Below are 246204 nucleotides of genomic sequence, written 5' to 3'. Positions count from 1 at the left end.
CCTTAGCTCATTTTCCTAATAGCTATTTATCTTACTGATTTCTAGGAATTTAAAACCCTTCTTGGTACTAATACTCTGTTCTTTATTTGGGAAGCAGATACGTTATCTCAGTTTGTGACTTGATTTTTCACTTTCTTTTGACATATATTTTCAAGCAGAAGTTTTAAATTTCAATTTATCCAGTTTGTCAGTTTTTTCCTTTATAATTTGTACTTTTTGCATCTTGTCTAAGAACAAAAGTATCCTTTCTAACTCTGGAAATATCATAAAGATACAGTTGCTCCTTATTATTTGCAGATTCCATATTAGCAAACTCACCTACTCGCTAAAATTTACTTGTAACCCAGGATGAGTATTTATGGTGCTTATTAATTATGTGCAAAGTAGTGCATATCTTGAGTTGCACGCGTTCCCAGCTGAGGTGGGACAGGGCAACGTTCTTCTTGTATCAGCTCTCATACTGTAAACAAGTGATCTTCTTGAGGTGTATTTAGTGCCATGTTTTTTGCATTTTTGTGCTTTCTGTTGGTGATCTTGCTGTTCGGAATAGCCTCAAATGTGGTGCTTAAGTGCTTTCAGGTGTTCCTAAGTGCACGAAGGCCGTGAGGTGCTTTAAGAAGAAAAAGTACGTGTATTAGATAAGCTTTGCTTAGGCCTGGGTTACAGTGCTGCTAGCTGTGGGTTCAGTGTTAATGAATCAATGGTATATATTAAATGAGGTGTCTTTAAAGAGAAATACACATAAAACAACGTTATGTTATTGACTGGCTGACGGAAATGTTGTGACCATAGGCTCGCAAGGACCCAAACCCTGTATTTCCCTGAGGAGCGATGCTTCCGTATGCACTAATTCAGTGGTTGTAGTGATTATATAGAATGTAAGTACCACAAATAATGAGAATCGACTATATTCTCCAAAAGTTTTTAAAATTTGGCTTTTCAAGAGCATTTAGCTCTTTCATCCCCTGGAAATTATTTTGGGGTATGATGTGGAAGCACCACTTATTCCTTCATTATTTCCCACTAATATGGAATGCCACCTCTGTCATACAGTAAACTCTGTTTCTAGGCTCTCTGTTATGCTCCATCGGTCCACCCTCTCACAAATACCTCATGTATTAAATACCATAGCTTACAGTGGTCTGATATCTGGTGTTATGAGTCCCTAACCTCCCCCACCTTTATTCTTCTTCAAAATCCCTCTGGTTCTTTAGTCCATTGCACACATTTTAGGATCAGCTTGTTGATTCTGTGAAACCCCTTGTTGGATTTGGATAGGGACTACATTAAATTTATAGATTAATCTGGAAAGAATTGGCGTCTTTCCTATATTTAATCCTCCTATGCATTAGCATGGTGTGTTTTTTCCAATTACTTTAGTCTTTAATGATCTTTAATGAAGAATTTCTCAGTATCATTATTGTAATCTTTTTAAAAGATTTATTGCAAGATACATTATGAGGTTTTTGTTCTTTTTTTTTTCAGTTCTGTTCTTTTTTTTTATATAGGGTTTAGTTCTATTAGGATTTGATTGCTTCCTTTCTAGTCTTCAGTCATTTTATGTGTATTTTTTTTATAATCTCTTTCTGATTATCTCTCTGTATTTGGACTTCATGGGGGTATGATTGTATGTTTGTTGTATGTGAAGACTTGAACAAGTTGGATTGTTCACTCATGGCTTTGCCATTTTTTATTGTGAACTTATTATTCGCAAGGCTTGTATTTTTTTCTGTGAAAACCCCATGGTATTTGGGATGTGGGAGCATCTCTTCAGAGAAGTTTTTTGTTTGCTTCTGCTTTGTGTCTCAGGAGTATTACTGTTTGAGGAATAATTCTTCCATTACTTTTTAGTCTGGAATTCTGAACTATGTGGGTAGAGTAAAAGTAATGCGAATTGTGGTCTTGTGGTTTTGAATTCTCAGAGAGCTTTTCTATTTTTCTCACCCAAAGCCTGTGTCCTGTGGTCTCTCTTGTTTTTAAATCATTTCATAAATAGAATAGACCTTTGCGGGTTTTGGCTTTATACAAAGTTCTCAGTTCCAATTCCCTACCTTCCAAAGCTTAGTTTGCTACCCCTGTGTGGGAATTAACACCAAACCCCTATGTTCTGGAGACAAATACCCCCCATTAGCTCAAGCACTCACCCCTCTCCTTTTTCACTTCCCTCTTTTGTTTCTGGCACCTGGGGATTTGCTTTTATTATTGTGAGCCTAGCTGTACATTTAAGTGTAATTATGTTACATGTTACCCAGTACTTCTAGGTGATGATAAATAGAAGACTTTTCAGGTTGTCTGAGTCGTCCATATTGCTAGAAGCTGATAAATAGAATTTTTATATCCACTGCTATCTGTTAATAAGCTTGAGACTTCATATGTTTACCTGGACAGTGTTCATAACATGCCATGGTGCTTGAATTATGCAACATGTGTCATTTACTGCGTCTCAATTTTTAAACTTTGGTAGAACTTATTTCTAAATAATTTTCTTCTTTAATACTGAGGTCTTTTTTTTTTTTTACATAAATGGAATTGTATTATACATTTTTTTAAAAAAACAGGGGAACATTTTTTTCCTTTTACCTTTCTTCCCCCAACATAAGTATGACCCTGATCATCCCTTCTCCCTCACCTAGGGAAGCCATGTTAACTTACTATATGGCCTTCTATATTTTTATCTATACTAAATAAACCTATACAGAACTGTGTATGTCCTCATATATGCATATATTTACATACCCAGTAATACATAATCAAGGTGGTGATGTTGTTGTATGCTGTATAAATACAAGATTTTAGTATACATAATTCTCTGCATTCTGCTTTTCTCAACCAGCATTACTTTGTTGAAATCCCTATAAACTGTAATGCCTCTAATTCTTTTTCTTTTTTTGAATGCACAAGTCATGAGTGTACTGCTTGGTGAATTTCCACAATCAATATACCACATAACCAGCACCCAGATTAAGAAACAGAACATTACCAGTTTCCTAGAATCCCCCTCAGCCTCCTTCTATATATCACCCCCACCAGCCTTACCCAAGGGTTACCATCATCCTGACTTGTAACAGCATAGATTTTTTTTAAGCCTGTTTTTAAAAAAATTTTTATTTTTTATTGGAGTATAGTTGATTTACAATATTGTGTTAGTTTCAGGTGTACAGCAAAGTATTTTGGTTTATATATCTATACACACTATACACACACACACACGCTTTTTCAGATTCTTTTTCTTTATAGGTTATTACAAGATGTTGAATATGTTCCCTGTGCTATACAGTAGGTTCTACTCGTTTTATATAGTAGTGTGTATATGTTAATCTCAAACTCCTAATTTATCCCTCCATACCCCCTTTCCCCATTGGTAACCATAAGTTTGTTTTCTGTGTCTGTGAGTTTGTTTCTGTTTCATAAATAAGTTCATTTGTATCATTTTTTTAGCTTCCACATCTAAGTGATATATGATATTTGTCTTTCTCTGATTTACTTCACTTAGTATGATCATCTCTAGGTCTATCCATGTTGCTGCAAATGGCATTATTTCATTCTTTTTTATAGCTGAGTAATAATCCATTGTGTATGTAGTGTGTGCGTGTATCTCATTTTCTTTATCCAATCATCTGTTGATGGACACTTGGGTTGCTTCCATGTCTTGGCTATTGTAAATAGTGCTTTGAACACTGGGGTGCATGTATCTTTTAGAATTACAGTTTTCCTCTTTTCTGGATATATGCCCAGGAGTGGGATTGCTGGATCATATGGCAACTCTATTTTTAATTTTTTAAGGAACCTCCATAATGTTTTCCATAGTGGCTGCACCAGTTTACTTTCCCACCAACAGTGTAAGAGGGTTCCCTTTTCTTCACACTCTCTCCAGAATTTATTTGTAGACTTTTTGATGATGGCCATTCTGACTGGTATGAGATGATACCTCACTGTAGTTTTGATTTGCATTTCTCTAAAAATTCCTGTGCCTTTTGGCCATCTGTATGTCTTCCTTGAAGAGATATCTATTTAGGTTTTCTGATTTTTGATGGGGTTGTTTTTTTGATATTGAGCTGTATGAGCTGTTTGTATACTTTGAAAATTAAGCCCCTGTTGGTTGCATTGTTTGCAGATATTTTCTCCCATTCTGTAGGTTGTCTTTTCATTTTATTTATAGTTTTCTTTGCTGTGCAAAAGCTTATAAGTTTGATTAGGTTCCATTTGTTTATTTTTACCTCTATTTCTTTTGCCTTGGGAGACAGATCAAAGGAAATATTGTTACAATTTATGTCAGAATGTTTTGCCTATGTTCTCTTCTAGGACTTTTATGGTGTCATGTCATATATTTAAGTCTTTAAGCCATTTTGAGTTTTTTTTTGTATGTATGATGTGAGGGAGTGATCTAACTTCATTGATTTACATGCATTAAGCCTGTTTTATGCTTTTAAATGGAACCATTCAGTACATACTCTTTTTTATGACTTATGACATTTCATAATGTTGTTGTATGTAGTTGTAATTTGTTCATTCTGGTTACTGTATAATGTCCTATTGTGTGAGTATACCAGAATTTATTTATCCATTCCACTACTGATAGGCTTTGGGGTTATTAGGGACAGTGATGCCATAGAAAATTTTTGTTCATTAATTTATTCTTTTTAGTGGCTATTATAATTCAGTGCTATGAAGGTCCACCCTTTATTCAGCCATCCTGCTTTTAATAGGTGTTTAATTTGTTTCCAGCTCTTGACCACTAAGACAAAGCTGTAATAAATATTGAATGTATGTCTCTACATAGGGGTTCTAATCCATCCCAATGAGATAGACTGCCAGAAGTTGAATTGCTGGTTAGAATAGTAATTGTTTTTTTCAAATTAAAAGCTGTTGCTCTGTTGTCTTCCAAAAATCTTTGGCAATGCCATGAATGCCATGTCAATCAGCAATGTATGAAAAGTCTCTTTCCCTCATCTCTACTAGCATTAGGTGTTATAGTTCTATGTTTTATGAATCTGATGGGTATAAAATGATACAAGTATTTTAATTTATATTTCCTAACTACTAAAGAATTTGAGTGTCTTTTCGTATGTTTGAACTTGCTCTTCTGTGGATTGTGCCAACTGAAAATAAATGCACAACATGAGAGTTATGAGTTAAGTCTTACTTGGGGCAAAATGAGGACTATAGCCTGGAGACAGCCTCTCAGACAGCTCTGAGGAGCTGCTCCAAAGAGATAAGGGGGGAGATCAGTATGTGTGTATGTGTGTGTGTGTGTGTGTGTATGTATGTATGTGTGTATATATATATATATATAAAAGTTTGGTGAAGTGGGGTACACATAGTCAAGTATGCAATTTGGCAGAGACTTGCTGCTAGTCACAAGATGGTTGCTGCTGGTCATGAGGAACAGATGTCTCTGTTAATGATTTGAATGCTTTTCTAGATATGAGAAGATGCAAGAAATTAGGCTCAGAAAAATTTCTCCTGAAAATATCTAACTAGATGAAAAATATCTGATTGCATTCTTGTAGAACCAGATGGCAAATGACAGTTTTTAGTTGGCAATTGTATATTCATGTCTTACTCATTTTTTCTTTTGGGCTATTTATCTTTTTCTTATATCAGTTTGTAAGATATTTTTGTATACTATAGAAATTAACCCTTTGTCATTTGTATTACAAATTGTATATTGTATATTGACTTTGTTCATGTTACTTTTGCCATACGAATGGTTTTGTATTTTAAATAGTAAATATATCCATCGTTGCCCTTATAACCTCTGGACTTGCAGAAGGCCTTTCTGATATCTCTACAATTCATTTTTTTTTAAATTGAAGTATAGTTGATTTACAATATTGTGTTAGTCTCAGGTGTTGTAGGAGTGATTCATTTATGTATATTTTTCACATTCTTTTCCATTATAGGTTATTTTAAGACTACAGTTTCCTGTGCTATATAGTTAAATCCTTGTTTTTTATCTATTTTATATGTGTTAAATGTGCACCTGTTAATCCTATCCTCTTTTTTAAATATTTTATTTATATGTTGTTTTATTATTTTTGGTGGGGCAGGGAGTAATTGGGTTTATTTATTTTTAGTGGAGGTACTGGGGATTGAACTCAGGACCTCGTGAATGCTAAGCATGCATTCTACCGGTTGAGCTATACCCTCGCCGCTCAGTCCCTCTAGATGACACATTTACTGTCTTGGATTTTCTTGCAAGACTTTAACTTTTTGCATGTAAGTCTTTACATCCAGGAGTTTAGGTTTATATATGTGGTTTATTTGTATATTCTTCCATATGGATACCCTGTTGTTCCAGCCTCATTTATTGAATAGTCTTTGCTTTTCTCACTGAGTTGAATGACTACACTTGTCATATACTAATTTCTCAAATATACTGGTATTTAATTCTAGATTTTCTAGATGTTTCCATTAACTTGTCTTTTTTATACTAATATTATATTGATTTAATTTTTGTGGCTTTTTAGAATTCCCTGATATCTGGTAAGGCAAGTCCCACTCCTCTGTTCTTTTCATAGTTTTCTCAGCTATTTTCAGGCACTTATTTCTTTCTATGAACTTTAAGATAATTTTGTACAATTCTAAGAAAAGCCTGGTTAAGGTTCTAATTGAATGCTGGATAGGGTGTGGAGAAAAGGGAACCCTCCTACACTTTTGGTGGGAATGTAGTGTGATGCAGCCATTATGGAAAACAGTATGGAGATTCCTTAAAAAACTAAAAATAGACTTGCCATTTCATCCAGCAGTCTCACTCTTGGGAATATATTTGGAGGGAACTCTAAGTCAAAAAGATACATGCACCCCAATGTTCATAGCAGCACTATTTACAATAAACAACACATGGAAACAACCTAAATGTCCATCTACAGATGACTGGATAAAGAAGATATGTTACATATATACAATGGAATACTATTCAGCCATAAAAGAAGAATAAAATAATGCCATTTGCAGAAACATGGATGGACCTGGAGATTGTCTTTCTAAGTGAAGTAAGCCAGAAAGAGAAAGAAACATATCATATGGTATCACTTATATGTGGAATCTAAAAAAAAAGACAAATGAACTTATTTACAAAACAGAAACAGACTCACAGACATAGAAAAAAAACTTACAGTTATGGAGGGGAGAGGGTGTTGGACAGGATAAATTGGGAGTTCGAGATTTGCAGATACTAACTAATATGTATAAAATAGATAAACAAGTTTATACTGTATAGCACAGGGAACTATATTCAGTATCTTGTAGAAACTTATAATGAAAAAGAATATGAAAAGGAATATGTGTATGTATATGTATTACTGAAACATTATGCTATATACCAGAAATTGACACATTGTAAACTGAGTATACGTCAACAAAAAAAAAAACAGAAAAAAAATATTCTAATTGAAATTGAATTTGTATATTACATTTGGGAAATTTTACATGATATTAGGTATTCTTATCTTAGAACAATTGTAACTTTCCATTTATTCATAAACTTTTCTTTTAATAGGCTATAAGTTTCCTTTTATGGGTCTTATGTTTCTCATATTAAATTTATTCCTAAATATTGTATCATTTTTGCCACTATTATAAATGAAAAATTTATACCTATTTGCATTTCTAGGTACTTACTTCTAGAGACAAAAAAAAAACTATTATTGAAATGTATCTGGTATCCAGCCTCCTTACCAAATATTTTTGAATAAATAAGTTTCTTAGTGTCTCTTGAGTTTTCAGGGTAGACAATTACAGTATCAATAAACAGCTAATTTATACATCTTTCAAGGTTAGCAGATATAGCAAACAAAAATACAGAATGCCCAGTTAAATATGATTTTCAGATAAACAAGAATTATTTAGGATAAGTATATCCAGAAATATGTATTGCATGGTAAATACTTACCCCAAACATTATTCATTGTTTATTTGAAATTCAAATTTAACTGGGTGTTCTGTATTTTATCTGGCAACCCTACTTGTTTCCCAATGATTAGCTGTTTTATTTTGTCTCCATGTTGCATTTGATGCTTCTAAGACAGTGGGTCTCACCCCAGGTTGAACAGTACCATCAAACAGAAAGCTTTTTAAGCCAGCATTTAATTTTTATTTGGTTTTTGTTTGTTTGTTTGTTTTTTGGTGGGAGGGAGGTAATTAGGTTTATTTATTTTTAGAGAAGGTACTGGGGTTTGAACCCAGGACCTCCTGCATGCTAAGCATGAGCTCAACCACTTGAGCTATACCCTCCCCCAGCTTTTTAAGGAATTCTAGTGCCAGGCCACTATGCTCAGAGATTGAATTGGTATGTATTTTTGAAAAGCTTTCCAGATAATTCTAATGGACATCCAGGGTTGAGAACTACTACTACCCAAAAACAGAGTTAAATAATAATGGTGTTAGTGTTCATCCCTCTCTCCTTCTTGATCATAATTAAATACTTTTAGTGTTTTGGCATTTAAAATAAATTTTGTTGGTTTTTTTTATAAATGTCCTTGGTTTCTGTGTATTCCTATTTTCCTTGAAGTTTTTATTAGAAATGCCTGCTTTTAGTATCAATATGCTTATATTTTCTTTCTGTTTATTGATATAAAGAGTCATATTGCTAAGTTTCTTCATATTGAAGCCCTTTCTAATTCTTTTATTTCATACTGGAGTCTATTTGGTGGTATGTTATTTAGAATTTGCATCTATATTTATAAATGAAATTGAGGTTGAGAATTTGTTATTGTTGTTAAAATTAACTTCATTTGACTTTGGTATTTGTTATGCTGGCTTCATAAAATGAACTGGGAAACTTTATGTCTTCTTTTCCCTACTGCCTAAAATAATTAAACCCTTGCTATTCAAAGTGGGGTCCATGAACCAACAGCAACCTTACTTGGGAGCTGGTTAGAAAAGCAGAGTCTCGGGCCCACCCCAGACCTATTGGATCCCAATCTGCATTTTGACAAGAGCCCAACATCACTTGTGTACACATTCAGTTTGAGAGAAGCAGGTACAAAGAACATCTAACTCATTTGTCCATGAAAGGTTAGATGAAACTCAGCTGTGGGCCTGTGTGTTCCTGGTGCCTTTTTCATGGTGGACGGCCGCTCTCCTTTCCAAACTCTTCCGTGGTAATTGATCTTGTTAAGTTGGTTTACTTTGGTGGCTTCAATTTTGCAAAGAAATCATCCATTTCCTTTACATTGTTCAAATTTACTTGTTACTGTTTCTTGTGATTCTTTAAATTTCTACTAAATCTGTGGTTTTGTCACCTTTCTTATTCCTCCTCTTCTGAACTGCTGCTGCTTCCTTTTCCCCCTGATGTGCCTTGCAAGAGGGCTTGTAGGACCCTATTGTTTGTCTTTTATAAGTACCAGCTTTTGCATTAATTTTTCCATTGAGCTAGTTTGGGGGAGAGGTATTTGTTCACTATTTCACTCTTTACCTGTACTGAGTTTCTCTTCTGATTTCCGTTGTTTCTATTATTTTGCTATTCTTTTTCTGATTTCTTAAGATTGGTATAGATCCTTCATTTTTAGACTTTTTTTTTAATAATGACATTTAAGGCTATAGATTTTCCTTTAAACTCTGCTTCCGCTGTATTCTCTAAGTTTTAGTATGAAATGTCCTCTTCTTCATTAATTTCTAGGCAGTAATTTCCCTTTTAATTTCCTCTGTAAGGGTTTCTTGTAGAATGTTTCTTACTTTCCATATTTAAAATACTTCATATTTTATTTTAGTTTTTAGTGGGGGGGAGATAATTAGTTTACTTATTTTATTTTTAGAGGAGGTACTAGGGATTGAACCCGGGACCTTGTGTATGATAAGCATGTGCTCTACCACTTAAGCTATACCCTCCCCCAAATAGTTCATATTTTAAAATGTCACTTTCATTAATCCTTAAAGATTTAATAAGATTTTCTTTGTAGCCATGTATCTGACCTATTTCTGTAAATATTTCATGTACATACAAACAAAATATATATTTTCCATTTGAGGAATGCCATTCTGTTTGTTATCCCCACATCATTAGTTCTATCAATCACTTCATCTGTGCTCCTACTAACTTTTTGCTTATTGTGAATAGTTCTGAAAGAGGTGAATTGAAGCATCCCTCTAACACTGCGTTTTTATTATATTCTATTTGCATTTCTCTAGTTTGTTTTTTTGCCTTATGATTTGGGCATCTATGTTATTTTAATACACATAGGTTTATAAATATCATGTGTTCTTAATTATATATTTTAATTATACGCAGTGTCCTTCTTGATCCTGTTCAGTGTTTGAGCCTTAATTCTCTCCATACCTCTGCTATTTCTGCTTTCTCCTTGTTGGCATTTTTCTAATTAGGCTTATTTATTTTTAGAGGAGGTACTGGGGATTGAACCCAGGACCTCATGCACACTAAGCATGCACTCTACCACTTGAGGTATACCCTCCCTGCTCTTTTTTTTTATTGAAATATAGTTGATTTACAATGTTGTGTTAGTTTCTGATGTACAGCATAGGAATTCAGTTACATATATATTCTTTTTCATTATAGGTTATTACAGTCTACTGAACATAGTTCCCTGTGCTATACAGTAGGTCTGATATCTTTCTGGTATTTTATTTTCAGTCTTTGTCACTTTATGTGTTTTTCATAAGCAGAATATACCTAAATTTTTATTTATTTTTATTTTTTTAGCTGACAGTAATAATTTATAATTTTATTTCTAACAATATTGTTTATAATATTAATTGATTTTTTAAATTGAAGTATAGTTGATTTACAATGTTGTGTTAGTCTCTGGTGTATAGCATGGTAATTTAGTTATACACACACATACATGTATTCTTTTTCATTATAGGTTATTAGAGGATATTGAATAAAGTTCCATGTGCTATATATAGTAGGACTTTATTGTTTATCTATATGATACATAGTAGTTAGTATCTTCAAATCCCAAATTCCCAATTTATCCCTCCCCCTCTTTCCCACTGGTAACCATAAGTTTGTTTTCTATGTCTGTGAGTCTATTTATATTTTGTAAATAAGATCATCTGTGCCTTTTTTTTTAGATTCCACATGTAAGTGATATCATATAGTATTTTTCTTTATCTTTCTGGCTTACTTCACATAGTCTGATAATCTCTAGGTCCATCCATGCTGCTGCAAATGTCATGATTTTATTCTTTTTTATGGCTGAGTAGTAGTCCATTGTGTATGTATATATACACACACACACAAACACACACACACCATATCTTCTTTATCCAATTATCTGTCAGTGGACATTTAGGTTACTTCCATGTTTTGGTTATTGTATATAGTGCTGCTGTGAACATTGGGGTGCATGTATCTTATCGAATTAGAGTTTCCTCTGGTTATATGCCCAGGAGTGGGTTTGCTGGATCATATGTCAACTCTATTTTTAATTTTTTAAGGAACCTCCATACTGTTTTCCATAGTGGCTGCACCAGTTTACTTTCCCACCAACAATGTAGGAGGGTTCCCTTTTTTCCACACTCTCTCCAACATTCATCTTTTGGGGACTTTTTAATGATGGCCATTCTGACTGGTGTGAGGTGATACCTCATTGTAGTTTTGATTTGCATTCCTCTGATAATTAGCGACATTGAACATCTTTTCATGTGCCTTTTGGCTGTCTGCATGTCTTCTTTGGAGAAATGTCTGTTTAGGTCTTCTGCCCATTTCTTGTTTGTTACTGAGTTGTATGAGCTATTTGTATATTCTGGAAATTAAGCCCCTGTCAGTCGCATCGTTTGCAAAGATATTCTCCCATTCTGTAGGTTTTTTCATTTTGTTTATAGTTTCCTTTGCTGTGCAAAAACTTATAAGTTTGATTAGGTCCCATTTTGTTATTTTTGATTTTATTTCTGTTGCCTTGGTAGACTGACCTATACCAGAGAATGTTTTGCCCATGTTCTTTTCCAGGAGTTTTATGGTGACATGTCATATATGTAAGTCTTTATGTCATTTTGAGTTTATTTTTGTGTATGGTGTGAGGGGGTGTTCTAACTTCATTGATTTACATGCAGCTGTCCAGTTTTCCCAGCACCACTTGCTGAGGAGACTGTCTTTTCTCTATTGTATATTCTTGCCCCCTTTGTCAAAGATCAATTGACTGTAGGTGTGTGGGTTTATTTCTGGGCCCTCTATTTTGTTCCATTGATCCATATGTCTGTTTTTATGCCAATACCATGCTGTTTCAATTACTGTAGCTCTGTAGTATTGTCTGAAGTTTGGGAGGGTTAGGCCTCCAGCTTCATTCTTTTTCTTCAGTATTGCTTTGGCAATTCTGGGTCTTTTGTGATTCGGTAAAATTTTAGGATTATTTGTTCTAGTTTTGTAAAGAATATCCTGGATAACTTGATTGGGATCACATTAAATCTGTAGATTGCTTTGGGTAGTATGACCATTTTAACAATATTAATTTTTCAGTCCAAGAGCATGGGATATCTTTTCATTTCTGTAAATCATCTTTAATTTCCTTAATCAGTGTTTTATAGTTTTCCGTGTATAAGTCTTTTACCTTGTTGGTAATGCGATTTTAAAAGGGATTTTTTTCTTTACTTTTCTTTTCTGATGTTTTATTGTTAGTGTGAAGAAATGCAAGATTTATCTATATTAATCTTGTATCCTGCTACCTTGCTGAATTTATCAGCTCTAGTAGTTTTTGTGTGCAGTCTTTAGGGTTTTCTATATATAGTATCATGTCATCTGCATATAGTGACAGTTTTACCTTTTCCTTTCCAATTTGGATCCCTTTTATTTATTTTTCTTGTCTGATTGCTAGCAGGTTAGGACTTCAATACCATGATGAATAGAAGTGGTGAGAGTGGGCATCCTTGTTTTGTTACAGGTTTTAGGGGGAAGGCTTTCAGCTTTTCAACATTGAGTATTATGTTGGCTGTGAGTTTATAATAAACAGCTTTTATTATGTTGAGATATGTTCCCTCTATGCCCACTTTGGTTAAGGTTTTTTTTTTTTATCATAAATGGGTGTTGAATTTTATCAAATTGCTTTTTTCTGCATCTATTGAGATGATCATGTGGTTTTTGTCCTTTCTTTTGTTGATGTAGTGTATCATATTGATTGATTTGTGTATGTTGAACCGTCCTGTGTCCCTTGAATGAATCCAACTTGTTGTTGTATGATCTTTTAAATGTGTTTTTGGATTTGGTTTGTTAATATTTTGTTGAGAATTTTTGCATCTATATTCATCAAAGATCTTGGCCTGAAATTTTCTTTTTTGGTAGTATCTTTGTCTGGTTTTGTTTTTGTTTTGTTTATATATATATATATATATATATATACTTTTTTATTGAGTTATAGTCATTTTACAATGTTGTGTCAAATTCCAGTGTAGAGCACAATTTTTCAGTTATAAATGAACGTACATACATTCATTGTCACATTCTCTTTCGCTGTGATCCACCACAAAATCCTGTATATACTTCCCTGTGCTACACTGTACAATCTTGTTTATCTGTTCTGTATTTGTCTGGTTTTGACATCAGGGTGATAGTGGCTTCATAGAATGAGTCTGAGAGTGTTCCCTCCTCTTCAGTCTTTAGGAAGAGTTTGAGAAGGCTTGGTGTAAGTTCTTCTTTGTATGTTTGGTAGAATTCCCCAGTGAAGCCATCCGGTCCTGGACTTTTGTTTGCAGGGAGTTTTGTTTGTTTGTTTGTTTGTTTTTTTAATTACAGATTCTATTTCACTTCTAGTGATCAATCTCTTCAAATTATCTATTTCTTCTTGATTCAGTTTTGGTAGACTATATGTTTCTAGAAACTTGTCCATTTCTTCTAGGTTGTCCAATTAGTTAGCATATAATTGTTTGTAGTATTCTCTTACGGTTTTTTGTATTTCTGTGGTATTAGTTGTAAGTTATGTCTTTCATTTCTTATTTTATTTGAGTCCTCTTTTTTCTTCTTGGTGAGCCTGGCTGGAAGTTTGTTAATTTTTATTTACTCCTTCAAAAAAACAGCTCTTGGTTTTATTGATTTTTCTATTGGTTTTTTTTTTTTTTAAATCTCTATTTTATTTATTTCCTCCCTGATCTTTATTATTCCTTTCCTTCTGACTTTAGGTTTTGTTTGTTCTTCTTTTTCTAATTCTTTTAGGTGGTAGGTTAGGTTGTTTATTTGAGCTTTTCCTTGCTTTTTGAGGAAGGTCTGTATTGTCATGTACTTCTCTCTTAGGACTGCTTTTACTGCATCCCACAAATTCTGTGTGTTTTTCATTGTCATTTGTCTCAAGGTATTTTAAAATTTCTTCTTTGATTTCATCATTGACCCATTGATCTTTTTAGTAGCATGTTGTTTAGTCTCCATACAATCAATGTTTTTCTCATTTCTCTTTCTGTGGTTGACTTCTAGTTTCATGCCATTGTGCTCAGAAATGATTCTTGAAATAATTTCTGTCCTCTTAAACGTGTTGAGGTTTATTGTGTCCAAGTATGTGGTCTATCCTAAAGAATGTTCCATGTCCACTTGAAAAGAATGTATATTCTGGGTTTTTTGAGATGTAATATCCTGAAAATATCAATTAAGTCTGTTTTATTGTATGATTTAGGACCTCTGTTGCCTTACTGATTTTCTTTCTGGAAGACCTGTCCAATGATGTTAGTGGGATGTTAAAATCTCCTACTATTATTGTATTCCCATCAATTTCTCCCTTTATGTCTGTTAGTATTTGTTTTAATGCATTTAGTTGCTCCTGTATTGGGTGCCTGTATGTTAACAAGTATAATTTCCTCTTCTTGTATTGATCCTTTTATCATTCTATAGTATCCTTCTTTATGGTCTTTATTTTAAAGTATGTTTTGTCTGATATGAGTTTTGCTACCCCTGCTTTCTTGTTATTTCTGTTAGCATGAAATACCTTTTTCTGTCTCCTCACGTTCATCTATGTGTGTCCTTTGCTCTAAAGTGAGTCTCTTGTAGGTAGTATACTGTAGGCTCTTGTTTTATTATCTAGTCTGCCCCTCTGTGTCTTTTGATTGGAGCATTTAATCCATTGACATTTAAGGTAATTATTGATAGATATGTATGTATTGCCATTTTAAACCAGTTGTTTTCCAGTTGATTTTATACTTCTTCTATGTTCTTTCCTTTTGTGGTTTGATTATTTTCTTTTACATTATGCTTGAGTTCTTTTCTTTTTGGTTTTTGTGACTATTATATGTTTTTGATTTGTGGTTACCCTGTTTTTCAAGTATATTAACCCCTTACTATGTCTACTTACTTTATACTGATACTCATATAGGCTCAAACACATTCTAAAAAAAGAAAAATCTACATTGTCTTACTCCCTTCCCTCACATTTTATGATTTTGATGTCCTCTTTTACATCTTCATGTTGATTCTTTGTCTGTTCATTATAGTTATCACATTTCCAATTGTGATTTCCTTTTTTTCTATAGATTCGTGCTTCTCCTCTACTTAGAGAAGAACTTTCAATGTGTCTTTTAGGATAGTTTTAGTATTGCTGCATTCTTTTCGTTTTTGCTTGTCTGAAATTCTTTATCTCTCCTTCTATTCTAAATGATAATCTTGCTGGGTAGAGTATTTGAGGTTGCAGGGGTTTTTTTCTTCCAAGAATTTGAGTATATCTTGCCATCCCCTTCTGGCCTGCCGTGTTTCTGTAGAAAAATAAGTCTTATGGAGATTCCCTTGTAACTAACCCAAACTCTTTGTTTTTCTCTTGTTGCCTTTAAAATCTTTTTGTCTTTAACTTTTGCCATTTTAATTATAATATGTCTTAGTGTAGATCTGTTTGGGTTCATGTTATTTGGGGCTCTCTGTGCTTCCTGTACCTGGATATCTGTTTCCTTCTTTAGGTTTGGGAAGTTTTCAACCATAATTTCTTCAAATATGTTTTCAATCCTCTTTTCTCTTTTTTCTCCTTCTGGGACCCCTATTATGAATAGATTGGCATACTTTATATTATCCCATAGGGCTCTTATATTGCTTTCATTTTTTTTTTCATTTGTTTTCCTATCTGCTGTTCTGATTCAGTGATTTCTATTTATTATTATTTATTATCACTTACTTGTTCTTCTGAATTATTTAGTCTGCTATTGATTGCTTTTAGCTTTGCTTTCGTCTTAGCAGTCAAGTTGTCTGATTTTAAGTGGCTCCTCTTTCTAGTTTCTAGTTTCTTTTTACAGTCATCTGCATTTTTATTGACAGCCTTTCTTAATTCTTGCAGTATTTTTATTATCTTCTTTTTGAACTTGAGCTCTGGTAGACTGGAGAGGTCTATTTCATTTTTATTCTTTCAGGGAATTTCTCTTATTTTTTTAATTGGGAGTGGTTCCTCTGCTTCTTCATTTTACTTACATTTTTCTAACTCTATGAATTTAGGAGTAACAGTTATTTACTGTGGTTTTGAAAGGACTGTTTTTATGTGGGAGCGTTCCTATGTCCTGTGTGCATCTAATGCTTTTTTTGCAAGGGCTGTTTCTAGTATGAATGGCTGCCATGTTTTTCCTCCGTGTGTGCTGGCTGTTAAACCCTGATGGGGATGTGATTGGTGTTGTGGTGACCAGAGCCTGCACTGAATGTTGAACAGGGCCTGCTCTTTGCTCTATGGTTGTCACAGCCCTGTTGCAGGCTGTGTCTGCTCCACAGTTGTTGGAGTAAAAGCCCTCAGATCCATTTCTGAGCTGCTATGTGAAGTAGGTGGGACTGGAGGGCTTCTCCTGGAAGAGGGGCTGCTGAATATTCTTCTACAGGAGATGTCCACTGGGGAGTGTACTCTGTGGTGTGGAGTCACCTGTCACCTGTTATGCAGGCTGACAAAGTACACTGTGGCTGGCACTGTCCTCAGCCATGCCTCAGCCGTAGGAATGCAGGCAGTCTGCCCTGGTGCCCCTCAGGCTCTGCTCGTAACGCCACCAGGGCAGACTGTTGAAGTCAGGCACCTAGACCTATATATTCCGACACCTGAATCTGCCATGAGCTACAGGGTCAGCCCAGACCCCAGCCCTGTTTCTGCGTGCACGCACCCACTGTTTCCACTGGGCCTGCCCCAGCCACGTGCCAGCTCTCCACTCGGACTTCCTGCAGGCTTCAAGCCCACAAAGGCACTGGGGGTGCAAACCCACCAGAACTACCTGGGACACGGCTCAGACCTCAGCCTCCACCTCTGAAGTCACACAGTCCCTGGGAATGGGCTCAGACCTCAGCCCTGCCTCCACCTGGGGGCAACCAGCCAGCAACTCTGCCCTCCCAGGGCTCCCCAATGTGGAGCCGCACCAAGAGCGAGCGGAGGGGGAGACTGCTGTGCCGACGTCCCACCCCTCCCTACTCACGTGCCAACAATGAGCCTCAGTGGTGGACCTGGGCTCCCCTGCACACTACTCCCAGCCTTAGCCCATACTCCACTCCAGACCCCCCAGGCAGTTTCCACGCTGCCAACCCCTGTCCTCTCCCTGGATCTGTCCTTTGAAGTCCAAGCCTCAGTGCCCAGCCCCGCACACACCAGCAGACTTACGTCTTGGGCTGGGGAGCACAGCTAGGTGTCTCGGATCCTCTGTGCCGGTTTCTGTCCAGTCGGCCTGCCTCCACATGGCTGCTATGATCTCCTCCGAGCCTCTTCTGAAGCTCCCTTTCTGTCCCAGCTGGTCTCCCCGCTGGTGAAGGGGCTCCCCAGGTTGATGGAACTTTTCCTCTTTCACTGCTCCTTCCCCAGGGCGCAGGTCCTGTCCAGATTCTCTCCATGGAGATTCCTCCTGTAGCCCTGCCAGCATAGGATCTTCTGCCAGAGTTCAGTAGGTATTCTGCGAAAATTGTTCCACATGCAGATGTATTTTTGATGTGTTTGTGGGAGGAGGTGAGCTCCACATCCTTCTATTCTACCATCTTGAAGCCTCCCTCTAGATTTTTATTTTTAACTCTACAGTCTTTGTGTTTTATTGGGTGAATTCAGTTTAATCAACTTTGATGAACTGATAGAAGCAGTTTTACTTTTCTCATCTTACCCTGTGTTTATTTGTTAAATTGTTGTTTTATTCTGTGGCTTTTTTTTTTCTAGTTTAAGTTGCCATTCATTCTACTTTCCCCCTTATTAATATCTACTATGGATAAGTAGACTTTTAATGGAACTTATGATGTATAGGTTTTGTTTTATTTTTAAGTCTTTCACAGAATTTTAGGTGACAAAGTAGCAGAGATGAATTCAGGGAATTGAAAATTAGACTGATGTCCTTTTAACTCTAGTCCGAGTAGTCTTTCCATAATACCAGGGATTTAGAGCAAAGCCTAGAATTTGTAACTGAATAAACATGGTTCATGCTCAGATCAGCTTAGAGTCAGGGTTTGTCACTCTCTTGGGGCACATCAGTGAGGGTCTGTAATGAGTCAGAACTGAGCATGGCATATGGGAAGGTGGCTCCTCAGTGTCACGTGGCTCCACGGGCCTGATACGGTTCTCCAGGAGGACCCTTAGGAAGGCCTTGGATTTCCTGCCCTTCTAGAATGTGTCCTTAACACTAGAGAGGCCCATCCTTAGACTCTGAGTGTTTATAGCAGGGGCAGAGCTTTGAGCTCTGTGTCTAGAGGTCTAGAAAGGTGGCATTCTGGGGGCCCCTATGGCTTTTGGGGCTGTCACCAAAGGAAGAGGGCCCCAAATCATCAGAGTAGGTAGTCTCAGCCTCGGGCATAGGCTCAAGGCCCTGTTCCCAGCATCAGCTATTAGGTTGCTTCATCTCTTGCACTGCTGCCTCCTTGGGTCCTTGCCTAACCTTTATCCTAGGGGGGCTTAAACTGCCATGGTGGGATCAGAGTCTCTGGACCTCTTGGGAGGACAGTCAACTTATTGGGAGTCCATGAAATGGTGTCATTTTATAAGCCTTCCAGAGACTGTTTATGGAGCTCCGATAAGTCATCTTGGGCCAGTAAAAATGTCACATTTCTTTGCTTTTGGCAGGAATCCCAGCTCCTCAGTTTGGGAACACTGCTTATCCATTGCTGCACAGAAACTTCATTTGGCCATTATGTTGGCCTCCAATTAATAAATTACAGGAGAACAAATTAATTTACTTATTACTTGCAGCATGGGGGAGAAAATCTTTCAAAGCCCAGAGGACATGGGTGATAATAAAAAGATCCTTATTGGAAAAAGTTGGGGATCCCTGAGCCCTGAGGACACTTAAATGTTGGGTCTGAGTATATGAAGTAGCTCTTCATTCAACAGCTCCCAGGGGATCCACAGTCAGAGCAGGGCACCCCCAACCCTGCCACCCTGCTAGCCTCCTGGGAATGAGGATCTGAACGACATGATGGTGTTGGAACTTGCCTTGGCCTGAATGTGCACTGAGTGATGAGGGTCGTTTGTGTCGTAGTCATGGGGACTCTGCCTACACAGCCTGGTGTGGCTCAAAGTGGCAGACAGTCTCTCTTCGCCTGGCTGCACTGCAGGTCTCCTAACGTGGAAAACCTGCTTCCCTCTCCAAGAATGTCAGTGCAGCAGGACCCCCAAGGGAACACAGAGAAGAGCACTGGATGGGGAGTCAGAAATGGCTGCTGGCACTTGTTTTCTAATGTGCGTGAGACGCATTACCTCACCTGCAACAAAAATGAGTGGACAGGATGCAGCTCCCACAGCCTGGGAATCCTGCCTCTGCTGGCTCTCCTGCCTGTGGCTGTCTGTAAAGCAAGTGTGGCCGTGCTCTCTCAGTGCCCGGCGATGCCACGAGAGGTCTGATGGTGGTGGTGCTGACTATGACGGTGATGAAAGTTCACACATTATAGCATTTCCTCTGAGCCAAGGGCTGTGCTAAGTACTTCATGCATATTAATTCATTGATCTTTGCAACCACACTAGAGGTAAATATTATTATCATCACTCCTATTTCATGAGCGCAGAGAGATGAAGCCAGTTGCCCAAGATCGTGCAGCTGGTAAATGGTGGCGAGGGCTTTGAGCCCGCCCGTAGGCCAGGGATCTGCGTGTGGTCACTGGATGCGCTATCTGGTACCTGCTCTGAAAGCTGACCAAAGACTGCACAAGGAGTTAGAAACTTCATTTTAACCTGGAATTTCAACCTCAGCCTCTCACCAGATTTTATTTTAAAAAAATTTTTGAGAAGCTAGCGATAGTCAAAATGGCCAGATTCCCCTCCTTTTCTTTCCTGGTGGCCCGGGAGCATCCACCCCAGCGATGGTAAGCTGATTGCCTTGGTCCTGGCCAGGCCCCACTCCTGCTCTCCTTCCTGGTTGCCTCATTGGACCCTTAGCCACGCGCAGACTTGAGGCTTTCCAGCAAAGAGGGAGAAGCGATGTGGGGAAGGGGCCGGGAAGAGGACCAAGGGAGCCAAAGTATAAAGACCCCAAATAAAGCTAATAGACATGGGAACTCTGGGGCTGTGTGATTCAGTTCACCATCATGACTCATGCTCTGCTAAGGTTTCCGTGAACAATATGTTCGCAGTCTAGTTTAATTATAGCCTCACTTCCCTGCTGCATCGGTGAGCCTCCGGAGCGCACCCCATACCTCACTACCCTGGCACCCAACGAGCTGATACGCCTCCCCCTGGGGAGTGGGAGAGGGCGCTGGAGACGGTGGGCCTCAGGTGCCACTTGTCGCCTCACAGGCAATGAGCAGCTCATGAGGGGACTTCAGCAGGGAGGGCGCCTAGTCTGACAAGCCCACGAAGCTTTGCAGTCGGACTCCAGCCCACCTGGATGTTTGCATCTTGGGCTTCCCCTTCATGCAGAGGCTGGAGTTGAGATTCAGGAGCGTCGGAGTGGGGGTGTTTGGAGTGATCGATTGAGGGAGAGAAACAGGATTTAGTCAAAGCTTCCTCGCGTGAAGGTGGAGGGAAACCCAAGGGGCGTGGGCTGCTCCGTGGTACTTTTCCCCACTCCTGCCTCCCCCGCAGTGCGGCTGCAGGGAGGGCACCCGGAGCTTTTGCATTGTAAGGGTATCATTTCACAGATGTGGGGATGAGCCCGCAATTACATCCTTGCTAGCGGAGGGGATCAGTATTTCCCCTCCCCCTGCAAAGCAAGAAAGCATTAGTGTGCATTTCCATTGAAAATGGGTCATTTGTCTCCACTACCTGGTCTTCTGCGTAATTCACACCAGCTGGCCTCTGTTTCCTGAGAAACTAAGGGTGGGTGGCAGAGGACCGCCTGATCACGCTGGCTTCAGGGTTGCCAGATAGAATACAGGGCACCCAGTTAAATGTAAATTCCAGATAACAAGTTTTTTGTATGTCTCAAATATTAGCTGGGACATACTTGTACTAAAAATTGATTCGTTGTTTACCTGAAATTCAAATTTAACTGGCCATCCTGTGTTTTCATCTGCTAACTTTAGCAACCCTACATGAATTCTGAAGTCGCACAGCTTCTGCCTCTCTGTCCCTCTGCCACCAAGGGGCTCTGAAATGCTGGAAAAATGATCTGAGCATTTGGAGCCTCTGTTTCTTGTCCTGCAAAATGAGAGTAACTGCCATGTGCCAGATGAAAGAGCCTAGCACAGGAGGCAGGAGCAAGCTGTAGTGCCGCTGTTGGTGCACATCATACCTGGTCTGTCTACCCTCCACCTTCCTGCTTCTGGGAGGGCTGGGTACTAACCACTCAGAGCTGCACGCCTCTCCCCTGAATTGCCCTAGGCTGATGGAGGCCCTGCCTAGGAGTTCATGACCCCTACCCCCAGCCACCTGCAGCAGCCAGTGGCCCTTGACTTTGAGAGACCCCTGAATAATGTTTCAAGGTCTCTGGACTATCCCCTGGTTCTTTTACCTTGAGGCTAACCCTGCCATCTCAGGAATCCTTCTCTCTGGCAGTTAGTTTCACATCAGGGAGGGTCAAGACATAATCCTGAGATGCTGCTGGATCCTATAAGAATGAAGAGCAGCTCCCTTTCCCTGTCTCCTCCGTAGGGCAGGAGAGGCCACTGCCTGGGCTGAGTCCCGGCAAGAAAAGAAGCAGACCCACAGAAGTGGTCCAGCTGAAGACCCCTACTCAACCCTGTTAGCTCAGTCTGCCCCCTAGATTGTGGGGCAAAATAGTGATGATAATTGCCAGCTCAATACCTTTTGGGCCTCTTTCTTTCCTCCAGTCAACCTACCCTCATCATCAACTTAATTATTTAGCTCACTATTTTTAACAGCACATGCAAACCCACTACCTGGAACAGAAGCCAGAATCCTGACACTAACTTACACCTGGTCACGTGGTTCCCATTCTAGCCCATGCCCGTCTCCCCAGAGACAGAATCTCCTCCTGGAGCCCATGTGCTTTGTCCTTTACCTCCTTGATTTCAATAGTTTTTGTTGCATCTGTATGTGTTCCTAAAAGGTGTAGAGATGTGTGTGTGTGTGTAACTTTAAAAAAATTTTTGTAGATAGGGTGTCATGCTGTTTGTAATCTTTTCGGACACCCTGCTGTATTGCTAAGATTCATCCACGTTGTTGTATCTCACTGTGCTTCATTCTGAACCCCTCAGAAATCCTAGGTGGATATATTCCCACAGACAGATGAAGATCTTGCAGGTGTTGGCCTCCATGAATAGTGTGTGACCAGCATCACTAACACCTCTTCTTGTCTCAGTTTCAGTTTCAAACTTGCTACCACATTGTCAGATTTGCTAGTATTGTTTTATTATTCTTATTTAACATCTAGTTTTTCGGTAGGCACATGCCCCTTTTCATTCATGATGCTTTTTGTTTCTTTGTTTTCTTGAGCAACCTTGATGAAGGTTTACCTATTTTAACTTTTCCTAAAAAGTAGCTTTTTTGTATCTTAGTTTTCTATTTCAGTAGTCTATGTTTATTTTTATTATTTTTGTTGTTCTTTTTCTAATTTCTTAAAATGGAAACCTAGCTCTAATGTTGAGGCTCTCATCTTTTGTAATGCAAGTAATTTTTAAGGTTATATTTTTCCCTCAAAGCATTGTTTTTTCTGTGTCTCACGAGACTTGATATGCACCACTTTCATTTTCACTTACTTCTGGATATTTTAAAGGTTTTATGATTTCCTCTTTAGCCTGTGATTTATTTAGCAATTTTTAAAACATTTATGAATATATGGGGATTATTTACATTTTTAAAGGTCAAAGATTCTGATCTGTGTATTTATTATTGAACTACAGTTGATTTACAATATTATATTAGTTGCAAGTGTACAACATGATTCAATATTTTTATAGATTATACTCCATTTAAAGTAACTATAAAATATTGGCTACATTCCTTGTGCTGTACAATATATCCTTATAGCCTATTTATTATATATATATTAGTTGGTGCATCTTAATACAATACCCCATCTTGACCCACCTCCTTCTTTCTCCCCACTAATAACCACTAGTTTGTTCTCTATATCTGTAAATCTGTTTCTGTTTTGTTATGTTCATTCGTTTTAATTTTTAGATTCCACATATAAGTGGTAACATACAGTATTTGTTTTTTTCTGACTTACTTCACTAAGCGTAATACCCTTTGTTGTTGCAAATGGAAGAATTTCCTTCTTTTTTATGGCTGAGTAGTGTTCCATTGTGTGTGTGTGTGTGTGTGTGTGTGTGTGTGTGTGTGTGTGTATCTTCTTTCCATTCATCTGTTGATGGACACTTAGGTTGCTTCCATATCTTGGCTATTGTAAATAATGATACTATGAACTTTGGGGTGCATGTATCTTTTCAATTTAGTGTTTTTGCCATTTTTTTCAATATATACCCAGGAGTGGAATTGTTGGGTCATATGATAGTTCTATTTTTAGCTTTCTTGAGGAATCTCCATACTGTTTTCTATAGTGGCTGCACCAATTTACATTCCCACCAACAGTGTACAAGAGTTCCCTTTTTTCCACATCCTTGCCAACATTTTGTTGTTTGTAGACTTTATGGAGATAGCCATTCTAACAGGTGTGGGTGATTTCTCACAGTGGGTTTGATTTGCATTTCTCTGATGATTAGTAACCTTGAATATCTTTTCATGTGCCTGTTGACCATCTGTATGGCTTCTTTGGAAAAATGTCTATTCATGTCTTCTGCCATTTTTTGATTTTTTTTTTTATATTGAGTTGTATGAGCTGTTTATACATTTTGGATATTAACCACTTACCAGTAATATTATTTGCAAATATTTTCTCTCATTCAATTGTCTTTTCATTTTGTCAGTGGTTTCCTTTGCTATGCAAAAGCTATTAAGTTTGATTAGGTTCCATTTATTTGTTTTTGCTTTTGTTTCCTTTGCCTTAGGAGACAGATCCAAAAAGATACTGCTACAATTTATGCCAAAGAATGTTCTGCCTATGTTTTCTTCTAGAAGTCTTATGGTTTCCAGTCTTACATTTAGGTCTTTAATCCATTTTGAGTTTATTTTTGTGTATGGTGTGAGGGAGTGTTATAATTTCATTGATTTACATATAGTCCAGTTTTCCCAGCACCACTTTTTGAAGAGACTGTCTTTTCTCCATTGTGTATTCTTGCCTCTTTTGTCCTAAATTAATTGATCTTAGGTGTGTGGGTTTATTTCTGGGCTCTTTATTTTGTTCCATTGATCTGTGTATCTGTTTTTTGTGCTAGTATCATACTGTTTTGATTACTGTAGCTTTGTAGTATAGCCTGAAGTCAGGGAGCATGATACCACCAGCTTTCCTTCTTTTTTTCAATTAGTGTTTTCTTTATGGCTTAGTATACAATAAAAATTTGTAATGCTCCAGTGTGCCTGGAGAACCCAAATGTATATTCTCAAACTGTTGCATCAACTTGTCTATCTGTCCGTTCGATCAAGGTTAATTGTGTCATTCAGATTTTCTATGTTCTTGATTTTGTTCTGCTTAACTTACCAGTCGTCAAGACATATGTTGAAAAGAAGATAGAGTCATTGATTTCACCTTGTAGTTCTTTCAATGGTTCCTTTGTATATTTTGAAGTTACTTTTTGGATGCATACATATTTAAAATGGAAATCTCTTATTGGTGAATTTGTTCTTTTATCACCCCATAGTCATCTTTTTCATCTTTAATATTTCTTTTTGTCCTGAAGTCTATTTTACCTAACATGAACACAGAGATACCAACTCTCTTCTGGTTAACGTTAGTCTGACATATCCTTCTTCATCCTTTTCCTTCTAACCTTTAATATTCATAGGCTTATAATCTGCACATATCTCTCCATATTAACTCAATTTTTTGACATTTGTCTTTTAACTGGTGAGTCTGGACCATGTAATCACCATTCTCTTGTAGCTTGTTTCTAACACCTTTGCCTCCATTGTGGTTTGTCTCAGCTGGTCTGTATTTCTCTGCTTTAACCCATCATGCGGGGAGGTAGGAAGGCAAGGGAAGGGGGCTACAGCAACAAGTAGAAGAGCCCAAAGTATTTAGTGAGCAACATGTTTCCTACAGCTGCAAAGGGCCCTGGACAGGCCTGAGAAATTTCAGGAAGTATGAAAGAGGCCAAGACAATGACCTAGGGGGTTAAGTGTTCAGGACAGGCTCCAGGTTGCCCATCCAGCAGCCATCCCCCTCCTTCCTTGTTAACAGGGCCCCAATTTTGTGTCAAGTATTTGACAGGTGATGTCTCAGAAGGTGGCTCCATCCCTCAGGGCTACAATAGTTCTGGATTTAAAACTCTGATAGCTCTGAGGCTATCCTGTTCGTCTTTCTTATCTTTGCGAGTGATCAGTCTAAAACAGGCATGTGACTCAGTTCTAGCCAATTCAAATTAAGGAAAGTCTACTAGGGGGCTTCTGGGAAAGATTTCCCTGCCTGGAATGGGTTGGCAGAGAGAGAATGAGGGAGATAGAGGGAGAGAATAAATAGAGAAGCTTGAGAAGCTCAAGAAGAAAGTCCTGCCCCTCCCTGGTTGGGATGTTGTCTTTAAATGTGTGATGCTTGGCACTGTGGCAGCCATCTTGCAACCACGAGAGGAGGAAACACCACATTCTGAAGATGATGGAGAAGGAAGTTGGGAAGGGCATGGAGCCTTCATGACATTATGGAGGCACTGAACCAACCCTGCAACCTCCCAGCCCCAGACTTCTTATTAAATGAGATGATGAATGTCTTTATGGTGTAAGCCACTGATAGCTGGGTAGTCTATGATGTACAGCTGAAAGTGTCCTGAGAGCTGACTGAAGAATCTTTCCACTTGTACCATCCTGCCTTTTAGAGTTCCGGGAGCTGATACGTCTTTGGAGTGCACCTGTAGGCAGTGGCAGCCCCTCCTTGGACAGAAAACATGACAGGTGGGGTTTGAGGGCCTTTTACCCTCCCATCTCCTTTCTCCTTTAGCTCCCCATCACACCATCTAACTCAGAGGCTGAGAATTCCACAAGTTACTGCTTTCACTGAGGATAAACGTGACTTATGAAATGCAAACACCCTGAAAAGGTTAGGAATGACCAGGGACCCTCAAGTCTTTCCTCTACACTTCAGCAGCGTGAGTCTCTCAGAGGAAACAGGAGATGGGTGGAGTGAGGACAGCAGGGGAGAGGAGGCATTTGGGGGCTGTTTTAAAATAGGAATTCACTGAATGTTCACTAGGTTCCAGGACTTTGACTAATTTTTTTTAATTTTAATTTTTATTTAAAAAATCTTTATATATATATTTTTTTATTGAAGTATAGTCAGTTTACAATGTGTCAATTTCTGGTGCACAGCACAATGCTTCAGTCATACATGAATATAGATGTATTTGTTTTCATATTCTTTTTCACCACATTACTACAAGATATTGAATATAGTTCCCTGTGCTATACAGTATAAACTTGTTAATAGGATTTTTTTGTGAGAATCCCCCAGTATTTTGAAGTGAGAGGCACTCTGCCAGAGTTCAGTAGGTGTTCTGTGCGATTCAGTGGGTTTGTAGATGTAATTCTTGGTGTATTTGTGGGAGAGGGCAAACTGTGAGTCTCTCTACTCTGCTGTCTTGGCACCTCCCCTTTAATTTTTTTTTTAAATCAAACATTTACTTAGCACTTACTGTGGTACCAAGTGATATCCAAGCACTTTAAGAATGAATACATTTAATTCTTGCAACAATCATATGAGATGGAGGTGCTGTGTTAAGCCCCAGTTCACATGCAGGTTGGCCCGAACAGGTCATTCTCCTCATTCTCTTCCTCATTCTCGAGCGAGGCAGCTCTTGGGGCCTCAGGCCAAGTGACATGGTGTCCTGCTGCCTCCCTGGCTCTGTCCCTCAGCTGCTGCCCATGCCTGCTCCCATCCCAGATGCTCTCTCCTCCCAGGGCACCAAGTAAGGGAGGAGGCTCCAGGTCTCTCTTGTCACACCAGGCCCTTGATGACAAGATCCCAGAGGAAGGAGGAATTCAGGTTGAAGATGAAGATAGGGCTTTGAAACTCTTTGCTGCTCCTCCCCAAAGTGCCATTCCCTACCTCTGTCTGCCCTGTTTTGTCCACAGCAGAGAGCCCGGCTCAGGGCAGAGCAGACGGCCTGTCTAGAGTATAACACCTGAATTGGGCTTAACTCAAGCTTTGCCAGATTGCAATCCTGATGGACCTTTTTTAAAACAATTTTTTAATTTCCATTGTCTAATTGTAATGGTCCTTCAGAACCTTACAAGAGTCCTATTATCCCCACTTGACCAGTGAGGAAACAGCTCAGAGAGGACTTGCTGTCCTACTCGCTGAATCCACAGCCCACAGCCCACATTCAGAAGCACCTGGGCTGCCTCCCCTGGGGAGTGGGAGTCTGCAGACTGAGGTGGGGGGCACCATAGGGTAAGGTGACTAAGCCTCTGCCACATGCCTGTGGCTCACATACATTATCCTATCATTATATGTACATCATTTTGATGATAATTACACACATTATCCTGTTAGTCTCTGGAACTGCCCAGTGAGGATGCTTTATATAATCAACTAACCATCTCGTAGAGGAGGAAATTGAGGCATTGAGAGACTCTGTACAGTCCAAGGGTGCAGGGGCCCAGGAGGTGGTCAAAGTGAGGTACGACACCGTAAGCCAACTGCTGCCTCCGTTCCAGGTTTGCCGAAGGCTCACCATCTGGGCAAGGTCTCTAGGGTGGCGGGTTCCACGTTAAACCAGATACTCTAGTTAAGAGCTTTGGTTTCCAAAGCACTAACCACATTTCTTGATTTGAAATGGACCTTTAGAGAACGTGGAGCAGAACTTGGCCTCCCAGCTTTAGATGGGGAACTAAGGGCCGGCTGAGGACCAAGCCCAGAGCACTGGTAGTTTAGCCCTGAGCTCCGCGCTCACCTCTTTATCGGCAAGTCTGGTTCTTAAATTGGGTGGAGGGCATCCTGCTGCGTGTTTGCAGACATGATTTGGATCATCATAGGCTACATTAGGCCTTTTAATTCTTGTATGGGAAACTGAGAATTCCTGTCCTCTGTAATATTTCTTTCCATATCTAGTATCCAAATGTTGTGTTATCCAAGAAAATGAGTTTCTCTTCTGAGGTAAATTTGTAAAGGAAATGCAACACTCTCTGCCCAAATCTAGGTAAACATGGAATCTCAGAACATAGGCTTCAGTCTTGCTCTAATGCAGGAGAATTTATGAAACTCACAAGTCTCTTGAGCCTCAGTTTCCCTGTTTGTAAAATCCTGGTGCTAACTGTGGTCATCTAACTAAGCAAAAGTCTAATGATGAAATGTTCTTCACCAATGTCTGAGGGATGTGTTACTAGACCCGATGTTCAGTTTAAATCTCTGCTGCCTTCCTCTGTCTTTCCAATGTACCTGAGGCTTGCCCAGACACAAGACCCGCAGAACACAGTCACCTATTCCAGAGACGACTCAGAGCCCATCCTGTTGACCTCAGCTGTTCCCACCCATTTCCACTCTCCCCTATCGAGGCACACACACCCTTGGAATGTTCCCCTGACCACTGCCTCCAAGCAGGGAGCAGCTCCCTTCCTCCCCAGGGTGACTCACGACATTTCTTGCTGGCTTGCTTTCTCCATTGTGCCTTTTTTAGGTTCAGAAAAAGAAATGTGTCAAATTTAAAACTCAGAATAGCACATCTATTTAAAGTGCAGAGGAAGCAGCCTTTGAAAGGCTTGCAGAATGTGAAGCCTTTCGAGCCTGGAAGGCCTAAGCCCCCTAGTCTTCCTCCTGCTTTCTAAGGCCCCACTGGGAAAGGCAGGTGCACACTTGTAGATAGCGGAGAAGAGGTCTGATGTCCCCTGGGTTGGGGACAGGAGAAATCTCTCCAAGGGCAGGGAGAGTAGGAGACAACAGCCTTAGGGTGAGCCTGGGGGCAATATCCAGCTACTGTTTCCTTTGCAGCCCCTCGCTCTGAGCAGGAATTGTAGCCCCGTTGTTGCTGGAGAATAGGTTCTTGTCTCGCACAGGGAAGGATTCAAGAGCAAACCATATTAAAGTGAAAGAAGATTTATTCAGGGAGATACACACTCCATAGACAGAGTGCAGGCCACCTCAGAAAGCTAGAGAGGTGGCCTTAGGAGATATACATGCTAAAGACGGAACCTGGCCGCTTTCACTCATGAGGTGCAGGGCTGGTTAGTTTTTATGAGCTGGGTAATTTCATATGCTAACGAGTGGGAGGATTATTCCAAGTCTGTTGCAGAAGGGGGCAGATTTCCAGGGATTTGGTACTGCCCACTTTTGGGCCTTTTCTGGTCAGTCTGGGACCTGTCATGGTGGACGTGGATGTGTCACGAGGCTCAAGGTCTACTAGAAGTCAAATCTTCTGCCGTCTTGGTTCTAACCAGTTTATGTTCTGTCTTCAATGGCTGCATCATTTTTTTAATGGTTGTGCCCTGCCCCCTTCCCTCTTGTCTCACCCCAGGCCTCTCTGCAGTTTGCCTTAATCTTGCCCAGGCTCTTGTCATCCTGACACATTATGTATCAAATAGATCATTTGTTTATTGTCTGGGCCAGGAGAGGGAGGGAGGAGTCGGGGGTTGGTTTCTCAGCCCCCTTGGGGGAGCTGCAGAGAGACAGGGAGATGGGCTTGGCCCTGCGCGCACACACGCACGCACACACAGTGTTTAGACGTCTGTAGGCCACTGTCTAATACTGATGGATATTCTCGAGAAGCTCTTGCTCTGTCATCCAGAACATTTTACAGGTGGGTGTTTCACTCACCCTTGACCTGCTCTGGGCAGTGTGGTGGGGAGCATCACACCAGGGTAGGGCTTGCTCGAGTCAGCATGCTCCCACGTAAATCCTTCGGAGCAGCATGGGTGGAGCCCTCTTCCCCCTGAGCCATTGTTGTTGAGGAACCATGGTGGTCCTGGTGCTGGGGGAGGCGCGCTTACTCTGCAGAGCCTCCCCAAGCCGCATGCTCAGAGCGAACCCTTCTCAGCTCTGTGCTCTGATTTGACTCCTCTCTCCCAAAGACTTGCTTATTTTGTTTCTTGCCCTACTGGGCGTGGGCTGCTGCACCCCAGCCTGCCGAGCACAGGCCCAGCCACCCGCAGTCTCACTCGGGGCCTGGGGACAGAAACCCATGGGGGGTGGGGGTGTGTGTGATCACCTGAGCACAAGGTGGCTTGCTGCTCTGGGGGATGAAGAGCCCAGAGACTTTTTGGGAGACTCGGGCTGCAAGGTCAGTTCAGGCCCCAGTGCTCTGCACCCCCTGGCCGCTGAGCTGGGTTTCATCTCCAGGCACAGAGAGCTGCCTCTGCCGCCTCGGCACCTGATGGACTGTTTTCGCTCCAGATGGAGCTCTGTGGTTAATGAGGGAGAGAGCACTGTGGCAGGAGCTGCCGCAGAGGGAGAGAGGGAGGGAGGGAGGGGAGCGCCAGAGGCCGATGCGCCTCCGCTGCTGGGCTCCCTTGAGCCCAGGAGAGAGTGGCTCGGATGCCTGCGAGAACTTGGGAACAGGCCTTGGTGACAGCTGGGGGAATTTATTCACACTGTCAGGAGAGAGGCTTACACCGCGAATCAGTTCCAACTCTTTATTTTTAAATCCACCAGCTGGCTAAAGACTTAGAAGGAAAGATGTGACAATCATTTGCATCTTCAACCCAGGCAGGCTGTCACTCAGGGTCCAGGAAAAGGCTACCAGGGCTGGGCTGGTGAGCCAGGAGCTTTGCGACAGCTCCTTGGAAGCTGAGCGGCAGGAGGTGGTTCTGGGCAGGCAGGCCAGGCAGCAGCGGCACCCCAGCCAGCACAATTTAGGAACATTTCTACCCAAAGAGAGAAGCTGCGATTGGCCCAGCTTGAGCCCAGAGGGGGCACTGGGAGGCCCTCCGCATGCCTGGGGGCACCCTGTGTGCCCTCGACTCCCGCTGCACAAGCCTCCCCAGAGGTCAGACCCTGGGGGATCACATGTCCTCTGGACAAAGGAACACAAGCCAAGGGTTCTGGCTGTGGTGGGTATTTAGTTTTGGATGCTCAGCATGTGAACCCCCTTCCTGGGTCTGGGGGTTCCCCAAATTATAAAGCTGGCCCCACCTCCCCTTGAGAAGGGGGAACTCAGACACTGGCTTTTCCAAACTCCCTTTCAGCTGGCAAGCCCTCAGCTGATGCCACACACCTGGCGGAGTCTGACTTGACAGCTAGAGGCTGTGTGAAATCTACTCTGGTGACAGGTGGCAGCCTCTATATTTAGTGCCTGAAAAAGCAGAGGCGAGGCTCCTAGTGACAGTGGTTGGCTTTGGGGGCATCTGTGGTGTGAGCCTGGGAGCGACCATGAGGCCTTGTTCTTGGTCAGGGAGTCGCCAAGCTTGATGATCATGTGACTTATCCAATATCCTTTAGGAAACACATTTCCTAACCAGCTAGATTTGCTGTAAGTTGCAACTAAAAACTGTGACATGGTAGCGAAAGGTGACACAGGCCATGAGAGAATAGAGCCAGTGACTGTGAATTCTCCTTGGACAGGCTAACCTGGGTTTGCATCTGGAAAGGTCTTTCAAACAGGAAAAATGAAAGGTGCAACCATTGCCCTGGGCCTGGTTCAGATACAGCTTGGTCCTACTTGGACAACTCAAAGCCGTGCCCTTGGCAAAACCTGGGTCCTCAGCCCACCAGCTGGAGGCAGAAGTGGCTGGCAGCCGCTGCACTGAGAGGGGCCAGAGCCGCTCAGGATCTAGGTTTGAGGCGTGGCTGTCCTGAAGGACCAGTGCTAGGAACGCTTCCATGGAAGGCAGGGACAACGTGCCTCCTTAGAGGTCTTAAAAACAAGACAGGCGTTTTTTCATCCCCGCCACACTAGTCCATATTCTGTAAGCCGAGCCATTAATAGGCCCAGTTAGTGCTTTCTCGAGTAAATTGATTTTTCAGAATGCTTGACATATTGCAACAAGGCAGAGGGATGAATCATGTGACTTGAGAGTTCATTGGTTCCAATGATTCCAGTCCTTCTAAGAAGGCATTTTTGCCAAAATTGCACATATGTTCCTTAAAAACATACATAGTTGTTTTCTGATGGAATTTTTTCCTCTCCCAAACCATCAAACACTCTGTGCATTAGCTTCGCGAACAATCTTTCTTGCAGTTCAGGTCTTGTTCCTCGGAGAACTCTCTTGGTAACTTAAGGACACGGTGTTTCCTAGATGGCTTTGAGGGGGCAAGAGGGATGCTGGGCTCTAAGAAGGCAGCACTGTGGCTTTGCTTTCCCCTCACAAGCAGAGCTATCCGTGGCCAAGTCCGGGAGAACAGAAGGCATTCTGGGAACACACAAAGTGCAGAGCTGTACGGAACAGATGGCAGGGACTTCAAAAGATTAAGAGTCACCTTGAAAGATAATGGCGCCAAGGGAGGGGGTAGGAGGCTTCTGTACCCTGTGACAACAAGGAAGCAGGGAAGACAAAAGCGATTTGCCAGACTTGTGTGCAAGTCAATAGAACTGAGAGGTGTTCCGCTGGAATTTACATCAAGAGAGGCCGAGCCTCCTGTCGAAATGGCATCAGTCAACTGGCATCAATCAACTGACAAACTGTTTCTCTTGCCTCCCAATCTTCTGGTCTTTTTTCTTTCTTTTTTCACTCGAGGAGCACTTATAACCTCTTTTTTCCAGGCAGTTATTGTGTAGCAAACGCTCTGTTTGTTCACTGTGCCTAAGAGCTACAGAAGCTCTAACTGACCTCCAGCCAGACGTCCACTGGGGACACACCGGCATGACCGCAGAGCCTCCCCCAGCCTGGCCTGTGTTGCCATCAGGCAGATCTGGTGTCCTGTGACCTGGAAGCCCCGGGCCCCACCTCCAGAGGCAGGGAAGCTGGGGGAGTTCCTGTGCCTTGCTTGCACTTAGTTCAGCGCGAGTTTGTGGGACTCTTGCACATTTGACAGATGGGCAAACTGAGGCCCACAGAGGCTAAATAACAGCCCGGGTCATGGAGCTGCTGGTGTTGGTGCCAGGAGGGGAGGCTAGTCCTTCTGACTATCTGATGGAACCTTTGTCCTTGCTGCTGGGGCCCCCTGGGTCAGAGCCAGGGCGAGCGGTGGGTGGGCGGCAGCTGCTTTTCAACTGAGGACGTGACAAGAAATGTCTGTTCCTGGCTCTGAGACAGGACGCCCCATCCCCAGTGCCAGCGAAGGTCACAACTGGCCTCTCTGCTCTGGGGAGGGAGAGAGGAAAGAGCACCCCGCCCCTACTGCCGCCCTGATCCGAGGCACCAGGGGCTCCTGGTGGGGAAACCCGGCCAACCAGGATGCTGGTGGGCAGGACAGGCCTCTCCCCTCCCCCTCGTACATCTGTTCCTCCCCTCCGCGTGGGCCTCAGCTGCTCAGGAAAGGGATCAAGCCTCAGAAGCCTGCTCTTCTTTAAAGCTGACAGCTTGATGCCTGTGGAAATGCGATACTATTTCAGGATTTCATTTGAAAGAGGTTTCAAAAGAGTGGATCGAAGGCTCGGCTGAATTGCTTATTATGGCTCTTCTCCTGGCTGCGTCTCGGTTGGTGAGCCCAAACACGGCATCTGCGGCTTTGCACGTCAGCCACAGGCAGGTGATTGTTCTAAATTAGCACCTGGCTCATTCTGGAGGGCTGTAACTCTTCCCGAGCCTTCGCCCAGAAGCACCTGGGCCTTTCACGGCTTGTACCTTTCTTGTATTATCTGTGTTTGAAATGATCCACCAGAGTGTCGGGTGAATGACACAAGTCTTGTTTATGTCAGGCATGTCTTAAAGACACCAAAACTAAAGGCTATGACCCCCCTGGACCCTCCAAGGCAAATAGGAGCCAAGAAGCTTCCCAGGGAAGATGGGGCAGGGACGGGGTGTTCCAGGCACTGCAGGAGCTCCAGGGTGCAGGCAGGAGCTGCTGGCCAGGCCACCCACACTGTCTCTGGGATCGGCCCCCAGTGCCAGTGCTCTGGGCTGGCGCTGCCTTCCAGTCCAGCACCTCATCTGACTCTGTCACACTGTCCCCACCACACTAAAACCTGGTCCTCTGTTCCCATCAGCCTTCCTCTGTGGGATGAGGTCCTTGAGTGCTGAGTCGCATCTCACTTATCACTGCATTCGCACACCTGGCACAGGGCATCCCACCTCTGCTGATGAATGGAGGGAGGAATAATCTGGTAATCTGGGGAGGGAGGTGTCATAGGCTGACATTAATAGGAATAGGGGGATGCAGGAGTCCACTGGAGCAGAAACTGGGAGAGAGTTCACGGACTTTTTCTTTATGTAACTACTCTGTACCTCAGCAAGGAAAATGTTGTGGTTTCAGAGAGATAGGAAACCAAGGCGTTGAAGTCCTGTGTAAATGGTGCCTGTGCATTACCCATGGGTAAGGGTGCTGAGGCCTGTGTTCCAGACTCTCTCCCAGGGGCAACTGTGAAGTATGTGGCTTGAAGAGAGGCTCTTTAGCAGGAAACATCAGGAACGGGAGGCTTCCCTCCTGCCTTTCCTTTGCTTTAATTCTGGTTCCTATTGCATCGAAACTCGAGGGGCCCTGGGCCCCTTGCTGTCCCCTCAGAGCAGCTAGAGCATCGGCTTTCTCCACCGTCATGCAAACTTCCGAGCAAAGATCCAAAGGCCAAGTTTCCATTTCAGAGGCAGAGCCATCACAAATTTAAGCCATGACTCTCAACCAGCTAGAGCTCACCATAAGGCCACCTGGCGACTGTCCTTTTAAAGTCCATTAGTCACAGAAAGGGTTTTCCCTCTTGGGTATGGTCCTCCTCCCGCCCCAACACCTGGAGAGAAGCTCCATCCACCAGGACGTGGGCAGAGATGGCCAAGGTCCTGCCCTGTCAGGGCTCATCCTTGCTCCTCTATAATCAAAGCCTCCAACCACAACTACCTGAGAGTGTCCCCAGGGCCAAAGTGCTTCTGTGAGGAGGGCTCGAGGCCCCAGCTTGGCTCTGTCATAGAGGGGAGCACTGTTTCTGCACGTCTGGTGCTGCAGACGCGTGTGGCTCTCCCAGAACACAGGGAAAGTGCCGCTCCCTGCCGGCTGTCACTCCATGTCGGCGTGGCAGGTCACAGGGGGACTCGGCCTGCACCAGCCCCCAAACAACAGTTGGCCCAGCTAGCAGAGTCGGCTCCTCCCCAGCCTTTTTTTGGAGGGTTAGATTCTGGAAGACGTGGGATTTTTCATAAAGCAGGAGAAACCCCTAATTCATGGGTGGCCAAGATAAAACCCTTAAAGACTATAAGGCAAAGTTAACTGGGAGCAATTTTCTAAATCTTGGTGAAAGAGAATTATGCCACATGAAGGGAGCAATGCCAATAAAACAACAAGAAGCCACGGAAGAAAGCAAGGCACAAGAAAACCAAACTTACACAGAAAGGGTTGTTCTATTTGGTCCACAGACAGACTGCATCCTGTTAAGATGTTCCCTTTGTCAAGGTCCGCCACTGCTGGAAGGATCTTTCCATCTCTAAGATGTGTCACTAGCTCATCAGACGTGTTTTGGTAACTCTGCGGGAGCTGATTGAAGCTGCCTTCTCAGTTCCCTCTGCACTCAAAAGAGACCAATTTCCAATTCCTCCTCAGACTCCAGGAAACCAGATGCTGTAACAAATATTCCAGCGAAATGAATGCAGACAACGATCCCAGGGCGCTCCTCAGGGGAGCACAGGACTCAGCGGCTCTTTCTGTGGCTTGGATGAATACTGCTTTCAGGTCTGTCACTGCCATCTCCTCCCTGCCAGTGTTTCTGATGGGACATGCTTTTGTCACAGCACAGGGGATCTCGCGGAACAGAAGAAAGTTCTCAGGAGGCTGGGGAGCAAATGACAGAGGCAGTGTGCCGGGGCCCTATTGCATCTGGCAGCCTGAATTGGGCAGCAGCTCCTGCAAATGAGAAGCCACTGCCTTCGTTAGGTAGGTCATGGTCCCGTAAGCCCCACTGGGAGCACTGTCGTAAAAGAAGTGGCAAATGCCCGTGGCTTGGTCTTTCTCCAGTGTGTCCATGGCTCCGATCGACATCTGCAGCAGGAAAAGGCAGAGGTGATGGGTGAGCACAGGCCACGCTCCCCGCCCTGTGCTGACCCTGTGTGCCGCATGCCAGGGGAGCAGCGCTCCAGGTCTAATGGCAGGAGGCCCATGGCCCGGGGAGGACAGCTGACCTCTGCTCTGGGCTCCGCGTCCCACCTGCCCTACTTGGCAGCACATCATCAACAAGAGGACGGTTTTTCCTAGCTCGACTTTGGTGCAGGACAAATGATTCATTTATGTTGGGCCAGACACGTAGCAAGACTGGTGTTGGCACTAAAACCTACGCTCAAACGGGCCTGTCTCCCGAGGTCTTTAGATTTCCCAGTGGCTGCTGTGCCGTTTTCTAACCAAATGGTTGACTTTTTTTCACCATCTGTGATGACTTTCTTCATTCGAGAATATTCTTTCCTATTGGACAAAGACTCCCTAGCTTTGACAGAGATAAATGCCAGCCAACCTGGCTACCTTGCCTCTGTGCCCATCTCAGTGGTGGGGGGACAGGGCAGGCTTGGACACACCCACCTGGTCCTGCAGGAACAGCTGGTTGGCCACCTGCACGATCTGGTCCACGTGGATGATGCCCCCGATGCTGTTCATCTCCGTGTCTGAGAGCAGCGTCAGCACCATGATGGCCTCCACCAGCAGCTGCCGGTACTCGGGCTGCGGCACTCGGTTCAGCACCGATTCAACGTGGACAGCAAACTTGATCTCCTGGGGGGTCATCTGCCAAAGGGACCAGCAGGAGAGGAGATCAAGAGTGAGCTGAGGACAGACACAGCCCTGTCACCCACGCTGCCCACAGCACCCATTGACTCAGCATAAATGCTGCCTCCTTTCTGGCCACTTCCTTGATTCCACCTGTAGGAACCCTCTGGGGCAGGAGGCCAAAAGCTGTGCCGCGGAGTCAGCCTGGTGCTGACATGATTCCCTACCCCGCTGGACTGGGACTTTCAGGGGCAGGACCATTTTTTAATCTACCTTTCTTCATTATTCCTTGTGGCATATAGCACGGTGCCTTGGGTAGGGTAAAAACTCAAAATTCAATATTTAAAAGAATGAATGGGGGAGAGAAACCAGGGACGATGACTGCTCTCAGTGGAGTGGGGGTCAGAGGAGGCTGCAGTGGGTCCCATGAGTGTGGCGTGCAGCTGGGTCTTTTCTCTTAATACGGTTTTCGGGGGCAAATCGAAAGATCTGGACAGTCCAGATCTTTTCTGAGGGGAAGGAGAAAGAAAATGCTATTTCTGAGGGGAGGAAAAATGTGTGAAAGAAACTTTGCAAAACTTGAGGGTTAAGCATATAGAAAGATCAGACCTACAATGGGCCTATGTGTAACAAGCTTGAAAGAAGTGTGTGTGGTCAGAGTCCAGCAAGGAGAGCACTGGCAGAAACCCACGCTAGGCCGGCAATCAGGTTTTCCCCTCATACCTCTCGTGTCGTCGAGGATGGGAGCACATAACCGTCGATGGACAGACCGTGGCACTGGAGGCAGAACACACAGGTCAGGTACTAGAACGTGATTAAAAGTGCACACAAACACATGCACACATGTACACTCAAGTTGCTCGGCCCTGGAAGCTGGCGCGAGGACTGGTACACACCAGACTGTTAGTTATTTTTAGAGAGCTTGTTCTCACTGCCCACAGGCTGTGTTTTCGATGGAACAATTCTAGGGAAGCAGCAGGCATCTTTCAGATCTCACACGAACAACGCCCTAGGGAGGCTGGGTCCTCCTCTGTGGAAGCTCTGAGTTTCACTTGGCAACCTGGCCCTGGCGGCTGAGAGGCCCCCTCTGGTGCCAGATAAAGGGAGATGTGCCTGGCTCCTGCTGGCGAAGTGATACTTCTATGCCTTTGCAGGCATCTATTTTTGTGGTTTCTATAATAAGCACCGATCACAAAAGACTCGAGCACATGCACAGACACGCACACGCACACCCACATATATAAATATCAAGCGCTGGCTCAATACAAAATGCTGCTTTTTCATAATAAGAGTGTCTTGGTGTCGAGCCAGTGGCAGCCTGGATGGAAGCGCGTGAGGCCCCAGGAAGAGTAGGGAGATTTTCTAGGAACAGTTTCTTCTGCTCTCACTGGCTGCCTTCTAACTCCTCGGGCCTTGTGACAGCAGTCCACCTGCCTCTATCCCCGGTGGGCTGAGGACGGAGCGCTGTGAATGCTCGTGCCTCCTGACCAGAGACCCCCTGCAGGCTCTGCTCCAGAGTGGGGACCGGAGTTGAGCTGCGAGGACAGGGACCGCTCTGACCTCCCTAGGCCCAGTTCTGTGAGGACGACCTCGGTCCCCACAGAGCAGACGTAACGCAGCCGCCTGGGGCTGTGGCTTTGGGAAGGGGGCTGGAGTCTGGGCTCTCTGAGATGGCTGTTCTTGTCTCTCCTACCGTGAAATGAGCTAACAAAAAGGGTTAAGGAAAAAATTGGCCTTGCCCATGGTTATTGGTTTGCACAGAAGCTTTTAAGGGAGGTAGACTGGTCCCTCTGTGCAAAAGGAAAGACAGGCTGGGGTGGGACCTGGGGAGACATGCATGCTCTGTGGCTGATGGGGGAGAAAGTGGGTGCAGAGCGCAGAGGGCACGGCTCCTGCGGGCTGTTCTGGGCTGTGCATGTTATGGCGTTTATCTGGAGCCTTCCCTGCCTTCCCTGGTTCTTGCCTATGTTCTGACTTTTCTACGTTCCTGAAATATGTCAAAGGTGGTGCCACACAACCTTATCTAACTTGTAGTGGTTTTAGCCAGCGTTTCTCAAGCAGAGGCGATTTGCCGCCCAGGGAACATGTGGCAATGTCTGGGGACATTTTGGTTAACACATGGAGGGAGGGGCACTACCAGCATCTGGTGGGTGGAGGCCGGGGATGTCGCTTAACATCCCACAATGCACAGGACCGCCCCCAAGAAAGGATTACCCAGCCCCAGATGTCAGCGGGGCCGAGGGGGCTCTAGGCCATGAGCTACCTAAGGTCGGGGGCTGAGCATTCACCTGTCCTGTAGCCACCTGCTATCTGTAGGTGCCACCACACCACACAAGGAGTACAGGGACAGTGCATTTCCTGAGGGGCACCTGTGTAATGCGGCACAGCGGTTAAGCTCACCTTCTGAAGGATCTTCCACACCTTCTGGTAGAATCCCACAGGGACCCTGTTGATGGCACCGTCCAGCCTTCTCCTGCGCAGCCACTGGCCCTGCCGCTCCCCCCAGCCAATGTGGTGCCCGCCTGAGTCTGACGATGATGTGCCGGTGGGCGAGGACGGGGTGCTGGACCTCTGCAAGACAGGCAGGGCGTGGCCTTCAGAAACCTAACCGGCACCCCAGGGGAGGGCTGGTTACCAAGAAGGCAGCTCTGGGAACTAGTCAAAAACATCAGACCACCTCTTGCCCAGAGGAATGTGGTTCCTTGTTTCACCCTTGGCCAGTTCTTGAAGCTGGATTAGCTCTGTCATGCACCGGTTTGGCTACTAAACACCTTCCGTGCTCTCTTCCCAGCCCCCAAGAGGTAGCACAGCATTAAAGCCCCTGACCTGATGGAGAGGCTGAGCAGGTCAGAGTATGGGCTCTAGGGGGCTGTGAACCCCAACTCAACGCCAGCTGCTTCAGGTTCTAACTCAGCCTCCTCTGAGCAGTGGGACCCAGGCGGGCGCCTGCATGTGTCTGAGACACACGGAATGCCAGGAGCACGCCTGGCAGGTGTGGTCAGCTGGCACTGCTGCCGGAGGGCTCGCGGGGAGACCCCGGGCCCGCGGAGCCGGCACCTCCCTCAGGCCCTGCAGCCCAGGGAGACAGATGCCAAAGTGACTTGACTCCTGTGGTGCCATGGAGAGTGGTGGTCCCTTCCCCATGGAGCAGCGGCCACAGAGAATGCAACACATAATACAGGGGGAAGGCTCTAGAGCCCAAGAGTAGAGGCTGGAATCCACACGTGTAACAGGGCCCTCAGAGGTGATCGTATTTCCACCTTCCTTTTCAATCGCTGTCTACTTGGCCTGTTCTCAGCACAGCACCTTACCCTAATTTGGGGCGATGGCTGCTTCCGCTGAAGCCTTTGCTGAAGCAGAGGGAGAGGGCGTCCCCTCCTCTCCACCTCCTCCCCGAGGCTGCACTTATTCTGGCCTCTGCGAGGGAAGCACTGGGGCCAGGCCAGCAGTTTGGCTTCTGCCTCGGGAACCACAGGTCTGCCCACAACCGGGGAGGCAGCTCTGAGGGGCTCCCAGTGGGGGCCTGAGACCAGGTGGGAAAGTGGGGCTCCCTTGGCGGGGTGGGGGAGGGGGGCGAGGCCGCGCCCAACGCTCCCTGTGGCCAAGCTCACGGCTGCTTTCTTTCCCTTGATAGATTCTCAGCCTTTGGCCTTCGGGTCAGGGAAGGAATAACCTTCATCCTTACACATGATCTTTCTTCTGGACTATCTGGCACTTTGCTTTCTCAGTGTGCCACAGCCAATTTAAAGGTTTAAAAATGAAATCCAAATGTTCGGCAGGCTAGTAGGGCAAGAGGCAGGAGTCTTCCAGAAGCACGCGATTTGACTTCATAGGCTCTTATTTTGAAAAGGCTGTGAGGCTGGGTTATTCCACTGGGCTCATTACTGCCATTTAAATACGGCAACAATTAGATACAAATAAAAGTAATTACAGCTGCACTCATCAATGACTCAGCTGGTTTTCTCCTAGTTTCGGGAGGAAGATTCAGACTCGCCTCTGCAATTAGAACATTTCCTAGTCCTCCATCTCCTCTGGGGCCTCAAGCCGAGCTTACGAGGTGCTCATCAGCACCTGCAGGCACTGGGCCACCCCTGTGGCTTGAGAGAGAGGCACAGAACAAATGCCTTGGAGGTTCCAAAAGCTCCTGGGAATTGGTGAGGTGTGTGTTCCTCACCCACACCCCAGCGAGGGGCACAAGCAGAAAACTCGGTGGAAAATCCAAGCTTGCTTCTACAAGTTCTCAGCTTGCTTTCTAGACTCTCCTCACGATGACAGTCAAGTGAAAACACTTAAACCTGGTCACGTCTTCGGGAGTTAGGGGTGTGGGAGCACGAGAGGGGCAACTGGGGATTCAGACCCCACAAAGGAGGAGGAGGAGGCGGGACGCGTGGTTTACCGCAGACTTGGAGGAGTGCGCGCTGCCGGACGCGGCCTGGCTCACGGAAAAGAGCTACAACACAAAGAGAGTCCACTCAGTCATGTGCAGTGACACCAAAGGACGCAGGCAGAGAGAAGGAACATAGAACGGCCTCGGAAACAGCGACAGGAGGAAGGTGCGGAGGACGCGGGCATCCAGGAGTTCTCACTCTGCCCGGAGCTCTGGGCTCCGCACAACGGAGGAGCTGGGGAATGCTTTCTCTGCGGGTGAAGTGTTCCCACGTCTACTCGGATGTGGAGGGTGCCTCATCGAGTTAGGATGCAGCTTATATTCCAAAGTCACAGCCATGAAATACTCATCTCTTATGTTAAGAGTGGTGAAAATCTAGAGATCAACCAGATACCCATAACCAGCATTTAGCATCTGGTACCTGCTGGCATTCAACAGATACTTGTTAAATGAACGAGTAAGAGCAGGCTGATAAGCTTTGGCCAAACAAGTATTTTCCTCACCTAAAAATCTAGACTGAATTCTTTACCTGCATAGGGAGAGTGCCTGAGCACATACACACATGCACCCACGCTGTTCTTGCAAAAGCGATTAGAAATTTAAAATGCCACAGCATCTATTAAATTTTGAACAGAGAATAACATATTTCCTTGATGTAAAAGACCAAATACAAAGCTTGTACTGGCTAACTGGATCTAAACCCATCAAAGAAAAAGGCTGGTCATTTTGTCCCCATAATATGCAAGGATGGCATTAAATGGAAACAGAAGGAACCACCCATATTCAGCCACAGTCAGCTGCCATTGAGATGTAGGTAGCCAGAGGGACGATGCCACCGAGTGGCTGGTAAAGGAAGATGTCTGGAAAGTCTGTTCCTTACTTGGAAAGAGCATAAATTAGAATGAGAGCGCATGGATGTTTTTTCCCAGGGACAACATAGAGAATCCACACGTCAGTATACAATTCCTCTGCGCTCTCTGGTGTCACAGAGACATTAAATCACTAGGAATGTGACTCCAATTTTCTGAAGGGAGGAGAAGGAAGTATGTCCCAAGAGTGATATAAAAGTACAGTATCCTAACATTTTTTTTCCTTATAGGGTTAAATTCCCCCAGGCAATCTGGGGTCAGGAAATATCAGTATTCCACTGATATAATCGATGACCACATTTTACTTGGCCCTACTTATTTCCCTCCTTTTAGAACAGAAACTCCTGCCAAGGCAGAGCCTGGGACCATCTCTTTCACATAGTCTCCTACCAAACCCAAGAGTTTGACAAATGGAAAAAGGTACGGGGCAAGGTCATTTCTCCTCTTTCAAGTCCAGCACTCTGCCCGTCCCCAGGGCTGCCTGCACAGCCTGCCGACCCTTCCACCCAAGCCTGTTAGATGGGCAGAACCATCCTCCACACGCTCAGTCTCTGTTTTCACAGCCTCAATTTCCACAGTCAAGCCAGAAAGAACACGAAGCACAATAAAGGATGAAACAAGACAAAGATATTTCACCTGGTCGTCAGCACTAAATCGCCTAGTCATCTGAAAGTAAAAATATATTAGGAAATAAAAATCAGTTTCGAACCAAGGATGCCTTACTACTTCTATCACCCTCTAGATCATACAAGGAAGTGTTGGTCCAGCTGCAGGGTGTGACCCATGAGTGCCTCACGGACTCAACTGAGTGAGTCATCATTTGAAATGGAGGAGAAAATCCGAGTGCATTTCTCACTGCAGGTCATGGTCAGAAGGAAACTATTTCCTTCTTAATCACGGTCAAGGCCTAGCACAGTCCCTGGCACATTAGGACTGAAAGGTCATTGACTTGCAGTCCTGCGGGGTCAGTTCGGAAAGTATTTGTTGTGAATTAAATAAAGGTGAGAAAAAAAAAAAAAAACCCCAAAATACCAGTGGATAGTGGGAAGTACAGGTATCATGAGCATTCTATTTCTAGACTCCTCTCACTGTTTCACTTGAAGGATACACTTGATGGAGGGATGATTCAGTTATCTTTTGTACAACTTTACTTTTTAAATGCCTGTGGCCCACTTGAAAGAGCAGTCCTCGGCAACAGGCAAACATGGGGAAGGGTATTTTCCAGAACGCTCACGTAACCCGTTAATGTTAAGGATGAGCGTGAGTGGCTGTGGGATATCTGGGTACAGGATGTGTGCAGATTCCGGGGCAGAAGGGATTGCACATCCTTTATGAAGCCTGCTGCACCCTGCATGCCCTGGGTTTCTATCATTTTCTGAGTTGAGCCTGGGCAGGAAGACCAGTTCCTTCCCGGCACTGCTGCCGCTGAGCTCTTCTTACCTGTTTCATCTCACTCCTCAGCCTGCTGATGCCACTCCTCTCGGTTTTGGTGACTCCAGTATGTCCCACCTCATGGATGGAGATGGCTGGGCTGGATGTGGAGGAATGGATGGGTCGCACTGGAAGGGAAACATATACACATGGTTCTTAGAAACTGTATCGCGTCTGCCGTGAGAGAGGAATATACACGCATGTGCTTATTTATTGTATCTGTCTGTCTCCCCCACTCGACTCCCTGCTCCATTAGAGGAGGCCTCGTTGGCCCTGGCCAGCAATGTTTCCAGCACCTGGAGCAGTGCCTGCTACACAGCACAGGCTCAATATGCATTTGAGCAAATGGATGATAGAGTGAACATCACTGAAGCAGCAGGCAGAAAACACTGGATGGCCAGAGAACCCTTCAGTGATTTGATTGAATCATTTTTACCTCTCCAAATGCACCCCCTTCCTTGTAGAACTGAGACCACCCAATTAAGGTCCAGTCTTGGGGCCAGAGAGGCAAGTCCTGGGAGAACAAGCTGACCAAGGGCTGGAGGAGCAGAAGACCCGGCTACCCCATCACGGAAGGGACCCCGCTCCACCCTGTGGCAGCGCCCCCACTAACTGCTCCTGCGCCGTACTCACAGTGATCATCCTAAAGGATGTGACCGTGTTACTGCCCCCTCGGAATCCCTCCAGGCCTAGCCTGTCTTCAGCAAAAGCCCATACAAAGCCCCTCGGGCTGCTCCCTCCTCCCGCCGCCTGCTCTCCTCTGCGGGCTGCTTCCTTTCCTCCTGCAGGCCCAGCTCTAGGGTCACTTCCTTGGGCTGCGTCCTCTGTGTGCCCTGCCTTCCCACCCTCCCCACCTCCACACCATGGGAGTAGGGGGCAAGGGGCACTGCCCAAGGGTGTAGAGACAAATAAGGAGCCAAAGGACAGCAGACAGGGAGGACCCACAAAGGAAATATAATGATTACCCAGAAGGAAGGAGGGACACTGGTAAAGTGGAAAACAGAAGCCAAAGGGGTCTGGGAAGCTAGAGTGGGGCCTGTATGGGGTGGGCATTAGCTGGAAATATTTATCTCAGACATCTCAGGATTTAATCAAATTCTAAGACTATTTGAGTTTCCTAATGTATAAACACTGAACAGTTACAAAGGACAATTAACAATGACGTTATATGCAAAAAGACAGGACCTCTTATGGCCTTGCCTGCAGTTAGACATATTTATGGTTTCAAGTGACATTACTCTGTTCCTAGTTTTCTAAGTTTCTACATCTAATGACAGTCTTTTAGTAATTATCTAGGTCAAACCATGTATATTATTTTGATGAGCACAACACATTAAATATTTATCTTGTATATGTACATTTCAAGGACTGTGCATTTGAAAGAACTGAAAATTACTTTTGGAAAAGGATCTTGAGCATTCCTCCTTCAGGAAAGGAGAAAAGCCACCAGAACACATCTGACTGCAACGCCGGCTTTCTCTACAGGCTGGCGCCCACTCTGGAGAAAAAATACTAAGTACCCAATGTCCTTCTTATTAAATAAAAGGAATGGCAGCCCACACTGCATTTCTTTGGCTTGATGAAATAAATTCACAAATGTATCTGCAAATCATTTTACTTTATAATGAGCAGAAATGATAATTGCTTCAATTATAATTAGGGAGCATTTGAGAACAGAATTCCACCAGGACTTGGGCAATTATATTTCCTAGCATCGCAAACAGGGTTCTGGTACAGATAAAAACTGAGTGAGCAAGACAGGGACAAAGCAAACTCCCTCAGCAAGAAAGTGCTATGAGGTCGTAGAGGGCTCTTCTCCAGGCCCATAAAGGGTGACAGGGTCTGGCTGAGAATGCTTCTACTCGAACCAAAGGCGGGGCACTCAGGTGATGGGAAAAGACAGCCCTCTCATGCTGACACCCTAGTCACCTCACCCCCTCCTAACGCCATGCCCAGGTGCACCTGCGGCTCTCCCAGCCAGCCCACGAGGGCTCACAAAGCCCCACAAGTCACAACCTTAAACCTAGAACTCTGTCTCAGTGAGGTGGGAACCTTACACTCAGACATTATGTCCTGAATCTCGATTACTGGTGTCGACCTGCATATAAATGAAGCAGTTCCGGGCCACCTGGACACGTCAGTCAAGCCCTCTCTGAACCCCTCCCCACAGAGTAAGAGGAGCATTTACTTACTGCTTCTTTCAACACCAAACTCTTTTCCACTTAAAATATGGTGCAGGAGATTTTTCATATCAAAAGGGCTGAGGTTCATCAAACTTTCAGAAGCTTCTTCTCCTAAAAACAAACATCTTGTTAAGTGTCCCAGATACAGGGCTGGTGGTGGGGGAAGGAGAGTCGAGTGTGCCTTGGATGGGGGACAAAAGCTGCTGTGGCAGGTCTCCCTGCTCAGGATTACCTCTCCACTGCTTCAGGGCTGAGAGGTACTAAGCCTTGGTGAGTCTGAATGCTGCCGTTTAAATTGTGTATTTTCTTAACTCTCAGATGCATCATTTTTCATATTGTAATGACCCCCAACGTTGGAATGCATCTTGCAGTGGATTTACATATTTACACTGGTAGGATGTCTCCCAGCAGAGGTGTTAGGAAATGGGGGATGACAGCTCACCACAAGGAGATACAATAAGGGACTTGGAAGTCAGGAGCAGAGCAGAAGATTCTAGTGCCTCATTCTCCCTAACACATGAAATTCAACACCCTGTGGTGGATGGTTTGGCTGAAGTTACATCTAACCTGGTCAAGCATGAGCACACCCAGAGGCTCAGAAGCCCAGGTTCCAGGATACTTGGGCAGGGTTCCCCGGGGCTGGGTGGGTGCAGGAGCCGTGGAACTGCCCGTGAGCAGCCCTTGCGGGTCGCACCTGAACAGTTCAGGCTCCGTGCCAGCTCTGTGGCCATCACCTGAATGATCAGTCCAATCCGGAGCCTGAGCATCTCTACGAAGAGGCTGGGCTGTGCCCTGACGTACATGGCCAGGTACACCACAATCTCCTGACACAGGTGGAGACACGGTTTCAGAGACTGGGTGGTGGCAGGGAGGCCCCTGCTGCCCAGAGGCATCAGCCCTGCCCCGCCCCGCCCTGGCCAGCTGACCTGGGTGAGGACGGCGATGCTGATGTCCTGCCCACTGGCTTCATAGATGAGTTTCGTGAGCTCCTCGGGGGGAAGAGGCCTAGAAAGGAGCATCGGGACACAAACACCGTAAGGATGCCCAAGAGTGTGCCTCCTAGCCCTCTGTGGAAGAGCTTCATTTTCCCACTGGAAGCTCTCGAGTGCCAGTGTCTTCTATTAAGACTCTTTTCCTGAATGGTGGATGGCACTGATGTTTTCCGCACGGTCCCCACAAACCTGAGGCCCCCAGGCTGAATACTTACGCAGAGATGGTCTTCTCCCGGGGTTCTGGTGGCAGGCCCACTGTGAGCTGCTTCTGGTGTGACAGCAGGTCTGTGCAGGCCTACTTATTTAGGAGGAGGGCAAGGGGCAGAAAGAGAGAGGTGAGCAAAGCCGACGGGGAAGGGTCACTGCCGATAAGATCATAAATTTACCTTTACAAATTTTATGACCCATGTTGCCATTTACTTGAAAAATTCTTACAAAGACACCCAGACTGAGCAACGTAGGCCGTGTTGGGTCCCTGTGATCTTTGTGGCCCCAGGCCTGGCTCTGCAGGGCCTTTTAGTGGGTATTTAATGCCCATCCACCACAGCAAACACACTGGATTCCCGGATAGTCCATAAGAGGGGTGGGCTGTCGCGAGTCCTAAGATGTTAAGAGTAAATGACCATATTAAAGTCATAAACTGCCAGTTTCCCTGTTATTGACATATACTAAATACCACCACCTTACCATAACACTGAGCTTGAATGTCTTAGAAAGCAGCTCTGGATTTTGCAGGGCCTCAGGGTGAAAATGTTAACGAGACTGTACTGCAGCGGTGCAGAATTAAGAGAGCTCTGTTTAAGATGGTGCCAGGCCAGAGAGCATTTTCATTTTATTTCTTGGTAAACCCTTTTCTGCAGCTAACAAGTAACAAAACTAATCAACTTGAATTTCATTTCCTCTGCTTGCCTTCCAAGAGCAGTGGGAGGTAAGGAGAGGAGGGCCTGCTCCATCTATATATTAAATAACCCATTTCCTTTACAAATAAGAGGTGCTTGCCTCCAGCTTCCGTAACGGGAAGAGGACATGGGGTTACAAAGGACAAATGGACACCCCGCGCAGCCTCTGACCTCAGCCAGGACCTCCACTTTCTTCCGGAGGAGGCCAGAGATGTAGCGGATCAGACCCCACTCCTGGTTCAAGCCGGCTTTCCCATACAGCTCACTAAGGAGGTTGTGAACTGTGACCCCGTGCTGTCCAGAGAGATGTGTGTCCCAGTTAGGACCCCTGTCAAGAGATGGAAAACCCCAGAAGTATGGCCCAGAACGTTGAAAGGCCAGATTCTCTCATAATCAAGCCCACTTGGCAGGGAGGGGAATGAATCACTGCACATTCTGCCAAGCCCTCAGAGGCCCTCCCAGTGCTTCTGAGTCTGACCAAGAGGGCTGCATCTTACCAAAGCACCCCTTCTGTCTACTTGAAACAGAAGTCTAACACTGGGCAACGGTGAGATCCTGGCCTCACCCAGTATTCTCGTCCTCAAGGCCAGCACTAGTAGGCAGGGGAGGGTACGGAAGTATGTTCATGATGATTCTGGGTAATTTGGGTGAATATGATCATGATGCAGCCTGCTAGAAGGCCAAGAAGACTAGGACAAAGAGCCAAGGAGAAGAAGGGAAAGCTCAACCTAGTGAAGACCATGAACTTACTTCATTACATACAGAATGTACAGAATGTCTGCTTGGTCCTGTAGGTTCGAGCAATCCTTCAGCTGCTCAACCAGCTTCTCACAGTCCACGTCACCACGGTCATCTCTGGGAAACTGGAAGTCATCTTCGGGAGCCTGGCCATACAAAAGCCAAAAAGCAGGAGAGAGGGGCTGAGCATGCAAACTTTTAGAAGATTAGGAAGTGACACACCAACCTGGTCTTGGCACTCTGCTGCTGTGCTACACTCCAGCTTTTCAGGGAGTCTTCTGTGGCTTTTTGTTTATATTTTTGATCAGTGAATCACTGTCTTAGTCAATGTTTGCAAGAGACTGAACTGAACAGGTTAAAATAGGTATAAATTTTATTCATGTAAAGTTCAAAAACAGGCAAAACTCATGCTAGCAGTTACCTTTGGAGTGGAGCGGGAGGAAGTGAGTGGCAGGGGCACAGGGGCGGCTGTCACTTACATGGGTCTGTTGGCTCGGTGATAATGCACTGAGCCCTATGCTCATACTTCATACACTTCTCTATATATGTTAAACTTCAATAAAATATCTTTTTGAAGGCAAAACAAATACAAAAAATATGTGAGTTTTAAACAACCTAAAATTGAGGTTAAGTTAAAATCGTCTCCAGCAGACAATGAATCTTTCTATTCATGTGGAATAAAATCAGAGGAGACTTTGGAAAAAATAACAAATTAGGAGAATCAAAGGGGAACACCCTGAGATTTTATTCTCTGGAGGAATCTTTTTCTGGTTTTGTAACCTGCTCCACAAGTAGCCCAGCCTTGGCTGGCTGGCACAGATGGGCCAGGGCTAGTGGTGAGCCAGCTCCCTCCTCTAGTGGGACACGGGTTCTGACAAGTAGGCAGAAAGTCAGTAGCCTTCTCCTACATGCAAAGTATAAAGGTTTGCATCAAATTCAGTGTGCATACTGACACGAAGCAGATTCCAGACAACTAAGTGAATGGGCACACATCAAAATCCAGAACTTCTAATCCTAAAAGTCCTGGATATCAAGGAATATGCTCTTTTGAGTTCAACCATTTAAAAGTTCTTGGGACTACATCAGCATCAAAGAACATTACACTTTCTGAAAAAGTGATTCTAAATATTTTACCTTTTTAAGGAGTGGCTGAGGGGAATCAACAAGATTCAGCGACTTACGGTGGGCACTTAGAATTTTAGTTGGCAGAGCCATGGGAACAACTAGAAGATAAAAGAGAGAGCTCTTCTGAAAAGGAGGAAGGATAAAACACTTATTTTGAGAGGTACAATACAAACCAAATAAGAAATGATGACTTAGTTTAATTAATTTCAACACTAACTTTTTACATAGCCACATCATGTGCTAAGTCTGAAAACAAGAAGTGAGCAGGACACAGATCTTGCTTTAAGGAGCTGAACTTCACTTTTCTCTCATAGAATTCAGGGAAAATTACACAGCATCTTAGAACTAGAAGGAGCCTTAGAAATGATTAAGCCCGACCTCTTTCTTTCAGGTGTGGAAACTGGGAACCAGACAGGATAGACCATTTGTCCAAGGTCACTGGCCTTCTCATAATCAAGGTGTCCCCACTTCCTGTCTACTATGTATTTCACTTTGCCACTGCTGGGTGTTAGTGCTTGTTTTTTTAACCACCTTTAAATGTTATCATCACCAATGCTTATTCATTCAGCCATCTCCACCTGCCAGGCTATATCATATCATCTTGGGAAAATAAGTACCTTTCAAGGTAAAGATGAGGCATATTTAAAAGCCATTTATAGATCTCCAGGTTACACTAGTGAATTTAACATACATTTTAACTTTACTTCCTCTCAATCCCCCACTAACACTACAGAAAATAATTAAAGAAAAAAAAAAAAAAGACAAATCCTAAAGAATAGGGAAAAGCAGGAGAGAAGACAAGAGCAACAACATTTTGGAAGTGGGGAAGCTGATGGATAAAAGGTAACTGGTTTAGTAGACACAAGGCAACCAAACCCCAAGTCTGCAGTGAGGAAAGCCGAGAACCAGTCAGGTTAATATCAGAATTCTCAGAGGTCTAAGGAGCTTGCTGCATCATGGACCTCTGGAACTGGGGGCAGTCTAGAGAGGGCATCCAAAATAAGATGGAGGAGAAGCTATGGGAGAGGCTGTGAGCTCCCTAGATGTCCTCTGCAACCACACAGCTTGCCAACTGCCTTGCTCACCCCGATAGAAGCCTAGAGGGTCTCTCTAAAGAGGGTAAAAAAGGGGGGGGGGCTATGTCTGGAAGGGGTACTGACCCACATGTCTGAAGGCCGAGTACATTCCTTAGGGGAAATAAATGATTGTATAGCTCCAAGCAATCAGATCTTTACCTGTTAAAAAGGAGACTGCAAAGGAGACTGTAGAGTATCTCTGGGAAATCTGCCCGGCCTACACCCATAAACCCACTTACATGCTTGGAGAGTCTCATGTATAAGCAGATAACCAAGGACAGGAGGACAGACTCAAATGCGAAAGACAGAAACCAAAAGAAACAGGAAAAATTGACTTGGGGGAAATGGAAACCATTTAGGGAGAAGAAATGTTAAAAAAAAACAAACAACAACAAAAAGCCCTGCCATTAATATTCTCAGAGTAATAAGAAATTATACTGCATGTATGAAACAAGAATGGATGCAATTCATAGAACAAAGATTTAAAACATGACAGCAAAAGTGGAAAAACTCAGCTGAACAGGTGGAACAAAAAGCTGAGGCAATTGCCCTCAAAAGAGAGCAAAAGACAGAGAAATGGAAGACAGAAGAGAAACAATAAAGACTTCTCCAGGAGGTCAACACTGGAATCATAAAGTATCAGAAAGAGAGGACAGAGAGAATGTACGGAAGGAAATGAGTCAAGAAATGTTTTAGAAAAACTTTAAAACTGAAAAACTGAAAGCAAAAACCATAAATTTCCCAATTGAAAAGTCTGCTGAGTAGCCAACACTGTGGATGAAAATATACCCAGAGCAAGGCACATCACTGAAATTTCAGAACCTGGGAACAGAGAAAATCTTAAAAACTCTCAAAGAGAGTAACAGTTTATATTTGAACGATCAAAAGTCAGAATGGATTTAGATTTCTCAACAGCAACACTGACAGCAAAGGGACAATGAAGTGATACTTTCAAAATTCTGAAGGAAACTTGTAGTAAAATTCTATACCCAGCTAAATTCTCAAATAGATACAGAATATGGCAGACTTGCAAAGTCTCAACAGTTTTACCCACCATGCACTGTTTTCTCAGGAAACAACTGGATGTCCTCCACCAAAAAAGGGAGTAAGTTAAGGAGGAGGAAAAGTTGAGACACAGAAAACAGGAGAGCCAACAAAGGAGACAAGGATGTCTCCAGGATGATTGTGAAAGATCCCATGACAAAATCTACATCCCAGACATGGAGGGAAACAGGCCAAAAGGGGCAGTGAACCCCAAAAACAAGCAAGTTGAGGGCTGTCATCACCATGCTCTCTTCCACTGTACCATTTTTTTAACCTATTGAAACTATTTCAGAATGTATTCCATTAAAGGTATAAATCAAGAAAGGGGAACATGCCAGATTCAGGAAACAGGGAACCCAACTGAAGAGATAAGCAAAGGCAATTCCAAGTATTACGGTAAAGTCAAGTCCTAGGATGCCAGGTATGCAGCAGGCCTAGAGTTCAATAAGCTGGATGGAAGGGGACTTCTGGACGCTAAGTAAAGCAGCGGAACCCAGAGATTCGTGCATATGATTGACCTTGTGAAAATTTGTATGGCAAGACCATTGGAAGCTGTAGAAAGGAAACAAAGCAAATTAAAAGATAGGATGATATGACATTGTAAAATGACTATAACTCAATAAAAAAATGTTAAAAAAAATAATAAAGGCAAAAAAAAGATAGGGCAATGATAAACTTTAGAAAAAACAAAAAGTAAAAATTACTGACTTAACTAAACCTTAATACAAACTGCACAGATAGGTTAGGAGAAGTGAAGCAGAGGAATGGTGATTTAAGAGCTAAATCCTTACCCGCATAAGAGAAAGTCAACAGATACCAAATAAAGCCAATGCATCAAAAGAAAGCAGTATAGACACACTATTTTAGAAATACGGAGATACGTAAATGCCAGAAGAACAACTAAGAGTTTTAAAGTGATTGCCCCTAAGTAGGACAGTGGGGAGGGGAGGGGAGAGATGAGGCAGGAAAGATCTGCATTTTGCTGCCTTTTAGGATTCTTTGACTTTTATATTGTGTTCATGCATTACTTTGATGAAAGAAGTTACTTTAATAGGCAGAAAAGAGTTAATAACATACATGGAATTTCCAAACCCTTTGCTTTTGCCATGACAGAAAGTATATCCCGAGTGGAGTGGATGGCGCTGAAAACATGGCTGTCCTCTGTCTTCTTACAAAGAGGTGGCAGATAGCACTTGGAGGATGTGCTTTGCAGGAGGTGGCTGATATACTGGTCAAGTTCGTCCTGGCTTTCTATAATTACGCAGGTAAGAAAAAGAGCCAATGAAAACAAGCTGCACAAATAACCCACATGCATAACAGTGATTCTGTGTAGCATGAAGTGCTGAGTAGATTTAGTGGAAGACAACATTTTGATACAGATATCTGACCTCCCACCCACCCCCAGAGAGCAAAGAGATTTATGTAGATAATGTATGTGTTCATAAAGTTATTGTTTGGAAAAACTTCATCCAAGGAAAAGAAAATACATGTCAAGATAGTGTTTATATCACATCATCCCAAGATGAACTGAATATGTAAGACAACCAGAGGGTCAGCAGCCAACATTTTATCTTTTTGCTTTAATCTGTCATGAGTAACATACATTATGGAACCCTCAGCCCCAATCCCAATTACTAACTAAAAGTAAACAACAGGTCACTTCAACCCAAAACCTCCCTCAGTTTGAGAAATTATATACATAAATAGGATTTCATCAGTTACATCCAATCAAAACTAAGATCATCCTACTATCCCTTTGAAAATTCAAGTGTTTCTGTCTTCATATTTCATGAAAAGTCTGCATTCCTGAAACTCTTTGTCCCTCTAGGTTTTAAAAAAGCCTCACTTTTGCAGTTTAGGTTTTTAAACTGGCATCTTATTCATTTTAATACGTGAAAGTTTTCAAAGCCTCTTTTTTTGTTAATTACCATTTTCTGTGCTTGAGTTTTAGGACAATTTTATCACAATGCCAAGGTTTAAATAAATTCAGTGAACCACCTACAAAGGCATTACAAACCGTACCTTGATTATAAGTGTCTTCCAAGTATCCTCCCAAATCTGAATCACTATCAGGACTGAAGCTCCCTTCACTGGCACCATCAAACAACTTCTCATCACAGTCTGGATCCAGGAAGGTCAGATACGTATAGAAAGAGGTGGTGAGAAATTCCGAAAGACTCCCTAATTTTACTCTGCCAAGGAGACATTGTGTTAGAGATACAGGTGCATGTGGACCAACTTCCACTGTGAATCATTGAGAGACTTTTCAACAACCAGGTGGTGCTTCTGCCAGAATCAATAAATACGTCACTCTGCAGATTGCCCCATATAAGTAGTCAGCCAAGAAACTAAAATGAAAATTCAATAGCAAGTATGAAGTGGAATCACACAGCATATTAAAAGCCAAAATGAATCATGCTGATTTCTTACTCCCAAACCCAATACAAATAGAAATCTATTTTCCTGAACCAACCAAAGATTACAAAACATAGAGTGAACTAGAACCAACCCTTGGGTATTTCTGCCCTAAAATGACTGGAGCAGAACAAAACCAAAAGCAAAAATTCTCTGGGGGCTCTCGTGCTATCTTTTATGAGTCCCTACCACACAGTCACACAAGCGGGCGTTAGAAGCAGGGTATATGTTGGGAGAGGAGCACATCAAAGATCTCTCTAGAAGGAAGGTGATGGCAGGCGATCCCCAGATCAGAACAGTGGCCCAGAGTGGCCCTATTACATTATCAGCCTGGGTAAAGTTCCACCAAAAACTAGGAGCTGGGTCTAGCAGTATGGGGTTCTGCTGCAAAGGCTGCAGGCTTCACATTCTGCAAGTTCAGCCCCAGGTTTGGGGAGCAAGTAGGATGTCCACCCTGCAGAATGCAAGCAATCTAAAACATTAGAGCTGGAAGCTGAAAACAATGGGATGCCTCAGAGGTACCAGCATCAGGTTTGACTAGTTTAAATAGCTTGGTTTAAGGAGAGTAAACAGAAGCATGCAATGCAAATGAATTCAAAGGTGCGGGAGCTTCAATGGGCAAACACAGACTACATCAAGAAACACCGCCTGAGAGAGAGAAAAGCCTTCCCTTAATAAAGTAAAAACTTTTTCCCCCTTGAGCCCTGGGGCCAGTTCTAAGGATTGTTTTGCCCTGAGGTTAGGGAACAGGAAGAGGTGAGATGGAGCCAAGGGAACATTTCTCTCTGATGAAGTCGAAAGGAGTCAGGGCAAAGGCGGAAAGGCAGTAATTGAAAAATATTTCTGATAGCTAACTACCCCAGGTGGGTCCGGAGGGTAGAACTTGGCATGGAGAGTGAATTCAGCTTTTTAAATACCCTCAGACCTAAAAAAGAGCCAAAATGAGATTCAACTTCAATTCCAAAGAACTTAATAGGAAAGGGTAGCTGATAGAGCCTGGGCGCTCCTGTCCCATGCTTCTCTGAATTGTTGGCTGTACTCTATAACCAGGAGGCCGTCTGGATTCCTATAAGCCCCCACCCAGCTCAGCATGGTGGTTAGAGCCTGGTTTCTGGGTTCATGTGGAGTTTCTGCACCTACTCATCCTGTGCCCCTGGCCCTCTGAGCCTACAGATCCTTGTGCATAAAATGGGAAAACAGCCCAAGCGACAAAGCATAGACTAAATGAGACAACGCACCCAAAGCCACAAAGCACACTATAGGTGCTCAATTAACTGCAGACAGTATCCTTTTGACAATGGTTAGATTTCAATTAAATAATTTATTTTTGAAAAGTTAATTATGGGCGTATGGTATTGTCTCTCGGTTATGACACCATATGCCAGGTGGTAAAGTGTCCAAGCTGGAGAAGAAATGTACGAAAGTGGATGCCAAGTGCAGCTATGGTGCCAGTCCTGGAATGTAGATGGCAGAACACTGGGGATGGTGTCTCACTGACACTCATGACAGGTCAGGAGAAGCTCGGAGCGAGGGCCACTTCAAGTCTACAGCAAAACTCACAGCAGGGTTGGTGAGCAGAGGTGCCAACCCAGGTGCTCAGAAATATAGTGACTCAACCCTGAAGACATCAGGCTAAGTGGGATAAGCCAGTCCCCAACAAATACTGGGTAAGTCCACCTAGATGAGACACCTAGAGAAAAAGTAGATGGTGGTTGCCAGGGGCTGGGGAAATGGAGAGTGGTTTGATGGGCACGGGCTTTCAGTTTTACAAGATGAAAAGACTTCCAGAGATTGGTTGCAAACAAGTGAATATACTTAATATCACTGAACTGTATACTTCAAAATGGTTAAGACAGTAAATTGTGTGTGTATTTTACAGTTAAAAAAAATTACTGTGGCAGCAGGGTCCCTGACGTGGAAGGATGTGAGAAGGGCTGACTTCAACTCCCAACCACTGGCATTCCATCAGGGACCAAATGGCAGCCTCCCCGAGCCTGGGAAAGGCCATACATTATTCAGGCTGGCTGCACAGTGAGGTTCTCCTGGAGCCCTTCTGGCATATTCCAGGGGATTCTGAGAGACCAGGGAATAGATCCTACAGAGAAATCCCGTGCCTTGTGACAGTCATGGGGTGCAAAAATGAAAGGGGTTTCCATGGGAGGTGAGCCCCCTATTACTCAAGGAGCTTAACTGTACCACCTGGGATCGCCCGCTGCACCGTGGGGCTCCAAAGCGGAATGGGCATCCCTCCACTGGGGCCAAGGGGCCAGTGGTCTAGGCAGAGCACCTGAATGGGCCTCCCATGAAGGGATTTGTAAAGTTCGGTGAATTACTCTTAAGGTGTCAGCACACTCAAGTCAATTCAAGGAGTGAATACTGAGCACCTGCCAGATCCCAGGCTCTGGGTGTTCTCTTCCACTCCTTTTACTAGAAACAGACAGCATATCATACGTGCGTTCCAGGAGTGCTGCTTCCGAGAGACCTGGTATGTTCACCTCTCTATGCCCCAGGCCTCCTGGTGCCCATAAAAGCTTCACAAACATCCACCAAATACCAAATGGTGCTTAGAGTTGATTCTAGTTTCGCATGAGTGACTGGAATAGCTTTAACTTCCTTTTGACTCTAAAGTTCCATGCTTCCATGTTCAGCAATTGATATGAAAAGTGGAAGAAGGGCAGCAGAAGACTCTAAGAAAGGTCAATGTTACTTTTTTTTTAAAATCACCTATTACCTAGCTCCTCCAAAATATCCATCCTCTAGTTTTCGAATTGTTGAAAGAACAGCAGAATGAATATCTGAGCCATCATTTGCTAAGGGGGGAAAAAAAGATGAATTAGTTTACTTAATCTGTGAATACTTTTAGGGGGCATGCATCAAAATGTTTTCATCAACACAATCTAATTAAAATATGTGTGGCACAGAAGATTCCCGAGCTGAGACACCTAGCTGCTAAGAACCCCCTTTAGTACTTAGCTCTGTCTACGGGACTCATTTTAAACATTTTGAAAAGGGCCCAAACCAACAGTGGGACATGAATCAGGCAGATCATGTTCATGGAATTACTGAGCATGGTATGGGTGATGGGGAAGGTGAGCGTGGGTCTGCCCGTCATCCGCCAGCAGGTGCACAGGTAGGCCAGCTCGATCCTCAGCATCTCCACGATCATCTCGTTGTCCAGCGCCAGGTAGAAGTGATGCTGGTCGGTGAACTGCAAGTCAGAACAGGCCAGGTAAAGGGCTGGCCTTCGTTTCCCTCGGTACAACCCTAGCTGTCATCCATGGCAGCACTAATCCTTGCATTTTGTTTCCAGAGAAGAGGCTCAATCCTGGCTGTAACTCGCCCCCATCATGGGGCGCTCCTCACAATCAGACAAATCACTGTCACCTGCCCAGGAGTCGTGGCTACATTAGCGTTAGTGTGGGAGGGAAGGGTGTATGGCTAGATCTATTGTACAGCTCCCCCAATGGGGATTAAGCACCAGGCCGAACACTGCTGTCCCTGAAAGGAAATCAGTAACTCCTTAATCCCTATGCCAGCCAGGGCTGCTGGGCTCAGAGATGCATTCCAAGCGAGGCCCTTGAGAGCAGGTAAGATGTGGAGACCATGTTTACCTGAGTGATGGCCTGGTTAACGTGAACTAGAGGCACTGTGGCCTGATGTTGAAAACCATATAGCTGTCCTGGCCTCTGGACCAGTGCACACTCAGCTCTAGTCTGAAATTTCTTATGAAGGGAAATAACAAGATTTAAGTGAGCAGCACCAGCTAGGTGAAAAGCAGCAACTTGAGGCTATTGACCTATGACCTCACAACCAACTAGGTGCCCAGGTAGTGGGGAGCCAGGGGTGCTGTGCTCCACATTGACAAAGTGATCCCACAGTTGGCCTTTCCAGCTGCCCAAATGGATGAAAAAATGCTTGGTTTGGGTTCCATGGGACTAGTTTCCTTTGGAAACAAAAACTCTGAAGAAAAGTTCCATCATCAGTATATTCAGGATCCCGTCAAGGGGGTCAGGGCCTGAAAAGTCAGACTGCTTATGCGTTAGGGGCTATTGCAGTTAGCAGCACAAGGGCTGCAAGTCAAGTGACATGTCACTAGCAAATCTGTGAAGCAGTGTGAGTTTCATGACTGGAAGTGATGGCACGCTCAGCTCAACTGAAGTCACATTTACTGAGCACGTACTATGAGGAAAGAACTGTACTATGTACCAGGGGTCATCTTATGTCTCTATTTGAACACATTCTGCCACATTCAAAGTAGCTCACCAGACAGAAAAGAGAGCTTAATAAACAGATGCTTTGTTGGCTTGCTACTGGCCTGCTGGTCTCACCTGGGGTGTGAAAGTAAAGATTTGGTTCCGAATCACATATAGTTTAGATGTTCCAAGGACACCAATGTGCCGATATGGTCGCCCACTCAATTTCATATTCTTATTTCGTCCTATTTAAATAAAAATTAAAAAAAGAGAGATACAAATACAGTTTCATCTAATCCAAGTGACTGTGGCTAAGGATGGGCTTATTTATATGTTAAACAATGCACTTTGGGGTTTGGTTTTTCTACTATTGTTGTCTTTCTTTGAGACAAGAATGAATTAAAAACAAATCCCACCCCCTTCTTTTCATGCACGTGTAAGAACAGCACCTGGTGCAACATCTATATGGAATGAAACTATTAAAAGGGCTTTATTGATGTTTACTTTTTATTTCCTTAATATTGAACCATAATCCTAAACAAAGTCAGAAAAAGAGAACTCCCTTTACATTTTAATGGGTAGATAAGCATTTTTTTAGTCTATGGATAAAATTTAGAAACATTATCAAGACACAAATGACAGCTTCAATTGTGAATTTTCAAAGGTGGCTCCTTATTTTACAACAGATCTGACGAATTGCACGGCCAGCCTGTGGGGCATCCCCTGAACGGGCATTAGAAGAATGTGCATGCTGGCCTTTCCTCTTCCCATGGAAGCAGGCAAACCGCTGGCTTTAGTGTTTTGCCCAATTCTTCAGAATTTACACTATCAGTCTCCCCCAGACCCCAAACCCAGAACCCAGATGCCCCCTCACCCAAAACGCTCTGCTACTTGCCCAAACCTACCAAGCTTGGCGTATATGTGACTGAGAATCCGGCCTGGCTGGACTCGGATTGGATGAATGTCAGCAATACTCTGGACATTCACCCCATGTTTCTTCAGCAGCTCCTTAATGTGGTGGTTTTCTGCCAGAATAGTCACTGTGAAAGAGAACACAGCGTCTGTATTAGATGGTGGCCCTCGGCCCCTCACGTGGACGTGCACCTTGTCTGTTCTTGTCTCCGGCCTGTGACAGACATGTGAGCACACTTTCCATGCCCCAGGTGGCTTTGAAAGGGACAGCACTTGTCCTCCCTGCTTCTCTCTGGCCTCCCCTCCCCTCAACACCCACGATGCTTATTTATCACGTGCCCTCAGTGTGCAAGACCATCTGATGAGAGATGTCTAGAAATGGTCCCCCACAGGTCCCAAGCGGAATTACCCCATCTCAAGTGGTGTCTTGCCTCCCTCTGGGTCTGCATTTATTCTAAACCTGTCTTGTGTTCATTCACACGGGGTCAGGAGTGGAAACATCTCCACAAGGGGGATAACCAAGAGAAGTCTGTGCCTCTGCCCTCTAAGGCAGAGAAGAGCAATATGGTGGCGTGCGCTAGCAGGGGATGCTCTGACCGAAGGGGAGGTGGGGGCAGGTTCCACCCTCTAGAGAGAAGGGAAAGTGGGGCTGCTAGTGGGTTGGTGGTAGTGGGGCTGCCTGGCTCACTGAAAGCATAGCGTAGGGCCCAGCTGGTGGGGAAGAGCCACCCCAGAGCCAGGCCATGCACCCCCAAGGGGCTTATCCAGGCCCCAACTCCAGTGAGTGAGGCTAGGCATCTGGCTCTCCAGCAGAGAGGGAGCTCCAAGTGCCTGGGATGTGGGGGCCAGGGCAGGGGGGCTCAGACCCTGCACCTGCTGTACCAGTACTGCTGGCTTTTCAGAGAAGGGACAGTGCTTTGGCAAAGGAAAGGAGTCCTGGGAGAAAGGGAGTTTTGACCACAGAGAGCACGGCCGCAGCAGAGCCCGCTAGGAACTGGAGGGACACGGGGCAGTGCTCAGGCTGGAGGAAAATGACTTGGTTTTGTTAAGGTCGCCCCCTGAGTCCCACCACTGTACCATCAGGCTGGCAGCACCTGAACTACAATACATGTAAGTGCTGCTAAGTTTGGAATGTTGCCTCTTTATATTTACATTGCACATGATGCTTTTTCAAAGTATTTTAATACCCATGAACTCTTCTGAGCTTCACAGCAAGGCTCTGAGGGGGACCCTTGCTGCTCAACTGGACAGCTGTAGCTGAGCAGGGACTGGAAGCTAATCCCCCAGGCCCCAGCAAACGGGAACATCAGCCATGCAGGACTGGGTGAGTGGCTTGCCTTAATATCCACCTCTTTGGACGCTTCCAATGCCGTGCGGAGGTCCGCACGTATCAGAGCCACACAGTGGTCACTCTGTAGATGCGACTCTTTGAGAGCAGTGGTTTGACCGAGACCTGCAAGCCTGGTGATCTAACAGCTGCACGCAGAGAAGTTTCTGAAACTACATTTCCCCTTCCTCCAGGCCAGAGCCTCTGGTATTTTCTACTGTGTTCTATTCTATTACGTTCGGGAAAAAAAAAAAAAAAAAAAAAAAAACAGTGCTTAGGACCTATCGACACATCCCAGCCTGCAGTTGGAAGAGTGGCTTTGTGGCTTTAAGGGATCACTTAGCAGCATGTGCCCTGGTGACGGGGTACAGACTGTGAGGTCAGGCTGGATCAGGCCACCTGGGTATCAACTGGGTTCCCACCTCCTGCTGTCAGCTGTGGGTCCTTGAGTAAGTTAACCCCTCAGCCTCATGTGTAAGATGGGGATGATAATCCTAACTGTCACAATCTCTTTCTGGTCAGAATGTTGTGATGGTTGGGTCTATCTCAGCAGGTACACAGTATCGGCCAGGTGATGACCTGCACGGCCTCTGCTGCATCACGGGCAGGCACAGCGAAATGAGTCTGAGGCCACAGAGAGGGCTGCCTGTCCTTCGTTCAACAGTTGTTTTTAATGTTATCAAGTGCATGGGTGTCAATCAACATAGAAGCTACAAAATACGGGCCTTGTCCTTAAGAAATGTACAGTATACTTTAGGGAACCCAAGGTGGAGACACCAAGCGCTATGATACTACCTGGTATATAAGCCGCTCTATGAGGCACGTGAGCTACTGGGGAGTCCTCCCTAGGAGGGAAAGTAGGGAGGGGAACCAGCCAGCTGGGTGCATACTATGCCTGGCCCTGCACTGAGGGCTTTCCCTGTGGATCTCAGTTCCTCTCAAGAGCACCCTGTGAGCCCAAGGCAGGGAGGTGAAGTTACATGGCGAGGTAGAGACAGCACCACAGCAGTAGCCCGGGCTGGCCTTCCACCCCTCTGGAAGGGTTGCTGGCTGGAGAGTAGGGGACAGGTGGAGGCAGGTGAAAACATGGGCCTACAGCTCTGGAAAGAAGTCAGACCTTCAAGGGAGGAACGAGCGAACCCTTGCTTGGGTTCTGAGTTTTCACCAGGGTCATGTTCTACTTTTTAAAGAATAGCAGTTATGAAAAGTGATACTCAATGAATCACTTGTGCCCTAGTTGCAATCAAGGTTCAGATTCAAGAAAACAATTTCTTTGTAGGAAGTAACTTTGTGGTTGAGAGTTGCTGAGTTATAGAATGTATTTCACAGAACTGATATATGCTAAAATATATATATATGCAATTTTTAAAAAATTCAATAAGAAACTAGGGAACAATTTGCTTTAAAAATAACACGGGTTTTATAAAGTGAAATATGACTAGTAAACATGCTCACAAACCTTGTACTACGACATCAGGCTTGACGGAAGTGGAAAATCTTCTATTTAAGGGATCAATTTCACCAGTGGCAAGGAATCCCTAGGAAAAGAGGAGCATTAACGCTATGAAATACTGATTAACTAAAATTTCACCTTAAACCTGAGCTTGAAAATAAAATATCTTGGGGCTCAAGATAGTATTTTATTCCTTTATATTTTTCAAGTCAATTGCTTATTTTCTCTGAACCGCAATATACCACTTAGGGAGTACTGATAAACGTATTGCATTTTCAGCAACTAGTTCTCCAGGGCTAGGCAAATATGCCACCCTTGTGTGAGCAAAAAGAACAAAGGTAACCGATGCTTCCTGAGCCCTTATCCCGTGCCAGGTACCATGCTGGGCCCTGTACCTGCACTCCTAACAGGTAGGCACTGCTATTGGCTCCATCTTACAGGTGGGGAAACCGAGGCTTAGGGTAAGTTGTAGAGTGGGACTTGGCCCAGGGCTGACTGTCCTAAAACACAAAGCTCCCCCCCGCCACCCGCTTACAGAGAGTACTCTTTGTATGTGGACATCCTCACATTATCTATAAATGATTGGAACCCTAAAAGAGGGGATCAAGGTATTCTGGGAGGTCTAAGGAAAAAATGGACCTAATGCTAAGCCCAGATGAGGGCCTTTTTAAGAGGAAGAAACAGAAGCAGAATTATTTTATGGTTTCCCATCTCACTGATACAGTAATCAGAGCTGGATGGTATCACAGAGATGATCAAGCCCAACCTCTTTACAGATAAGGAAACTGAGGCCCAGGGAGGTTAAGGGAACTGCCTGAGGTTATAGAGCTAGTTGCAGGCAGGGTTGGCTTTCCAAAGGAGATATATGCATTTTCCCTACTAATAAAGAGAAATGTGTAAGACCCAGTCTCTACCCCTAAGGACATGACCATGAAATTGGAGAGATGATCACACCCATGAAACAACTGCTCCATCTCTGAACCTAAGGGTCACCTGCACTGTGATAGCTTTACTCTGGTCCCTTCTACCACCAGTCACTGCTCGCCTGGGCTCTTTCTCCAATACCCCTCCCCAGGGGTCCAGAGCACTCAGCTGGGCAGGATCCCCTCAGGGAAGATGAACCCATCTGATAAAGTCGCCCACATTTTTAGTTGGCAAAAAAGCATTTGCATTTAAAAAACTTAAGCCTGGGGGCAAGAAAATGCTTAACAAGAAGGAATGAGTCAGAGGCAGTAGACCTTCTGTGTGGGGGTGTTGTGAGCTGAAAGAACATCTGATGGAAGGTTCACTACAGAAAAACCAGAACGCTGCCCCTGCCTGTGGAGAGCACTAGAGAGTCAGTCCTTTTGCTTCCTGTGTCGAGGACCGCGCGGGGGGTGGCTGAAAGCCAATGGAGGAGTTTCCCAAACCCTGTATCTTTCATACATGTGCTGATACCCACTGAGGAGCTTCCCGCCTCCTGCTGACCATCAACTTAACCAAGTTCCAGCCACAGACCATGAATGCTGGTGCGAAGGGGGGTTGGGGGATGGACAGAGTGTTTGGCTTGCAGCTAACCCTGAAACGGTTTACTGCAAATACGGACACACAAGGCCAGGTCTCAAGTCTCAGAGCCAACCCCAATCTGTTGACTTTAAAGCCATGAAGATGCCAAAGACATTCATAGCCACACTGGGCAGAGAGCCCCTGTGCTCTTCGGGGTCCCCTGAACTTACAATCAGATGGTTTCCAGTCTGTGAAGCCCCCAAGTCCCCTACCTCTGCCAGCAGGGAGCTGAGGATGTACAAGGACTGACCCCACAGATGGGGCAGCTTCCCCAGAGGAACTCTGTCCACCGTGTGAGGATTCTTATACTCTTCATCTACCTGGCAAAGAGAGAAAAACCCAAGTCAGAATGTCAGAGGATAAAAAGGCCAACAGCATTGGACAGTGGGGAGTACACTGAAGACTTAGAAAACGCCACTCATTTGATCCTCCACACCAATTCTGTGCGAAAACTGGGCCAGGGAGGCCGAGACCCTTGCGGGGGGTGGCTAAAGGCAGCAGAAGCAGAACTCAAATCTAGGCCTGGTTCCAGGTCAGTGCTCTTCGCACAAGTACACGGATGGCAAAAGGCAGAGAGACAGGCACTGGAAGCCTGGGCTGCCTTCCTTGAGTGCAGCTCTGGGAAACAAGAAACTCCACAGCTCATGCTTCTGTTTGGCTGTATTACGGGTGCAGTGATCTAAACCATCAGCCTACAGCCATAGTAGTGCAGTGCTGGACGCTAGGTCAGGTTGCTATCTTGCTCTCCCCAAGGGTTCGTAAACTCTGTGCCTACGCAAGAAAGTTACCAGAAGGTGGCGCTACTTATTGAGGAAAAACAATTGTACTAGATCACAAATTTTCCATCAGGGACTCAAAAAGCTGAATCCATGAGGGGCTTCTGACTCATCAAAATAAGATACAGTTCTCTCTCTGATGGACAGTGCTGGCTACGTGTTGTAAGTACAACTTAGTCTGCAACTTTCTCTGTTGTAAACTCCATGCTGACCTTTGTGTTTTCAGTCATTACAATGTTCACTGGTTGAGGGTAATGTCAGTGACCACTTTCTTCCTCCAGAAAACATAAGCCAATTGAAGGAAATAGGAAACATTCATCTTTCTCCAAAGGGGAAAATTGTACCATGAGGCGAGTCATTCTCTACTTGTGGATTAATCAGTGATGTTATTACTATATTTATATTATATATATTAATAAAATTTGCTATATTAAACTGAGAAAAACTTAAGCTCATAAACTGAACAAAATTAAACGTCACTAGTAACCAAATAATCAAATAGGATAATATGTGGAGGGAGATTCTTCAAAAAGTCATAGTGGTTGTATCTGTGAGATCAGAGAGAATTATTTTCTTCTATAGAGTCCTGGATGTTTTGCAGTGTGCAGGATTACTTATTACAATCAAACTGTATGTTAAAGCTTCGTGAAACGTAAGAGATGTTAAGACTGCACAGATCTGGAGTGGGAAATAGTCGATGCAAAGAACAGAAGGTAGACAAGGTGTCTGGATCAAAAGACAGCATGGCTCTGCCCTCCTTGCATCCACCGCCATCTCCTGCCTCCTTGCGGAGGTTGTGCCTCTCCCCTTCAGTCCTTCCAGTCTGCTTGCATGTCCTCTAACTCACCAGGCCTTTGCGGCCACCACTCCTCTGTCTGCCCTCCATCCCACGAACTTGCTCCTCTGACCCTCCCAGCCTGCAAGCTTGCAGAGGCAGAGCTGGCGTCATGAGCCCTTTGTGCCCCACTACCTAGTCTGCTGCCTGGTCTGGAGCAGCTGCTACATGCACATCTGCTGGGCACATCTGCATTAGTCTCCAGCTGTCCAACAGAGGCCCCCTGTGGGCAGCAGCACCTTGCAAAAGCATGTCCGGCTGAGGAAATGAGTGATGCTGAAACCCAGGCTGGCTGCCGCCTTGGCCCAGAGCTGTGGCCACTCCAAGGATGAGACTTTTTTTTCTAATTTGCAAAAAAGTACCATATGGGTTTAAGTGGCCCTCTCTGCAGTGGTCTCTACATGTTACTGATGTGATGGTTGAAACTTCCCAGCTGTCACCTGGAAGCATCCAACATAGACTGTGCTCAACATAAAAGAATGTTCAAAGTCAGTGCTCAGCTGATATGTAAGCACACTGGGGTAAAGGAGGATGTTGAAATGACAAGGTGAAGCCCAAAGGTCAGTGTGGAGTTTAGAAGAGAAGAAAGCTGCAGAGTAACTTTTTACAACATGTAGCCAGAACTGTTCAGAGAGAAAAGGAGGGCTTGCTTATAACACTGAGCCATTTACTACAGTCAGGAAATGTGCCTTTTAGTAGAACACGGATGGATGGTTATTCTCTACCATAAAACAGGTAAAATACCCCTAAAGCTATTTATTTTTCCTTGCTCTGCTTCCAGCTTCCAAATTACCTCCCATAACTAATTTTGTTTTGCCAGGTGCCTCAGAACTATTTGCTGAGGTAAACATTAAGCAAAAGGGGCACCTGAACACGTGTTTGCTAGGAACAACCCCTAGCTTCACCGTCAGCCCCTCCCCCACCGACACATACACATCATACATAATAAAATGAATACATTTGCAGGAAATCTAGGTCTCTAACACTCAGAGAGAAAACAGCCCCCGCAGGCTCCAAGGCCTGATGTGCACAGTGAGGGGCTCTCCTCTACAAATGCACTGCCCATTAGGAGGCAGCGTGGGGCTGTGGGGAGGCCCTGCCTTGGAGTCTGGTTCCAGGCAGAGCCCAGTGCTGTCTGAGCTCTGACAGGTTCCACAGCCTCTCTGAACTGAGGCAGATAATTTCAAAGACTCTTGCCAGTCCCCTGACCATGTGCTTGTGGGCCTAATTCAACCACAGAACCCGTAGACCCGAGCTGCTGCATGACAGCTTCTGCTGGGTTAGGATCTCCTGCAGGCCCTGCCAACCGGAGGAAAGACAACGCTCTCTGAAGTCTCCTCCTTCAGCAAATGCGATAATGAAGCTTTGAAGCAACAGGAATATTCGAAAGACAAAGAGCCTTGAATTCTTTCCTTCTAAACATGAAAGAGACATAAGGAAATCTTCCCATTAAGATATATAGGTCCACCATGACCCAATTTAGGAAACTGGATAGAACAAAACTATCTTTGGGCATCTTCTTGGAACTGGCCAGTTTCTCTCCCCTGGTATAGAACGGCTTTTAAGTGGTAACCCAAGCTCTAGCTCAGGAAATGCTCGACTCAAAGGAAGAGATTCTCAACTACCCCTATGCAGGCAGACCTCGGTTCCAGACCACCCCAATAAAATGAATATAAAGGAAGTCACATGAATTTTTTGGTTTCCCAGTGCATGTAAAAGTTATGTTCACACTATATTGGAATCTATTAAGTGTGCAATAGCATTCTGTGTAAAAGAAATGTATTTATCTTAATTTAAAAATACCTGACAAAAAAATGCTAATCATCATCTGAACCTTCATTGAGTTGTAGAAATAACATCAAAGATCACTGATCACAGGTCACCATAACAAATAAGAATGAAAAAGTTTGAAATATTGTGAGAATTACCAAAATGTGACATAGAGACACCAAGTGAGCAAATGCTGTTGGAAAAACTCGAGGAAAGGTTGCCACAGACCTTCAGTTTGTTAAAACAACAACAATAACAACAAAAACCAACCAAACAAAAAAGCACTATCTGTGAAGTTGCAGTCAAGCAAGGTGTGCCTGTACGTCTCTCCACTCCCCCAAGGAGATTGTCTGGTTTCTTCTTCCATGGAAACGTGTGAGAACATGGTGCCCAACAGTGTTTTGTGCTTTTTAGGGCCTGTTAGGCCTTGCACTCAGGATAGGGACAGGAATCGTCTGAAGGTCCTCAAGTGACGCCTCCCTTGGGTACCTGGGTGAAGCATGGCTCCAAAGCTATTCTCCTGGATAGAACACTACCGAAGGCTTTAGAAACCACTTCTCCTGGGGAGAAAGTGTTAGGTCTGAAAGGCGCATGAGAAATACCAAAAGGCCAAGCACCACCTCACTTCGTTCCAGATAAGCAGCACCTGGTTACCTTGTTAGGCGGGATGGCATAGAGTTCGGGCACCAGGTGGATCCCATTCTGGCCTCTGATTAATATCCCCTCCAGGGCCTCTCGGTATTCTTGGACCTGGAAAATAGCCCCATCCCCCAGGATATGCAAGAGGGGTCGTTAGTGCTGTAATGGCAGTGCAACACAGAAAAACAGCTCTCTCGGCAACAGATTAGAAGTAGGACCCAGGGCTAAGAAATGCACACATGCCTTCAGCTCAAGGAGTACAGGAGGAACTGGAACTCTTGCTGACAGCAAATGTTACGAGGAGTTAAATGCGGCTCATAATTTTTCTGTGTTGCATTTAACTCATGATTTAAATATTTCACTCTTAACTTCTCACATATTTAAATTTTGTCTCACCAGCTAGACTATAAACGTCTTGGAGTGGAGGCCAGTTCTTAAGCGGTACATCCCATTCCCACCTGTTGGTAATTTTCCACTTAAAAAGCCCTCGTTCAAACATTTATTGCTCAAGAAATATCTGCTGAAGGAATCAGATGTGAGGAAAAGTGTACATACTATGATCCATGTACCCCAATTCTGAGGTTGCGCTACTCAATACAATAAAGGTTGTTGATGTAAATGTTTCCATTAAATTAAAAAGGCAGTGATAAAAACCTATATATTAAAAAGGAAATGAAGAAACAGAAAAAACCCTTAACCAGCCACCCAGCTATTTAACACATTTCATCTTTGGAGAGCCCAAATGCCTTCCAGATCTCATTTTCTTTTCTTTTGAAATGCATGGACAACAAAGCCTGACACGGTGCATCCTTTTTAAAATGTCACTGGGCAGCAAGTGGAAGAGATAGTACAAGCAAAGAGTAGTAAATTCTGTGGGACCTAGAGAATGAAGTACTAAGTACAGGCTTTTCTGTCTCCTTAGCTTTTTGTTTGTGACAATTGTCAAACTTGTTCATAATTGAAATTCCAACTCAATCCTTTTGAGATCTTTAAGTCTTGGGATAAAAAAGCAAACATAAGATCCATGATAATCACTAAAGCATAAGAGTAAGACTCAATCATGGGGAAATATTAATATTTCAAGCTTAATGATGCTTCTGAAACACCTCGGCATTCCTGAGCGATGGCAGCTTTCAAAAACTAAAACGAATCTTAGATTACATATCCTACCCCAGAACATGTGATCTGAGGAGGCTGCACTTCCCCCCCAAAGCAATCAGGAAGCCATTCAAAGCTTTTAAGTAAGGCAGTAGCATAATCTGTTTTTTAATAAGATCACCTTGGCAGTGGTGTGGAGACACAGCAACAAGCGAGGCTGGAGGCTGGGAGACCAGTTAGGAGGCTGATACATTAACCAAGACATTAGCTGAGAGTACCTTTAAACTAGAGCTGAAGACGGCAAAACCACGGCTGGTCTGAAAAGAGCGGCAGCAACAAAACCTGTCTGCGGAAGACTGTAATGAGCCCAGCCTTCTCGGCCTCAGCCTTATGTAGTCCCCTCCCCTTGAGTGCCTTGTGATAAAAAGCCCTCAGATGTAACAGATTGGGTCAGGCTAATCAACAGTGTCCAACTGGGCATGCGTGAGTGACCTTTTGCCGTCAGAGGGCTGAAAACTCCACCCTCAGAGCGCGCTCAGGACCTCCATTTTGGACCGTGCAGAGGCCTGGAGCTTAGCTACGCTTGTGGAGAATGATGATTAGCTCATCTTTTTCCAATCAGCTTTCCCCATGCCTCAGACTGCCCTGCTGCTTTATTCTTTACCCCATAAATACCCCGAGCCCCTTGCCGTGGGGCAGGCAAACCTGAGACTTGTTTGCAAGTAAACCCTCTCTTTGCTGCAAACCTTGGCGTCTCAGAGTTTTGGCTCGCTGGGCTCTGGCAAAACAAACCTTCTTTGGTAACAACAGCTGTTCAACAGCAGAATGCAACAGAAGTGCCATTCTGCCAGTTCTGGGACTAAGCTTTAAGAAAGTTTGGCAGCTTCTGTTTTTGCATTCTGAGAGAAGACGATGACCATGTGAAAAGCCTCACGACCCACAGGCTGTGAGGAGCCCAAGCTAGCCACATTGTGGGGCGCTCAGGCCCAGGCCAACAGCTAGCATCAAGCTGCCGGCCGTGTGAGGGGGGCCGTCTCGGAAGTAGATCCTCCAGCCCCACTGAACCGTCCCAGCTGACACTAGGTGAAGCAGACAACCTGTCCCTGCTGAGCCTTGCTCAGATTACAGAATAATGAGCAAATAAAATAGTTATTGCTTTAATTCATTCAGTTTTGGAAAAGTTTGTTAAGCAGCAGTAGGTAACTAAAACAGTGCCCTAAATTCTTGCATAACCCTATGTTCTAATAATAATCATCACACCACTGGAACGAAATTGCTGATTACCAACACAACACCCAGCATTTTCTCACCTGAACGGCATCACTGTTGAAGACCCCATCAATTATGAAATACGTCCAGAACACAGGCCATTCACATTCAATGTTTTCAAAGAGCTTTAGTTCAGCAGGATCATAATGCAGTCGGTTTGGGTCCTGGAACCAAACAGGTAAACCCTCTAAAAGGGGATGTCGGGTTATATACGTAATACCATTGTTACTCACTGGGTCTCCCTTGCTTTCTGATTCAATTCAGCTTTGAAGCTGGTATGATTAGGATTCTACTATAATGAGGAGATGCTCTTTTTGGCAGTTTTCCATGGTAAAATTTCAGAGAAGTAAACCAAGTATACACAAGACCCTCTGGTACTTTATTAAGCTTTTTATATTTCTGTAACAAATAAATAGCAATTTGCATCTCAGTGCTGCGCAGACTATCTGTTTTACTGATACCATTTTATCAGTCACTATGGCAAAGGAACCCAAGGAGGAGGCTACAGTTGGCCTTTTAAAAAACGTGTGAGCCACAGAACTGTTTGTCCTTGTGTACAAGCTGTTTTAAACGACCAGCTTGCTGTCCTCCTGATGATCTTACTATTTTATTGCCTTACTCTAGCTTGCTGATTCCAAAATTAAGACTTCCCTTGCCGATATTCCAAAATGTAATTTTTATAATCAAAAGAGGGAGAACACCACAGTGGCAACTTAGATATGAAGCAGTTAAGGAATCAGAAGAAACAATCTTTAAATACAACCTCTCTTGGGGTTTTATAACCATCTCGAAGGAAGCGACAGCATCCATAACGCCCCTAAGAAGATAAAGAAAAAAGGTGCATTTGATGAAACATAAGAATTTCTTTGCCTTTTTGATTCAAGTCAGCCCTTCACCTTCTTTCCCATGAATCTTTTAGTAACGAAATGACTACCATGCACACTTTGCTATCAGTACAAAAAGTTATTTTAAAGTAATAAGCAAAGTAAATTCAGATTTGATCAGTGCTTGGAAGGGAATACCAAAACTTCCCACTAAAGTATCAGGAATGCAAGAGGTCACTGAATCAACATCCTTCCATTGTGATTTGCTGCATTGTGTAAAGATGCTGAAGGACCCTCACTGCTTGGAGAAGCCGCCCAGACAGACATGTGGATTGGCCTGCTTCTATTTGAAAGACTGGAAAGCCACAAGGACATTCCAGATTCTTCACAGTTAGTTAGGCCCTGGATGCAAAGGAGCCTGCTTCCTGCAAGAGGTAGGGCAGGGACGTGGTGGGGCTTCCTATGGCTTAGGGCCCTGGCTGCTGGTTTTCCTGTTGCAGGCTCATGTTCCTCTCAGGCTTCTTGGGTGTCAAGAAAGAAGGACAGTGGCAGTGTTCTCTTAATCTGCCTCCCTAATCCCTGAATCACACTGTGAGGTGTCCATTCCCCATATCTTAAGTGCATGGGGCTGCTCTAGCACTGGCTGTGGAGGCCAGCAAGCTCCTTGTGGCCAGCCCCACAGTGTTCGGGGTGTCCTGGTGAGGCCCAGTCTAGAAGCTGCACCCCTTGAAACACTTCATTCCCTACCTTAACTCCCTGCCTACTTCCCCAAAACAAAGAGGTTCTGTTTTCCCCACTGGCCCCTGGCTGAGGCAGCGCCTTCTTTGGGGGATACAGTGGGAGACCCTGTACCCCTTTGTTTACAAAGGCTAAAAGCATTTTTCACCAAATCTCAAGAGGATCATCAACATGCAGATTTCACTTTAGGAAACTTACCTTCTTTGATCATTTTACTGATAACTTCAGTTGGCTGCAGTATTGAATAACCTTCCCAATTTGGTGTAATGTGTCACAGTTCCTGCATTTCACCTCAGAGCAGGGATTTTTTTAACCTCAGTTTAACTTTGGGATCGCCAAGTCTTCAGAAATTGTGTGAACAGTTTGAGGATATTGGGACATATGCATTTTTTTTTTTGGCAGGGACTTTATAGCTTTCAAGAGATTCTTGAAGGAGTCTGTCTGTGATCTCCAAAGGGTTAAGAAGCTCTGCCTTAGAAGTACAGGAGTGGTACTAATTGGGATTCAAAGGTGCCAGCTTGAGTTGAAGCTCTGCTACTTAGAAAGAGAACAAGGCACTGATCACTCTGTGACTTCTTTTTCTTACCTCTACACTCAGCTTTGGATACCTCCCTCTGTGGGTCCACTTAGATACTAAGCCACTGACCTCATAGAGAACCAAGGCCTGGGTGAGCTGCTCCATGTCACTGTCTGAAAGGGGCACTTTACAGAGGGCAGAAGGGCACCAGCATGACCAATGCTTACCTGGAGCTTGGAAATAATTTCATTTTTGGTCACATTCACAAGGTTCACATCTTCCACTGCAAAGGCCGGGAAAGAAATAATGGAAAGAAGCCCAGCATCAATCTCCTTAGACGTCGATGCTCTTGGCAGCATGGAGAAGAGAATAGACTGAAGGAAAAACAAACAGGTGGCTTTAACCTGGGAAGTACTAATAGTGACAAACAGTATCTAGAGACTACGACTTTACCCCAAGGAACATCTGAATGAGTCTGCCAATTTTAGTAGAGCTTTTTCCTACCAACATAGCCCTTGCTGGGTGACCTTGCCTACCCAGCCAATGCTTCCTGTTCCTTGCAGGAGAAAAGGGGGTTGGGGAGAGTGGTGGTATGCCTGGAACCCATGCTGAGAACTGTGTGTCTCCCTTCCTTCCATGCCTTCTGTTGACCTTGCTGGGCCTTTAGGACACACAGAAGAGGAGCTAAGGACTACCTTGTCAGCAGGCTAGTGTGTCCTGGCTGTAAAGAGAGAGACAGAGAAGAGAACACATAAAGGGCCAGCATGGAGAAATGTCTGGCTTCTGTGGAATGTGACCAGTTGGACTGGGTGACCCAAGAGCCACTTCAAGGAGTCAAATCCAGAAGACCACATGAACAGGCAAAAAGGTTTAGTTGAAACAGAATTAATTTAGTCCTAGAAAGAATGGGTTACTTAGTGGCACTATAATATGGCCTCAATTATAAGGTGGTTGCATTAGGCATTGTAAACTAAAGGAAGGTGAAATTAAAAAGAAAAGTTCAGTAAGGGAAGGGAGCTAACACTGGGATCTAACATGTATAGACATGGGACTAGACCCCTGCAGACATAAGCTTATCAAATCTTCCATACAAAGAAGGAACTCGAGAACTATGTCCAATTCACACATGAAGACTCAGATACAGAGATTCAGGCTGAAGAGCATGAAGCTAGTCTGTGACAGAGCTAGGATTCTAACCCAGGCCCAGCTGGCTACAGAGCTCATGCAAATTCCACTAGGGTCTGCACATCTATAAGATGCATACCAGCTTGACTTTATTAAACCTTACCCCAAGATCTAGCAGATTCCCCATTAAGGACTATTTAATGGGGGAAAATGGAATGAGCTAGAAGTAGGGGGTACATATAGGGGAACCCTTCAGCTTCAGAACAAAGCTTCATTTTCTAAAGCCAACTGACCCCCAAGCCCAGTTCTTGAACTAGTCACTGCTCCTAGGCTCTCTCTGCCTGAAACATATACCCCAACCGGAAGGAAGCTCTCTGCTTACAAGTTTGTATGTATCTCATTCCCACAGCCCCAGCATAGTACCTGACACAAAGGGAGCCCACACTACAGAAGAGTTTGCTGATTTGCCAGCTACTAGTGACCTACTATCCACTAAATGCATTAAATCACACCTTTCTCTGACCTGTATTCCATAGATGTTCTACTAATTTGCCATTTCTCCCATATCATCTCTCCTCCACCATCCGTTCTGCCCCTCCCCATTCTCTCCCCAAGTGAGCTACTGCTTGCTAGTCATCTAATTTGGGGACTTCATGAAATAAACCTGAGAGAAAACCACCTATATGCTCAAAAAACATAAAACAGATTTTGCCTCCAACAAAACAAGGTTGCCTTGATTGTTGCCTCCATATATACATCATCGTTGTGTCTTATGTTTGCACAGTACTTTCTTACAAAGTACTCTGACAAACTAAGTTGATTTACTCTGATCCTTATGACTGCCTTGTGCAGGAGGAGGGGAAGGTACCAGTATGCTCATTTTATGAATGAGGGAACTGAAGCTCAAAGAAGCCAAGTACCACCAAGCTAGGAAGGTGAGGAATCTGAACTGGAGCCCAAGTCTTCCACTCCATGGGTCTCCTTCCCTACTCTCTGGAATGTGAGAGGTTTGAGCCATTACCTGGCAGTGTTCGACCTCATCGGGCAAGACGTGGATCACGGACTTGCGTCCTCCATGGGCTCCAAAAAGGTCCAGTTCGTCAATTGCCTCCAGGGCTGCCTACAAGCACAGATATGAAAGACTTTCTCATTCTAGTAAACATACACTCCTATATCTGGTACTCCATTTTCATTAAGCAATCTAGCATATACATTTCCCCAAAGGTGATGAAACCCATCTTTAATCCGGCTAAAGCGTCCTATGCTCGTGTTCTATCCTTATTTTCAGGGGATAACAGCTTTCCTGTGTTTTGCTACTCATTGCAGGAACAAGAAAGAAAATAGAAAATCATTTCCCAAAATTAAACGAGTATTCTATCAAAAAATAAAATATTAACAACATAGCATTGTGTGTGTAAAGGGTGGGGGGGGGTAGCTAAGTTCATGGTCGGCTTTTCTTTCACCTATTTGAGCAGTTAACTTCTAACATTAGCATATTTGGCGCTTAAGAAAGTTAATTCTTTTAGTAGTAAGTATGTTTTCTGTCAGTTGACCTTAACAGAGCATCTTTATTGTTCATTTAAAAATTCTTGTTCTGGAGTCTTTAACTCTGTCCAAAATTATGCTTCACTCTTGAGGAAGAGGGGAGGGGGAGGCAGGCTAAATGTCCAGAACAAGAGACAGGTAAACTGGTGGCCAGTAGGCTGAATCTGCCCCACCAGCATGTTCTGCTTGGCCTGAGGAAATTTTTTAAATGATTTTGGATTACAATACCTTTAGAGAAAGTTCCCAGTGTCCCCAATACTCCCTGATAGTTTTCTATCTGGCCAGCTTCTCTTGTTTATGTTACTCACCAGACCTGACCCTGCAGACTCAAACTTGTGAGCCCTGCCCTACAAAGTGGTCATGTTCTTTAGCCCTCTTCATGACCCAGAAAAGAAGACTGGATATCATACCTCCAGCTTCTTAGAAAACAGTAAGAGCTTAGACTCGTGCATGGTAACAGTGGATAATGAGGAGGGAGTGCACTTATTTTCAGGCACGTGCAGATTTCGATGTAGGAAACCTACATTCTTTTCCTATAATTTTAGCTGGCTGGGGTACATGTGCTACTTGAATTTCACACTTGCTGCTGACTTTTGAAAAATATGCTAATCAGATTAAATCCAAACCTCTAATGATAAGAACCAAATCAAAGCAGTTAAAGACACACAGAAGGAAAAACAAACAGGATGAGACCATCACCTTGGCCATTCCTACAGAGCTTGCATTCAATTCTGGAATGCCCTGATTAGTCTTATCTCCACGTTCCCACATTCCATAATCCTGCAGGAAAAAAAAAGGTAGTAATCAGAGCAGGAAAAAGAGGTATATGAGAAGTGCTATGGAAAAATGACCCCTTTATGTCACTGGATACCTCTTCTCAAAGGCTACCAAATTCATGGCTTTACATACTCAGGCTGTGTTCTTTCTCGATTTCAGTTCATTTGATAGCTGTGTGGAGTTTTGGAAGTAAATATTCAAGTGGAACAAAAATGCATGCAAAGACACTCTCAATTTTCTTATTTCTAAAAGTTATTTGTAAGAAACTCTTGATAAGTAGAGAACAAAATATTTTATCTTAAAATAAAAGGCTGCCCCTTTAGTTAACTAATCCTTTTGAACTTACATTAAATTGTTAGATGGAATAAAGAAACTTTAACAAATGGGTTCCAACTAGGTGAAGCCAATGAAACCATTTAAAATAATTTAATACCTATTTCTAGCATTACCTCTGGTGAAAAAAAAATGCTTAGCAAGTAATGGGAGCGGAAGTCAAATTTTGAAACAAATGAATATGAATTGGCTTAGAACAGCCTGTTTACCTAGAGGACTTGATATATGCATACTTAACTTTTATAATTCATATTTTCACTTAAGAAATCCAAGCACTGGATATCGTTTTGAAATAATGCTATATGTACTATTGAAAGATTACAACCCAAGAACAGGATCAATGCCAAATTTTTGGTATTTATTATTATTAGAGAAAGATAAATATTTTGAAAGTGTGAAAATTTAGATATAGACACACTGGAGCGGCTTCAGGCTCTCCCGTGCCATGCAGGCCTTGGAGCTGAGCCCCAGGACCCCTTCTTTCAGTATTCCTCCCATCTGGGCATTTCCGCTCCAGCCCATTGTCACTCCAACCCCAGAGCCAAGTGACTCATCCTTAAAAACTGCTTTGATCAGCTCACTCCCTGGCCTAAGAGTATAAAATGATAAACTTTATTCCCTAGTTGATCACCTTCAAATCTCTCTCTCTGGATGGCCAGACATCTAGTATTCAGCTCCACCTCTTGCCCGCCCACAAGCTGACTTTACTTTCTACTATTCTCACGTACTCAGCTGCCACCCTAAGAATACTCCTTCACTCTGCATCCCCTTCCCCAAACACCCCTCCCACACTCACAGCCTGTTCCTGCCTCCCAGCTACTCCTGCACCCTCTTCCCTCTCTTCTGTTGATCTAAACCCTACTCATCTGCCAAGGTCCAGCTAAAGTCCCGCCCTTTCCCAAGTTTATTTAGACCAGGGTTTGTCAACTTCAGCACTATTGACATTTGGAGCCCGATCATTGTCTGTTGTGTGGGGCTGTCCTGGGCACTGTAGGATGCTCAGCAGAATCCCTGGCCTCTACCCACTGGATGCCAGTAGCACCCTCCTCAGAGTGACAGCCAAATATATCTCCAGACATTGCCAAATGTCCCCTGGGAAGGGAAGATGGCCCCTGGTAGAGAATCACTGCTTTAGACCTAGGGTCAGCAAACTACGGAACCTTGGACCAAAACTAGTTTTCCACCTGTTTTTGTAAATAAGGTCTTCTTGGGAACACAGCCACGCTCACGAGTCCATGGGCTGTCTACCGCTGCTCGTGTGGTGCAACGGCAGAACTGAGTAGCAGCAACAGAGAACATAGAGACCACAAAGCTGAAAGTATTTACTCTGTGGCCTTTTACAGAAAAAGTTTGCTAATCCTTGCTTTAGACCACAGTGGCTTTTTTTTCCCCAAACAAACAAACTCTTACCCTTTCCTTACTGCCCTCGTGGTCAGCTTTGCACAGTTTAGTTGTTCTCTAGAAGCGAAACTCCACCCTCCATAGCAGACAGAAGCCTGGAGGAACTGGGTTTATACACATTTACACCCGCACACACCTGGCCCTGGGCACACATCTGGCTCCGGCCCCTCTACCTGTGGGCTGCCTGACGTCATCCCCACGGCGCCCCAGCTCCTACCAAGGCGCTGATGCTGTTGCCCTTCACCCTGTTTCAGGCCGGCCTGTGGACGTGCTGCAGGATATTTTAGGGTTTTATTTAAAATAAGCATAATGGATTCAAACAGAGCATGCGGCACATTCCAAAAACAAAAACTCCCCAAATGAGTCCCTGGACAAAAATGTACACTTTGTGTGCAGAGGTGACATAATCTTATGGCTCTAATCTTACTAACCTTATGACCAGCCCCAAACAGCCTGGTCCTCAAAGAGCTATATGATTTTTATTTTTTTGACACTGGGACACCTGAAAAAACCACTGGGTTTGACACTTACAGCGACTTTATATGCAGCTTCTATGTAAAAAACAAGATTCTGTATGAAGGCCACCTCGTCAAGGGTGAAAATAATACGTAAACCTAGTAGAGAAAAACAAACAATGAAGTTATTTTGTGAAGAGAGAGCTGCCAATTACAAATTACAAATATTACACTAGGAAATAAATCCTTTTACTCCCATTTTCATTCTTCTTACTAGGACATCAAAAATTATCTGAAGTAAATCATAGCAGTTCATGTCTAATCTCAGAAGGAGGAAGGAAGGAAGGGAAGGAGAAGAAGGAAAGAATGGCTCCACTTTTGTGTGTGTGCCTACAAGTAGAAAGGATTGAAAGAGATGTGGGGTCTTCAGGTATGTTAAATTTGCAGAGAGAGATTCCACAGAGCAAGCATTTTAGCCCAGAACAAACACTGTCCTTATCTTTGAGTAAGCCAAAGGGTGGGAACTATCCCCCAGTGGCAGACAGGGAAAGTAGAGCCTCCAGCTGCAGGAGACGGCCCTTCACCTCTTGGAAAGGCCAGCTCCCAGGACCTGCCCAGGGGGCTGCACCAATAGCTGAAGCAGGCAATGGCCAGGAGAGCTAGCTTTTGCTTCAGTCCCTGAATGTACAGCTTGCTATGGCAGACACATATTTTTAAGGTATGAATTCTTGAAGTTGGTATGGGTATAATACACTGTTACATCACTGGGGGTGTTTAACTAGTAAACTGTTCTGAGAACAATTTGGCAATAAGTATGAGTAGCCTTGATATCTAGCTAATGGAAGGAAACAAATAGAGATGGGGTCAAAGTGGGTACTATAACATAGTTATAATAGCAAAAAAAGAGAAAGAACAGTTAAACTAATTATGGTATATCCATTAGTAAAGTTGCAAAAATCATGTTTATGAAGAACATGCAATACCATGGGGGAAATGCCTAAGTTATAATGCTATGTAATAAAAAGACTATATTTATGCATACAATATGATCTTAAATATGTAAAAAATGCATAGAAAAAAAACTTGAGGAGACACAGTCAAATGAAAACTGGCAGTGGGTTTTTCTTTGTATTTTGTTATATTTTCCAAAATATGTACAGTGATCTCACACTAATTTTCACAACCAAAACGTATTTTTTTAAGTGCCTGGTTTATTCACAAAGCTATAAATAACAATTACTGATTTCTCCTATTTTTGGAGTTTCACATTTGTAGTCTGAGATAGATGGGAAGCCTCTAACTAAGGAGTGTGAGTTTACAGGACTGGAGATAAGACCTCTGAGACACAGCAGCTAAGTGACCTAATATGGCCATTTGGTTCACAGAGCAGGGTGGCAGCCTGGTGCTTGGGAGGCCTGGTGTCCAGGCCTTCATGAAAGACCACAGCTCGGGCTTGAACAAGAAAAACGTTCACCGTCCAGAAGTTTATGGCCCACTCACATCATGGGCACTATGGACCGAAAGACAACTCTGGGCACAGTGGTGACTTCTAGAAATTATGCTGTTTGATTATAATTTGGATAAACAAGGGTGCGTCTAGAAGAGGGAGACCAGGGTAGTGAGAAGAAGAGCTGAAGGACCAAGCCTGCTGCTTCTGGAGAAGAAAACTAGAAGACAGGATATGATAGTATATGCAGATATTTGAAATGGTTTTTTTGTTTTTGGTTTGTTTTTGGCAAGAGGAGGTAATTAGGTTTGTTGGTTTGTTGGTTTCTTTGTTTGTTTATAGAGGAGGTACTGGGAACTGAACCCAGTACCTCGTGCATGCTAAGCATGTGCTCTACTGCTTGAGCTCTACCCTCCTCTTGAACTGTTAAAAGTAGATCTGATCTAGGTTGTCCAGTAATTAGGGGACAGTGACAGCAAAGAAGCTTTGGGATCAATCAGCGAGGTGCTAATAGAGCCAGCACAACAGCCTTCGTCCTGCAAGGGCTTGAGAGGCAGACTGTCGACAGAGCCAGAGTCAATGCACAGAATGCAATGCAGAAAGCAGCATGCTTTTTCTTTACAGAAATAGCTTATTTTGAATACTGATCAATGCCTGCCCCTCCCGGCCCCCTTTGGGGTTGTCACTCCCAGTACAATGGGCTCAATCAGCTCTGGCTCACCTGAGGCAGTCATCTGGGCCAGGAATAGGAGGAAGAGGGAGGTGGCATCCACCTGGAGGTGGCCCCACTGGTCGTCGCCCACCACAGTGCTGTAGGTGGCGGTGTTGTACTTGGCATGCAGGCTGTCCTTGGTACTCTGAGTGTGCTTGAACTTCTCCACTTTATCCACCTGAGGGAAAAAGCAAGTGGCTATGCTGTACGTAGCTAAAGGGTTCATGGCTGGCAAGGTCAACCTCTTGGATCTAGACCTCCGATCTGCTAACTCAGGGAGCCAGAGGGATGGAAGGCAGGGGATGGGTGGTGCGGGGGATTCCTCCTGCCCATCACCAGAAGTGTCTGAGCCCAGTGGGATTATAACAAGCTCCACAGGGGTGAGGGGGCAAGCCAAAAGGTCTCCTTTTCCATGTACCCCCAGCATGCGCTGTGACACCCAGCAGGCACTCAATGAGAGGGAGGGAGAGAGTGAGGGAAGAGGGGAGGAAGAGGACTCTTCCTTTTAAAATTTCAACTTCTCGTTTCCTTATGGTGAAAGGAAAAGAGCAACAATGTCTTTGAAGATTAATGGGGCACATGCTGATTAAGGGTGAGGATGGTATCATATTTATCTTGGAATCTGTGCAGATCCTAGTATGATCTGTATACATTAAATGCTCAATGAAGTCTTTTATTTACCCCTCATTGAAAATGCCAGTAAATAGAAATGTCAAGTTTAAAAACAATGACTTAAAGTCATGTGGCTTTAAAAACAATGTTTTATTCTCCATTTAGAAGAAAGGGCATAGTGTCTTTTTACACAAGTAACTTTCGAAGAGATTCTGAGAAACTGTCCTTTGAGTCTGGTTCTATAGTATAATAAAATTATCTTCGATAATTTTAAAAGGAGAAAGTCAGCAAAATATTTTCAATTTCTCTTCATCTTGATAAGAAAAGCTCAAAACACTATGTTAGTTGTCACCATGAAAATGACAAAACACCCACTCAGATGACCCAAATGACCCCAAAATACATCTGTCATTTTCTGCCTACCTGTCTCATCATGCACTGGAGAAGACCCCGCATCAGTTTCACCACGTTCTACGGAAATAAAGTGGGATCAGTTACAAGGGCAGCTTCCCTGCTCCATGAAAACCTCCTTATCACGTGGCTGGCAAACCATTGCCGCGTGGAGCCTTCCCCGAGAAGGCAGAACCGGGCATATACAAGCATTCTGATGATTTAGATTATTTCTAGCTCTCCACTCCATCACAAAGAAAATCCTGACGAAGAGACTTATCTCAAATAAAGAAGTTGGACCAGATGGTACCACCTCACTCTGAAATCACTGGATCCTGCTATTTTAGCAAGACAATTTTTATAAGCCTAGCACCCTGGAGCTTTATGTCACAATTCTTAGTAATTTATTTTTGTTATGCTAAGGATGAATTAAGTCCACCATGCCTGCCCCAGAGTAATGATGTTTTGCCAAAATAGCCATTTGTGACACCATTACTGAACTATTGAGTAAAGTTCTTCCAGTATGCAAGTAGCTGCCAAGGCTTCTTAATAATATGTACTGGAAACAATTATTATAATTATTATCATTATAAATAATAACAATGCTATGATAATCAGACATGCTGCCCCAGTTTTGTACAAAACACTTTACCTGGATTCTCACTAATTCTTGAAACAACCTTATGAGGTGGGTATTATTGTTTCCCCACTTTATAGATGAGGAACCTGTGGCTGAGAGAGATGAAGCAACGTTGCTAAAGTCTCCCAGCTGGCAGGGAGTGAAGCAAGGACGGAGCCCAGGCCGACTGACTCCAGAGTTTGAGTTCCTAGTTGATATACTATGTTACCTCCCACTTCCTCCACAATTCAGGCCCATTGAAAGACTGGTCTTCATAAGTCCTATTAAACAAACTCTAAAACTACTCCACAAAGGGCTGGAGAATGGGATATTTTTAGGTCAAAGTAGACTGGCTGAAAGAAGTTCCCACCCAGGGCCATCAGCATTGCCTCCCTTACAGAACGTACAAGGTTTGCAGGAGAAGCAGCACCATGGAAGTTAACTGCCAGAGAAAAGTATGGAATGGATCACCCTTCAGATTCTTCTACCTCTAAGATCCTAGGATTCTAGAGTATAATCTCACTGTATGTCATAAACTCTTTTGAGGCAGAAAATATTCCCTCATAATCAAAAGGTATAGTCAACACTTACAATTAACATTTCCTACAGTGTGTGGCATAAACATTTGTCAACTGACTTCCCCTCAAATAAAGAAAAGTTATTTTCCATTGTGAAGAAGCACAGTGGTTCCCAACTGAGGGTGACACTACCATCCCCGGGTTGGGGGTAGGGGGCACATCTGGAAATGTGGGGGTAGATGCATTTTTACTGTCACCATAGGGGGGCGGGGGCTATGGGCATTTAGTGAGTAAGGACCAAGGACTCTACGTGTCCTGCAACACATGGGGCAGTCCCACACAATGAATAACTATACTGCCTAAGCCCCAAAGGCAATGGTGTCTCTGTTGAGGATCACTGGACGAGCCCGTGCTATTTTCCATAATTAAGGGAGATTAAGTCTACTTTAGTTATATAACTACACTCAACAAATCAAACAATGTGGCTGTTAGTGCTTTGCCATCGTCAGTCACAGAGTGACAAATCTAACCCAGTCAGAAATTGCTTACAGGGGAAAGGTAGAGGGTGTGTGTGTGTGTGTGTGTGTGTGTGTGTGTGTGTGTGTGTGTGTGCGTGTGCATGCAAGGCACGGCTTTACTTGGGTTTTGTCTCAGAGGATGATAGAAAGTTTGGAGAACATCAACATCAAATTATACTGTTAAATGAATGATTCCCTTATGTAATAGTCATCCAACTTCTTGAAGGAGCATTCAGTGCTTGCTGTACACATTTTAAAAGAAGCTACCCATTCTTATATAATTCAAAAAGACATATGCACCCCAATGTTCATAGCAGCATTATTTATAACAGCGAAGACATGGAAGCACCCTAAATGTCCACTGACAGATGACTGGATAAAGAAGATGTGATTTATATATACACAATGGAATACTACTCTGCCATAAAAAAGAATAAAATAACACCATTTGCAGCAATATGGATAGACCTGGAGATCATTTTTCTAAGTGAAGTAAGTCAGAAAGAGAAAGAAAAATGTCATGTAGTATCGCTTATATGTGGAATCTAAAAAAAAGACACAAGTGAACTACATATTATTTATAACTTAGATGATTAATTTCTTGAATATGTGTAAGCACATTTTACTGTCCTTTATGATTGTATTTACTGCATTCTGTTGATTCTTATTTTGTGGTTGGCTTTATTCCTTTGATAACTATGTAAGTTTTAAAAGCTAAAGCTCTAAACTCTTCTTACAAACAATGAATAGTACATATATGTAAATTTTTTAAAAATGTGCAGTATGTTGTATATATGAATTTACATGCAGTATATTGTATATGTGCAGTCAAATTGTATCAATATTACTTAATAAAACTGAAAAATGGAAAAAAAAGCTACCAATTCTTGTCTTACTTCCAAGACTGAGTGATTTCATCACCCCACACTCAGCAAGTCTAGTCAAATCCAAACTGTCCTTTCCTTGCTTGCACAGACAGGCTTCCTCTCTTAGCTGCCTATGCGTCAAGGCTGCCTGCCATTCATGCCCACTTTGGTTGCTATAAACAAGCACTGACTGGGCCATGAGAACTCTCCCTGGACCTGATGCACTGACTGTGTGAGCCAAAGAGGAATGTATGAATTAAAGATAAATCCCAAAGGCTCTTATGCCAAAAGAACTATATTTTTATATGTCAATGCTCCTTACTTCAATGCTATCACTCAAAACACTCTAAAAATACGTCCTGTGCTCAGGGGCAGATTATTGTCTTACATACTTTATGATGTCTAATCTTTGCTTTGCAGGGAATGCTGGTTTCTGATTTCGGAAAACAACAGAAGGACTTCATTGTGCTGTATGGTAACACAGGCATGAAAACTGGACAGCACCAATGTGGTTCAAAATTAAAGGGCGACTATAAATTAATAAGACTGCTTTGGAATGACTCAAATTAGAAAGGCATTTTTAAGGGAAATTCCAAAAATGTTTTAAGCAGTGGCAATACTATGTGGATCAATAGCCTTTCAACATGACTACCCCAAAGAGTATACACTTTGGAATGTGTACTTCTGGTATGCTGACTCTTTAAAAACAATCATGGTAGTTTATAATGATACCTCGTATGTAAGTACATATAAAATTGATCGAGCATGTGTGTGAGAAATGTAGCTAGTCAGAAATTTGGATGCTTTATTTTTCTATTCAGTGTGATTTTTATTGTTTTTTTTATGGAGGGAAAAGTCTCAAAGGGAAAAATACATTAGAGATTGAGACTACCTAACTGCCTCCCCAAAATATCCTACAGTACAAATGGAGGCAACTGTTCTGCACACACACCACTTCCTCGTAGGCTTTTCAGTTCAAAGAAAAGGTGCTAAGTGGCCAAGACACGGCTGCCAGTTAACATTACCTGCTCTAGCTCGTAGGCCTTGGCTTTGTCCTCATCACGGTCGGCATTCTTGCGGTAGGCCATGCCCAGGCCCCACACGGCCAGGATGCTGTAGATGTTATCCCGCACCCAGGCGTCCTTCTGCTCATGACTGGCTGACAGCAGCCCTGTGACGGGATTCTATTAGAGAAGAGACAACATGATGCAGCACCATTCACCCAGCTTCTGTGCAACCAACGCTCACCCTTGGGGGCACAATGAGGGTGGGGACGAGGAGTGAAGAGAACAGAGTTCCAGTCCTCACCCTGCCACCAGCAGCATGATCTTGGGGAGAAGTGACATCACTTCTCTGGGCGTTGGTTTCTCATCTCTATATGGAGGATATTAGACTGAAAAATCTCTAAGGAATCTTCTAATTATGAGTCCTTGTTCTTTTGCTTTTCAGACCAGACCATGCTGTTGTAAGTGACAAATAGAAGAAACAGCAAACAGAAAAAGCCTGCAAGGTTTTTATACATCTGGGCACTATGGGATTAGGTCTTCTTCTCCCTTTGTGTTTCCACACCAATTAGTAAAGCACTGAACCTGGAAGCAAGAGGCTCCACTCCACCACTCTAGCTCTGCGTGCCGGGGAAGCCACCTACCCTAAAAAGGAGGTGCTGATCAAGAGGACACTAGGGGGCCTATTTAGCGATGATATCACCAGTATTTAAAAGGGCAGTTGAGTCACTAAAGAGCTAGACCTTCACAAAAAATGTACACAAATGTTCATAACAGCATTATTCATAATAGCCCCACAGAGAAGACAACTCAAGTGTCCATCAACTGATGAATGGATAAACAAAATGTGATCCATACAAACAAGGAAATGTTATTCAGCAAGAAAAAGGAATGAAGTACTAACACATGCTATAGTATGGATGAACCTTGAAAACATTATGTTAAGTAAAAGAAGCCAATCACAAAAGTCCACATATCATATGATTCCAATTGTACAGAACATCCAGAATAGGAAACTTATAGAGAAGAAGTATATGAGTAGCTGTCCAGAGCTGCGGGTGGGAGTAGGGTGAGAGGAAATGGGGAATGAGTGACTACTAACAGGTTTTTTTCCCTTTCTGAGGATGATGAAAATGTTCTAAAATTGATTGTGGTGGTGATGCACAACTTTGTGAATGTGCTAAAAACCGTTAAATTGTATATACTAGATGAACTATATGGCAAATAAATTATATCTCAATAAAGCTATTTTTTTAAGAATCTAGTCCTAACAAACTCTGTGTCTAGAAATAAAATGGATAAGATAGGAAAAGAGTCACATAAAGATAAAGCCTCTATTGACCTTTCCTGAAATTATGCAAATAAATATGTATCTAATAAAATACATCATAGCAATCAGAACCTCGCCACCTTAAAATATTACTCAAAAGGGTACCACATTATTTACGAGAGGGCTCATTAAAAAAAAACTCTGTTGGGTACTTTCAAAGTGATAATACCAAGGTTATAAGGTAAAAAAAATATTGGCATAGTCTCAGATGGTCCCACCTAAGGGAATTAAATATTTAACTTTTTCCTTTAATTAATCTATGCCCTCTTGAAAAACAACTAAAACTCAACTGACAGTGCCTTCAGGGGCAGCAGCATTCAGTGTATTGATACTGCTCTACAGTAAACAACTACAAATCAATGATATTAAAGTCAACCAGAAGTGAAGTCTAGGAATAGCTTAGAGAAGGTACAAGTCCTATTCCAATAGCAGACTATCGGAGTTCTTTTTTAAAAAATCACTATACCCAACAAGGTATATCATAAGCATCTTTGTTCTGAGTAAACCTGGGGGCAGGAAACCATCAGGAGATCCAGAGAAAGAACTCAGCCCCTTCCTGGCATACCCATCAACCATGAGTCCCTTGAGACAACAAGCCTTCCAATGACACAGCAGAGACTGCTTACACATAGTGCCAAGTGTGGTTTGGATTATGAAATGTCACTGTCCTGTTAACTGAAAGTCACTTCTTTGATTCTTTAGTTTGAGTTTAACTGCTGAAGTGGATCAGTTCATCCCTACCCAGAGCCAGAATGTCTGAACCCTTGTTCCACTACAGAGAAGCAATCTGGGTGTTTCAGGGGATCCCCACATTCAAAAGTGCATACACAAGCCATGTTAAATTGGGGTGCTACTGCACTCAGCAAAAGGAATACTTCATACTATGGACTGAAAGTCTGTGTCTCCTCAAAATTCACATGTTGAAATCTAATTCCCAATGTGACAGTATTTGGAAGTGGGGCCTTTGGGAGATAACTGGGTCATGTGGGCAGAGCTCTCATGAATGGGATTAATGCCCTTATAGGAAGAGGATGGGGGAGCTATGAGGAGAGCTGCAAAGAGTCAAGGGTAGTGTCCCAATGCAGTGTCAGACGAGATAGCACAGACCTGCGCTGGGACTCAGCAGTCCCCTGCAGGGAACTGACAATGCCATGTTTAAACTCTAGAAGAGGCCCAAGATAGATGAGCCTAACATAAACTGTGTTTCATCAAGGGCAAGGGGCCAACAGCTGCGCAGTTTGTCTTTTAACTCCAGTCACTTGTTGGCCCCTCTCCAACATTTCTTCGTTTCTAATTTAGGGCAAGTGGCTTTCTTGGCTCCTGTTTATGAAAGAAATGGGTAGGGCCCTTAAGCCTAGAATGGATTGGGCTCAGGGCTTGGCCCCTGTGCTGTGGTAATGAACAACATTAAACTCTAGGTGCCTTATATTTCTTGTCTATGCCTTACGTCCATCACTGGTCAGCTGTGGTTCTGCTCTGTGTTATCCTCCCTCTAGGAACCAGGCTACTGGAGCAGCCTGTATCCACAACACTGCCCATCTCATGGCAGAGGAGAAGAAAGAACACAGTGAACCATCAGCTGCCTCTTACAGCTGCTGGTCAGAACTCACACATATCAATTCCTCCCTCATTTCATTGATGAAAGCAAGTGACATGGCCATTGCTAAGTTCAAAAGGGTAGGGATGTGGAAGCCTCCCCAGGGATGAGAAGCAAATAACTGTGAACAACTATTATGTGAACAACTATGTAAACAATTATTATGTGAATAATTGTGGAGAACTATGCTGTCATGGTGACCTCACCTGTTAGCTGTGATGGGCTGGGATCCCTCTACAGCCCACCAATCAGTGAATGTGAAGTGATCAGAGATAAAGACGGTGATAAACCACTGGAATTTTGCTTTTTGGCTTAGGAAAAAAAAGTGCTAAAGTAATAAACTGGAAGTCCTACTCTTTAAGGTAGGGGGAAGAGAGGAAAGGACTTGAGAAGTACCTCAAATATTAATAAATATCAGACAAAGGAGACTTCATAGCAAAGAAAATGACCACAGATACAGAGGGATATTATATAATAGTGAAAAGGGTCAGTTCACCATGAAGACATAATAATCCTAAAATATGTATGTACCTCACAAGAGGCAAAGGGATAACACAACATTGTAAAATGACTATTAATAAAAAAATGTAGAAAAAAAAATAAACAAAAGCTAAAAAAAAAAAAAGAGGTAAAGGGATAGACACATAGTGGCTAGAACAGAATAGAGACAGAAATAGATCCATGCAAATATGACAAACTGACTTTTGACAAAGGCCTAAAGACAAAGGGAGAGAGGACAGCCTTTTTAATAGATGGTATTGGAACAACTGGACATCCATATGTAAGAAAATGAATCTCAATCTAAATCCCACACCTTATATAAAAGTTAACTCAAAATGGATCACAGATCTAAATGTAAAATGTAAACCTATAAAACTTTTATAAGAAAACAGAGAATAAAAATCTTCATGACTTAGAGTTAGACAGAATTAGCCATGATACCAAAAGCACCATCCATAGAAGAAAAACTGATAAACTAGACTTCATTAAAATTAAAAACTTTTGCTCTGTGAAAGACACTGTTGAGATAAAAAGACAAGCTACAGACTGGGAGAAACTATTTGCAAGTCACATATTCAAGAAAGGAATTGTATCCAGAATATAGAAAGAACACTCAAAACTCAACAGAAAGAAAACAAATAACCTAATTTAAAAAAAAATTGGTTTTAAAAAAAAAGCTTAAACAGATACTTCACCAAAGAGAATATATGGATGGTAAATAAGCACATAAAAACAAGTTCACCATCATTAGCTATTAAAGAAATGCAAATTAAAACCACTGTGAGATACTACTACGTACCTATTAAAATGGCTAAAAAGTACTGCCAGTACTAAGTGTTGACAGGGACACGGAGCCACTTGAAATCTCATACATTGCTGGTGGGATTGCAAAATAGTGCTACCACTCTAGACAACAAGTTTGGCAATTTCTAATGAAGTTGAATGTATGCTTACCCTACAACCCAGTAAACTTGTTCCTACATATTTACCCTAGAGAAATGCAGACCTCTACATGCATGTTTAAAACAGTTCGATTTGTAACTGCCAGAAACTGAAAGTAACTCAAATTTCCTTCAATGGGTGAATGGATAAACACAATGTGATATGTCCATATAGTGAATACTACTCAGCAATGAAAAAAGAACAAACTACTGATATGCACAACTTAGACAAATCTCACAGGCATTATACTAAGTGAAAGAAGCTACTCTTAAAGGTTACATATCATTTGATTCCACTTACATGACATCCTTGAAAAGACAAAACTGTAATGATAGAGAACTGATCAATGGTTTTCAGAGATTAGGGGGTAGGCAGAGTGTATGACTATAAAGGGGTAGCAGGAGGGAAATTTTTTAGTTGAAGGAACTGCTTTGTATCTTGATTATGGTGGTGGTTACATGACTCTATACATGTTTTCAAATTCATATAACTGGACAGTCTTTCTTTAGGAAATTCCGAAGAAGCAAGTCAGGTATGCACAGCATGAATCTTGGGAATGATTCAAACAGGAGGCAAATCCTCATTTTTGCTTTATAAGTAAAAAAGTGGGTAAAACAGGGGAACTCCTTCAAGCATAGGAAATGGCTTATTGCTAGACTCAGAGATGAGATGAGTGAAACAGAGAATAGTAACCTCACAGGACAGAGGTGAAGTTTAAGGAGGCAGAAGTTAGGGCAGTGAATTTCAGTGGGGGTAATGGTATAGTGGTGGAGGGTAACCAAAGAAGATAGTGTACATGGCTCCCTAGGGTGGTGGGTGTGTAGTTTTAAAAACATATATTCAACATTAAAATTATCTACCTGAAAAATAAAAATAATAAAAGCTAAAGTCTTCGTTATACAAGCTCAAGAAACAACACTTATACAATCTTCTAGTCTGGTGGCAATACAAAGACGATTCTCAGAGCAGGCAGGGGATGGGGTGGATTAACAAGAGAAAAGAGCAGAGACGTTGAAAAGGTGACATCCACTGCTCCTTAGAGGGCGTGTGCCTGTGAGAAGAGAGGCAGGTAAGAGCTGCAAAGTGGATGCTCACGCCGAACAGCATGCTTACAGACTTGGACAACAGGTTGAAATAAAACTAGACAGAATTCAACAAGAATTTATTTATCGGGCTTATGTGTTTAATAAATGTCTACTGAACTAATTTCATTAGCAATCACTCCCACACATCTGAGCTGACTCAGCTCCCTTCACACATCCACTCTCACCCCCAGGGCCCCAACAAAATCTTTAAACAGAACCTCTTCTCTCTTTTCCAGGTCACCCCCCCTCCCCTATCCCAGCAGCTACCCTATGACCCATCCACATCTTGCCCTAACACTTAGTTATAAAAAATTTCAGCTATACAACACTGACTGCAAGTTTTAACAGTGACCTACCAACAGCACCGAAAAGCCAAGGGTATGTTAATGGAAGAAGAGTTTTCAGAACAAGGGAAATAAGAGTCTCACTAAGCTACCAGCCTCGCAGAGCACACCTGGCATATTGTCACTGCCAAACACCATGTTTGAAAAGGGCCATTCATCAACTGGAGCATACCCAGAGGGTCATCAGGGCTACGAAGAGGCCGAAAATCATGTCTCATGAGGGAAGAATACAATGTTTAGAGAAGGCTTAAGGGAGCAAGTTAGCCCCTTCAAAGAGCTGAAAGGTTGTCCTCTGAAAGAGGGATTCAATTTTTTCAGCTACTAAACTCAAGTCAGATTTCTACTCAGTATAAGAGCTTGCTAACATTTAGAATTTTCCAAGTAGAATGGATAGGGTTGTAGGCAATGCAGGCTCGGTCCCTAGTATTATTTGGGCAGAAGGACCCTGAAGGTCATTCCACAAGGGAGGTATAGTATATAGTGTAGTGTTTAAGGCCACAGATTCTACATTGTGTAAGATACACCTGGGTCCAAATCTCTGCTCTGCCACTCACTATCTATGTGATCTTGGGCAAATTACTTAACTTCTCTGGGCCTCAATTTCCTTTTGTATAAAAAGGAAAGTTCACAGCAGACTGGAGAGCATGGGTTGGGTCCCCTGGGCCCTTCCTTCATCCCTGCTCTAATGGAAACCCTGTTGCCTCTGCCTGTCCAGCACCTGTTCCTCCCTTTTCTGGTTATGGCCTATAATTTCCCCTGATCTGACCCAGGGTGGTTCCTGGAGTGGGAGGCTGACCCCATCACTGCCTGCCCCCTGGCCATGGCCCCAGCTGCAGGGAAGGACATGTGACCCAGCCTATTCAATCTAGGCACAGTTCAAGGATGAGCACATGACCCAAGCTGGACCAAGTGAGAGTCATTCTCAGTCACAACTTCCTCTGAGGCCACTACAGAAAACATCTTCTTTCTGCAGAGGGCACCACTCTAAAAGAATATAACCTGAAGCTGCCAAGGGGCCACCTCTGCTATCATGTGGGATGAGCCTGCCAGAGAATAAAGCCCACTCTGAGTCAAACAGGGCCAAGCACTGCAAAGAAATACACTTAATCATTTGCACTCCCGAATCCAGCCATGCCTGAATCTAGCCCAATCCATTGAGCTTTTCAGTTATTTAGGGAATAAATTCTCTTTCATACTTAAAGGCCATTTGGGGTGGGTTTGTGTCACTTACATCTGAAAGAATCCTGACAAATACAACCACGAATGCTTATTAAATGGCCACAGTGAACTAGATACCATAAAAACATTTGATGCTATTAAAGAAATCTAAGATCAAGGCAATATTAAGGCAAAGTACACAAGCTTTAATAGTAGCACCAAACTACTTAATTGAACATTTTGCAGTTCAGTTTTTAGCTCAAGAGCACAGAGATGAATGCTGTCATCTACCCACCAAAAATGGCACAGAGAGGATAGATTCCTTGTTCCCCTACCTCCATCCCAAAAGAAAATTGGAATAGCTCCTTACTGATCTCCCTGCCTCTAGTACTGGTTCCTTCTGTTAGCAGATAGAGAGATTCCCAAATTAGAAAGCCCACCAAAAGTGTAGGTCCTTGCCTGCAGGTTGAGAAGGAATTCTCAGCAGGGGCAGAAAGACAAAGTGAAAGACTGCTCTTATTGCTCAAAGAGAAGAGAGAAGGGAAAGGGAAAGTGCTCGCGCGGGGAGTCACCAGCCAGGTAGCCAGCTGGGACAGCTCCCACCCTGAATGTGTCGCAGTGTCTTTTATTGAAAGGCTCTGTCATCATTATCTTTATTCCGGCTGTGCCAATCACCTTCTATGACCGGCTCTTTCCTCCCATGGAGCTCAGTCCTAAAACAGAAACTTCAACGGGAAAGAGAACAATAAAGAGATACTAGGGTATTTCCTTGCGACTGATGCAGCAGTTGTGGAATATAAAAAGTCTGGCTGTAGGGCTATGTCCTTAGAACCAAGGTGCCAGCTGCGGGATAAGAGAAAACAAGCAGTTTTTCAATAGCCTGGCATTTCCTTCACCTTGTTGGTAACCAGCCAGGGTCAGCAAGCCTATCTAATCACCTCTCTCAATTCCAATCCAACCTCCACAAAGGGAGGTCACAGAAAGACCTACACTCTCAAGACTTCGCTGTGCTGCTCTGAATTCTCCAACCCTATAAGACAGAATCAAAGTCCCTGGGATAGCCATACAAGGCTTATCATGTGCTGCCTCCTCCTCTCACATCCAGCACAATCACACATCGCTCCCTCCTTAGCCCCCTAGAAAGCCTGAATTAATGTTTCCTGCACACACTCTGCTCTTGGCACTTCTGGGCCTGTGCACATACTCTTTTCTCTGCCTGGGATGCCCTCCAGCAAACGCCTCTCCCTCACAGGCTCCCTCCTCCATGAAGCCTTCCCAGAGTTCCCTTTCCTATGCTCCATGGGACAGAGGTCAGAGGTCTCTGGCTAACCCCTACCCTGGATCCTCTTTCCTTTGGATTAAGAATCATTAAGTACACATCACTGCCTTGCTCATTTCCAAGGGAGGAAAGGACTATTCAGTTATTCAAATGAAACACCCAGAAGAGACTAGGATAAATGTTGAAAATACATGATTACTCACCTCCCCTTCACCCCCCAGTGCTGGTAAAGCAAAAAATAGAGTGTGAGATTTCTATTACAAAAACTCCAGAAACTGGTTAAATTTATTTGTTGTATGGGAGTTTTATTTTAGCAACTGCTGCTTCAAATGTTAAAGGGGGTGGGGAAGGGCAATGTCTTGGACTTGAGATGTTTTTTAAAGTGGGAATTACACTAGCATTTGTTTTAAAATGACTGCATCTGTAACTGAGACTACTGGTTATGTGAGTAACCTTTCTTTTTGCATTAGTTTAAAAGATAAGCTTTGCATAATTTGATATGTAAACCTCAGGCTTTCAGAGAATAATGTTGAAAACTTAAGTGCTAACATGCAGTGGCCTCATACTTTACCTAAGGAAATTATGGGTGTGCAATTCTTACTTTCAAATGATGAATATCTTTTTCTAAATTGCTGCTCATTAGACTTCCCTCTCTGGGTTTTCAGATAATGCACAAGCTGCAAGCTGTCCTGAGCCCACCCAGTTGCATCATCTCATATGACTGAATGATGGCTTACAGGCAAACAAAATGGGTTGGAAGCCAAGCATTGCAGGCATCCACTTCATCCTAGCTTGGTTCTAGCTTCCTTCCAGATCCCAATGCTAATCTTAAAACTTACAAAATTCACAGAAACCTTAGCTACATTCTGAGCCCCTTAGCTACAATCAAATGTGCAAATGACTTTACCACCCTCTTAGGAGATTTTAATTCTTTGCCTCTTGTGCCAATTCCTGCGGTAAGGTGGGGGATTACTGAGGGGTTAGTCTTTAGCCTGGTGTTGTGGAAACTTACAGAACACATTCAAACTCAATAGGGTTGTCAGAATTCTCCTGGTCACACTTAAAGTTTGAGCTATCAAGGGATTACTGGGTGACACACTAGCAACCTTTCACCTGAACAGGAAAATTGCAAATATCACTATTCGATATTTTCAATGATAAGACTGACTCTTATTCCACTAGGTTCAGGTTCAGAGCACAGCGGCATGACACCTGTCACTCTGCCTCTGGGCTCTCCAGGGAGTCTGTTAGGAGTTCCACAGATGGGCTTGGGGAGGCAGGGAGCTGGAGGTCCATGAGACTCCTGGAACTTTTGTGTGAGCATTTTTCTCAGGAAAGAATAGGATATTCAGCTGTCATCAAATTTTCAAATAGGTCTGTAACCTGTTTGCTTAAGAACTCCATTTCTCTAAATGTATTTTATGAACATTAATTATGTTCTCCCTGCCTATTGTGAGGCAGATGTGATATTTATTTCATTCTATTACTGAATGCAATTTTATTTGGTATTCACAGCAATCTGGTATGTCTAAAGTATTTATCTCCCCTCTTTTGGCCTCTTTCCAATAAGACCGAGTGCTTATCATGGGGCTGTCAGCTCACTAGAAGGATGACCTAGAAAAAGATTCCCTCAACTCCCCTGGCTGGAATTCTTTATGTAAAATGAGACTAGGTGATCTGACTAGATGATTTTTGGATCCCTGCAAAACCTGAAACAATTCTAAATCTCTCCCTTGTATGGGTTTACAGTCCTTTATTTGTAAATGGAAGAGTCAAGGACTTTTTTTCATTGAATTACTCAAATGTTTTTATCTGCACTAAAATATGTAAAGGCTATCCTGAAAAGAGCACAGCAAAAGCCCTCCTCCAGGCTGTACTCAAAACGATCTGAAGTGGAAGGTGACGGAAGGCAGGGCCCTGGATTACACTAGGAAGGAGAAAATGCTATCTAGCAAGTGTTTTCTTTCTCGGGTCAACACACAGACCAGACAACCAACTGTCAGGTAGTCTCTGTCTGATTACGGGGTAAAAATATCATTTCTGCCCTTTTTGGACTCAGGGCTGCCCAGAATGCTTGTGCATGCCCTGGACCACAACTGTTCTCATTCCCAGCCTGGCTGTTAAATAAATTCTTTACAGAGTAAACTGGACTAGGGACAAAGGACAGACAGGTCACAGGAACTCTGGACTCTCTCCCTCTCTTTTTTTAAAAAAAAATCTAGACCCCGAGGCTGGCAGCCGGAGCAGAGCCATTGCAAGGTCCCTGGAGGCGGGGGCATCTGGCTTCAGGTAGCACCGAAAGTGTGTATGTGCATGTCCCCACCACGGGCCGCCCAGACCCTGGCGCATCTCTTCTTATGGAAATACAATTAGGTCCTAAGAACCCACCAAACGATGGGTGTGTGGTGGAAGCCTGATGAATAATAATAACAACAGCAGTGGTCATTTATTAACTGCACATACTACAGTACACAGACTATGTGGTAAGCATTTTATTTCATTCATTTATTCATTCAATCAACAACTGTTTTTAAAATCTCTACAACTGCCAAGTACTAAGTGCCAAGGATAAAATGGTAATCAAAAAGAAATCCTTGGTCCTACACAGCAGACTTTATAGTCTAGTGGGAATTCATTCATTTCAAATCACACAAATAGATGTAAAATTCCAACTTGGTTAAGTGCAGCAAAGGGGATGTGTATCCTGCTATGAGGGCATCAAGGAGGGAGGCGAGGGAGGTCTTCTTCCTTGGTGGAGCCTAAGGGAGAGCAGTGTAGTCTGGTGCTTGATGTAAGGTTGCTTACTGCTGGGGAGGAGGGGCCAAGAGTGGAAGCAGAGAATGAATCAGGAGGCAAGAGGGACAGTCCAGGCATGAGATGATGGCCTGGACTAGGGTGGTAGCAGTGAACATGGTGAGAAGTGGGTGGAGCTGAGATAGATTTTGGTAATCTAATTCATTAGTACATTCTCTCACTTTTTGGTGGGGCATGAGGGAACAGAAGGAATCCAAGCTGACTCCTAGGCTACTCCTAGACTATGTTTATTAATATGGCCTTAATTTTTATAATATAATAAAAATCTCAAACATATAGGAAAGCAGAGAGAACAACATAACCAATACTCTCACTCAGATTAAACGAATGAAAGCATCCCACCATAACGGTACCAGATTCCTTCCTTTTTAAAAAAGATATAAAATGTTACAGATAAAGTTAAAGCCTTTTTCCCTTTAATTTATTAATGTGGTAAATTACATTAATAGATTTTCTTAAAGTAAATTTTCTTGCATTACTGGGATAAACTTTACTTGATCATGATGTATTTTTTATACATTGCTAGATTCATGTCATTAGTATTTTATTTTGTATTTTTGCATCAATATTCATAAGTGAATTTTCCCCATAACTATTTCTCATTATGTCTTATTTGACTATGGTATCTTAGGATATAAAAGGAGTTGAGAGTTATCCCTCTTTATCTTTTATCTGAAACAGTTTATTTAAGATAGGGGTCATCTGTTAATTCCTTGCCCCTCTCTCACTCCATTGTACTCACCAGGCGAAACCCCAGCTCTGGTTGACTTTGACTCTGCCTACTGCTCGGGGTGCCACCTGTACAGCCAGAGAAAAACATGCAGCCATACTGACTGAACTTGCTTGAAATTAATGACCCTTGGTGCTGTCCAACAATCATACTAGAAATCCCTGGGCCATCCATTCCTTTCTTCTAGACAATAATTTCAAACCTTCTCTCCTCTCTTCAAATCTCTGATAACTCATCCCCAGCTTCACTCTTGGCTAATGACAGTGCCTTGTGTTTCACTGAGAAAGTAGAAACAATCAAGAGAGAACATTGTGCCCTTGGACTCTGCCTTCACTCTTGTTTTGATGGATAAACAATCTTTGCTCCAGTAGTTCCCACTCTCACTCTAGCATTATCAGTTTTTCCCTGTCTACTAGATCATTTCCACCAGGTATATAATTTCTCACATAAACCCCTTTCAGCCTCACATCTCCACCCAATCACTGTTCTCCTTTACAGCAGACTCTTCAAAAGAATTGTTTAAACTCAAAATCTTTAGTTTGTGTTCCTCCATTATCTCTTGAGCTCACTTCAACCAATTTTTGCCTCTAACATTCACATAAGCTGCTTGACAAGATCACCAATGACTTCCACCAACCTAATGGTCAACTCTCAGTCTTGTTGCTACTTGACTTTGACCCATTATCAGCCTTTCATTCATCTGATACTCCTTGAATTACTTTCCTTACACTCAATCCACCAATAAAACTTGTCTCCATCTTCAAAATTTCCCCCAAATTCCACCATTCCTGTCTGTCTCTATTGGAACCAACCTTGTCTGAGCCATCATGCTCCAATTGTAGAAGCTTCCTAACTGGTCATTCTGCTTTGCATTTTGACCCCTTATAGTCAATATTCTATGCAGCCGGTGGAGTGATTCTTTCCAAACCTCATTCAGATGATGTCATTCCTCTGCTCAAAGCCCTCTCAGGGTTTCCCTTTCTACTCAGAATAAAAGCCAAATTCCTTAGCCTTCAAAGATGAATGAATAAATAAACCTCTAAATGTTTCTTGGTCCTAAACTCATCTTGAACTAGGATTTTTTTTTTTTTTGACTAATTCAATCTCTTTAATGGTTACAGTTTAATTAGGATGTAATTTTTTCTTGAGTTGACATTGGTAACACTTATCTAGAAAACTGTCATTTATGTTTTCAAATTTACTGCCAAATAGCCAAGACGTGGAAGCAATCTAAATGCCTACAGACAGATGATTGAATAAAAAAGATACACACACACACACACATATACACACTGGAATACTACTCAGCCATGAAAAATAAAATAACATTTGCAGCAACATGGATGAATCTGGAGACTGTCATACTAAGTGAAGTAAGCAAGAAAGAGAAAGAAGAATATCATATATCACTTATACATGGAATCTAAAAAAAATCAGACAAATGAACTTATTTACAAAACAGAAACAGATTCACAGACAGAAAACAAAATTGTGGTTACCAGGAGGGAAGGGGAGGTGATGGAGGGATAAATTGGGAATTTGGGATTTGCAGATACTAACTACCATACGTAAAATGGATAAACAGCAAGGTTCTACTGTATGGCACAGGGAACTATATTCAATACCTTGTAATAGCCTATAATGAAAAAGAATATTAAAAGGAATATATATATGTATAAGTGAATTACTATGCTGTACACCAGAAGTTAACACAACATTGTAAACCACTGTATTTATACTTCAATAAAAAAAATTTACTGCCAAAATTATTCATAGTATTTTCCCATTTTCTCCTAATACTGTTTATTTGTCCCTTTTCCCATCCCTCCATCAACCCTGACAAAAGTTTGCCTTTTTATTAGCCTTTTCAAAACAATTAGCTTTTGGTTTTGTCAATCTTTATTATCTATTTTATATTACATTAATTGTTGGTCCTGTCTTTATTATTTCCTTTCATCTATTTTCTTGGGTACACTGTTGTCTTTTTCTCAATTTGAGGTCATTAATTTTTAAATCTTCCTTCTTTTCTAATTATACATTTCATGATACAAATTTCTCTTCAAATCCCACTTTAGCTATATCCCATAAAATGGTATTTGGAATGCTTTTGTTTTCATTCAGTTCTAAATATTTCATAATTTCCATTATAATTTCTTCTTAGATATATATTATATATATATACATATATATATATATATATATATATATATATATATATATACATGACACATATATCTGTGATCTATTTAGATATGTTTAGAAGTGGGCTTAGTAAGATTTCAAACATTTTGGGGGGGGGAGGCTTTAGCAGTTATTTGTTATTGCTCTCTAATTTTCTTGCATTTTGCCCAAAAAATGTGGTGTGCATAAAGTTGATTCTTTAGTATTTTTTGAGATTTCCTTTATACCTTAATTTGTCATCAATTTCTGAAAAATATACTTTGCAAGGTTAAAACGAATAAGTATTGTCTGTTGGTGGGGCACAAGATTCTAATGTATATACTTGATCAAGTTTGTTTCTTATGGAAGTGCTCACATTTTCTATGTCCTACTTATTTATTTGATACATCAGTATCTCAGAGAAGGGAATTTTAAACTCCCACTCTGATTATGGATTTGTTAACAATTAAGTCAAGTTTTGCTTTATGTATTTTAAAGCTGTTAGTATTAGTGTTAGTATTCTATGGGTTTAGAATTGCTTTAGTTTTTGGTGAATTATTCTTTCATCATCTGGTGATAACATTTTTTATTCTTTTTTTTACATTTTTTATTCTTAATAATAGAATTTTTAAAATTTCAGAATCTTCTGTTTGATGTAAGTATAATTACACCAACTTCTTTTTGGTTAGCATTTTCCTAGTATATCTTATCCCACTAAATTACATTCAAACTTTCAGTATCTTCTGTTTTAGGTTTGTCTCTTATACACATACATCTTTAAAATTAAAAAAAAAAAAAAAACAGGTTTAACTCCAGTCTCCTCCCATTCTTCTGCCATGTTATTATTTTCCAGTATTTAATTATATCTTCTTTTAACCTTCCCCCAAACTAGTCTTTATTATTACTACTATTTGTTCCATATTGCATGTTTTAGTTATCCCATTCTCCTCACTTTAAATTTACTTACTGTCCTGGTCTCTTAATTATCTGCTTTTTATACCAAATAACTTGCAGTTATAGTGAACACTGCCTTGCTCATTATTTTTCTTTCTGATCCATATTCTCTTATCACCACTTTGAACGTAACACTTTTTTGAAGGAACCTTATAACAGTTGATATTGAAGAAATGTACAAACTTATTATTTCTTATCTAGGCCAAAATAAATCTAGGAATTTCTTTTTTTATTTTTTAAGTCAACACATATTTGAAGATACTCCCTAGAGTATATATTTATACTCTCCATATATTCAAAACCAATCCTGCAAAAAGGACCCTTTTGTAAATATAGCCCTTCCCTTCTTTGCCTTAAAGATTCAAATAATATTTAGCAGTAAGTACATTTGGCAAATAACTAATGGAAAAAATTCTCTTTCACAGACACAGGAAAAGGAATTAGTTGACATGCTAGCTGATATGAACATACCATTACCTCTAACAAATGATTATGAGTTTGATATACTTAATGCTAAATGATTGCCAATAAGTGAAATCAATGTAAGTTGATCTCAGTTTAAAGAGCTCAACATCACTAATCATCAGAGAAATGCCAATCAAAATCACAATGAGATATCACCTCATACCTGTCAGAATGGCTATCATCAAAAAGAACACAAATAACAAATATTGGCAAGGATGTGGAAAAAAGGGAATCCTGATATACTGCTGATGGGAATGTAAATTGGTGCAGCCACTATGAAAAACAGTATGGACCTCAAAAAACTAAAAACAGAATTACTGTATAATCCAGCACTTCCACTCCTGGGTATATATCTGAAGAAAACAAAAACAGTAATTAGAAAAGATATGTACATCCCAATGTTCATAGCAGCATTATTTACAATATCCAAAATATGGAAGCAACCTAAGTGTCCATCAACAGATGAATGGATAAAGAAGATGTGATACACACACACAAACACACACACACACACAATGGACCACTACTCAGCCATAAAAAAGAATGAAATTCTGCTATTTGCAACAACATGGGTGGACTTACAGAATATTGTTTAGTGAAATAAGCCAGACAGAGAAAGACAAATATTGTATGTTATCACTTATATGTGGAATCTAAAAAAAAAAGCAAATAAATGAATATAACAAAACAGAAACAGACACACAAAAAGAGAACAAGTTAATAATTACTAGTGGGGAGAGGGGAGGGGGAGAGGCAAGACAGGAGGAGGGGATTAAGAGGTAAAAGTACTATGTATAAAATAAATAAGCTACAATGATATATTGTATAGCACAGGGAAATATAGCCCTTATTTTGTAATAACTTTAAGTGGAATATAATCTATAAAAATACTGAATCACCAAGTTATCACAACTGAAACTAACATAATATTGTAAATCAACTATACTTCAATTAAAAAAAAGCAAATCAGAAACAGAGGTCAACGTTTGTATCAGCTGACATTGAAAAATGCCTCATAAGCATCTGCGCATATCTACAGGAGCTGGGAGATAGAACAAACTTTAGAAACCACTCAATATTTTTATTGTGGTAAAATACGCACAGCACAAAATTGCTCATTCATTTTTACAGAGGGGAGAGGTGACCTGCCTAGGATCACTCAGAAGACAACGAGGTGCTAAATGGATTAGGGCACTACACCTGTGAAGACTAGTTGTTGGAGTGGGGTGGGGGCCGGGTGGGGGAAGGTGGGAAGGAATGCGACTCTGCACGTGCAGACTCATGGATTTCCCAGCAGAACCGTACTTGGAGTGTTCTGGTTAACCAGAAGAGCTTGACTATTAAGTCAGGAAGGGAAAAACAGGGCAAACATGAGGGCTTATCACCAACTACTCCCAAAATAAATATAACTAAAGGCGCAGACAAATTTTTTTTAATCATTAAAATGTTGGAGAGGAAAGTCCAATGCTGCAGATTTGCTTTAATGGGAAGACAGTTCTTTTGCTCCTGGGGGAAGGTAAGCTTGGATCAATAGCTGGGTCACTAAGATGGCTCAGAGCCTGCAGAAACTATTTTATCAACAAGGACATAAGGGTACTTTTCATGTGCTGAGAGCACTGCTTGATGCAAAAGGAACAAAACTGATGAGGTCTCTGTGCTTAAGAATCTCACCGCATCAATGGGAAGACATAATTATGTTCAAAGACCAGAGAGCAATTAGTAGCTGTAACAGGGCATTCAGGAAAGGGAGCATCATGGGCCAGGGTGGTGAGGCGAGGACTTGTGGCCTGGGTATGTGTGGCCTCTATCAAAGTCATAACACCACAACAGCACTCACTATTTACTAATTGCCTACTGAGGGCCAGGTAACACACTGGGCACTCATCTTTTCTTCACAATACCTCGAGGGAGGCAGGTGTTATTATCCCCATTTTATAGATAAGAGCATGGACTCAGAGAGGTTGGGTAAAACTCACCCAAACTGTTCAAGGCAGAGCTTCAAACCTGGGTGTGACACAAGAACCAAGCTTGATCAGTTCTCCTTAAAGCTCCTTCCACCACAGTAGTGAAGGGAAAGGATTTTCAACTTGAATTTTAAAACACTTTGTGAAAGTAATTATATTCCAAAGAGGAAGGGAAAAAAAATCACCAGATCACCCCCATTTGCCTGCCTACTCCTCCTTCAGTTCTCAACTTGAACGTCATCTCTTCCAGGACTCCTCCCTGCTCCCCAAACTGGGCTAAGCACCCACAAATAAGGACCACAGTCCTCACGTGCAATTTCAAAAGCCAGTATACTCTGAAAATTTAAAGTGTTTTCATAAGTTTGCAGCAAGCTTGTTTGGTGGCAAAAGGTGACCTGAACTGATGTGAAACTATATTCAGTCTTTAATTTTCCTACTCAGTGTGAATATTCATATTCTGATGTGGAAAATAATCATGTGTTTGATTAAGGGGTGCTGCCAGACTCCACTGCAGTTACTAGAGAATATATATGTATACTACCTCCCTAAAATCCAAACATTTCTGACTTGCAAACCACATCTGGCCCCAAGAACTTCAGACAAGGGACTCTGGACCTATTTCCTACGTATACATCTCACTGCACTGCAAGCGTTTATTCTTCTTTGTAAGCCCAGCAACAGAGTGCCTTGCACATAATAGATACACAATAAATATTTCCTGAATGAAGAAACAAGGCTAAGAAACTGACTAAAGGGAAAACGGTCACTGGCTTGCGAGTGACCATGGCTCCCATCTTGAAGGCCAGGCATCTAACCGTAGAATGCCCCTTCCTTCCTTCTCTGACATGGAGGTCCTATAAATAGTTGCTGTTGATTAAGGGCAAGCAACATAGCTGTTGTCTTCACTAGGAATAAAAATAGTCCAGTGGTCTTACATGATGGGCCCACATAAAACCTTAGCCGGTAATAAAAAAACAGGAGCCAGACAACATGGGCAGCTTCACAGATTCCCTTCAACTTGGGAGCAAAACCTACGTTTGGGTCTGACCCTACTACCCGCAGTAACTTTTTTGGCCCTCAGTTTTCTCATCTGTAAAATAGCAACCAGAGTAAGCCCTAAAGCCCTAGAAGGTAGTCTCTAACAAGAGTGGGACAGCAGCAGTCGCCCCACACCCGGAGTGAGATGCAGACCTCGGGAGCTTCTTCACTCCTGTCTACTGTCCTCCCAGTCCAGAGGTCACCATCCTCATTCAGTGCGCTCTGTTCAACCTACACACACCTCCTCGATCCAAAAGAAGCAGAGTCAGTGCAAAAAGATGCATTTTGTACCCAGCGCACCCACGGGGCTCTTTATATCTTCGATCCCAAACAGTGGTCAAAGAATTCTGTAAAGCGTAGCCGCACAGCCCTTCGGTCCTCTGACTCGTAAAGTGGACGGGGTGGTAATGGAGGTGGGGAGTTAACAACGGCCAGCAAGGACTAGATTTAAAGAGGAAACCTCTGAACTGCAGTCTCAGAATACAAGAGGGGGCTGGGTAGTAGAATAAATGCCTTGAGAGGGCACTTAGGGGTCCCTCCTTACCTGGTAACACAGGATGGTTTGCTGCACCAGCCGTGCGTATCCGTCCAAGCGGACCCCGGAGTTGCTCCTGCTCCTCATCTCCGCTATGCTCCCGGGCCGTGGCGTTCGACCTGCTGCGTGGAGGTGCGGCCACCTAGCGGGTCTGGTTCCCAAGCACTCAGAGCCTTGGGCAGTTCTCAGGAGGGAGCCCGGTGGTAAGAGGTAGGGACTTCTTTAAATGACAGAATCTAAGTATGAATGGAAAACGAGCCAACTAGTTTCTTACGGCTGAAAGGCGCGGGGGCGGATACAGGGGCTGGCGCTATGGCGGCCCCGCCTTGACCAGGCCCGCCGCGCTACCGACGCTCGTGCGTCCCGGGCGGCCCCGCGGGAGAAGCGCGTAACTTGGTTCCGGGTGTGGAGCGACTACGCCCTCGTCGAGCCTTTTTTGTCTTCGGGCAGTCAGCCAACCCTATCCAACCCGCCTGCCGCAGCCCACTCGCAGCCCCGCCCCCGGCCACGCCTCCGCCGCAGTACGGAACCCTCCGAGTCGCGGGCCCCAGGGGAAGGAAAACGAGGTTGCCCGCAAGAGCAGCGGAGAACCTAGCTCCGGGCGGGAATCAGTTTGTCTCTCTGAGCCTCCTACCTCTGCGCCGCCCCCCAACCTTAGCCGGGGCTATTGAAACAGGCCCTTCCGTCGCGGGCACCTGGACGCCCTGGACCCGCCCCCCTGGACCCGCCCGCGGCGCAGAGCGGAACCCGCGGAGCCGGGGCCGTGGAGCAAGGTTCGGGGGACGGTTGCACTAGGGGCCCAAAACGCCCCTAAACACGCTTGGTCGCTAGAGGTCCCGCCCCGCCCTGAGATGAGCTCACAACCCCATCCCCGGCCCGGCCCTCTAGCTCCGCCGCCGCCCCCGCGGAGCAGAACGCTCCCAGTTGGGCTGCTAACCTCACCAGAGGTGGGAGAAATAAGCTCGCCCATCGCGATCGCCTGGGCGCCCCTCCGCGGGCCAGAATCTTAGCTCTGCCCCTGGTCGCGTCTCTGCCCTCGTGCGGAAGCAGAGTAGTGTGGCCCAGCGGGAAAGGCAAAGTGGCCGACTGGACAGGGTAGTGCCCCCCAGCTATCCCCTGCGCCTGCGGCCTCGCCCCTAGCCACCTAGGAGAAGCTCAGTGGGCCTGACCTGCAGTCCATCTCCAGGCCTACAACTTGAAACTTGGCATTAGTTTCTCGTGGCTGATAATTACCTACAACTTTTACAATTTTCTGCCCAGTATTAATTTTCCACCAAAATCTGGTCCCATGTGAATTCCAGTGGACTGCTCGCCTAATATAATGGTTTCCACAAGCCCTTTGCTAGTCTCCATGCATTTACTGTATGCTTGACCCAGTAAGCTTTTTCCTCCACCTCCTTGCCTATCTGAAGCCTGTCTTTAAGGGCCAGCCCAAATTTTCCCTATTAGCCCTCCCCATACTCTGAATTCCCATGACAATTTCTTTAGTAAGAATTTAGATCTTGGAGTCAGTTCCAACCGAGTTCAAATTCCAGTTCTGTCATTTACAAGTGGTGTGAGCTTTGGCATGCTGTTCTAGCTGTTTGAAATTCAATGTTCTCATTTGTAAAATGGGGGTAGTAATAGCACCTACCTCCTAGGGTGGTTATGCTCAAGAGGATAAATATAAATCACTTACCACCAAGCTTGGCTCATGAAAAAGTACTTCATAAATCATAGCTGTTTTCATCATCATTTGACAATAATGTATTGCCTCATATTGTTACTGTTTTCATGTGTGTCATGTTTTTCTAACTAGATTATAAATTACTCATTGAAACAGTCTTTGGTATCTCCTCCTGTGCCTGGTACAGTGTTGAACATATAGTTGTAGCTCAGTACTGAATGAATGAATGAAAGAAAATGAGTCCTGCTCAGCTGGGTCCCCTATGTATGGTCCTTAACCAAGTTCATTTTAGAAATTCCATAACGTAAATCTGTGTCACTCAACCAAATCCATCATCTCACATGCTTTTTGTTCTCTTGCTATTGGCTCTTAAATAATACAACAATCCATGTGATGTGCCCTGACCATGCAGAATTTGCTGTGGTCTGGCTGCCTGCCAAAGGAGGTTACTGTTCAGTTTGTCTTCATCAGGCCGGTCCAATTGCTTCCATGCTCCACCGCCAGGGAAAGAGATCACAAACGTTTTCTTTTTGTGAAAGTTCTCAAACTTAAAGGACTTAACTGCAAATTTATTTTGGCGATTTTAACATTTTTGTTGATTCTAACATATAAATACAAGGCAATTAAATAAATTGGAGAAGAAATATTGCAAAGACAAATCAGCACTCACAGAAGTGTATTACATTATTATTATGGTTAGTCTGGGATACAACATTCACTTGAAATATATGCAAGGGAACCTTAGTGAAAGACCTAACTAAAGGGTTTTGAAATGTTCCTAATAAGGACACACTTGAGGCACTGCTCAAGCAGCTGTAGGTGGGAAGCAAGATAGACCCACTATGACTAGGAGCAATCAGGGTTTGACATGTATGGAAACAACAGCATTGCAGGATAGTTCACTGTTCCCAATAGCTGCTCCCCCTTGTCACTATACATTCTTCAAGACAATTATTTTAAAAAATAATTATAGCTCTGGCTGGCCAGAGTGTACCAGTCATAATAATCAACAAAGTACCATGCAGTTGCCTTTTAAAGAACAGCAATATGATTTTTTTTTGCCTTATGTACATCTCTTTTAAAAAGTAATATGACTCTAACTCCCCTTTTCTGAAAGGCTCTGGGGATTTGGGAAGTGGCAGTGTATGTATCTCCTCTACATTCACAATTTTCCTGCCATATGGTCAAGATTACAGTTCCATCCCTCTCTGTGACCAAGGCATTAAGCTAAACATCTTGGTGCAGATTCCATAAACTGATGATTAGGGATGATGATAGGAGACAGGTAACTGTATTAGATGCTGTGTACAGTTGTACAGGTTGTACCCTGAACAAGGGTACACCCAAACGGGTGAATGGGGCTAAAATATGGCCCCCACTCTGCCTGCCAAATCATGAGCCCATTGGGCTGTGTCTGCCCACCTTTTCTAACTCACTCCAAGGCACTGTATGAGCTAATTGTGGCACTGTCTGCTTACATTTTTCCAGTCTGGCTGGCGTCATTTCTAGATTTCCAAGAAGTTCCTGTATTTCATATCCCATACAGTCTCCAAAAGGAGCTTTAGAATTCACTGAACCAGCAAAGATTTTCTGAATTATCACATTAGACACAACAACACAACCACGATTCTACAAAGAAAGAAATTTACACAGTAGAAAATAAATACCAAAAATGTGGAAGTAAGATTTTTGACATGTGGGGTCACTAGAATTTAGCTTATTTACAACAAAGGCATGCACAGCGAAACTCACCAGCAGGCTGAAGTCAACAGTGGCTTTATATGATGTTATCAAAGATAACTTAGCCTCTGTAAATGGGGCTGGAAATGAACTACTTTGATTTTTTTAAAATGAGTCTTATTCTTAGTGTGTTGTTTAAAATCAATCTTCTTTTAAAATGAAGGATAAGAAACCAAATCACAAAAGTCTAAGAACCATGGTATAATGTTTTGGTTTCCTCTTCCAATAGTAACCATTGCCCTCAATTAGCTTATGTTCCGCCAGAGGTTGCTGAGTATAAAATTAGTTGATTTTCATACAACTCACATTGTGTAAAAGGTAAAACTGGACATTTTCACACTGTCAAGCAACATGCTTTGATTTTCAGAAAAGGAATCACATTTGCTCAATAAAATGTAAGCTTCCCCGCTTTGAAGTCCTTCTTAGAGCAATACGGCTTTTACCATTGCAGGAATCTTCTTTCTCGTTAAACATGTGCTGTTTTCCAGTGAAATCATGAAGGCACACATCTCCGTTCTGAACATTGAAGGAAACACCATTCTTCTCTGTAGAAGCATTCCCTGTATGAGGAAAAACAAAACCAGTGGAAGTATCCACAGAAAGCATTTAAAAAATAAACAAACTTAAACATCACTTTCTTCTTAAGTACACACATGCACATGTCTTTTTTTCTTAAAAAACTGATATATTGTCATATTTACTTTTCATTCCTTTCCTAAGATCACTTAAAATAAGCAAAAAAAAAAAATTGGAGAATGATTCAGAAACCAGGTCTCTATGGCAACTTAAAAAAAATTAAATGGTCAAAATATGAAGCCAAGCAGTATATTAGATTTTAAAAGGCCTGTTTCCTAACTCTGGTTGAACATATATTGACTTCAAATAGTAGCATATGTGTAAAATAATCTAAGGTAATATTCTGATCTCCCCCAAAAGTTAACAGAGATCTCTTATACCATTCTTGATTCCCTAAGATTCCTACAAAATAAAAGTTTGTACAGAGAAACCCAGAGTGACAACAGTCCTGGAAAGAAAAAAATTGTCTCTCGTAGACTAAACCAGCCCTCTGATTAAATCAGGATACAACTGATTCCCAAGAGGAAACTATCAACTCCAACCTCAGAGTCCAGGCTAGGGAGCAGCTGGGCCTCCTCCAGCCCAAGCAGGCCCTGAATTGTGTGTGTGTGTGTGTGTGTGTGTGTGTGTGTGTGTGTGTGTGTGTGTGTGTGTGTGTGTGTGTTGGGGGGGGTGGACACAGCCGTTGGGACCCTCTAGCTACTTGGCACTATCTTTCTGACCATTACACCATTTGAAGACAACGTAGAAAGCTGAATAACAAGCCCATTGCTAGTTCATGCCACAATTATACTAATAATAAGTGCTGAGAACTTTATTATCTCATTTATTATCCGACAGGATGAGCCCTATTATTACCCCTATTTCACAAATGATGAAACTAAGGTTTCAGAAAGTGCTTTGCTCAAGGTTACATGGCTCAGAAGTGGCAGAGTCAACATGTGATGTTTCTTCCAAACTGAGCCTGTGGTCCTGTGTACTGAGTGAGATGGCTGCTGGTAGCCAAGCCCCTAGCACATAACTGAAATATGTAGTGTCACACAAACAGGTGATGGATATGGTTAACACAGCTCCATTTCTGGGCATAGCTCAAGTAGGGCATGCAACTGTCTGAGGCTGCTGTCCTGACTTCGGCATTTTCGTTTGAGGACATTTTGGTGCAGGAACCATTTGACCTGGTATAATAAACACACCATTGAACTTCCAGCTTCTTTTTCTCTCTTCCATCCCAGATCCTGATGTGTGGACTGAGGAGTCAGTGATGTCCATCCAATGTGCAGGTTACCTGATATTAAACATGTGGCCATTTTGGTGGCTTAAAATAACCCCACCCTCACTGTCAGCCAACAGAAACAGCTGTGTCAAATCAGCCATGTCAAACAGCTGTGCAAAATGTGCTGCTTTCATTGAATCCGAGTCCCCGAAGGACGGCAACATACTGATAGCCTAGGCAAGTGAGGTGTTATCCCTGAGTTCTTTCTAGAATATGGAAAAATCTGGCTTTAAGAGCTTCAAACACTTCTATCCAAAGCAGTAGGCTTTACTGATTTGTTGGGATTCTTAGGATTCTTGATGACTTAGCTCACACCTCTGATTTCTCTACTTGGAACTGGTTTCTCACTCTAACTTATTAAACAGCCTTGATTGTCACTGCCTCTACTCTGTTTGCCTACACTGAGTCATTCCTGATAGAGCCATGTGGCCTAGAGCCCAGCTCTCCCCCTGGATCTACAGTAAAGAGCTAAGGCCGCATGGCAGCTATTTCTCATCTTATGCAGCAATGGTTCTCAATAAACGGGTGGGGATTTTACCCCTCAGGGAACATTTCACAATATTAGAAGACATTTTCAGTTGTCACAGCTTGGGATGAGTGGGTGGGTGCTAGTGGTATCTGGTGGGTGGAGACCAGGGAATGTTGCTAAACCTCCCCAAATGCACAGGACAAACCCCCACAACAAAGAGTTATCTAGCCCCAAATGTTTACTGTGCCAAGGTTGAGAAGCCTCGATTTAGAGGCATTCTATTGTATTTTAAAAGTCTGGCATTTAAAAGTCTCAGTAGGACCTTGCATCTATGAGAGGCTGGAAAACTATTTGTTAGGTATATGAACCTTCTTGAAAGAACAAATTTCTTTGAATTTGTCATGAAAATAACTAATATTCTAAAATGATAAGTAAAGGCAAATTCTCCAGGAAGGAGAAAGTATACCAGCAGAATTTAAGTTTTTATAAAAGTGCAAAAGCTATATTAAGAAGCCAAAGAAGACAGAAATAAGTTTTTATGAGTAATGAACAGCCCAGTCTTATGAAAGAAAGAAAACGTAATGGGAGTTTTGGCTAGAAATGTCAGAGTTAATGAGTTAAGGAGGCACAGTGGCAATGATCTGAGACATACATATATGGTCACCAATACTGGTCACAATTCATCTTTCAGTATTTGATATATTCATGAGGATTTAGGCACTGTCACAAGGCAGTGACACTGTGGAAAAGAATGAACAAACAAGGCAAGCAAAAAATAGGAAGGTGTAAAAGTGTTGAAGATGTGTATAACTATAGATATACTAAAAATCAATATAGTCTTACCGACTATTTTAGGTACTGCTTGCACAGAAATAGCATAGGACTGAAGTCTTTGGGCAATACTTAAGTCAGGATTTGCAACATTAAAACTTTTAGGTTGTCAATCAATTCCCATCATAAAAAACTAAATCTTAAAAAAATTGCTCTAAAATGAATAAATTTGGATTAATAAACTTACTCTTTTATAAGGGAACCACATTTTGATCCACTAGTCATATATGTAATTATTCACTTTGCTTAGCAAAAATGCCATTAAAGGATAAAACTACTTTAGTAAAACAAACGCGAGCTTAAGAAATACTATACTGAGACATACGTACCATTCCCGCTCATGAGTCCTGAGCACTCATTGTTCACTAGCAGCGTGGTAGAGTGGGTGGAGTTACTGTTTGACTGTAAGGAATTTGAAGAGCTGGAGACTCCTTGGTTTACAGTTTGCTTCTTTAAACCATTAGTAGCAGTTTTACTCCAGTCTGCAGCAGAGTAAAATAAGCATTACAGAAACACAGGGCAGGAAAGTTGAAGGTCAGGTGCAGGAGACAGATCACAGTGTAACTCGTTCTACAGCTCCTCTCTCACTTCCAGATCATACAGAGAATCCCGCATTTCACAAGGCAGTGTGATCAAATGTATTTTCATTTAAGACTGTCTACATTTGTCCTTTAAATGATTGCCTAGTTAAAAGTAACCTATATTCTCTTGGAACTAAAGACCAGGCTAATTTGATTGTGTCTATAAATATCCACTGGATTGGGTAATAATTCGGAGCCAAGGACTGTCTTCACAAGAACACAAATCGACCTGCTATGATGACTAATGGCTTTTAAATCCAGGCAAATGATTGAACTCTAGGTACTGCCATTTTCTGATCTTGTGCAACCAGATCTGTGCAATACTGCAGAGTTTTTATACATGGGTAATATTCATGCAAAAGGAATTTCATTTTTCAAAGAGTACTTCACTTTTCTTATTTTCTTAAAAATGAGCTATTTGGTCTATAATCCAGCAGGGCATACCTGAAAATAACTTCAAAATAACCAAATGTATGCTAAAGCTTATAAAAAAAGACTGGCCCAATAACAAATAAATGATGCAACTGACGATCAGGATCTGTGGAGAACAGGTCAAGTCAAGACTTAAAAAGTTATGAAGGTAAATATTAAAAATAACTTTGGATAAACAGGAGCTCAAAAGGAAATGAATTCTAAAAATTTCACTCTTGCCTCATTCATGAAGCAACTAGGCCATTAATTCTATCGCTCACTAAGTTCCCAGATATGAGTAATTATTTTTTAATTCACTAGGTTTTTTTCCCCTAATGTTCACAATGGATATTTTCTGTTGAGCAGGTTCTGTTCCTTGATTTCCAGATTCGATAGCCCTTCAGCATTAATTGCTATGGATCTTAACTTATACAATCTTTTTCTCAAGATTTAAGAGAAGGAGAAAGAGTAAAGTAAATCTTTACCAGAATTTTCAGCCAGTCGTAACTTTCCACAGCACAGATACCGCCTCCACTGCTTTCTGACATTCTCTTTTGCTACACAGTAGAAGATGAATATGAAAAATCCTATGGTGGGGGAAAAACCATAACACAATGAATTTCAAACTAAGACCTGAATGTTACGAGCTTCCTTTTGCACAAAAGATAAAATCTTTGGCAGCCATAGGCAAAGTGAAATTTTGTAAACTGAAAAACAAAACAGAACAAAACAAAAAAACAAAAACAAAGTCCTGGGAAAGTTTGCTATCTCAAGGCATCCTGGGAGGGGGGCTCTCCCTCTGTGAGATTAAAAAAAGTGCTTATGAAAAGAATGATAACTCCATATTTCCAAAACTAAACTCACCGTCTCACCTCTCACGTCCTGTCTTTGGCCTTTCCTACGTTTGGAAGTTCAAGCCATCCACCCAGGATGCCAGCTCAGACCTAGGCTCTGCCAACTAAAGGATGTCGCTGGCCACCACTCTACGAGGATTGAGTCATTAGCCACTGTAGTCACTGACTTCAACACACCCTGAGAGAAGTTCAGGATGCAGATCAGGAATGAGGCACTCTGTGCTCTGGGAAAACTGGCAGAACAGACCTTCAAATAGACATTTTCAGGAGAAAATTTTATGAATCTATTTTCTTGCATCTTCCCACACTTAGAAAAGCACTAAAATCATTAACTAAGGTATCTGTGCCTCATGACTAGCAGCAACCTTCTACTGAGACGTGAGCCTGCCTGTACCCACTTCTGCAAAATCACACATGTACTGACCTCCCTGCTTAGCTCTCCAGTGCCGTTCCTCAGAGCTGTCTAAGAGGCTGTCTCCCAGACTATAGTCCTCATTAAGTCCCCCAATAAAACTGAAACTCAGTTCTCACACTGTGCATTTTTTTATTTCAGTTGCCAGTTCCTACCACCCCATCCCTCCATAGGTATAATTGATTTCCAAGTTCTGGCAAATGCCATCTCCTCCTTTGTCTCATATCCCTCATTCCTCCTCTCTAGTCCACAGCTATGTTCCTTCCCCGGGCCTTCCCTCATCCTCCCAGACCTGGGGCACTGCAGCCATGTCCTTGTCTGCCTTCTAGCCTCCTTCTAACCTGTTCAAGGAAATTCTCCACTGGCATTCTCAAAGGGGCCCTAGGCTCTGGCTCCCCCCACCGCATGCAGGCACAGGGACCCCCACCCAGCCCCATCGCTACCACTCCCCAAGGCTTTTAAAGCAAATAAATATTAGCTGAATGAGTGGATGAATTCTGAGTTCTCTTTCTCTCCAATCCTCAATCTACCTACTTTAAAACCTTCATTTTAAAGTATCAGGTTTGCTTCTGCTAAGGTACACATGCCTACTCTGAAGACTAAAATGTCAGATACTGCACACCTTTGTCCATCTGCCACCCTGGGTGACTACACCTGGTTGCATTAGGGGAGGAACAACATGTTTGAGAGATCAAAATTGGGGTACCCAAGGCCCAAATCAGAACCTGTTCACATCTCTCTTTTCATCAATCCAATAGCCTTGTGAATCAGGCATTTGTTCCCTTTTATAAATGAAACAATACAATCCTTCTGTGAAGGAAAAGCCGGGCTGGTCTAACAAGATAACTCACAAGTCTAGGAATGTGAAGGAGAGGCTGGGCTGGTCTAACAAGATAACTCACAAATCTAAGTATTGGAATACTGATCTGAGTTCTGCTAGACTAACTTGTAAATCTAGGTTAATTAGTGTTGGTTTGCTGTCCATGTTTTCTGATAGCCAGCTGGGTTTTCAAAGATACATATCTGGCTTTGGAATGTTGGTTTGCTGCCTCCCCGCCTCCACTTTTGTGATGACAATGCTGCTAAAGCTGTTCCATGCCTATTGGCCGAATACCCCAAGCTTGTACTTTACCCTGTAAAACCTCATGCGCACGTCTTGGAGGTGCTCAGAGCTTTGGAGCAGAAGCCCCTCTGAGCCTGCCGGCGTAATACATCTGAGTACTCCAACCCTCCGAGTGGTGCTTGTTTCTTGGCTGACCTGTCATTTCTGTAACACTTCTATTCATTCATATTCTAATGAGAAGACATTCCGGGGAAATGAGAAAGAGGCAGGTTCAGTTTCCACCTGAAATATGTGAGGGTGAGTATCTTGCTTTCATGTTTATGATTAGTGTGATTTGGGCATACTTTTTTTCTCTTTAAGTGTCTCTTACTTTTAGCATGCCATTGTTGGCAAATAAAACTTTTCTATCTAATATTACGTAGTGCAACATGGGTCTACCAATTCAGGAACTGGTACATTGTAGTGTTGTAATGTTGTAAAACTGTTGTAAAACTAAACAGTATGTAAAATCAACAAGCATATTAACTGGCTTCCTCCAAATAAAATAAGAACCGGTAGCCAAGTTAGGCATTTGAATTCAATCTCAGGTTGGGATTTCTTTGAAAACCAGCAAGATGAACTACTGCCTGATAGAACTACAAAAGGATGCTATGGGAGGTGAAAGCCACCAGGAGAAGGTGAAAACAAGTGGATGAGAATGCAGTTAAAAGGCATCCCAACAGAGGATCTGGAATAAAAGGAAACCAAGGGACCTGGATTATTGTTATTGTATACTGTAATAAACCTATTAGCCGGCTTGACTCTTAATGCCAAAGTGCTTCCATTTAAAATTAATCACAGCTGACAACTCTTTTATAATGCTGATCCAAAAGAATTAGTTATTCGCTTTCCTAAGGAATACAACTGAAGAGGATTCCCCTCTTCCGAAATGACCACAGCTGGGCTTCATTAACAAACGGGAAGCTCCAAGGGTGGGCGAGGGCCACACACAGCACCTGCCCTTCCCGCTGCATGTCCCAGCAGAGCAACTGCACAGGATTCACCACTGGGCCAGGCTACTGCCACTTGGGCCTGGCCACTGACTTCACGTTTATCACTGTCTTCAGTCAAACACAGACCTTGGAGGTCAGAGTGGTGAGACCTCACAGGGACATTTATGGTACTTGCACATTCCTGTATGCATGTTCTACTGCAGTAACAAAGTTAAAGACAAAAAAAAAAAAAAAAAAAAGTGAGGAACCAAGTGAAGGAAGAGTGACTGGCTCTCTAAGAAAGAGTTTCTGGTGGGTTCCCCTCAATATGTTCCCTCCAAGGAGGTAGTGATGGATAAGGAGGAAAAAAGGACCACTTGAATTTACTGAATTTAGCCACTCTTCCAAGGATCTCAGAACACCCTTTGTCAAAGAAAAATCTGTTTTTCAACAAATGTATCTTAAGCTACTAAATAAGCCACTTTGCACATACTCTAACTTTTAGAAGCAATATTTTTAAGTTTGACTGGGTCATCCAGTGTGTATTTAGTGCTGTAGAGCTTACCTTGTAAGGTGTTAAAGATGGCAAAGAGATACATGAAGGTGACGTTAACTGGTCCCCAGGCAAAGAAGGCAAAGCCCCAAGTAATTCCCAGTAAAAATGTAAGGCCGGCAACGCTCCTGAGGTCTTGAATACTGGTTTTTCGCTGGGCTCCCAATTGCTTCTTCTTTTTAATTCGACAGAGCTGAACCAGGACCACAATGAACATGCTGACGTTCAGCAAAAATATCACAGAGAAATATCCCACGACTGTAATATAGAATATAGCATTGCTGTTGATCCAGCAACTGGAATTTGGGGGGAAAAACAGGGGAAAACACATTACAATGCAGAAATATGGTTCAAAATGATAATAGTGAATCTCTATCTTACTGAAACATCTGCCTACAAGTACAAAAGAAAAAAAAGATAAAACCTCTGATCTCCGACACCATTTATAGCTCTAGGGGAAAAACTCTAAGAGAGTTTATTTTAGGACATTTAGTGATTGAAAGTATTTAAAAAATATTCTTTGAAAACTTTAAGGGATTTAATCCCCTTTAGATCCTAGTAACTCTATTTTGTGAGTCTTTACTAATACAGTGTAGCTGGTATTTCATTTTTCTCACAAGCTTATAAAACTATTTTCAAAGTGCTTCCTCCTAATTTTTTTTTTTAATACTTGAGTAGCAGCATGGCTTCTCCAACTAGCTTATCTCATTACATACATAACTGCAAAGTCTGCTGTAAATGTTACTGGATTTTATCAGGATGAGAGCCAGAGTCAATATGCTGATTAGATCTTCCATTTTCTTGAAGAATTTCGTTCTCCAGTTCACTTATTCCACAGGGGGCTTTGTACTCACAAGTCATCAGGCGAGCCATTGGGGAATTTCCCATAGGATCCAAGCCCGTAGTTGTCTGGAGATATAATCAGGACGATGGTCACAACCACAGCTGGTACCCCTGGAAGACGGGAAACATTGTTCACACATAGTTCTAATAAGCAAAGGTGGTGAGGAGAAGGAATAGAGATCATGTTCTATTTTCTTCTGAAACAGCAGAGACTGGTGAGCTGTTCACCAAACCTGTTCTCTTCCTCCTTAGCACATAGCTGGACATCTCCCAGCCTTTCTTTACAGCTCGGTGTACCTGACCACTTGACTAGGTCTTGGCCAGTGGGATATGGACAGAAGTGATTTGCTCCAGCACTTGGCCTATCCCATAAAAACCTCTTGTGAGACTGATTTTCCACTCTTTTCTCCCAAATTCAGGGTGATCTTGGAAGTGCTGTCTTGAGGCACAGTCTCCAGCAGTTTGGATCCTGAGTAACCGCAAGACCAGAGACCTCCCCCGCCCCACCTCCTGCTGACAGGACTGCACATGTGTGAGAAATTATCTTCTTCTCCAAACTCTTTTGCGGTTTGTCTGCTATAGCAGCTAGTGTTACTCTTAACTTTTACACATCTGGAATGTAATTTTAAGGGTCAGGTGGCAGACAAAATGAAGGACTCCAAAATGTAAACCAAATAGTCAACATATTAGGGTTCCCAGTAACTTCTGGAAAATCTTTCATTATGAACCCCAAAGTCCTCAACTGATTATCTAGAATCTGTTGATGGACCGAGAAGCCTGACCTGGTTGATTTGGGGTGCTGCACTTCGGCCAAGAGGAAGCACAATCAATAGGCTCCTCCCAGGCTGGGAAGGGGTCCTTCTCACCCCTCCACCCCATCACTCGCCTCCCCATGCCAACACCTCCTCCTCTGTGCACACAGACCGGCCTGAAACCCAATCTCGAGGCTCTGGTAAATAAAAAACAATTCCTTCTCACAGACAGGTTGGGGTACCTGGTACAATCTAACATAATATTTCATTTAATGCTTTTACATTTGTACCTCACGGAGACACTGACACATGGTGACTTCCTGAGACACCTTCCTAAAAATAAAATACTGGGGATATGGAGCTTATCCTTGACAAGGAAATCTGACTTTCAGGATTCTACAAATAAGAGAGAATCCATGCCCAAGATCAGAAACAGTGACTTATTTTTATGGGAAGAAGTGACTTATTTTTCTGGAAAGGTACTGTTTTGTTACTCTTCACAAAGATACAATGACAGGCAGGATGACAAGGGAGGTAAAGGATCTGCAGCCCTATTGTGTAGGGAATATCTGAAGGAATATTTAGCCTGAAGAAGAGGAGGGAGTCTGGGAGGGATGGCAGCTGTAACACAGTGGAAGGGATACGCATGAGAAATCAGAAAGCCAGGCTCGGCTGTTCTTGAGCTGTGGGAATTGGGGTAAATCGTGACATCACTTTGAGCCAGGTTCTTCACCTGGCATTAACAATAACTGCCTTGCTGACTTCACTGGCTTGTCTTTTATGAGGTTATTTGTGTGAAAATATGTTGAGAAATAGGGCATTATATATAATCTGATATGTTACTTGTAGATTATCTAAAGGACTTTGGCAGAAAAGGTGTCAGCTGATTATTTTTTTGCCCGAGAGAGCAAAACTGAGACTGCTGGTTAGGGTAAGTGCCACCAGAGAGGCAAGTGAACTTAATGGACAAGCAGAACGCTAGAGCTTTAGAAAATGGTCATTGGCTGCCATGTAAGGTATTAAAGACAAGACAACAGGCCCAAAATGGAGTCGCCTATGCCAGTCACAGGTCATCAAAATGAGACTTAACTCCAGTACAGCTTCGACTTTCTTAGAAATGAAATCTTAAACCAGTCAATCAGAAATTGCCTTATCAGCACTAGTTAGGTGATCTGCCTGACAGACCGCTGCCATCCCCTGAAGGAAAGTAACCTTACAATAACCAACCTGCTGTTTTGCCCAGAATGACTTCCTTGTTCCTGCTTCCTTCTGCCTATAAAAAAAATCTTTCATTATGTACAGCTCCTCGGAGCTCCTTTCTATCTGCTACATGGGATGCTGCCTGATTCGTGAATTGGTAACTAAAGTCAGTAAGACCATTAAAATTTACTCAACTGAATTTTGTTCTTTAATGAAGGTAATGAGCTCCCCAATAATAGAAGTATTCGAGCAGAGGTTAAATTATCTTTAGTCAAGGATAAGTCAAGTCCAGGAGGCTCCTACTTTTGGTGGGAAGTTGAATGAAGAAACCATCATGATCTTGAGGGCATCTAAGACTTTGGGACCCACCACCAACAGGCGGCATGATCTGAAATACCATGCTGGTGTGGTGATAAAGTTAAATGAGATTTTATCTGCACATTCTTTCACTCTGCCCTTCCGAGTGGACTGCCATGCACATGTGTGATGTCTGGGAGGCACAGAGCAGAGTGAGGCTAGCTGGGAGTTTGGGGATTGAAAGTCTGGCCTCATCATCACCAAGCTGATGTTCTCAATTGATTGAGCACCCTCTGTGTGCCAGCCCCAGTTCTAGTTGCTGGAGATACCAAGTGAATTCATAGCCCTAACCTCGAAGAGTGTTGTGTTCACAACCAATCCAGGATAAGTATATATACAGGTGTTCTAGAGAGAGACTTGACAAGGAGGCTCTTTGGGCAATGAAACTTAAAGAGGAGAATAAGGCTGTTTTAGAAACCTGCGAAGGGTGACCTGCTTCATCATTGTCTCTATCTGATTTAAAAAAATCAAAACCCTGGAGAAAAAGCAGAGAAAGCCCAGGCAATGTGCAAGCAAAAATTATACATACCCCAACCAACAATGCAGAATTTAAGGATGTATTTTCGGATGTAGGTATTAAACACTTTGACAAGAGCCAGGTACATATGGAATGCTTCCAGGCCCATCCATGTGAATGAGACCAAGAGAAAATAATGCAGAAATACAGCCACTGAGATGCAGAGGCCTCTTATGTCATACAAAGCAATCCACGAGTCCAAGAGGAACACCAGGTTCAGCAGGAGCAGAGCTGCACACAGCTGGATGAGGATTTTGGAAGGGTAATCCCTCCGAATCTTCCTAAAAGGAAAGGACAAGAAAAGAATTAGCATCACAACCTACTAACGTTTATGTGAGTATATCTGAGTTCTAAGCAATTTATTTTTATTCTTTGGTAAATATCAATATGTATAAATTTCCTCTCTTTGAGCGTGTCTGTGTGTGTGTGCACATTAAAACCAACAATAACAACAAAGGAAAAATCTAAAGAGAATCACCTGTGATAACCATATGGAAAATTCGTGTTTATATTTCTATGGAACCTTTTACACGCTGACTGCTAACCCATCCTTTCAAATAGTTTGCAGTGAAAGCTACTGAGCACCTACCCCCATTTCTCCCAAACTACTTCTAGAAGCATTGCTGCTGCTTCTCATATAATAGGCTCCTATATTCAGATCTTCAAAACATAGCCAGATTCTCTTGTTATCTTATGTTAGTAGTTAAAATGAGATCATGGAAAGAAGAGTTCAAACTATAGCTAAATGAGACAGGCATAGGAAAGTACAGCGAACTGCTGACATGTACATGTTTATGTGTGTGAAATTAGATCTGGTGAAATCATTCTGAGTAATGGCTGGCCTTATAGTAATTTAGTCTCATTAATCATATTTCCAGAGGTCTACTAGAAGATCTGTAGTCACAGCTGGATCCTAAGGGCATTAAAAGTAAATTTGTGCATTTCCTGATCAGTGTCCAAAATCTAAATCCCAGAACTTACATGTTAATGCAGTAAAAGTACCTTTATTTCCTTCTTTTCCAACAGAATTTATTGGAATTACCCCCCAAAATGACCAAAGAGACCCTCTGGTAAGCCAAGAAGGAGATGCTGTTATTTGGAATGTCAGTCTGGCTTTGACCTACAAAGCTACATTCACTGAGTATTGATATTTTTCAGTGAGGCTTGATACCCTTTACTTTTATTCATCCCCACATCTGTTAATGTATTTAATCTTTTGTGTTTGCTCGGTATAATTTAGAAACTTAATATAGTAAACATAGCTCTTATGCTGTACATGGAGCTATGGTCTATTTCACATTGTAAGCTCTTCGATTTCAGGGTCTGCATCCATCTTTCATTTCTTACTTAATGTCGACTAGGTACCAGGCATCATTTTAGGGTACAAAGATGGTTAAGACACAACCCCTGCCTTCAGTGAGTGCACACTCATGGAAGGAAGGGAGTATATAAACCAAAAAGTCCCTTGAAGTTTTACATATAGTTGGCCCCACTAGATGGGTGGACAGGATAAGCTAGGTCAAGGAACATGCTCACTTAATACATTTTGGCAATGGAGGTGAGCACTATGTCATATAATCCAAGTTTCCAGTTGTGGATACTCACTCAAAGGCTATGTAGGTTACAAGAGTAACTGACAGAAAAATTGATGAAAGCCCACAACCAATATATGTGATAAATGTCAGAGCCATTATCTGAGCAGGTGGCAAGGATGTTCGAGACAGGTCCTGGAAAATAAAATATTGCTTTCAAGACCAAATATTTTAAAATAAATAACAGAGTCATAATTTACACTTATTGAGTGTTCTAAGTGCCCATCCATAGTTCATTCAACAAACCTACAAGGTAGGCACAATTATTATCATCATGTAAAGATAATAAAACTGGGGCCCAGAGAGGTTAAGTAATTTGTCTAGGGTCACAAAGCTACTAAGAGGAGGAGCCAGGATCCAAATTCAGGTCTGGCTTACTCCAAATTGCATGTACTTGATCCCTGCATTACAATGCACTGGAAAAGCACTGGGCTAGAAGCGCAAAGACTTGAATTTGGCTTCTGGCTCCTATATTTCTTAGTTCTATGACTGTGGACAATTACCTAATAAATGAGTCTTAATTCTGACTTCATTAGAGTGACAATAACAACACCCCATTCTACCCATCTTGCATGATTGTTGGGGACATTAAATACGATAATTTATGTCAAAGTGTTTTATAAAAACTTTAAAGTGCACTGCAAACTGAACAATTTTTATTACCCATTTTAATCTGCATTCCCTAGTCCTCCTACAGCTACTTAAAAGAGAAAAACTTAAATGTGAAAATAGAATGAGGAAAAATACTTCCATGTTGAAGTATTTTCCTTTAAGTACATTTGCTTATTAGAAATTTCATTGGTCTATAACTTTGCCACAATATCATGAAATCTGCAGATTTATCAAAGTCATCCATCAGATTAGACCTCATGGTATGATTCCTAGCTACCCCTGAGACCCAGAATCTAAGGCCACGTAGAGTAGGGCTATTACCAGTAGGACACCGAAGCTTGTAAGGTGACTGCAGGTACAGGTGGTTTCATTCAGCCTCCTGTCTTTGACAGAGCAGCCGTCAGATGACCAGCCTCCTCTGCCACCTGTTGGCATTGGGAAGAGTGTCTGTTCCATCAGCAAGGCCACTGAACCAAAGACTGCTCCTTGCTTCCCCTCCTCTACCCACTTAAACTTTGAAAAAGGTATGACTGGAACCTACCGTTTATGCCCAGGTCCCAAAATACACATCTCACTGTTAAGTCATCCTGCAGTAGAAAGATAAATTATAAGTAATTAATTTACTGAACTGAAAAAATTGAAAAGCAATTAGGAAAAAAACGGTATTTTTTATTTCAGAATCTCATTCTTGATTTTAGGAGAGTTCTTATTTTATATTGGTCTCTAGAAGCAAGTCTCATGTAAGTCAGCACTTCTTAAAACTCAACAATTGTGCATGCATAGAAATCACCTTGAAGCCTTGTTAAAAGGCACATTCTGATTCCCTGGATCTAGGGTGGGGCCTGAGAGTCTGCATTTCTAGCAAGCTCCCAGGTGATGCTGACGCTGCAGGTCTACAGACCACACTTTGAGTAGAGAGGTCACAGATGATGCTTAGTGTGATCTGAACTGAAAAGCTTTCTCTTTGGAGGTGAGAATCAGACCTGCAGCCACTGATCTGAATGCACTGAAATTTGGCATTTTGGCTTTTTTTTTGAAATTTTGAAATTTGGCTTGCTTTTTACACTGCTCCTTCTTGGAAAGTAGGAGGTCAGTTATCAGGCATGCCAAAACCCAACAGAGTGACTATGTGATTCGAGTCTTACACACTGCCCTAACCAAGTCTAATGCTCTGCTGGATCTACTTTTTCAGGCCACGTCTTACAGGCATAGTTTGCGTGAGGTGCTTCTGGTCAATGGACAGACCACACAGGCCCCACCCACCTGGCTTGGGCTGATGTGCTTTAATGTGACTGTCACGTTTCTTGTCAAGTTCTTAACGGTCAGGTTCGCAACACTTGAGGATATAACATAGCTGATCAGAGAGAGGTTCTCCAAGGCAGGGTCCTAGAACACCAAAGAGTCAACAAGATGACAAGGGAAAATGAAATGTTATCAGAGAATTTTAGAGCTAGAAGAGACCCTAAGGACTATTTAGTCCACGTTGCTTATTTTACTAGCTAGGTCTGAAATTCAGGGGCAGGGAGTAAAGTGACTTTCCCAAGGGCCATAATTAGAAGTAGAGCTTGTTCCACTATACAATGCTCTAAATACTGAGTTAAATTTCATAGACTGACACAATGAAATCCTCATGAATCTGAAAGGGAACATAACATTCAGCCATTTAAGCTGTGTGTTCTTGAGCAAGTTACTTAACCTCTCTGTGCCTCCACGGCATCATCTATAAAATGGAGATAATGGTTTAGTAGTTCCTTCCTCACAGAGTTGTTGAGAGGATTAGAGTTAACATTTCTAAGTGCTTATGCTAGTGCGTGACAATTGATAAATGCAATGGAAGTGTTGGTTATCGTTATTTACCATCCCCAGCATCATCAGGTCCTGTTTAAAAATAAACTGCAGCTTTTCAGCAGTTCATTTGACTTACAGTAGGCTTAAGAATAAGTGAGAATTAAAAGAAACAAGACTCCCCCAATTCCCCCAAAAACCCTAAACCAAAAGCAATTAGATGCAGTTTTACCTGAAACAGGGCAGGTGTTTCAAAAAAGTTGAACTGAACTCTGGAAGCTAGCTCCACATCATTAGCTGGCAAATTACTCATGAGTGATGAAGGCAGAGTAATAACGCCAATACTATTGCCAGGAGCCTGAGTTTCCAGAGAAACCTGAAAATCAAACAAAAGATCATAAAAATGTCTGGGGCAAGTATAATGAAGAGACAGAAGACACAACAACTAATTAAGATGGAGGATCCTGTAAGGGCATTACTTATGGTGTCTCTATGTCACATTGGTTCTTATTTCTCTGATTGCTATGAAATTAGAGGATGTGTAATAAGGAGATGAGGCCTCAGAGCAGGAAAGAAAACATTTTAAGGATAAATGATACACAGAAACACTCAGAAACAGCAGGATATTATATGTCAATTACAGCTCAATGAAACTGGGGGAAAAAAGAAGAAAGTTCAAGACAACTGCAGCAGACACACCAACCTGGTGACCTGCTAGGGCAAAGTCATCATAGAACCACATGCACTAAACTTGCAAAGGGAAGACTATAAAAATTAAGTTAAAAGGCAAGACTTGGTTTTACTTGGGTGTTTCCAGCCCCCAATCCCTCTAATACATGGGTAGAAAACCCTAGAAGCAGGATTGATATTCAGCACCACTATTCACACCAGTGTAGTCATGACATTTGTTAAAATACTGAAATGGACTGATAAGTAGCTGGTGTCCTTGCTCTCTCCCAACTGCCTAGAACCTGCTGGGCACCTCTCCCACTTTGCCCCCGCCCACCACTAAACTTCCACAATCCAGCTGCTAAAGGGTTAATACTGAGCACAACAAGGACCTCTGAGATCCTGCTCCGGCCAAGACTAAAGTCCTTTTTTGATTCTGTGGTGCCTCCATTGTTCTAGATGTTAAATATTTTGAATATTACCCCTAAGTATAAGCAGTCATTGCCTCAATCATGAAGCACATGAGGACAATAATCATATACAGAAAAAGGATTTTTCCATAATAAATTAGGATGTACCTGAAGATTTGCAGGGTCTTGGGCAGCAAAGGTAGTTGTGTTGAAATTACTGGCATTCACTCTAATCACGGCCAGAGCCAAAGAAGGGGAGGTCAGACTTATACTCTTGGTTGAAAAATTCAGCTGTAAGCCAATGTCATCCACTACTTTTAGCAATCTGTAGAGAGAAGTGGCGCTTCAAATTCAGCACTCCTACTTTGTCTTTCCCAGTATAAGCAGAATAGAGTAGCAACTTAACAAGTCATTATGAACCTCACACATAGGAGAAAAACACTTGGCTATAGAGGCATCATTTATTATTAGAGGGTCCCCTTTCACGACCACATTAGTTTGCTAAGTCATACCTTTGGGCCAGAGGGGCCAGCAAGGTGGGCGGGGAATGAAGGAGTTTGCTGACTTGGTTTATCATTTGTCCTGCGAGGTTAGGCTCCAAGCTGCCTAAGGACAGAGCCTTCTCCATCCGGAACACTTGGTTCTCAAGATCAGAAACACTGATGCTGCTGGTGTGAACAATTTCTATAACAGAGAGCCAAATCACTTTATGAACATATAATAGAAAAATCACTAATAAAGAAACAGACACTTTGTCCTGTGACCTGGCAAACCCACTCCTACGTATTTGCCCCAGGGAAATGAAAACATGTCTTAAGAGGACATGTTCATAAATGTTTATAGCAGCCTCTTTCATAATAGTCCCAAACTGGAAACAACCCAAATGTCCATCACCTGGAGAATGATTAAACAAACTATGGTCCATCCATACAAGGGGCTATTTATTATTCAGTAATAGAAAGGAATGAACTATATTGATAGATGCAACAACATGGATGGGTCTCCAATAGCCCAATGTATTATGCTAAGTGAAAGAAGCCACACTCAGAAGGCTACATACTATATGATTCTCTTCATATGGCATTTTAGAAAAATTGAAAGCACAGGGAAACAAAACAGATCAGTGGTGGCCAGGGATTAGGGCCAGTAGGTAGGAGCTGACCACAAAGGGACATGAGGGAACTTTGGGGATAGTGCAAATATTATTTATCGTGATGGCGGTTACATGACTGTGGGTGTTTATCCAACCTCATAGAATTATAAAAATTTCATTCATCCATAGAACTGGATGAATTTTACTGTACATAAATTATACTTCAAGAAACCTAACTAAAAAATGTAAAAGCACATCAGTGTATTTAGTGTGTATTTGCCATAAGCATAAATATACATGTACTTAATTTATATCATGCATACAGAATTTTATGTGGATAACTAGAAGCTCTTTTGTGAAAAGAGAATAGTATGAAATTAACAGCTGGACTACTGGCTGTAAGCCTAATTTTTAATAGTGTTTTTAACTGGGAAACAATGATGTAAACCTAACAACAAAGAAGTCTCTTAATTCTGCCACCTAACACCCTGTTTCTTATTTTGCACTCCCTTCTAATCTTTAGCCACGTCTTACAACATACTATTATAAACATGGTGTGCAAACTATTGTATTTATTGTTGTGTTATTTTCACTTCACTCAAGACCTGAAAAGAGCCCCAAGTTGCTGTCTGAAACTGAAGTCCTGGGCATAGAAGCACAGATGCGGGAATCTACCTTCCTGGCCTCTCTGTGTAGCCTGTCAGGTTGATTTTCAGGGTCAAAGAGGATAGCTTTAAAAAGTTGGGCACTTTAAGCCTAGGTGAACAAACTTCAATTTTACTTTATTCTTCATCAGCCATTGAACCTTCTCTTGACTAAAGCTCCAATGATTTTATTATTTGGCCTAAAATGTTCATATTTATTTTAAAAAAATATTTAACAGAAAGCAGTACAAATTTGAAGAAATCTCAATTCATTTGGCAGTGGCTCCAGATCTCCTGGGGATGCTCTCACCAGGGCAGAAAAGGTGGGACCACAACCTAAGCTCCAATCTCATGTCACCAAGAACTTGGCTTTGCCTCCCTCCCTCCAAATTCTAGAGGAAGGATTGCTTCTTACACACTAGATTGAAACTTCAGAGAGTATCGAGTTGTCTCTGCTGCTTTCCCTCATCCTTTTATCTTGTTACCCCTAAGCCTACCTGGTGTCCAGGGAGCCTGGTGCAGTCTCCATGACATTCTCACGTACACAAACCTCTGTTCCAAACCCAGTGCAATTAGTGTGATTATTATGAGGAGCTAAATGGCTTATTCCAGATCACACCACCTAGGTCTTCTGAATGTTCCTCCTCATGGCTACCTTGGCTCAGCCCCAGCGCTATCACTCTATGACTGATTTTCCAGAATATCAATTTTTTTTCTTTTGTCTTCTGTCTAAATGGAGTTACTGTGTTTAAGAGTTCAAAAATTTTCTCTTCAGAATGTTGAAAACAGTGACCCGACAACCTTTTGTAGGAGAAAGAAATCTATAAAAGAACTCATCTGGATAAAATGGGATCTGTGTTTGCCTCAGAGCTATTTCTCCACTCTCCTGGTTAAAACAAACTCAGCCATGTCTATGTTCTATGAACGCCTGAAAGAAAGCTCTCAAAATCAAGCAAACATTATAAAATGGCTTAATGTGGTCTCATTACAGACGTCTTGATTGGGCAGGCTGGCAGCTGTATTTCCGGTGGCCAGAATAACAACAAACGTGGGTGCAGTGTGGCTCCTCATATTTACCTGTCTTATCAGGAGCTGTGCTGGTCGTGATGACATTCACAGGGGGAGACGTGGTGGGAAAGGGAAGTGAGGATTTCGCAGGTGGCAGGGTGCGGGAAAGATCAGTTGGGAGCGTAGGGGGAGAGAGAGTTCTAGATTGTGGGGGCATATCAATGGCAGGGCTAGAAGCTATGGGAGCTGAAGGCTGGGGTGAAAGAAGCCGAATCACCCCTGTTGGAGAGTGAGGGCTGTGGGTTACAGGTGGATGAGCTAGAGGCTCAGCAAAAGAGAAGGCACTGGAGATCTGGGGCACAATGGTGGCCTGAGGAGCAGCTGGGATGGAACTGCTGGAAGAAGAAAATGGTGGGCCATGTGGATGACCAGCAAGACACACAACGGGATCCTGTAGGTCACTAGAGGAAAGAATCAGAGAGATGCATGTGAGACACGAATGAGCTACAGAAGCTAACCTCTTCTGGCAACCATCTGACACCACCAAGGTGACATGGCTCCATCAGGGACCTGCCACTGCCTGCCCTCTGTGCACCTGCCACTGGCCTCCTGCCCCTGCTCACTGCCATGACCTCCTCCCTGGGAGAGGAATTCACCAGGAGGGATGCTGTTTTATGAATTCTCAGCTCTGCTTCACTTGTTCACTGCTGCTCCCAGGCTCTATACCTTACCACTTATCACTCAGTTGAGATGATCTTGTGACATTTCCAGGTGCTTCTTGGGGAGGCAGCTGTTAGATGACATGTGCCCCAACTGATGGTGTCCATATACTAGGAGCCTGTCTTTTCTGGGTTTTTTTTAGATTTTACAAAGTTTATTCTCAAAATAAGTGGAGTCACATACCCAGACTGTTTCAAACATACTTAAAATTTTTCTAAAAACTGAACCAAATATCAAAATATCATTTTCCTTTACTATTCAAATCCACATTGACAAAACTAGCTCATCATTTTCAGAACAAGTGATCTGACTTAGAAGCTAAAGCATATGTTTCAAAACTACATCTGCCCATAATAGACTCACTACTCTCATGTCAACTTAGCATTAACATCTGGTTCAAAGAGGTATGGCGTAAATTGAAAAGCAGCTCTAAATTTACCGATAACAATAAAATGTTCTTCAAATTTTTCTTATAGCTTTCATGACCAAAGTATAGAAGTCTATCAATTGCAATCACAATCTTCTGCATATTGATTGACATTAGAAGAAATGTGTAAAAATCATTATTATTGATCTGTAGAATAGAATTTTTAATTTCAGCAAATTCTCATACTGGTCTTGGTAGATCACAGATAAGCTTTTTTTCCCACGAAACTTCCAAATGAGCTCATTCACATGCATTTGGGGATATTGGCTGGGACAGGTAAGTCATACTGTCATTTTTTTTTTCTGTGACATTGAATTTTGTTTCAAGAAAATCTTGAATGGGAGTTAGCAATAGATACATTTTTCTGAAACTGATGAGCACAGGAATTTGTGTGAATCAATTTGATCCTGCTATAGCCTGCCATAGTACTAACTAGCTCAGAGTAAGTGACCAAGAAATGTTTGCTGAATGAAAAAAATGAATCAAGCTGGGGCCAAAGGGGGTGGTCCCTAGGTCCCCAGCCTGTACATCAGCTATACCCTCAATGTTGCTTTGGCCCAGTGGTTCTCAACCTTGGCTGTGCTTGAGAATTATCCAGAGGACTTTTTTAAAAAATAGATTTCTGTGGCCTTCTCCTTAGGGTGTGACTCAGTTGGTCTTGGGGTGGGGGTGAGGTTCCCAGCCCCATGTATCTTCATAGCATGGAAGCTTGAGAAGAACTCATCCACTGTCTGGCACAAGAGCCACCAGTTTCAGGGTGGGGGAAGGAGCAACCAGAGGCAACAAATGACTCCCCAGGGGAGCCTCTGATGGATCCACTTTTAGATGTTGAATTAGAACACCAATGAGAATGTGTTCTTGGAGCTTCTCTTGGGTTAGAGGAGGGAGGATATCAGGCTGAGGGACCTAAGGAAAGTCATATCCATAAAAAGAAATGCCAGCTGAATCCAGTCTGGGACAGGCACTCGATTGAAGGCCTCTCCCCACAGCCTGAGGTCCAGGAATCAGTGTGGACAAAGAGGTGCCAGACAGAAAGATGATGCGCTGAGAAGCCTTGGCTGGGGCTCCAGCCCTCACTACTCCTCTGGGCAATCCACCTAACTTCTCTGCGACTCTGTTCCCTCAATTTTATAATGTGGCAACCTGTCTGACCAAGTCGTGGCAAAGGTGCTTTACAAAGTGTAAATTAAATTCCCTTTGTATTATCTGGGGGCCTGCAGCAGCCAGATCCCCTGGCATGGGGCTCCCATTCACTGGGCTCATCATGAAGAGGTTGCCCTATATTGCTCTTGTCACTTTTGCTAATCCGAGCTCTCCATCCACTGGGTGAGGTACACAGGGAGTGGCAGAGCGGTGGTGGGCAACACCAGCTATATATACATTAGAAACCTTAGAGCACTGCAGCACCAGTGCCAGGGCTCCCACCCCAAACCAACTGAGCAAGAATCTCTGGGGTGGGTACAGGCATCCGTATTCACTTCAATGTGCTTCTTTGCTGAGGTGTAGCCTATATACAGTAAAGTGTACTTACATTTAGAGCTGGAAGGATTATAAATATTGTAACTGTAGTATGTATACACCTCTATCATCACCACCCAGATCAAAATACAGAGTGTTTTGAGCACTCCAGAAGCCATCAGTTTTAAAAGGGCCCCAGGTGTTTCTAATGTACAGCCAATCTTAAGAACTGATGTATCAGAAAGACACCAGGCCATCATCTAATTCTAACCTAACGGTTCACAAGTTTGCTTGCACCTCAGGATCACCCCACCCAGGAATTTTTAAAAATCCGGAAACCTAGGCTGCACCGCAGACCAGTGACATCACTATCTCTGAGGGTGGGAGGCAGGTATCACTATTTTTAAAACCCCTCAGATAATTCCAACGTGCAGCCAGGTCTGAGAACCACTGCCCTATGGTCTAGACGCCCGCCGCTACTCATAGTGGGGTCCATGGACCAGTAGCATCCGCTTCACCTGCGAGCTTGTTAGAAATGCAGAATCTCAGGTCCTGCCCAGACCTGCTGGATCAGAATTTTAACAAGATCCTCAGTGAGTGACATGCATGTGCACAGTAACCTTCAAGAAGCGCTGATGTGATCCCTTCCTCATTTTACAGAGGAATCTGAGACTTTGCAACGTGAAGAAGCACCTGCTCTCACAGCTGGATACACAGCTAATTTATGATAGCGCTTCAGCCAGACACGAGTTCACATTCTGCCTCCTTTTCTGCGTCCTGCTGCTTCTTCCTAGCAGCTCTCGGAATGGGCAGTCATCAGAGGAAAGTGGGGCTGCCTCAAAAGAACCATGGTCTCCAGACCCGATCCTGACACTTCCAGGACTTCCATCTCCAAGTGGGGCTCAACCCTCCAGCTTAATGGGAGTATCTTAAGCTTAAAACTCAAATATTCTTTACTTTTCATTACAGAAAACATTGCAAATCCTTAACTAAAGTTCTTTAGCTATTCCTAGGGGCCGAATTTTTTCATATATCCCAGATATATGGCCTACACAGGGCGGACAGGCTGCACTTAGCCTTCTGCTCCTGGATGAGAAGCTTCACACTGAAAAATGTATGTCCTTCATTTTCCCCAAATACAATTTTTATCTGATTGTAGAAAAGTACAAAAGATGCTGCCAAGAAAAAAACAAGTAAACAAGAAAATCATCCATAATGCCAGTGGGCAGGCCAATCACTGGGAACTCCCGTGAGCATTTTCATTCATTCACTTCCTGGTTTTTTCCAGGTACATTTTTATATACTTGTTATCACATCATCCATGACCTCTGCTATTTTGAAGCACCCATCTCCCAGCTTCTCTCCACTGAGGCAGAGTTTAAGGCAGTGATTTACAACTTCGGTTGCACATGAGAACCACCTGGAGAGTTTTCAAAACTCTTAATGCCTAGGCAATGACCCAGACTAACTGAACCAGAATCACTGAGGGTGGAGACTGGAAATCAGGATTTTCAAAAAATTTTTAATATGAACTAATTTTAGGCTTACAGAAACATTGCAAAAATAACACAGAGAGTTCCATACACCCCTCACCCAGCTTCCCCCAATGTTAACATCTAACATCTGGAATTTAACCCAAATAGCTATCAAAATTTAGCATATGACAAAGGTGGCATCTCAGATCACTGAGGAAAAGGTGGACTTTTGAATAACTGGTGCCTCGACCACTGTGAAGACATTTGGAAAAAGATTCAATTAGATCCATACCTCCTACCACATAAGAATAAACTCCAAGTGGATCTAATATTAAAAGAAAAAAAGAAAAAAGAAAAGAAAAAGAAACCATACAACTACTAGAAAAGCACAAGGGTGAATTCCTCTATAACCAGGTAGGTGTAGGGAAAGTCTTTCTTTAATAAAGCCTCCAAATCCACAAGCAATAAAAGATTAGTAAATTTAACTACATTAAAAATTTTTAATTTGCATGACAAAAACAAAAACAAAGTCAAAAGTTAACTGACAAACTAGGGGGAAATATCTGCAACATATACCATAGATAAAGGGCTAATATCCACAATATATAAAGAATACTTAAAAATTGATCAAACATCTAGTGGGAAAAAGACATGAACGCACAATTCACAAAAAAGATACAAAAATGACCCCAAATGTACGAAAAAAAAATTCAAACAGTCTTAAGAGAAGTAGAAATCAAAATAACACTAAGATACCATTTCTCATCTAAAATTTTAAAATATGATGACACAGTCAGCTGGTGAGGCTGTGGGGAGTCAGAATATTTTTAGTGCTCACCAGGTGATTCTAATCTGCAGCCAAGATTGCAAATCACTGGTTTAACGCAATGGAAACTTCAAAGAGCAGAAAACCGCATTTTCCCTAAAACTGAAAGCCCTTCTTCGCTATCAAAATTCTACAATTCCTTAGCCAGCAATAGTGATTAAATGCTGTGGTTATTATTATTATTATTTTTAGGAGAAGGGTCACCATGTTTGCTACATACCACTGCAGTTTTTCTAACTGTTCCGGGGAGGAAGGGCAGGGCATCCAGACAGGACAGCAGCACTGTTCTGGAGACAAAAATAAAAGAAAGAAGAAAATGCATGGGCAAGAATGAGAGAAGGAAGAAGCTGAGATCCATCAAGTATTACAGTTCTTACCCTGACAGCACTTTAAAGAGCATTAGTCTAAAACAGTCGATAAAATACATTGGATGCTATTATATTGACAATTATATATAAATAGTAGGTGCTCAAAATATTTCTTGAGTGAATAATTTGGGGGAAGATATGCATGCAATATCAATTACTCTTCAGTGACTCCTAAGAGGAATTCAGAAGTAAATATATCCCAGCAGCAATCTATCAAGCACTCCAAATAGAATTCTCCCTCTCCACAGGGTTTGTTTTATCATGTTTTCAAATACAATATATCGAAACTTTATTGAGAAAGTAGGAAAAATCACCTTTTAGAGCTCCCTAAAAACTGCCCAAGGACAAAAGAGTCAAAACAGAAAGCTGTAACATATGTAAATTTATTCATTATTCTTTCAATTTTAAAAAGAACACATCAAAGTCGTGTGAAAATGAACAAAGCAATAAAGACAGAGACAACTTACCCATCGGTCTAATGTTTACTGTTTGCAAAGCAACCATCACAGCACATATGTTCATTGTCTTATTCAGTTTTACTGTGAACGTACAATTTAATGTGCTATAAAGAGAAATATATAGAACCAGAGTGTTACTAAACTGGAAACCTACCTTCATATTTGTCACTGCTTTTCAAACTTAGAGTGAAGAAAGGGGACACTAACACTGTCAACTTGCGAGGTCACCCAGGAAATAAGTTTGCAAACACCCACCTACCACAGGCTGAACTTTACCCCAGAGACTTTCTACAAGGAGGCATTTATAGATGTGTTTACATTCACAGAGCTTGCAAACAAGAGACCCTCTGACCACGCACAGATGCTGATTCGTTTTGCCTGCCCACACAAGGAACACGCAGTGGTGACACGTGGTTGTAGAGACAAGCATCCGGACATCTAAAGCTTTACCCCCAGCTGGCTACTTGCCTGGTATCTGGAGGCATTTGGGTTTCCATCTTGAGAGCCCTTTCACATACCAGAGGTCACTATCAAGGTCTCTTAAATCCAAAATGTCTCTGGCAATCTAGATCATCAAATAACTAGGAATTTAAGACATTCTCTGTTTCTTTTTTTTCTTTAGTCTTGGTTTAGGTGAAAAAAATATTAGTGTTGCAAATAATGAAAAGTGCTAAGAGACGTGAACTAAATACATATAGTGGGTAGGGATCCGATCTACAATTTCATGGAAGACTTGCCATTGTTTGCACCAATGAATCGTTCGATGAGTAGAAATGATTATTTTCTAGACCTTTTACCCACACGGAATTTTCAAGATTTGGGTAGTGAGTTCACTGACCTAAAAGCTGTTGGCCTATGCAGCCAGGACAGCCAATGGACGTAATTTCAAATGATCATCTCTGCAACCTCAAATAATTGTCAGCCGATTGCTGATTCGCCCGTCCATGTACTTTTTAATTTCTTCTTTTCTCTTTCTTTCCCTTCCTTCTCTCTCCTTCTTCTCCCAAGCTCTATCTTATGTTCTTTCTTCTCTGTATGGCTTTCAACTGGACTGGACCCTTGGGAGCTATTTCCTGGTCCCACTGGTGGCCCGTGGGGCTAAGGACACCAATGATCCTTAGCTTCATAGAACCAGAGGCAAATGGCCCAACACCACCCAACCCTCTGCTTCATAAAGAAATGAGAAGGTGGATGTGACTATGATATGTGTCTGGAAGAATAAAAAATTACATATCCAAAATGTCATTAATGTGTATTTATTTTAGAGGAATGCCTTTGAATTTGCTCCCTAATACTCCTCAATACTTTATTTCTCATGAGTAGAGAAAGAATGTTATTTATAAAAGTATTAAAATGACTGACCTTTGGGCTTCTGCTGTAGCACACACTATAAAATAAGTCTGAAACAAAATAAAAATATGTATGTTAGTTTGACAGTTGGAAATGTCAGACAAGATGGCCCAGGACTAATCAGAGAATTACAGAATCTTAGAACCACAAGAACCCCTAGGAATCATCCAGTTCACATTCCTACCAGATTACTGACATATGATTGAAGCTATTCAGGCCATACAAGCTCTACTTGGATACTACCAGTGTCAGGGAACTCTCTACCACACAAGGGAGCTCATTCTCCTGGAACTCTGGTTTTAAGAAACTTAGTTTTACATGAAGGACAATCTACTCCCTTGTAATGTCCATCTGTTGAGCCTAGTTCTGGTTTTTGGACTAAGAGAACTAGCCCATTCATTCTTTTACATGACAGGTTTGGGGTAATTTGAATACATGTCTCCTCAGGAATACAGAACTCCATGCTCTCCCCACCCCAAATAATAATAATGATGAACAAGTACAGGATGTACTATGATTACCTCACTTAGGGTTTGCAGGGTTTTGTTGAGTTCTGATCGTCTGTAAATAAAATGAGAAATTGACATGAAGGAGATCATCAGTGATATTAAATTCAAAACAAGTTAGATTTTTAGCAATAAAATTCATCATATGGTATTTATTGCTTGCAGTGTTCACTTTGAAGAAACACTGGGTATAATAAGAGACTCCTACGTGGGAAAAATAAATTATTGACATGACACAGGAAACTAACCTGATAGAAGCTGTTATCAGTTTTAGCCAACAGCAAGATATTAAATTATGGTTGACAATCTTATTACTCATTAGGCTACTGCAACCCCCAGGCAGCTTCTTCTGGCAAAGGACCTAGAGGAAGGGCTGGCTGGAGGTGAAATTTCTGAGACGGGCCAGCCACTCACCCAGGGGGGCCCTGTACCTCCGATTTCTTCCTCATTCCCTCTCCAACTGACCCCGCATGCTCTCGAGCACTCTCCAGCCCAGCCTTCTCCTCCTCACAACTCCTCTTTAGGAATTTCCCTCATTGCTCCCCTCCAGTCCCACTCAACATCACTTCATTTCTTCAATGTGGCCAAGCTTCACATGAAGTTAGGACAAAAGAAATCTAGTTAAAGAATTCACTTCAAGGCAGCGATTCTCAACCTGGGGTGACTCTGCCCACCAGGGAGCATCTGGAGACGTAACTGATTGTCACGGTTGGAGGCAGGATGCTACCTGCATCTAGTGGGTAAAGACCAGGGATCTGTTACACATCCTACAATGCTCTCAACACAGCCCCACATAACAAAGAACTATCGGGGCCCCAAATGTCAATAGTGCTGAGGCTGAGAAACCCTGTTCCAAGGACTGGGCAATAGATCTTGGCTCCAGAGAAGATCTGGAGAGAAGAGAAGGATCGTGGCAACAGTAGTCAGCTAGCTTTTCAAGCTGGCAGGAGCTGTGCCTATATAACTGCTCAGAGGCCACCTTCTTTCTGAGAGTTTCTCTGGCTCCTCAAGCCATGTCCAACCACTCTGCCTATTCTATATTCAGACACTTAGAGCATCCTTTGGTAGCCTGTACATGTCACCTTCATTGTAGGGATCATCCCGTATTGTTATCGTGTTACCTGTATCTTCCCCACCGGACTCTAGACCCCTGATTCTCAAAATGGGCCTCATGCTGGAACCACCTGGGGAGTCTTCAAAAATACCAATGCCTGCAACTCAGCCCCCAAATGCTGATTTAATTGTCATGGAGTGTGCCTGGCATCAGGAGTTTTAAAAGCTCCCCAGCTGATTTTAATATGCACCTTGGGTAAACCACTGCTGTAGGCTGTTTTCCATCTCAAGAGAGTTGGGTTGATCCTCGTTTGTAGCCCCAAGGCCCAGCACATATTAGATGTTAACAAATGCTTGGTAGTTTTGAATGAACTCATCTATATTTCAAGTCTAGTAATTAAAATGAATTACAAGTATGCTAAGTTGTGTTCTATATATAAATTTGTGACTTTAAAAACATATTTCCTATCACTCTTATCATCCAACTGAAATTTAAAATCCTTCCAGGACATTGATAACTTCTGCTTTTTGTTTCACATGTATACTTTGAATAGTTAGAAAAAGCTAGCTATTTCATCAGAAGGTCAAAAAACAGGCATAAAGGACATGAACAATGTCCTGCTCTTCCCAGTTCTCACTTGTTTTAACTTTTTGCCACCACAAACTCAGGAGAGCCCTACAGATATCTGATGGAATCATGTTCCTCTCGGCCTAGGCTTGGCTAAATCATCAGAAGTAGGGAGGTCAAAATGCTAATTAAAAGGATAACTCTTAAGAAGAGATGTTTTATTTTGAACTAGGAAAGGTTCGTTTTCCTCAGTGTCCTCACAGATACTCCCAAGAGCTTTTGGATTTGATTCCAAAGTTTACAAAAATCTCATTTAAGAGATAGTAGCAAAGTTGGGAGTAGATGAATTTCATCTCTGATGCTGCTTCCCTGCATGAAGGCGAAGACATTTTCCCTACTGGTGACAGTCAAGGTAAGACTGTCTCCTGGCGTAGACTACCCTGCCGGCCAACATTTTGACCTACTGTCTAACTAGGAGCACTTAGCTGTAATGCATTTGTCATTATCTGTGCTTGTCCTTGTAAGCTGAGGTCTACTTGACAAAGACTTCTCTCTGACTTTTGAATAACTGATGCCTCATGAAGGCATGAGCAAATGCTGTAGGTGGAGTCCTACCATGAACTCTCCTTTCAACCTTGCTGGCTACCAAATCATATTAAAACTCAAATTCAAATGGAACTCTCGAAACCGTGGATAATCATTAGTCAAATCCATTTCACCTGCCTTCCCTCATCAAAGTCGTTTCAATTGTTGCTAAAAAAAAAGACTTGCGTGTCCCCCAAGCAGCACGTAGCCTAACCAGTAAGATGTTTTACTGAGCTGTTTTCCAGGAACTTGGAGTCAGCTGTGTCTACTTCAAGGTGAGCTGGTTAAGACTGAAAAGGACCACAACGGGGCATGTGCGAGTGTCTGCTCCGTGACTTTTGGCATCAGAGGGCGGAAAACTCCACCCTCAGATTGTGCCAAGTGCCTCCTTTTTTGAACCTGCAGAGACCTGTAGCTTAGTTACACCTGTGAAGAATGACGATTACTCACCTTTTTCCAATCATCTTTCCCCACGATCCCCATACCTAAGACCACCCTGCTACTTTATTCTTTATCCTATAAATACCCCGAGTCCCTTGCCTTTGGGGAGGTGGATCTGAGACTTGTTCTCCTCCCGTGGCTGCCTGGGGAATAAACCCTTTCCTTGCTACAAACCTTGGCTTCTCAGCATTCTGGCTTGTTGCACATCAGGCAAAACTAACCTGATCTGGTAACACTCTTCCATAATTTCATAGCATCCAGGAGAAGAACCTCACGGGAAAATTAGTTGCTGACAGGTGACTACAGTTACTGTGCAAAGAACTCTAGAACCAATTCTTTATAAACTCTGGGTCTGTCTCTTTCCTATTCTTGGTTTTCAAAAGGAAAGATAGCTCAACAAGTATCTTCCCACAGTTGAGGTCTTAAGTTTTAAATCAAACAACAGATTACTCACTTCAATTCACTTAGAGACAGGATTCCAGTTAAGGTGACATTAGCCATAATTTCACTCTGTTAGAAGCACAAAATCATTAAAAATACAACAACTATTTTGTTTTATAACACTTTCTAGCAAGAAGCTGTTCTTCAGTTTTGTTGGCCGCCAAAAGGACTCCACCCCAAAGACTGTGACTCTTAACTGCATGGAATATTGTCTAGCAAATGATCAACTCCATATTGGCTGAACCAATATGGTTGGTTTTATGTTTTTATGTTTTCTTTCAAAAATATTTTGAGACAGCAAGTCTGATGTGCTAATTTCTATCTTTTGTTATTCCAAGGGTTCCCCCAAAAGAGCACCATTAAAGCTCTCTATGTGAAAGGTTCTAAATTTAAGTATAAGATCCCAATGGAAAAAGGGAAACTTGGTAGCAACCAGCACTGCATTTTGAGCACCTAGCTCACTGCCTGGAATACAGTAGGTGATCAGGAAATATTCACTGAATGAATGAACCACATTTAGCTGGGATCCTCGGACCAAATCTAGGTTGTGGGAAGGCTGATACTACTGTACGTGAATCCCTTATGGGGGGAACAGTATCAGACTGAGAAGACTAGTTTTAGATTCAATACATTTCTTGTTGCTAGGAGTGTCTAATTTTAAATTTTGACTAAATTGCATCATGTAAACATTCTTATTCAGCAGCAAACCTAGTGAAAACTAAAATATAATTTTAAACAAAATATCATGATTATTATGAAGTCAAGCCCTCTCGATAAAGCTAGTGTTTCAACAACACATACTTTATTTAAATTTGGTCATAAAAGTAAATATGCCAAATATAAATAATTTGAACCATAAACAAATCTTTAAATACATTAGACTTCACTTTTTAAATTGCAATAAAAAAATCTTTAAAACTTACCTGGGTAACATTGCTTTCTTCATCATATTGAAACATTATCTCACCTCTAAAAAATGCTAAAAATGAATTTTCAAAAAGAAATTTGAGACTTGTATCCTTAGAGTTTGAGGATTAATATGTCACCAAAAAAGATTATCAAATTATTTTATAAACAGAGTTTCATCAATTTCTTTGTTATTCACATTTACTCTTTTCTATCAGAAAGTTCCTCAATGATTATCAATATAATTTTCAGAAAATATCAACTACACATTTTATGTGGGAATGCAGAAAGAGACAAAAACCTGTCTCCTTGTCAAGAAATTTTCTCCCTACATGCTTCTCATCAGGATTTTGTTTCCCTTAAAGATGATAACTGGGGGAACTGTGACTCTAACATTAAAAATCTTTTTAAGCTGTTTAACTGCAGTTACGTAGCTATGGACGGGAGGGAAAAAGTGTTTCTCAGCAGTTAAGCAGCCTTATGGAAGTCTATTTATTCCTTGCCATTTGGGGTTTTTCTTTTTGTTTTTAAAATATAGCTACCAAATAGCACTATCCTTCCTAGGAACGAATTTTGAGATTTTGCTTTGACACCTGAATACAGTGCAGGGCAAACCCTTTTTTTTCAGTTGAACAACTCATTGTGGCTTTTATCCCAGAAATGCCAGAAAACCCTGTTCTGAAAATGCTCGCCTTGGGGAATACTGAACTCAGTTTCAGTCAGTGCATTTCGTGCAGGGTTACTCTGAGGGCCTTTGGCTCTATTGAAACAAATAAAACAGACTTCACAGAAGTACATTGTATGTACTTTATAATCTACAGACAGAAAAAAAACTGGCCTCTTGAGCAGAAGGGCAAGGATATCATATAAACTAGAGCAGGGCTCAGCCAACTCTTTTGGTAAGAAATCAGAGGGTAAATATTTGAGATTTCTTGGGCTATATGTCTCCGTGGAAACTACTAAACTTTGTGGTTTTAGGGTAAAAGTGGCCATAGATGATATATAAATGAATGGCATAGCTGTGTTCCAATAAAACTTTATTTACAAAAACATGTGGCAGGCTATTATTTGGACTATGTGAACGGGATTGCCAACTCCTGAACTAGAAGGCTGAAGGTCTCCCCATCTGATCTTTTATTGCACTCCAAAGTACAACTGATTCCCATAGCCAAGGACTCAATGGTCCACTTCCACTTCAATGGCCAACAAAGCCACTAGACCAGTGATTAACATGATTGATCTGTTTCAGCAACCTTTCTACTGAGAACTCAAACTCTGCATGTTGAACCTGAAATTTCAATCAATGCACTACTCAATTATTAACAGTCAAGATACTTAATATATGCATAGAATTACTTATCCATTTTTGAAAAAAAATCTTAACTTTTTATAAACTTTAGTGTGTGTGTGTGTGTGTGTGTGTGTGTGTGCAGACAACCACAATTTCTCTCCCTCATCCCTCCATTCTCCAAGTTCATCCTTGAGTCTTATTGAGCACACGTTGTGTTTCATACATGTGCTGGGCACACAGTGGTAACAGAGCAACCATGAAGCCATCACTTTTTCACCCTCAGCCTAACTCTACCTGGTCAGTTCTCAGTTTTTTCACAAGCCTCCATTTCCTTTAATGAACCCAGATTGGAACCTGCAAGAAGTGAAGGTTTCTAGTTTCTGGCAGGATATTGTGGAATTTCTGGTGCCAAATGAGTTGGTCCCCTGAAGAGGTTGTTTTCACCAGACACTAAAACAAATGGTCAATTCAGTAGCTTAACTAGGGAAAACATTACTCCAACCAGCTTCCTGGCATCTGTTATTCAAGATGACCAGTTTTTTTGACTAAATGTTCAATTTTCAAACAGTTATCAAACATCATGCAGACATAACACTAAGCTAGACATTAGTCACCAGTCCAAAACACAGATGAAGCATAAAAATATTGAAATTATGGAGAATTCAGTAAAGAGAAAGGTAAGAGAGGAGGGGAGAAGGGGAGAAGAGAGTTACACAATATATGAAAGTGAAATGTATGCAACAGATTTTTCTTTAATTAAAACCAGCCAGTATTTTCATGTTATCTTCTACCTGGAGCATACTATCAGCAGAAAGCTCACGTAGGGAAGCTCAGCAGAAGGCTCTTGTAAGTAAATCTCACATTCATACAAAGTGCTTGTGGGACATCCTTTCAATAGAAAGTTTTGTTCTTTTCTAAACTATCCAGCTTTAACTCACTTTACTTGAAATTGTTTCCTATATTTTACAAGCAGATTATTAAACTGTTAAGAGGAACAGAATAAAAGGAAAACATTCCTGTAATGATTGCCTTTTTTGTATCAGTGGAGTCACACTAAGACTTTAATATTATAAAATACTTTGTTACCTCTTCTCTCTTCCTCTGACCCAGTTCTGACCTGCCACACCATGTTTTTCTGTGTTTTCACATCTGCCTTCATTGGTTTTAATACGGAAGGGAGCCCAGAAAGCCAAACCAACGTGAGAAAAGTGGTTGTTTCATTCCTTCTGGCCCAAGGCAGAAGGGAAAATATTCCCATTTCAAAAATAGCATGTTCTCAAGAGATTTCCATCTCAATTTAAAAAAAATAGTGGACAGTCTTAGAGACAGCAAAATACACTATGGTACTATTGGCATTAGCGTCTAATTAAACTAGGTGTATGTGAGGTTTTCAATATTCTAGTAGAGTGGTTTGTTTTATTTTTAGCAAAAGACAACATCTTGTTTCTAAGTTACAGTACTTAAGGTCCTGTGGAAAAGCTTGAGGGATTTATACACAAGAAGTGGGTTTCAATAATTAAGCTCATTATTAATTATGTTCATGAATCAACTCTAAGGGTATTAGCTATGGATTTAAAACTATGATGAAAAATATTCGGTGTAGAGCTTCATGGTCTCATATTAAGGAAGTTAACCCATTATCTCACTTCCAGCCAGATCTAAAATTTACTTTTGTTTTCATTCGAGACTCTTAGTAGCCAGGTGTTATGAAAAGAGACAAATCAAAGAGGCACACATCACACACTCAACAGGAGGAAAACAAACCTTTCTCTACGGCGCTAATTTATGTGGTAATGTGTAATGTACACATGAACTAACCTGAGTCATTGCAAACAGATGACAAATTGCAGATATTTCTCTGGGGTTTGACTCCTGCAAAGAAAACACAACCCAGTAGGTTAAGCATGTTAACACCTGCACTTACATATTACATTGTCAAGAGAATTCACTAATTCAGTCATTAAACGTGTATCAAGAATATTATATGTTGGATATAACTGGCTGGATAAATTCCACAAAGACTAAAGGAATGAGAGTTTTCACTTCTTAGTAGTTCAGCTATGGAACTGGATTCTACTATTCTTTAGTATGTCAGTGTCTGATCCCCTGCTCCTCACTAAAACGTCTTTGCCCCAGTCTCAACTCATCCCTCTTCTGTCTGATATAAAAAGAACAGCCTGAATACAATCAAGTATAGAAACTTTAAATGGAATAGCCCTTACTCATAGATCCTCCTTCCTGTCCTGGGCAGGGGAGCCCATGAGCACTCTAATGCTGGGCTTAGCTACTGGTGCAAACGTATGTAAGAAATAACATCAATGTCATGATGTCCTTTCACATGGGCAAAAACCGTAAAATTAAAAAAATATTTGCTGAGCACCTACCATATTCTATAGGCCTTGGGAGTTTCCAGATACAGACCCTACCCTCAGCGAGCTTACAATCTAATAAGTGATACTGGCAAATAGATGAAAAGTTATAGTGAGGGCAAAATGGAGTGATGGCCATGTGATGGCCTCCATACCAGACCACACAGGCATGCAAAGGAGGTAGGGATGAATGGGAGATGAAATAAGCCATGTTAGAACAAAAACCTTCATACATATTAACCTGAGAAATACTTTTTCCTTTGGTGAAATGAGAGGACCATCTCTTCTTTGATTTCAAGAAAGCTCTAGATTAACTCCTCTGAGAATCTTTGTTTCATTACTTTCATCCTTTTGGCAAAGGATAAGAAATCTATGAGTAAATGTGAGAGGCAAATGCTGATAATGTGTTAAGCAGACTGCCAAGGGGAAAAAGTTGTCATATTAAGAAATATTTGGCTGTCCTTGTTAGGTCTGGCTTGGTCAGAATTATGTATGCAATGCCTGATTGCTTTTTTATTTCTACTGCACTTTATGAGTGCTTTATTCTTTCCTAAGAGAACTAGCTTGGACACAAACTAAAATGATAATTTGAGTTAGTGCATGTGATATGGTTTCTGCCAGAATGATTTATTGATGTTTGGTGTGTAGGCATCATGTTTCAGCTAAGAGTTTTGATTCTATGAGCAAACTGAATTTAGGTGCCTAAAGTTACCTGCCAGGTAGATTTCTATATTGTTCCACAACGTTACCCACACCAAAAGAGAAAGATTTCATTTTAAACTTCCTTGCTAATGAATATAATTCACTGGAGATACACACTACACAAACACTACAGAATATACAGATGGTGGGTAGTGATGCTTTAAATGTTCTTTACAACCATTGGTCTATTGCTCACTAAGCTTTTCATTCTATCATCTCTCATCTTTCTCTAGATTTTAGTGGCACCTTCATTGCCAGTGATGTCAGTCTTCTGCTACTCATTCATACTGAAAATCTTCTTTCCTATTGCTAGGGCTGTTACCTGTAATTTCCCCCAAGTATATGGCCACAGGTCATCCTTTAAATCATGAATGAGAAAACTTTGGCTGTAAAGGGTCAAATAATAAATATTCTAGGCTTTGTGGACCACATAGTTTCTGTTGCAGCTACTCAGCTATTCACTGTGGTGGGAAAGGAGCCATAGCCAATGTGTAAACGAATGGGTATGGCAGTGTTCCAATAAAACTTTATTTACAAGAGCAGATGATGGGCCATATTTGGCCCACAGGCCATAGTTTGCCAACCCCTGCTTTAAATCAACCAGAAGACTTCAGTAAGCAAATCATGTATCTTTAATCTTGGGACTTAAAAGTACATCCTTTTTTTGCTTTAAAGAGAGTTTGAAGTCCATGCCTCTAAGAATCTTCCCTACATAAATTGCATCCCACTTATGATCATTAGCACCAGTCATGTCAGAATCACTTGTGTAATCAGTGCCTTTATCTGCACACATGCTCACTTTAGTTATGTTTGTTTGCCTTGTCTCTCCCCAGACACTAGAAGATTCTAGAGGGTGGGCATTGTGTCTGATCATTATTGTATAACCCCAAACACTTAGTACAATTTCAGGTACCCAGTGCATTAACATCTGTTCATTAAGAACAGATTTCATTTTTAAAAGACAGGAAAAAAAGAGAAAGAAAGCATAAACACCAGCCATTTGTTTAATTTTACTTTAGTTATAAAAAAAGAAAATCTTGTTATTGATAATAAGTCATACCTGATGCATTGAAGGTTTTTACTATAGTGATTTTAGTTTTTTCTGCAAAGAAGCAATTTAAACATTAGAGCAGAATTGTTGCATGTTTTAAAAAACAATTTGCCGTGAGTATCATTTTAGTGAAGTGCAAAGAAAATCATACTGTTGACACCTTTAGGACACTACTGGTCAACTTAGCAGCAGAATGAATGAGAGTTGCGTACTCAGATCATACAGCACTGACAGGGTGGGTCTGGGGTTTGGATTCCCATGTTTACCCAGTTAGATCACACCCATTACACACCCCACTGTTTGCATAATTCTACTGCAGTTTCCATGAGCTGCTACTAAACAAATTAATGTGGACTTACAATTCAGATATGCAGAATTAAGTCACTATCAGGACCTTTGGGTCATAGGTTGTAGAGAGCAGGTGATTCAGAATAAAAATTAATGGAAACAGTATACACAGGATCCAAAATATTGCTACTGTACTCTAATATCAAGAAAGTGTCCTGCTATTTTCTTTAGGAGTTAATATAATACAATAAAAGTAATATAATATTGACAGATAAAATTATTCTTAGAGAGGTTGAGAATATCCAACTACAGTCATACAACAAGCTCACAGCAGAACCAGGACAGAACTGTTCAAAGTCAATGACTCACAGGCAAATATTAACACACTCTGAAGAAGCAAAACTTAGAAATATCTTCCCAACACAGTTTGGGGACAGAGCCCATGGCTCATTTCCCAGATAATGGTGAACCAGGCTCAGAAATCCTTGCTGTTAGGATGGCGAATTAGTACAGCCTATGTTCAGGGCACAGATTTGCAAAGAAGGACTGTCTCCTAGGGTGAGTGGCAAATTCTGAAGAAAATACAAAGCTCAGATCTGGGAGAAGCACTTAAGAATGATGATGTTATACTGACAGTTTCAACATGTGACTGACCCACGGGCAATGATTGGTGGTAATTATAAAGGCTGACAGCATTTTGCATTATTATTAAGAATCCTTTAAATATATTATTTTGTCTGCTTTGCTATTTTCCTTTCCAGAGCAAACAAAACACAACTGTGAAATGAACTTCTGGTTCTGGTAAAAAAGTGTTTTTGGGGAAAAATGTTCAATCTCACTAATAATCAAAAATGCAAAATAGAACCTAAGAAATCGAGAGGAAGATCTAATAATATATGACATAGTCTCAACTCAGGGCAAAGGTACAGTGACACATTCTTATCCACTGCTGGCAGGAATGTTGCTGGGTACAACCTTTCTAGAAGGTAACTGGGCAGGAGGTATCAAGGGCCTTAAAATATTCATAATGCTGACCCATTAAGTCCAATCCCTGGAGTGCATTCTACAGAAATCAGAGATGAATGCAAAGATGTTGGTACAAGGATGTTTATTGCAACAATTTCTATTAAAAAAGTAGAAACAAATATAATGTTCAACATATGGTACACAACAGAATATTATAAAGTCATTAGTAGTAGGGATGCTGGAAAACACTTATAATTTAATATGAAGTCAAGACGGTAAGTTATAAAAATTTATGTAAACTATGACTATTTTGTTATATATATATATATATATATATATATACACATGATACTGAATGGAAATATACCAAATTATTAACAGTAACAGTCTTAGGAAAGTATTTTGAAAGATGATTGCTATTTTCTTCTTTGCATTTTTCTGTATTCCCAATTTTTCATGAGTTAAGATGTATTACTATTATAATAAAAAGTGTTATTTTAAATATAGTGCTATGACCATAAGAGTTTGCAAGTTCAGGAGTGTGGTGACACCAGAATTACAGCTCAATGTCAAAGCAAAACGAGTAATAAATAAACAGCTGACGGCATAGGAAACGGATAAGGAGGTAACTTTGACTAATGCTGAAGACCACACAAGTGAGAAACTCAAGAAGTCACAGAAGACAAGCTATTACATTACCTGTTTTGTTCAAAGTAGATAATACGCTTGAAGTAGCATCTGAAATAAAATGATAAAAATTAGTCTAACTATTGGCATGATTAATGATACATGCATCTTCCTAGGTTCCTTAAACGTTTCACTTTTCCCCACATCCTGTAGAAGTTAGAATTCTGTAAAAGCCATCTGACACCACTAAATGTATTTGCTGCCCACACTCTCACCACATATCCATTTCCCAATCCCCCAAGACAATTCGTGAGCAAGTATTCATTCATTTAAAATGTGTTTCCTGAACACAAGTTATGTAACTACAACACAGCAACACTCCTATAATTATTAGATTTAAATAAACCCATTTATGTTGTTTAATCATATGTCCCCGTTTTTCTCTGTAATAATGAAAGTCCCTAAGGGATATGATAGTTCCAGTTATTACTAACTTTAATAGCTAGCCTGGTGGATGCTGAATGCATTTGTACCTAATGGTATACCCTTATAAAGCAATCTTTAAGTAATTCTGATTTAAATATGGAGTTTTTAAATATTATATTCAACAAACTTTTAGGAAAATCTCATTTTGATCTTTTTCACTTAAAATTCAATTTAAAATCTACCCTATCGGTATTTCTTTAAATGAAAATCCTTCTAGAATTTATTATCCTGGATGAAACTTTAGGGGGAAAAAAAAGAGCATGTATTACATGATCACATTTAAAAAAAAAAAAAACCCACATGAATGAGATCCAAAAACTACTGCCAGAGCGATTTTGAAGATGTTCTTTCACTGTAAAAAGTAATTGCACATAAAAATGATAATGTCTGGCCGTTCGCATTGGACCAAATGTGAATTTAAACCAGTTTTGATCAGCGTGAGTTGCATCTATGGTTTTTTAGCTCCTTAACCACCAACCACATGGTGAGATTTCATCTAAACTAAGGGATTGTGAAAAGTGCTGGGTTTTGACTGCAATAAGATGGAAGGCTGTCTACCCACAGAGAAAAGGGAACAGAATGTGCTGCCCTGCCCACCTCCCTCGAATATAGCCCAATTCTTTGCCCTTTTCCCTGGCATGATGAAGCCAGCTTTTTTTTTTTTCATACTATTTAAAATTGATAAAATCATCTGTCTTTGAACACTCTGTGCCTCTAAATCCAGGCTGAATCATATGAAAGTCACTACATGTGCTTTTCACATTTAAACAGTCTGTCCTATAAAAGTGTGTTGGCATTGTGTCGGAGAGCAAGGAAAATAGGGCACTCAAAATGTGATCGATACTGCTTTCCTTTCACAGGACAGTTAAGAGTGGTGGGCAGCTGTCCTCCCTCCATGACTTAGGAGAATTTTATCATTTAACCAGAAAGTTTAGGTTGCTCTTCAGGGTTGACAGTTTGTGGGATTTTTTAATTTTTCTTTGTTATTTGAATAAGGAAACCTTCAACACCATGAATTACACTTCTATTCATACTAAGGGTTATCAATTTTCACTTGCTTCAGAAAAATTCTTACCGTTTAGGCTTGTGGTTTCAACCTCTTTTGTCCCGAGGTAAAAAAGACAATACAAAGATAAAATTAAATCAAAAACTTAACAAATTGGGGTAAATCTAGGTTTAAATTTTGCCAAAATCTTGCCTGGAGTACCATTGGAGTAGGGGACAAAACCAACAAGAGGTGATTCAGCTGTAGGAGAAAAAAACAACAATGAAATTTTCCAATTAATACTATGAAACAATTATTTATTGAATTTTAAGAAGCTAGAACTTTTGAGATATAATTGTGAAAAGTAGGAAACATGCTATCAGACCAATATGTAGTTAAATCTGCAAGTCCTATAATCACTCAGTGAGTACACATTTAATGAGAGAATAGTAGAGAAAGAACCCAAGAGATGCAATGAGTACAACTATCTCATTTTATGGATAAAGAACCTGAGACATGACCACAAAGCATGCTCTGACTTATGGAATATTACAGAAATAAGTTTAGAAATCACAACAAAATACAAGATATACTACTTTCAAATTTTTTCAGCCAGAGAGTTCACAAAAACATTTTATACTTGAATAATTTGTCAAACTGCAATTATGAAACGTACTGGCACATTGGCTCTACTCTATGACAACACCTGGTAACTCTTCTTACAATGAATTTAGGATTTAAAAAAATGATATTGCTATCACTCAACACTATGACCTAACACAACTTCCTGGTAAGTTATTTTAAAATATGGCTGCTATTAAGATCATCAATCACATTGTAAATTTCCCGTGGAATAACTCCATTTAAGCTGAGGTCAGTCTACCGCACACATTTTGCATGTTTAAATATTAAAAAGATCCAATGGCTTGACCTCTCCGTACGCACAGGACAAGTAAACATTTCACAACTAAAAGAAACTTTGCAGTAAGGAGCCTGATACTCAGCTGGTAAGGACAACATTTGGGTGTGTCGAGGCACTTGGTGGGCCTGTCTGTTTTAGACCACTAATACATTGGCTGAAACACACACACCCTGTCTGTCCTATATTATTGCTTCCAAATTTTGTCATTTACTACATTTTTTTAAAATTACCAAGGATACTTCTTGAGAAGTAAAACAGTTCTTGAGCAGTTAGATTCAAAGTGTGGATATGGAAGCTTTTGCTCTTGGGGCAGAACAACCCAATTGGTCTAAGTCGTTTTTTAATTAATGACTAGTATTTTTTCTGAATGGTGATGAACAGTGACATCAAACAAAGAGCCCAGTGGGCAAAGCCGCCTGCCCATCCCTGGCTGTGTCCTGGCTCTCCCCAGAGGCCCCGAGGCTACGCCTGGCATCAGCATGTGCCTCCAGACCCTCGGCCTCATTCCATGCCAACAGGATTTTGTAAAGATATCACCTGATTAAGTCTCAGAAGGCTACTGCAGTGGAAGAAAAATACACTGATTTGTTTTATCCTAGAAGTTTAACAACGAGGGGGCAAACTGGCTCAGTAAAAAGAGCTTGAGCTTTGGAGATCTGCAGTCCTGGATGTGGCTCTCTGCTCTTACTTAATAACTCATAATAGTAATGATCATTAATACTGAGGGTTTACTCTGTGCTGGGCACAAGTGTTAGCTCATCTCATCTTTACATCTATCCTATAAAGCAGGTACTGTTATTCTCCTCAATTTACAGATGAAGAAACTGAGGCACAGAATGGCAAAGGAACTTGTCCAAAGCCACATAGCTAGCAATGGAGGTAGGAAGGTCGTGGCCAAATTCCAACTCAAGTAGTGTGGCTCCAGAGACTGAACATGAACAAGTTTTATCCTCTCTGACCCTTAGTTTCCTCATCTATAACATGAATATAATGATCCCTATACTGTAAGATTGGGAGCAGAATGAGATGTCTGAAGACTCCCAGGCATTTACTATGTGCACAAGCAGTAATAGTGATTATTATTAATTTCATTTAAGTGAATTCATTAATAACAGTAGGTCATTTTCGTGCAACTAAGGATAGAATGTGAGTTGACACACTGCTTACCACGAAGATTGTTCTGTAATATATGGTATATGTATTGCAGAAAGAAATACAGAAGTAGGAGTCAGAGAAGCCATGGGCTGCCTCTGTGTAATGTGGGGCAAGCAGCTGTGTGAACTTAGGTTAAGTCACTTAGCTGCTCCAGGCTTCACTGTCATTAACTAAGGGATGGGGCGGGACCACTTTATCCCCGAAGTCTGGTCCAGCTAGCAGTCTCAAATGGGGGTTTGGTTGCTGGTTCCTGCCAAGACACGTCCTAGTTATAAATTTCTCTTTAATGATTTGCCTCCCCATTCTCATGAGTGCTAAGCCTTTAGAAATCTTTTGAAAATTATTTATTCAGTGAGGTGTTGAGGAAGTATATTTAAGATAACATCTCAATTCTCAAATATAAGAACATTCAGCATGTATAAACATGTTCTTGATACTCTTGAGGAGACTTGTGAACTACAATAGACTACAACAAAAATAACACTGAAAAAAATTAAAAAATAAAAATAATACTGAAGAACTTAAGCAGTTACCGTAATGAAAACCAACAATGTATACCTCAGCTTTGTCCAGCAACATTGGAGGATCAATATGCCTGTCCTTGTGTCTGTGTTTGCTATTGATTTTTCAGGTACAGGTTTAAAGACAGAATTTAATGAACTTCATGGAAGACAACAATTTTGCTGTAGCTGACATTGCATGGAGAACTTTTAGAATATTTTCCTGAAATTCCCCCAAAGTCATGCAATAAGTCTTACCGGATGGTGATAACAAACTTGAATCATCAGCATGCTCTGTTGAGGAAAAAGGCGATTTAAAATTAGTCTCGTTTGTGCGTGAATTTGTAGATTAACATCTTTAATGGAAGTGAATGTAAAATGAGCTGCAAATAGTGACCAAAAGAGGGCAGTATGTCAATTTACTATTACTGTCAACAGCCTAATCCGTTCTTTCAGTTCTCCACAAAGATGTATCTCTGGTGAAGCAATTCTTCCAATTTAACCACTGACGGTGCTCTCCATATTTTGTTATACAATGGCTGAGACCACTTTAAACTAAAAATGATGACTAAAGACTTTGGTTGTTGGCTAATATTCATTAGAATGTGTAAAAGTAAATGTATACATCTGCATAAATTAAACTTCCATTAACTGTGCTTCTTTTATATCTACTAGCACAGACTTCATACCTTTAATTAAGCCACTTCTTTCTTCTGAGTTAAACTAGATCAAGCGTCTCTGGATATAAACTACAATAAATGCTGTGTTATTTATTTTGGGAGAATGCTCAGATTCCTTAAAAGAAAAGTAATTCTATATTTTTCTCTATGAAAAATAATACTTACTAGAGAAACAAGAAATTACAGATAAACAAAAAGATGAAAGTTAAAACCACCAATAATTTCACCACACAGAGATAAATGACATTAACATTTTTACATAGATTTTTTTCTCTCTCTGTGTTGACGTATATCTACATGTATGTAAATATATGAATGTATGTGTATATATATGTATGATAAGAAAGATCATATCATATAAACTACAACCTGATTTTTCTCATGACAGTATATCCTGAACATTGTTCTCTATCATTAAACAATTTTCCACAATACCATTTTGTGATGACTGCAGAGCATTTCATTGATTGGATGTACCATTAGTTGATATAACAAATTTCCTTTTGACCTACATTTTATTGTGTACAATTTTCATGATTACAAACAAACCTGCAATAAATCCTCTTGGCTAAATTTTTGCACGCATACTTGGCTATTTCCTTCAGAAATTCCATGAATTTTGATTCCCAAAATGCCCTTCAGAAAACAAACTGATTTACACTACTCTTTGCAGTACATGAGGGTGTTACTTTCCCAAATTCTCACCCACATGGAGTATTACCTTATAAAATTTTAATTACAAAGGAATGGTTATTTCCATAGTGGTATCTTAAGACAATTAAAAAGAAAGAATAAGTATATTTAGAAACTAAAACTGCAGAGTGAAACATACCTGGTAGCCTCCAGGAGCCTATTTTCCTTAAATAGTGATAGGGTACTGATGATTTTCTGGGATAATTAAAACACAGGTCTGCTTGAAAGCAGGACTGAATGAGAGCTCAAATGGTTAGTACAGAGTGGTCAGTACCTTGATGCCCTAATTTAATTGAAATTGCCTCTTCTTAGTCTCTGTCCTTCAATATATCCCTCACGCTACCTTAATATCCCACCAATCAAAGAGTGTGTTGACAGGAGTTTAATTTTTAGAATGCTCTTGGGAGCACTAAGGGGGGAAATCAGTCATTCACAATTTAGTATGAATTAATTCTAATTGGCTGAATTCTGATCATGCAGCAAAGACCTACCATACTGGGCCATGTTGAAAAGTACTGGGAAGAATTAACATTCAATATGGGCTACTTGAAAATGACATATCAGTTTAGGCAGGTGAGGTAGAGTGGGGTGGGAACGTGGCAAAGGCAGGGAACAGCACGAAGGCACTGAGGAATAGTTGAGTACCAGGGAAGAGGGATGGAGAGTGATGCTGAAGGGCAACAGGAGTTAATACTGCTTCCTTTTCAATTTTCTCCAGTGGCTGACCAGAGCCACCAATGGTTCCAACCTTCTCCGCTGCTAAATCCTTTGAAAAGAGCTATGTACCCACAGAGAAAGAGGCTGGTTTGAGTTTTACCTCTTTCTTAGATGCTCGAGGAAATAGACAACTCAAGGGTAATGGGGGAGCCAGAGTAGAGAAGGAACTTTCCTGGTCAGCCATCTCTGGGTAGACAGGTTTGATAGGCATGGACTCACAATCAAGAGATAAAACCTGATGGAAACATAGATCAGGGGCAAGACCAGCCAAGCCTGCAGGGCTCTCAGCAGCAATCTACACCGAAGAAGGGAGGGAACCCCGTAAATAAAAGCTAGAGATTTTTAAATTGTTACTGTCTGCTTTTTCCTTTTAGCTTTCTTTTCTTCTAGGGGCCAGATTACTCAGTGACTAACATTTTATTCACTTTTTCTGTCTCTCATTACAGTGCTCCACATCACTCCTGGTCCAACCTAGAGACGTCCCCACAGGCCTTACATTTTCCTAAGTATCAGCCTCTTGTTTCTCTTGGGCTCTCTCCTAACTCACTTCCCATTTGTTACAACCAAAGAGGTGGTCGTCATTTCCAGTGAGTCATGTATTTGAGCTCCATGCCACTCTTAGGAGACAAAACATTTCCATTGTTAAAAGGATTCACAAACAAAGAAAGGAAAAACATTTAAATTTTTCAGATTTTCCTTTGGAAACCTACAAAGAGCGAATTTTAAAGCATTATTCATTTATTGAAGTCTCAATTTCAGTCCATAAATAAAATTATTGTGATCTGTCTATAAAATTTACTCAATATGACTCCCTAGTGATTTTTTAAAACAAAGTCCATATACTCCAATTATGATGAGCAGGAGTTTGGCATGCCTCTGCTTCGAATGGACACCAAACAGAGGAACTGGAAACTCAAGAAACTGGCCCCCTCGATGGAGTCTCTTTCCCTACATCGCCTCCCTGGCACACTCTTTCAAAGTTATTGCCACCACCTCCCAAAATCCAATCCCACATGGCCAAGTGTGGTCTGAGCTCTGCTACGTGAATGCCTTACTGTCACCACCCCTCCTACTCCACAGAGTCAAGAATTCATCTCCCATCACCCCACATCATTTCCATACCTGATCATTCTAGAATTTGACAGACCGCTGGAAACACCAGCCAAACAATTTAAGCTGGAGACTTCAGTCTGTTAGTTTCCTGTACTGTTGTAACAAATTACCATGAAGTTAGTGGTTTACGACAACACAAATTTGTTGTTAAGAGTTCTGTAGGTCAGAAGTCCAGCTTGAGTCTCATCAGACTAAAAGCAGGGTGTCGACAGGCTGCACTCCTTCCTGGAGGCTCTAGGGGAGACTCTGCGTCCTGCTTATTTGGGTAATTGGCAGAATTCAGTCTGTTGCAGTTGTAGGTCCTCATTCTCTTGCTGGCTGTAAATTGAAGGCCATTCCCCGAATCTAGAAGCCACCCACACGTTTCTTAGCTCATGCCCCATTCCTCCATCTTCAAAGCTAGTAGTAAGAGTGGGATGGGATGGGGGAGTCCCCCTCATGCAGCATCTCTTGGACTCACTCTCCTGCCTTCTTCTTCCGCTTTTAACAACTTCCACTTTTAAATGATCAGATCAGGCCCACCCAGGTAATTCACGATAATCTCTCCAGGTCATCCTTCTGAATTTTAATCACATCTGCAAAAGCCCTTTTGTCTTGTAAGGCAATGTATTTACAGGTTCCCCAAGGCCATTTACTTGGCATTTGGTGACTGTTGGGCACTGTTATTTAACTTTTCCACCGTATGTCTTGTTTTCCAGACTAGATGCTCAGCTGTTTGATGCCTTATTATCCTCCAGGAATCGAGTCCAGGGCCTTGTATCGGGTAGATGTTCAAAATATTTTCGGACTAACTGACGACATCGTGAAAGAGTCTCTATCAGTTAGGAACCCACGACAGGTAGTTCAAGAGCAGGAATTTAATGGAAATATTACAAGGGGTCAGATTACTGTGACACAAAGCACAGCAAGGGAAAGATGGGGAACAGATCTGAGAGTAACGACGCGGAGTCCATGAAGGACACACTTGAGAATACTTCTTGGATGGCTACTGTTCGGAATCTGCCGTTCAGAGCAGCAGCTAGAACTGCCAATCACAGCAGATCCTACAAACATGGATGAAAATGGCCAGACACATATCACAAATACTGCCTACTGCAATGATCTCAATAATATATCCTTTATTGACCTTTCCTCTGTTCCTAATGCTGTCTTCCTGTCCCCGCTCCTGATTCCCGGGATCACCTCCCAAACAACCTGAACCTAAGTCTTACAAGGTCACATCTGAGTGTTTCTGAAGTGTTCATTTTTCTCCTGCTATTTGATAGGGTGGGAGATGTAGGACTTAAAATATGGGTGACAGGTGGGGTTTTTTGTCTTGAAACCTGTGACTGTGATAATACTAATGAGTATTTCTTCCCAACACATTCATCCCCAAGTTGGGTGGGAAAGATAACGGCTTAATCTTCTAGAAGTGGATCTAAAAAGGATATGACTTGCCCACCTCCCCCCTTGCATGGATATTTTAGACCCAACTAAAATTTGTAATCTGGTGGCAGTCCTTCTCTGGATTGAATTACTGCTCCAGAGAGAGATGATTCAACACAAGGCACCACGCCTTGGCACTTTTATATGGGAACCCCAAACAAAACAATATTGTCATTACATTGGCTCTTCAGGGCTTGCAACAACAGACACTCTTCCAAGAACTGTATTTTCAGAGTTTACTACATAACCAACAAAATGAATGAAAACACTTCTACTTCGGCTCAGCCGAAACTTGTTGACTTGAGCTGTGACCATCTCCCGTCACACTGCTCAATAAATACTCTGACATAACGTTTTTATTAAACAATTATTAATGACACCACTAAACAAAACTTCAGCTCCTAGCTGATGGAATTTCCCAAAGTGCAAACGATGGGCAATTCGAGGTGGGCCTTGGCCAAAATGGGAATCAGGGGAAATGTGTGCTCGGTCCCCAAGCTCTGATTCCTGCTCTTCTCCCAACCTCACGCAGTACCACGCACCCGTCCCCTTGCCCCTTAACCCCTCCAGAACTGATCTGACCTCTCTCAGGGGTTTATGGACCATCCCTTCCCTGAGGATTTAGGGGATGCATTTTGGAATGCCCAGACAGTCCCTGAAATAGAAGGTAAATTTGTGTGTATTCATATGTATTTTTTTTCCAGGAAAAATAGTCCGAAAGGGAGTCTATTTTCAATTAGCAAGCATTTATATAACATCACTATGACCAGGCATTTCATAAGTACTATCTCATTTAGTCTTCATAACAATAATACGAGGCACATTATCCACATTTTACAGATGGGGAAACTGAGGCACAGGGAAGTCAAGTAACGTGCATAGTAAAAGGACAGAACCAGGATCTGAGCCGAGGCTCTCTAGCCTCACTACACTGGGCTGCTTCTCGTCTTGGGCTGTGGTTTAAAATAGTGAAGAGCCACTGACCAACTGGCTGTCCACCCCGTTCCACTTTAGAAGGGATGTGCATTTTAGGAAGGACAAGAGCCTTGAAAATCTATTTCTCAGAGACGGAGAAGATGGCGGAGTAGAAGGACACTCGCAGGTCACCCTCTCCCACAAATACACCAAGACCCACATCTACAGACCCACTCAGCCAACCAGAGCACCTGCGGAACTCCAACAGACCATCGCCCTCTTCAAAAGATAAAGACGCCAAAACTCTGGTAGGAGAAAAGGAAAAAAGAAAGAACAAAAGGCAAAGCAGCGCGGGACGGGTCCCGCGGGGAGGGAGCGGCAAAGGAGGACTGGCGCTCGCTCGCTGGGTCTCCCCTCTCCAACTGAGAGGCCAGTGGGACGGAGGGGGAGCCTCCGAGGCTCGGATCTGTACAGAGCAGCCCTTGACTAACAGAACTAAGTTAAACGGGCACAGAGCGTCCCCCCGACACCCAGCCTGAGACGCGGGCCGGCATCGGCGGGCAGGGCCAGGCTGCACAAGCCGGGCGGAGGAAGGGGGCGGCTGCACAGAGGCAGCCCCAGGGGACTGCAAGGGGCTGCGCGCCGTGGCTGTGGGTGCACAGGGCAGAACCACCTGGGCCCTCCATAAAACAGCAAGGTTGATGTGCTCTCGGGGGAAGGGTGCACACCCCCATCTCTGAAAACCCGCGGAAAGTTTTCGGGGGAAGAGAGGCGGGGCTCAGGCACAGCCGCCATATCCTCCGCGCTGAGCACTCAGGCGGGGGCGGGGGCGAAACCTGCATCCACACTGAAGGGCTTAGCAGCCTCAAAGGCCAGACTGAGACTGGCCTGCAGCCCGGGGCAGATAGGATCCTTCCATCCTGGTCCCTCAGAGAACTTGCTCCACAAAGACAAACAAGGAGCTGGGTTTTGGCTCGGAGCAGGGACAGGGCTGTCCCTCGGTCTTCCCCGAGCCCACCTGCGGAGCGCCGACCAGGGCGGAGCGCCCAGCCGCACAGAGCAGCGGAGCTACCGGCGGCGGCGCAGGTAGAGCGAGAGCAGCCCCCCGCCTTTCGGGCAGGAACACAGCCCCTGACCGAGGTGCTGGGAGGGGGCACGACCCGCCCTCCTACCCGGCCAGTCTGCAACATCTGACTGCGGCATCCGGAGGGCAGTGACCCGCCCGCCCACAGCAGAGAGCTGCACCTGACCCAGTGTTAGGAGGAGGCGCGATCTGCTTGCCGACAGGTGCTGGGAGCAGCACAGAAGAGGGCGCCAACGGAGGGCCTCTGAAAACAGCAAGCTGAGCTTCCAAAACAGGACGAAGACAGAAAGACTTCACACTAAAAGCACACAGACTCCTGGAGAACACCGACAACCCCCCCCCTTTTTTTTTTAATGTTTTTACCTGTTCTATTTTCTATTACTCTCTTAATTTTTACTTCTTAATTCATTTCTATTTCTCTTGGGTTTTGATGTCCTGCTATTGATTAGACACAGGTTTCAAATACATCTATTCATCCTCCCCCCCCCTTTTTTTGTAAAGGTTTTAAAAGGACGTCTCAACCCGATTAATACTCTGCTTCAACTCGCTCTTTTATTATTCATTATACACTGTTTTCAAACCCTCTTTCTCCCTTCTTTTAAAATTCTTTCTCTCTCTCTCTTATTTTTTTTTCTTTTTTTCCTAAGTTCTATTCCTAAATAGGCATCAGATAGATAAAATCCTTAAGGACCAAAATAAACAACTGATACTCCATAAACCACAGTGCCAGAGAGGTATGAGCAAGATGAAGAAGCAGAAAAACCTTTCCCAATTAAAAGAACAAGAGAAATCCCCTGAAAGAAAGATCAACGAAATAGACATCGATAGCCTACTAGATCAAGATTTCAAAAAAGGAGTGATCGAATTGCTGAAGGAATTAAAAGAGATAGTGTTTAGAGATATAAAATATGTCAAAAATGAAATTGAAGCTATAAAGAAGAGCCAAGTAGAATGGGTAAACTCATTGACAGAGATGAGGAATGATCTAATAGCTGTGCAAAGCCAACTAGATAATGCAGAGGAACGAATTAGTGATCTAGAAGACAGGGCAATAGAAAGCACCCATTCAGAAGAACTACAAGAGAAGCAAATAAAAAATAATGAAAATAGCATAAGGGACCTATGGGATAATATAAAGCATCCCAATCTTCGCATAATAGGGGTCCCAGAAGGAGAAGAAAGATCAAAGGGGATTGAAAAGGTTTTTGAAGAAATCATGACTGAAAACTTCCCAAACTTAAAGAAGGAATCAGATATCCAAGTACAGGAAGCTCAGATGGTCCCAAACAGGAAGAACCCAAATAGACCCACACCAAGACATATCATAATCAAGATGGCCAGAGTCAAGGATAAAGAAATGATTCTAAAGGCAGCAAGAGAAAAGCAAAGAGTAAGTTACAAGGGAACCCCCATAAGGCTCTCAGCTGATTTCTCTACACAAACACTACAGGCCAGAAGGGAGTGGCAAGACATATTCAAAGCCCTGAATGAAAAAAAGATGCAGCCTAGGATCCTTTATCCAGCAAGGCTATCCTTGACGATAGAAGGAGAAATAAAGAGTTTCACAGACAAAAAAAAAGCTGCAGGAGTTTAGCAACACTAAACCCATGCTAAAAGAAATATTGAAAGGGCTATTCTAAATAGAAAAGCAGCAGGATGCTACAGAAATGAGAAACACACAACTGGAAAGGTGATAACTCATGAATTACAAATAAAGTAAACATGAAATTATAAAAGAAGACATACAAATTACTGAGAGTGGGAGAGGGAGGCAGGGAAATATAGAATATTTTTTTCTTTCTTTTTTAAATTTTTTTAACAGTAGGATGGGTTTGAGATTATGTTACTATCAGTTTAATAAAAACAGTTATAGTAATGGGTTGATAGATTTACAAAAAAGGGTAACCACAAGCCAAAAATTTACAAAGGAGTCACAAAAATTAAATAAAATCCATGATAATACAAAGGAAAATTACCAAACCACAAAAGGAAGAAGAAAGGAACAAAGAGGATATACCAATTCAACTGCAAAGATAAGTTCAAAATGGCAATAAACACACATCTATCATTAATTACCGTAAATGTTAATGGACTAAATGCTCCAGTCAAAAGACACAGAGTGGCAGACTGGATAATAAAGCAAGAACCTTCAATAGGCTGCATACAAGAGACCCACTTTAGGGAGAAGGACACATATAGATTGAGAGTGAAAGGATGGAAAAGGATATTCCATGCAAATGGAAAAGCCAGAAAAGCAGGTGTTGCAGTACTGATTTCAGACAAAATAGACTTTAAAACAAAGGCCATAAAGAAAGATAAAGAAGGACATTTTATAATGATTAAAGGAGTGATACAAGATGAGGATATTACACTCGTTAATATATATGCACCCAATATAGGAGCACCTAAGTACATACAAGAATTACTAACAGAGATAAAGGGGGATATTGATGGGAATACAATCATAGTTGGAGATTTTAACACTGCATTAACATCACTAGACAGATCTTCCAGACAGAAAATAAACAAGGCAACAGAGAAATTAAATACTACAATAGAAAAACTAGATTTGGTGGATATTTTCAGAACATTACAGCCCCAAAAAATAGGATATACATTCTTTTCAAGTGCACATGGAACATTTTCCAGGATCGATCATGTACTTGGGCACAAAAGAAACCTCAACAATTTTAAGAAGATAGAAATTATCTCAAGCATCTTTACTGACCACAATGCCATGAAACTGGAAATCAACAACAGAGAAACAAAGGAGAAAAAAAGGAAAGCATGGAGATTAAACAATATGTTATTGAAAAAACAATGGATCAATGAGGAAATCAAAGCTGAAATTAAAAAATACCTTGAGACAAATGATAATGAAAGCACAACCACTCAAAACCTATGGGACACAGCAAAGGCAGTGCTAAGAGGGAAGTTTATAGCGATACAGGCCTTCCTCAAAAAAGAAGAACAATCTCAAATAAACAATTTAACCCACCACCTGAATGAATTAGAAAAAGAAGAACAAAAAGCCCCAAAAAGCAGCAGAAGGAAGGAAATAATAAAGATCAGAGAGGAATTAAATACAATAGAGATTAACAAGACCATAGAAAAAAATCAACCAAACCAAAAGCTGGTTTTTTGAAAAAGTAAATAAAATCGACAAACCTCTGGCCAAACTCACAAAGAAGAAAAAAGAGAGAGCACAAATTAGCAAAATAAGAAAGGAAAATGGAGAAATTACAACAAACAAAATAGAAATACAGAATATCATACGAGAATATTATGAAAAACTATATGGAACCAAACTGGATAACCTAGAGGAGATGGACAAGTTTCTGGAAACATACTGTCCACCAAAACTGAATCAAGAAGAATCTGAACACTTGAACAATCCGATCACTAGAAAGGAAATAGAAATAGCAATTAAAAACCTCCCTACAAATAAAAGTCCAGGACCAGACGGCTTCACCGGGGAATTCTACCAAACATACAAAGAAGAACTCATACCAGTCCTTCTCAAACTCTTCCAGACGATTGAAAAGGAGGGAATACTCCCAAACTCATTCTATGAAGCCACCATCACCCTGATACCAAAACCAGGCAAAGACACTACAAAAAAAGAGAATTATAGGCCAATATCACTGATGAACATAGACGCCAAAATCCTCACCAAAATTTTAGCAAATAGAATCCAACAACACATAAAAAAGATTATACATCATGACCAAGTGGGGTTCATCCCAGGGACGCAAGGCTGGTTCAACATACGCAAATCAATCAGTGTAATACATCACATCAACAAGAGAAAGGACAAAAACCACACGATCATCTCAATCGTTGCAGAAAAAGCATTTGATAAAATTCAACACCCATTTATGATAAAAACTCTCGCCAAAGTGGGTATAGAGGGAACATATCTCAACATAATAAAAGCTATATATGACAAACCTACAGCCAGCATAGTACTCAACGGTGAAAAACTCAAAAGCTTCCCACTAAAATCTGGGACAAGACAAGGATGCCCACTATCACCACTCCTATTCAACATAGTCCTGGAAGTCCTAGCCACAGCAGTCAGGCAAGAGAAAGAAATAAAAGGGATCCAAATTGGAAAAGAAGAGGTAAAAGTGTCATTATATGCTGATGACATGTTACTATATATAGAAAACCCTAAAAGGTCCACACAAAAGCTACTAGAGCTGATTGAAGAATTCAGCAAGGTAGCAGGTTACAAAATTAACGTTCAAAAATCAGTTGCATTTCTTTACACTAACGATAAATCAACAGAAGAAGAAAGTAAAGAAACAATCCCCTTTAAAATAGCACCCAAAGTAATAAAATACCTGGGAATAAATCTAACCAAGGAGGTGAAAGAATCATACACAGAAAACTATAAACCATTGATGAAGGAAATTAAAGAAGACTTTAAAAAATGGAAAGATATTCCATGCTCTTGGATTGGAAGAATCAATATTGTTAAAATGGTCACACTGCCCAAGGCAATCTACAGATTTAATGCAATCCCTATCCAATTACCCAGGACATAGTTCACAGAACTAGAAAAAATCATAATAAAATTCATATGGAACCATCAAAGACCCAGAATTGCCAAAGCATTACTGAAGAGAAAGAAAGAGGCTGGAGGAATAACTCTCCCAGACTTCAGACAATACTATAGAGCTACAGTCATCAAGACAGCATGGTATTGGTACCAAAACAGACATATAGACCAATGGAACAGAACAGAGAGCCCAGAAATGAACCCACAAACTTTTGGTCAACTCATCTTTGACAAAGGAGGCAAGAATATACATTGGAATAAAGACAGTCTCTTCAGCAAATGGTGTTGGGAAAACTGGACAGCAGCATGTAAAACAATGAAGCTAGAACACTCCCTTACACCATATACAAAAATCAACTCAAAATGGATTAAAGACTTAAACATAAGACAAGATACAATAAACCTCCTAGAGGAAAACATAGGCAAAACATTATCTGACATACATTTAAAAAATTTTCTCCTAGAAGAAATAAAAGCAAGAATAAACAAATGGGACCTAATGAAACTTACAAGCTTCTGCACAGCAAAGGAAACCAGAAATAAAACAAGAAGAAAACCTACGGAATGGGAGAAAATTTTTGCAAGTGAAACCGACAAAGGCTTGATCTCCAGAATATATAAGCAGCTCATACGACTCAATAAGAAAAAAAATAAACAACCCAATCCAAAAATGGGCAGAAGACCTAAACAAGCAATTCTCCAAGGAAGACATACAAATGATCAAAAAGCACATGAAAAAATGCTCAATATCACTAATTATCAGAGAAATGCAAATCAAAACTACAATGAGGTATCACCTCACACCAGTCAGAATGGCTGTCATTCAAAAATCCACAAATGACAAATGCTGGAGAGGCTGTGGAGAAAGGGGAACCCTCCTACACTGCTGGTGGGAATGCAGTTTGGTGCAGCCACTATGGAAAACAGTGTGGAGATTCCTCAAAAGACTAGGAATAGACTTACCATATGACCCAGGAATCCCACTCCTGGGCTTGTATCCAGAAGGAAATCTACTTCAGGATGACACCTGCACCCCAATGTTCATAGCAGCACTATTTACAATAGCCAAAACATGGAAACAGCCTAAATGTCCATCAACAGGTGACTGGATAAAGAAGATGTGGTATATTTATACAATGGAATACTACTCAGCCATAAAAACCGACAACATAATGCCATTTGCAGCAACATGGATGCTCCTGGAGAATGTCATGCTAAGTGAAGTAAGCCAGAAAGAGAAAGAAAAATACCATATGAGATCACTCATATGTGGAATCTAAAAAACAAAAACAAAAACAAACAAACAAACAAAAACAAAGCGTAAATAAAGGACAGAAATAGACTCACAGAGAATACAGACTTGTGGTTACCAGGGGGGTGGAGGGTGGGAAGGGATAGACTGGGATTTCAAAATTGTAGAATAGACTACACTGTATAGCACAGGGAAATATACACAAAATGTTATGATAACTCACAGAGAAAAAAATGTGACAATGAGTGTGTATATGTCCATGAATAACTGAAAAATTGTGCTGAACACTGGAATTTGACACAACATTGTAAAATGATTATAAATCAATAAAAAATGTTAAAAAAAAAAAAAGAAAATCTATTTCTCACAGGTGGGGGATATTAGGCATCATCCGCCTCTTCCCAGCGCCCCTGAAATTAGACACAGAGATAGTAATGGAGGCTTTCAGTCAAGGCCAGTGCAGATAATGGAGTATTTTGGTTGTGCTTTCCATTTTTAAATGCTAGCCACGATTTGTGTTCCCTCTACTTCTGAAGGCTGGTAGCTTCTGAACTTTTTCAGCCTGATATGTAAATGTTGCTCAGTGCTTCAGGGGGCAGGGAGGGAGGCAGACTGGCCTCTACTGAACACTTACTACCCTGGCATTATAGGCGTGCTTCTTCATAGAATCTCCTCACTTTTCCTGCAACATAGATGCCCCTCTCCCCAGATCTCATAGCCCCCTCCTCTCCCCTCACTCGGCAACACTGGCCTCCCTGCTGTTGCTCCAACACACCAGGCATCTTCCCACCTCAGGGCCTTTGCACTTGCTTGCTCCCTCTGCCTGAAACATTTGTCCTCCAGAGAGTGCCTTGGTTTGCTCTGGTGCCTCTTTTGAATGTTGCTCAAATAGCCCCTTTTCTGAGAGGCTGCACACAGCCCAAAGAGTGGGTGTCTCCTAACATTCTGTGCTCTAGACCCCTCATCTGCCTCATCCTAGTCCCAGCACTGTGTAATCTATAAGATTTGTTTCACCTCCAAGAACCAATTTTCACTCCCATGCAGGTGAAGTTGCCCCACAAGAGAAGGCACACGCCAGGGCTATCTCTGTCTCCTCCTGAAGAGATAGAGCTTAAGGAAAGCAGCATTTGCCTGGGTGCCCCATCCCTCCCTGATCCCCACTAGTGTCCGTTAGTCAGTTGATATGTTCTCACCCCAGAGCACCTGTAATTTATGAGTTAGCGAGAATTTCTTGTGGTAGATGTTCAAGTGCAGAAGTACCAAGAAAGGGGGTCAGGGGGGACCAATGGTTAGGGTCTAGGAGACTGGAGAAGTCTCCCTCAGATCATGCCACTCTTTGCCAGCTCACAGTACAGCAGTGACCCCCTTGGCATCTTAGCTTAGTTTCTCTGGGGGTGCAGAGCCTAAGACAGACTCGGGTGCAAAATGGACTCCCCATTCTCCCCAGCCCCTGGCATAGAACAATATTTTTTAAATATATATATATATATATATAGCTATGAAATAAACAAGGAGGGTGATCTGAAGTGGGAAGGCCAGAGAGCAGGCTACTGCAGTAGACTGGGCAAGACACGAAGAGGACCTGAACCCGTGCTTGGGGGATCTGGCATGAAAAAAGAAGTTAAATAGGCATTTCTAAGATAAGAACAGAGGATGGGGGGTTACTGTGACATGAGGGTGAGGGAGGAGCAGAAGTCAGCTGCCAACATTAACCTATCAAACCCCAACAGCCCATATGACGTTGCCCTGAATCACTCAAGTGTGGTGGGTAGGGTAAGAACCTAGACTCTGAAACCCAGACAGCCTAGGTTCAAATCTGCCACTTGCTAATTTTGTACGACTTTTGTAATCCATCGATATTTAACTTTGGACAACTTACTTAACCCACCTTCACTTTAGTTTCCCATCTGGAAAACAGGGATGAAGATAATCCTAGTAGGACATACTCCATAGGTACTACCACTACAATGTTGAGAATAATACACAGAAAATAGTGCTCATGTCCGCAATGAATACAATGCTCTGTCTAGTCCTCATTTTCCTAGTGGCTTTTCTGAAAAGGATTTCTCTCTTCTACTGAGCAAGACTTCCACTTCAGTTTCTTTCTTCTTTATACTATTTCCTTCCGATTTTCAAAACGCTGTTGGGATTGCTTTGGAAATATGTGAGGAAAGAGGCAGAAGTCAAAAGATTTCAGGAGATGTGGTGATCATAACATGTTTCATAAGCTCTTATACAAAATCAAGACCCCGCAAAGTTTCAGGGAAAAAGTGGAAGGCACTGCTGATCATGGTGTTACGAGGTTGTCTTCTATTGGGACACGCAGTCTCCTTCGGGGTCTTAGGCAAGCTTCTAAAAATTAACATAAATTTCTTTTCTGATTATAATAATAATGTAGGTTAATGTGGAGAAAATTCTAAACCACAGAAAAGTATAAAGGAAAACTTTAAAAAAAATTCATAATCTTACCACTCAAAGATAAGGATCTTTGGCTGGCTGTAAGGATCTTCAGAATGTCTTTGGGCCAGTTGCAGAACAGAAACAGCTAGAGCTTTGGGAGATGCCAGCATCATGTTTTGTTTAGAAGCATAGGAAGACCTCGGAGATATTGCAGGTTGAGTTCCAGACCACCAAAATAAAGCGAATACCACAATAAAGCGAGTCACACGAATTTTCTGGTTTCCCAGTGCATATAAAAGTTATGTTTACACTATGTTGTAGTCTATTAAGTGTGCAGTAGCATTATGTCTAAACAATGTGCATACCTTAATTTAAAAATACTTTATTGCTAAAAAATGCTAACTATCATCTGAGCCTTCTGCAAGTTGTAGTAGTAACAGCAAAGATCACTGCTCACATAGCTCCATAACAAATGTAATACAAATGGAAAAGTTTGAAATATTGCAAGAATTATCAAAATGTAACACAGAGACACAAATAACAAACGCTGTTGGAAAAATGGCGCTAATAGACTTGCTTGACACAGGGTTGTCGGTGACCTAGTGCAATACTGTAAATGTGGAAGACTGGCAAAGGTAGTCACTTAGATTTCCTTATTTCAAAAATTGTTTATTTACCCACAAAAGACTGCATGAGAAAACAGTGTGATGTTGGCTTTGTTTAAAATATTGGTTTTCTACTGCTGATCACAAACACTGGACGCAGTTATTTCTGTGGTATTTGCTCAACACAAAAATGGGAGGACAGTTTTACTTAAATGAATCTTTTGAAAGATAGTATCTTTTAGGACTTGGAGTTCACTGGAAGAAAAGAATTACAACATAAGCCATAGGTAGGGAACAGACTAGATACCAAACTAGTCCAAGCCCCTCAGTCTGCAAGTGAGGAAACAAGCTTAGGAACATGAGGGGACTTGCGCAAAGCTTATTCATTTATTCCAATTTTTGAAGGTCTACTGTATGCCAGGCACAGGGGTTATAGCAGGGAATAAAACAAAACCCCTGGCCTCAAACAGAGTTTACACTCTAGTGGTATTATGCAACTCACTTGAAAGTTTTAAAATTCTACTCTGAAACTATCCTATAACTGAATGTTCTTCACTCATTCAAACTCTTGCCTGTACACCAAAACCCAGAATTTGTTAGACTTTACTGTGAATCCAGATCAGGAACCACTGTAATAACAAATCATATTTTCTATTAGGAGCAAGACAAAAAAAAATGCTATAAAATTGAAACACAACATGGTTTTGTGTTCAGGTCTTGTTTAGTCAATTAATCAGATAATCATAAGCAATTCTAATTCATTCCCTGAAGCAAGACTACTGCCCATTTTATATTTTTCACTTCTCTCGTCCTTAAATGAACAAAACTCTACACTATACTAAGCAGTAGGTGATAAGAGAGTAACTTTCACTTTATGCTGTGTGCATTCCTAAAGGGAAAGAAGAGAGAAGGATACAGGTCAAACGGGGCACTGGTGTCAAAAACGAACACAACTGCCACAGACAGCATTGCAGAAGCACCCTGAATTCATCTTGATGGTTTTTCACAGCACTGTGATCTTGTGAACATGAGACTTCTTGCCAAGATCAATCTGTTTCTCGTTATTTCCTTGAAGTAAAGATGTACCCACATCAAGGTACATTTCAATAGCGTATTCTCTTGGAACATCAACTTACTTCTTAACAGATTAAATCAGTGGAATTACTGCTTTTATTCCTCAGATCTCTCTTTATCTTTATCCAGTCCTTTGGGGGACTAGTCCATCCCAGGATAAATGAACATGACAAAGTTTCAGTCTACGTCATGTAAAATACATTTTCAACCACTTCAGGGACAAAACACTGAGGAAGTGAGGAAGGACACAAGTTCTAGAATTCCGCCACCTCCACTTTCTGCGGTGTGAACTTGGAAGTGATTCAAACTGTCCAAGCCTCAGTTTGCTCATCTAGAAAATGAAGGATTATCACCTGACTGTAGACACTTTCAGAAGACACTAAGGTGACACGTGAAGCATTTATAATGACATGACCCACAGTAAACCTTTGTAAAGTTAACTCCTAGATGTGTGAGAATGTTTTCAGGGCCAAGTCACACATCATTCAGTTAAAAGTACCATAAATATTAAGGACATTCATTTAGCCCACCTAACAAGAAATCCAAAAGCAGACAGTTCTAAGGTTGGTCCTACAGCTCAGTGATGACAACAAAGATGCAGGCCCTTCCCAGCCTTCTGTTCTTTCATCTTCGGGATACTGTTAGTTCAGAGACTCCACATCTTTGAAATCTCAGGTTATCTCCATTTTCTACTTGCACTCCCTAGCTCTTCCCAGTGTTTTTAAGATGGCTACCACTGGTTCGGGCAACAAATCCAAACACAAAAACATCCAAGCACAACACACTATCCAAGAGAACTTTCTGCAATGATGGAAACATTCTATATCTGCCCTGTCTAATATGGCAACCACTAGCCCCGGGTGACCACTGAGTACTTCAGATGTGACTAGTGTGATGGAGGAATTGAATTTTTAATTTCACTTGATTTTAGTTAATTTAAATTCAAATAGCCACATGTGCCTAGCGGCTATCACATTGGACAGTGTGTTTCTGGACGCAGAAGGGGAACTGTTTTTCCTTGAGTCTCAAGAGCGGGGAAAGTTTTCCAGCATTTGCACAGGTGGCTTAAAATAATCAGGAGTCATGCGGGAAGGGGTGAGCATCCTATGAAGCTGGGCTTAGCCAGCAAGAAAAAAGCAAGGAATGGCCGTGAGATAAATCATCAGTAATAAGTGCCACACCCTCCGGCTCTGTCTAGATCAGGGGTCCAGAAACTACAGCCCACGGGCCAAATCCAGCCCACCGACTGTACTTGTAAATAAAGTTTTACTGGTGCAAAGCCACGCCTATTCATTTCCATATTGTTTGTGGCTGCTTTTGAGCTACACAGGCAGAGCTGAATCGTTGCCACAGAGATCATATGGTTCACAAAGCCAAAAATATTTATTATCTGGCTCTTTAAAGAAAAGGTTTGCCAACCCCTGGTCAAAAGGGACATTCCTCATGGTTAAAGTCACCACTGTTAAAGATCTTGGCTAAAATGTACTCATATGGCCCAAAGCAAGCATTTCGTGCGGTCTGGTGTAGAAGTTCTGGAGAGCTGCCTTCAGCACCTTGACGGTGTTTCTTGCTGAGTAACCTAGAAAATTATCCATTGCTTTGCATTTCAGTCTTCTCATCAGCAAAGTGTGGATAACACAAACTTCTCCACCCAACGCAGCGGGACATGGTGAGATGATATATACACACCCAGGTGCTTTGTAAACTATGAAGACCTATAGAAATGTCCAGACAGGTTGCTGCGACTGTTCCTAATGTTCAGTACTACATGCTGTTGCCACTGGAGCCTACAAAGAGACACTGGGACTTTTCCACGAAGAGCAAAGCAAGGCTAGCACTGGCACCTGGGAGATTTAGCAGTCAGCAAAAGCCATTTCTGGAGCTTTCATCAATTTAGAAATCAAGAGATTCGCCGGCTTCATTGTAACTGTAAGAGCCTTTGAAATTGCCTCATGTAAAAAGAAGTAGTTTGAAAAACTATGACTTTTAAATTATCCCCAGTTTCATATTAGGAACTTTGAATAGGAGAGCAGCCTTAAAATGGGATTGCAGAGATGAGTGGTTCTTAGTTCGAGGCAGACCCCGTGAATCCCCGGTATCCCAGGACAACAAATGAGGAAACTGAAGACTGTCCCTACTGGGTAATTCAACTCACAGAATGTCAGAGTGTGAAGGAATCTTGACAGGCAATCAGGCAAGCCCCTTCATCACATGGAGGAGAGGAAATGCATTCTTCAAGGGTAACTAGAGCCAATGTACAGCCACCTCACTGAAGTCTACGCAAAAGTTCAGAGGAATAATGTATGTTGTATCAGAACTCACTGGGTTCAGATGAGGATAACGCTGGTGATGTAAGCTGAGGGGAGAGGCCCGTGTTTTAATGCATCTCTAGGCTTCAGACTTGAGCCACAAATCAAAACCAACCAGCCAGCCAGAGTTTTACTGAACACCCACTACATGCTAACACTATGGAGGATATAGAGAGGAGAAAAGATGTCCCCTTATCCTCAAGGACCTGACCAGATTATTTCTTCATACCTGAAAAGATAAAACCAGGAGGAGGAGCAGATTCAGGACATGATGATGGTCTCCAACAATTCCTACCACTGTCCTGACATATCCTAAGTTTCCATATGGATTTGTTTTAGAGTGAGTTTAAAATGTGTAGACATAATTTGGATGGATAAACAATAGCAACAATACACAAATTTTAAAAATCCTTGAGCTTCCTTTGATGTCTAGCATGACTCCATCTTGTTTTGGAGTCTCCATTCCAGAGGTACAGGAAAGGGATCCTTAAACTTGATGATTTAAGGTAGCCCTCTCTTCTGCTCTACAATGGCCTTGAGTTAACTCAATGTCTTCTGGATTAACACACAATCTTTTGTTTTCCCTCCTCTTCCTTCTAGAGTCAGGATGGCTTCTGGGTTAGGACTGGGGTACTACAGTTCTTCTTGCAGCAGGGAGAAGGGGCCTGGATCTGTGAGCTCACCTTGTAGTGAGCCCTGGGTTCTCAGTGGCTTCTCCAGAGATCTCCCTCACCCCCCAGGGTTCCTGGGGGTCCAGGTGGCATCCACTGCGGAAGGTTATGTCCAGTGGGCCCCATGTTCTACTTTCTCAGAATCTCACCCCAGCCTGGGGGTCCCTCTCTTGCTGACCCAAGTCCCCTCAGCTCTCACCACTGAGTGTCTGTCACATCCTCCATTTGGCTCCTGGTCTAAGTTGTCCACACCCTCATCTTTACAGCCCTGTCCCTGCCCTTGGCTCTCAACAGAGCTACCTACTAGGAATATGAGGACAGTTGAGAATCCCTACCGTGTCACACAGGAGATGAGAAAAACTTGGAGAGGATACCACCTCCAGCCTTCTCTTTGCCTAAGCACACTGTGTCAGCATTTCTCATCACCACTGCCCTGTGTTGATGTACAGGCCACTGTGAAGAGTTCTTACCGGCATTCTAAGTGAGAAGTGGGACACAATGTCCTCTGCTTTCAGTTCCCCCCTCAAGCCATCTAGAGTCTCTACCATCCCTTGTCACCACTTCCACCTGCCAGGGAAAGAGCCAGGGCACAACCAAATTGTGGGATTTGGGAGGGTTGGGCGGTTGGCTGAGTATCAGATCACCACTATGGTATTTCTAACCTCAATTTCACACATAGGAAATTCAGAGACAAGGAGACCGGCACTGGGTTTGGTATTAGAGCACAAAGTCAAAGAAGACAGTTTCCCTGCCTTTCAGGAGTATATAGTCTACTTCCTCCAGCTCCAATATGTGTTACACAAGGAAAAACAAGGATGGAGAAAGCATGAGAGGGTAAGAGAAGACAAAACACTGAGGCCTTGGAGACGGGGAATTATAGAGAAGTCTATCACTGGAAATGCCTGCAGCACAGAAAGATCTAGACCCAACCCAGAAAGAGAGTAAGTTGGGATTATAGCTCATGAGATCACCAAACTGGCTCAAATGTGTAATTGTTTCCAAATGGGGAAGACAACTCTGCAAGAATGAAATTATAACCATCTTCCACTATTACGTCATCTCATCCTCTGGAAAATAGTTGTACCTAAAAGAAGACCTCTTTGGAAGACAGAAAAAAAAAAAAAAAAAAAAAAAACAAAGAAAAGAAAAAAGGATTGGCACAGCCCAAAAGAACTAGAGGCTGGAGTCAAGTATAGTTACCTGCCAAAGCTCATTTGGGCTTCTGGTAGACCAAGAATGACTCTCAAACATCACCAAGTTACACAACTGGAAGTGTTAAAGGTCTAAGGCTTCTCTCTGTTGACCAGTGGCTTAACAAAAGAGTGTCAATATCTATCTCTCCTCGCTGTCAAGAGCTGAGTTATCTCTCAGGTTTCCAGGGTGAAGCTACTGTGTTTGCAGTTCACGTCCACCAGAGCTGGGGGGAACAGCCGCTCCCCGGTGGTCTACCTCAGGCTCCCTCTCCATCTTCTTCCCATGTCTCAGCAACATGTTCATGCAGTCTTCACACACTTACTGAGCAACCTGGTACTGTATGAACAGAACAGGCTACTGACTGCGATGGGGAATCCTCCGAGCTGTGTGACTCTGGGCAAAGGACTTAATCTCTCTGACACTCAGTTTCTTCATCTGCAAACTGAGACTGATGGCATCTACCATAAAGAGTTTTTGTGAGGGTTAAAAGCGATGATATACATAAAGCACCTAGAAGGGCCTGCCCCAGAGCGGGCCCTCAGGACTCAGTAGTTTCCATCCCATTAGTTTCCCACCCACCTTATCAAGCTTTCATCCTCCCTTCTCACCCGCCCCTCATAGTGCACTGAAAGGACTCATGATGCAAATGGAGTACATCTACAAAATAAGTATAAAAAGATAAAGAGAAAAGTGAGCACTGGGGAAAGAGATGAATTCTTCTGAAGTGGTCAGGGAAGGTTTTATAGAGCTAGTAATATTTGGCTGGACCTTGGAAGATGAGTGTGTTTCCAAACAAGCATGACCCCAGGAAGCAGATGGAGGGAGTAAATGAGGTAGGGAAGGGAGTAAAGTCAACAATGGGTACATTAATGAGCACGTGGCTACTATGGGCAACTGGGGCTCCATCCAACAATCTACTTGGTGTATAGAACACACCTCAGCATTGTCCCGCCACGGGACAAGGAAGCTGGCATAGGTAAACACCAACTCACATTCCTCACTATTTTGGGGTGTTAACTCCCTGGCGCTCTAGCTGGAACTCCAGCTTGTTCCATGCACAGGCCAAGCATGGCCCATGGGCACAGATCACTCTCAGTCAGAGAGACATAGGAGCCATCAGCAGGCACAGGATCTGTCGGTAGATGACCTCTTTGGGGTGGGCCACAGGGAGATGGGCAGAGCACCAATAGCACCTACTACAGGTGGCTTAACATTTAACTAGACTAATCCACAATTTGGCCACATATGTTAGAGCCCTATAGCCCTGACTCACACTCTAGGATTTAGTTATAGTTTGTATTGTTCTCACGTGTCATGGTCACGTCCCTCCAACTAGAGTGTAAATTCTCTGGAGTCAGAGATGATGTTCTCTCAGCAGCCGGTAATGCTGGGCGCACAGTAGGCACTCATTACCACACAACTGATTATCTAGCGTAGAAGTAGTGGATCAGTCCCCTTGGCCTTCATCAAAGACCAGATCTAAGACAGCCTGAACTGAAGAGAACCTGCTTCAGTCCAAAGTTGTTCAGGGAGATGGTGCCTATAAAGCATGTGGATGATCTAGTCCAACATTCAGTGGATTCCACCTTTATTTTTAACCTACCAAGCACAACCACCAAACAACTGAGCCTGGTGTAGCAGAGAGGTTAAGAATGCTGACAGACAGGACAGCTCAGTGGGCAAACACACAGACTTTGGGTTAGATGGCCTGAGTTTGAATTGCAGCTCTGTGACCAAAATGTTTAACCTAGGGTGTTACTCCTTTTCTGTGCCTCAGTTTCCTTGTCTGTAAAATGGAGCTAATACCAGTGCCTACTTCAAAGGGTTATTGAGTGAACTTTAAATGAGTTAGCCTTTTATAAAGGTTCAGAACAGTGGCTGGCACAAGGTAAATATTATCAAAGTGAGTATTAAATAACATGCATGAATACTCTTAGTGGGTGTTCTGAAAGACAATAATGAACTCCTATTTAGCCCTTTCCAGCCTCAAACACTTCATTCAAAAAAACCTTTGCATACACAATGTTATATGTCAATAAAGCTGGGGGAAAAAAGAAAAGGAAAAACCTCCACCTTCACGGAGTTTTTTTCTTTTTAACATATACTGAGCCTTATAAAAGCCCATTAGGGGAGCTCACGACTATACCAATTTTGAAGATGAGGAAATAGAGGCTCATATTGGGCTAGTGGCAAATCAAGATCATCCAAATAGCAGATGGCAGGCATGCGGAGGGCTCTCTCCCTAGATCTCACCACCTTTCTCCTGTATCACTCTGCCAGCAGTAATGTTTCAGTCAATTCTTTAAGATCGTGTTTCCACGCCTGGGCATGTACTGACATCACCTGGAGGGCTGGTTAAAACACAGGCTGCTGGGCCCTACCCTCAGAGTTTCCGATTCTCTAGGCGGGGCCTGAGAACCTGTACTTCTAGACTGCTCCCAGGTGATGCTGATGCTGCTGGTCTGAGGCCACATCGTGAGAACCTCTGCCTCAGAAATCAATTCATCGGCGAGCCAGAGCAAGAAATGCATTCAGCGACCTCAGCATCCACTCAGGTTTTCCCTACTCTGGTTGGTTTCAGAGCCATGAACTCTCCTGTTGACCTGCCACGTTTGCATCACTTTTAAATATAGTTTTTCCAAAAGACTTATTTCTACCAAGCAGCTTTCGTTTTGATGATTTTTTTCCCCTTGTGTTCCATTTTCCTTCTTCATCTACCCTGTGGTGGAAAAAGCACTGAAACGTGAGACCGAAGATCTAGTATCTAGCCTGGCTCCGCCGCTTCCTAACCAATAATGTCCCTGGGGACATTTACTCATCAGTAAAGTAGGGATATTTGATTTTTGCCCTGACAATTCCACAGCGATGTTTTAATGCCCCAAGGAGATGATGTATGCAAGCACAGTTTACACAAACGTCACATGGCTGCAACAGAGTTTGTATCCCACGATATAGATCTGGCGTTCTCTCTCCCTACTTATGTCTCCTGCCGGTTGTATACTCGGTGTTTCTCCAAGTATCATCTGTGAACCAGTCACATCAACATCACCTGGGAGCTTGTTAGAACCATCATGTCTCAGGTCCCGCCCCAGACCTACTAAGTCAAAACCTCTGAGGGAAGGACCCAGGAATCCATGCCCTAACAAGCCTTCTAGGTGATTCCAATGTACATTCAAGCTTGAGAATTCTGGTTTTGTGGTTATGAGCAAAAAACTCAGGGGTGGACCACTCCCTTGAGCAAGTTACTTACCCCTTTGAGCCTCAGTTTCTTATCTGGGAAATGGTGCTAAGACGAGGATCTCCCTTTAATAGATGTGGTTGAGAGCTCAGGAGAATGGATGTGTATAATGCACTGAGGGGCCCAGCACATTGTACACAGTCAATGCAGTCAATGAACATTTAGCTCTTGTCATTTCTTTTTCTAAAGTATGGTGGCTTCTTGACAATATGCCCCAGTGCCTACTTTTGAAGGATTGTCAATTGTGTTTTAGTCTGTTGGGAAGTTTTCCATTTAGTTTGGGTGCGTGTGTGTGTGTGTTGTGCTTACGTTGTTGTTTGCTGCTAGGAGATATTTGCTTTATCCAACAAAGATTCCTTGGCCCTGCAACTTTCTTCCAAATGAGAAAGGTATTTCTCTGTGTGTCCTTAATAATGTCTTCTTAAATAATGATTCTTGATATTCCCACAGCACTGTATTTTGGGGCAAATGTACGCAGACATCGCAGCCCTGGGATTTGTGACCTTTTTACGGCCTTCCTCGGGTACCTTTTCTCCTTGTTTCATAAGCTTCTAAAGATTCTTTTTTTCTGAAAACCATGCTGCTTCATTAGGGTGATTCTCTACTTCCCTTAAATTTCCATGCATAAGTGCCTTCAAGTAGGTACTTACAGAAACAAATAAGGACCAGAAATAGACCCTCACATAGATATGGTCAACTGATTTTTGACAAAGGTGCCAAAACCATTCAACGGGGAAAAGACAGTCTTTTCAACAAATGGTGCTGGGAAAACTGGATGTCCATATGCAACAGAATGAAGCTAGACCCTTACTTTACAACATATACAAAAGTGAACTCAAAATGGATCAAAGGACCTAAACGTAAGAGCTGAAACTATAAAACTTTTAGGAGAAAAATAGGGGAAAGTCTTCGTGACATTTCTTGGATATGAGAGCAAAAGCACAGGCAATAAAGTAAAATAGATAAATTGGACTTCATCAAAATGTAAAACTTCTATACATCAAAGGACACTATTAAAAGAGTGAATTATACAAAGAACTCGTAAAACTCAACACCAAACCAAACCAAACAAAACCAAACAACCCACCCCCAAACAACCCAATTCAAAAATGGGCCAAAGATTCGAGTAGATATACAAATGACTAATAAGCACATGAAAAGGTGTTCAACATCACTAATCATTAAGGAAATGCAAATAAAAATCACAATGAGATACCATTTCACACCCATTATCAAAACAACAGAAAATAACAAGTGTTGGTGAGGATATAAAGAAACTAGAATCCTCGTGCCTTGCTGGTAAGAATGTAAAATGGTGCAGCCACTGTGGGAAACAGTTTGGCAGTTCCTCAAAAAGTTAAATATAGAATTACCATATGAGTCAGCAATTCTCCTCCTAGGTATATATATGCCCCAAAGAATTGAAAGCAGGGACTCAAACGGATGCTTGTACACCAGTGTTCACAGTAGCATTATTTATAATAGCCCAAAAGTGGAAATAACCCAAATGTCCAATGACAAGGAATAGATAAACAAAATGTGGTCTGTACATACAATGGAGCATTACTCAGACTTAAAAAGGAATGAAGTTCTGATACATACTACAATATGGATAACCTTAGAAACATTATGCTAAGGGAAATAACCCAGACACAAAAGGATAATATTGCATGATTCCTTATACTTATATGAGCTACCTAGAACAGGCAAAATCATAGAGATAAAATAGAGCTTATGCGGGATGGGAGGGAGGGGAGTTATTGTTTAATGGGTACAAAGTAGCTATTTGAGATGATGAAAATGGTCTGGAAATGGATAGTGGTGATGATTGCATAAATTGTGAATATGTTTAGTGCCAGTGAATTATATACTTAAAAATGGTTAAAATGGTAAGTTTTATGTTATGTTTATTTTACCACAGTAAAAAAAAAACCTAAATAAACACACATACATACATACACACACACACACACACACACACAGGTAAAACAGAAAAAAAAAAAAAAAAGATGAAAGAAAACAAGCACCTTACCTTCCAGGGATGTAACCAGAACAACATGAAGACAAACGATGACAAGGAATATCTTGAACGTCAGTAAAAGTTCTTCAGGTCTGCCAACATGGCCACACTGCCCGCCAGAGAAAAACATCCTGGAATAAAATAAGGAGAAAACACATCATCACAGCTTGCCATAATCATGACACAGCAATGCCCAAAAGGTCAGTTCCTCAACCAAGGCAACCTGCAATCCTGCTGCCTTCAAATTACCCTAGCTCCAGAGAATTGGCAATATCAGGTGGGCACTGGCTACCAAAAGCGAAACCCATGTTTATCATGGGAGGACCACCCCGTGGAATACTATATTCTAATAAAAATGATAAGCAAGGTAGTCCATGTGGATTTACGGAAAACTTCAACAAATGCAAAATATCAAGAGAAGAATTTAAAAACACAAAACACTGCATATATAAGTATTATCACTATATAAAGGCTGGTTAAATACTATGCTAAGAATCAGAAGAGGTCACGGAATCTTATAAATAATCTACCCCTATTTATGTCTTATACTGTAAAAGGATGGGTACATTGCACTTCCCCTTTATTACATGTTGATTCATTATCATCGCTTGCATTTTTAGGAGTCAGGAAGGCAGAGTCAATATTTTTTAAAAAGCAAAGTTTGTATCAGAACTGAGTTTAACAGTCTTATTTATTATTCATGCATTCATTTATTCCAACAAATATTCATTGAGGACCAACACAGAGCAGATGAGATATGAGGGTTGAATAGGCGGTAACTAGATGAAATCCATGTGATGGAGGTGGAGTAGGGGCCGGGAGGAGCCCGGCACACAGAGAAAGCCGCAAATGCTCAGGCTGTGTCCAGTCCTTCCATAGAGGAGGAGTTGGCCAACAGAACCTCATGACGAGCAGTCAGCACCAGCAGCAGGTGCTGGTGTGGGATGCTGAGGGAGGAAGAAGCCAGCCAGGAAATTACAACCCACCCACAGACTCAGGCACAAGCAGGGGTGCAGTGAGAACCCACTGAGCAGGCTCCCTCTACACGGCCACCGGGGAAGGGTCTGGGATAGACCAGGCTGTGTGTTCTCAGCTGGCAGAGCTCCTGGCCACAGGGCACTATGAACCCGGCCACCACTGCAGCTTCCGTCATCCCAGCCCAAGACAGTGTGCAGGCAGCAGGGTGAAGACTAAGGGGCATGAGGTCAAAGGTCCTGGCTCAGCCACACAATGTCTGAGTGACTTGGGACAAGTTATTTCCAATGGGCAAGATTCCCCATCTAGCTGATTGTGATAACAGCACCGGCCTGAGACTATGGCCGCGGTGAGTAAACAAGAGATCCTGGCACTGTGAATGCGAGCTGTACTCTCCAGTCAGTCAACAAATACCTATTTTGCACCTTGGACATGCAGGGTAAGATACTGTAGGGATTACAGGGATGAGGACATGGGAAGATGGGAATGAATCACGATTTCTCAGTCTCAAGGAAAAGCTGGCAATCTTTAAGAATCCTGACTATATTCAATATCCTGTAGTAACCTATAATGAAAAAGAATCTGAAAAGGAATACATGTATGCATATGTATGACTGAAACATTATGCTGTATACCAAAAATTGACACAACATTGCAAACTGACTATACTTCAATAAAAAAGAATGCCAGAAAAAAAAAACTGCTGTAATTTAATAGCCATTGCCAGTACCAGGGGGTGATTCTTTCCTTGGACACAGCATGATAACATCTTAGACCAGGAGGTGAATCCTTCTCCTTCCAAAGAGGGCTTATATTTTAAAAATCAATATTGTAAATTATTTATATATTAATAACACGCTATGTTAATAAATTGTAAAATGCCTCTGGTTTGTCGCTCCTTTTCAGTACTTTTGTCCTCTCTCTGTTCATAATGGCATATTAGTGACCCTCCCAAATGAGTCACTCAAATGATAATGTTAATGCAGTCGTGCAAAGATATAGCAATGTCTCTCTGGAGGAAAATTTATCTGGTACAGCTACACGCAATAATATTGATGAATCTCAGAAATACAATGTTAGATAAAGGAGCCAGACATAAAGGTGTGCATACTGTACATGATTCCATTCGTATGAGGAACAAAAGCAGGCACAACTAATCGATGGAGAGTGATGATCCTTGGAACAGGGGAGAAGATGTAGTAATTAGAAGTGGGCACAAGGGGGCTTCTGAGGTTCAGGTAATATTCTGTGTGCTGGTTACATGGCTGTGCTCAGTTCCTGAAATCCTGAAATTCACTGAATTATACACTTACATGTATGTCATAAAATTTTTCATATGAAAGTTTAACAATTATTCTATTTTTAATTTCAGCACTCAGCTCTCCCTAGAAAAGCATTCGCTTTTTTTTTTTATCTTTTTAAAGCTACATTTAGTGAACCAAACCTCTACAAAAAAACTCTCCTATACAAATGATGCCTTAGATTTGATGCTACCTGGAATTCACAGAGCTGACTTAGAAGATTAACTGCATAAGTATATAATTTTAGTTCTGGGAAGAGTATCAGAGCAGTTTGTTTCTGGAAAGGAATTCAGAATTTACCTAGCCTCAGACCCTCATTCTACAGCTAGAGAAAGAGGCCCAGCATACTCTTGGGGATGGGTCATGGTCATTTGGCTGTTTGATGGGACTCCTACTCTTTCTACCAGGCCACAATGCTAGCCTCCTGAGAATTTATCTCCTTAGAAGTAAACTGTTTTGAGTCCATCAGGTGAAATGAATCAACCAACTCAAAATGCTATTATAGAATTTTCAAAATTTCTGCAAACTCATTCTTGAGCTTTGCCAACTCCTAGGGCGAGGCCTGAGTGGTATGTAAGATATGGTCAAAGTTAAATTAGTCATGGTGCACAGTGACCAGTTAATATGTGCTGTGACTTGGGCCTCTGATCAAAATAAACCATGCCTTTCCGCTGAAGAGAGCTTGTACTCAACCCTGAGATGACAGCAGGAAAGGCTAGAATGAAGGGTGATTACAGTAAGTAGCTTGAAAAGAGAATATGGATCAGGAAGAACTTACTACAGACCTGGCACCACTGAAAAGACTGCTTTCCATTGTCAAGCCTGGAATATGTATCTTCAAAGCTGAACATATATTTCCTAATAAGAGAAGTTTTATGATATATTTAAAATAGTGCAGCTCCTACTGCCTTCTGCATAAACTAGAGAACATCCTGCTAGGTCATGAGATTTCTGGGGTCACTGATCAAAGAGGGAAATCTGTGGATTTTGAAACCCTTATTCATTATATATAAGTCATTTTTATCTTTTTCAGCTGGAACTTCTCTTCATCTTCTGGTGCAAATTGGATTAGTTCAATGCCATGTAGGTCATCAACAAAGATGACTTTAATAGCCACTGGTTCTTAGCAAAATATCAAGGTGCTGAGGATGGCTGGGGAGATAACATCAACTGCAAAGAAAAATATGTGCTAGCATTTAAACAGTAAAAGCTAGACCTTGACACTAGATAACCACTCATTAAAGATTATCCCAGATTCATCTCCTATGCTTGCAGACTCTGATGTAAATGGCAACCCCTAGGGTTGAACAGTACATAAGCCACATGACTGACTACCATGGCCCTGCCTATACTACTCCAAGAAATTGTTCTAGATCTCTTCAATTTCATTAAATAGTGTAAGTATCATATTTTTAAAAACGCATGTCATCAGTGCAAACTTGAATGGCAATAAATCTAACTTATCTAGATACAGAATAGTTAAAGAGAAGTATGGTTAAAAAGGAGGGAAATAATACCACTGTAGAGCAGGCAAGGATGAGGGTCATTATCTGCTACCACAGGTTAACTAGTGTAATCTGATTACACCATGGCTGCTATAATGCATGCAATGATCAGTATTTTTGACCCGAGTAACAAGAGATTCCCTAAATCTTCTAGAAAACTTTATGCCTTTGAGATACTTACATTGAGTCATCAGTGTTGGCTAATAAGACCAGTACAAGGGGAAATGATTAAGGGCGGTACTGAAGAGGTTCTCAGTATGGATAAAGTAAGAACCAAAAAGTGAAAAAGCAATTGACTTTGATCAATCAACTGTCAAAGAAGTCAGAATCTTAGGGTTTTTTGGGGGTTTTTTTAGAGTCTCTGGTTACATTTTTAACTACTTTAAATAGGAAACTATTTGTAAAAGTATAATCAAATTTCAATTTGAACTCTACTAAAAGATCCTGATATAGAAAATATCTCTAAAACTTTTCTTCAGTGTTTCAAGAATATGTTGGGTTAGGTTATTTAGGTCAAACCTTTTGCTGAAGACAATTAAAAATCATGAATAAAATATTAAAAGCATTTTCTTAAATGTATCAGACTGATGACAATATAGAAAAGAATCACCAGGCCAAAGGTGAAGCTAAAGCAGGAACTAAGGGAAGTAATATAAGGGAAGGAGCCACTGATGCCTGAGGGTATGGGCCTAATGAAGCAAACCTGAGCTCCATTTGTGAATACAAAGTACAAAAGTACGGTTCAGAGATGTGGAGAAAAGAAATACAAGATCTAACATACACTTAAACAAAATTCAAAAGGAGAGAATGAGGAAGAGTCAATGTTTGAAATTATAATGACTGAATGACCCCAAACTGGTAAAAACGAAAACAGAAAAACCTATCCACAGATCCAAGAAGCCCAAAGAACCTCCAAAAGAAAAAAAGAGATTTACACCTAGACACAAAATAGTGAAACTGAAGAAAACCAAAGACACAGAGAAAAAACTTGAAAGTAGCCAGAGAAAACAAGAGTTAACCTTCAAAGGAACATCTGTTAGGTTGGCAGCTATCTTCTCAGAAGCAACAATGGAAACCAGAAGGCAAACAAAACCTGTGATATTGTTTACTACTTGCAAATCCTCACTGAAATAAATCCTAAAAGATATATTCAGGCAAAAGATGTAAGATCTAAGATGCAATAAGGAATGAAGAACAAAGAAAGTGGTCTGTATGTGACCAGACCCATCCCTAACATTTGTAATATACTGGTCAAGAATTAGAAAGGAGGTCCAGTTTGCCTTTATTCTTCACTAAAGGCTCTATCTCAAACTACAAGAGGCTTTGTGCACGTGGATGTAGACACCCCAGTCCACAGATCCAAACCCCCCTCTCTCCTTCAAGCAGCTACCCTTGGTCATCCCTTAGGTCTAGAGGTATGTACACCTGCAGCATGGCTTAGCCTGAGGAATAGGACTGCTCAGGTCCTGAAAATAGGCACAGAATGTTTGGATAGGGAATTCCAGACTCCTGGGTTACCAGAGCATGATCTAGAAGCAAGGGTTGGGGAGGAGGGAAGCAGGTTCAACATGGGCATGCCTTCTTTGTATCAAAAAGTTCTCATCCTTTGGAGAGAGGTATGACTAGTGAAGGGCCAGAGAGGGGATATCTAAGGCATGAGACACAGGCCAGAGGTCCCAGTTACCCAGAGCTAAGTGTGGCACTATATACTGATAAATCCAAATGAACTTTGACTATACAAAACATTAATAATTTCTTGCAAGGATAAGTGAAACATGATAGAATAAAAATATGGCAACTAAGGGGTGGGGTATAGCTCAGCAGTAGAGTGCATGCCTAGCATGTATGAGTTCCTGGGTTCAATCCTCAGTACCTCCATTAAAAATAAATAAATAAATAAATAAACCTCATTACCTCCACCTCCCCCCAAAAACAAACAACAAAACGTGGCAACCACATTGAATGTATCAACTAGGAGATGAAAAAATGAAATTAAAAAATTAAAGTCTTCCACGGTCCTTATATTATCCTAGATGAGACTAAAGGTATTGATTATCTTCAGACATTGAAAAGCTGAGTAGATGCTATAATTTCTATAGCAGCTACTGAAAAAATAGAAGTAGGGTATATAATTCTTTAACTAGTAGAGCAGGGAAAATGATTTTTAGAATACTTAGTCATTCTGAAAGAAGGCAAGAAAGAGGAGAAAAAGAAACAAAAAATGGTGAGAAGAAAAAGAGGACGGTGAATTTAAACACACATACAAATCAATGATTCATTAAATATAAATGAACTAAATGATTCAATTAAAAGGCAAAGATTTTCAGACTGAAAAATAACACAAAATGCAACTATATGCTACTTCTATGGATACAACTAGAACATAATGATACAGAAAGTTTGAAAATAAAAAGAAAAGATATGCAATGCTAATACAATGAAAAGAAAATTAGTATGTTTCCACTAATATCAGACAAATTATACTTTAAAGCAAAAAGCATTACCTATAAATAAAATGGTTCATTCATAAAAGGTTCAATTCAATAGGAAGACTAAACAAATTTACATGCAACTAATAGAACGCAACTAATAATATAGTCTCAAAATACACAAAGCAGTGTTTTTGACAGAATATAAGTAGAAACAGAACAAATTTACAATCACACTGAGAGATATTCACATCTCTATCAGCAATTGATAAAATTCAAAGAAAGTCACTAAGGATATAGAATATTTGAATGACACATTTAACCGACCTGACTTAAAGACCACCTATGAACCCTCCAGAATACATAACCTTTTCAATTATACATAGAATATTTTTGAAAGCCAACCAGGCCATAAAAGAAGTCTCAAAAACATTTTTCAGATTTAGAAAAAAGAAAAGGAACATGTTCTCTGACCACAACACAATTAAGCTATAATAAAAAGTTAAACTGTTATCTAATAAATATTTTGGGGTCAAGAAGTCATAACATATATTAGAAAATATCTGACTGGATCAATAATAAAAACATTACATATCAAAACATACGGGATAGAGCTAAAGATCTTTAGAGTGCAATTTACATTTAAAATGTACATATTTTAAAAAGAGAAAGGCTTAAAATTAATAAGTTAAGCTCCTCAAGAAGTTTGAAAAACTTAAACATTAACCTTCACCGTCCAGGGTAACCCATCCATCTCCCATTTGGAAACCATCCTACACACAAAATAAACCCAAAGAAGGAAAAGAAAGGAAATAATAAAAATAAAAGCATAAAATAATGGCATAAAAGACATAAAATAAAGGTTATTAACAAAGTGAAGGCTGTTCCTTAGAAAGATAATTCTGGCAAAATTAAAAGAGGGAGGGGGGAAAGAGAGAGAACGAGTGTAAGCAAATAACCAACAGGAAAAATTTAAAAAGCAGCATAACTGAAAGCGGTATAAACATAAAAGATAAAAGGATCTTAGGACAACTTTATTCAATAATTTAAAGAATCTAGATGAAAATGGGCAAATCCCTAGGGAAGAAAATATAACTTACCAAGAAGGAATCAAAAAGAAATAATAAACCTGAATAGACATATGACCATTAAAAGTCTTAAAATTTTCCCGACAAAGAACACTCCAGGCCCAGATGTTTTCACGGGAATTCCAACCTCACAAAACCTCAAAGAACAAAGAAAAAGAGCACAGCCTAAGTCATCCTCACCAGGCTAGGAGACCCTGCTGCCAAAACCTGACAAGGAAAGGCCTCCCATTTTTACCCGTTTATAAATCAAATGAGACTATTTGCAGAATTCTCTGGAATGCTCACAAAAATCTCTAGCAGCAATTTCAAATCTGGTAAACTGGGGTAATGTGAATAAATATAGGACAAAAGGAACCATTCCAAACTTCAGCAACAAAATTTTTTTGAAGATAAATTCACCAAGAACTAAAGCCAGCCTGCAACGCTGCAGTAGGAGAAATGGGCATCCCGAATTCAAAAAAAAAACCCAAAACCAAAAAAACCCATGTCCTAAAGAGAACAGAAACTGAGTTGACTGTTAAGTGCTGAATATGAACTTCAAAACGGCAGCTTTGGGTATCATTTGTCATAGCACAAAGTCAAGTCAATGGTGAACTATACAGCACGATTGTAATATGAAGCTTTCACGTCTCTAGAAGCAAATGACAGGAAAATGATTTGCTTGGTCTTTACAGGGTAAAATGACTATCTTATTAGGCATCAAGTGCTTTCTAATCAGAGGAAAAAAGGAAGCTTTATTCACTAAAACAAGTGGATCAATATCAGATATGTAAGATTAGAAATAAATTATGCACTTAAAGTAAACAAATACAAAACCTTGTCAAAGGTGTTAATATTTTTCAACCCCCTTACTCATCTCCAAATTTCTCCACTGTCCCACCTGCAATCTACCATCCATCCTCTTGATTACCCATGTGTGAATTACCCAAGGCAAAGCGAAAGCCCACTTTCTCTCTCTCCACTCCTCAGGCTGCTCCCCTAAGACTCACAGTAAGTATGTTCAACACACAGACAGAATAGCAGAGTACAAGAGCATGCATGGGAGGTCATCTGCCTGCCTTCAAATCCCAGCTCCACCACCTACACTGTAACCTTGGCCTGTTCCTTAACCTCTCTGGACCTAAATTTTTCATCTGAAAAAATGGAGGTAACAATAGGATCTACCTCATAGGATTCTGTAGGGATGAAATGATGTAAGATAATGAAGGTCTTAGTATAGACAAGAAGTGTTAGCAATTATTACAAGCATAATTAGAAAACAGTTTTATAGTTTGCTCCAGTACTAAAGGTAAATAGATTTCATATTATTTCTTGCATTCATTCATCTAGTTTATAAATATTTATTGAGGTTCTATTATATACAAGGTACTATGCTATGGACTCAAGAGACTATTATAAATAAGACAGATATTGCCATCATCAAAAAGTCTACAAACAGTAAATGCTGGAGAGGGTGTGGAGTAAAGGGGACCCTCCTACACTGTTGGTGGGAAAGTAAACTGGCACAGCCACTATGGAGAACAGTATGGAGTTTCCTTAAAAACTAAAAATAGACTTACCATATGATCCAGCAATCCCACTCCTGGGCATATATCCAGAGAAAACTCATACTTTGAAAAGATACACACACCTCAATGTTCATAGCAGCACTATTTACAACAGCCAAGACATGGAAGCAACCTACATGTCCATCAACAGATGACTGGAGAAAGAAGTGCTATATATACAATGGAATATTACTCAGCCATAAAAAAGAATCAAATAATGCCATCTGCAGCAACATGGATGGACCTAAGGATTATCATACTAAGTGAACTAATTCAGAAAGAAAAATACAAATATCTTATGGTATCACTTATATGGGGAATCTAAAAAAATGATACAAATGAACTTATTTACAAAACAGAACAGATACGCAGACATAGAAAACAAACTTTTGGCTACCAAAGGAGAAAAGGGGTTGAGGGTGGGGAGGGAAAAAAAAAAGACCTATCTATCCTCCCTTGGGGGCTTACAGCCACTACTTAGATTCACTGGTCATTGATGTGGCCAAATAAATGGTGATTTTTTTTTTTTTTAACTTTAAAGACACTTTCTCTTCATAGTCCATGAGACTCAGCTTGGCCTAAAAACAAAGCACCAGAAAATAATATCCTCTCCTATACAGAGTTGGTCTCCACCTCACCCCAACCCCCGCAGCATGCAACTCCACCCACAGTAGGCACTCAAAACAGATTTTTAAAATTTATTTCATCTGGAATCTCTTCCTGCACAATAATTCTATCAATATGTAGAGAAATAGGAGAATTCTTAAAAGTATCCTCAAGGTGTTGATCTGCCCTGAGGGGATGGAAGCAGGGATGGGGCAGAAGCACACAGTTTGAACCCTCAGGAGATCACATTTGAGAGGAAGTGAGGTACTAAGGAAAGCAAACCACTCACCAGTCTTCTGTGTCCTCCCTTGCTTTTTCCTGCTTCAAGTCCCAGCTTGGCCGTTTACTACCTGTGTGACTCTGCTCTGGTATTCTAACCTTGTTTCTAACAGTCACTTTATAGCATTTATTATAACTATGTGTATTATTTATCATCTAAATTATAATAGGATGATTATAATTTAAATTAATTATAATAAATATTTGCATCAGTTACAAGATTTTTATTATTTATACCAGTGAAGTCCCAGAAATAATCACTATTTATGAGCCTCAGAGGAAACAGGAAGTATAAGACAGTAGTGGCTTCAGAATTTCTATGTAGAATGGAGTTAGGAGCAGAAATCTGGCTGGGAGGAGCCTTTGGAAGCTGCATGCACACAGCACTTTAGGTAAGAGAGAGAGCAATTCAGTGGTCCATTTCAAAACATGAGAAGTGCTACTGCAGATAGGGAAGCCAGTCCAGGAAAGAGGAAAGGGGAAAACAGTGAAACAAAATCCCAAAGAGTTCTACGTAAATGATCGTTCTTCTTCTCCAGATTTTACTGCACCATGTAATTTCAAAATCTGTACCCACCACTGAAAGTTATTCAAAAACAATTGGATTACCAAGAAGAAATAGGTCAACAATAGAATTCCCAAGGAAAAGAAAAGGTCTGAAGAAGAGAAGGCTCCAAGTGGGAGTCAGGAGTGAAAAAACAAACAAAAAAGAAGACAGTGGTTAAGGAGATAAGGGTTTGAAATGAAGGGGGGAAAGGAAAAAAAAAAAACCAAAAATGTTCATCATTTCTACAACATTATCATACAGAAATAGACTCACTCACCTGATAGGAAGTTTAGAAGAAAAGATGGAGAAACTGCACAAATCTGAAAATGCAAGAAAGATAATTAGATCAGCGGACACTGGGCCTTCTTGGCACCATAACACTTCAATACCGCGGTCGGCACATCAGCTAAGGCTCTACAGACCCCCTGCTGTCTACCAAGGCTTGAACTTGGCAGCAGAGTTACAAAAGAAATGGAGGAAGTAAACCATGTTCTTCAGGAACTTATTATAAACTGGAAGATCAGCCCAAAGCCAGTTTGGGGCTGACCTTGTTAATGTTTTAATAGCAGGAATTACTCTGTAGTCTCAGGTTTCATTAACCGCATCATAGTGGCACTGGACAATGAAGTGACAGGACCAGAGGTGGGGTGGTCCCTTCTAGAGATCATGCTTTGTTAGCTATTTCTTCAGTTTTTGTGACTTAACTTCCCTAGAACCTCAAGTCCTTGATATCAAGGATTGGATCATTCATGTCTCTTGTGCCCCCAAAGCCAGAAGCAGAATTCTTTCTCCACACAGGGGCTAAATAAATAACTCTTTATTGATTGCTGAGTTTGGCTCAGAGTTGAAAGCAGGTGGCAGAGTCACTGGCAATGACCTGAGTGAGGGACAAGGCAGATGCATGCTGGGAAAAGGAAATCATGTGCCCACCTAGGGAAGAGAGCACTGTTGACAACCTGACTTGTATCTTTCACAATATTCGATTGTGCTTTACTTCAAAACCAAAACATCGGTACAGCTATTAGCTCCAAGATGACAGTCACTTCACACCATGGTATCTCCTCATGTGAAATACAGACATAATGATTTTCAAATCAAGATTTGCAAGAGGTAACAATCTAGAGGGTGTTCTTGGAACCAACTGACCTACTCTTGGTTTAAGTCAAAAGACTGTTAAGACAGAAGTTCAATGCTCAAGGAGGATCCGGAATATGAATTCAAAGAGGAAATAAGGAGTCGCTGTGAGTTTCTATTAATCATATGTTCTTTAAGAGGAAAAAAAAGGAGTAGTTCTTAAGAAAGCCCAATATGTCAGGAAGACTTCATTAAGCAATGTTTAAAGAAGACAAAAATGAAAGCCAAGCATGCTGTCCTGTCCTAGGATGAACAAATTACAAACACATGTCCCAATGCTCAACGTGGAATGAAAGCAGGATTAACAACTGAAAAACATTTAAAAAATCAAACAGAGACAAAGCGATTGTGACTTGAGTATGGAAATGATTTCACTTCATATTTGTGCAAATGAGAATTTTCTACATAGTGGTTTTTGATGAAATTTCACAACTCAAGTACATTGCCTCTTCCAAAACCTTATGGATAACCACAATAAAGCATGCTAAATGGTTTCTGGTAACCCAGTTTATTAATAAGCAACATGAGGCTCTCTTTACTCTTTCGGAACACTTTCAGGTAGAAAAACAGCGCCAGGAACAGTGAAATTGGTTTTGCCCACTGGATGAAAAAATTGTAAAGCCTAATAATACCCAAAGCTGGAGAGCACGTGGGGAAATGAACTCTTGCATACGCCACTGATGGAAGTTTGAGAGTAGTTTAGCTATGTTTTGAATGTTTAAATGTGCATCATCTTTTGATCCAGAAATTCTAATTCCAGAGGTCGTCCCTACAGAAGTATTGACACACATACGCAAAAATATACAAACAAATACTGCCATTGCAGCTTTGTGTGAGGGGGGAAGAAAGCCCAAGTATCCATCAGTAGATGAATAGCTAAATAAATGATGGCCCATCCAGATTATGGAATATTAGTTATGCTCTAAAAATGAAGTTGATCTACATGCACTGACATATAGATTGTCAATACATGTAAGTCAAGTGAATATAGTATAGAACTCTTGATAATATATATATACTAGGATATGTTAAGAAACAAGCGAAGCTATATATACGTATGCTAATTTATATAGTGACAAGTGTGAGTGCACACGAACCAGCCTGGAAGCAAACCCACCAAGCCTCCACAGAGAGGCGTGGGATGAGGCGAAGGCCAAAGCCCAAGCGACCACCAGCACGTATTAGTGTACTACTTATGTTTCTCCTAGCAAAGAAAAGCAGAACAGAGGGAGGCTGGGCCAAGCCATCCAGGTTCTCCAAACAGGACTCATAAATCAAACTCAGAGGGAGGCTGACTAGGAGGTAATGCCATCACTTGCTCAGCTGGACACCATCTCCCCTGGCCCTGCTCTAACACAATTAGAAAGGCCCCACTGGGAGCACAAAGACTTCTGGTCTCAGAGCCAAGAAACCAAGCTTCCCAGCCAGGGAGCAAGAACCCACTGGAGCAAGCTGTGGAGAAGAATGTCAAAAGCAATGATGTGAAAATGGCTGATGGGCACAGAGGCCTAACCTTAATGAAAGAACTGCACATCTCTCAGCCTCTGGATCCCTTCTGGCCGCTATCGCCACCACCCGTCCACCACCCTTCATCTCCACGAGGAACTAAGCCGGACTCGGATCTGATCAGGATCAGCACCAGCACTCCAGTAACAAAACACAGTGACTGCCAATGTTTGGGCTTCTTACATCATTGAAAGGAAAGGGCAAGTCACAAAAGGAACCATATCGACTTATGTAAGACCTGGCACAGACCAGAGAAGCTTCTCAGAGAAGAACAGCAAACTCACCAATTGCTAGGATTAACTGAAACCTCCCGCAGTTGCGGACTGCCCCAAACCATGACATCAGGAAGGCTGGAAATGCATCCAACTTCCTCTATTTATCAAGCTGGCTAAAACCCAGAGTAATAGCAGCATGACTAGAAAAAAAAAATTTTTTTTAAAAAGCCCAGTAGACTGTACAAGTGGTTTGGGTGGGAAAGAAATTATCTCTGTATGTCCTTAGAGCCCTGCTCCAATGCAGAGGAAACTCTCAGAGAGGCTGCATCCAAGAATTAGAACTCCTGCGCTCATAGGCTGCTCAGAGGCCCTCGGTGCTGACCACAGGGCCCACATATCCTGGGATAATCAGCAAAACAATGGGCAAAGTGCACAGGTAACAGCAGCCCCAGGCAGTTTCCCACTGCCCTCTTGGGTAATGTGATGCTGGTCCAAGGATCAACCAGGAGAGTACGATAGATAGATAGATAGATAGATAGATAGATAGATAGATAGATAGATAGATAAATGAATAAAAATACCCAGAAACATGCAGCATCCTGGAGGGCTCAGTGCTTCACTCAGAACCTAATGATGAATTAGTGGCCCAGATTGAGGGGCAGAGAGTGGCTTACTGTTCCTGGCAATGACACCAACACCACGGAAGGAAGGACCAGAGGACAAAGGCCTTGATAAATTGAGAATGAAAGCAGAAATAAGCAAAGAGAAGCCCAAGTAAGGAAAGAACATTGCACAGATGGAGAGGATGGTGAAGGTTAGGCTTGTGGGCACATACGGGGGAACATGCAGGTCCTTGGCTGCAGAGCGGTGGGTATTGCCACCCAAGAACAACCAAGAGTGATTCTGAGACCTTGTGGTGGCCCCATTACTGATCTGACCCTACCTAACAGGACCTCTACCTGCACAGACTGGTGTGTTTAGTTTTGGATGCCTCCACTCAAGAGAGGTGGTTCAATTGTGAGATGGCTCTGAAAGAATTTAAGGATAATTAATTCAACACCCTTTCACGGAATGCCTACTGTGTGCCCAAGAACAGGGCCACTCTGGATGGTCGTACAGGTTGCACCCTGCAAAAGGGCCACTGGCCATGAGGACCATTAGAGCCTGAATCCCAAATGACAGGCTTTCTGACAGTGCCATATGAACCAGCTGCAGGCTCTGTCACAGGCATAACGAGAGCTCCAAGGAATGGCACCTAACCTGGTGTAGGGAAACAGATCTAGGAGAGTTTCCTCAAGGAGGTAACAGTCAAGCTGCATCCTAAAGGATGCACAGCTCCCTTTCCAGGAAGAAATGGGAATTAGCATTCCAAAAAGAGGAAAGTGCCTAAATTAAGTCACAGAGCCAAAGACTGGCCCAGAGTGGGCAGGACTTAGAATCAGTCTGATGTTGCTGAAGCATAAAGAGCAAAGCAGAGAACAGCCAGAAGGGGCCTGGAGGGATGGAGCAGACAACCAATGAAACGTATCAAGAGTATATCTGTGAGTAGACTGGGAAAAATCTACACCGCACGTCTAGGTGGAGGTTACGATGGATTATGGATAATATCCACTATGTATACAAGGCCTTCAGAGAGAGCAAACGGCAGCGAGGTGGTCTTCATCTCTGCCATGGGCAGAAGATAATGTCTAAAAGGCAGCTTAAAGCATAGCCCAAGGGATTTAAATTAACAACAGGAAGAATGTTCCGGTATTGAGCATTGTTAAATTGTAGAAGTGACTAAGAGAGCTTTTCGAATTGCTTCCTGAAACATTTAAAAAGATGACCTTGGAGCTCAGTGGTAGAGCGCATGCTTAGCATGCATGAGGTCTTGGGTTCAATCTCCAGTACCTCCATTTAAAAAAATAAATAAGTTAATTAATTAATTAAAAGATGACCTCTTAGTCACTCCAGTGAGGCTGCATCTGACGTGGAATGAACCAGGCCAGGGAAAGTATCTGGTGGACCTCTTGCAACTGTTGGTCCCATGCTCTTTTTCTGCAGCACTGAATGCTTTCCTTTCTCTCCTCCCCTCTGTCCAGTCTTCCTCTCTTCCCTTCTACTCTCCTTTACCCTTAGGGGTTCTCTCTTTTCCTTCCCTGCCCTGACCTAGCTTGAGGCTTGCCAAACGAACTCCAAGAGCTAGAACGCTGCTGGCTGCCTCTGCCCAGAGCTGGCGAAGCGGGTATTAAAGAGCATGTTGTGAGAAACCCACCTTCGAATGACTCTCTGATCAGCAGACCCAACCCTCTGGGTGAGGCAACCACAGGCCTCCACCCAACAAGGCAGAACTAAAGGTGTTTCAAAACTTAGGGCATGCCTCTCCTCACGGTGTAAACAATTACCACCTTAAAAGTGAATCCATATGCAAGGATATACCAATGAATTCTTTCTCAGAGCATTAATTTACTATTTCACAGAAAGAACGCTTATCTACTTGATTTTTTTTTAATGGCAGTCTTACATTAAGCTGTATTAAGTTAACTAGAGGTGAACTTTCCTCCATTTGTATGAAAACATTTCACCAGGAAAACTGAATTCAAATACCTACCACCACCTTAAATCAATCCCAACTGCCAGGCCTGATGTTTTCTAATTAACTCTTTTTTTCCCCCACTGTATAAGGAATTTTTATTAAAGCAAGAATTTTATAATCCAAATTACGTTTCCTTGCTTAGTTATCAATTCTGTTATTCAAAACAGAAGTGACATTCTGAGTTATTCCACAGTAGAGAATTACAAAATTAAAGGAATGCTTTAAATTTTTGTACTTTGCCAAAAATTCTTTTTCCCAGGGTCTATAAAGCATTAATTTGTTTTTATATTTTACAATTTTTTGTAGTTTTTTGCTGTTTTTAAATCAGTAAGTAATCTAGGACCAGCATTATGTTTGCTAGACCTGGCATTTGCTCAGTACATAAGGTTCCTTTTTTTCTTTATTTCACATTTTGCAATTTTTTTCCACAGTATTTAAGTTTTTTGATATTTAGGTATTTTTCTTCGGTGAGGCATGAGTTTCTTTTCATGGTCCCTGATCGATTGTAAACAGTTGGAATACCAGTGGCACTGTTACCCGCTTTCTGGGCAGCCTCTTTAGCTTGGTGGGCTTGGAAATAAAGCTACAGTTCATCAACTTGAGAACAGAGAGACTCTGGAGACTCGAGCATATGAAGAAGTTGCTGGTAAAATCAGAACTTCGAATTAACTCTTAACTTCTCTTTCCACTGGGTAGCAATAGATGCTGGACATTTTCCTCTACTTGAACTATGTTTTGATATTATGTTTTCAATAATGAAATAAAATACGACGAAAAGATACACAGATGAGGAAAAAACAAAGAACTGTACGTGTAAGAATGGGTCCCAACAATTAACTAAGAAAACCATCGTGTCAATTTTTCCTTTGTTAAGTCTGGTTGCATATTTGACCTTTGGGCTAGAAATGAAGGCTGGTGCATTAAAATTTTTCTGTTTCCAAATATATTTGCCACTTGAGATGTTCTAAACACTTAACTGCTCCTTAGTCCAATTCCAGAGAGTGAAACGACAAGGGAACTTTTGCCCATAAAGTTTTTATTGTTCCCACTGGAAATGAGTAAGAAGTTACATTATTATCTAGCCCTATTTGACAGATAAACTGTGGAATATAGGAACTTGGTGATTTATAATACCATTTTTTAATTCAAGGTGAGGGCCTCAAACTCAAACTCTATACTGCTGCATCTCTGCCGACCCTGCCAGCCAAAGAAAGTTCTAGCCCTTCCCTTCTGTGGTAGATTACAAAACTGGCCATAAATTCTCCCTATTCCAGTATGCTCGTCCATTTGCAGTGTGACTGCAGCTCCACCTAGCAAAAGGTGGAGTCTATTTCTCCACCCCTTGAATGGGGGCCGGACACTGGCTTTGCCCAATGGGACATTAGCAAATGTGATGCAAGCAGAAGCTTGAAAAGTGCTTGAGTGTGGAAGTTTGCTCTTTCCTGCTGCTCTTGGAACCTCAAGCCACCACGTGAGCACGCAAACAAGCCTGAGCTAGCCTGTCAGATGGTGAAAGGCAAGTGCCCAGTCACCACCACTGTGCCAATCCCCAGAAAAGGGCTATCGAGCTGACAGGCTGTGAACTGTGGGGGGCATGAGTGAGCAAACTAGGAGCAGCAGGACCATTCAGCTGAGCCCAGCCCACATTGTAGACTCCAGAACTGGGAACTAATGAAATGGCTGTGGCTTTATTTAAACCCCTAAACGTGGGGGTGTTTTGTTACACAGAGAAAGCTACCTTATGCACCCTCATTCTTCCTTTCCTTTCTCTTCGTTCTTTCTTTTCCTCTCTATCTACCCTTCCTTCTTTTCATTACTCCCCTCATGCTTCTTGCTTTCTTCTTTTCCTTCCGCAAGTACTGAAGGTACCTATTTAAGGGCCCACCGGGTACAAAAGACACTGGCCCGGGCAAGTTACAATTCAAAGCCTGATTCATTTCCTTCTAACCCACTCCCTCAGAAGCCCGCAGGAGCAGACTCTACAGACCTTGCATGATCTTTGGGACTCACTCATAAAGTGATTCAGCAAGGTGTTTCTGGGGCCTGGCAGGCAAGAGGGTGGACTCTTGGCAGAGTTTGCAGCCAATCTCTGGGCATTTGCTGGTGATAATCTCCCTGGGAGAGTAACTTGTCACAGTGACCTGTTGAGTAGACTATTGAGGTATTCTAGCCCTCCCCTCTACCCAACACTCCTTGCCACCAGAAGGGAAATACAATAAGAAAATGGGCCTTTCAAGCCAGACACCCAAGGGTTAAGGGGCATAGCTCAAGACCCCTTCTCTCATGTGGCTGCCCAGCCTAAGTGAGAGGGATATATTTATAACCACAGGAAATAACACACCATGAGTGGTAAAATGCTTAGATTTCCATTTGTTTACTACACTAATAAAAGAAAATCAGTAGGATCATCTTGCTAATGATAGCGAACCACTCGGTACAACTCAGAAGCCAGAAGAAGGTCATTTCTTAAAATGCTTTTCTTTCCTCTTCCACATTTACAGTCTGTACTTTATTCCCACTCTAACTTATTTTTTCCCCTGAATGATGTTTTTTCAGACTTTTTAAAAGTTTACTTTTTCCTGGTGTCCTGGAACCTGCCATTTGTTTGTGGTTACAACATTAATATTTAGAAAGGGCAAATTAGATGTCAGGGTTGGATAAATGTTCACTTTTTTTTAATGACGTTTTAAATGGAACTCTTTGCTCCCTAGGATTCCCTGGAGAAGTTCACTTCTTTTCTAGGTGCGTATGTGAATATATTTTGAAACTGACCACCAAACTGTCAGGTGGACAGAGATTTTAATGGCTTCCACCAACAAGAGTAAATCGGCAACAAGGACCTACTGTACAGCACAGGGAACCATATTCAGTATCTTGTAATAACCTACAATAGAAAAGAATCTGAAAAAGAATATATATATATTTATATATATATATATAAAACTGAATCACTTTGCTGTACACCTGAAATTAACACAACATTGTAAATCAACTATACTACAATAAAAAATAAAAATAAAAGAGTAAATCGGAAATACACCCTCTGGAACACATTTCTAAGATTTTTCTCGATTTCACAATGCCATCTTCCAGAAGAGCAGGGGAAGACTTTATTGCCTCAAGCACCTTCCAATATCTCCCTTCCCATGTTCCAGAACTATCTATAGAACCTCCCTGTTAAAGAGAATTATTTGTCCTCCAACTGTTCTCAACAGGAATAGTCCCTTCCATTTGTACAATGACTTATGGTGGACAAAAGGCTTTTGTGTACATTATCCCAGTTGACCCACAAATGTTTACAGAGAAGAGACCAGGCAAATTCCTAACCTCATGCTAGGCACTGGGGATACATTGGAAAGTAAAATAGGTCCTGCCTTCAGGGGGCTTATTGTTTAGTGGGGAAACAAAGATGTGATATGAAAATTAACACCAAGAAATGTAAGACAGCAGCTGTGATCGGTACCATCAAGAAAAGCCTATGGACCTCTGGGTGAAGACAGTGGAATTTGACATGGGGATCTGGTAAGGCTTCTCTGTGGAAGTCATGCTGAAACCTGAAAGACAAGTGGGAAGGGTTAACCTAGCAAAGAGGCAGAGAAAAACCATACTAGGTAGAGGAAGCAGTATATGCAAAGGCACTGTGGCAGGAGAAAGTACAGCCCATGTAAGGAACTGAAAAAAGGCCAGAGAGGGCAGGACACAGGGGGGCAGGAGGAGCAGGGAAGGCTCAACTCATACTGGGGCTTGGAGGCCAATATGAGGATTTGTGTCTTGTTCTGAGTGCACCAAGGAAGGAGCAGAGACTGGTGTGGGAAAGTCACCACAGGATTTTAAACAGGGTGATGTATTCACATTTTGATAAGACTGTTCTGGCTGTTGAGTGGAAAATGGATTTGAGTGGGACAGAGTGAAGGTGGGGTTCCAGTTTGGGATTTCTGATCTTCATTCTCAAATATTTTTCTGAAGGTCTGAACAATTCAATACAACAAAAATCCGAAGTAAGAGGTATAATCAAGAAAAGGGAAGCTATAGATTTGTTTATTTCATTTACACAAACACACATGAAAATCTAATGAAATACGATGGAAATTAAGAGTTCAGAAAAGGAGGAAGAATCAAAATAATTAGACACATCATTTTTCTCTTCACACCAGGGTCCAGCAGACTTTTTCTATAAAGGATCAGATAGTAAATATTTCCAGTTTTGAAGGCTGTAAGATCTATGCTGCAACCTCTTTCAACTCTGCTATTAGAGCAAGAAAACAGCCATAGACAAAATATAAATGAAAGGGGGCGGCTGTGTGCCAATGCAACTTTATTTACAAAAACGAGCAGCTGGCAGGATTTGGCACATGAGTAGTAATTTGCCCTGCTCTATGCCAATGAGAAAGTGATCCTAATATCTGAGGTGAGAGATGAGAGCCTGGATGAGAATGGTGGTGGTGGTGATGAGATAGAGAAATGTTTGAGCAGTGTTTGGAAGGGAGAATTGATGGGAATCGGGTCTGGATCGGATTTTTAAGGGTGACAGAGTGGCAGGCACCACCTAAACTTCAGCTGATGCACGTGAGGCTCAGAGCTAGTAAATGGCTGGGTGTGGACTAGAACCCAGTTCATCTGACTTTACACGTGGTCTAGCGTGCCTTCCCGCCACAGCCACAACTCCCCTGGCAGTCCACTCCTCAGCTCCCCACCCCAGCCCAGCAGCATCCCAGCCTCCCACTGTTGCCAGGTTGTGTTTGGGGTGCCTCCTCAAAACACTTTGAGGCTTTCAGTCACACACAATTTCTATCGAGATAACATCAATTCCCACTTTTCCCCTCATATCAGTCCCCGTGGACTAAAGATGAGTCAGGTATTAGTAGCAAAATCCAGCAGAGTAGACAGTCAAGGCCTAATTTGGGCAGGGGGGAGACACAGGATGAAGAAACGGGAAGGGGGTAGAATTAACCACAGATGCATCTTTAAAAGATGAGCTTAGAGTTAAGTGCCTGGAGAGGGTGAGGAGGGTCAACGGCAGGAGAAGGGCAAGCCCACAGGTGAGGGGCAGATGTGAGGACAAGCACTTCCTAGGCCACCGAGGAAGGCGCAGGAAGCCAGGCCTGGAGCCCTGAGGGGCAGGAGCACAGCTCCTTCTTTTCCGCTCTTGGCTTCCAGCCTTGTCCCCCTCCCCAACCCCCCAGCATCTCAAAATTCTGCCTTTGCACTTGACCTCAGGGGTGACACAAACCCATCCGGAACCACAACGTAGCCCAGGGCTCTGCGGAGCGGTGGAGGAGGAATTTCACGTTAGGCTTGTGCCTTAGAAGCTGAAGTGATACCTCCATTTAAAGACCCTGCTTGTTCCGTGGAGGCCAAGGGGTAGTCAATGACCAAGTCACAGATGACAGAATGACATTCTGTATTCCCCTCCCAGCACAAAGAAAAGCAGGTTCAGGGAGAACAGAAATGCGGAAAGGAGATCAGAATCAAGGAGGGGAACTAGAAAACAGATAACTAGGTCACAAGCCCTTGACATTTGTATTACCAAATACCAAACCACAAACATGGCTCTCTGGAGAAGAGAAAAAGGGAATCATTCCGAGAAAGGGAGTTCCATTCTGAACTCTTATCCATGAAGAGGGGAAAACAATCCTTCCAGGAAGCATAGTTTTTAACTTGCGCCTAGTCCTTAACTGAACCTGCTCGGGGGTGGCCACACTTGCTATCTCCACTTCCTCTCTTCCTGGCGTCTCTTGAACTGATTTCAAACAGGCGTCTGAGCTACTCTTATCAAGGCTGCCAGACTCCCCCCTCACCTAACCCAGAAGTCACTTCTCTGTCCTCGGCTTACTCCTCCTCTCAGCAGCCTTAACAGTTGATCACATCACCTGCAGGAAGTTGTGGCTCCAGATTAAGACTTCCTTCTAAATGGAGGCCAGGCCATATTTGCACATGGAAAGGATAAAGGGTGTGTTCTGGGAAGGTAAGAAACATCTTCAGTCAACTATGAGCAGATGAACGGTGCTATAAAATGTGCTCCGGTTCTAAGAGCTTTGAGGACACAAAGATGGGAGTGACTGATTCGATCTTTTGTGTGTTTGGGAGGTGGAGGACAGAGCAATTTGTTCTACACCAGAGGGACTGAAGGAGATGATGAGGACCTAGAAAGCCTGTTAAAGCTTGCCTGGAATAGGACTCTCCTACCCTAAAAGTTCTAAATTTTTGACTGATATCTCAAAGACCACCTCTCAAGGCTTGTTTTTTTGTTTTTGTTTTTGTTTTTGTTTTTTGTAAGGCATTGCAACCCATAAAAGAATACAAATTTCACTTACAGTAGTCTGTAACAGATCAGTGTGACTCCATTCATCAGGTCAGCTCTGCTGGTGAGTAGGGCTACTGCAAGCCTGGATGACTGGGGAAGAGCCCGATAGGGTCAGGCAGGGACCACATAGGAGCACTGAGATGGGAACCTGCTGTTAGCTTAGTGAGGGCAAAGGTGGCGATGGGAAAAGACTCCCGAGGAGGGGGTTGCCTACATTACAGCTTTAGGTTTGCTGGGCTGGTCCTTAGAAACCAGAAGTCAATGCCATTCCAAGTAGCTCTCCTACATCCAGGAAAATCTCCCAGCTGCTAGCTGGCCCTTCTCCTTTTATTTTATTTTTTTCCTCCCTCATCAGGATGTTCTCTTAAAAGCATCAACACTACCTGCTCCTTTTGTTTACACTGCCTTCAAGTGACTCTACTTGGCTCCACCGGAAGGGGAATTATTTTTTCAGACTGGATGGTGTAAGATAGGGTGGGGAAAGCCTCCGCTGCTGGAAACTCCTCTCTCACCGGGGAATCTGGCTATGACACCGAGCCCTGGCCTCCCACCAAAACAGGCCCATCCATTTTCTCCTTCTTTTTTTAGTACTCTCCTCTTTGACCCGCCCAGGGCTGCGATTTGTCAGGGTGTTTTTCCAGGAGACCTGGGAAACAACAACATGACAGTTTCAATGGTTTTCATTGACAGCCCCAGTGGAGTCCTCCTGTGAAACCTGCAAAACTGGACACACAAACAACCCATAAAAATTCTACCTCCCACAAATGTCTGGACGCTGCCTTTTCCCTAATGACCCTCCAGCACTGATGCAGCATGGGTGGCTTCGCAGTATTTTTTTTTAATGATTTTTCCAAAACTTAGGTGTTTCAAGTGGTGAGAGAGTATTATTTTTCTCCCCTGCAGTAAGAGTCTAACTTCCCGGACATTTTTGGAAAACCGGAGCAGACCACATGAGTGAAGTGACTTCCAAATCCAATCACTTGCCATGAGACCCCAAAGTCTCCTTCAACCATGAGGTGCACTGGGCCTGCTCGTTACAAGGTCTGTAACTCACTTTAATACACTGCAGGGACAACATAATGCCATTTGCAGCAACATGGATGTCCCTGGAGAATGTCATTCTAAGTGAAATAAGCCAGAAAGAGAAAGAAAAATACCATATGATATCACTCATATGTGGAATCTAAAAAAACAAAACAAAACAAAAACCAAAAGAAGACAAATGAACTTAAATATAAAACAGAAACAGACTCACAGACATAGAACATAAACTTGTGGTTGCCAGGAGGGAGGGGGGTGGGAAGGGACAGACTGGGAGTTCAAGATTTGTAGATACTGACAGGTATATATAGAATAGATAAACAAGTTTATACTGTATAGCACAGGGAAATATAGTCAAGATCTTGTAGTAACTCACAATGAAAAAATATGAAAATGAATATATGTATATTCATGCATGACTGAAAAATTGTGCTGTACACCAGAAATTGACACAACATTGTAAACTGACTATAACTCAATAAAAAAAAATACACTGCAGGGAAAGCCGTGTGATATCATGTGTGCACCAGTTTGACCTTGAACTCTCTGAGGGGTCAGTAAACTTGATAGCAGAAAGGCTGCTCTCTAGAGGCAGCTCCTATAAGTCCTTCTGCCACCTAGAGACTCGAGCAACAGTCCACACTTGCTTCTCAGAGAATGGATGCCAAAAACATTTTACTGGTGAAACTAGCGACTCAACAAGAATGATGACTAGAATGCTGAGGGAAAAAAAAAAAATCATTTCTCTCATTCAAAGTATAACAGTCACATAGATTAGTCTCAGGAATGGATGAAAAATTTTACAGTTAAAAAAAAATACAGGGTGAGTATGAAACAGAATATTTCAATCTGTCTCCCAGGTTCTCAGTGGAAAGGGTCAGGTTGAAAGGAAATGGACCGAAATGGGAAAGTCAGGTTACAGCTGGTGGGGTTTCTCAGGAAGGAATATTCAGTAACTTCCCAACTCCTTGTGAGTTGTCGATAAATATTAACCATAGTAAAGAAAGGTCGCCATGACCACTAATGAAGCAAACAGCAGAATGTTTAAAAAGGCGAAAGTCCCTGCCTTTGAATTCTGGCTTGGCTACTCGCTGCCCCTCAAACCTCAAACAAGTAACTCAGTCTCTCTGTATGCCTCAGCTTCCTCATCTATAAAATGGAGATAATATCACTATCATCCATCTGACAGTTGCTGGGACATATAAATGTGTCAATATACATAAAACACCTAAAACAATCCCTGGCACAGAGCAAACACTCAATAAATAGTAATTACCAGTATTGTAGTTAGAAAGATATACTGAAAAATAGCATTTGATATGGACATGATCTGCCTGAATAAAGATGTAGCATGGTGGGGAGGGAGATAGCTCAGTGGTAGAGCGTGTGCTTAGGATGCATGAGGTCCTGGGTTCAATCCCCAGTGCCTCCAAAAATAAAAATTAAGTAAAAAAAATATGAAAAAGAATATATACCTGCATAAGTATAACCGAATCACTATGCTGTACACCAGAAATTAATACAATACTGTAAAATGACTATACTTCAATTTAAAAAAAAAGACGCAGTGTGCTCAGCACTCTGCTAATTGCTTCATGTGCCTGGACTAGGGGGGACACTGAATGTGCTTCTCAGGGAGGCAGGGAGGGACTGTGGGCCCACCGCCGTTCCTGCACTCTTTCCTCCCTGGCCATCCCACATGGCCCAGGCCCTCCTCAGCCTCCTTTCCCTGTGCTCCTTTCCCCATTCCCACCCTATCACAACTGCCCCCACCCTCACCTCAGGACTGTAGCTAATACCCCTCTTGATCCCTGAGCAAGAAGGTCCTAGCGAGCTTCCAAGTCTCAAAAGCAGTGTCACTTTAAACCAACTCGGATGATTGAACTAATGACTCTGTCATTTGTTAAAAGAATTGGAGACCTGAGAGAGAAAGTGAGGATGATATTTGAGGGGCCAGGGTCATCTTTCAGGGCTTCATTCTCTCGCAGTGGAGGACCCTCCGCACACTGGTTGTCCCCACCCCAACCCCCCGCACAGGTGGGCGAGCCTGCGCCATCGGGCTCCAGGGACTTCCCTTTTGGCAAATATTTAGTGAGTAAATACCATGTACCTGGCACTACATGAGGCGCTAGGAACCCACTGGTGAGCAAGACAGATACAACTGTGCCCTTCTAGAACTTACATGCTGGTGCGGCACTCAAACACATAAAAATGTAAAGGGACAAACAGATGAAACAGTTACAAGTTTTAAAGAGGGCAGTGAAGCAAACACACTAGAGCTGCATTATATACTTAGAGGAGACAATGACACACAAAGAACGTGCCATTTGCGCCATATTATAAAGTCAGCAAGTAAAAAGTACATCACTACGTGATCCTTTCTATTAAGACGTTCATGTTGGCAACAATCAGGCCACCGCGTTGCCAACACACCAGGAAACCTTAACTCCAAGTGGGGGAACTTCGCTTCTCGCTCAACCGCTCTGCCATGTTTTTTTCCTTACTTCTGGAGTTTTGATATTTTCTCTCAGACCAGTTTCAGATGAAAACATGGAGAAGAAAAGTTTACCTTAAAGGAATCAAAATTATAATACTTAGAGAATATGGTAAATCTACATTTACCTGTAAGCTGTCCAGCTGAAGTTATAAGATTAGGCTAGACAATGCATTCCCTCTAGAGCTGGTGTGAAATTGCTTTCTTCTTAATATACCTCAAAATGACAACTCTCGTGGGAGGGTAGGACTATGGGCGGATTATATTTGTTTCATTGTGGTTTTCTGGAATTTCTAAAATTTTAATGATAAAGACACACAATTTTTAAAAACAGAAAAATAAGCCTTCTTCTCCCAGGTATAGTCTATTTGGGTTTTTTTTTTTCTTTCTACCCAACAGCAAAACAGAACTACACTAAAAACATCATTAGCTGCTCGATAAAATCTACATGTTAATGGTAATAAGCATTAAGCAGAAAACTAAAGCAGGGATGTGGATACAAAGTGTGTGGGAGGGAGTGGCAATTTTAGAAAGGTGGCCTGTGAAAGCATCAGGAGAAGATGACATCTGAGCCAAGACCTGCTGAAGGAGGTCAGGGAGTGAGCCTGGAGCCTCGCTGGGGGATGAACACTGCAGGCGGAGGGCACTGCGTGCCCTGGTAGAAGGCTCCCCCAGACAGGGATCAGTCTGGACTTAATGGAACCAAGCAATGAGTCAGAAGAAAATTAAGTGATGAGTTGGCATGGCATTGTGATAAGAAACCACGGCCCCAGGCTATGGCGGGGCAGGAATCTCAGTGCTTTATTTGTACTAACTCAATCCTGGCAACAACCCTAACTAGGGTATGTGTACAATTTAATGTCCAGACTGGAGCACCTGAGAGTAAAATGAGACACTATTAATTAACAGAGAAAATGGGCATAAATCAGGGCTGCCTCGGGCAAACTGGGATGTATCATCACCCTACTGAAAGGCATATTATCATAACTGCTTTATAGAAAAGGGAACTGAGGCAAGGCACAGAGGTCACAGAGGTCAGTGGCAGGGTGAGGATTTGAACTTGGATAGCCAAGCTTTAGCACTCACACACTTGATGCTGACATACTATTGCCTTTCTGTGTTTTGTATGCGAGGGAGCTCCTGGTGCTAAACAAAACAAAACAAACAAAAAAAAAAACTGGGTTGTATTTACCATAGGAGTAGGATATTAGGCTGGAAAAAGCACCAACTTGTAGAGTTAAACACCACCACTTTACAAGGTCGGCAGCCCTGGATAACCTCAGTAACCTCTCCAAGCCTCGGTTTAGTCACCTGTAAAACAAAGCTACTTAGACCTACCTCCCAACCCCGCTGCCACACCCAGATGAGGCAGTGTTTGTGAGGATGGTTTGGAACCTGAAAAGCACAACATGGGTATTAATTCTGAAAAGTTATCGTATATACAAATCTGCATTTTCTCTACAAAGCGCCATATGGTCTCTGTCACAACGAATGAATTCTATGGACAATCTGTAAATGAACGGGTGTGGCTGTGTGCTGATACAACTTTATTTACAGGAAAAGGTGGAGGGCCACAGGCCATAGTTAGCCAATCCCTGACCTAGAGAAATGCTATTTAAATCACAGCCCCTCAATGCTCCCTGTGCCTCTTTTCTGATTCATTTTCTTCCACAGACAGCACTAATCACCATCTAACATAATGCATATTTTATTTCTTTATTATCTGCTTCCCCCAGGAGAAAATAAGCTTTGTTAAAGGCAGAGGTTTTGTCTGTTGGATTCACTGTTGAGTTCCCAGTGCGTAGGAGAGTGCTTGGAACATAGTAGGAACTTCAGAAATATTTGTTGAAAGTGTGCACGGGTCAATGAATGGAGAGATTTTTGAAGGAGGGAGACATACTATTGGGAAAGAAGAGTAAATCCATGGCAAGGAAAAAAAGGAAACAGAGAAAGAGAATGGTATCTGAAAATTTAGGGGAAGAAAAATTATTGCAAATGAACTTAAACTCAGTTTTGCCATTCCTTGTAGGCAGAGGGGAAAAGGATTATTTCCAAAACCAATTTTGTGGGTTGTGAACATTTGGAAGAACTACAGCCTTATAAAATAATTTCCAAAATAGCTGGTTAAAATCTAAATGTATTATTGGCTTGATTTAGGTTTAGTTAAGAGAACAGCTTGAGGTTTGTTGCAGATCAACTAATTACGAGTGTGTGTGTGTGTGTGTGTGCACGCGCGAGTGTGTTTAATCTCTCCTTTCCCTCCATTCTGCCAAATTTGGGTTCAGTTTGTTCACTGGGAGTGGTCTGAGGAGCAGTAAGGAATTAATTCAGCAGACTTTGCCGGGAAACATACATACTTGCCCCTAGTTTAGCTCAGGGCTTGGCAAGTTGTAACGTCATTCACTCAGAATTTTCTTCACAGTTCAATTCAAGCTCATAGTTAAGGTTAACAGCAAAATCTTGCTTAACTGAATAGGTACATTTCTAAAGAGAGAAGGGTTCTTTCCATATGGTGCTTGATGTAACTCTTTCAAACCAAGATCTATATAACATACTCAACTGGATAACCTAATGTTCACTGGAAGAAAATATGACTTTCCTTCTACAAAAGCAAGTATGCATATCTAATGCACAACCTAAACAATATTCAACTTTCCAGACACAGTGTTTAGCAAAAGTCTGGCTTTGCATAGAGTAAACAATAGTAGCAAGATTCTTCTAAAGAACTCTGATTCGAGTCCTCAATTCTGGTGCACTCAGCTCAGCGTTTGAGTGTCTAATGCACGCCAACAGGGAGTGAGGCCAAAGAACTTCATTGTCAGGCTCATGAGTAGTTAATTTCATTTCATCCTTAACTTCTTAAAGACATAAATGTCCACTTACTGATTGATTTCATCTGGTAGCTGGAAAAAGAGCACTGGACTTAGAGTCGTAAGATTTGCCTAAAGGACTGAAGGGATGAAGGAAAGGGAATAGAATGAAAAGGGAAAGACGATGAAAATGAAGAAAGGAAATGAAGAGAAGAAAAAAATGAAGGAAAAGAAAAAGAAATGAAGTTCTAATTCATGACATGGAAGATCCTTGGAAACATGATGCTAAGTGAAAGAAGCCAGACACAGAAGGCCATATATTGCATGATTCTATTTATATGAAATCTCCAGAACAGGCAAATCCATAGAGACAGAAGGTAGATGAGTGGTTGCCAGGGGCTGCGGGGAGGAGGGGGAAATGGGGAATGACCACTAATGAGTGCAGGACTTCTCTCTGAAGTGATGAAAATGTTCTGGAATTAGATGGTGGTGATGGTTATACCACCTTGTGAATATACTAAAAACCACTGAATTGTATACTTTAAAAGGGTAAGTTTTATGGTATGTGAATTATTTCTCAACAAAAAAAGGGGAGGATTTAAACAGACCAGCTTCTGCCACTGACTAGCTTTGTGAGCTGTGGACAAGGCATTTAATTTCTCTAATATGCTTCCTTCTCTGACAAATGAGACTAATATTAACCTACCTCTCAAGGTGTTGCAAGACACAAATGAAATAATCTATATCAAAGTAATTTAGGCAAAAATGTATAATGCTACAAATTCAAGATAATTTCACTCAAAATCTTAATGAGGTTATTTATAGAACTTTATGGTAATTCTAAAGTGTACAGTCATCCATTGGTATCTGCAGGAGGATTGGTTCCAGGAGCCCCTGCAAGGTACCAAAATCCAAGGATGCTCAAGTCCCTATATAAAGTGGCATAGTATTTGCATATAACCCACAGAGGATGTATACTTTAAATCATCCCTAGATTACTTATACTACCTAGTACAATGTAAATGCTATGTAAATAGTTGCCGACTTACAGCAAATTCAAGTTTTGCTCTTTGGAACTTTCTGGAACTTTTTTTCCCAAATATTTCAATCTGCAGGTAGTTGAATCCCAGGATGTGGAACCCATGGACACAGAGGGTCAGCTGTATATATAAAAGAAAGTGGCTAAGACAATTTGACAAAAAAAGAAAGAAAGGAGGGCTTGACTTACCAGATACCAAGACTCATTAGAAAGCAACAGCAATCAAGGCAATGTAGTATTACTCGGGGCTTGACAAATATACCAGGAATCCAAATTTGAGTGAGCCTGGAAGCAGATTCACACATATATGGGCACTTGATATAACAAAGAAGGTACCAGGGTAGGTGCAGCTCAGGAGGGCAAGGATCAACTCTTCAATAAATGATTGTGGAAAACTGGTTTTCTACATGTAAAAACAATCCACATGTAGATTCCTCTCTCAATTCCAATTAGAACAAAATTATTTCAAAAGCCAACATTTAAAACTTTTAGGAAACAGTAGAGAAGAATATTTTTGTCTTTGGGATAAGAACAAAAGTGCAAAATATACAAAAAAAAAAAAAAAGAAATTTGACTCCATTGAAAGAACTTTGTTTATCAGAAAACACCATAAAAAGTGGGAAAAAAAATAAGCCACAGACTGGGAGACATTATCTATAACATGTATCATTAAAAATCAGTATCTAGAATATATAAAGAACATCTAGAAATCAATTTTATAAAATGCAGGCAACCTGATAGAAAAAAAATTGGTTAAAAACTTGAACTAGAAATTCACAAAGATGAAATTTAAATAGCCAGGGAACACTAGTACTCAAGAGAAATGCAAATCAAAACCAAAAGAGATACCATATCATACCTATCATCTTAGTGACATTCAAAAGTCTGACTATGCTAAGTGTTGTCAAGGATGCTGAGCAACAGGAAGCCTCTTACATTGTTGCTTAGGAAACTAATCTGGCAACATCTGGCACAGTTGAAAGCATACACCCTACCACCCAGTACTTCCATTACTGAATAGAATCCCTAGAGAAACATTTATATATTAGCACAAGGAAGCATGTTCAAGGCTGTTCATAGCAGCTGCATTTTTAATAACAAAATCTGAAATAATTTAAATGACCATCAATAGAAGGATGTACAAATAGATTATATATTTACATAATAGGCTACTACAGAGCAAAGAAAAAGAAATGAGCTAGAGTTGCAAAAAGGACATGTAGCAAAAAGGACAAATCTCACAAAAAAGACATTGACAAAAGTAAGTCATAGAACAATGAGAGTAAAAATGATACCCATTATATAAAGTTTAAAAGCATGCAAGTAGCATTCTCTTTTGCTTAGGGACATATTCATATGTAGGATAAGTATAATATATAAGAAGGTGAACACCAATTTCAGGATAGTGCTTACCACTGTGCACTTTTTTTAAAGCTAATGTAAAGGACCTCAAGATGACACCATTGATGGAGCAGGTCCAAAGGAGATGGAATTCCATGCACTTTCCTTGGCAGAACTGAACCAGCACTGGCCCACCCTCAATGAGTCCCCCTACGAGCAAAGGCCACAATGGGGTCAAATCTATGTGCTTGACTCATACAGTGTTCTGATTACCTGGGCTAATTATCCACACGCAGCCAATCCAAGCAATAACAAGCCACAAGAAGGGCTCACTTCACCTTGGATACCATTTTGATGCCAACACAAGAGGAAGATGGAGTACTGAAACTGAAATATCCTGGTTGATAAAGGATTACCATTTAGTAACAAGCAGTAACCAAGACTATCAATATCACAGTTAATATGAAAATCATCCTGTACATAATTTAATCTTTGATGATTCAAAAAGTACTTTAGGCTCCAACAGCACATAAGAATCTTTACTACAAACATCTGCTGTCCTTATACATAATTTACAGGCTAATAAAAAGTTTGTGTTGATAGAAGGCTGGATAAACCAATGAGAAGTTGTACTTCTACTTCTCCCTTTGCACAGTTAATAAGACTCCCTCTTCGAAAGGCAACTTCTTTCAAATTGCTCATAGATCCAAGGAAGCAAGGTTAAATACTTAGTTCCCTGACTGTAAGGGGTCTTGTAGGAATGGATAAGAAAATAATTCTGAGGATTTGATCAGGCCTTGGCAAAGTTAGCAAAGACACTGCTCAGAGAAAATCGACTTCCCTTTTAGTACCCTTTCTCTCCTCTAGGTGGGGCCCATTCCCAACTTGGAGTCACCCAATGGCCTTGTACTTTTTGAACCCTTACCTGCTCTCAGAAGACCTCACAACAAGACACATCAACCAAATTCTGTAGCCATTTACATTTTAACAACTCTTTATTTAAACCAAAGAAATTAATCTCTAATGGTGGAATTTCAGGATTCAGCTAGGTGAATGTGGGGAGTCGAGGGGGAGGCTGGACACAGTTATTGCTATGGACTGGACTGTGTCTCCCTTTCCCACAAATTCATATGTTGAAGCCTTAACCCTCAGTGTGACTGTATCAGGAGATAGGGTCTCTAGGAGATAATTAAAGTTAAATGAGGTCATAAGGGTGGGACCCTAATCTAATAGGACCGTGGCCTTACATGAAGAGAAAGATCTCTCTCTCTCCACCATTTGAAAACACAGCAAGAAGGTGGCAGTCTACAAGTCAAGAAGAGAGCCCAAAGTCACAGGGGAGCAGTCACCTAGTCATCCATCTTTGATGTTTTCACTGTTTACATTAAAGCTAGTCCTACTGATGTAGCCTGTATCCTTAAAATACCAAACCCAAAGGATCAAGGGTCTTTAATTAGGAATCCCCAAGAGGTCCAAACAAAGACATGGGAGTTCAGCCTGATGGGTGGCAGGGGTACAGCAAGATTGTGAGCAATCCAGTCCAGAGTGCCAAGTCAGATCACCCTCCCAAACATCTCTGCCTGCTGTGGGTTCCAATCATACGAGGAACCACAGAAAGCGGAATTCTGCATACAAGGTCTTGAGGGGAAAGGGCACACTATTGAAATACAGAAGGGCCAAGACCCTCAATTTGGGCACAGTTAGTCCTAAAATGCATTGAGAGGTTTAACCTATGCCAAGGTTTGGATCCAATTCCAGTCTGGGGAAGAAGGCAGAAGGGGGGACAAGCTAAAGACATGGCTATGACAAGCAATGACCATTGGTGTAAAGCTTGGAAAACAGGTGTGGTCCATCCTCGAAACAAAGTCAGGAGCCTCCATACAGTAAATTGAAGGTCCAGGAACAGACTCCTTGTCCCAAGGGGCTGGGCAGAGAGAGCCCACAAAAGAGAACTGCAGGGAAGGAGGCCTATGGAAAGGAGCATGTAAGTAAGATACAGCCAGGATGAGGGTTACAAGGGCCACAAGAAGTGGTTAAGGGCTCTCAGGCAGAACTCAGAGATATACTTCCAGGAGCGAGAGTCAGAAAGACAAGAATCAGCTCGGCTAGGGAGCCCAGAATATCAACTCTGTTGACAGCCCAGGAACACGGAAGCATTCTCTCCACTATCGGGCTTATTCTCAGCCATCTGAATGGTTGGTGTTAGGCCAACAAAATAACTAGATGCTGGTGAAACCCCTCCTAGAACAAACCCCACGGGGCTTCCGTGTTTTCTTCTAATGGCATTTTATTAAAACGAACAATTCGTTTCTGACTTCCTGACTGCTGGCCTCAAAGAGCCCTGACATAGTTTGGGTTCCTTCAGAGGGTAACTCAGAGGCAAGGACGTGAGAGCAAGCAGCTTATTTAGGATGTGCTCCCAGGAAACAGGAGAATGGGGAAGTGAGACAGGGCAGGAAGGCAGCTAATACTGGTGTGTCATCAAGCCAGTTACCGCTGAGGGCAGCTGAACCTCAGTCCTGGGGAACTCCAGGAGCCAGTGCAGAATGCCCATCTGGCTCAGTGGTCCCGCTGGTGGGCAAAGTGCTGGGCTCTTTATCTATCAGCTCTCACCAGGCACTGGCTGAGGGCTGCTCCCTGCATGTGGTGGGGAGTGTTAATTCCCTGGCACTCGGGGCTGCCACATGGGCGGGCAGAGAAATGCACAGCTAGTGGCTGCAAGGAGGCTGGTGTATACTGCAGTGCTCAGGGCTAGGGATGTTGAAACGGACACCCAAACTCTATGAAATGAATGAGGAAGTACGAAGCATGGCAGGCAGTAGAGAAGAGGGTGGTTTCACGCTTGCCCTGCCCCACTCCTTCCTTCAGATCAGCACCTGAGGGGTGTGTGTGTGTGTGTGTGTGTGTGTGTGTGTGTGTGTGTGTGTGTTTTGGCTTGACTTGGTGTGTTTGAGGAGTTCAGTGGTTTTCTTCAGGTGTTTGGAATGTCTGAGGAGAGACTAGGTGAGGCGAGGTTGCAAGGAGTTGCTACTTGAGGTTTAAAGAAGCGCCCAAAGAGCACTGGGCTTTGCGGCTCTAACACAAAATGCACACCCCTGGTTCTTCAGCCCGCACTGAGAGGACAGGCGGAGTGGCCCTGAGGCAAGGAAGTTTATCATCCCTAAATGGTCAATGGACAAAGATTCTACAGAAACCCAGCTCTGCTCTAAAGCCTCGCTATTCAAAGTGTGGTCCCCTGAAAAGCAGGAATCTCTAGCCCCACCCCAGAGCTTGAGAAGCAGGAATCTCCAGCCCCATCCCAAAGCTCCAGAATCAGCATCTGCATTTCAGCAAGATCCCCAGCTGATCGATCTGTACATTAAAAAAGCACTGCCAAAGATAACACTATTCGCTAAGTGTTCTCTGCGTAAAGAGTATTCAGCGACTGTCTCCTACCAAAATCAACTGGGAGTTATTTGCTCGATTTCAGGCTATATTTGCTCTATTCAGTTTGTCGAATTAACTTCAGATTTGCTGAAAGGAATAAATTAATGCAACTGGGGACAAAGGGAGATAATAGTGTCAACCAGCAAAACTGGGTGTAATCACAACAAAATAAAGCATACTTTAGTTTTTCAAGACCTCTTTCATTTACTTCGTTCTTCCCTTTTTCCCCCCTTGGCAAAATTAGGAATCAGAGCTTAATAAGCCTATACCATTCCAAGACTCTTCAGGAGGGCAAACCTTTGCCTCAATATCTGCAAAATACATTTGACAGTCCTAGGAGTGTTTTTCATTTCAAAATAATTCTGTGTGTGTGTGTGTGTGTGTGTGTGTGTGTGTGTGTGTTTTGCAGCAAAAGAAAAGCCAAAATTCTGAAGGTACTTAAAAATGACATTTTGATACGGGTAGCTGGTAAAGGAATAAATGAACACAGAAACAGACTCTTAGAAAAAATTGAAGTAGAAAAACAACTGATGCTAAAACTTAATTCAAGTTATGAATAAAAAGCCTCACATTGTATATCGATACAGATATGTGAGTCTATCCAGAGGTGGCTACTAATCCCAATCGTACTCAGAGGAGAAAATAATTGACAACTATGAGCAGAAATATATTTAAAGCATTCTTTCAGATATTGAAGGGGAACAGAATATGACACACTAAGATGTCTCTTTGACATAAGGCTTATTTGAGGCTGATTATTTTTAAGAATCAGCAGACACAGGAGAAACTCTGAAAACCAACTGGAAGTTATCCTTTTGGAAGAGACATTTACATGTATGAGGGAAATCTCCATTTGTAAGGGTGTCTCCCTCAAAGTACCAGGAAGAGAAGGATGACTCTAAATCTCTAGAAACTCATCAATGGAGAAGGCAGTGACTTAAATCTGCATTACCTTACCCTTGTTTACTGTGCTTTTCCTGGTAACCTCCCATAACTGGCTTCCCCTCTCCAAAAAATCTTTTCTCTTTAGCTGGAGAGGCTTGGGCCATTTGGGGGAGTTACTCAGTTTCCTTAGGTCTCTCCCATGTATACAGGAGATACACATTTTATTAAACTTGTTTGTTTTTCTCCTGTTAATCTGTCTTTTAATTATGGGGGCGGGGGGCCTCTCAGCCAAGAATCTAGAAGAGTAGAGGGAAATGGTTTTTCTTACAGCATTTACTGGGTAGTAACGCACACATGAGTTCATCAAAAGATACGTACAAGAGTGTTCCTCACAACATTATTCATAAAAGCCCCAAACTGGAAACAAACCAAAGGCCCACCAATAGTAGAAAGGATAAATTGTGGTCCAGTCATATAATGGAATACTCTATGGCCACTGCAACACACAATGCAATATGGATGAATCTCCCAGACGATAATGAGTGAAAGAAGTCAAGATATCCCGTGCGTACCATATATATGAAATTCAAGGACAGGCAAAATGAGCCTATGACATTATAATCAGAACAGCACTTCCTTTTGTGGGGTGGTAGTGACCAGAAGGAGACATGAAGGGGGCTTTTGGCAGCTGCTCATGTTCTGATTCTTGATCTGGGGGCTGGTGACAGAGGTGTGTGCAGTTTGTGAAAATTCACAGAGCTGTATTATAATGTGTATAATGTGTACTTCAGTAAGAAATTAAATTTTAAAAATATGTGTATACACACTTAATCCACTTTCACAGATAAATCAAAGAGTAAGACTCTAAATATATCCATGAAATGCTGCTTGACACACTTGCCTACTTTCACTAGAGATGGTTGCTAGAAAGAAAATGACTAATAATGATGCATAGGTGATAAAATATCAGGAGAGTGAATAATGGTACACAGCTCTTGACTCATATATGAGAATACAATGAGTATTTGATCCAATGAAAAAAACATAAATCCTATTGTGTCAAGGGTAATGGTTCCTCCAAATACTCCCAAACATCTGATACATTCTGTCAAAAGTGAATTATCTAGATAACAAAATCACTAGTTGAGCTCATTTATACTGATTGTTCCTGGAAGCTTTAATACCACATAGAATCTGCTACAAGAGTTTACCAAAAACCACAGCTAATCTTCAAATAATGCCTAAAAGGGAAACCACTTCAGCATACATCCTCCCAATCTTTCTCCTTCTCTCCGCATATATTCAATTCGTGAGTATCCAGAGGGTTTAGAAAATTTACATGCTTAAATCCCACGGTAAACATGTCAATTTGTTAAAAAAAAAAAAAAAAATCTGAGAACCAGTCTTAAAAGTCAGGAGGGCCAGGAAAGTCCCCTACTAAAAAATGTGACACTGATGATCCTTGGAATTCTATCACTGTTTTTTTTTTCTTGGTAAAATGTAATTCCCTTTTGTCTGGAAACTCTAATAATTAGGATCCTACCACATAAATATGAATTTGTTTATCAGATCACTGTTCTCACTGGAAGCTTCTAGGCTTAGCCCCAGAAACAGGAGTTTCTGGAGAAAGAGAATATTTACTGAGTTTCTTCCATGTGCAGGAGATCATGTTAGGCAGTTTAAATGCATCGTTCATTTATTCATTCATTGATCTAATTGAACACCTACTTTGTACCAAACACTATTCTAGGCACTAGGGATAAAGTGTGGGCGCTGCTCAAGTTCCAATGTGGAGGGAGGAAGAGAAGGAGAGAGGAACAATAAATATATACATAAACAAGAAAACTAATATAATGATAAGTGCAGTGTTGAGAATTATAGGAAGGTGTGACTTGGTGGCTATTTTAGACCAAGTAATCAGCGGTGATACTTAAACTGAGGTATGAATGATGAGAAACCAGCCAGAGAAAGATGGAGGAGGGGCAGAGAGAATATTCCAGGAAGAACAGTTAGTGTAAAAGACCAAAAGGAGCTTGATGTGCTGGAAGAATCAATAGGAGGAAGTGTGCTCCACAACAGGGGAGGGCAGGGGTCAGAACATGGCAGAACACCATAATCCAGCGGGGGAGTGACATGATCCCATTAATGCCTCTAAAAAGATGCTCCAGCTGCCCTATGGGAACTGGATTACAGGAGGCCATTACAACCATCCAAGAAAGAGACAGTGGCAGAATGAAGAATGGTGGAGTAGTGGAGGAGAAGTGGGAACATCTGGAATATACTCTGGAAGCCAGATACACAAGATTCATTGTTGGGTTCGGTGTAGGGCAGGAAACTTGTAGGGCTGGAACTTGACCAGCTGGGCTGGTGGTGCTCCCTATATATACTGGGATGGGTCTCATGGCAAGAGAATCAGGTTTGGCATGTGGATGGCAAGAAAATACTGAATTTGAGATGCCTATTAGAGATCCATGTGGATTAAGCCTTTTTGTTTGTTTGTTTCAAGATTTTTTAATTTCAATATTTAAAAAGCACAAAATGTTTAATAGCATTTTTTCCTGTGCTTTCTTCTACTTTTCATTTCTATAGCTGTCATTTCTGAGCCTTTTAATGTTTCAAGGTTCCCCCAAAACTTTCAACATTCTTAGAATTAGTCAATTTATCAACATTGTTTTCTAGTATTTCTCAGTGGTATTTGTGAGCCAGTATGAAGATCTCAAAGATATTGAGACAACTTCCCCTACACAATAAAATCAATTCTATATTTAATCTAACAGAGGTAGTGCAGTTTGAATGCCATGCTAAGGAGGCTGGAGTTTACTTCTTAAAATGAGTGGAGACGAGTGAGTTTTGGAGATCTAATGTATAGCCAGGTGACCACAGTTAGTACAGTTATTGTGTACTTGAAGTTTGCTAGAAGGGTAGATCCTAAGTGTTGTCACCCACCACACACACACACAAAGTAACTATGTGAGGTGATGCATATGCTTGTTAGCTTGAGTGTGGTCATCATTTCAAAATGTACACACGTATAAAAACACCAAATTGTACACCTTGATTATATGTAATTCCTATTTGTCAATTATACCTCAATAAAGGTTGGGGAATACATACAAATCTTTTAATAGAATGAATTAGCAAATCTTGAGATGGGAAAGGTCATGGCTGCCGGTACTGGCATCTGGATGAAATGTAAAGCCGTCGACTGGGTAGGTCCTCTCAGGAGAGTACATAAAAAGAGAAGAGAAGGGAGTCCCAGTGCCTGAGAGGGACACCAACATTTGTAGGTTGAGCAGGAGCTAGAAATAAAGACTTAGAATAAGTTACCAGCAAGAATAGGAAAACCAAGAGAGTGTAGGATAATGGAAGCCACAAGAAGAAAGTGTTCAAAGCAGGACTTGGAACTTAGACTTGACGATTGCTGCTGCAAAGTCAAGCACAACAAGTCAGAGAAGGGACAGCTGCTGTATTTGGCAACACGGGGTTCACTGAGGACTGACCAGAGGAGACTCACTCAGGATACGACCCTGATTAGATTAGACAGACCAGGAAGAATGTGCAGCCTTTTAAGAGGTTCCTCTGAGAAGGGTGACTAGAAACATGGGGGCAGCTGGAGGGCAATGTGGAGCCTGTGGAGATATCACATATGAGAGCATGACTGTAAGCTGATGAGAATGATTCAGGAAAGAATGAGGGAGGATCGGCAAAGCAGGAAAGAAAAAGGGAAACAGAATTAAGTCCTTCACAACTTGAGCATCAAAATAATTAAGTAAAATAATGATCTACAAACCATTAAAAAAGGAGGCGTTTATGAGTCCTTACCAAATAAATACACAAATAAACAAATAAATGAGGGAAAAGGAAAGGCTCTTGCTGAGGGCCAACTGGAAAATGTGGAGGGAATACCAGAGTTGGAAAATCATTATTTTCAACTACCATATTAAAGATTGGATCAGGCAAAAATCATCACTGGATGCTAAATCTAGTGGGAAATACTGAGGAGGAGCAAGCTATTTGTGTCTTCCCACAGCCTGCTGAGCAGGAAGGTAAAACCCAGTCACTACACAGTGGAGAAGTTAGACAACACCTTGACCAGGTGATCAACATTAACACTGCCAATGAGGAAGAAATAGACATCCAGACATCGTGGACCTCCAGATGTGATACCCTGAAAAGCACACAACATCAGCTATCCAGTATTCTGGCCCAGAATGCATAAGCTGTGTCTACTCATGAGAAATACCAGACAAACGCAAAATGAGGAATGTTCCATTAAAAAAGAAGAGGGAGATGGTCTGTATTCAACCTAAATGCTGAAAGGGAGCAGAATATGCCACCTCAATATATGCCTTTTTGGCATATTGATTATTTTAGGCTGATTATTTTTAAGAAACAGCAGATACAAAAGAAACTCTGAAAACCCAGTAGAAGTTATGCTTTTGTAAGAGACATTTACATTTATAATGGAAATCTCCCTCACTCTAAGAGAGAAGGATTGATTCTAAATATCTAGAAACTCATCAGTGGAGAAGGCACCACCTTAAATGTACATAACAACCTCACCCTTGTTTACTGTGCCTTGCCTGGTAAACTCCCATAAGGGGTCTCCCCCACAAGCCAACATCTTTTGTCTTTAGCTGGAGATGATATTTAAGGTCGTGGCTGGGCCACTTCAGAGCTACTCAGTTTTCCTGGATATCTGTCATGTATGCATGCTATTAAACTCGGTTTGTTTTCCTCCTATTAATCTGTCTTTTAACTCGGGGGGGGGGGGGGGGGTCTCAGCCAAGAGCCTAAAAGGGTAGAGGAAAAATGATTTTTCCTCCTCCACAATGCCAGTGTCATAAAAGACAAAGAAAGGCTGTGGAAATGTTCCAGACTAAAATGGGCTAAGAGACATGACAACTAAATGCCTTAACAATCCTAGACCAGATTCTGTACTAGAAGAAAAAATTCTGTAAAGGATGTTATCAGGTCTGTTTTCAAAACTGGAATGCAAATGGCAGATTAGACAAAAATATTGTATCAATATTAAATTTACTGAAGTTGACAACAGTACTGTGATTATGTAAGGGAATATTCTTATTCTTAGAAAATCCATACTGAAGTACTTAGGAGTAAAGGCCATGATGCATATAATTTACCCTTAAACGATTCAGGAACAAAATCATGTGCATGAGCAAGAGTGCAAATGATAAATCAAATGGGTCAAATGTTAACAATAGATGAAACCGGTTAAAGGCTATGAGTGTTCTCTGTGCTATTTTTATTTTGTAACTTATTTGTAAAGTTTGAAATTCTTTCCAAACAAGAAGTTTTTTTAAAAATTTTAAAAAAGAACACATCCTTGAGAAGGCAAAGAGGATAAGGAGTCCAGAGCCCAGGAAAGAAGCCAGTCTTTGACACATTGGGGACATTTCAATCAGTTTCACAGTAACAGTGGGGAGCAGTGAGTATTTGTACAAATGTGGGCATGTTGGGAGCTTGGTGATGAGAATATGAGGAGGTTCCTGTCTAATGAGCCACAGTCAGCAGCTGAAGTAGGAGGAACAGAGGAAATAAAAGGTGTAAAACAGCTGTTTTGGAGAACAGAAAGGCAAACCCACTATGCAAGTGTGGTTGGATTGCTGGGTGATGCTGAAGGTCCACTAGCGGTTTATTAAGGTCAGGCCCTGGACCTAGACATCGCTATTTATTCTAACTCATTTGAATAGGGAGCCAGCTTTCAGAACTACTGTGCTAAGGCAGGGTTTCTCAACCCCAGCATAATGGACATTTGGACCAGATAATTCTTTGTTGAGGACTAACGGAAGTGGAGAGGGGAGTCCTGTGCATTACAGGATGAATACTGAGCAACATCCCTGGCCTCTGCCCAGTAGAGCTCAGTAGCACCCCCACTCCTGCCGGTCATGACAACCAAAAATGTCCAGACATTGCCAAGCATCCCCACGGGGGCAAAATCAGCCCTGGTTGAAACCCACTATGCTAAGGGACTAAAACTAAGTTCCCTTACTGAGTTTATGATTAATTTCTCTATCTAAAACTTTATTCCCTTTCTTGTCCCTTTTGACCCCAATCCTGTGCTAACTGAACACTAATCAACCAGAGTTAGATGACTAAAATTGCTGTTGTTAATAACATCATTAATGTACTAAAATCGCTATTAAAGACATCATCATTAATGTACAAATTCAGGTTTATTCTCTAGAGCAAACTGAGCTAACAGGCCCCCAAGCCACGGACCACCTGGCCAGAGAATCATAAACCAGAGACATCCAGACTCCTGAAACTACAAGTAAGAAATGTCACAGAAATGCCACAGTGATTAACCCCAACCTTTTTGTTTCTCTCTTTAAAAGAAAAACCCCTAACTCAAAGATCAAGTGGGAGCGGTCTGAGGCTTGTCTCCCACTCCCGTGCTTGGCATCCTGCAATAAACCTTTACTTTGCTGCAAACACTTGCTGTCAGGGTTTGGTTTTCTGTGCCATGGAGCACCTTGCTTGATTACAATTTGGCGACCATGAAGAGACCTCTCTAGTTCCTCTGAGGTTAGTGCCCGTAGTCTGCTGGCCTTCTGCCAGTGTACAGCTTTCCCTCTGCATATCCAGCAGCTGCCCAGGCCTCTTTGGTCTGGGGATCCAGCTTTGGAATTCCCTTCTTGACTGAGCATTAGCAACCCTGGGCAATATTTCAGGCTGCAGTAAAGGAACAGTTTTTGGACTGGAAGATATCTATTGGTAAGCAACCAGCACAACAGTGCAGGCTGAAAACTTTTATCCTTGTATACCGGTGGCCTCCTAGGCCCATTGCTGGGTATTGAGGAAAGGGTTGGGTATGCCAAAAGTAAGAGCCTAAGGTTGCTTTTGCAATTGGTTTGGCTTTAAACCTTTTGGAATTGGTTTCTTTTTGTCTTGTCAGGGGAGGGGGGGTGTTAGAGTTGCACTATTTTAATTGGCAGACATGAGAAACAAAAGTTCAGTTCCTAAAAATAGTCCTTTAGGATGCATCCTACAAAATTGGACCCCCTTTACTTACGGTTCCATGACTAAAGCCAAAATGAAACTTTTTGTAACACTGCATGGCCACAATATTCTTTAGACCCTGAAGAAAAATGCCCAAGATGAGGCTCATTTGACAATGCAAAACTGGTTTTGCTGCCTTGGTAAAACATCTTTTCAGAATTCTGACCCTAAGGGAACAAGTCCTTTCTGGAGGAACTTGGTTTTTCCTTCTCTGTGCCTTGAGATGTAAATGTTTGACCAGGGCTCTCAAAAACTCCTATCTTTTCTAGACCATCTCCAATTCCTGAGACTGAGGGAAAAAAAAGGGAAAAGAGGTCTTTTAAACTTAACTTATTCCAACTGTTACTTATAAATAAGTGACTTTTTTTATTGTAATACCTGATTCAGGGCTAAATTTTAGAATGAAGCTATGATATCTCTGGATGTATGTATGTCAATGTGTGCATTATAAATATGAGTCTTTACCTTTGGGTGGTATTATCAAATTCATTTGTAAATGAACTCTATTTAATTAACTTAAAGGAAATAAAGCACTTACATAAATTCTCAGAAATGTAAAAGAAACTAGCCCAAATGAATTTCAGGTTCACATACTCTGGGAAATATTCAGCATTAAGTTAATATCTGGGATTAAAGTTAGTTTAAGTTTGTTGGTTTAATTAATATAGACATGTCTTTTGAGTCATCAATATATTATATTTCATCTTCAAGAAGATTCAATGAAAGGACTTTTTGACAAGTATAGGTTTCTGAAACTTTCAGATCATACTGCTGAACTTAGTAAGAAATTAACAAATCCTAATGGAAAATCTGATGGTTTCATAAAATTGTTGATGAAAAGAATTCGTTACATAGGACTAAATAAACTGGTGAAAATGATTATAATTTTTATGGTTTTTGTCTGAAATATTACTGGCTTTTAATCTGTGTTTTCCCAATATAAGGAAACCTTTCCCCTCAAGCTAATTATGGCTTACAGTAACTTGGTAAATTATACCTTTGTAAGCAGAATGGAAAACATTTATCTTTTCTCTCTACCTAACCCCTCCAGAAATTAAAAACTCTGAGGTTCCCAGCAGCCTTAGCAGGTGAATAAGGAGTTACCTCCTGACAGGTGCAAGAATCTCAAGATATTTTGGGGACCTCTAGAATGGAGGAATTCACCCAAATCTATAGATACCACAGGTGGAATCTGTAGCAAGTCTCTGGCATGGCCTTCCCAGCCTTGAGAGGCCTTTTAAAAGTTTGATCTGAGATTCCTTATGAAAAGTTCCAGCACAGTCAAATTAAAAGAGCCTATGTGGTCAATAAGCAGACTTATTCTGCAAATAAATTACTCTTAATTTGGTTATAGTTGGTAGAAATTAGAGAAATTTTAGAGAGAAAAAGATTATGTTTCAGTGGGTATTAAATTCTAGTTTTATTAATTGAGGTCTGTATTTACTGCCTAAGACTCACTTCCCAGATAGATAGCTCCTTGTTGTTATGTTACATTATTGTGAAGTATAACTGAACACTAATCAAGAGGAGTCAGATGCCAATAACATCAATAATGTACTAAAACTGCTATTATGGAAATTATCATTAATGTACAAACTCAGGTTGTTTCTCCAGGGAAAGCTGAGCTAACAGACCCTCAGCCATGTACCATCTGGCCAGAGAATCATAAACCAGACATTTCTCAACTCCCAAAACTACAATCAAGAAATGTCACAGAGGGGGTGGGTATAGCTCAAGTAGTAGAGCACATGCTCAGCATGCACAAGGTCCTGGGTTCAATTCCCAGTACCTCTTCTAAAAATAAATAAACCTAATTACCTACCCCCCCAACAACAACAACAACAACAACAAAAGACAAAAACAAACAAACAAAAAAGAGCAAGAAATGTCACAAGACAATAATTAGTTCCAGCCTCTTTGTTCTTCCCTTAAAAAAAGCCCCCAACCCAAAGACCAAGTTGGAGTGGATCTGAGGCTTGTCTCCCACTCCCTTGCTTGGCATCCTGCAATAAACTCTTACTTTGGTGCAAACACTTGCCATCAGTTTGGCTTTCTGTGCCACAGGCAAACAAGCCCTTGCTCAGTTATAGAAACAAAGGCTGTAAACATTACATGTTTACAAAGATTATGAATTGTGTATGCTCCTTGTTGTTATGAGCACTGTGGTTAAGAATATAGGCTCTAGATCAACCCATGTTGCTGCAGATGGCAGAGTTTCATTCTTTTTATGGCTGAGTAATATTCCATTGTGTGTGTGTGTGTGTGTGTGTGTATCACATCTTCTTTATCCATTCATCTGTTGATAGTGAAATAAGTCAGAGTAAGACAAATACCATATGATATCACTTATATGTGGAAACTAAAAAAATAATACAGAATAATTATATAGCAAAACAGAAACAGACTCACAGATAACAGAAAACGAACTAGTGGTTACTGCTGGCAAGGGGGTGGAGGGGCAAGTTAGGGGTATGGGATTAAAAGATACAAACTACTATATATAAAATAGATAAGCAACAAGGTATATTATGTAGCACAGGGAATTATAGTCATTATCTTGTAATAACTTTTAATGGAGTATAATCTATAAAAACATTGGATACCCATGCTGTATACCTGAAACTAATATAATATTGTAAATCAACTATACTTCAATAAAAATGCAAAAACCAAACACAGGCTCTGAAATCAGATAATCTGTGTTCAAACCCTGGATCTCCTGCTTACCATTTGTATGACCTTGGACAAAGTACTTAACCTCTCTGTGCCTCAGTTTCCTCATCTGTAAAATGATAATAGTACTTACCTCGAGAGGTTGGGAGGATTAAATGAGTTAATATATGTAAATCAGTCAGAGCACTGTCTGCCCAATAAATATTAGCTATTAGCTATCATTGTTATTATCACAGAGTCAGAAATGTAGTTGATACCAAATGTCTGTTGATTAATAACTGCTTACATTAAATATATTCTATGCTTAAAATAAATTTCCACCAAAATTGAACAGGAAGGCAGAGTGTTTTAACTTTCCCTTAGGATTAGTGCCTGATTTTTCCTAGGTTCTAGGTGCACGCATTCATCCATTCAACAAATATTTACTGGGCACCTACTATATCCCACTGCTCCAGGTCCTGAAAATACAACTGTGAGCAAGATACACAAAGTCCCCACCCTCTTAGAACTTGTATTCTAGCAGGAAAAAAAAGACATGGAATCAGTAAACAAATAATTAAATAATATAATTACAGATATTAGTGCTACAACAAAACAAAAGTGGAACGGGGGGGGCAGGGTGGACATTTATAGTGGTAGGTGAGGAATGCTGATTTAGAATGAGGGTCAGAGAAGACCCAAATGAAATGGGGACAAGTTACATGACTATCTGGTGAAACAGTGCTCCAGGCAGGTAACACAGTCAATGTCAAGGCTGGGAGGCAGGCAAATGCTTGGCTTGGGTGACGAATAGCAAGAAGGCTGGTATATCTGCACCAGTGTGGGAAGAATGGGGAAAAAGTCATACAGGGCCTTAGAGGCTACAGGGAGGATCTGGGGATTTAGTCTAAGTGTAGTAGAGGCTGTTAGAGGTTTTGAGCAGTGGATTTATAAGACTGCCTTTACTGGCGATGCTGTGGGGTCAAGGGTGGGTGACGGGAGACGGTTAGAGGCTACACAGTAATTCAAGAGAAAAACTGGGGTAGCTATCATTATCCCAGGATATTATAAATGAACTCTCTTATGTCAAAACAGGATCTGATACAAAATGAATCTGTCCTGAATACAGTTCAGCAGTTTGGGGGCTTAGAAACTAAACGAACAGTTTTATAACACAGTGTTTTATGAAAGAGTGTCAAATCAATTCAGAGGGTCATGATCATCATTCTAAAATAAAATAGAACAGATGGAAGAGAATTGAAAATTTCAGAATACATTGCACAAAGGAAAAATGCATAATACCTTGTGAGATTCTGTTTCAATTATATACAGGCATGTTCATACTGGGTTGAGATATCTACTTCTCACTGTGAATGGTGGGCAGAAAAGTCTGAGAAACACCACAAAAAGCTATCTTATTTCTACATATTGTTATAAACTAGACCTTTTTTCTCTCCCATCCTTGCTGTACCTGGCATCCCACCAAATGAGAACATTATTTATAAGCTCCAAAGGTAGTTTCCTCCTAGTCTAAATAAAACGAACTGACTTCTGCTACACTATCTTCTCCTCCAGGGAGATCAAAACATGACCCTCCAAAGCCGGGCAGACTAACTAACCTCTAAACTGTTAGGCTTTTCAATTAAAAAAATAACAATAATTCCAAGCAGAACAAGAAATTCTAAAATTAAACTTTAGAACGTTTAGAAGCCAAAAGTGGAAAGAAACCTCCTAAAGGCAGTAATAAGGGGAAACTACTAGAACTCCATAGCCAGCGTAATACCTAGTGGTAAGCTAGAAGCATTCCCACCGGAATCAGACACTACTCAATGCTGCCGCACAGGGCAGCCGAGCCACCAAGGAGAGTAAACAGGAGGAAAAAACACTGGTGGTGGGGAGTGGTCCCTGTACCACTGCTATCTGCAGGCAGCTTGACTGTCTACCTTGAAAATCCAAGAACACTGAAAAACTATGAGAACTAATCAAAGTTCAGGAACATGGCTTGAATATGCTAGACCTACAAAAAAAATGAAAAATCCTATCTATACAATAGTATAGTCATAATAAAATGAAATGGGTTGGGGGAGAAGGATACAATTTCTAAAAGCAATAACAATTACACACACAAAACAATCTAGGAATTCACCTAACAAGAATGTTTTATACCTACAGTGTGGTATTGACATAAGGACAGACGTACAGATCTATGGAATAGAAGAGAGTTCAAAAATAAACCCACATATATACAGTAAGTTCATTTTTGACAAAGGGGCCAAGGGAATACAATGAGGGAAAAGTATAGCCTTTGCAACAAATGGTGTTACAGCAACTGACTATATGGAAAACAGTGAAACTTAACTCATACAAAAATTAACTCAAAATGAAGTCATAAACCTACATATAAAAGATAAAACTATAAAATGTCTAGAAGAAAGCACAGGAGAAAATCTTGGAAAACGTGAGACAAAGATTTATCAACAGGTTACTAAAAGTGCTATTCAATAGAAGGAAAAAATCTGATAAATTAGGCTTTATCAAAATTTAAAACTTCTGCTCTTCAAAAACATTAATTCCACTTATATGAGGTATGAGTCAACTGAAATACTCAAACTCATAGAAACAGAGTATAGAATGTTGCCAGGGGCTGGAGGGAGGGGGAAATGGGGACTTGCTGTTCAAAAGGTATAAAGTTTCAGTTATGCGAGATGAGAAAGTTCTAGCTATCCGCTGTACAACATCATGCCTACAGTTCACAATGCTGTACTGTACATTGCAAAATTTGTTAAGAGGGTAAATCTCATGTGAAATGTTCCTACCACAATTTCTTTTAAATAAAGAAAGTGAAGAGGCAAGCCACAAACTAAAAGAAAATGTTTGCAACACATATATCTGACAGAGAACTTGTGTGCAGTTATATGAAGAACTCTTGTGATTCAATAATAAGACAACCGAGACAAAAAAAAAAAAAAGCCCAGACATTTCATAAAAGAAGATATACAAACAGGGGAGGGGGAGGACACAACTCAGTGGTAGAGCACATGCTGAGGAAGCACGAGGTCCTGGGTTCAATCTGCAGTACCTCCATTAACTAACTAACTAAATAAATAAACAAACAAACCTAAGGACCCATCGCCAAAACAAATGAACAACAAAAAAGAAGATATACAAACAACCAAAAAGCACCTGAAAAGATGCTCAACATATTAGTTATCAAGGAAGTGCAAACTAAGACCACAGAGATGCCACCACAAACCTACTAGAATGGCTGAAATAAAATAAAGTGACAACATCGAGTGCTGGCAAGGATGCCAAGCAATGGGACCTCTCATATATTGCAGGTGGGAGTCTGCAATGGTGTAGTCACTTAAAAAAAAGTTCAGCAGTTTCTTATAAAGTTAAATTTACCATACAATACAGCAATCCTACTTCTGGGTATTTACTCAAGTGAAATGAAAGTTTAGGTTCCCGCAGAAAGCCGTTATGTGAACGTTTATATTGGCCATATTCATAATCACTGAAAGTTGGTGAATGGACAAGCTGTGGAATATTGCTCAGCAATAAAAAGGAACAAATTACTGATTCACACAACATAGGTGAATCTCAAATGCATTATGCTAGGTGAAAGAAGCCAGACTCAGAAGGCTACATCATGTATGAATCCACTCACAGGACATTCTGGAAAAGACAAATTTATAGGGACAGAAAACAATTCAGTGGTTGTCAGGCGCTAAGAGTGGTGGGAGGGGTTGACTACAAAGGGTAAGGAACTTTCTGGAGTGACGAACTTCTACATCTTGATATGGTGGTATTTACATGATTACACATATTTGTCAAAGCTTATAAAACTGTACACTAAAATGGGTAAATGTTATTGTACATAAACTGTACTTCAATTTTTAAAACATGAAGTCGGCTCAATAATTAAGTAGGTTTATAAAATGGAACAGAGTGTTCAGACTCTTATTTGACTGAGGGAATTTATTTTATGATAATTTTTCCCAAATGTTTATCCCATTTCTTAACTTCCAATACCCCCCACCTCACACCAAGCCCCCCCAATAATTTCCATGTGGATTAAAGACCCACATATTTTTTAAAAAATAAACATTTTAAAAGAAGAATTGTTCTCAGTCTTGAGGTAGGGAAGGCCCTTCTCAGTGAGGCAGAAAAATCAGCTCCCAGGTTTTACTAAAGGCAGAATCTCTCCTTTTTATCTTCAGAATTATTAACACCACTGAAATGCATTCTTCTCACCCTCCACTCTTCTCTTTCTTTTTAAATTTAATGGTGCTTTTCCCAGTTTGTAGCTTGTACTTGAAAGTGACTTGGCATTCTCAGGCAGCAAAATGGAAACATGTGCTTGTCAGTTTCAAGTGGGCAGCGAAAGGAACTAGTAGTGATGTCCCCCTCTGAGTCCCAAATCAGCATCAGGCACAACAATGCCACACAAGCACCCAGTATGACCATGCCAGCCATGGAAAAGCAGCTTCTTTACTGGCTCTCCCTAATACCTGAGCAAACTCACTTTGCCATTTCTGGAAGGCTGGTCGCAGTACCAAAAACACAGGGGCTCTCCTTTCCCTGCCAAACTCACTAATGAAATGCTGTTTCCCAGCCTTTTTCTCCCTCTGCTGAACAAAATCATATCCGTAATTAAAGTGATTAAAGTTCCACTTCTTTCTTTTCTGCCTTTCCAACCATCTTTTTTTTTTCCTAGAAAGGCACACACACCTGGAATCTGTGGATTTGGGGCAAGAATTATTCACGGAGAAAACACTGATGCTGCTCCTGCAGTTCTTCGGTGTTTTTCGAAAGCAAAATCTTCTCTATACCCCTTTTAGTGAAAGTCACCTTGCAAGGATGTGGGAATGATAAAAGGAGAGGGAACCCGATAGGGGCTGGTGTTGCACTGAGGCCTGTAAAGCAATACCCATGAACAGCTTCAAAATTTGGCCACTTTTTGTTTTCCAGCTTTGCATTTGAGCTGTAAAAGCAGCCAACCAAGCAATGTCCAGCTCATTTTAGATCTCAACTAAGCAAAACTTTGAGACACTAAATAAAAACTCCCCAAATCCTTTGGAAACTCGATTCACAAATTATTACAACATCAAACTTAACTGTATTAATAATTAAGCTCTTAATAAATTAATAATAATTTAAAAATAAATATTGGCATACCATGTATAACTGAGATTATACTCATAAGCTTATCTCTTAAAATAGCTGAAGAGAAGCTGAGAAAGACAGAAAGAACTGCAACATCTAGCTAGTCTTTGCTTAATAAACCTTCACTCTCCATCACCCAACTCTGACCAAAGAAATGGGTCCTTTTTCTGCCTATGGTGATATTAGACAGGATCCGCTACATAATTTGTGAGTCCCAGTGCAAAATGAAAATGCGACGCCCCTTCTTGAAAAATTATTCAGAATTTCGACAGCGACACAGAACATTAAACCAAATATAGGTTGCACACCCATGAAGTCGGCTCTACTATCTACAGATCTGATGATAAAGTATTTGGCTTGGTAACCCAGTAAGAAAAGTAAAGCATTTTGCTACTAAATGAGTAGCAATCGTTTTCATGTCTGTGTTTGGAATGGAGGTGGGACTGTAAAGTCTTAGGACCTCCTCTCCCAATGTCCCAGTTTTCCTAAGATTTTCAGCCTGTTGGACAAAAAGTACTTCTGCAGGGCCTGCCATGTAAAGTGTGGTCCACAGACCAGCAACAGCATCTGGGGGCTTGTTAGAAATGCAGACTGTCGGGCTCCACCCCAGATCTGCTGAATCAGAATCTGTATTTTAACAAGATACCCAGGGTATTCGTGTGGACAGTACACACAAAGAAGTGTCACTGTTGAAGCAGCCACGGAAAATCTCTGCCGCCTGCCTCATCGGGCGGGTCAGCGCTCCTTCTCCTCACCTGAAACAAATAGCTCCGGAGCCTCGAAACGGCAAGTCCCTGTCGAAAGGCGGTCACCCAAGACCTCCAGCCTCCTCCTTTCCCATTGCTCACCCTCAGGTTCCTGGCTGACGCTCCATCCCGCCGCGCCGGCAGCCACCTGCTCTGGGTCCCGCCAGACGCTGCTGCGCCAAGCCGTCCGGGGCCCGGGGCGCGTTCGCGCTACGCAGGCTACGCCGCACCCACCGCGTGGCGCCGCAAACTGAGGCCCCGCAAGTAGAGTCTCGGAGACAGCCCGCGCGAACAAGGCTCATGGCTTCTTTACGCGGAGGGGTGGGGAGAGTTGGAGTCTGTTTGAAGCCTTTGGATACACACGCCCCCCCCACCCCCGGCCCTGAGGACGCGTCGCCCGAGCCCCCTTTCCCACGGCGCGCACTCTCCCACTGACGGGGTGCCGGCCGCCGGAGCTCGGCCCCCTACCTCCGCCTTTCAGGACGGCCCCGGGCCCCGGCTCAGAGCCGCAGTCAGGCAGAGAGAGCGTTCGCCCCGCCGTCCCGTCGCACTTCAGATCCAGGCAGAGCCCGAGCCTCCCGCGCCTGTCGCCGGCTCCCCAGCCGGGTCTCGGGAACACAAGGAGACAGACCCATCCCGGCGCCCCGCGCTTACCTGAGGGTCCCCGCCGACGGGCTGGCTGCTGGCGCCCTCCAGCCCTCCTTTTTCCCTTTCCCTCGGGCCGCGTCCCTCCTCCTCCCTCCCGCGGGCTGGGCACCGCCCCCGCCGCTCCCGGACCGCTCGCCCGCCTGCTCTCCAGCTGCCCAGCGCGGCGTGGCGCGTCCGGCGCTCGGCGGCGGCGAGGCTGGGCGCGGAGGTGGAGAGCGGGCGGGGCACGGAGGGAGGAGGCTGTGTGAGTGAGCGAGCGGCGCGGCAGCCCGAAGCCCGGCAGGGAGCTCCAGGCTGGGGGGCGGGGAGAGGAGTGGGGGCCGCTGGCTAGGCAGCCCACCACAGCCTAACGAGGGCCCTGCGGCGTTTCTGGAATTCCCTGCACCACGAGACCCTCGCATGCCCCGCGTCCGCTTGGGCGCGCTCCTCAGGCACCCCAATCTCCAGACCCTGCCGCTCATATTTAGGGGTCGCCCTGGTACCCAAATGTCTGTCCCACCACTTTCAACACGGTGCACTGTGATGGGTGGGAACCCCGAGGTCGTCCCTCTGCCGCAATATCCCTGATGCAGAGGTCATACCGCTTGGAGAGTGATTTGGAGAGATCGGTAAAAGGAAAAGGTCCTGGTTACCTGATGAAGAGCATGTTACACCAGATACCTAGAAACTGGGATCCCCATAGCACTGCCTGCTGGAGGCGATGGGGAGTGGTTATTTGAAGTGAGTTGTCCCAGGTCCGCTCTACCTTTTCTGTCTATCACAACTCCTTCCTCTGCACATTCTAAAATAAAAACTATATCTGGATAGGATTTACAGGTCACCTAACTAGCTTGTGGAAGTACCCAATGTTACAGATGGGAAAACAGAGGCCTAGGGGAACTTAGCTCGGTCCTACAATAAGAATTAGTTGTAGAGATGGGGGAGCGCTCTGAATTCCCTCTCTGGCCCCTTTTACACTCCCCATCCCACTACCCTCTCTGGCCCTCCTCTTTGTAGTCAAATAACTCCTATATTTGAAAAATGCTTTCTCACTTTAAAAACCTACAGAATATTCCATTTTTCTTTACAACCAAAACAAAATTCTAGATTCTGAATTGCATTTAGAGCTCTGGATAGGATGTCTATAAAGTCCAGACCTGCAGAGCACGCCCGTGACTATTAGACACAACACTTGTGAAATATATAGCCCGCATTGCAGGAGGGATTGATTTTGTTTTGCAAACATCAAATTATTAACACTCACAACATTCTAGGTGGATAAATGAATGGAAAGTGTTTTCAGAGAGACTTCTGACTGGATTAAGCGGGAGTGGAGGTCAGGAAGCTCATCCAGGTTATATAACAAGTTGGAGGCAGAATCATGATGAGGGGGGAAACAGTATATTTTAATAAACAGATTGAATGCTATCCCAAAGGGTTCAATTGTTTCCATTTGCATTCACTTGCATATGTTAGAAAATAGACTTCATACTGTGCAGAGCCACCAGAAATCTCATACACTGCTGTTTGGCAGACTCTATTAAAACTGAGCACACAACTACCCGATGTCCCAATTCCCTTTCTAGGTATATACTCAACAGAAACGAGTGCATATGTTTGCCAGACGATAGGAACAAGAATGTTCATAGCCATGGATTTGCAATAGCCGCAGACTGGAAGCTCCCCGAACGTCCATCAACAGTAGAATGGATTGGAAAACATTGCAGTGATAATAGTCTCAAAATGGAATACCAGACAGCAAAGAGAATGCACAAACCACTGCTACACTGAGTGTAGATGGACCTCATAAACAATACTGAGTGAGTGAAGTCAGACACAAAAGCGTACACTATATGATCCTGTTCATACAAAGTATAAAACAGGCAAAACCAATCTATGAAGTTAGAAGTCAGGAAGGTGGTCACTGGGGAGCTGATGACTGGAGGGAGTTACAAGAATGATAAGAAGGATTTATGGGGTACAGATCTGGCTGCTACTTATATGGATCTATTAAGTTTGTGAAAATTCACTGAGCTGCTTACCTACAATATGTGTACTTTCCTCTATGTATGTTTTGCTTCAATAAAAATTTAAAATATGTATAGCTCATATGAAGTTACTTGAATTTCTGAAGTGATACCAGAATAAGTATGCTTTTCCTTTAAACAAACTTGCTGTTAAAAAAAAAAAAAAGTCACTTTGAGGAAATATATCTAAAAAACACAAATGAGATACTGCTTAGCCTAAAACTTTAAATTCCTATTTTGCTCAGTGGTAGAGTGCATGCTTAGCATGCATGAGATCCTGGGTTCAATCCCCAGTACCTCCATTAAAATAAATAAATAAACCTAATTAGCCCTCCCCCACCCCCCAAAAAATAAATAAAGGGATCATTTCAGTCCCTTTATAATAAAAATAAATTCCTATTTTGATGCACTTCCAACCAAACTTTCATTCTCCTTGACACACACTCTCAGGTCTGCATAACTCTGCCGTCAGCCCCAGCAGAAGAGGAAAGAGGCTGAGACTGAAGAGGGGGCCCCAGGCCTCCAGCCCTGGGGCTCTCTGCCTTTTCCATGAGAGGGGGCCCTTCCTATGCAAGCCCTGTCTGGTGACACGAAGGAAGGCTGTGGGCGCTCAGGGTTTGGGGTTAGATGTTCATCCACGGCCCATGGGCTGATGTCCCATCAACGGGAGAGTGGGCGATTTTGGCTCTTGCCCCACAGAGTCTTTGAGCCAGTGATAGTCTGACCCCCAGACATTGGTTGGTCAGGAAACATGGCAGAGACTGAGTGGGGAAACAAGAAGTCCTTGTCTCGTTGCCCCCTCCCACTGGTGGACCACTTCATGTGGGCTCTCAGCAAAGAGAGGAGGCAGAGGAGGACAGCTCACCAGTGCTCAGGGCCCAGCTCTCTCCCTAGAACTTGAAATACAACTTTACCTGTGGCCAAATAGTCTTTAACTATACCACACAATGGTCTCAAACAGATTGATTATTTTCCAAGGGAAATGAGCACAATACAACATGGGACTTGGGTGCAAGTCAAAACAGTGGGATGAGGAACTAGAATGATGATGATGATGATGATCAACATGCTAGGTTTTTACATAATTTATGCTTTGTTACTAAATCTTCATGGCAACGCACTGCCGATTGCAGTTGAGGAAACTGAGGCCCAGAGAGGTTAAAGCTTCTCCCAAGATCCATGGCTAGGAAGTGGTAGAGCCAGGACTGGAATCAGGCAGAGTGTGACTCAACCTCCTATGTTCTTAACGCCCGAGTATGAAAGGGGGAATGTTGGGATGGCAAAAGCACCAGATACAGAAGCAGGAAATGAGGGGTTTGCGGTCTACCAGTTTTGCCATTCACTAATCAGTGCAGTCACTTAGACTATACTGAGTCTGGGTCTCAGTTTCCCCATTTATAAACTACATAGGGGGTGATGAGGTCAATCTAAACTCCAGTGATAGTGCCAAGGGTTGGGTTGGGGTGTTTTAGGCCCCCATAATCTCCATCAACACTCCAACACCCTAAATAAAAGGCATTTAACAAAAATCATTGTGTACTATACAAAAAAAAAAAAAGAAACAAGAAAAGACCCCTAGCCAACAAGGCCCCCACTTCCCACACAACTGTAAGTAGATGACTAAGCTATTCCTTTATAGAAATTTTGGCGCTACTGCTCAGAAGTCCTTTCTGGTTTAAGCCATTCATTCATTCAACAAACAATTATTTTTATGCCTACAATATCAGCGAGGATAGCCTAGGTTATGCTGCAGTGCCAAACAGCTCTCAAGATCTCTATGGTTAATGCAACAAACGTTTATGTCTTACACTACATGTTCATTATAGGTTTGAAGGGGGAGCTTTACTGCTTGCAGTCACTCAGGGACCCAGCCTGACTGAGTAGCCACCTTCTCAAACATTGCTGGTTGCTGAGCTAGGAGGAAAAGAGAGATCTGGACCACAAGTATTTAAATGCTCCAGCCCAGAAGGGATGTGCAACACTTCTGCTCCCAACTCAGCAGCTGGAACTGTTCACATAGCTGCATCCTGGCACAGGGGGCCAGGAAATGCAGCCCTACAAGGACCCAGGAAGTGGAGAGGTAGAAATACTTGAACTGCACTGATGAGTATCACACCTACTATGTGCCAGACCCTGGGCAGATGAAGATGGGCAAGAAGTGATCCCAGCCCTCCAGGTACTCACAATCAAACCAGAGAAGTCTCTGGTGATGTGATCCCATCCTCTCCGGTAGACTTTGGTGGCTCTAAGTGAGAAACCAATCACTGCCGATGTGAGTGAAGTCATCGTGTGAGACAGCAAAATTTTTCTCCAGAACATTACGCTAGTTGTAATGGTGATGAACCTATTGCACAATGGGGGAGATAAGTAAATCACACACTCTCATGAGAGGCAAAAAGGCTCTCTTGTTAAAGTACTGAATGAAGACAGTTGGACATGTTGTCATTCTAGTTGATGAAAGCTACAAATGGCAGTTTAATGAAAAATGAAACCAGACTCTGGCCTCGACCAAGATGAGGATGGTGCACTAGCCCTTTCAGAGAATGCGTTCCAATGTGGGAGGAACTGAGCATGGCCCCGTGCCAACACAAATAACCAGAGACTCCAGAGGAAATGAAATGCATCCCAGTAGATCTGCATGCTGGCATTAGCTTGTGTAACTCACTGTCACCCTGCCTGCAGGGAGCAATCACAGGGCCTTGGGGTTGGGGTAGAGACTCGGGGGAGGAAGATGAACCCACTGGGTTTTCGGCAGTGGCACGAGGGACAACTCTGGGCCAGGCCACATCCAGCTCAATCCTAATTGAAGGTCTCTGAATAACGATGGCTTCTTGTTTCTTGGAGGAACCCATGAAATCCTGGCTATGCAATTTTAAACCGAATTTCTTGGTTTACCTGTCTCTGAAACCACAGGGCATATTTCAGGGGAAACTCTGGACAGACACACCCCTAAAACACCCTAGTTTGTCTTATATGTTCATTTTCTCCCTCGGGGAAAATACTTTGAGACTATACAAATATCCTGTTTCTCTTCAAACCCTCTTCCATTGATTTTAGCATCTGTGGATCACGTCTGCAGCAATGATTACTGTGGTGTTCTAATGGTGCTTTTCCACTTCTTCTCTCATTCCTTCTGTTCATTGGAACTATTCTATAGGGAAGAGCTATATCTTCCCTCCCATTTCTTTACTTATTCAATTATCTATTTATATCAGTATGGACTCATGGGTAATTATTTGAGTCTTTGGTTTATGATCCAATGCTATCATTATGTATTTTGCTGTCAGATTGTCTTGGCTTCAGTCATTGGAAGCTCTTTCAGGTTGGCTCCTGTGTCAGGTCCTTTACTGAGCACTTTCTTACTTGCTGGGACCATGATATATTCCAGGCTCATCATGTGTATGACTCTGTTTTTTTCATTTCACCTAAGAAGATGCCTTAAGTCACCCTCCCTTTAAAAAAAATTGTGTATTTTTAGCCAATTCACTACTTGGGGACCACTGATGAAGTAATCCTCCATTTTATTTGTCCTAAGTTGTTTTTCCCAAGTTGTCACAGTTATTCTAGCTGGGTCTAGCGCTTGGGAACTTGGTGAAAAAAAAAAAGCCTGTTAACTAAACACATCCTTCATCATACTAGAATATTTTTGGTATGCCCATTGGCCCCATACTTCCTTGGTCTTACTTGTAGTTATAACATTTTTGGCTATAAGTACAAGAAACTACAAATCCAACTGGCTGAAATCATAAGGAAACGTGTTATTTCAGAGAACAGGCAGAGTGCAAGAATTCTGGCCCCTTTTCACCATGATCCTTTCATCTCTGCCCTCAGCCTGGTTTCCCTCAGGATCATATGCTGACAGTCAGCAGCAAACACGGCAACAGGGTACCTCATTTGTGTCATCAAAAGGGGTAAGGGAAGGAGCAGGGTCCTGGAAGGGTTAGGAGAGGAAAAAAACCTTCCTTCAACTGAGGCTAAATAGCCTTCTCTTCAGTCTGATTTGTGCCAACTTAGGTCACATGACTACCTCTAGACCAGTTCTGATACCAGGCAAATGCCAGACACTGATTGGCTTAAGCCTGGATTCAGGAACCAATCATTATCAAGAGGGAGTGTGATTAACATGATTGATGAGGACAAGTGGTTCTCAAATATAAGTCTGCGGTCAGAATCACCAGGAGGGCTTATTAGAATACAAGTTGCAGGGCCCCAGCCCCAGAGTTTCTGATTCAGTAGTCTTGGGTGGGGGCTGAGAATTTACTTTTCTGATTGTACATTTCTAACAAACTCCCAAAGGATGCTGATGTTGTTAACCTGGGAACCACACTTAAGAGAACCACTGGGAAAGACGCATCAGATTATCTCCACAGTGGTTCAGGCCCTGACTCCCCCATAGCTACATGCTGCAGTAACTTCCTAACAGGTTCCTATGTATCTCAATTGTGAGTAACCCAACTGGTTTCTTAGACTAGCCCATAGCACTCCCTATCAGCTATGGAATCCAGCTCAGAATCCAGCTCATTCATATCCCTTTGGGATCTTTCTTCAACCTAGTCCCCCATGTGAATCCCTGCACGCTCTGCCTAGAATGTGCCTTGTCCATTCTCAGGGCTTTATCTTGGCATTTGATCTCCTCTTCATCTAAACTGTCCTACCCTGTCCTCTACCTCTTGGAATCTTACACTTCTTTCAAGGGCAAGTTCAAAATCTACATCTATTTCAAAGCCTCCTCTGTCCTCTCCTCTATGGATTCTATAGTTATTTGCCAACCCTGGGATGCCAGCAGCTTCAATTCCCAAAACCCTCATCGTCTGCACCATTCATTAAGCTCTGATGATTCATGGCTTTGACTATTGAGTTTAAGTTGCAGTGCTCGTCTTCAACTAGAATATAACTTCCTTGAAGGTAAACCCTGTTGCTTCCTTTTTTCCCTACAGTGTTCACCACTGAATCCAGGTCTAGTAAATGTATTTGTCAAATAAAGTCAGGCTAGGCTGCAGTGACAACCCTAAAATTCAATGGCTTAACTTCACAAAGGTGTATTTCTCCCTCGCAAGGAGTCAGAGGCAAGACAGGATACCCATCTCCATCTTAAAGGCACATGTGCCTCCAAGAAGGCCAAGGCAGGCAAGATAAGGGGAAAGGAGGCATCTAGGCCTATAAATGCCTCAGCTCGGAAATGATACATATCACTTCGGCTCACAATCAGTTGGCCGATACTAGTCCTATGGCTCCAAACTACCTGCAGGGAAGGCTGGGAAATGGAGGAAAGCATATGAACGTTTAATGAGCACTCATCATAGTAGGCATCAGTAGTTGTTTCTTGATCAGTTGTTTGAGTCTCTTTCTCAGGGTCTTTTCCGGCTTCAAGAGATTTTTCTTGAGGGTTGATGACCAAGATCACACTGGATTTCAGTGAGGCCTTCCCTGATTGCCCTAATTATTTATATTTTCAAACTTCCTTCTTCACCAACTGTCTCTCTCTACTCTTTCCTTGTTTTATTTTTTCTCCATAGCACTAACTGCCAACCAACTTATATCGCTTACTTGTTTTGTTTATTGTCTGTCACCCCAAAAAGATAAAAAGTCCCATAAATTCCATAAGGGCAAGGATTCTGTTGTTGTTGTTGTTGTTACTATTTTTGTGGCTGCTGTGTCCCCAGTCCTAGACCTGTGCCTGACACATAGTTGGTATTCAGTAAGTAACTGATGACTGAATGAATGTGTAATCACGGATTTATATGAGAGGAGGTGATGCTTTTGTTTTTCTACCAGGTACCTTCCTGGGGGGGTACTGGCCTTGCCTGAGTAGATATACCAAAGGAAAAGTATATATTGACTATTAAAAATTTGTACTCTCTAAAATTGGTAGTGCCAGAACTTTCCCTTGAGCCTTAGCTCTGCTCCCTCCTATGCCACTCCATACACTCAAGAGGAGGAGAGACTAAGAGAAGGCTTCATAAATATTGGTGCCAGGGCCTTTCTTCTGTTAGGTTTGCCTGTGGATGGACCACGTCTCCAGGGCAGGCTGGGCAAATCATCGGAAAGCAAGCTACTAAATAGAGTTTCCAGGGACACTCTGGAACACTACTCCTCTCTCCCTCCACCTGAAAAAAAAGTTCAAAAAACGCAAGTTATACTCCAAGTCACCAGGTTAGGTGCCCAGTTTCCCTCTGGGGAACTTCTGCCCCGGCCAGAACAACAATAAAATCCCATTCTCCCACCTGGAGAGGTGGGACTTGGGAATAAGTGAAGTCCCCCGCTTTTTGTTTCATCCTCTTTATGCCTTCGCTCCACAAAGCGAAATGTGATAGCATAATTTCTGTAGCTTTTCTAAGAAATTCCTCTCTGCTGGCACATAAAAAGGGCTCTCCTGGATTCCTGCCATTGGCTATGGAGCTTTAACACATTGTTGTTGGCTCAGCTGGGGAGCCAAGATGAGTAAAATATTCTCTAAACTCCTGTGGAAACACACAGCAAGTGTTTCCAACCGTACTGTATTATTTGACCCAAAATATTTTTCCCCCTTCTATTTGCCAATCCATGTGTTACTTCCCTCAAAACTCCAAGTGGCCCTCCTTTCTCAAACCCCACAGCTCTTGGATTACTAAGAGGGTCTGGAGCCACCTCTAACTAGTTTTGTGAACTGTAGCAAGTTACCTCCCCTTTCTGGGCTTCTAGCTTCACATCTATAGAAAGGGATGTATTAGAACAGTTTTTCAAACTGTTGTGTGGATTGAAATCTTCTGGAGGGCTTGTTAAAATTTATGGCTGGGCCCTTCCTCCAGGCTCACTGATTCAGTAAGTTTGGGGTAGGATTCCAGGATCTGCATCTCAAACAAGTTCCCTAGTGAGGCTGAGGCTGCTGGTTCAGGGACCACACTCTGAGAATCACTGTATTAGACGAACTCAAAGGTTCCTATTGCTTGTTCATTCAATGAGTCTGTAAGTCTGAGTCAGGGCTCCATCAGGTACAAGTGACAGAAACTTGACTCAAACCAGCTTAAGTAAGAAAAGGAATTTATCAGCTCACATATCTGGGAAGAACAGAAGTGGAGTGGATTCTGAATACAGGAATTCAAATTATGTCATCAGATTTCTCTCTTTCTCTTAGCAGTTGGTCCCAATTGGCCCCCCTTCCTCTACTCAAGGCTTCTTCCATGCTATAAGCTGCATGAGACATGGCTGTAGACAGCCCCAGCTTATATTGCCCAGATAGCAATCCCAGAGAGGAAACAGAACTCCTGCTTCCTGGTTCAGTGTATAATAATCACAGGGACAGACTCTCACTGACCTGGCTTGGACCATCGTATGGTGAGGAGGATGGAGTATTATGCTTGGCTAAGCCTAAGTCACATGCTTTTTCTTGAAGTCCTGGACTAGAGCATTAGGATGGGCAATACCCTTCTCACACCCTAACCTCTCCCTCTGTCTTGTCCACTGCCATATTTTTAAGATCTAGTGCCCTAGTACATAGCAGGTGCTTAACAAATATTTGTTGAATGAATGGATGAATCATTTCAGAACTAGTGTAAACTTTTCTTAGTGAATCCAGAAATCTTCAAAATTAATGATCTTATGCACACTGGGGGTAGATGTGAAATATCTTGAGATTTTCACGCAATTTTACTGTGCCCAATCAAATTTCAGATTGTTGTTCTTTTCTTCTCTTTTCTCCCAGTAGAGACTAGAGGAATTATGCTAAGACCCAGCATATCCACCACTCTTTACATTCTTTTGGGTTTCTGAGACTCATTCTGATCCTGCTTTGTCTCTGGAAACACAGTCATGTATCTTTTTCCTCACAAAAATTTAAATTACTTTAATTTAGATCCTCTTCAGTGTCTTGTAGTAAGTGCCCTGTAGGCTTTTGTTAGTTGATAGTCTAATAAGTTTTAAATTAAGGTTTTTTTCAACAAAGATAAATATCTTCCCCTCCCCAACCCCAGCCTGTATTACAGTGGCTTCTTTTTAGGATATTGATTGACTCAGGGGGCCTGGGTTCTTTGTTATAAACACTGACTCTTTCTGGGGCCTCAGTTTCCTTACTTGTAAAAGAATGGAGTTGACTCAGATCAATGGTACTCAGACTTGATTGCCCATTACAACCACCTATGGTGCTTGAAATAAATACTGATACTTAGGTCCCATCTCCAGAGAACCTGATTTAAATGATGGGGCCATCAGTATTTTTAAAAGCTCTTTGGGTGGGTCTAATGTATAGCCAGGGTTGAGAACCAACGGCTAAATCATTCTAACTTAAAAATGTACATTTAAATGAGTCAGAATGGCAGCCTCACTACTTGGGCAAGTCATTTAATCTCCCTAGGATTCAGTTTCTCTATTTGTAAAATGGAGACATTAATAATACATAGAGTTACTGTGGGAATTCAATGAGATGATCTAACTAAAATTTCACCATCCAAAGTTTGGTTCACAAACCCAGACAGTGGTATCTGTACCACTTGGGTGCTTCTTAGAAATACAAAAATCTCAGGTTTCTCCCCAGACCTACTGAAGCAGAATTTGCATTTTAAAGATTCCCAAATGATTCTTATACATGTTACAATTTGAAAAGCAATTGGTGTTGAGAATTTAATAGACTATCCAGCACACAGTAAATGTTCAATCAGTGTTAGTCATTACTAATATTTGTACTGATAATTCTCAAGATACATCATTCTATTTCCATCCCTTCCTCTCAAATGTTTTCTAGACCCGTCATTAATATTTTAGTCTTTGTACTGTTCTTTAACTAAAATAAACATTTATTCCCTAAGTTACTTATTATTAAAGATGTAAAATACAAATGTGTTTTAATTATAAGGGAAAATACCTCAGAACCAAGTTTGGGGGGACTTTTTTTGTAAATTAAATCAGATCTATTTCTGCATTGCCTATCTTCAGTGCCCTTGACAGCCATACAGTTATTTTTTACTTTAGAAAAAAAAATAAATAAAAAACTAATTACGACTTTAAAAAATTACCTTGCTTGGCATATTCTATTTAAAACAGAGTTTATTCAGAGAGCAAGAACATCATTATTAGCTTAATTTTTTTTCCATTTTGTTTCAAATGCTGTATCTACACTTTGAGGATAACTAAATACAAGTGAAAATCAATAACCAAAGAATTCAGTGACATTGTGATTTAAAAAAAAGATTTTGTGTTTTCTGGACTTGGGGTTCACCATATTATCAAACAAATTGAGAGATCAACACAAACCTAAACCCCAAGTTCCTTGAATATAGCATTTACTACCTGAGGCTTTACCAAATCAGTCTCATTTTATAAGATTATTTTCTGATTCTTCTAACACTTTATTTTCACTTGCTGCTTTTTTTCACCTAGAAGATTGTTATTGACCATGAATTTTGAGACATAGACCCATTTCTTTCACATTCTCAAGATTCAACCAGCAAGAGAAGTCAGACACTGAGATGCAAAGACCTTGATGTTCTGTGGGAAGAAAAGAAACCCTATACTTTGTTTCCTGGCCTAAGCCTTCTGTTCTATTCTGGAACACTCAGTCTTTGGCCCCAGCATGAAGATCTAAGAATGTTGACACTCAGCAATCTTGGTCCAACATGAGTATTGATATTGGTTGCTGATATCCATGTCTCTGAGGATGGAAGCCTCCATCGGCACCTATGTGAATGAGGAAACTAAGACCACCAGCTAAGACCCTACTCATTTCTTTTCCCTCTCTTACAAAGGCAGAAATTCTTCTGGAATTTGCTTGAGGCTGTTAATGCTATTCTTTGTCTTTAGAAAACAGAATTATAATGCCTGATCCTCTGATTTCTTGCTACTTCAAGTGTGGTCCTGAGACCAGTAGTAGCCCTGGGGCCTTGTTACAAACACAGAACCTCAGGTCCCACTCCAGACCTACTGCATCAGAACTGTGTGTGTGCGCACGTGTGTTTTTAACAGTACAACTTATATACAATTTTTTAAACAAGTAATTTTAATCATAAACTCAACTCTCCTGAAAATTGGTTGTGCTACTTTTAACTTTTTTAAACTCTAAAATTTTTTCTAGCTTTATTGAGATATAATTGACATATAACATCCTACAAGTTTAAGATGCACAACATATTGATTTGATACATTTATATACTGTAAAATGATTACCTGCATAGCATTAGCTACCACTTTCAGCCCAGAACTGGTGTTTTCACAAGATCCCCAAGTGATTTGTATGGACATTAAAATTTAAGAAACACTGTTCTAGATACTTTTAAACAATATCTTCCCATTCCATATTTTTAGAAAATTGATTTCAGAGAGTATTGACACCTCATCCTGAACATTTTTCCCTCAAAAGAAATTTTAAAAACCCCAGGACATTAATGCCTCCCATTTCCCCTCATTTTGAGGCAATATTTTTCCTCACATTATCCCCCTTGATTTTCTCATTTTTAGTCATACATTTTATTCATCATTCCAGAAAGTGATTCTGTGAAATAAAAAGACGTAAGACTGTTCCTCAGAGCCCCCAGGGACTATGTGCAAAACCATCGGTCACACCCCTTATGAGGCAACTAACTTCTTATTGTCAATGTGAAGTTCTTTTGTGTCCTCAAGGATGGCTTTCACACACAGAAAATATTCAGAGGCTAATTTGGTTCTTGGAAATAATATTCGACTTAAATTAAATTAACAAATTTTAAAACTTAAAAACTGAGATTTTCCTTAAGATGTTAAGATCAACTTACAAATCTTGTTGTTTTCTTTATAAATATAATTGCATTTTATCAACAATTTTACAGGAATTTTGACAATTACATTCTTTTAAATAATTCTAAATCAAATTTATACATTTAATATCTTTTATTTTCTGTTTAAATACATCAATTGTTTCCTAACAAAGAACTTCCTCAAGAATGTCACTGAGTCTAAAAAATCTAATAAATTAAACTTCTAAATAAGTTCTTTCAAATATTCTAATACTGTCTGCAAGCTTGGTAAACTAGTCACAAGCCTAAATCAATTACTCATGTACACGTTTTAAGTTAGAAACATAAGGCCAATTTGTTAGACAAATATTGAAAATTATCTTAAATGTTGCAAGTAGATATGCACAAGGATTTCCCACACATAACACAAAAATATTAATATTATGGGTTTGATTTATTTATTTAGCTCTATACTTAACTGTAAGTAAATCTTTGTAGGGTTAAGGTAGTGGTTCTCAGTCGAGGATGATTTTGCCTCTCAGGGCACATTTGCCAATGTCCAGAGACATTTTTCTTGTTGTAATGTGAATGGGGGAGAGGTTCTGCTGGCATCTTGTGGGTAGAGACTAGGGATGCTGTTACCATATCCTACAATGCAAAGGACAGTCCCTTGCAGTTGGGAGTTATTCAGTGCAAAATACCAATAGTGCTAAGGGGAAGAAACTCTGGTTAAAAGTACTATTTAAGGAGACAATGATGTCATTGCAAGCAATTTGGGGTCACACTGCAAGTAAATTTTGGGGTTATTGTCTCAGTTGACTGAGATTTGGTCAGAATGGGAGATCTAGAGCCATAGACATTCATAGCAACTTTTCCCTACAACCCAAACTGCCTTATAGTGTCCACTCTCGCCCCCACCTCCAGCCCCATTTTTTCATAGTGGGTATCCCAGTGGGCAACTCCAAGTTCAGAGCCCATAAATGAAGTTAGTTTTGCTCTCAGAATCCCCTGAGTAAGTTCAAGTCAAGGCCTATTTACTTTTGTAAATTCTTTTACCTTTTTTATCTGATAAGAGTCAATAAGAGACCCTTCAAACCACAGTGCTTCACTGTCTGATTGGATTTACCTACTCTATATATGGCCTTACTCTATTATGAAATTTTATCCTATTTTAGAGGGCTGAAACACTTGAATGTCTCTTACTGGATTCTGCCTATTTGTCAGGTTTACTCTGTCTAGATGGTCAAATTCTAAAGTCATTTTAATGTCAATTACATATATATTTATATAAATAAATTACTAAAATTGTGCTATATTAAAGTATTTAATAATAATAAAGTTTTTAATAAGGATATATAATACATGATATATATCATATACATACATTATACATATATAAATAATATATATTATTGTATGCCTAGTATGTGCCAGGCACAGATACTGTACAATACTGCTCTAGATAAAAGAACTGCAGTTTAAAATGCTTATAGGTTCTTGTAAGTCTCTCTCTCCATGCTCTCAAACTAATCAAGGTTTCCTATCTATTCATTCAGCAAGTATTTATTGAGTACCTACTACGTGCCAGACACTATGGGAGGTGCTGGGGATGAGGAGAGGGCCAGGATATACATATTCTCCACTCTCATTGACATTACATTCTAAGGCTGTTTTGGGGACTAAATGAGATAATATGTGACAGCCCTTACACCTCCTAAATCACCATGCAAATTCTAAAGATTCAGGCACACAGAAGTTACAGCAGCTTCAAGTGGGAAAACTTTGTATCTACAGGGTTTAGAGTCTCAAGGTTGAATTCTGGAAAGTTTCAACTCTTTCTTCTTTATAACAAAAATCACGAAGGAACTTGGTTACACTGCTCTTGAGTGTGGATGAATAGGGTAGACACAGCCAGTAAGAGAGGCTCTACCATCTGCAACCTGTGGCTTTCAAGATTGCCCTGGGGGCCAACATCCAGCCATCAGGTAGGGGGAAGGAAGAGAGGACTGTGAGTGGATAATTCTTTCGGGCAAGTCTGGATGGTGCACTTCACTTTTGCTGGCATTTCATTGGCCAGGCTAGAGCTCAGTCACATGGCTATACCTAACTGCAGGGAGGCTGGGAAATGCAGTTCACGTAAGTGCTTGGGAGAAAGAGGATCTAGTTTTAATGATCAGCTGGCCACTCTCTAACACACTCATTCACACAAAATTAATTAATTATGATGGACAGGGCCATATGAAAACCCTGGACTATGCATCTTGAGTCTTGATGCTTGATTCATTTTGTACTTCCAAAGCTTAAGAGTTACGTTTAAAAGAAAGGACAAAATTTCTTAGGGCAAATCTCTTTGCCTCTTACAGCCACTGTTTTTTCATTATAAAAGGAAACATTGAAATAATAAGGATTAGAGTTTAAATTAATAAGTAGAAAAATAATAGAATGAAAAAAGAAAAACAACAGAATCAATGAAACAAAAGTTGGCTCTTTGATAAGATCAACAACATTAACAAATCTAGCTATACTGACCAAGAAAAAGAGAGAAGACTCAAATTACTAATATCCGAAATGAAAGAAGGGTCATTACTACCAAGTTTAAAGAAAGAGAGGATTATAAAGTAATACTATTAACAACTGTATGCCAGTAAATTAGATAACTTAGCTAGCTAGCTTAGATGAAAAATTTCCAGAAAGACACAAACTCCTTAAACTGACTCAAGAAGAAATAGAAAATGTGAGTAGACCTGTAACAAGTAAAGAGAGTAGATAAATAACCAAACACACTACCCACAAAGAAAAGCACCAGCCCCAGGTGGCGTCACTGGTGAATTTTAACAAATATTTAAAGAACTAATACTAATTCTTAGCAAACTCTTGCAGAAAATAAAAGAGGAAGTTATGCTTCCCAACTCATTCTATGAGGCCAGTATTACCCAGATAACAAGACCAGGCTCAGACATCATAAAAAAAGAAAACAACAGACCAATATCTATCATAAATACAGATGTAAAAATCCACAACAACATATAAAAACGATTATACACTGTCGCCAAGTATAATTTATCCCAGGAATGCAGGTTGGTTTAACATGTAAAAATCAATTACTGTTACACACTATATTAATAAAATAAAGGGAATAACCACATGATCATCTCAAGAGATTCAGAAAAAGCATTTGAAAATATTCAGCACCTCTACATGATAAAAACACTCAACAAACTAGGAACATAAGGGAATTTTCTCAACCTGATAAAGAGCATCTACAAAAAGTCCCCACAGCTAACATCATACTTAATGGTTTTCCCTAAAATCAGGAACAAGAGAAGGATGTCTGCTCTCAATACTTCAACTCAACATTGTACTAGAGGTTCTAGCTAAGAAAACTCGGCAAGAAAAAGAAATAACAGGAAGCCAAATTAGGAAGGAAGAAGTAAAACTATCTCTTTTTATAGGTAACATGACGTTATGTGTAGAAAATCCCAAATATTTCTCTAAAATCTGCTAGAAGTAATAAACAATTTCAGAAAGGCTGCAGAATACAAAGCCAAAACACACAAATCAATTGCATTTCTATATACTTACAATGAATAATTAGAAAATGAAATTAAAACAATTCCATTTGCAGTAGCATTGAACAGAATAAAACACTCAACAATAAAATTAGAGAAAAATTCAAAATTTACATTCTGAAAACCGTAAAACACCGTTGAAAGAAATTAAAGACCTAAATAAATGGGCAGACATCCATGTTCATGGATGAGAAGAATTAAATTGTTAAGATGGCAATGGTCTTCAAGTTGATCTACAGATTAAATGCAAAATCTAAGCTGACTTTTTTACAGAAATTTACAGGCTCCTCCCAAAATTCATATGGACATGGAAAGGACCCAGAATAGCCAAAACAATCTTGAAAAAGAATAATGAATGGACTTAAGCTTACCAATTTAAAAACTTAATACAAAGCTACATTAAACAAGACAGTATGCTACTGGCATAAGGACAGACATTTATCTGTAGATCAGTGGAATAGAATTAAGAGTCTGGAAATAAACTTTCACATTGACAGTCAATTGATTTTCAACAAGGATGCCAAAACAATTCAATAAGGCAAGAATAGTCTTTTCAACAAACGGTTCTGGGACAATTGGATACCCACATGCAAAAGAATTAAGTTGGATCCCTCCCTGCTTTACACCACATGCAAAAGTTACCTCAAAATGAATCAAAGACCTAAATAGAAGAGCAAAAGCTGTAAAACCCTTAGAAGAAAACATAGGCCTATATCCCCCTGGGCTTGGATTAGCCAAGCTTTTTTTTTCTTTTCTTTTCTTTTTGCTTTATTTCTTGAAGTACAGTTTAGGCAATGGTTTCTTAGACATGATACCAATAGCACAAACAACAACAAAAAAGTACTTTATCAAAGAAAACAAAACAAAGGAAAATAAAAAAAGAAAAAGAAAAACTTGTACTTTATCAAAATTAAGAACTGTTGTATTTTCTCAAGAAAATATAAAGGACAACTCACAGAATGAAGGAAAATATTTGTGTATGGGAGGAAAAATAATTTTACCTCTACCCTTTTAGGTTCTTGGCTGAGATTTCCCTCCCCCATAATAAAAAGTCAGATTAACAGGAGAAAAACAAATAGAAGTTTTATAAAATGTATATCTCCTGTATACCTTGGAGATATCCAGGAAAACAGAGTAAGTCTCTGCCATGGCCCAAATCATTACCTTCAATACCATCTCCAGCTGAAGACAAAAGAGGATGTTGGGGGTGGGGAGACCAGCTATGGGAGGTTACTAGGCAAAGTACAGTAAACAAGAGTAAGGTTGTTTTGCAGATGTAAGTTCATGCCTTCTCCCTTGATAAGAGTTTCTAAAGATATAGTCATTCTCCTCTTCCTGGTACAGAAATGGAGACACCCTTACAAATGGAGATTTTCCTTATGAATATAAATGTCTCTAATAAAAGGGCAACTTCTACTTTGTTTTCAGAGATTCTCCTGTGTTTACAGACTCTCAAAAATAATCAGCTCAAAATAATCAACATACCAAAGAGGCATATTTTGGGGTGGCAAATTCTGCTCCCTTTCATTTGCAAATCATATAACTGATAAGGGACTTGTTTCTCGAAAATACAAAGAACTCTTTTTTTTTTCTTAACTTTGGGAAGGGTAACTAGGTTTATTTTATTTATTTGGTTATCTTAAGGGAGATACTGGGGATTGAACCCAGGACCTTGTGCATGCTAAGCATGTACTCTACCACTTGAGCTATTCCCTCCCCTAGAAAATATAAAGAATTCTTACAACTCAATAGTAAAAAAAAAAACCCAATTTAAAAACAGGCAAAGGATCTAAACAGACATCTCTCTGAAGACATACAAATAGCCAATAAGTACATGAAAATTTGTTCATCAGCATTAGTCATCGAGGAAATACAAATCGAAACCCCAATGAGATACCATTTTACACCATTTAGGTTGGATATAATTAAAAGAAGAGATAATAACAAGTATTGGTAAGGATATGGAGAATCGGAACCCTCATACACTGATGTACTGCTGGTGGGAACATAAAATGGTGCAGCTGTTTGGAAAACAGTTTGACAGTTCCTTAAAAGGTTTCACAAAGAGTTACCATATGATCCAGCAATTCTACTCTTTGGTGTATACCCAAGAGAAATGAAAACATATGTCTACACAAAAACCTACACATGAATGTTCATAGCAGCATTATTCATAATAGCCAAGAAATGGAAACAGCCCAAATGTCCATCAACTGATGGATGGATAAACCAAAGACAGTGTATCTATACAATAAAATATTATTTGTTCATGAAAACAAATGAGGTACTGTTGTGGATTGGTTTGATACGATTTCAAACCCACTTGTTTTGCTCTAAGAATGAGGTCGTTTAGTTCTAAGAGTGAAGTTGTTTACTACTGAGGTGACTATGTTAGGATGTTGTCATCAATGTCTGTGGTTGTCGATAAGCACTCAGCTCGGCTACTGAGCTATTAAACATGTGGAGGAACCACTATGGCTGGGGGATGTTTAAGCTATAAATACCAAGAAGTTTGACCAGCAACTAGAGAGTGTTCAGTCTGGGCGAGTCTACTCTGTGCTGATCTAAAAAGTTCTCCAAAGACCTTGGGGCATTAGCTCCCATCTGGCAAAGCCACTCTTTGTCAGCAGTGGTGAAAACTCTGAAGTGGCTCATGAAGGAGATCATCTTGCCCGCCAACACCAGTGCCTTTGTTCCCTGGCAGTGTGCTAGAAACAAGGGACTTTCACTTTTGTGCCCGCAGCTGGATAGCAGCTCTTGGTTAGCTTATCCGACTCTCCTGAGAACCAACTCATAGAAAGGTACACCTCAGCTAAATTTGGACTTTTTTCCTTTCATTTTCCCCTCACCTGGAACAGTAGTGTGATTAATCTATCATTGGCTTGGAGTATTTCTTTATTGGCTTATTAAGAGACATTATCTTGTATGCTATTGGCTTGTGAAATTATTATAATTCCTGCACTGAACTTGTGTTAAATAAATTATTGGCAAACACAATCTCAGTCTCTAAGCATAATTTGCCTCCAAACAAAACAGGTACTGATACATGTTACAACACGGATGGCTCTTGAGAACATGATGCTAAGTGAAAGAGGTCATCCATACAAGGCCACAAAGTGTATATTGCATAATTCCATTTCTATGAAATGTCCAGAATAGGCAAATATATAGAGACAGGCAGTAGATTAGTGGTTGCCTAGGGCTGGAGAAGGCAAGGTGGAGAGTGGGATTTAAGGGAATATGGGGAGTGATTGCTAATGGACATGGGATTTCTTTTTAGGGTGAAATGTTCAAAAAGTTATTGTGAAACTCAAAATGGCTTAAAGACTTAAACATAAGACAAGACACTATAAATCTCTTAGAAGAAAACATAGGCAAAACATTTATGACATAAATCTTAGCAGTGCTCTCCTAGGACAGTCTACCCAGGCAATAGAAATAAGAGCAAAAATAAACAAATAGGACCTAATTAAACTTATAAGCTTTTGCACAGCAAAGGAAACCATTAGCAAAACAAAAAGGCAACTTATGGAATGGGAGAAAATATTTGTAAAAGATAAGACTGACAAGGGCTTCATTTCCAGAATATATAAACAGCTCATACAACTTAATAACAAAAAGACAAACAACCCAATCCACAAA

General features: G+C 41.8%; 2 protein-coding genes and 1 non-coding gene across 5 annotated transcripts; 1 reads left to right on the top strand and 2 right to left on the bottom strand.

Annotated features, from left to right (window-relative positions):
* Positions 1–30687: 30687 nt before the first annotated feature.
* PHKA2 (phosphorylase kinase regulatory subunit alpha 2) lies at positions 30688–103588 on the bottom strand. 3 transcript variants are annotated; one of them, XM_031445786.2, is made up of 33 exons: positions 103276–103588; positions 84392–84550; positions 80879–80926; positions 79853–80021; positions 77761–77843; positions 75418–75498; positions 74195–74293; positions 72276–72422; positions 70733–70786; positions 70011–70133; positions 67618–67713; positions 63795–63902; positions 62044–62122; positions 59251–59385; positions 58481–58590; positions 57216–57360; positions 56884–56962; positions 53760–53929; positions 52815–52988; positions 49627–49715; positions 48505–48638; positions 47926–48082; positions 47071–47150; positions 46790–46868; positions 46558–46687; positions 45873–45974; positions 43690–43808; positions 42886–42915; positions 41390–41443; positions 39394–39564; positions 37717–37770; positions 36811–37011; positions 30688–36279 (listed from the first exon to the last, which is right to left on the bottom strand). In XM_031445786.2, exons 1-33 carry the CDS (start codon positions 103351–103353, stop codon positions 36109–36111), a joined length of 3708 nt encoding a protein of 1235 aa, XP_031301646.1. In that variant the 5' UTR covers positions 103354–103588; the 3' UTR covers positions 30688–36108. The 3 variants fall into 3 exon arrangements, with proteins under 3 accessions (XP_031301646.1, XP_031301647.1, XP_031301648.1); XM_031445787.2 differs by lacking the exon at positions 41390–41443; XM_031445788.2 differs by lacking the exons at positions 41390–41443; positions 42886–42915.
* A 1913-nt stretch (positions 103589–105501) lies between these two features.
* ADGRG2 (adhesion G protein-coupled receptor G2) lies at positions 105502–185621 on the bottom strand. Its single transcript, XM_064483356.1, has 28 exons — positions 185581–185621; positions 175039–175157; positions 149331–149366; positions 146718–146756; positions 146586–146609; positions 145097–145135; positions 143153–143194; positions 140840–140893; positions 137748–137803; positions 136838–136893; positions 133752–133791; positions 133243–133280; positions 131890–131984; positions 131275–131341; positions 126218–126609; positions 123916–124087; positions 123572–123728; positions 122557–122700; positions 121803–121925; positions 121081–121126; positions 120861–120964; positions 119941–120062; positions 118348–118616; positions 115521–115620; positions 114679–114962; positions 111299–111400; positions 110151–110303; positions 105502–107232 (listed from the first exon to the last, which is right to left on the bottom strand). Exons 2-28 carry the CDS (start codon positions 175154–175156, stop codon positions 107048–107050), a joined length of 3057 nt encoding a protein of 1018 aa, XP_064339426.1. The 5' UTR covers position 175157; positions 185581–185621; the 3' UTR covers positions 105502–107047.
* Positions 185622–199436: 13815 nt separating this feature from the next.
* On the top strand, positions 199437–199510 carry TRNAP-AGG (transfer RNA proline (anticodon AGG)). Its single transcript has one exon. It is a non-coding gene; the product is annotated as a tRNA-Pro (tRNA).
* Positions 199511–246204: the final 46694 nt, after the last annotated feature.

This window comes from Camelus dromedarius, chromosome X (assembly GCF_036321535.1).
Source record: "Camelus dromedarius isolate mCamDro1 chromosome X, mCamDro1.pat, whole genome shotgun sequence".
In the NCBI taxonomy this organism is placed as follows: domain Eukaryota; kingdom Metazoa; phylum Chordata; class Mammalia; order Artiodactyla; family Camelidae; genus Camelus; species Camelus dromedarius.
The sequence above is the reverse complement of the archived record's forward strand: the minus strand, read 5'-3'. Positions and strand labels throughout refer to the sequence as shown.

Coding starts and splice junctions, on each gene's coding strand:
- PHKA2 (XM_031445786.2), bottom strand. CDS start 103,353: ATGAGGAGCAGGAGCAACTCCGGGGTCCGCTTGGACGGATACGCACGG. Junction 70,787..72,275: donor AAATTATTTCCAAGCTCCAG/GTAAGCATTGGT, acceptor TTATCTTCTTAG/GGGCGTTATGGATGCTGTCG. Junction 70,134..70,732: donor GTTATAAAACCCCAAGAGAG/GTTGTATTTAAA, acceptor GTTTGGTTCCAG/GACCCAAACCGACTGCATTA.
- ADGRG2 (XM_064483356.1), bottom strand. CDS start 175,156: ATGTTTTTCTCTGGCGGGCAGTGTGGCCATGTTGGCAGACCTGAAGAA. Junction 145,136..146,585: donor TGAAACCACAAGCCTAAACG/GTAAGAATTTTT, acceptor ATTTTATTTCAG/ATGCTACTTCAAGCGTATTA. Junction 107,233..110,150: donor AGGACTCATGAGCGGGAATG/GTACGTATGTCT, acceptor TTCCTCATACAG/GGAATGCTTCTACAGAGAAG.